Genomic DNA, 205,119 nt, shown 5'->3' with positions numbered 1-205,119 from the left:
TTCCATAAAATAGTTCAGGCGAGCAGTTTTTCTTAATTAAAGGTACCTATTCGAGACTCGGTTGGCGAGAAGGTGTGACAAAGTTTTCGGAGACACCCATCGAGGAAGGACCCAAGCTTGTGTGTCAGACTTAATGATACGCCAGCACTCTGTAACGTATACATAAAGCAAGATAGAATTGGATTTGCTTTACACAGTCGGATCTTGGTCTCGATACAGCACTTATTTGACCTGCCTTTCCACGTTAACATACAGAAGTGGTCTTAACAACTTTATCAGGTAAAACTTTCCACCCATAGAAACGAAACAAATTCAAATAATTCAACTCATTGGCACCCGGTTAATACAGCGCCTGCCACTCAGGCTTATCCTCCAACCTGGCCGTATTTTTCCCTCCGTCATGTAAAGGTTGAAAACAGAAAGAAAAGTCAAAAGGAAGATGAATCTTGTTCGTTTCACCACCAAAGGAAAACTTTATAGCGTTGTTGGCCCGTCTCAGTCACTGTAGATATCTCGTTTGAATTACCCCAAGGTTCATTTGCGTCTGTGAATCGCACATGAGCATGTTTTTCCGAAGGGGACACCACCTTCGGGGCCAGCTTTATAGGTGTGTACCTTATAAGGTTAGAGAATGTTAGCCAGAAACGATAGAAAATGTGATGGTAAAACTGTAATGACCGTATTTCCGAATTCTTGGTCTTGAGATTTGATGCCGAAAAATCATAGAAATTATCCAGCCATGTAATCAGAGTTAAATAAGATTTGATATCGTTTGCTGTATCTGATGCCAACTTTACAAATCTCGTTTTAGAGTGACTGAACTTTCACAGAAATGGAAATTCAGTCCTCAATTTCAGTGAGTACTTTGGTCAAGTATTTCGAACACCAAACATAAACTTTGCATTCCTGCTTTAGAGGAGGAGAATAAAACTTGTAAGAAAGAGGATTTATTTACCGTTTACGGTCGCTAGACACTATTTTCCGTCCATAGACCACATTTACCGTCGATGAACAGCATTCATTATCGCTAGATTGAAGCCCAGGACATCTTACACTCAATGCTTTTAATAACAATACGCTACACGGAACACTACACGGACGAGGGGCTTGGGAACTAGACAAGCTTTCAACTCAACATGATAACCCAATCATCATTACACGCTCCTGTTTATTGATTGAATGCTCTCGATCAATCAGATAATGACAATCATTGAACAAAGTGTAGGTGAATATCTTGTACACGCTGATTCTGATTTATGCAAAAATCCACCCGATAATCTTGATGATCTTGCGATCTGCTATGATACTACCTTAAAAAGGACTCTGAACAAACACGCACCACTTGTAACGAGAACAATAATAAAAAGACCACGCGTTCCATGGTTTATTGAAGAAATCAGGGTTTCAAAGCATGAAAGACGAAGAGCAGAGAAAAAATGGAGAAGGACTGTCTGCAGTAGACCTAGGTAACTTCAAAAAGAAAAGGAACTTAACAATTGCATTCATGGTAAAGCACGAGCTGATTTCCACACGGATTTCATTGCTGAAAATAGTCACGACCAGGGTAAATTATTTCGTGCTGCAAGTTCATTGCTGAAAAAGCCAACTTCTAATAGATTGCCAACTTCTATTGATGCTTCATGTTTTGTTAATGACTTAGGATCTTTCTTCGTTAAAAAGATATCCGATCAGTCCGAAGTCGTCTTGATGCTGAAGAAGTCTCCGTTCAACCTAGATCTGCTCCTCCTCTTCTTCCACCTGATGTTATTATGAAGGAGTTTAAAGATCTCACAAAGGAGGATGTCAAAGCCCTCATATAACGCTCATCCAGGAAATCTTATCTATTGGACCCAATGCCATCGTGTGATGAGCTTCTACCTGTAATCACACTGTTAATTAACAATTCCCTTAGGACTGGCGTTTTCCCTAGAGTATGAAAGGAGGCTCTAGTTACTCCGTTACGGAAGAAGCCTGGCGCCGACATCAACATATTTCAGAATTTCAGACCAGTCAGTAACTTGTTGTTTATGCCAAAGCTGGCTCAAAAAGCTGTTTTCAACCAAGTACAAAACCATCTTTGGGTCCACAACATCTATCCGGATCAGCAATCTGCTTACCGAAAGAATTACAGCACAGAAACACTTCTATTGAAACTGAAAAACGATCTTCTTGTGAATACGAAACAACATGTGACCCTGTCAATACTACTAGACTTGAGCGTCGCATTTGACACAATAGACTCTCAGATGCCGCTCTACGATGGTTAAAGTCGTACCTTCAAAATTGATCTCAACGTGTTACTGTCAATGGTGCCGAATCACGATCACTTAGTTTGGAATTTGGTTTGCCACAGGGGAGTTATCTTGGCTCGATATTATTTACAATTTACGCTGGAGAGCTACTTGAGATCGTCAAACCACACCTACCGACTGTAAATGTGCTACGCTGACGACACTCAATTGTACATGTCTTTTAGTCCAAAGGAACAAACTGGCGAGGTTGAAGCCTTGGCGAACATGGGAAAATGTATCAATGATATCCATAATTGGATGAAAGATGTCAAACTTAAATTGAATTCTGATAAAACTGAGCTGATACTTATTGGCCCAAAACAACAACTGGCCAAAGTAAAAACTACGCACCTCAGTGTAGGAAACGACCAGATTACACCAAGTAAAGTAGTTAAGAACTTAGGGGTGTGGCTAGACCCATCACTAACAATGAACACTCATATAAATAAAACCTGTAGTACGTATACAGCTTTTTATCACCTATGTAATTTACGTAGAATAAGGAAATATTTAACACAAGAATCGATTGAAATTCTCATTCATGCATTAATTTATAGTCGTATCGACTACTGCAATAGTTTATATTTTGGGCTGCCAGACTATCAAATAAATAAGTTAGAAAGAGTGCAAAATGCAGCGGCAAGGTTGGTATTCATGGAAAGTAAATATTGTCATATATATTACTCCATTACTTTTTAAACTTCACTGGCTGCCCATTCGTCAACGTATTTTATTCAAGATCCTTCTGATCACGTATAAGGCAGTTCATGGGCTTGCACCTAATTATATACTAGAATTAATGAAGTTAAAGATCCCCGGAAGATACAGATTACGATCTTGTAATGATGATCTATTACTGGAATTATCAAAAGGGAAGATGTACTCCACACTCGATGTACATCCACACTCGGTGATCGATCTTTTCAAACAACCGCACCAAAACTTTGGAATGTTGTTCCATATTATATTAGAAATTCAAAATCGTTGAATCTTTTTAAAAAATATTTAAAGACGCATTTATTTAAAGAAGCTTTTAGTTGTTAAATATCGAATTACATTAGGTTAGATTATAGATATTTTTGTACTTAAACTACACTATTATACATTTTTAGATATTTCCTTGGGATATGTTTAGCATATACATAATTTCATTATTAGATTTTTTTTTCTTTTTCTATTTGTCGTTGTTTGAGTTTTTTTCAGTTAGATTTTTATAACATTTTAGTTTCTGCGCTGATGAAAATGTAGATTTATATTAGTGCAATATAAGGTAATATTCTTGATAATATTCTTATTCACTTCCAAACGAGCCAATCGAAAAGCACTATTCACTTGCGTGGAAGATACTACAGGCTGAAATTTTCAGTGTATTACTTTTAGTATACACACAGGTTGACTAAAAGCGGTTTATCAAGAAGAGCTTTTTCTTGATAATAACCTTACTTCTGAATCAAACAAGAAAATTTCTTCGTTACATATGAATAAAAAAAGAAAATTCAATAAGCAAAACAATTTATTTGATATAATAATATACATGCAGAACTTTCAGCGTGCTCATTGACCGAAAAAAACTTAATTAATCCCAAACTCGTAAATGTTTTTAAGAATACGAATCGAACTCACCCTAGGGGTTCGGGCAAACATCACCGTTGGTTAGCCTTGGAAAAATTTACTCGTGCTGATTTATCATAGAATGTTACCACTTCTGCAGCAGCGTACTTATTATGTTATTACAGTAACATACCTATCATTAGAAAGCACCACCTTACTGTCCTTAGTAACAAAGACAGACCATGCGCATTTCATTCCAACATTAAACGAGGTTATAAACATTCCATCGAAGGAAAACACTTTAAGTCTGCTGTTCTCAGAGTCACACGCAATCAGGTTGTTAAACTTGTCAATAAAGGCTAAAAGTTTCTAAGGAAACTGTGGTGCTGCGTCGGTGGGGGTCACAAGGTAATTTGGTTATAGCAACTCAGTTGAAATTGTAAATTGGCCACCGTAATGAATATAAAAAAGCTGACGTTTCGAGCGTTAGCTCTTCGTCAGAGCGAATGGAGGAATTGTGGGCTGTATGTGGGTTTAAATGTAGGAGCGGAGGTACGCCATTGGTGGGAACATGGCAACGAGAAAAACACAAATAAATTAGTGGAATGAACAGCGTTCGTTGATACCTGTGGGATTAAGAGTGCCGATTTGAAAGATTAACTTTCGTTCAAGAGTTTTGCGGCTTTCCGTGTTGCCTAAATGTAAGGCAAGACCGCAGATTGCCATATGTTGCTTAGAATGATTACTGAAATTAAAGTGTCTAGCGAGTGGTTTTCATGCGTCCTTATCATTCCTTTCTACGTCGCGAAGGTGTTTTCGGAATCGGTCACCTGTTTCGCCGATGTATAACTTTTTGCAATAAGTGCAAGTTATGCAATAGATTACGTTGGCGAAGGTGCACGTGAAGTGATCGGTGATCTTAATGGATTGCTTGGGTCCTGATATTTTCTCAGCGCTGTGAATGAAGGGATAAGTTTCGCATCGTGTGCGAGCGCATTTAAAAGTGCCGGGTTGGTCATTAGTTTGGAATGAACTTCTGACCAAAAAATTACCTGTGTTTTTGTCGCGTTTGAATGAAATAAGTGGAGGTTGCGAAAGATAGTGCAAGTCTCAGCTCTGGATCGTTTTTAAGTAATTTAGAGTTTTTAAGAATAATGGAGTTAACTGTGTGGTTGTGAGGGTGAAACGTGAGAGTGAATGGAATGCGGTCGGAATCTTCCTTCTGTGACGTTTGTAGTGCTGACTGTCGATCAATAAGTTGGGCGCGGTGGTAACCCGCTTGAACGACAGAAACAGGGTAACCACGTTTTTCGAAAAACTGGCACCGTTGACTCTCATTTGTGGGAAAAATCAGAGTCATCACTACATAAACGACGAAGTCTTAGAAACTGAGAAAAGGGAATGGAATTCTTAACATGAGGTGGATGCGAAGATGAATACAACAAGTAACTATGCGAGTCTGTGGGTTCGTAATACACACTAGTGGATAAACCGTTGCCTTCAATTGAAACTTTGATAACTAAAAAGGATAAAGAATTGTCGGAAATTTACCGGGTATATTTTAGAGCCGGGTGAAAAGAATTCAGTTGACTGCCGGCAGGACGTTTTAGCTGTTCGTCACCAGGTCCCTCCCTGCCAATATCACGCATAAATTCTCCTCCTTTGCTGGTTAGTCCAGTAATAGGACACAAAAGACTTGCATATGACGCGGGGAAGCAACACAGTCTGGTGCATTAAAAGGACTGTTTCACCAATACCACACGATCGTGTGCCCATCCCTTCTAATTGACGAGCTCTGTGGATTAATCAGGTGCTGCTTGATGCCTTTGATAAACTGACCACGTTCAGTAAACAGCAACCTTTTAAATGGGTTTGAGAAAGTCTTCGCAAATGACAATGACGTTACCAGATGTCAAGGGTGCCACAGATGTTGTTTGTCCTATTCTTTCAGCACCAGGCCCTTTATCTCCGTTCGTTCTTAGATATTTCCAACCGGAATAAAATAACTGAATTTGACCATTATAGCCATCTGCAATTTTTCTTCTTCGATTATGCATCAAGTAGAGCTAGTTATGATTTACATATTTTGATATTTCGTGTCTTCAAAAGTTCCTCGCATTGACCAATCACAGTATTTCCTGGCTACTTGCAGAGTGTTTGTCTCTAAGTGGTAGAGGATGATTTGCTGAGTATACATTCAATTAAAAGATGAAGAAACTCGGATAAGACTCACAGATAAAAATTGGAACATTTAAACTGCTGTTTCATGTTCACACTCTACTGGAATACATGGATAATATCTTTATAAAAATCAGAAACCACCAACTTATTGTCTTTAGTAACAGCGATAGAGCTGGGAAATTTAATTCCCTCATTAATCGAAAAAACAAACTTTCCATCTGAAGAAAACACCTGAAGTCTGCTGTTCAAAGAATCACACACAATGAGGTTACTAAAACTGTCAAAGGCGAGTCCTTCAGGACGCCTTAACTGTCCGTTACCGGTTCCCTTCGTACCAATATCATACAAATACTCTCCTTCTTTGTTGAACACTTTCACGTGGCTAACCAAGCCATAGGTCGCAAAAACTTTGTCTTCATGATAAACAGCATACCATGGGGCCTGACCACAGCCTGGTTCTCTGAGGGATTGTAATAATCTTGAACCATCAGGGGATAGGACCTTGACTGACTTGTCGCCAGAGTCACACACGATCATGTAGCCATCACTTCCAACAGATACACGCTGTGGATCAATTAGGTGCTTAATAAAGTGCTTAATAAATTGACCATTTTCAGTAAAAAGAGACATTTTACTTCGCTGAGAATGCTCTCCATGAATTACTATGACATTCCCAGATGTTGTGAATGCCACTGATCTTGAATTTCTTATTCTCTCAGCATCAGGCCCTTTATTTCCTATCGTTCTCATATATTTCCACTCAGAATCAAACAGCTGGACTCGCCTATTACCATTGTCTGCTATGGCAATATTTCCAGTTCTCTCACTCACTGCAATACTGCATGGATTTTTAAACTCTCCCAGTCCTTCCCCGTGTGATCCAAATGAATAAAGAGCTTTGTACTGATGACCAGTCACCTGAACTCTCCAGGGACTACCAGTCAGCGGCTTGCCATTTACTTCGACAACGATGTCAAGTAAGCCAACACTCTTTGGCTTGTAATGCACAAGGTAGTTTCCATCTCGACAATCTTTTTTCATTTCTTCATCTTGACCTCTTGGAAGCCGGTGGATTTTCACAGTCACTCGGTCTTCTTTGTTATAAACCTTATTTCCCTCTGAATCTCTTGTAATGACTGTGAAGTCGGCTTCATTGCCAATTTCCGCTTGTCTCAGACCATTTCCTACAGCCGATGATTGTGAAGGATCAGTGTAACTCGCGATCACTTGAACAAATTGTTTAACAGTATTCATAGCATCTGAGTTTACAAAACAAGTAACATGCCGTGGTTTACATATTTCAATATCCTGGGCAGCTAACAGTTCCTCGCATGGACCAAAAACATCTTTTCCTTGCAGAATTTCAAGGCTGCTGCTTCTTTTTTCGATACGTTCGCAACATTTACAACAACTCTTCAACTGGGCAGCGTATGACTGAAAAGCGTCAAATTTTTCAGCGTATGTTTTTTGTTGTGTGTCTTTAATTTCTCTTAGCTTAACCTTTACGGTCTTTTCACGCTCCTTTAAAATCCGAATGATTTCCTGCACAGTTTCCGTCACCTTCTCCTCGGTAGCGCAGATTTCTTCTTCGCTTTTCTTCATCAGTTCATTCTGCTCCATTATCCTTGTCTCCACAACCTCGAGTCGTGCCTTGACTCTGGCAAAGACCTGAGTCATTTTCATCTTTTCAGTTTCAGCGGCTTGTTGAATGTCTACTATGGTGTGTCGATTATGACTCACTATACCACACTTGTGGCAAATACAAACGTCGCAGTCTTGACAACAACAACAACAACAACCTTTATTTATGTGTCAAATCTAAAATAGCAGTTATACAACCACTAACTGGGGACACTAAATACTACCTAAAAATTTGAGAAATTTAAAAATAAAACAATATATATGTACAATTTAAAATCTAACCTAAGTCTTACATAAAAGGCAGTTTTCACATTTACTATCAGTCAATTTAGAAACAAGGTCTATTCTACGTATGTTACATTTAAAAGATGATATGGATGTCAGTTCTCTTACATTTCTTGGTACAATTGCCCATATTTTGGGTCCCATATATCTAAGCGAATGTTTTCCAAAAGTGACAGTATTAAATCTAGGTATACCAAAATCATTATTACGCAGTGTGTACCTAAGTTGTGGAATTTGAAAAAGGCTACATATGTAATTAGGAGATAAATTGTTCTTTACCTTATACATAAGAATGGCTATATCCTGTAGTCTTCTGTTCTGCAGTTTAGGTTAGCCATGTCTAATAATTTATCATAACTACTCCCCTTATCACAGTAAACTGCCCTAAGTGCCCTTTCTTGAATACGTTCCAATTTTCTAGTATCACTCGCCCTACAAAAATGCCAGACAAGATGGCTGTATGTTAAATACGGAAGAATGGCTGCCTTAAACAACTTCAGCTTGGTGTCTGTTGGTATCATATTCCTGAGCCTCATCAGGACTCCAACACGCTGGCTACTCCTCTTACAAATGTTAGCAATGTGTTCATCAAATTGAAGCCTATTGTCTATATATACCCCAAGAAGTTTTAAACACTTGGTAGATTTAACTTCATTGTCATCAATTATAATACTATCCATATCATTATTTTTATTCCCAAGTGTCATTGTCTGATACTTGTCATAGTTCCCTTTTAAGAAATTCGATCTATACCATCTGGAGGCTAATTCGGCACTTGCTATTAACTTATCATGCACCTCAGTAACATTACTGCCTGCAGCATGGAACTGGTGGTCGTCTGCATACATATTGATATTAGAATTAGAATTTACACTGTATGTCAGATCATTTTGGAACATGTTCCATATCAATGGTCCAAATGCGGAGCCCTGTGGACATCCCCTTGACCCCCTCTCCCACTCACTCACTGTGGATCCCAACTTCACCCTATTGTACCGATCAGTGAAGTAGGAGTCCAACAATTTTAGACTGTTCCCCCGAATACCATAAGCCTTTAATTTAGCAAGTGTGAGTGGATAGTAGAGGGAATCAAAGGCTTTACTCATGTCCGTAGAAAGAACACCTACCACTTTATGTTCATCTAAAGATATCTTCCAATTCTCTGTCATAGCCAGTAGAGCTGTTTCGCAGCTATGATTTTTCCTGTAGGCTGTCAGTTTATCACATAATTTATCATTGAAACTATAATTAAGCTGTTTACTAAGTAACTGTTCAAAAATCTTATTTATAGTAACTTGTACAGTTATGGGCCTATAGTTCTTTTTCTCATGGGGGTCCTCTTTCTTAAATACTGGTGTCCACTCTCCTTTCTTCCACACCGCAGGCCACTCACCCAATGTTATACATGAATTGTATAGTGCTGTCAGAGGCCCTGATAGTTCTCTAGCACCCAGCTTAAATGCTTTGGGGGGGACACCATCCCAACCAGTACTCTTTCTGGGGTTAATACTTTCCAGTGCGGTCTCCACCTCAAGTATCTCCAGATTCCGAAACTGGAAGTCTTGATGGCCTATCATATTCTCTGTGATATTCCGAACACTTGAATGAGTCACAAAAGAAGAGTCAGTAATGCCTTCTGTGTCACCAATACCATCAGCAATGGTAGAAAAATAGTGACATAGATGATTTGCAATCTTACTTTGATCATGACTTATTGCTCCTTCAATGTTTAAGCTCAACTCATTAGTGGTACCCTTATTCCTCTTTTCACTCAAGAAGGGCATAAATGTTTTATAGAACTCACCAGGCTTACATTTCAATTTAGTAGTTTGATCTTTCCAATACTCCCTTATCGCCTTTCTCCTGAGTCTAGTGGCCTCGTTTCTTGCTTTACGTTTAGCCTCCCAATTCTCTCTGTTTTGCACCTTCAGATATTTCTTTGCTGCTCTTCTCTTAGCCCTAATGGCTTTTTTCCATTCGTTTGTCATATAAGGGACATCTTGAGTCCTCACTCTCATTTTCTTTTCCGGAAGATGCTCATCAACAATACTAGATAACAATGTTTCCAAAAAACTGGTCTTATCATCAGCAGTATCAAAAATTTCACCTACATGCCAGGGAGCCTGCATCAGTTCGTCCTTATACTTTTCTGCGTCAAGATGTTTAAATGATCTAAATTTAACAATCTTGCCTTTTTGGGGTTTTACCTTCTCATTCAAGAACCCATATACAAGTGCATGATCACTGATCTCTGGGTTATATACTCCACAGTCACCAAACAATTGTGGTTGGTTGGTGAGAATAACATCTATCAGACTGTGTGTAGTAATTGATCCTTGCATTTGTATCCTTGTAGGTGTGGTTATCATACAGTCAAATCCCTGTTCCACTTCAAGGTCAAGCAATAAAAATTGCACTGCCACGTTTTCGTGATATTTTACCTTACACATGATGAGCTCTTGTTCCATTTCCTTGGCCACTGAGTCTTTACATGCTGGGAAATAAAGTAAAGTAGAAACACATAGAAGAGTATAGATTATAGAATTATAATAATAAGTTTGTCGCGTAGCATGTTTTTCCGATTCTGCATGCCAACGTAAGCAGCACCGAGTTGAGTTATTACCAGAAGGAGTTTGCTAAATATATTAGCTACTCTTGTAATTCATTCATTCCAGCTTGACACCTCGAAGCATCAACAATCTTACACCCAAGCCGCGAGCGATAGCCTTTATACTTGTGCCAACGTTAGCAACCTTGTGAAATCCCCCATTGTGGTATAAGACTGAGGAGGTATGAAAACCGTTTCCCTCTTTCCATGGGGGGAGCATTTTATAGATATCAATTAATCTTGAAAGCAAATCGTGAGTTGATGAAAAATTGCTTATCGGTCCGGAAAAATCTGTGGAGCATTAGAGCCGAATGAAAATCGGAATTAAAAGGAGAACGGTGAGTCCAAAATAGAAATGTTCTCCTAACAATTCTTTGTTAAGAAAAGCCATAATTGCATATACCTCTGAATGTGTTTTCCTTTTTTTCCAAATCATCCAGCTTTTTTAAGACCTCATTTAATTGATCTTTCACGTTGTCTTCATCTTTCTTCCATTGTCTGAAAAGTTCCTTGTTGTGATCTGCAAGTCTTGGGTCCATGTTTTGAATTTTAAGATTGTCAATAGCTGCTTCGTACTTGAATCCTCCCAATCGAACCAGAGTGTCCCGGATATCGCCCCAGTATGCATCGAAAGCCGCATCATCGATTGACGCGCACTCCGCGTGAGCATACACGGTATTTCTGTAATATTTGACACGAGCGATATCAGCTTCGCGACTCACGTCTGTCCTAGCGGGAAGTGCATCCCAGCCTGTTGCGGGAGAAGGTAAACCGCATAAGTTTCGCAGCAAGATTATCAAGAGCGTGATATCAAAGTCTCTTGAGGAAACTGATGTAGAGATAGCAGGAAAGAGCTTTCCCCATTGCGTCGCGTCTATAATCTTTTTCGTTCTTAGTATCCGTAACTTTCCCTCATTTCTCGCCAAAACTGTGTGAAGAGTTGAAGGCGGATGGAAAGCATCAAGTGTGTCTTTGAGGGCTTGGGTACCAATATCAAGTAACAACCGACAGAGGCGAGCGTAGTTCGTTGTCTCTTCGGTGGATAAATATTTCGGCACAGCAGAAGCCATGGACAGTTGCTAACATTCAAAATTGACAATAAAAATGTTAATACAATAATGACGACTCGCTTTTGGCTGGGACAACCTATTTTAGTATATTTAGTCAGTGCCACTGAATAATAGACTCTGGAGCCATCTTTCTCAGTTATTGGGGGCCTTATGCTGGTATTTACTGGATAAATAGATTCTCGGGGGGCTTACCGGCCTGGGCAACTCCTTTTTTGATAAATAAATCAAATGTCATTTTTTCTACAAACTCCAGTCGAATTCGGCCGAACGCCAACAAGAATAGATTACTCGGGATATGTAATATGATTAGATAAGGAAAATGTTGTGTACACTGAAGAATTATTAATAATGAATGACCCCAAGAATTCAAAAAGAATAGAGGGAACGATCTGGGCTTAATTATTTAGTTTTCACCCTCAATCCAGTCATGTCACCACAAAGATTTCTTATCATTTCTCTAAACCTTTCACATATGTTTTTTTTTTTTCTTTCTAACTTGAAGTACTGTGCTGAGTGAATGAGGCCGGAGAAAAGTTAAAAGGTCGTTGTTTTATTTAACTACAGACATAGGAGTCAATTACAGATAAAAACACATATGTTCAAAAATCTGTCAAGCCTACAAATATGAAAAATTATGCGGTATTCGGGGTGATGAAAGCAAAAATTAACAGTAAATAAAATAAGAATTGCATGAAGAAACATTGACTCATTGTTTATGTAAAGGAAAGCTCTATGTAAATTTGAAGCCGTCTACGAATCAAAACACAGCCATACGCTCTGTTTGCTACAAGTACATTCGTAACTGTATTTCAGGGTTATCTAGTTGAGTTACGAAGGAAAGAAACCGCTTCCAAAGCTACCAAGATCATCCCAACATTAACTGAAGAGCCATGCACTCCAAAGTCTGACGGTCAACCAATTTAAACTCGTAACTTAGGTATTTGTGCAAAATGATTTTCCAGTTTTCTGAATGATCACGATGCTCTGTAAGAGAAGAAAGCAGTAAAATTCATACCTGTGGTAAAGACGCTTGAGCGGAGTTGCAGATTTGCAGCTTCAGTCACTCCGAAAGTTGCTAATATAGCTGTATCAGTACGATCTAATTCCAGCAAAACGTTAACAACAACAGCTCTTCTGTAAACTGAAGTATTGGTTAACTAACAAAAGGCTTAAAATACGATTGTAAATTTAAAGTTTCTAAATATCGCGTACAAAAGCGATAGCCTCGCGAATAGGTTCACAAAGATAACCACAATCACACAATGGCGATGGTTCGAGAAAAGCCTCTCACGCGCAGCGCTCTGAAAGGTTCCCTGATTGGTGCCTTTATAATATGATGTCAAACATTGGTTTAAGTCTCTCATCCCTCTCAAGATGGCGGAAAGCCATAGTTGGACAAAGCAGCACTCACTTTCATCAATGAGATCGGCTGAAAGTTAATCTACGGTGGTTCCCTTCATTCACTATTGCTTATAAAACTGTAGAAGTTCCGTTGGGGGCATCGTTACGGCAAGACGTTTAAAAGTTCAAAGATTTCGGCAACAATTTACGTTTTCTGTAAGGTACGGCAGTGATTTCAACTACTAATATCAGATCAACCGTCAGCGGCGAGATGAAATGAAAATTTCTGGACATAATTTAGCTGAACAATTTTCTGTAGTAAATACACCCATGGTGAAGACACTTCAGCTACTTGGTTTCCTTAAACGTCTTCTGGTTTTCTCCTTTGCTTGTATCTTTGGTCTTGGTTTCTTCCTAAAATATTGATTATCCACTTGCTGCTAGCGTAAAGGGCTTAAGTTTCTAAAGAAACTATGGTGTTGCGTCGGTTGTGGGGGAGGGGGGGGAGGGAGGGAGGGAGGGAGGTATTACATAAGTAACCAAATCCAACTCACTGGCGCGGTTAACGCTAAAAAAAAGGCAATTGAGAATTACATATCTGGTAGATTAAAATGTTTTTTTTTATTAAGCTTGCTCCTTTGTCTATGTCGATGAGAAAGTTGATTGAAATCAGTTTCCTATTAGGAAATTGCGATTCTAAATAGAATGTAAAAAAGAACCTAACAGCTGTCAGTCAGGATATAAACATTTTCTATTATCTTCCAGCCGTCCAAAATTCATGATAAACAACTCAGATCAGAGTACATAAAAGACCACGTCGTAATATCTTTACTCCTAAATGATCGATATTCACTTTTCACTAGCTGAAAAACACGAATAACGTGTTTACAGAGATCGGAAACCAGCGACTTGCTCTCTTTGGTAACGGCAAAGCGGGGAAAATCTGTTCCCTCATTAAACGAGTTCACAAATTCTGAAAACACAAGCAAGCCAGCAGACCGTGTAATGAAATATCTTGACATTGTTTCTATTTAATCACATCAATAGACGAGGGAATACCAAATTAAAAAATGCTGTAGTATGCAACAACGTAGTATCTAAATCACTGCTCACAGTTTGAGGGTACATCTATGATCAGATTCTATAGGAAAATCATACTTGACGAGGGAATTTCCCATTAAATTGCGAAAGAAAACCGCAATTTAACGCGGAATTCACAAGTTGGGTAGCGGATTTTCCTTGAATCGTATAATTGAATTAAAAAAAAAAAAGAAAGCAGCATTACTTCTAGTTGTCATGTATACTAGGTGTTAAACAATACCACGTAGCCTCGTTTTCAACTCGAAATTCCACACTAAATACCTCTCTTCGTTAACCAATCCGAATGCTAGATTTTATTCAATGATGCGACTGAACAATTAAGTGCTGAGTAATGTTCATATTTTATTGAAAAATATTGATAACATTTTTACCAATACCAGAAACCAGCAACTTGTTGTCCTTCGTAACAGTTACAGACCATGGACTGTCCGTTCCAGCATTGAACGAGTTAATAAACTTTCCATCTAAAGAAAACACTTGAAGTCTGTTGTCCTCTGAGTCACACACGATCAGGTTATTAGACCTGTCAATGGCGAGTGCTAAATGACCGTCTAGCTGTTCGTCACGCGATCCCTCCATGCCAATACTATACTGAAGCTCTCCTCGTTTGTTGAACACTTTCACATCGTGAGCCAAGTAATAGGACACAAAGAACTTGTCCTCGTGATAAAGAGCATATCCTGGACACTTATCACAGTCTGGTGCATTAAAGGACTGAACTAATTTTGTACCGTCAGGGGAGAGGACCTTGACTGACTTGTCGCTAGCGTCACACACGATCATATGACCATCACTTCGAATAGACACGCTCTGTGGATCAATCAGGTGCTGACTGATGTGTTTAATAAACTGACCATTTTCAGTAAACAAGGACATTTTCTGTGGTTGGCATAGACTTCCATGTATAGCTATGACGTTACCGGATGTCGTGAATGCTACTGATGTTGGATGTCCTATACCTCCAGCACTAGGCTCCTTGTCTCCTATTGTTCTTAGATATTTCCACTCGGAGTTAAACAGCTGAACTCTTCTATTTGAAAAACCTGCTATAGCAATGTTCCCTGTTCTTTCACTCACTGCAATGCTGCATGGTACGTCAAACTCTCCCTGTCCCTTTCCGGGTGATCTAAAAGAATGAAGAGCTTTCGGATGACCAGTCACCTGAACTTTCCTGAGACTACCAGTCAGCGGTTCGCCATTTATTTCCGCACTCATGTCACGTAAGCCAACACTCATTGGCGTGTGACGCACTGTGTTTAACAATTCGTCGGCCTTTAAGTCTTTTTTGTTGAAAAAAAGAAAATAAAGAAGTATAAAAATACAATTCGTTTTCCGCAGCATTTGCCACTTTCCGATAGCCATCGCCAGCTAATTTATCGAGGGTTAACAAACTGCAAACTAGTAAATTCGATACATCCTTTTATAAGTTCTCTGATATATTCTGACACCAATATTTAACTTAATCCCGTTCCCACACAGCTTCATTTGCATTAAGTTCTCATAGCGCCCTCAAACGACCTATGTAGCTTATTCTATATTAAGACACCTCTCTTGATCTGGATGATTACCTGTATGCTTGGTTGATTATCTACAATATAAACGCCTAGAGATATTTCCTTTGATATGTCTTATCATATTGTTTTTTAGTATAATTTCAGAGCTGAGCAAGGAGTTTCCAGCAATCTGATTGGTCGAGCGGTTCCTTACATGACGCTATATAAACCGCTCCACGCGTTTTATATAAAATGTTAAAATAAAATGTTAATAAATGTTACTAAAATGTTATGATTTTAGAAATTTCTCTGTTGTTCAGCTCTGAAATTATACTAAAACAATTATTCGCCTCAGGTTCGGTGAATATGGTCGAATAATCCCCTCGACTTCGTCTCGGGGATTATTCGACGATATTCACCTCGCCTTCGGCGAATGATTGTTAAATAGTCTATGACTTTATTGTCATGTTATTCTGGGAGACTACCAGCTTTAAACTCCTACAAGTTGAATGCAGATTTTCACTAAAAGTCGTTTTGCTTAAAACTATTTTTAAGAATTCATATATAACTTGATGGAAAATGGGAAGGGGGGAGGGGGGGAGGCATCCTCTCCCCTTCCTCCCTTTACTTCCCGTAATATTGAATCGTGTTTTCCTTATCATTACAGTTCATCCCTAAGTCCGAAGAATTTGAACTGTTCTGGTAGTTTGTTATTCCATAAATGAAAGACCAAACATACCTTTGACAGTGCTTTTCAAATCATCTAGCTTTTTTTTTACTTCATTCAGCTGATCTTTTACGTTGTCTTCATCTTTCTTCCACTGTTGGAGGAGTCCTCTGTAGTGATCATCCAGATCAGGGTCCATGACTTCAGTTTCCAGCTTGTCAATATCTGCTCTGTACTTGACTCCTCCCAATCTCACCAGAGTGTCCCGGATGTCGCCCCAGTTTGCATTGAAAGTCGCATCATCAACTGACGCACGCGCGGCGTGACCATACACGGTATTTCTGTAATATTTGATACGAGCGATGTCAGCTTCACGACTCACGTCTGTGACAGCAGGAAGTTTATCCCAGCCCGTTGCAGGAGAAGGTAAACCACACAAATTTCGCAGAAGAACCATTAAAAGTGTAATGTCGAAATTAGCCGATGACACCGATGAAGAGATGGTAGGAAAGAGCTCTCCCCATTGCGTCGCGTTTATGACATTTCTTTTTTTCAGTACCTGTAACGTTGCTTTATTTCCCACTAAAACTGCGTGGAGATTTGCTGAAGGATGAAAGGCATCAAAAGTGTCTCGGAGAGCCTGGGTACCAACATCAACCATCAGCCGACACAAACGAGCGTAGTTCGTTGTCTCCTTCGTGGATTTAAATGTTGGCGCACCAGAAGCCATGGAAGTTTCCTATCATGCAAAAGTGACAACAAGAATACTAATGAATCATCTCTATAATAGTTTCATTATGTTGTTTCTTGTTGTTAGGGAATGGACAGCCCCATTTAACAGATAAATAGTTCTGGGGCGGAAAAAGGAAACTTCGCAAAAAAAAAAAAAAAAAAAAAAAACTCTGCGCTTGTCTGAGAGCCACAGGTAAATACAAGTTTAGAAATGATCCTTGCAGGGGAGCTAGATTTAAGACTTTGTTCCATTTCTTTAATTTTAGCTCGCCTGCAGGGGTAATTTCTTGACTCGATTGAGAGTGTTCATCCAGCCGTTAAAGAACCAAAAGAAGCACTAATAGGCTGGCTAATATTTCATTTACTTTATCAAGAAAGAGCATTTTATTTGACACTAGAGAGTCATTCGTATTCTACTACCTTAACTGAACCCTTCATCACGACTTGCACTGGAATTATGTCGCCGGTATACGAAATTGCCTCTCTTGTATCCAGACACTAAGCAACTAACTATTAGTAGCGCCCTTTGGCTATTACGCTTCATCAGATATTAAAATTATTGTTTTTCACTTCTGAGTCCCTGTCCTGCTTTTTGCCATCGAATTCATCAATTATTAAATATTTTCAAAAAAGTAGTGTTGATCGTCATCTTTCTCTTGCCTTTCATTAACGAAATGTTTTGCCGGCTTTACAAGGGATCCTGTCCTAAATTAATGAAATCCGAGAGGCCAGTAAACCGTGCAATGGCTGAACATCGTTCCCAGTTTAACCACAGAAATATGAATAAACTGACCAATGAATTTATCATCTGCTAATGAACGAGTGCGTAAATCTTTATATGTGGAGGATGATTTGAAACCGCTGAAGCAAGTAACAAAGTGGCATTAAAAGTCTTTACGAAGTGATCCTCACTCACAGATCTTCCGAAATGTATAAGATGGAAATCACTGTGTGTTCGCAACAATACAAGCAACGATAACTAAACCAAAGCGAGTCGTGCATACAGAAACAGACTCTGAACCACGTTTTACTTGTGACGGAAAACTGTTTAAGCTGCAACTTAATCAAAACAGAACTAATTTTTCTTTTTGATGGAGAAACATCCGAAACATTTTCACGAATGAGGGACGAAGGCGTTGTGGCGGAAGCAGACACTTAAAGTTGTGTCTCAGCTATCGGTACCGCACTGACACTGGTATTGCAGCCGCAGTGTATTCTTAAAGTTTGTCAGGACTTGAAAGTCGATTGTTTTTGACTTGTAATCAAAGCAATCATGTTTTTGGTAATGATCAAAGTGAGTCGTAAAGTGCAAAACAATAAAGTCAAACCTGTATTAAACAAGCGTGAGCTGATCAAAAGATTTGCAGCGTCACTCAATCGCGAGGTAAACCGGATTCCCTCTATCAAAACCAAGAAAAGGTTACCGACAGCTTGTCTTCTGCGAAAGTTCTTGATGTGCAACGCCGAGATTTTTTTAAAACCACTATCTGATGAAGTTACTCAATAACTCGAAGGAACGCAATCGATTAACTTTAATGAGCGTGCACGGAATTTGGAGCCCTGCTTCATTATCAAATAATTATGCAAATGTCAAGCCACGATCGGGTTTGCGTGGCGCGTAATACACGCGTAATCTTCCTTCTTCTCTCATTCGCGTCACTTCTCACACGTGAGTGCTATCCAAATCACTCCTTTTTACAAGTCCTTTAATCCTGTCTTCATTTGTGGGCCATAAGACACCAACATGATCTTTTCAATTAGCCCTGTTTGAACAGCATGTTGCCTCTCTTTTCTTCGCGGGAAAAAACACGAAAAAAATCCGCTAAATAACGCCACAGGGACTAAGTATGAGCAAGAGATCATAACCTGTCTATGTTTATGGTCTCGGGAAAATTTTCGCCAATATAACGTACGCATTTGTTGCCTCTGTTGATGAAACAATCATCTTCGGGGGAAAGGAACTTTCTTTCTGAGCCCCGGAACCCAGTTTCAGCATAATTGTCACAAGACGGAAAAAGCCTTTTTCAGACCCTTTTGGCCGAGTTTTTTTTTATATGTTTTTATGGACTGAGACGAAGCTTGACATCTCAGTGGAAACACTAACTATTCAGGAGATTAAAACAGCACTGAAGGCCCTCAGAAACGGTAAAAGCACCTGGGGCAGATCAAATTTCAGCAGAAATGCTAAAAGCAGACATCGAAAGAACCAGCCAAGAACTCAAACGGACCTTTGACCTCATCTGGGAAAAAGAGATAGTTCCTACACAGTGAAAAAAAGGACTGATCTGCAAAATTCTAAAGAAAGGTAACCTTCAGGAGCGTGGCAACTGGCGGAGTGTTACCTTGCTGCCACTGGCCAGCAAAGTGCTCAGCAGGATCCTTATCAGTAGGATACAGACAGGAGTGGATTCTTCACTCAGGAAAGAACAAGCTGGCTTCAGGACCAGCAGTGGAACTGTCAACCAGATATTCATCCTCAGGATTATTCTGGAACAGGTCAACGAATAGAATGCTACACTGTACATCCACTTTGTCGTCTTCGAAAAGGCCTTTGACTCCATACACCATGACAGCCTTTAGATCATCATGCGTCAGTATGGAGTCCCACAGAAACTTATCCGGATGGTCAAAACCCTTTCTGGGGACTGCCAGTGCTCTGTCATTGATGAAAGTGAAACAACAGACTGGTTCCCAGTAATGGCCGGAGTGAAGCAGGGCTGCTGCATATCAGGATTCCTATTCCTGCTAGTGATTGACTGGGTCATGCGTAAAAACTGTAGAGGGCGAGAGAACCGGGATATGATGGAACTTCACGACCGTGTTAGAGGACCTGGACTTCGCGGATGACCTCGCCCTCGTATCCTCAGCAGTGAACCACCTTCAGAGCAAACAACAAACTTGAAGACAATGCAGCCAAAGTTGGACTGAAGCCGAATGCCAAGAACTGTAAAGCCATGAAAGCCAACAGCAAGAATGATGATAAGCTGAAGGTTAGAGGAAGTGAAGTAGAGGAGGTGGAGACCCTCACATATCTGGGTGCAAATTGGACAAAGGACGGTGGAGGCACAGCTGATGTCAAGAAGAGAGTAGCCTTGGCCAGCTCACAGATGAAGCGGCTATCAAACATCTGGTAATCCAGCGACATAAGCAGAAAGACCAAAGCTTCCCTTTTCAAGAGCCTTGTCTTGTCCGTCCTACTCTACGGATACGAGACTTGGAAAATGACTAAAGGAGAGGAAGAGAAGCTTGACACCGTCCAGACCAAGTGTCTAAGGAGGATTTTCAAAATCCGATGGCAACATGTCTCCAATAAGACAGTTCTCAAGATGGTAGAAGCAGGAAAGATCAGCGAGGTGAGGAGACGAGGATGGAACTGGATTGGGCTCATAATGAGGAAGGAGAGGAACGACGACTGTGCTGTGGCCCTTGGTTGGACACCAGAGAGAAGAAGGAAAAGAGGCCGACCGAAAACAACATGGCGGCGAATGGTAGAAAAGGAGAGAAACGGCGCAGGCTGGAAAACATGGAGTGCTGTACGCCATGCAGCTGCAGACCGAACACAGTGCAGGAAAAACGTCCAAGCCTCATGTGCCTCCTGGCACAGAGAAATTTAAGGTTATGGACACGAAGTCGAGGTCCATAAAAACATAAAAAAGAACCAGGTTAATATCCAGCCATCTTCACCGAACAAGCTTGGCCATTATGGATTGATTATGTAGCGAAAAGAATTCGCTTTAAAAAGAATCAAGAAAGATTTGCTTATTTCGATTGCTGAGAGGGAGGGCTTACTGTCTTTGTAGCAAAATACACCTACCAGGGTCGTTTATGTTTTCATTGTTTTGAATATATTCTTCCGCTTTTTGCGAGTTCATCGTCGACATCGTCCAAAAATTACGAACTTAAGAAGTTTGTTCCAAGCACTTTTTCTCATGTGTGGGAAAAAAAGTTGGAAATTTCGGGATTGACATAACAGGACCGTTCAGATTTTATTCCAATGATCAGTTTTGTCCTCAGAAACTTGTGATTTACGATTTCCTTTTGCAAATCGAGCAACAAAAGTGCGAGAAATATTCCTCTAGCGAATTCCTTTTCAGAAATCAAACAAAATTTTTTAACACAAATATATTTGACTATAAAATTTTATTTTTTCTTCATAAGGAGCTTTTTTCTTATTCATAAACAGTCAGAGACACATATCAATTCGTCCCTAATTTTTCTTTAGATTTCTGTAGCTCAGCAATTTCTGCTGCTCGTTTTGTTGTCGAATCCACGGCATCAATGAAGCAGCTTCTAAATGCGGCTCTTTCCAAAGTCTGAATTCCAGCAATCGTCGTACCACCCGGAGAACAAACTTCGTCTTTTAACTAAAAAGTATTTGAAACAAAATTGTTTTGTAAGAGGCGTGCCGGAGAACATGCACTTATAAGTTTGCAAGCCGAAAGGCATTACAGCGTTTAAAACAAATCTCAAGCTTTGTGTTCATTATCATTTTCATTTATTGATGTTTTGTTGTTTCAATTTCAAAAGTTCAATAAAATCTGATCTTGAATCTCAACACAGCAAAATAATACACCTTTTCGGGAGAAGTAACTACTGGGGAGTGAAAAATGAGCACTTGGTTTGCAACTCCTTTAATCATCATATAACGTGATGTAACAAACCAAAAAAAAAACAACACAAAACAACACAAAAACAGATTAATTTCTGCATACCTTTTTCATTCAAAAGCCTAGTCAGAAGATCTTAGTTCTACAGCCAAATCATCCACTACTTCCCTGACAATTTTGATATATAACAAAGTTCTCAAGAAATCTAGAAGCCAGCTTAACTGGTATTTTTATTAATGCTTTTGATAAAATTCAGTCTTTTGGTCAACCCTTAAGGACCACCCTTATTCACCTTAAGATGGTTGACTGTATACTGGATAACATCTTTTAAGGCATTTCTACATCTGATGTCTTTAAGGTCAATCAAATGGACAAATAAAATTTGGTCAATACCCCAACATGTTGACCTCAAGCTGTGTCAATAACACACATGTACCATGGTATACCTGAGCCGGATGCTTTCCTGTTTCCTGCACCAGCCGTGCTGCTCCTAGAACTGTCTGACTGGCCAGATCCATTGACAAAGCTCTTGGTAAACCCACCCTCACACCACCATCACTCATTGCCTCAATGGCAAGGAAGAAAAAAGCCAGGGCACTACCACCAACTGCAGTAATTGCATTCATCTGAGATTCTTTCACCTCCACACACATACCTATAGTAACAAAGATCCCTAAGTTAGTAGTAATGGTGGACTGGTGTTACTAAAACTGTGCATAGTTTCTGAATGCTGAGATCAATTCTGGGAGGTCCCCTACAAAGGAGGAGCATTCTCATCTTAAAGTCTTGAATTTGCTTCATTCTACAGAAATGGGAAAGGCTCTCTTGCACCTCTAGCCACAATCCTAATGAAAAAAATTTCTTGCATCATTCATGGAAGTCAGAGTTAACAATATAACAGAAAATGAAATGATGAGGACACTAGTTGTCACCCAGCCAGCCAGTCAACCCCACAAAAGAGCGCAGTGGAACTTGAGATCAAACAGCTTAGAAAAGCTGCTCATCCCTCAGTGTCCATACCACCCTCCTCATTTGTCTGCTCAAAGGTTTATCAAGTTTAATGACCTAAATGAAATAACTGTGGATGTCACTGAAATTACAGTCAATGAGATCTCAACCAAAAAGAAATAGTCTGCTGACAGATCAGTTTTCCTACCACTAGTTTGAAGAAGTCTTTTTATGAGTCGTACATCCTCTGCCAATGCACACCTTCCTTTACAGAATGCCAATGCACCACATTGAACAGAACAAGCCAAGTTTGGGTTTGCTCGAATAACACGAGTATTTGGTGGCAAACTCTAGACAACAAGGGATAATTTATTACAATTAGAGATAAGGAAATCACGATGTGCTAATTAAAGCAAAGAGGTTTGTGCAGTTTGTTACACATAATTGGTACGTTTCTAATTGTTGAAGTTGGTCAAGTAAATTACCTAAAAAAAGTAATTTGTGCAATTGATCATTTGAAAGTTGGACTTCTAAATCTCTGCATTCCTTTTTAGCTTCTGAGCTGTACACATTTTATTAGAGACTAGAGGTACTCTAGTTTTTCTCATCTCAAAAAAATTGTTTAAAATGAACTTGACTTTTAAAAGATAAAAACTATAGTAAAAACAGTAAAATATTAAACATAAAGAGAAAATGACAAAGGTTTTTTTGACAAATATTTCACATATAATTCACTTATCTTGACCCAATATAGGTTTTGATTTTAACTTCTTAAGTTTAGCAACAAACACACTTGACCTGGTTTGATTATACCATATCTAACTGTCGTTGATCAAAATGTTCCCTTCCAGTGTAAATGAACAAAAACATTAAACAAATAGAAATTTGAGAATTTCAGGTTTTAAAATACTAGCTGTCATTCAAGTAAGATAACTTTTATCTGAGGGGAAGATTATTTTATCTATATCTTTATATATTTTTATGTTGGGTTTTATATCATGTTATCCCTTCAGTGACAACAAAAGCTCTCTTTTCCTTGTTGCATTTTAAATGTCATAAATTGAAAAACACACATGACTCTCACCTCCTCAATTGCATCTGTTGTAATGGCTGCAGCCACCGACACAACAAGATGTCTAGATGTGTCAATGGAAGACATGATCTCTTTTGCTACAGGAACTATTAAGTAAGGTTTTACTGCCAAAAATACCAAATTTGAATTTTCAACAACTTCCTTATTAATCAGTGTTGTTTGACAGCCCATATCCTATAAAATAAGAAACATCAAAAGTACAATTTTAAACAACTATCTGCAAGCTCAAAGTGCTGATTAGATGACACATGATAACTTTGAATCTCCTGGTGACACAAAATAATTTCTTTCCTTTAAATTAAGGGAGCATTCATAATTTACCTAGAGGGTGGGCTATGATGATTTTGAGGGGGTCACTCTTTTTCCCTTCTATGATTTAGGGGGGGCTGTGGAAAATTTCCAACAAAGATGACATGGAGCATAGGGGGGCAACCATTTTTTTCCTGAAAAAGAAAAGGAAATGAAAATATGCTGTTGGATGATCGTATAATTCCTGTCTTTAACTTTATTTCGACAAAATGTTGATACAGAACTAGAGCATGAAACTTGATGCATGACGCCCACTTCTTGTGCTACAAGGTCTCTTTGCGAGTGGCTCAAACTCACTCTTGTCACCCTCCTCACTCTCGCTCTCCTCATTCTCACTCTCCTCACTCTCACTCTCCTCCCTCTGTGTTTCCCCCAAGACAGTGTCGTCACCTTTGTCATCATCATCATCATCATCATCTGAGACTGCTTCTGGCTCGTGTAAAAGATGTTGCCCTGTTACAGTAATGGTTCTCAATGCCTAAGCCCTAGTCTCTTTCAAATGAGTGGTAATCAGTTCCAGTTTTTCTTTTTACAGCTTTTTTTTCCAAGGTAACAAGTGATTCTTCATATATATATAAGTCAAGTTCCCAAACATAAAGAGAATTTAGCCCTTCAGTCAGAAGAAGCTCCTCCCAATTGTAATCTCCATAGCTCTTACATGCTCTCGTGCACCCCTTCTGAGCAGTCTCCTGAGTTTGTAGATTTTTACAATAGGATAAGTGTTTTAAATGGTCTATGTAATTCTTAACCAGCTCCTCAGAAACCACAAAAGCTACAAAAAATTCAGCTATCTCTTTTGCTGTTGCCAACCTTCCTTCTGCAAAATATTTTTAATTTGCACCCTTGGCATATAGTTGTCCACTGGTCAAGGCTTTCCATCCAAACATGCAGGAGATTCAAAAACACTTTTATATCTGGATGTCTCGATATCTGGGAAAGGGCGTGGAATCCTACTGTCCATCACAGAACCAAGCCAGTCGTTGCTACACAAAACGCACTTTCTTCCTTTCTTTACTATACAGGCATTCTTGATAAACTCCATGTATAATTCTCCAATATCATAATGATCACTAGTATAGTCACAAATTCTGACAAAATAGTTATAGCTGGGTACATTACTTTTTTAATTGTCAAGTGCTTTTATGAAATCATGGAGCTGGCTTCTATTAAAAAAGAAAGCCTCCATATCCTTTTCAGTTACAAACGCCTTTATATAGTCTGACAGGACGGGTGCATCATCAATGTGTAAGGCTATTTCATTAGTAACTCTCCAAGCACTTCTTTCAATTCTTTCATCTTCATGTTTTTCATAGTCTTTCAGTGTCACCTTCTCAATTTCTTTGTCTGATTTGTCATGGAATCTTGGAAAATATTCCCATTTTATTGATCCACCATCAAAAACTGCATCTCCTACCGCCAAATTTGTTCTTTCTGCTTCTCCTTGGCCACTGTCTTCTCGTGCTCTAGGAACCCTGATGCGGTAGTCAGAGTTCCAAATCCTTGATAACTCGGCTAATTACTAATAAAGCTCAATATAACTGTCACAAGACTTTGATATGGCTGAGGGTGAGTTTGACATTTTGTACCTATGTGCTGGGGTGGGGGGGGGGGGGAGGGGGCCATGATATTTTCCTGTGATAAATTAACATCTCTTGAGGGGGGGTCAGAAAAAAACCCTGAGATGATCGGGGGGGGAGGGGACTTCAGAAAATAAAAGGAAAAAAATAAGGAAATCATCATAGCCCACCCTCAAGATAAATTATGGATGTTCCCTACTCTCTACATGTTTTACCCTCAGTGACTTCACCTTTTTCGATTTCCCATCAGTCTTTTTTTTTTTGGAAACTGGGGTTCCATTTGGGTGATCAAATGGAACCATTTGGCATATTTACAAAACAATTAGTCCTTTAAAAAAGTAGGTAGGTAGAAAGAGGAAATTAGTCATTGTTCCTTTGGGCATTTTAATCGTTGGGATACAAGCATACCTGATAGACATTTGCGTATAAAGCCACTCTATGGATTGAGAAGAAATGATGATAATGATGATGATGGAACCCTTTTCTCTCTTAAAGGTCGCTGATCGAGAGTTCTTTCATGATCCTTATCTACCCTAAGAATCCTTACATATCGCACTATTATAAATTGTAAGCTCTAACTCCACATTTTGGCAGCCCCCTTGTGACAGGACAACGAGGTTGCCTCTCGCGGTAAGAAAAAGGGATTCAAATATTACCAACTTGTTACTTGTGCAGATCGATTGTAGTTTGAATGACACGTGCCCAAGCACTTAACCAAATTAAGAAAACAAACTATTTCACCTTCCAGACAGCTAGTGTTTTTTCCGTGGTAGCACTTGCGATGATGTTACTTTCTCTGACGGTGTTTGTCGCAATAAATCCTTTGGCTATTGCTCTTGCCATGGTTCCGCCTCCGATAAATCCAACCTTTAGTTCGTCCGCCATTTTGAAAATGGTTTTCCCCAGTTCTCTCTTTTGATAAGCGGGTGGCCTTGGTAGTTTCCAGTTTCCTCTCTGCAATCACTCCAGAAACCGTAAAATACGTAGGCATTTATAGATTATACTATTAAAAGTAACATATTATGCTAGTGGCATTGCTTTTTCTTTGGCGAAATTATGCTAAAATTATGCTCTTTTTTCCAAATTATGCCCCTTTTTTTTAAATTATGCTCTTTGAAAAAATTTCAAATAAGTCCAAAAAATACATTTTTTAATTACAAGCCGTTGGTTTACAAGAAAGAAACGCAACAAATCCACAATGAAATTCAAATAAACATGTGGTTCATGTTAATACGCACAGTAGTACTAGACTGTACATGGCCTACAATGTGACTTCCGGTTCCGGTGCACCCCAGACCCGGGCTCAGACCGTTTCAGACGCCGCTCAGTGATTCACAGTGAACTACAATGCTACTTCTTGAACTAAAACTTAAAACATCGAATAACGTCACCAAGTGCTTGGGAGTAGATCATAGAGATGAACAATGATCAAATTGTAGCATCAAAAATGATCCGATAATGATCAAAATATGCGAATTATGCTAGCATTGCTACTTGGCAGGAATTATGCCAGTTGCTCAAATTATGCCAAACTTATGCTAGCATAATCTATAAAGGCCTACCCAAGAGTCAGCTCTGAGAAATTTAACGTTACCAAAAAGTATAAAAATCGGAGATTGCCAGAATCAGACTACAAGGAGATCGATTTCTCGGAAAGTACAGGGCAAACGACCCATAATGCTGAGAAGAAATACATTGTTCGACGTCATTCACTTATGCATCTCCTTCTAAACATTCTATTGGTTGATTGTACCTGCCAGCTTAATTTCGAAATACAAAAAAAATTGACCAATAGAAAACTTATGCTACTTTTTTTGAAGTTAAATGCGCACTTCAGTCAGGCTACATCAGGATAGGCAAAGAGAAAATATTTCTCGAGTATTCATTTGTCCCTCTATTCAACAATGGGCTGCGCGTCTTCGTTTTCACAACCAAAATTCCGAAGTGATATTCCAGCTAAGACGACGCTTTTACTAACAACGACACAGAAAGAGGTTATTCGGAAATCATGGATACCGCTTCATAAAAGAAGAGCTGAAGTTGGTGTCAAAGTTTTCCTAACGTAAGTGTGACAAATTATTAGATTAACAGACTACTTGTATGCGGTTTATTTTTTTTAACATTATTATTATTATTATTATTATTTTTTTTTTGCAAGTAGCCAGAGATCTTATTAGCAACGGGTAAAAAGTTGAGTTTTTACGCTGAGAGTTTGCTGCGATCTGAAGTTATTAAAAAATGAGAATGCAAAGGTTTTTTTTTTCAAACATGATAATTCCAGAATCACATTCGTCCGAGTATAATCCATCCATCTTAGTACTATTAGTCGCCTTGTAAATCTGTTGTACTTTTATGATAAGCTGATTATTTTAGTCAATAAGCACTTTGCACTTCAGACTATAAGGCTCCGCACAAGTCATGTTTTTACAGTTACTTTTTCATCGGTAAGACTGCATTTAGAATTTAAAGGCTGTCTAACATTATCCAGGTGATGAATACTTTGTAAGCACAAAATTTTGTAAAGGACCTCTCACATCTTCTAACAATATGAAATAATTATTTTTATGCTATTTTACTAGCTACCTTGATTACTTATGAATAATAATTTCAAACTTTTGGAAAGCCTTTTCATGCACCGGACAATATACTCAGTCTTTCTCCAAGCGTAAATAAACCTTATCAAACTTTCGAAGTTTAATCAAATTTTATTAAGTTTTCTATTAGAAGCGAGACCAGACGAAAGTCTTCACTCATTTGCTACCTTTTCAAACGATTTCTCTAGAATTTGAAGTGAATTATTCCAGGTACATTTTTCATCTGCTAATGGATATATGATTGCAGGAAATAAACTCGCAACGTTGCAAGAACATAATTTAATCAGTGTCTATCGTACATTAGTTTTTATTTCACTGCGGATATTACCTTCCAAATTCCGGCGTAACTATAGGAAAACGAAAAAGCTTCATGTATACGTGACAAATTTCCCTTTGTTTTCACAATTTCGGGATGCAAGCATGATCACACGTGCTTGCCAGAAAATAAGTCTTCCAATGAATGTAGAAAGTGCATCCTGTCTAAATTATTGCCTCGGGCAGATGTATTAGTTCGAGAGAGTATGTTACCGTGACGTCTCGGTAATAACTAGCGCGATTGTGTTTGAACCTATCGCGAGCTTTTCCTTATCCCTGCCACCGCTGAGATTGTAAACATTATTTATTTTCAGTGCCACGGCTAGGAAAGGGGTGATCAGTTTTCGTTTTAAGTTAATAATACCGCGGGGGATGGGATACACAAATTGAGTTGGAAGTGCAATATGATTCGACTATTATTTTCGTGCACTTAGCCACGTTTTTAGAGAACGGTCACTAAAGTTACGTTTGTCGATTCAAAGTGAGAGTAGGAATTGACCGTCAGAAATGTATAAGATTTGCAGCTGAACGTCCATTTGGGGAAAAATGATTACTTTTCAGCTTGGGAGAGCAAGTTGAAGCCAAATTAAAGTTACTGTAGACAAAAGTGGCGGCCGCTTTTGGCTAATTTGATTTCACGGCTCTATCTCATTCTTGTGGAAAATACAAGACTAGGGCTCATATATCCGAGTTAACTGGATTGTAGTTTGAACAAAAAGTGATTCTTCGCAAGTTTTGTCTGTGGTGTTTTGTGTGTTGTGCAGTCCGCGTGGAAAACCGTTGTAAATGCTGAAACAGTCAATATGTATATTAGCTAAGTTTTAACTGTGTATCTCAAAAAGGTGAGAACATTGCAGTCGCAAAACTGAATGAACCTGACATTGCTTTGCCAAATTTCAATTCTATTTTTATCAGTTGAAAGCATTACTTCATCAAGAGCTGTCAATAAGCGATTTTAGAAATCTCGTTGAGAAAACAAGCATTTTTCGTCCGCCTAAAACAGTAGTGAACGCTGACGTGGCGTGCGGCTAAACTGTCTCAAAGAGCCCATGCGCGTTTATCGCGTGTTATTCATAGACTATTTAGCTGACGATAAGCAGTCACAAACAATCGCTGGATCTTATAAATTTTTTTTAGACTTTTTGAAAACGATCCGGGGTTACAAAACATGTTCTCGGAGTTAAGAGAGGTAAAACTAGAGGAGCTGGCGCGAACTCGAGAGCTTCACGGACATACCGAGAGAGTGATGCGTGTCGTGGAGAACTGCGTTAACGCCATGGATGACCCAGACTCCCTGAGAGCTTACCTGACAGAACTGGGAAGGAGGCACGTATATCGATCAGTAAAACCAACTGTTAGTAATGTAAGTATGGAAATTTTTTTAAAATGATAATCTAGTGAGCAACACTGGACGAACTGAAATTGTGAAAACTTGTTTTAATCTCCAATGCGTTTCGTTTGAAATGGCAGACTCCGTCAGAGAGTTTTTACAAGTAGGGAAAATAAGCTTAGTTATATACAAATGGTGTTGTTTTAGACCTACACGTACAGAGTGAACCAAGCGGAAAGTATCCGCAAGGTGTGACAAAGGTGTTGTACATGAGTGACAATTTTCGGACGTCACATGTATGAGTACGCGATGTGCTTGGGGACAATATTGAAGTATCTTAAAAGATATAATTTCTCTTTACAGTATCAATACAATATCAAGCAGTCAATTGATGAGGATACCAAAACATATTCGTTAGGGGGTTATCATTTGATCCAACACCACATTTTCAGAACAAACTTTACAAGAAATTTCACTGAGCCGATAGAGAGTGAAGGGATTAGGGGCCTTGAAAGGCGCAGAAATATGAGGTATGAAAGGCGACGGGCTTACATTTCAATCTGCAGATCAGCTTAGCGTACTTAATCTCAGTGCCACCTTAGACCTTTCTGCTATTCTAGCTGGTGCGCACCACTTTAGCATTACACTAAGCCAGCTAAAGGCCAACTGTGCTGGTTTTTCGTTCAATCTTTCTTCTCTTTTCACAACAGCTTCACCAGATTTCCCAAGCGTTGATTTCAACCTTTCGGGAGACCATCCAGGATGAGTGGACTCCTGAACTAGCAGTAGCCTGGGAACTACTGTTGAATTACTTCACTCTAATGTTGAAGGAAGGAATACGTTCGACAGTTGATTGACACACTAAAATGTATATTTCACCTGGGGAAAACTCACCCACTGCACTGAAATTTCTAAAAATTGAAAGTCATAATAATTTATCTTGGAACGAATGCGTGTTATAAACAGTTACCAAAAAACACAAGTAAGCGAGATAAATGTAGTTGATTCCATTTAATAATTTAAACCACGAACTTTGCACATTATCCATTTTCAAAAATACACGTCTATAACGAAGTTTCTAATTTAAGCAAAATTTTTTTTACCTTTTAATACAACGTGGCACTAGTCTCCTAATGAATGGAGATTTACCTAAATTATATCTTCGACGCTTCTTTTGTTACCTCAAAATAGAACAATGTGACAGCGATCAGACGTTCTGAGTATTGAGCGCATTTTGACCGGGTGACGTAAAAAAACAACCAATTTGGTGTACCACAGCCAATCAGAAGAAAGGTACTAAAAATTAACCAATGTTTTAAATTTAAATTAGCCTTTCTGGCCTCGTTCTCCAGTACAAAATTCAAAAGAATACATTATCTCAAGCGAGGCCAGAAAGGCTAATTTAAATTTAAACAAAAGAATATTCATCCGGCAGCCATTTTTGAAAGTGGTCAATGAGTCGCTTTTTCTGGACCAATCATAGAGCGGAATGACGCAAACCTACATCAATCTCGGACTACATTCGACACTTCACTGAGAATTACTCTCAAGGAAATACCTCGGCCTTCTAATAATCACCCTTTGCAATAAGTAGATCAATAGCTCAGTGGACTTGAGATTTTAGATTTTTGCACCTAAAAGAGACTGACTTGCACCAACACTTGTGCTTCCAATCCTGTACCGAAGGTTATGTTGGCGGAGTTTTCGGCTCTGAGAAGCCGTGACTCTTTCAAACGGTGGCGTCATTTATTAGACCTACCCAAAGGCCTACGCGATCAGTAAACCGAGAGGGAAAATCCAGCGATTAAATTAGTAACCTTAAAACCTGATTACTTTATAACTAGGACAAAAGAAAAAGTAAAAATAGCGGATTTATCATGTTTAAAGGAGATGAATTTTAATAAATTTTAACTGTTTGACGAACCAATGGAACTTCGTAGGAGCTGTTTATGTCTGCTACAAGCTACAAGGATTAAGATTTATTAATGGAATATAATATAATAAAATATCCTCTCTGCGATAACTGTTAATCTCTTGAAAACAAATACTTCTTCAGTTAAAGATCCGCCACTCTCGTGAAAGATCGTCTCTTAAGTAAGCATGTTCAAATTTCCAGCACTAAGTTGCTCGAAGCACGATTCGCACTAATTAATACTTAAATACCATATCAGAGTAAAGTTTTTGTATGGGGCTAACTTTATCAATCTAGTTTCGAACAACAGTCTAGAACTTTGAATAGGTGACCTTAAACTCGGAGTGCTGTGTGCCACTAAATGATAAAACCCAGGTGCTGGTTGTTCAAATGGCGCTTAGCTATAGTTCGAAATTGAAAGTAAAACTCGAGGGCTAATCTCGGTTTAAAAGTCTGTTTTTTGAGTACATTTTCTAGGCTCCGCTGATTGTAGTTCTCTGTTTCTTAGTTCGTTACTTGTGAATGTAACGGGTTCTTTCACAGTAGACGAGCCAAACTAGTGCACTGGGGCTAATATCTTGAAAGTTTTGTCTTATGTAACGTAGACTTGCAAGAAATAAAATATCTAGATAATTAAACATTCTTTAACCCTCCAAAGCTTTAATACTAATCCAGGGTTAGCTTCGTCGCCTTTTGGTCAACACAGTCCATGTTTTCATTGGTATTCAGTATTTAGTAAACATAACACACGCATCACCATTCGTAACATTTTGCTGATTTCTTTGAGGAGTGTCAAAAGATGGTAGATCTCGCTGTGCTTATGGCCCCAGCCCAACACAAACCAAAAGGAAAAACTCAGATTCGCAGATCCTTATACATTTACTGATAGCGTCCAAATTGTGAAAATGAAAATAGCTATTTTGCGATCATGTCTGCACTCATAGTCGTCTAGCTGTTCTGTGGTAGAGCTAAAGAAACTGATAAGTTACTGTAACATGCGTTTAATCAGTTGACGGGAGGAACCATCGATTACAGTCTGTTTTGGTTGCTAAAAATACAACCACCCATTGTGATCCCTTTCGCACACAGAGTTAAACAGGCACCCTTTCTCGGACTTGCAAAATTTCATCAGAAAAAAAAGATAATCAACCATATTTTTTTGGTTCAGTCACTGTATTCCTCCTCTTCACTCTCTCCGCTTTCGTCCAAGTCATCTTTATCTTCTTCATCTGAATCAGAATCCCATTGTTTGGTAACTATTTCTTTAGCTTCTTCTACAGTGATCTGTAAAAGTTTGTAAAAATAGTTTAAGTTAATGCCTTTTCTGTTCGATAAAAATGATCGTTTTTTACCCATTCACCTTCCGGAAATGATTAACATCCAACTTCTCCTTACTTACATACATACATACATACATACATACGTCCTTTAATTGGTAAAGCAGGTTGAGGAAATGGCAGCTAATGCTGATGTGAACCTGCTATCTACTAATAAAGAGCTAAAAATATATACGTCTCCTAGTATGAATAATCATACGTATCAATAATACATTATATATAAGGGTAGGATAAGTAAGTAAATATATATATATATATATATATATATATATAAATATTAGTATCAGTCAAATTAACTCAAACAATGCATTTAAAGGAAAATAAATACAAAGATAAGATTTAAATTAAAAAAATTTAAATAAATAATAATTGTAATAATAATAATAAGATAACAAGATGGCAAACTAGATATCAGTAGTACTTAAATTCGTCACTGATATTGTTGGTAGTAGTAGAGTTTGAGCCGAAATTAATTTGGTCAATGCATTTATAGAATTTCTTAATACTAGCCTTAAAAGAAGAGTAACTAGGCTTAGACTTTAACTGACTAGGTAGGCAATTCCAAACAATACTAGCGCGATGAGTGAAAGAATTGTGCAGGGCTTTGGATTTGGGACATTTAAGAGCAAATCTTAAGTTATCTCTTAAATTGTATGAAGTCTGGTGCTTTGTAAATAAACTGTTTAAGTTATCAGGAGCTAGGTTATGAAAGGCCTGGTATGCAATACAGGCAAGTCTTCTCTTATACATGTAATGTATAGATGTCCATTTTGCTATGCTAAGAACTTCATGTTTGGGATATTTGTGCTGATCTTGTGAATCAGTCTGGCAGCACGGATGTGCGAATCCTCGAGGTCGGCCAACAAGTTGGAAGATCCCCACAAAGATATACAATAAGTTACGCTTGGCAGAATACCTTTGAAGTAAATTGAATCCAGAGTGGATCGGTTGAAGGTCCTCATCTGTTTAAGCTTAGAAATCTTTGCATTGAAGTTTGAGTTCACCATTTTAATATGAGGAGACCAGTTAAGCTTGTTGTCAAGTTTGACTCCTAAGCAAGATGAGCTGAAAGCCCAGTTGATTGGTTTATCGTCTATAGTGATTTGTCTAATTGGGCCGATGAATGGTATTTTTGAGATAAACATGACTTCAGACTTGGCTGGATGGATGAACATGGAGTTTAATTTAGACCAGGTAAGTAGTTGATGCAAGAGAATTTGAATTTGGGTTGAAATGGAGTCGATAGAGTTTCCAATGATGTACTCCACTTGCGTACTCTGATTCTCTAACACTGAGCTACAGGGAACTCTTTGGTTAGCTTGGCTATTATAGGTAACTATTACAATCCCACCTGTACCAGAGACATCATTGAACACACTTAGTAGCACTACTTACGTTAAAATTTTGATGAACGTCAAAGTCCAAGTAAGAGTCTGAGCGTAGAGTGACAGTGTAATGGTAAGTCTTGGTTTTGTGTGGTGCTTGAAACTTCAGATCCAGCTGCAGCGAAAAAGCAACAACACCAGTTCAAATTTAATCTACTTGCAAACATTTTCGTTTTCATTTTCATAATCTTCAGCGAGAGGTATAAACACAAAGTTCTCGTCGTTTCTTTTTCTCTAAAGAGAACGACTTTGAAATGAATATTTTAGATGAAATCTAAGTTTCAACAATCAGGCGCGTTGCTCCCTTTAAGCCAGGAAGCCCGGGCTTACAAAGTTTTCTCGGAATATTCATTTTTTCTTGGAATATATATCCCTTCCCCGGCCGCACTACACATAGGAGGTACGGAACAGGCTTACAAGCCAAGAATGACTTGTTACACCCCTGACAATGATGTAATTGATCTCAAAGTGATCACCCAAGCTTGGAGAGAAACAATTTGAATTCGTAATCAACAGAAACATTTCTGTTAGGGACGGGGTTTAGTTTTAGGGGTTTCATACAACTCTTCAAAAAATTCCGCACACCCGGAGATTAAAAGGAAGGATTCTGTCCTTTGATGGTGCAAGCTTCGGCGGATAGCAGCAGTAGAGTCATCTACCTTTTCTTCGTCTTTAAGGTTGTATATCATTTGAGGCAGTGTCATAATCTCTCTTCTTCTGCGATCTGTGACATATATCCACCACCATTCATGCTTTTCCTGTAAAAGTAGCGGGAAAAACAGTAAAAATAAACTTAAACTCGCCACTAATTTGTGGGATTTAAAGAAATATGTAATTTTTCCGTGAGGAAACAAAATTAAATTCAAGTCAAACCTCTGGAAAATAAGGAGCATGGACGATATGGCTTTCTTTTGACTTCGGATCCAGAATTGCATCTCGAGTCTTAGATTCGGCTTGCAGTCGGTCCCACTCGTCTTCATCTTCGGAATCCCGAGCACGAACATCGTGTGGAGCGTCACTGTCATCATCTTCACCGAAACTAAGAAATGAAAAACATACGAACGTACGTGATCAAGAATAATCTCGTGGGGGTAGGAGGTTTTAAAATTCAAAGGTCATGAATTTCTTCAAGCGCCCGCTTTCACTGCAACACTGAATAACACGATAAATATTATCTTTATTTATGCAAGTGAGTTTTACCTGAAAAAATGCAGCAGTCATCAGATGTATGAGCATATCCACGAAGTGCTAAAACAGAAGGCGTTCGAATGGAAGGAGAGAGGTGGAAGCGTTCCATAGCAATCCCTCTTAATAGTTCTACGTAAAGCACTGTGCACCGTGAAAAGTTAAGCCTTGAGTTTCACCTTTGTCATTTTCAATCCGTGCTGATCTTCCTCCTCCTTAACCATCCATTTTCCTCCCTGGCTTACAACTAAATCCTGGGTATTTTTCTATCTTACATTGTACCAAACTAATATTTTCTACTTTCCCTCAAGGTGAAGGTAGCTTTGCTCTGCCGGTGAGAAAAATAAAAATGACTTAAGCTACCTGCTACTATCCAGGTCAGACTCCTGTTCTTCAGGTTTTCTTCTCTCTCTCTTTATTTCTTCAATTTTGTCATTCGTGTTATCGTCTTCTGCTTCATCATGGTCCTCCTCCTCGTCTTCTACTTCTTCCTTCTCCGCTTCCACGCCTTCATCTTCCTCCTCTTCCTCTTTCTTGTTCTTCTTTCCATTTGATTCTTCTTTTTCTTCCGTAGTTTTCTAAAGGATTAATTAATAGTCGACATTTTTAAAATTAATGTTTCGATAGTTCTTCTGTCATCTTCAGTTCTGATATTTAAGAAGTACAAAGTTGAATTTAAACTGTATAACAAAATGCTCATGGGACGTAACAACAATAGTAACAAAATGATGTATGGAATTACAAGTGAAGTTTTAAATTAAGGTGATAAAGTTGACGACTGAGTGTAGATTGCTCCCATTGAATGTGAATCGCTTCTTTGATTTTGAGTCGGAGAACTGTGGAAGCGTGATCTAAGATGCTAAAACACTCATCAGAACGAGTGCGACATTGTTGAGAATTTTGTACATCTCTGAAAATCAAGTCCTATCACTGCCCAAGTGCTCACACACACGTGTAAATAAATGCCGAGAACTGCGACTTGAAATAATTACATAATAATTTTTTTTCCCTCTTCATCGCTGCACGTGGCGAAAAGCATTAAGATGAGACACTAGAATTGAAAAAATCCCTACTGGATCAGTTCAGAGACAGAACATATAACAAAGACATCGTCACTCATTTTTTTCTCTGTCCCAACCTCGCAGCAATTGAGTAAAATATCTCGGTTAAAAACATCATTTCTTTCAAAATCACCCTGTGAAAGATCGGCTTGATTCAATAATTTTTACCTCTTTTTTGTCTTGCGAGTTTTTCTTCTTAGGTTGCTGTTTCACGGGTTTTTTCTTTGGTTGCTGTTTTTGCGGCTTGGCCTTTTTCCCTTTCTTTTTGTTTTTCTGCCAGACTTTCTGGCCACCTGGTTGTGGAGAGCCCTGTTGACAAACACGAGATAATTTACTGATGTATGAAATTTCTTAGCGAAAAAACATTCACGTTTCCTTCCCTCCCCCCTCAGCACCCACTGTAAAGAGCGTATCTCCATATCATCAACATTTATTAACTAGAGGTATTGATACCCCTGTGGATGGAATGCCACTCCATCACAACTAACCCCACCCCCCTCCCCCTTGCATTAAGTTAAGTTTCCGTGACAGTCCGCTGACACCTTCACCATTCAATCAGTCAATCATTAATTCCTTCATTCATTCATTCTTGGTAAAGAAAAGCACTGTGACAGTTAAGCACTCCACCAAGCGTATAGTTTAGTGAAGAAAGACCTGGCCATGACATGTTCCTTTTGATACGCAGTCCAGCTCACTAACTGTTAGACAACTTCATCTCACAAGTGCTTTTAGTAATTATGTTAAAAAAGAGATACTTTCCATAAAAAAAACTACCTTTGGTTCTAAGGTTTCATTTCGATTCACGCCATCAAGTGCTGATCTATCATCTTCATTTTCCTCCTCAAATAGCTCCTGTAAAGTAAAACTAGACAATTAGAAGGGAAAGATTTATCTTCCACTAGCCTCTGCGAAGGTTTTCCATACTTCAATAGGTTGCAGGAAGGAGACGGAAAGGGGGAGAGGGAGGGGAAGTGGGAGGGAGGGGAAGGGGGAAGGGGGAGGGGGGACAATACTTTCCCTGCACCTATCTTCCTAACCTCCACCTGCACGCAGTGTGTAACGCAGGGTTATCTCTATTGTAATACTTTGAATTCAAACGTCACACTGTGACGAAAACCACAAAAATTTACCCAATTAATATTTACGACCCAACTTTTCATCTTGAAATCATTATTTTTGTCAAGTGGAAGAAGCAACTCACCCCAAGATTTCGCCTTTTAATTGTAACAGATACAGTCACTACTGCTCCAGCTGTGATCACCCCTGCATCGTCATCATCGTCATCCAAGACTGATCAAATAAAAATATGTACACAGGGTTTGAGATGTGAACTTCAGGAAAACTGTTTAGTGCTTTAATCACAATAACGGTCAAAATTAGCTTGATTTCCCCTCTCTTCTCGTTCATCTTGCTTGACATACTTTGACCACAACTGGGAACTTTATAATTATTGTATCTTCAAGCTAATAATGACTCCTAAAGCGTGTCTACTGTTGCAACAAAACTGCAGAAATCACGTTGTTTGGCAAACTTAAAAACGTTTTTCTCTTCTCAAGTCCATGTGATAAATTTTGACTCGTGGACTCAGGTGATTATTCTGGTATGAATCCACTTCAAATTTTATTTCCACAATAGGAATTAATGAGCACTTGTACTGTAATCTACAAATTGGTTTCATAAATTTCAAATGATTTGAGAATCTTTGCTAACTTGGATGAAATTTGTGGATTAATTTTGTGCTTTATGGAAATTCTAGTTTCCTTCTGATCAACACAGTCAGTTTGTATGGACAAAATGAAAAAGCTGGAAGAGTGAGAGGAAGAAAAGGAAGAGAGCACACTCCTCTTAAGAACCCTGCTAAATATTAGGGACCTTAAGCAGTCAGGACGGCAACGCCAAGGAAGACTTTGATTAAAAAATGAATTTCTACTCTTAGTTAGAATTTCAAAAATGGCTCCATGAGCTTACTGTCTCGTACGGCGCCACAGCTCAACTTCAGCATGACGTATAAAAGTAGCGTTGAGTTCCAAATGGAAATTAAAATAATTTGCCGTCACGGTTTCGGTTCGCAGACGACACAAATTTTGGCGATTTCACGTTGTTGTTTTGCATAGGACGGCTAAGAAATGTACAAAGTTTCAAAATGCACGTGCTGAGCTATTGTTCTGCCAATTAGATCTCTTGTTTTTCCACGTCCTCGTTGCCGTCGCCGTCGTGGTTGCTTAAGGTCCCTATTTCTTCACCCCGCATATTCGTTTGCCTCCACTTAACTAACAGATTGGAAAAGTCTTAGATACAAATTATATCTATAAACATAATGCACAACGTTGTCTCTCAGTGTTGTGTAGCTGTTAAGCCTGATAGATAGCATAATAAACTAACCGTGAGGTTTAACGGCCATTTCCACAGAAGGAAACATTGAGCAAACATTAATGACATCTTCATACTGTTCCCCAGTTAGGTTTCTCAAAAGGGCTCTGTCATGTGATGCAACAAGATGTCAATTAAGTTGAAAAGACAAAGTCAGCACATCACCTATAAAACATTAAGTGTTCCATCATTCACACTTGAACAAATATTGATTGCAGGAAAGACAAGACTAACCTTCTGTCCACATCTTTCATACTTGCCAGTTGCTTGATGGAACGAACACTTCGCTGCGAACAAAGAGCAACAACAACATTATACTCAGGCACCTTTTTCATAATTTCACCATATTTTTTCTACCTTTATCCCGTTATTCCTTTTTTCCCCAGTACTTTGGGAATATGCTTTATTCTTTACCCTATGTATTAGTGTTACAGCATAATTATCAATTTCTGTTAATATTTGCATTTGCAAACCTTAAAAATACATTTGCAACTGGGGCATCCCAAAACCTTCTTAGAATTGATAAAAAAACTTTTGCAATTAATTGTTTACATGACCAATGCATCGTGCTTTTGCTGCCACAGAAGTGAAATGCTTCAAGAAAGAGTTAGTTCTGCCACTTGAAGAGTAACTAAAAATTGGGGGTCCTACTGAATTGCAAATTGTGATTAATACTTCTTTAGGAGAAAAGGACTTGTAACTTAACCTATGTATGCCAGTGACAATCTATGTTTTAATTATCATCTAGGATTGTCTTTATTGATGAAATCAGGATCTTCTACCTTTTTGGTGGTGAAGTGCCGTAAATTTTCCTGATTGAGATGAGGCAGTTGTAACAAAGGAGACTGCTTGTCCCATAGCCCCTGAACCATCATTTGACTGACACGCATGCAGTTCTCCACTGTCTCCAGCTGTGGCATGTTTGTAGCTGAAAAATGAACAAATAATCAAGCTAGGTAACCTTAAAAATGCAGTGGCTTTAGCATACAGGACTTCAGATCAAAAGATCCAGGCTAGCTCAGTGCATTGTGTTGTACTCTTGGCTAGGACATCTTTCTCTCGATGCCCCTTACAAAAAATTTTCAATAGGTTGTACTCTTGGCTAGGACATCTTTCTCTCAATGCCTCTTCCAAAAATTTTACACAGATGATAATGGTGAAAGGAACAAATGCTGGTGGACGAACACAAAAGCTAATGAGATATCTATTGTTTACATCCACCAACATGGTGGAAATGATGTAACGTGCAAACCACGTATAGCCTTGTTTATTTACATGTTGTGTTCTTAGGCAAGACACTTTACTCTCACAGTGCCTCTCTTCACCCAGGAGTTTCAATGGGTACCGGCAAATTTAATGCTGGGGGGTAACCCTGCGATGGACTAGCATCCCATCCAGGGGGGAGTAGAAATACTCCTAGTCGCTTCATGCTACAGAAACCGAAGTTCAGCGCCGGCCTGATGGGCCACTTGGCTCGTAAACAGACTTTACCTACCTTACCTATTCATTTACTAGTGATAATAGGAAGGCAAAAACATATATGGATTTGATTCAACTTCATCCACAAATTTCAACCTACCACTTCCTTGTCTGACCATGACAATTAGTTGTGATACAATATTGACCATTTCTTGAATGAGGAATGGACTCTTTTGAAGTATTAGGTCAAGATCTGAAATGCCAACATTAAAAAAAGGGTTTTTTTTTTCTCTTTGGATAATAAATTAACTTAACACTCATTTATTTACTTACTGATCAGACACTAACAATATATCCCAGTTTAAAGGTCATTTGCCAGCCAGAAATGTCCTTAATAGTGAAGATCCTGAGCCACATACAGTCTTACTTGTCCTGACATAACCCATTCAGAGAAATGGTACAAAATCAGATTGGATATGATGGAAAATTTAAAAGGGTTAATGATAATGGGATTTTACTTCATCTTTAAGGTAAGGATAACTCTGGCTAGCCCATGGGTTAATCAGTACCTTAACTATACATACATCTTGTAAAAATGTTTTCCCTGCCTCACCTGATTTGAGTGTGAGTCGTGGAAGCTCTAGACGTGACAAGTGAGCATGGATGAGAGCTCTTGCTTTGACACTGTAAGGGTGGCAAAATGGTGGCTCTCTGTTCTTATCCCTCAGGTTGGGCAAGTCTCGCATTAACTAAGACAAGTAACAAATCAATCAGAAAAATATATATGGCACAGACATCATTATATGTACTACAGTCAAACCTCAGTTATCCAGAATCACCAGGACTAGATGAAATAGTCTAGATAATCAAGGGTATGGGGATTCAAGAATATGAATCCCACCCCAATAGCCAATACAGCCTGAAATCTCACTCAGCAACAAAGCAACTCTAAGCCAATCAGACCTCATTTGAATGTTCTTCATTAGTTACAATTTGTGCAAGAACTACAGTAACTTTAATTTGCTATTTGCAAGTGAAAAAAACTCACCTTTACCTCAACTTTCAACACCACAGTTTTTAAAAAAATATGGTCTCAGATCTTGATCATGACAAATAAATATTCATGACAAAATTGGGACCAGAGAAAAAGTCCAGATAATTGATATATCAGGATAATGGAGGTTTGGATAATCAAGGTTCAACTGAACTGAACTATAAACATCTTATGCCCTAACATCAGTATGCATATTCTCCATACTGATCTTCATACATTTCCTGAGGTGCTAACAAGGAGAATTCATTCAAAAATCAAGAGCTCCGACCTATAGTTGACGATCATTTCCTTTGTTCTTGCAACCTTAACATTTGATTCAACAGAGAAACCATGGGGAGAAATTAGATTCTAGTTGTTCTCGGAGGTTAACAGGTTAAGTTAAAAATAGAAACACCCATGACCCATAGTATCACCTCTGGTAGTTCTAAATTATCACTTGGCCTCTCTTGAACTTCATTATTGTGACCTTTCTCAAACTCCCAGGATCCAGCCAAAATCATTAACACACCTGTGAGGAGAGTGCTCAATAATCAATTTTTGAAGCTTTGTCAGCCAAAACATAATATTGTGTTTTTTCCTTACAGTTTAATATTGTATGTACTCCAAATGTGCAGAAAAGTCACTTACATATTAGGTGACTTTAATTGAATTTATTAACATGCAATATTAATAATAGTATATGTTAATTCAATTTAATTTAATTTAGTTTTAATTTAGTCCATTTTCACTGCATTAAGTTTTGCAGTGGGGAAGGACTAGAAAGGAACATAGAAACCATTCGTGCTAGTCCACCCTCCCACCCATCCCACCCCAGGGGAGGACATCCATCACACAGTAATCTCGTGTGTGGGAAATTAACGTCTCCTACCCCAACCCTGCAGGAGATGGAACCTCCATTTATTCGTCCCTATCCGAGATGTTAAAGTAAGTTAATTTACCATGACATTTTGCATGTGCAGGTTAACAGTCTTAACAGTCTTTTCAGCCTTTCACTGCCAAGATCTTGTCAGTAATTCTCCCTACTTTCTGCTATACAATTCTTATAATGTTACTTCAGAGAATTTTGTATTGGATAAGCTAATAATCCACTAATTGATACATTTTTTTAATTGTCATCTCTTGTCTGTCTGGTATTGTATTTAATATACTACAGGGAGAAAATCTGTGTTTGTCACTCATGATAGTTAAGAGTTTTTCAGTGATGAATGATTTATGCCAAAACTGGTGTGACGTAGCTTAATATGCATGATATTTTTTTCTTCTTGGCAGTGTCAAGTTCGTTGAGAATATCCTTTGAGCAGTGAACTAAGTTGTGTCGTTTTTCTTTCTCACAATAAATACAGTAAACATACGTTTAGACTGCATGGTTGGTGTCTTGTGAAAATAGTACAAGTACAATTTACTGGTTTCCAAAAGGATTTGTTCACAGCTATACTGGATTGACTTGTACCACCATGTCCCCTGTTTAAAATTGAGAGATTTGAATTATATTTGTTAGTCAGAGTCCTGATGATACATAAGTTGTGCAGCAAGGTCTATCAAATATGTATGGTTAAAGTGTCCTGGTTTAAATTAAAGGAATTTCAGGTCAAAATGGTCTCAAACTGGCAATTCATACTGCTATTTGTTCCAGATACATTACCATAATCATTAAACAAAGAAAACACAAATCAGCCTGCCTTGAAAATAAGCTATTATGCTATAGTCCAAATATCAAGTTGGATACTTACCACTGCAATTGGAAGGATAACCATGAAGGCAAATCCATAAGCTCCCAAAACCTACATTGAAAGTAAAGTAGGCTAAAAATATCAGATTTGCCAAAAAAAAAACTTGATAAAGCTCATTAGGGCTTTTACCTTGTAATTAAAAAACTGTAGCCCATTTCTAAGTTGTGTTATGCCTTTCATGCCATCTGCTAAGGAATGTTATTTTCATGTAAAAGTATCTGATAAGTATCTTGTAATTGGCCGAGACAAAACATCACATCTTACCAGCCACGAAATTTTTTCACAAGTATTTGACAATTTTTCAAGTTGTATATATTGTAACTCATGAACATGTGGTTGGGAATCCTTCCACGATAAAGGGCCAGACTGCTAACATCTTGATTTGCGAATGGGACTTTGAGCATGATGCTGGACAAGTTGCTGGAAATTTCTGAAAAGTGTCTGACAAGTCTCTTGGCTGAGAGGAAAATAACGCCGCATCAAACCAGCCATGAGATTTTTCACAAGTAAAAGAATGAGCACCAAGATTAAGTTTGAAAATGAGATGAGAAGTAATTTGCAAACAGGACAATATAAGGTTCACTTGTGTTCACTCTGTTACAATGGTTGACTAAGGTTTTCATGATTAGTCTTAAATGACTACATGTGTATCTGCTGATAGAAATCTCATGTCTTCCTGTTAAATAATACAGATAGTCTCAACTATTGCTAACAAACTAACATTTCATTGTTATAAACTAACCCACATAGAATTTTCCTTGCTAACAAGCCAGGAAGGTAAAGCTATTCCAAAGCTTGTTGCTGCAAGATAAAGGAATAATTAAAAATAATTGTTCTTTTTAATCTTGGTGTCGACTTTTCTCCCGTAAACTAATGACAGTATTATTTACATGTAAATGTATATTTACCAACCCAAGATAGCCATCATCATTATAATTGAATATCTTCAAACAACACTTCAATAAAAAGAAATCTCCAAAAACATTCCTTGCAGTAAAATGCTCACATTGTCAGGATAACAATCAGAATAAGAGTATAAACATTAATTTTAGCATAATGCAGTAAATGGCTTGAACCCGGGGTAACATGTGAAGGTGTAGTCTGATCGTCCGGGTGAGTGTAGTCCTGAGAAGGACTGTTGTCTGTGGTAGTGACTGATGTTTCAACAACCTGTGCGGAAGTCATCATCAGACTTCTGCACAGGTTGTCGAAATGTTAGTCACTACCACCGACAACAGTCCTTCTCAGGATTACACTCACCCAGACGATCAGACTACACCTTCACATTAATTTTAGCACTGTAAAAACAGTTTCTGATAAAACTAAGTTTTACACACCTCCAGGTCCATCAGGATTCCCATGTTCCTCCCAATTTTTTCGCGATTCTTCATTTGTTAACCTAGAAGTGAAAATTGGATTTTAAGATACAATAATATTGCAAGATTTCATGACTGGAAACAAGAGATATATTTAATTTAGTTTTGCCTTGGCAGGCTGAATTTAGTATATTTTATAGAAAAGGTTCCATGAATCTGACATGTACACGACATGTAGTATAATGAGATACAATGAATATATGAAGTTCATATATTTTGAACTGCGGTATTAGGTACGTACGATGCACGATCCTCGCAGTAGATAGCGCTATTTATGCAATAGCGAAAATCAGACCTGAAAAAAATCAGGCCTGTACGGGATTCGAACCACTGACCTCTGCGATACTAGTGCAGTGCTCTACCAATTGAGCTATTTCACATTTCATTGAAAATGATCCCAAATATTTGGGGAGATTTAAGTGGAAAGTTTTTTTTTAAACTTACGCTTCATATGCTTTGGCTATTCTCATGAACTTCTGGGAGTCACCAGTGTCTTTATCAGGATGGTATTTCATGCTGAGTCTGCGATACTGTCGACGGATATCTGCTGTGCTTGCACCCTAATGGAAAATAAAGGGAAATTAATAAGTAAGGTGCTATTATTCAGCTGGGTTTCCATAAATCAATTCTTATTAATTTAGTAATCACAATGTCTACTCAGAGTGAAGGAAAATATCAGAAACATCCAACAGGATCAAAGTTAACACAAGCACCAGGCTCAAAATACAGGAAAACAAACATTATTAATTATTGACTGTTTTAGTTGGGTATGTGGTTCTTTTGGAAAGTAGCACAACATTTCAGGACTAATCACAGATCACAGGGAGGAAATACAAAAGCAGAGAGGGGCTGGATTACATGTACTTTCAACATTAACATTTTTTTCACAAGTACTTGACAATTTTTCATTGTATATATTGTAACTCAATCATGGTCACATTCCCAAGGTCAGAGACTGTGGTCAGCTGAACTCAATCTGATAATTCTCCTGGAGTTTTTGTTCAAGTATCACAAACTTGATGTACACACTCTAGTCACAAAATCCAATCATTGAAGAAAGGTCACGGCATACATATTTTTTTAAAGTCTGTTCATCAGCTAAATAACTGAAAGTTTTGTGAGTACAATTTATGCAAGGAACAGATTGTTGTTGATGTTGGTTGAGGGAAGTCAACTGAGTGTAAATTGGTGTACCAAATTGTCTTGAAATCAGTAGTTAAAAATAAGTAGGTCAGAAAAAGATTTAGAGCTCACTCTAGGCCAACACTGTTTCCTTGACAATGATATTGTTACTTCAGTGGAATAACTTGGACATGACCAGATTTTCAACTTTGTTGGTCTTATTTCAACCAAAGAGTCACTACACAAAAGACAGTTTTCATCCATTGTTTCTGATCAGATTTTCAAAGGGGGTTCATTTTTTTTCAAACAGGTCTCCCTCAACCAAAATCATGGTCTGTAAAATCAGGCAATTGTTGTTGTGACAAAAATCTTAACTCTTTTTAAATCAGTCTTTTTAAATCAGTCCACAGTGAACATGCACATAACCACTATATTTATAAACTTTTGTCAACTCAAGTCATAGCCCATTGCAGAAACATGAGAGGACTGGGACGAGTTTCTTATATTGATTACACTGAAAATCTAAATATTTCAACTGAAATGTTACGGAATGAAAAGCTACCCAGCCAAGTTTGAGAGTTTTCAGCAGAAAAGTGTCCAAATTGGAGCCCTGCAAAAGTTGCAAAAGTTCCATAAACCCTTAAAATTTTTTTGCCCTGTCTACCCAATCCATACAAACTCTCTATTTTAGGTGATATTTGAAAAGCTGTCATTTTGCCATTTTCCTCCTCTAAATACTTCTATTCTTGCTTAAGAATCTCAAATTTAGTCGATCTTTCATTTGAATATCTTAGTTTTTCAAACAAATGGAAAACAACCACACTCTTTCTCATTCCTCTCACATTTCTGCAATCGCCTATTTGCAATTACTTACTCTGTCTAACTCTAAAACAGCATATGGGTCATATTCAGAGAATTCTCTTTCAAATTGAGACACTTTATAGGCTCCAATAAAAAATAGAGCCCATAAAACTGCTATAACTGAAAGACTAAAAGAAAATGGGCACAAATTTATTTTAAGATAAGAGACATATGTTAAATATATTTTTAATATAATCATAGTGTTGTCTTAAGGTCTGATTTTGTTTTCCTCTGTTTCAAACTTATTGTTATGCATTATCACCTGCGAAAAAGGAAACAAAAACACATTTGAACACAGGATAAAATTCAACCACCAAAGGTTTGTCCATTGACATGCTGTAAAGTATACAATCATGAAAAACAAATTTTAAAATCTCAGAACAAAATCAATAGGGAGGGTATAGCAGATAACAAGGGGAATTAATATCTGGATCAAAAAATTGAAATTTGACATGGCCTTTGATCATTGAACTTAAATTGGTTTAAGCTTAGAACTAATATTAATAGTACCAACTGTGGTAACAAAAAGGCTCTTAATTTCTCGAAATGCAATATATTTATTTTTAAAAGCTTGCCAAGGAAGTGGCACAATATTTGTAGTTAAATTAATACATACTGATAAGAAACAATATAATGGTTGATTTTTTATTCCATTCACTGTATTCTACCTTTTTTTTTCTTTAAGGTGTGCGAAAATTTGAGTTTAACTTACAATAATTATTTCTCAAGGTAAACAATGAATACATTTGCTCCAAGTACGTTAGGTACTTTTTGTAGCAATAATATGCCAATATTTTTATATTATTTTACTTGATGGAGCTAAACTGTATTTAGGACAACTAAGTAAAGAAATATATATTAGATATGTTCATAAATGTAACTGGTAAGTCTAATTACTTGGAGATGTACAAAATATAACGGAATACCCTCGAATTTTGCGATTTTTTCCGTCAAAATAATGTTAAATAACAATGACCGAGATCTAATCATTTTAAATTAAAAGAATCTGACCAAGTCACCCTAAAAAATAACAAAAGAGGAGTACATTGAAGATCTCAAAGACACGTCACTCTGAGACTACAAGACGTACGATTGTCACAAATTACCTCACATAGCGAATACTCTTCGATTTTGGCTCCTTTTTCCGTAACAATTCCCTTTTTTCCACACATGGTGGGCATCTACAGATTTTAATCGATTTCTTCTGATCCTCTGAAATATAGGTATCCAAAGTAAATCGGTGAAAACATAAAAAAATAATAAAAATAAGATAGGAGACAATGCTGTGGCAAGAGGGCCAAAGCGGCCGGAACTTTTACCGCCGCCTTATGAGTAAGTTACTCGCACGATTTCGAACTTACCTGGTAACTTTGTGACCTTAAAAACATAGTATGTTAAGGGCACAAGCACTATACCAAAGAACGATATAAGAAAGTAATAAAAAGTTGTGCCTTTTTCATCGTACTCGAATTGAGCCCCAGCCATGTTGATTTTGTTTGAAAAAAAAAAGAGCTGTGAAGGTCAGCGGTCTTCAAAAAAATAGTGGAAGACTGGAACTGAGTCTAAGTACACGCGCCAGATAGCTTCTTTCAAAAGTGTAACTGTTGTGCTTAATTACAAACCCCGGCAAACGGGGCCGTCCGCTATTACGACTAATGCTAATATTCATCGTTTCTATCGCCTCTATCAGTTCTTTGTATGATTCATTTCCTTTATTCTTGACCGGAAACGCTCCACTGCACTCAAACTAACTTCCTCATCCTCCACCCCGCCCCCCCAAACCCGGTTTTTAAAAACTATTTACACGACCACTTATGCTATTTTAATGATGAGTTTCCAGATGGTCGACTGGTGATGGGCGTGCAACTAGTACAAGTGAGGTCAGCGAGGTTGCGGGTTCGAATCACGGTGGTTTGCACGCTACGTCATTTCCGCCATGTTGGTGGACGTAAACAACAGATATCTCATTAGCTTCTTTTGTTCGTCCACCAGCATTTGTTCTTTTCACCATTGTTACCTGTGTCTCTAGAGATTGGTTGCAAACCACCTATAGGAGTTATTCTTAATCTGGCTTGGGGGCCGAATCACTTCTCCCTGAGCATGATTTAGAACTGGCGGACTAGGGGTAACTCTCGAACTGGCTTGGGGACCGAGTAACTCCTCAACGTGGATTTCGCATTTTGTTTTTGCTGTCTTTTCTATTTTTTCCCTTATTATTATTTCTATCTTATTCCTTTTCCCTTTTTTTCTGAGTAGTTATCTTTTATGCGGTTTTAGTACGTGTCAGTTCCTTTTTCATTCTTATTATTATCATTTATTCATATTTATTTATGTAGTTTACAATTTTCCATAACTGACTCTTGCCTTTTGAGCGACAATTAGATAGCAATTTCTTCTATGGTGGTTTCAAATCGTCGCCCATAACTAATTAAGCTTCTACAATAGGAGTTAGTGTCAAAAAGTTTCTATCGACATCTCGTTTTTTTTTCTCCTTGCATCATAACAGTTGGATTTTTGAAAAGTAGGCCATCAATTTTACACAATACCTTTCCACTCTCACCATCCCATTTATTGGGGAAAGAATCTCACCAAGCTCTCCCACTTGATGTTAGTACCAGCCTGTCCTTTTGAAAAGGACCAAACAACTCTGACCTGAAACAGACCGTGTACTTCATTGATATCTTCTACATTAAGCTGCACTGCTTAAAGAGAAAACGTGAAATTCGAGTAGAAAGTATCCAGGTTTATATCGAGAATCAACCAAGCCTAAGAGCGGAATATATTTTCCAGCTCTTCACTTTATTAAAACCAAAGGCTCGTTGGAATTACCTTTAATAATAATAATAATAATAATAATAATAATAATAATAATGATAATAATAATAATAATAATAATAATAATAATAATAATACAGCATTTGTAGTGCGCAAATTCCATGTGGATATGCTCAAATTCGCATTACGACATAGCACTATTTAAATAGTTGAAAACTAAGAGAACAATAAATAGGTTAGGATCACAATATATAGAATAATTAACATCTAAAATAAAATAAAGTAATTAATATTAGGCAGGCTTTGAAAACGCAGCACGAAATAAATGTGTCTTAAGTTTAGACTTGAAGCCAGCAACAGTGTTTTTAGACCTAATTTCCAGAGGAAGCGCGTTCCAAAGTTTCAGCGCAGCATACGTGAAGGAGCGATCACCAATAGTTACTTTAGACAACTTTTTAGGATAACTAAGGAGGAGGTTATCACGAGAACTCCTAAGATCATACCGTGAAGGTGATTTAATGGAAATTAAAGAGGCTAGATATGTAGGTGCCAAACCTTTAAGAACCTTAAAAGTAATTAAAAGAATTTTAAAAACAATTCGAAATTTAACTGGTAGCCAGTGTAAATCAAAAAGTAAAGGTGTAATATGGCAGTATCTACTCTGCTGACAAACCAGTCTAGCAGCAGCATTAAACCGCCTCCCGGTTAGCCCAATGGATAGAGCGCTGGACTGTTATGCGGGAGGTCGAGGGTTCGAGCCCCGGCCGGACCAACACTCAAGGTCTTAAAACAATTGAGAAGAATTTGCTACCTTTCTATAACATCAAGAAATGGCTGGATCTTCTAGTCTTCTCGGATAGGGACGAATAAATGGAGGTCCCCTCTCCTGCAGGGTTGGGGTAGGAGACGTTAATTTCCCACACACGAGATTACTGTGTGATGGATGTCCTCCCCTGGGGTGGGATAGGTGGGAAGGTGAGATCGATAGACAGTGAAGCGGCTGCCAGAGGCGCCTGATATGCTGACGTCTGTTCTCAACCTTACACTGCACCCGTAATTCAGCCTCTGGGCTGCAAGTGGTCAGATATAAACTATATTCATATTCATATTCATTCTGTATACTTTGAAGCTTATTTAAACGATAGTCAGGAATGCCATATAAAATACTGTTGCAAAAGTCAATCCTAGATGACACAAATGCATGCATCAGAGTCTCAGTGCACCGTCTAGATATGTACTTCCGTAAACGCCGAATATTATAGAGATAATAAAAACAAGAGCTAGACAATTTCGTTATGTGGGTAGCCATTGATAATTTTGTTTCAAACCAAGAACCGAGGTTTCTAGCAGAGAAGGCTGCTGAGACGCTGCAATCACCCACCCGTATACCTACCTTATGGTAGGTCTTGATTATTCAATAAAATGGTGAGACCTTTTTCTCTCTGCGCATGCTCCTTCCAATAGCACACTACACTGAAGGTCATCACAGGCCCAGTAAGCGGCCAATCATGTACGGACTTTTTTTGTTTAGTAATCAACTATGATAAGCTTAAAATAATATTGCACCGATCGACTACTGGGCCAGTGATGGCCTGCTATACTGGGCTAATGATGGCTTATGATACTTATACTTTTAACAATTTGACGGAGATGAACTACCAGTTCGGGATCGTCATTAAATTTGATAACCCAGATACGTCACTGCGCGCGGATCTTCCCGCGCAAATTTATGATATCGCATGGTCGCATTCTCAGTTCTGGACAAGGCAGGCTGACATGGGGTTTTACAATGCATAAGTCATGAACTACTATACCATTTCGTACGGAGGATGACTGCAACTGATATTTGCAACTGCGCGAAGAAACAGTTATTTGTCATGTATTCTAATGTGAAACGTCATGTTATTTTCTGTGGCATTTACACAGCAATTACGACCGTAAATGCGTATCTGCTGAACACCCCCTACTGAGCCCCAGGTGTTATAAAATGCTGGAGGAGCCGAAACATTTTTGGGTGAAGTTTTGGGAAAATACTCTTTGAGAAGAAACCAAGCTGCTTTCTGTAAAAAAAATTGTTCATCTTGGAAAACGCCAGTGCGCATTTTGTGTCGATAGCGTTCCCACGGTGGTGACGTTACTCAAAGAAAAGGCGGGAAAAGTGACGCGCTCAGGACCTGCTGCCAAATGCCATTCATGCCACAGTTGTAATTTGTAAACAAACGTTGCCTTGCGATGTTGCGTCTACTATTACGGAGTTCGTTTTATTTTCTCCCGACATCGAAGGCCTGCTATATTGGGAAATAGGTATGGAGGTAAAGAGTATTCTGGAAGTCGCTTTTGAATGGTTCTGTGAGTGTGATATCTTTGAACAGCTCAGAAAACAATGTGAAAATTACTCTGCAGATTCCACGGTAAGTTTAAACCTTTTGACCGCGGTGAAGACACTTATGCAGTTGTGAACAAGCTAAGACTGCGACAAAAAAAAAAAAAAGAAAAAACCTATTAATGAGTATTTCTATACGGGGAAATGCTTATATGTCATTACGTTTGAATTGATTGAGAGAAGGGCATCGAAGATGACCTTACCTTTGAGGTATTTTAAAATGTTATCCCAATCAGTATAGTACTCCATAATTGGAATCTCCTAAACTGATGAATTATAGTGCAGAAATGTTTCTCGTATAGGAATATTCGGACAAGACTTTATTACCAGTGTTTTGCTTCTCCCCCTCAGGAAAGGACTGTTTACAGATTTGTCTTTGAAATGGATCTCATGCACTTGCTTGACTTTAATGGTATGGATTGTGGTAATTACAAACACTCTCTTTCAAAAACCACTTACAACATGTAGCTACAATTACAAGGAACAAAAACATTGCCATCCCTTAATTATTAGTTTCCATCAACGATTTTTTTTTGTTTCACAGCTACACTTGGAAATTTGGCAATAATGAAGCCTTTGAGCACCATTAATGTGTTTCAGGAGGTATTAGTAAAGAGGTCCTTATTATAAGCAGACAGCTGTCATATGATAGTGCATTAACTAGCAGCACCTCTGTATAATTAGCAATTCTGAGATAGCAGTATTTCTTTCCAGGCAGTATTCTTGTGTGTTGTAAATGTCATTGGATCTCAAAACCACTTAAAATATTCCTCCCCACATTTCTGAGGTTATAGGGTCAATTGTAACCATATAGGTTTTGTGATTCTCTTTTTACAAATTTTATTTTTATTTTTCTTTCTGCTCATCACAATTATCTTTGATTACTGGTGATTAATGGAATTATCACAAGGAAAATAACATACTTTAATATACACATATATCTACAGGTATATTATAATTTCAAAACCGAATTATCAAAAGTAATGCTGGTAAATTAAAAATGCAAAGAACCATAATATCTGAAGATTGTGTTTTGATAATAAAATTGTTCACTAATATCTTCTTTACAGGTGTGTTATATTGTTATTCACACTCTGTCGTGGATTCCAGATTTGATACTCCCTTCACAAGTTCTTGTTGCTGTCAGGTTTTCATCAGTTCCACTCTATAAAGAGTAGGTTGAATTTTTGTAAAATGATTTTATCACAATCAAGTACATACATGTTCAATATTAGTCCAGACACATTAAGATAACTAGGTACATATGTGCAGAGATCTTTAGTAAAAAGCCAAGGTTTAGTTATGTGGACTTACAGTGTATCTTTAACAAGTTTCTTATGGCTGATCAGCTTTGTAGCATCTCCAGGTGTAATATTTAAGTACTAATACTGTAATTTGTAGTACACCTAAGAGAAACAGACTGGTGTTGATCTTCATAGACAAGTGGACAATGAAAATAACTTTGATAAATTTTCAACTCAGGTCTATGAGCAGAAGGAATCTGGTTGGTAATATTCAGCCAAATCTCACAAAGATATGTGGTATCATAAGTGGAATCACAGATGTCACTCAGTACACGTGAGTTGTAATTTAGTCCACAAGATCTGTCCATTTTCCGATTGATTCTTAGCTGAAAATTGAAGTTTGTTCAAGACAAAGAGCTTTTGTCATGGTCTAGATGGTATGGTATAATGAAAGACACACTGGCCTGAGCTTCATTCCTGGCAAGGAATCACAGTGTTGTGTTACCAGGCAAAACACTTTACTCTCACTGTGTAGGTGAACTGTTAAGGAAACCTTCAAAATTTGCTTAGGTTTGCAATCTACAAGTCAGAATAGGGATTTTTTTTTTACATCAGGGCTCCTTTCTTCCAGTACTTACAAAACTGTGGAAAGATAACCAGTAAATGTTATTGAGGAATGGAAATTTTTCCTTTATGCCGATAGCGGCCATACACGTATCATCAAAATTCTAAAAATGAGTTAGTTTGTGTAAAATAATATCCAATTGTTAGATATGAGAACTTTGACAGAATCTTTTCCTTGATAATTTCTTTAGCCAAAGTGCAAGATTCTATTGCCCTCAATCCAGTTGTCCTGGTTCTGCGAAATATTGTTATATCAGAGTTCATTTGGCTGGAAAAACAGAAAATGTCACTGTAAGGTAAGCTGCACATTTGGGATCTTGTGAAGCAGCTCTTTTCTTGTGAGGAAATATTTTAAGAGATTTTTCAAGATAGATTTCATGATTGTTTTGCTCTTCGGAATCTGCAAGTTTCCTTTTATTCCCCCAAACCTCGCTTTGGTGCCCAAAACTAGGTTCCAGACTTGTGCGCCTAAACATATCAGAAATGGGCTATTGAGAGAGTAATGTCTACTTACAGACCTCATCATTGAGCAGTCTTAAGGCTAAAGGGGGGCTTACAAAAGAGTTTTAAGAAAATTTTTATTTATGGCAACTTATAACAACTTAGGGTATTGCCTTTCAATTAGATAAATTACTAGCTCTAACTCATAATTATTACTTATAAATGGTCTATCTTGTGTTTGTTAGGAGTGATTTTGTGTGTAGATACTGTGGATGCTCTCTACTTGAAGATGTTACTTGCCGTACTTTAGCAGGTAATAATGTTGGTAGCTGTAAGGAAACCAGCTGATAAGATTAATTTTTTGAAACCTTTTCCATTAAAGGGGGAATTGAAATGTTTCTTTCCTAATTTTTTTTTCGTCATTGATATTATTTAATATCACTAGATAAATGCATTGTTCAAGTCATATCACCGTTAACAGTCAACAGCCAACTTTGGATCAACACTGGGTGGGGAGAATTTTACCAAACCATCCCAATCTATGTCCGAGGTAAGCGTAGAAGAAAGAGAAAGAGCTAGAATTCCTACTGGAAGGAGGGAACTAGTTGACATGACCAAAGGGTAGAGTGTATAACAATTGAAAAACAACTTCAGCTAGTCAGCAGGAAAATGGTCAAGTCTTAGTGATTCATTTAAATTCCAGTGCTCAAAATCATTTTAAAGTTATGCTACCTCCATTTTTTTGCATATCTTAGTTTGGTTTGTTTTCATGGTATTCACTAAACTTAAAGACTTAAAGCCTTTGATCTACATTTTTATGGACATCATTTACATTCTAGTTGACTCTATTTTATTCCAGGCTCATAAATCTTTCTGTTTCTTATTTCTTTTTAAAGATGAGCTTATCAGGGAAGTTCAGATTGGCTGTTACTGTTCATTTGTTCTTTTACCCTCATGTGAAATTCATGATTCTTCGATGCAACTTCATTGTACTCCAGTGTTTGAGGTATGGTATTGAATGTAACTATCTTACTTTACTCATTTTCCATGAAAATGCAGTTACACTTTGTCATGCTTTGAACATTTCTTGTCTGAATATTAAACTTTCCAATGTGGTCACTTATTCTAATTCACTATCAATTTCTTTTTTTTAAGGCAAACAACATGCAGAAGGTGAGATTAAATTGTGAATGGCTGATAAATTTCCCACCACTGGTATTTGAATTAACAATTGGTCAGTGCCTTCTCACTAGCTATATATAGAGTAGCTGATTTAAGTGTAATATTCTTGCAGCCACCCCACTTTCTTTGTATGTTATTACTCTACAGTAAAGTTATAAATTTATGTGCATTTGCAAGTAGCCTTGTAGCTTAATAAGATTTTCCTATTAAATCAATCTCTAAATGTTCTTTAAAACCATTGTGTCATTGTAGAATATTTGGAGTAAACTCTTTGGCTATATTTTCAGAGTTGTTTTTATCTTTCAGATGAGTCTTAGTCCTTTCTTAGATCTACTACCCTCCAGTTTGCCAAATAGAATAGAAATGCTTCATAAAGGTAGTACTATTATTTATATGCTATGAAATACATTTCTGAAAGCACTGCCAGTAAAGACCCACAACCATCAATTTATTTCACTCGTCGTTTCAGGTTGTACTACTGACATTAACTGCTGTAAATATGTATTCTATACATTGTAACTGCAATGAGCCACAAACATTATTACTTATTTCCTTTTCTGCATAGAATTCATCAGATGTTGTTTCACTCAGTTAGCTCAAAGAAAAAGGAAACGATAGTTACACTCTTTCATAGAATAAATAATAAAATAAATTATTCCAGCTAACACTTTTTTTTAAATTGCTATTTAGATAGAAGGAGCTCACCATGGAGTTTTGTTAGCAGTCTAGCGTATTGCTTCGGAGGTACTGTACAGTATTGTTAATTGCTCTAAATTTGTTATGACAATTTGCAGTCAAACCTGTATCAAGCGACACAGTACTAAGTGGTCACCCTGTATTAAGCAGCCATTTGTCAAAGTTGTGAATTAGTCCCCCTTTAATCACTGTAATTTTCACCTCTGTCAAGCAGTTACCTCACTTTATTAAGTTGTCATAGTCAACCTTTAACTGAGTCCCAACAGCCTGTTTGTATTGCAGTACCACTAAATAAAACTAAGAATAATATTTCAAGTCCTTTTAATGCAATGTTTCTCTCCCCAATCAAAGTAAGCAATTTTTTCGGAGCAAGATTCTGTACATGTGGTGAATTACAGCACAAAGTGGCATCATAATACCCCTAATCTGTGGAACTTATATTTAGCAGTCACCCCTCCATTCCTTGCGGGTTACCACTAATTAAAACAGGTTCAACTGTAGCTTGGTCACGCTCTGACTGGCTGATTTTGGTTCTTCAACAATTTCATACTTGAAGCAGCATTTTCAGCAAGCCATCAGACCTTCAAGAGAAAAAGACCAGTCAGTCAAGTTGACAGTATAGGTCATGTAAAGAGTAATACAGTACACAGGAAGATAAATGTCTTCTTTAAAGATGGGGGAAGAGTAGGTATAGTGTTGAGAAAAAAAAAATTGAAATTGTAGATTTTTTCCATGGACTGGTTTTGGACTTGTGAGCAGTAATTATCAAATACATTATCTAATTAATACATGTTGCAGATCGTCATATTTCTCTTGTAGCATCTGTGACACCACCTGGAACGTTCTTTCATCTAAAAGTGTTCCTGCTCATGTCCCTACTGATTCTTCACTCTTCTGATTGTCCAGAAGATACTAAACAAGGAAACTCCAGGCATCTTCACATGCTTGTCATTGCTGATGACCTTCTTAGGATTCAAAGGCTATTTCTTTATGTGATGTCATTTGCAAAGAGAATGCTTGTTCATTCCCCTCCAAGCGATTTATTCCCATCCTGTTGCCGAGATCCTTTTGGCTCGGGCGCATACATGATTAATGGTGAGGCTAATACAAAGAAAAGTTTTTGGAGAAATATTTTACTAAAACTGTGAATCTAAAATTCTTAGCAGCCAAGAAGTTGTATCCAATCCTCCCTCAAGGGAAATAAATTGAATTTCCAGGGACTGAGAATGGTGTTTCAAACTTAACATACTCTTATTTAAGAAACTTATTCATAGAAAGGTTTTTCTGGGGGGCAGGGTGGGGACAGGTCAGATCTCAAATGCTCTCCATAAGGTACAGGTACACAGTTGTACAACTATGTGTAACTATGTTCTCTTGTAAAAGAATGTTAATAGATCACTTTTGTGGTTTATTCATCTGCTCAGTCATGATTATCTTAAAGTTTATAGTTTTTTTGTTGTTTCTTTGCTTCAGCTGGATGCATCTCCCTTGCATCTGATGGTGTTTGTCTGATTCCTAATGCAGCTGTCTTAAAGAAAGATCAAAAGGATAGGCTTCAATATGGTATTAATAATGAAAATCATTCTCTTGTGGTTGTGCTTAATAACCTTATTATAAATAAGAGATAAACCACAGCTTAAATTTTGTTGATTTTAAATAATCTCAATAGATCAGTGAAATTACCTCCCATTGATTATTAGGATCAGGTTTAAAAGGTTGTTTGCTGTGAGGATTTATATGACAAGCTGAATCATTTGTATTTTGATTGGTTCTTACCAATGATCTATTGGAGGACAGATGCATACATGACATCATCAAGTGTAACGTCTGCCTTTCAAGTCTTATTCCAGTTAGCAACACCAAAATATTTTGCAAGTTTTGAGCATGAAATTTCATGAAAGCCTTTTGCATTACTCATCATTTTGATCTCCATACAAATGAACTATTCTGTCTTTGTCGTGAATTGTTAAAGAGATCTTAGACTAGTTGCTTATTACTTCTTCTGTGGACTTCCTCTCCACTAGCTTTAGAGAATGGATGTATGGCAGTGAAGGTACCAGAAAAGTTTGGGTCTTATCAAGGTCGCCAGGTCACTATACCACTAACCAGTAGTGTATGGGTGTGTTCTGAACCGTCACAGAAATCCAGTCATCATACCATCCCTGACGATGATCCTATATTAAACCTAGGTCACCCAGTAAAGGCATGTTCATTTTATGTTTACTTGTATGTGTGTTAATTCAATTGGCACTTTGTTTTTGCCTACCTAGTCACTTCTATGTATTAAGATGTACATTTTTTTTAACTTATTGCTTTCTGCAGGAATGTTCAAATTTGCCAAGAGCCCTTGTAGAGTAAGTACAATTAGACAGAGTAAGTGTGAAATGAATGTGATTATTTGTTATGTTAAGATCATTTTTCTGATTTTGAACCCACACTTGTCTTCTGCTGTGCCTTACCATTTCTAATCTTTCTTGATCTCGCTTAACATTCTATTAAGATATCATTTCTACCCGTAGTCAGTTTTCAGTAGTGTTTAACCTGAGTGGATCAGCAGAGCAGCATGACAATTCTGATGAGTCAGTGAGCGAAGAAGTTTTAAGGAAAGCCTTAGATCATGACGAGGATGAAGAAGATGCCTTGTACATTAGTGACGAGGAAATTAGCCAGGTAAAGAGAGTTCCTTTAGCATCAGATTAAGGAAGGAATGTAAGAATAGTAAAACAAGCATACATTAACAAAAATTTTAACTAGAATGAGTATTGTCGGCTGTCCCTCATTCTTAGGAAATTGGACTTGACACAAAACCACCCATTCATGCCTTACGTCCAAGGAAAAGTCCAGGCCCCGGTTGTTCGAAGGCTAGATAACGGTATCTACGAGTGGCTAAATTTTTATCTGGTGGAAAGCGCTATACGTTTTGCTATTACTTATCCGCTGGATAGCGATTTATCCGTTGGATAATTTTATCCGCCATTTATACAACTGGGCCCAGTTCAATGCAAAAGTGTTACTTGTGTCTCGCTGTAATTTGTCTTTGGAATTTCTTTCTTCAGTTCCTTCACCATGCTGGGCAAAAACACGTTAGCCTGACAGTGGCAGCACAGGATCTTATTCAAGGCTATTATTTGGCAAGTAGGCGAACCAGAAACTCTCTTTCAACCGTTGGTGCAGAATTTCCTTCTTCTGCTTTACAACATCTGTAAGTTTAATCAGTATCAATTGCTTGTATCCATTTTGAAGGTCACTGGATTTCTTTGAAGCCAGTTGTGATTTACATTTGCTGTAATCTAAATTTTGTCTATGTTTAACCGCCCTCCTTCTCACTTTGGTCTTTATTCCTTCTTAAGTGATCCACTATATCCCATTTCTTTTATTCTTGGTGTTCGTTAATTGATTAAACTGATTGCCCTTGTTTTTTTTTTTTTTTTTAGAACCAGTTTAGCTATCGCTCATTCTAAGTTATCGCTTCGTTCAGAGGTAAACAAATTCGATAAGGGACTGTGCCATCCTGTGTAAGAACTCTCTTCTCGTCGCGTGCAGGCGTGGACATGTATGCACACAGGAGGCCCACACAAGCGGCATGTCTGGTCGTTTGTTCGAAATATAAAGAAATGTATGGAGGAGAATATTGAAGAGTCGTAATATCGTAAACCTATATCAAGGAATGTCTATGTTAAGGCTCAAAGTAAATGTAAACCTACCTCACTTGCTGTGTATTGTCATTTCTGTGGTTCTAAATGGCGAATTTGAGCGATTCAGTAGATTTTGCGTTGACTGTTACTTTACTGTCTAAGAAGGAGACAGTAAAGTATACAGTCTTGAGCCTTAACATAGACATTCCTTGATATAAGGTTACGATATTACGACTCTTCAATATTCTCCCATAGATTTCTTTATATTTCGAACAAACGAGCAGACCGACGCCGCTTGTGTGGGCCGCTTGTGTGGGTCCCCTGTGGTATGCAGGGAGGGTGGTGGCAATTTTATCTCGTGTAGAGCCTTGTTCTATGTTAGAGTTAACTGTCAAAAAGAGTACATCAATTAATCAAGCACAAAAAATGGAATCTAATTTACTAACAAGTGCTCATAACGTCGATGATAACGTGGCTGTGTTACTGGACATCTGAATCGACAGTAGTATCTGTACGTATGATGCACGATCCTCGCAGTAGATAGCGCTATTTATGCAATAGCGAAAATCAGACCTGAAAAAAAATCAGGCCTGGGATTCGAACCACTGACCAGTGGTTCGAATCCCGTACAGGCCTGATTTTTTTTCAGGTCTGATTTTCGCTATTACATAAATAGCGCTATCTACTGCGAGGATCGTGCATCATACGTATCTAATACCGCAGTTCAAAATATATGAACTTCATATATTCATTGTATCTGAGTAGTATCTGTCTAAATGGAAAATCTTGTGAGGAGCGAAAAACTTTCAAAGAACAGTCAGGAAGCGTTCGGAGAAGTATTTTAGAAAATTTCACAAGTGAAGTTTGATTACATTTTATAGATTCGACCTTCTAACTGAATGAATCCCACCCTCCATGATTTCAATCTTGTGTAGACCAACAGACAAAATTTTTCAGAAAAACCGAGACTAACCGAAAACAGAAGCTCCTCTGATCATTAACGGTCACAGAGGGGAACCGTGTTACGTACTTTTTAATCATCATACTTGTCATATTTGGAAGTCGGTTTGCTATCCTGCTGTAATTAGGTCGTCATGGGATTTTTTTGCTTTCAATACTCCTGGACAGATTGCTGAAAACAGTTCGTGTGAAGAGATTTATTTTGTGAATAAAATTTTACAACCGTCATCAAGACTTGACCAATCCTGATTAGACGCTTTAAAAAAAATAAGAACGAAGTCATTTATTTCAGCACACGTAGGATATAGACACGCAGTTCACCGACATTCGCACAGGTTATTGACGGAAAAATAACAATTCCGTGAATGCGACAGAAATCTCAAACTGAGGAAAACTCCTTTTGACGTGTTCCACAAGATTTACCAACCTTCTATCATATAAAAAAAAAAAAAGGGCTGTGGAGCCGGTCAAAAGGATAGTATTTATTGTGTAGGGTAAGCAAATACGTGGGCTTTGGCGCCTGAAAATCGATTTTTTGCCTTGGAAACTAATGCGGCAACACTTTTTTTAAGCAAAAGTTGTTGCTAAAAGTTGTTCACGAAACAGGCGGAACCACTGGATTGCCGTGTTTTTCGCTGAAAACCTCACGAAATTTTAGATGAATTTGATTGTCCAATACTGAATGTGACTTCCTAAACTCATAACTATAAACTGACGAAAAAGATCGCAAATCCGCAAAGAGAGGTAAATCTCGTGAGAAGCAGCCGTGTGTTTCCTCAGAGGAGTGCCAATTATAACAAAGCATTTTCATTAACGTTCGAAAACCCGAGCTTTTGTCCTCCAAGTACATGTTAAGCGGCTCGCATTAACTCTGAATTGATGTCATTTTTGGTAGACCTCTCTGTTAATCGTCAAGCGATAACTCCAAATGCTGAATTGAAGACCGGCAAATTGACAACGTAGAAGGGTGTTGTCGCGTCCATCGTCGGCAACCAAAGTGTCTTCTGATGAAGTGAAAAGCCGAGATTGACCAATTCGAAGTTTACCACCCAACTCGAGATATAAAGAAATCGGTGTATTTTAAGTAAAGTTTTTGAATATGAGCAAATGAACAGCCTTTACCGAGCAAATTTCTCAACATTCAAAACTAAAAAATATTCTTTCTCTTTATTTATTCATCCTTTTTAATTTCTATTTTTATCGCAGAATCGTTGTTTACAGTTTTCACTCGTGCGTATGTAGGTGGGACGGGATTTAAGTATAATAATAATTTTAAATTACAAGCTATCAGAAAGCATTGTTGAATTTTGCTACATGAATAATTGTTTTGCTGGAATTAACGTTTTACGTTTCTATCACCTGTGTCTGTTCCCAACAATAGTTACTTTTTCTCACGAGTAACAATTTAAAATATGTTACGGTAAACAACTCCTTCCTAGTTTCACCCTCGATAGCGTTTTCTTGAGAAGCAGCCGAGTAGAGAAAATAATGAAGGAAATAACAATTCGAAAAGCAGTTCCGAGCGACTTTGCAGCCGTCCTAGAAATGTCGGAAGGGATTTACAACGGACATGACTATTTTCCTTGCTTTTTTCACCAATGGCTGACCAAACCGCACCGAACTATTTTTGTTGCTCAGTATGGTGAAAAGCTTGTTGGCCTTAGAGCTATTCACATTGTAGACGGAGGCGAGACTTTTATAAGTCAAGGCTTGCGGATTCATCCCAGATTCCGTGGATTGGGCTTGAGCACCCATTTAATCGACGCAATTCACAAGCATATACGACAAGAATATCCCAAAGTCTGTCGAGAACGCTTCACGACTAAATCCGATAACATCGAGCGCCTTTCTATTCAGAAGAAGTACGGCGACACCGCCTTGTTTGAGCGCGACATCTTGGCCTTCTACGTGAACAGAGAAACTTTGAAACCACATTATCTGGAAGCATTGGCCGGTACTTTTGATTTGAAAGTAAAAGCCTGTTCAAGACTTTTCCTGTACAATTTTATTCTGGACGATTCGGTGGCAAACATGTTTCCTGGCCGTACGATCGTCGTTGACTGGGAGCCATTCGAAGCTCAACGATCCAATATCGATTGCATTTTCGAAGAGGGTGATTGCGTCTTCTCGGACCGAGATGCAAACGATTGCTCTGCTGGCAAGCTACCGAAATCGTTCGCTCACGGTCGGCGATCACCCCGAGTAAAGTACATGCATTGGGTGGCATCTATTTACACAGAAGACCCAGTCATGTTCCAAGTACACGTTGTTGAACAGCTGAGGAGAGCCTGCGAGCAAATAGAAGGTGACTTCATCTTTTCCACCTTTCACAAAGATCGTCATACTAATTGGGGCAAGAAGCTGCTGGAAGAATCAGTGGGCTTAAAACCAGTGGAATTTTTCCGTGACTTTGGACTTATGATGTTTGAGCGAAATTTTCTAAAATGACAGAACCGCCATGAAAGCTGTAGTGATACTTTTCTTCATTTTCCTTCTTTCAGAAACTTCTTTTTCCCTAGGTTTACACGCGGAAAGAAATCTCTTAATTGTTTGTGATATATGAATGCCAATAAATGAAGCGTTGCATAAACTGATTTTTTAAATGTTAAAATAATTAACTTTTCTCGACCGTTTATATTCATGGATTTGTTCTGTCCCTATAAATCCTAAAATGCAACCATAGGAAACCCATTTTTTTTTTTTTACTCGAAGGTTTCAGAAGAGGATGCCGTGATGGCCATTGTCCTGTACGAGGACTCCATAAAATGGAAATACGGTAATATGACGCAATTTCGCCCCCAATGTGGCCCCTCTTGGGCTTTACTTTGTCTCCTCGGCTCTGTCCTTAATTTTATTTAATAATTTCAGTATAATACTTCATTATAGACGTGAAAACCTAAAACCAGAAGATTTAAGGTCTGCAGTGAAAAACATATATCTTTGAAAATATTAGCCACGGAGGGAATATTTCAAACATTTCTATCAACAAGAATGAAAAGCTGACATGGGTTCTCGAGAAGCATAGCTAAAAAGTATATCCCAAGCTTGAGAAAACATCATTAAACTAAAGGAAACACATAAATGGTACGAGGGAACAAAGAAAACTCCTTGGAAAGACACGTAACCGCATCCAAGCGCCAGAGAACTCGTGTAAACATACCGAGATCATTATAGTCTGGTGTTGCTTTAAACTCAATCAAGACTGCATTCAGTGGTTTACTCAGTTTGGTTTTTTGCAAACTAGTTTTAGCACTGCCTCCTGTAGATATAGATTGAGACCAGACATTTGAGTGTCGAAACTGATAAACCGGAATTGCTTTTTTCGTACTCATCAGGCAGGATACTTGATTTCACTGGAGTTCTCATTGGTTTTTTTGTGATATTTATTCATTTTTTTTATGATTGGCCGTTGGAATTGGTGTTCAGTTAAGCGAAAAGTAATTTTTCTGATGTTGCTACCCTACAGGTTATTCAGGTATCGGGCCAGTGAACCCTCCATCTCCCGGCTCAGATGGCGCTGAATTCTTTGGCCCAAAGGTCAGTTACTTCTGGGGCAAGCCTCGAGCAATCCACAGTTTGAAAGCAAATCCAAATCTCCGTTTACCAGTTACTATTATGATAATATGACAATATCGACAAGATTTTCCTATTTTATTCGTCGACAATATATCACAATCCCGTAGTGGTTTAGTCATCTCTGCTAAATAGTGGGTGATAAAGAAGTGGTTTCATTTTTCCAGTATTAACCTCTTTTTTACTTAATTTTTGTCTTTTGGTAGAATGATTTCAGGATGGAGCAAATTCAAGGAAGAATTCGGCGATATTGCTCTACTTTCAAAGATGGCCACTGTACTCCATCCAGAGTGTATGCGCACGAGGAGTGATCTTTTATGATTTCTGAATATAACGCTCCACCAGTGCAGAATGAATGCAAATTTTAAGGCGGAATTGAATTTGTTACGTTCGTTCACTTGAATAAAGATAAATGGAAACTTAGAGGACTCTTTCATATTTGTCGGCGACATTTTTCTCGTGTACGACCGAGACCTGGCACTAGGTCTGTATCACACTAATAATATATTCCACTGGCCATTTGGCGGAGTGTTGTCATGGTAACGATTATATACCGCAATCGAAGTCACTTATCGACTCGCGTTTGTTCTCTGTAAAGCAGATGTTTTGCGATAAAAACTTGTCACTTTTGGAAACAACCTCGGCACTTTGAGCCGAAATGGCTGAGGTAATGTATGGTCTGGTCTCTGAGGCCAGAAAGAATCGATTTTCTGCGATACCGAAGCTTACAGGAGAAGGTAAGTTTATTTGAAAATCGAGAACTAACATTTAATTGGGTCTTTGTTTGGTAATTTTCTCTCGCTACAATTGTTTCACATCTCTTGCCCTGATGTTTCAGATATTGTTAGTGTTTGGGACAATGTGTCAAGATTCATCGAAAAACAAATGGCTCTTCAAAAGGTTAGTCGCAACTCCGCGCTCTAAGGATTCGTCTCCTTGCACGTCGAAGGATTAGTCTCCGTCCGCGCTCTTCGCGGGTTTATTTCTCTTTCAGGAGTTCTTTAAGTATAATTATTACATACATCGAAACTTACTTTTGAACGGATTAACTACCGACCACTATGTTGAACGTGCAAGATCCGTGGTAACCATTTTGATTTCGCAAATTCCAACTTTGTTTGAGAAACGCTGTAACAGAATCTTCTATACAATGAATATATGAAGTTCATTTATGAATCTTCTATGTTTCCTGCAGGGTGTATGTGTGCCAGGCCTCGGTATTTTCACCTTCTCGCAAAAAAAGCTGGACGTTGGAAATAACAAATACATTCAGATCCAGAGACCGGTTTTCATGTTGTCCGAGAAGTTTGCGATGACTCACGCTCTTAATTACGCCAAACACCACACCACCGGTAAACTATAATTATAAGAATAGCCTGAATTCTATTTTCTTTCTCTGTGGGGTGCAGGTGTTCCCTGCAGAATTATGTTGTCATTTATTTACTCTACATGCTGCGAGAGAGTTAAAACTTTATTAAGACGTCATTAGGGCCTGGTGAAAATTGAGAGTAGTTATACTAAAAATGTGTAAACTGCTTTGACACTTCGACCTTCTGTATCGATATCAAAATGTAAACGGATATGTGTCATGACTTTGTTATGGTTTATTCTTTTCGTAAGGATTTGAATGCTAAGAAGTGTTTCATTTTGGAGCAACGCCAGAGCAGACAATTTTGACTTCATATAATTTTTTATTTATAGCTATTTAAACTTTTTGAAATGTATGGATTTAGTTTTTTAATTATTAATTAACTTGCATAAAATATGGTAATTTTAAGTTAGAACTTTAAAAATATTTATGTAGATAAATATTTTTTACATAGATACACTTGTAACACCACATCTCAACCACTTTGGCTCTATGATAAGAACACTTTGTAACTTTTAAAATTTTATCGCTCTCGTTGGCCTATTAAAGTGTTTTTTTTTAAGGCAAGGGGTGGTTTCTTTAAATAGAGGGATAAGACAAGTTCAAATTGTTTTTGCCCACCCATCTCCAAGTGACATATTTTGAGACCCCCTTTCCTGCTTACCTATTAGATTTATAAGTCCATGAATTTATTTGCCCTTTTTTCCTTGAAAAATTAAAAACTGACTGCCCCTATCACCCAAACCGTAACATGACTCAATATCTGTCACTGAAACATCGTACTTCACAGTTTCTGTGACGTGACCTCCTTCATAACTGTTGGGGGTAGAATTCTGTCAGACATGAAAATTTTCCTCACTAGCTCTCATATATTCATATAACGACTTTTTTTTTTTGCTACGGTAGGTCAAATTCCAGTGGTGCAGCTTAATTTTGCAGCTCTTTCAAATGAGACACCATTTAACAGAGACACTGTAGAAAGCTGTGTAAAGGAAGTCCTTCAGGCTCTGAGTAGATCTGTACAGGCAAAAAGAAATGTAGAGTTCCATTTTTCTGGGATTGGGCGACTTTCAATAAGGGATTCCAAAGTAAAAATGAAGTTCTACAAGGAATTCTTAAAGAGCATGGATGGTTCTGGCAGCTTAGTTCAGGCAATGTCCAATGTAAGTACTGCTAGCTGAACTCTTGGAAGGTTTGAGTCAGGTATTGTGGTGAGGTATCAAACTCTAAAGTTAACCTTATACAAGCAATTACCTGAAATATCAATAGCCTGTAGGAGGTGGTTGCTTACATGAGTGAGCTGCCTCATGGAGATCCAATCAGGGGGATCGATGTGCATGTTCACACAAAATTAATCCATAGGTCCCAATAGCTTGATCAGTATATAAATTATATATATGAACGTAATAACACAATTTCAAATGCAATTTGGTGTGAATTATAAGCACGAGTAAATTGTTTAAAGACGACAAAATTGCCCTCTTTGAAGAATTTATGAGATATTCCTTGTTTATACCAAATTAAATCAGAAACCAATTGTATCTAATAATGTACGCGAAGAAAGTATAACAGAAAGTTAAGACAGACAAAATTTTGACAGCATGTGCACTGTTTGTAATTTGCACTTGTCTTACAACTTTGCACTTGTCTTATAACTTCGCACTCCATATTACTTAAAAATACACTCTCTTTCATCCAGTCAGAAGCACATAATTTTTCTTGTATATTATGTTTAGAGTGTGAATGCGAATGTAATGTAAGTTTAGAACAAAATATTAATGAAAGAAGTAGGATTTAAGTACTTGCCCTAGATCAAGGTGGTGCTTGAGCACAAACAATGGTCACCCAGTAACACTGTCATTGTGATGGTGACACTGTTCAAAAAAATTGTCAGGATTAACACTTGTCTTGTTTTAGGTGCATGTTGAGAGTTATTACCATGCATGGCAGTTAAATCCGGATGAGCACCAATTATGCTCTGATTATCTTTGCTCTCTCTTAGCGATAATCAATTTAATAGACTGAATTAATTATTTTGATCATTATACTTCTGAGGTCCCCTCTATGAAAAGTTCTGATCTTATCTTACAGAGACCTGGAACAGCAGACTCTGTCTTGTCAGAGCCTGTTAGTCCACGGCCACATACTAGCAACACTCTAGTTCTGCCGAGGTTGGTGAACTTAAATTTTGGAAATGATTAATTCTAAACTTAAGTTTTAATCTTGAAAACTTGACTGTATGATTGCCCATTGTGGTTGTTAACAGTATCCTCTTATTTGAATGTTTTGGGCAACTTAAAATTATTTTCTTCCACATGCTCATAGACTTTCTCCATTTATCATCATGTACAAACCTTTTTTAAAATCAGCATTCAGATTAATTAATTATGATATTTTTTTACTCAAAATTGATAATGTATAAGAATTTGTTGCATGAATTATGATGTGACAATTTTTGGTATTTAGTTTGAGTGTAATAGTTTACTTTGTTCATTAATTTACTGTAGGATTACCCCAGGGGAGAGTGGAAGCCCAGGAAAAAGCGCTGGTAAAGAAGGTATGCCCACCATAACAGAACAGGATGAAGAAGATAATGGACAGGGTGAAGATGTGAGGGAAGAGGTCACCACCTCTGATAAAGAAATGCCACAGGAACAGGTGGAGGGAGGGTCCGTACCAGTTATGGAACCACAATTAGGAAAGCAAGAACAACCCACAGAAGAGGAAGGTGAGCTGATTTACTGAGAAAAAAATAGATATTAATGAATTGAATGTTTTGACATTCATTGAACTACCCTGGAGGGTGTTTTGAGTCATGAGCATCTCCCCCACCCTGTAATGATTCCCAGACTTGTCAGGTCTTGACTCCCTTGCTCCTCCAGACATCTGCAGTTTGTCAATGAGTTTATGTTTCATATTAACAAAGATTTAGTAATACACAATGTAATGCTAAGATTTCGTAAACTTATCTCTAAAGATACTCTACTAAGATTGTATAAGGCTTTTATTATGCCACATTTTAACTATTGTTCGTCTGTATGGCACTTTTGTGGTGCGCGTAGTACTGAGAAGATAGATACTTTAAACAAGCGAATTCTTAGAGTTATCTTGCAGGATTATAATTCTCCGTATGACTCTCTACTTAGCAAAGTTAACTCCAAATCTCTGTATAAAAGATGCCTTCAGACTTTCTTAATTATATTGTACAAGAGCTTGTTTTTTAACTGCTATCCAGGCTATCTAAAGAATATATATGTTTAGTTTCCAGTCTGTATCCTATAATCTACGCGGAAATTATATTTTGTCTCTACCGTCTACAAAAACTACTACTTATGGTCTTCACTCCTTTTCATATATGGCTTCAAAACTATGGAACTCTCTTCCGAACTCTTTTAGAACGTCTGACTTTTCTGATTTCAAGCGCAAGATTCTACAGTATGACTCTTTCTCATAGTTAAATTTTAGAATGTTACAATTTTACATTTTACATTTTAGTAGTATTCAGAATTATACTTGTAACTCGAAGATACTAGCTTATTCTTTAGCTACTCCAAATTCGAGATTAAATAAAGTATATGTATGTATGTATGTATGTATGTACATAGACACGTAAAAATGAGCGATACTTGTATATCGCTCATTTTTACGAGTTTATGTTGAATGGTGATGTCAGCTTTGAAGATATCATTAATTATTCAAGCTTGACAGAGAATATTATTTTTATTTTTTTATCACAATGAAAAAATATTTCATTTGTCATTTTTAGTATGAAATATTACCTTTATAAACCACTGCAGATGTGAATAATTTTTCTGAATTGAAATTTTCAGCACAAGTATAATTTCCCTAAAATGTTTTAAACATGGAATAGATGGCAGTAAATGATATGGTATCTTCTTAATAATTTCTTCCAATTCATATATGTCCCTGCCAAAACCAAACAAGACAACCTGCTGAAATTGAACTGTTTGATTTGGCACTGACAGTAGTGACCAGAGGTTACTACATATCCTGCTGGCTGGTTTTGTAAGTAAACAAAATGGAAAGTCAAAAGTATGTAAAATATTCTGCACGAGGTTAATTAAGGGTAAGTTTCTTGTCTATAATTTGTGGATTCCATGTCTCTCCAATGATATTACTGGTTTGAGATGTCCTCCTGTATTTTGAAGCTTTGCCTAATTATAGTAACCTTGAAGTTATTAAAGTTATGAATTTTTAATAAATTTTGTGTCTGTGCTCTCATAGCAACAGTGTACAAATTGTTTAAGAAGCCAAAAGTTTTACTCATGGCTGTAAAGATACAGTAAGTTGTAGCAGTGCGCATGGTAACCACACTATTTCTGATATTTTGTTTGATATTGTGAAGAAGCTGCACACTTAAGTTGTGAAGCCCTGCATAAACATTCAAGGTCATTTTGTTTATGATGCCAGCCTACTCCAAAAAACGTAGTCCTAATTCTTACAACAGTCTCATGAGTACATTTTCAAGAATTTATAACTTACTGGATCATCCATCCAAGGACAACTACACAAGCAAATACAGTCGATACAATTTCTTTGTAACTGGCACTGCATGCAATAATGGAAGTGTAGATGATGGTAATCACAGTGATAAAGAAGCTAAAACAGGTCAGTCATTAATGGCTATAACTGAATGCATGCTTAAAGAACAAAGCTACAGTCACTGTACTGTACTTAACTGTAATACTGTGCAGTATCAAAGAAGTAAAATTTACACATTTTCAAATAGAAAGTTTGTCTATTAAGTTTGACTGGTATGAACTAAAATCAACCATGTCACAAGAAAGATGTCCTTAAATACTACTTGAAAATGTGTAAATTTTATTTCTTTATTTTCTATCATTTATCACTGAGTATTTTTTTAATTTTTGATTTTCTGGTTTTTTTTATGTATAAGTAATACTTTGTCCAATTGTCGTTATTGGTACTTCTCAAAAACTCTTTGATCTAGTTCGCCCAATTGGAGCTGAATGTTCAATACCAATGACTATTTAATGTACTGCATTCCCAGAGAATATTCTAATGTTAGTTAAAATTTTAGTTTTCCCTTTTTGAGTTTTACTGACTTTTTACACTAATGAAACAGTGATGCCAACAATTATTTTTCTACTGTGTTTGCTAAACAGTGTCGGAATTAATCTTTTCAATTAAAGGGAACCAATTGTACATGGTGTAAATGAAATCAATTGTATTTGACTGGTAGGTGAGATAACAAACAAGGAATTGATCACCACAGGTTCATTTTTAGAGAAGAAGTTGTTTGTGATGCAGATTTCTGAACATGCACCAAAAATCCTCAGGCAATAAAACAATCTGGATCCAAAGAATAACTTTTTGATGTATTTACATCTCAAAAAAGGGTCTGTCTTACTCATGACATAATTTTTTACCTAGTAAAAATCCTCAGTTGATGAAATGTTTTGGATCCAGAGAATAACTTTATGATTTATCTACATCTTTTTTTTGAAATGCGTACACCTGTATACACTAGTTTTCAGTAGTGTGATATGTACTGCCAGTAATATATTTTTTTATGATAGCAATTCTGAGTATATAATTGTCAAAGTTTTTCATCTTGAAGTATATATTCCTACAATACTTTATTTGTGCCTAGATTCATAGTTTGTGGTCTGTTTTAAATTTAAACCCCAGGATACTGATCAGGATATTGAAAATAATTCAAACAGCAAACGTGGTTGATGATATGCTTACTTGGCAGTTGTGTGAACTTCTTGAACAATTTAAATCTTATTACTTTTTGTAATAATAATTAAATATTATTTTATTCTGCATTTTTATCAGCAAACTCCTTTTGTTTTATGCTCAAAAACCTTGGGCAAAATATTTTATTATTGCAATGTTTTATTTCAATTTCTCTATTAATTTTTTTCGAGTATTTAAATCTGGTTAATTAAGACTCATTGCTAATTAGAGTGGTACATATTTATCTTTCTAATGGTTTCATTCACCATAGCTTTCAGAAAGATTTTAAAGGAGACATATTTGATAAATTATTGATGTCATTGTACTCATTGTAATGAAGTTCAGGTTCTATCACAATTCTGTTATTAATGATGCATGGTTATCAGTCTGGTGATTTCTCACTACTCACCCAAGGATAGAATATACTACTTATAAACTATTTAAAAAAAGTCACATGATTTTGGTGTCATCCATAGCAACAGAATGTTTAACTTTGCTCAACACCTCTGCTTCAAGGTTTGATCCTCTTTTGATGCTGGTTTAGATTTACAATGGCCATAGCCGTTAACAATAATCACAAAACAGGTCTTCCTTTCTTGACCAGAAAACAAGCTTTGGTTTTCAACATAAAATCATTTCCACAGTTTGCGACAAAATTGAATCAAGTTAAATTTTTGGCAAGGACTTGTGGGACATTTTCAACACCACTAAATTATCACTATGTGTCAAGTAAGGCTATATTTAGTAAACTTTGTGTGAAATATCCAGATTGTTCAAACTTATATTTAGTTATCGCGCCTGTATTTCACCATTTAAAGAATTACTGAACTGTTAATTTGTTGTATAAGAGGAAAAATCACTATCTGTAATTGCTTTCAGTGAACATATATTAAGCAAAGTTCAAGTTTTACATTTTTTTCTTTAAAAGCTGATGAACATAAAAAACTCAAAGACAGCTATCTCCTAGTACTTCAAGTAACTGGATTTGAATATTTTAGAAGCACTTACAATCACCAAATATGCGCACCTTCAGTTGTTTTTTTTTCCTTTGATGAGTGACATTTGATGCCATTTATGATTTAACCTAATAAATATGTGCTGTGCTGTAGTGAAATAGCTTGAGGGTGAAGAAGGAGAAAAATGCATTTTGGCAATGAGTCATTAATGGTTTTCATTAAAAAAAAAACGCAGTTAAGAAGGAGAATAGTGTAGAACAAGAGGATAATTTACCACATAATGGCTCCTTATTGGAGTTAACATTGCTCCAATCTCCAATGCCTAATGACCACCTTGGTTTTGCTCATTGTAACATTTGTTATGTTCATGAACTGTTTTTTTCTTAATTAAAGACTTTTTCCCCAGATTTTCTGTAGTTTTAATAGCTACCTACTCACCTTCAGTGTCATTTTTCAGCCGTTCCAAAAAGTGCATCAAGGCTCTCCCCTCCCACTGGGCCACGGAGTCCTCTTCAAACTGCCAAAGTCTCCGGTGTGATTTACAGCACCCCTGAAGCCTCCCTGACACTGCCCCCTCCCCCACCACCGCCCCTCCCCCCACCCAGGAGCCCATCCAAGACGAATCCATCCAGGGGCATCAGAGGAGCTACTGTTTACAAGAATACAAGGAGTCCGGCTCAGGAGGCAACCAAACGCGAGCAATCCCCTACTGAGTAAGGAAGAGAGTCTCTACAGTCTCCTGTTTCTCTATCTAGATCGAGGCATGCTATGCTGTTGATGGTCTGGTTTGTCAGATCTAAAAGGAAAAATATTTGAATACAGCATATCCCGTTATAGCGGGTTGCTTCTTCATGTAGAAGTTGATAGCTGGAATGACTAGACATTTTTTAGTCAAATGTAGTTAAGTTCATGTATTTTTGTTCCTACTGATTACAACCATGACGTTATAATCTGGAAAAAAAAAAGATAAAGACTGAGAATTACTTGAAGCTGTTGAACCTTTTTCGTCTTAACAAAACTATCCTCCGGAAATAATTATTCCATTTCATTTGGATAACCAGGTGTATTCACAGTGAAAGAGCAGGACAAGAATTGTGCTACCTCTGCCATCAACGTTCTCAGAAAAATATACCTATTTACTTTGCGGAGGAACGGCGTCAACGAGAACTTGAACAAGATCGCCTCCTACAACAGTATCAAGAGCAGAAGGACGCTGAGACTATTCTTAAAGACCAGGTTTCTACAAAGCCATAGAGCAATACTTACACAGTTTTTTTTTTCAGTGAATGTAAACAATATTACAATATTACACATTTTAAACCAATCTGTTCAGGCTCGCACACAAACAACACACACAAGTTGCGATAGCAACTGTCTTAGAAAGGCAGAATGTGTTCCAAAAATTTGTCTGGCGGTCTAACTAGACGAAAATACATGTACAGTACCTGTTGATAAACAGCAAACGAGCAGCCCTACGCCTCTTTTTTCCAAACTTCGGTAGGATCTCCTAATGTCTTTACCCTTTACAACCCAACATCACTATACATATTCTCCATATTATTCTATATACGTTACCTAGTAAGCCGACAGGGAGAATTTGTTTGACAATCAAGAACCTGTCCAGTTGATGATCATATCCTTTACTCTAATGACATTACTATTTGATTCAGGGGTGATAGTGTTACGAGAGACTAGGTGCTAGTCACTCTTATGGGCTAAGAGGTTCTTATGCTTCTTTTGGTATTTTATGTGCAGGGAAAGACCTTAGAAAACCGCCGTTATAACCAGAAGGTGGCTGCCTTTAATCTTGGGGTATCTGAGGCAATCAAGGTATTATAAAATGAAGATTTATCTATTTAAAGTGAATAACTATTGGTTTGATTTCACTTAGAGTTTACCTATAGCTTTTATTCATGAATGCCTCCACTTTGGTTTCAGGAGAAACTCAGCACAAGACCTACAGAATTTTCTGTAAGTGTTATTTAGTTACTTCGTGTAAATAGTTTGAATCTCTGATATCTTTAAAACACTGCTTAGGTACATACAGGCTGTAATTAACCAAATTGTCGAACTTTTAAACAAGTCTTGTGTCAAGTTCACAACTGTTGTCGTGAGTTATTTCAGTTAATGAAATATTGAAGCCGTCAGTACAATCCTAATTAACAATTGGTTCATGCTTTAGCGTGCACTATCGAGTTATGGAGCACGCGGGAAGTTTGGAGAGCACGAAAGAAGCGTAAGAGTTGCCCGAGGCGATAGCCGAGGGAAACTCTAGCTTCTTGAGTGCTCTCCAAACTTCCCACGTGCTCCATAACTCGATAGTGCACAGCTGAAAGCATGAACCAATTGTTTTAGAACATAGCCGGTGGAATTGTGCATCAAATCCGACGCGAAAAACGGACAACAATATCAGTTGAAGCGAATCGTGACGGCGCTGTTTCCGAGTCTCCTTTTCCTTTGTTTTTCTCTCTTTCTGCCTCATTTAAGAGCTCTAGCCCAAGGGAAAAGGTCGAAACATTGTCTTCGTTTTCGGACTAGTAGGCCGAGTTTCTGTTTGTATCCATTATTGTCGCGAAATATATTTTTCCCCGCGCTAACAATGGCCGCTCGCGCGAAAAAAAAAGTTCTGGCGAAGTCGGATTTGCTGACGTTATCAGCGTGCACTATCGGGATTTTGAGCACGCTCACGTATAATGAATTTAATTGCGCGACTCTGCTAGCTATGTTCTAAGAATGAATACCTAATACGTTGGGGAGAATTAATGTATCACTCATGTACCATTACGATTCTTGCAGAGGTCCTACTTGTTCCAGAACAGACCTCTTACCCCACCCCGGTACATAAAACAGGATGAGTATGGTAGAGAACTGGGTGGTCAGGTAAGTGTTTGTTTTTATTTATGCTTGTTCCTACCAATTAATTGAGTGCATGTAGTCAGAGATACACTGTAGCTACATAATGCACAGGGTATACGGTTTCAGTCCAGCATTATGTTTTATGGTCGTTGCTTGTGTCGTATTTTCAGGTTCTCACAAAACAGGAGAAGCTAAGTAAACTGAAGAGGGAGCAGGAATTTCTTGAAAGACTGGAGCAAGTACAGCTGGCAGAGGAGTAAGTTAAAAAAATACATTATTCTGCAATTATCAAGTTTGAAACAAATAAGGTTCGAATGACCACAGAAGAAGGAAAATGATTAACAAACAAGCAACACTATGGAAGTTAACTTTGATGTATGCGGCCACGTACCCATGGTTTACTTGCTCTGTGGCCTTCGATGGTGTGAGTTCTATTTAAAAATTATTCGCCGAAGGCGAGGTGAATATCGTCGTATAATCCCCGAGACGAAGTCGAGGGGATTATTCGACCATATTCACCGAACCTGAGGCGAATAATTGTTTTAGTATAATTTCAGAGCTGAACAACAGAGAAATTTCTAAAATCATAACATTTTAGTAACATTTATTAACTTTTTATTTTAACATTTTATATAAACCCCGTGGAGCGGTTTGTATAGCGTCATATAAGGAACCGATCGACCAATCAGATTGCTGGAAACTCTTTGCTCAGCTCTGAAATTATACTAAATCGGAATACACCGCTATGGTCTTGTTCGGTACCAGGGTTTTAATCAATGACATAAAGTTTCAACCGCATTTTATTACCGTCACCTTGTCTCTCACCCAACAGTCCACAAGGCCAAACCTTTAAAACCTTAGATTTAATGGCAAGGATAATGCTTTTAGATTTACCGTCTTGTCAAAGGAATGTTTTGATTCGTTGCTATTCCAGTTTGGCTTTACAACGAGAGCAGTACTTGAGGGAGAAGAAAATGGGCAGTGATGCCTATCGCAAGGCGCTAGATGCACAGGTGAATTATTCAATCATTTTCACTCGTTGCCTTCATTCTCTGAAGAAATGTTCGAAGGGTGAAGTGAAGTTAGTAAATAAAAAATTCACAGCCCAATGGTCATTGGGAAGGGAAAATGAAGGGAAAATGGAAAGTTAGTGTAGTATCTAGGTATGCAAACAGGCAGTTGGACAGGCAGGCAAGTGGACGAATAGACAACCATACAGACAAACAAATAGACTGACAATAAGTTTAATAGCTATGAAGTTTGAAAACAACCTCGAACGTGATTCATAATCCTTTATCAAGAAGGCATAGTGGCGATGCTCGCTTACTAATCAGATATATATTTAGAAGAAGAGGAGTAAAATAGTAGCTATTAGCGATGCAAAAGTGCTTTTGGCATCAACTTCTACGGTGAATTTACCTTGTGTACATGTAGACTAATATCAGGAAGAGAGCGACTTGTTCGTTACGTCCTTCCCCGGAGTTGTTGCGTCTGCCGAAGCCTCAGATTATTGTGCCGTTCTCTCACGCGGCAGTACTGCGTCTGCAGGGACGTCCCGGAGGAAGAACGGTAGAGTGCATAGTCACAGTAGTTACAATTATTTGTAGGATGATAGTGTTAGCAGGAAATGCTTCGGCTAGCTAGTAGTTTTAGAAATTTTGAAAGCAGTTTGTTTACTAGCTTGGTATCTAGAAGGTTAGTGAGAATGTAAGTGTAGAAGTCTTTTAGCGTTACACGTAGACAGGTTAAAAAGCTAGCCTGTTCAGGTTCAATTATACGATGAGTTCAAGTAATTTATTACTTATATTTTTATGGCAGCCAGCGCTACGTCTGCGGACCGGAGGTGTCGACTTCTGATATGTTTCGCGGGCGACTCCTATAAATAGCCGACAGGTTTCCCTTGGGTCCTTTGGCCTTGGAGTTTTCATCCAGTGTCACGTTTGATTTGCAACAGTTGTCTTAGATTGTTTCAGCTGGGTCGCTACCCACAAAATATAGAGAAATTCTATTTCCCCTCGGAACTGGTCGGGCACATGAGACCCATAGCCGTTTGACAAAAAAAGCACACTTTCGCCAATAAATAAATAAACCTGGAGTTGCCAGTTTTTAGCCATTTTGCCACATAGTAGTTCTTCGTACGTAAGATCATTTTGCCACATAGTAGTTCTTCTCTACGTAAGATCATATTGAACGTATTTTACAGGTGCGCTTTAAACCCCTCCCTATCCCTGCTCTGGAACCAGACTCTAAGATACCTATATTCGGTATTCTTGATGCGACTGAAGAGAAATTATTGGAAAGAAAGACACGAGCACATCAGCTTTATCAAGAACAGCTCGAGATGGTGGCGCAGAGAAAGAGGGATGCTATTCTAAAGGATCTGCGAAATCAGAAAGAGGAGTCAGACATGCTTGAAAGAACTCGTAGAGAGTGAGTTTTTAAACCTGACTTAATCTGATAACTCCGAAAAGGGTCAGCATATAACATCTTACGATTCAGAACTAGAGGCACCAAGGGACCGGTCAGTATCCATCACCCGAAGGGAGGGGAGGGGGTGGTAACCATAAAGTTTTTCCAAATTCCCTCAGCTCCTCATTTGTTGCTTGCAAGCTAATACTTTTATGCGTCCTTTGTCTTTATGTCTTTTAGTATGATTTTGGACCGCGCCTTTCGACATCAAGAGCGCGTAGACGTTCGTCGTTCACTTGAAGATTCCTGGGCGGCAAGTGTGTGTCGCAAAAAAGATCAAGAACATGAAGAACGCCGCCGTACACAGAGTCCAGGCATGCTGATACATGAACAGTGCGATAAATACCATCGGTGCAAACAGTGTGGCAGGCGGCCCTCGAACTGCGGTGAATCGAACGTGTGGAGCGATTCGCGATACATGCCTGGATCAAGACTCATAGTTTAGAACACTCCTACTTATCGGATGACTTTCTTGAAAATTTTACGCTGACTAAGCTAAATACCGGTTAAACGAGGACAAATACGAACACTTTGCCTTAACCTTACTGGAAATGTGTGGAATTATTTATTTATTATTGTAATATTATTTGTACAATTGTGAAGGAACGATTGTGATGAAAGATCGGACTCAAATTTTTCGAATTGAAGGAGACCATAAGACTGGACGATTGGTTCCACTTACGGATTAGATTTCCTTCTATCTTGATAGTTTTTATCCCTTTTTATCTGCATTTTTTTAAGAGGGAACCCCTGTGATGTACCTTTTGATATTTCTACAGTTAATACGATGAAGAATCTACAAGGAGGTACCTTGTCGATGTCAGAGTGAATTTTAACACGACAGTTTCTAAGGCACCAGCACGCTCCACTTCAGACAGTTCCGACGACGTAGTATTATCTTGAATAACTCATGGATCAAGAAAAGTCAATAACAAGCACAATTCTAACCTAATTGTTTAGTAACGAACTAAACACCGCGTGATGACAAGCGTCTTCAGCTTAGTAGCTCTGCTCGGATACAATTGTAAATACCGCTAATAAAACAGTATTTGATTAACTCTTGTCTTCCTTCATATAATCTTTCAAAATATGTATATGTGAAGTACATCACAATTATTTTGAAAATCAGCCGCGCTTGTCTGGATGGAAAACGCGCTCAACGCGGGTACGGGATGTGGAAAACAAGGGGTCTGGTGGAAAACACGGGGTTCTGGTGGAAAATGCGGGTACCATTTATTCGTAGTTTTGTAAGCGCGATGCTAATCCAACAACGTCCTTTTCGTACTCTATGCCAAAATCGCTCATAGTATTTTGCTATATCCTTCAAGGAGAGTATAAATTTGGACGCGGACACTGAATAGCCAGTTTACCCGAGACAATGGAAAATTAATTTACTTCAATTTTGTTGTTTACCTCGATTACTTTTCACGCCAGTGCGTGCCGCTTAGCAAAAAATATAAAGTTATATAATTTTGCGTAGATTAGAGTGACGATTTGACAGGTTTTCAGACCTCTCCCCATTGTTACTGAATCCCACTCTAAACGAAGCTGTTCACAACCTATTTCACACATTATTTGTCACACTCGATTAAAACACGTACTCGTTTAACTCAGTATGCAAAGAGGAATCCAAGATAATCTAGATCAACCAAAAGCACAAGAGATTTTACGCTTCTAGTCACATACGCATGGATGATCCCGCCATTTTAGCTACTTTAGTTATCCGCGCTGAAGCAGGAGCATCGCAAACGTGCTACGTCATTTCTACTCAGTCAATCAGCGGTTTTTCCACCGTGTCGAACGTACATTCAGGCTCAATCTCGAGCCCAGGGTCAGTTTGGCTCTTTGTCAGGGAATCAAGACCCTTGACGACGTTCATCACACTGTGGAGACGGTTCTGTTTTAATGTGTTGCCTTTTGGAATCAGTTCCGGTTCTGAGAAATTCCAGAAGACCATAAACCAAATCCTGTTGGATTTGGAGGGTGTGGAGTGCAATATGGACGACGTGCTCGTCCATGGTAAAGAGCAACAGCAGCACGATGAGAGGCTAGAAGCAGTTCTCAAGCGTCTGTTGGAGGCCAGCGTAACACTCAACCTCGACAAGTGTGTCTTCAGCACCAAGCAAGTCAAGTTTCTGGGACATGTCATTAGTTCCAATAGAGTTGAAGTTGACCCAGACAAAATAATAGCAATTACAGACCTCCCACCACCCACAAATTTGCAGGAAGTGAGAACGTTCCTAGGCATGGTAACCCAACTTAGGAAGTTTTCAGATCACCTCGCAGACAAGACTAGAAGCATCAGAGAGCTTCTCCTAAAAGGGAACCAGTGGAAATGGGGAAACGCCCAGCAGAAAACCTTCGAGCAAATCAAAGTAGATATCGTGAGAGCTCCAGTACTAGAACTGTATCATTCTAACAAGGAAACAAAGGTAGCTGCGGATGCATCTTCCTACGGACTAACGAAGGAGTAGTACTTCAGTTCCAACCAGACAAGTCTTGGAGACCGATATCCGTTCTGTCGAGAGCGTTGACACCCATCGAATCAAGTTATGCACAGATAGAAAAAGAAGCCCTGGCGCTGACTTGGGCCTCCGAGAGATCATGGGAATTCATCATTGGAAATTCAATTTTTGTGGAAACAGACCACAAGCCTTTGGTCCCATTGTTGAGCACACACTCGCTAGACCAACTCTCACCAAGAATCCAGAGATTCAGGATGCGGTTTTAAAGAGATCATTCACGTCCCTAGGAAAAAGACGTACATCGCTGATGCACTGTCAAGGCTCCACGCCCAGCATACACATCCTCAGCGTACTATTGCTGATGATGAGATGACAGCACATGTTGCAAGCGTAATCACAGGCCTCCCAGCCTTGGAGACGAGATTGCAGCAAATTATAGAAGCTCAGGAAGAAGATCCAGTCTGCAGACAGATGAAAATTGCTCCGAAGGTTGGCCTGACAAGCACTCATTGAATGATGCTATGAAATCTTACTGGTCAACCAGGGGTGAAATTACTGTTTTACAGAACATCTTCCTAAAAGGAACCAGAGTTGCCATACCATCGTCCATGCAGCTAGAGATCCTGGACAAGATACACGAAGGTCATCAAGGGATTACCTTGGAGCGAGCCAAAAGTTCTGTGTGGTGGCCAGGACTGAGCAGAGAAATCCAAGATTTAGTACAGCTGTGCAGGACCTGTGCACTACACGAGGACAACAAGCCAGAGCCACTCATTGAAACACCCTTGCTTGATCGTCCATGGCAAATCGTAGCCACAGACCTCTTTCAAATGAAAGGGGGTGGATTACCTGATTGTCATTAACTACTATTCCAGGTATGTGGAAGTTGCAGCCACGACAACGACCACAAAGTCAAGTGACATAATCAGAGCCCTTTGAGTCAATCTTTGCTCGTCATGGGATACCAGAGCAAGTGTGGTCCGACAACGGCCCGCAGTAAGGCAGCGCAGAATTCTCACACTTTGCAAAAGAGTGGGGATTTAAACACATAACCAGTAGTCCACAGTCAAAAGGAGAAGTCGAGCATGGAGTTCGAACGGTCAAGAATCTCTTCCAAAAAGCGGAAGACCCTGCGAAAGGACTACTTGCCTACCGATCAACGCCACTGGCCTGTAAATTCTCTCTAGCCCAGCTGTTGATGGGGCGAAAGCTAAGGAATAGCCTGCAGACGTTCCATATCGAGCTCAACCCGCAGTGGCCAGACCTAGAGAAGCTTCATGCAAGAGAAAGTGAAAGCAAGTTGAAGCAACAATCAAACTTCAACTTAAGGCACAAGGCCACACCTTTGACACCACTAGAACCTGGCACTGAAGTACACGTCAAAGACCTTGACCGACCTGGTGTGGTAGTGAAAGCAGCGGAAACTCCTCGATCTCATGAGGTTAAAACACCCATTAGCACCATGAAAAGGAATCGAGTGCACCTCACACCGATGCCAGAACAGAGAGAAAACGATCTAGTACCAGTTGAAGATAAGATCACAGCGCCTGTACAAGCTAATCATTCCAAACGTAAAATGAACTCACAGGCAGCACTTAGCTACACCTTTGCTAGCAAATAGGCCTAAAAGACTGTTAAAACCATCTCTTAAAGTTCGAGAAAACCTAGGATTAATTTGACATTTTTAGATAGGCTTTACAGTTTGCCTTGTTGCCTTGTCAAAGCTTTAGCAGTCTGTTGAGATGTCACGTTATTAAAAAAAAGGGAGATGTGTTAGCTTACATGAATTAATAAAAAGAGGAGAAAACACGTGTAGTCCTTGATTCACGAGTAACTCAACAATGACCGCATACTCTCTGACTTAGCATTTCATTGTACCCTGTCCGCGACCCGTAAATTCAAGCTCGATCTCGAGCCCACAGCGGTATTTGGCGCTCGAGATTGATTTAGGCTCGGCTGATGTGACAAAGACAGACCGTAGACAAAAGAAAAGTTGTGTTGAGTAAAGTTATAAATATTTTTATGTTGCTTTAAGGAATAAATTTCCACTCTCATTTGATTTTATGTTGATACTCTTGAATGGCTTGTGGAATGATCAAGAAATTATAGACTGTCGGATTATTGTCTCTTTTTTGTCGATTATTAAGAATGACTTTCCAGACACAGCCTTCTGGTGCAGAATATGTTGATTTTTTTTCAAGATGTGAACTGTGTTAAGAGTAGGACCAATTAGAATTAGCAGTCTCTGCAAGGTCTTCAATGATTCCAAGCAACCGAGTTAAAAGAAAGAAACAACTTTCTGATCTCTTCAATTTGTCTTGCACAAGATGGTTCTGACCCATTTTGGACGGTTATTCCTAATTTGGAACAGCCCTGCTCCAGTCTCATCTCAGAAAATTCTGTCTGATTTGGGACGGCTCGCGGGAGAAAGTTTTTTTTACAGAGCGTGGTTAAATGTTTGGGACTTGTAGACTATTTTCAGGAACCTTCTTGAAAGAGATGGACAGTATGTGTTGTCTTACACGACATACATACTACTAGTTCACGTGTAGTGAGCGAATGGAAGCAGGATGGTGCTTACCAAAGCTTACCTCAGATATGTACAATCTCCCTCTTTTGGCGTTGTTTCCAGCTTGAAAGCGAATATTGTGTTTGTTAGGAGAAGAATTAACACTACAAGTAATCAGATCTCACTGTACGCGATTTGTCCGGCGTTGGAGAATGTCATAATTTGGGATGTTAGACGAGGAGAAAAGGTAACAGCGAGCGTATCTTTATTAGGCTTAGAAGTACATTTTTAAAACTTTATCGGATTTCCATACTGGAAATCAGATAAGATGTGATCAGGTTACGCTAAAGCAGTCACGGTCAATAGAAACTGCGTCTTGATTGCAACTTTCATTAAGTACATAGTAGGGGACTGTTTTAATCATGCTAAGAGTAGAAAAGTTAGCATGCATATGTTTTACAAGCCCAAATGCAAACGAACAGGCTTAAACTTTAGCTGTTGCAATTATGTTGTGTATCTTGTCAGGGAACAGGCAGATTTTACATGTAAATATACCTCCCACCACTCTGGAGCACTACATGTACAATAGACTAGCATCCCATCGAGAAGGGGTTATTACACCTTATCTCATTTCACAATTATAAAGAAACGGGAACTGACTCAGTAGTATGGATCTCCTTTCTTCTTTGTGGACTTTTCTATTAGTTGATGTAAGGGGGTAAATTTCTAAAGAAAATGCGGCAGGGCATTGGTGGGGAGGGGGGGGGGTTTACTAAATAATTTGGTCTCATGAACTGAATACTATGAATATTACTGTCAAGGTTTCTGTACTTGCTGGGGAAAAACATGAAGTCACTGCTCTACAAGTTAGTCCTGATCATCAAGTTTTGGCTGTTGGGTAAGTAACACTCTACACTGATGATATCCGGCATAGATGCATGTATTAACCTGATAACAATTTCTATACACTTTGCTCTAGGCAGAAATGCATTAATTAGTGCTACTTCCATTGAATTTCAACTTCTAAATTCACACTCAGATATGAAGATGGGTCAATCAGGCTGTGGAAGTTACAAGACAACACTTGTCAAGTAACATTCAGGTATTAATAACTGAGCATTTGTTGACAATACAGGGAATTTCTCATACAGGGAAGTTGAAACCAGTATAGACTTTTTATTCAATGCAGCCACCTGTTCTCTTATGTAGCAAGCTTTGAGAGAGAGCATCTTTTCAAAAAGTAAAATTTTGCCAAGGGGTCATTATTTTGGGAATCCCTTGCAAATTCCCAACTCTCAGAAGAGACTGGATAGGCATAATATATCTGGCGATTGCTTACAGAAGGATAAATTGTATGTTGAATGCAGTTAACCAGTGGATTGAACTTGGAAATGAAAATCAATCATATGTGCTTATACAGATGAGGGATAAAGCTTTTTCAAGCCTATCCCCAAGGAAACAGTCATTCTTTATGATCAACTATATATTCAATTTGACAAGGTACTTTGTTTCTAACAGTGTTCATGTTTATCTTTAACCATTTTTCTCTTAAAATCTGATGGACAATTCTCCTCTTTAGCTTCTATACATTTCCTTGTAAATTAGTTCCAAGAATTTGGTGTTAGACAGGGAACAGGGCTCAACACTAACTTTTCAACTGACTAGCCTGGTGGCTACTGACAACTCAGATATTACAACAATTTTAGTTTGTTAATTATTAGCCAAACTGGCTAGTGGAAATCGAAAACCGCTAGCCAAAACTGAATTTCTACTAGTCTGTGGCTACCATTAGTGTCAAGCCCTGTTAGATTAAGATAACTTCTACCTGATAAGTTTGAGTATTCTCATTATCTGTTTGCTGGATAATGTATGGATATTTTAGGGAGAAGTTACATGTTAATAAAATAATTTGGATATATCAACAAAGTTGAAATGGTAAATTGGCCACCATAACGATTACAAAAGCTGATGTTTTGAGCGTTAGCCCTTCGTCAGAGCGAGTAGAGGAATTGTGGGTTGTGTGTGCTTTTAAAGGCAGAAAATGGAGCGACGTTATTGGTGGGAACATGGCAACGAGAAAACAAGAGTAAATTAGTGGAATGAAAAGCGTTCGTTGATCCCTGTGGGATTTAGACTGCCGGTTTGAAAGATGAGCTTTCGTTCAAGATTTTTACGGCTTTCTGTGCTACCTAAGTGTAAGGAAAGACCGCAGATTGCTATATGTTGCTTAGAATGATTAGGTAAATTAAAATGTCTAGTGACTGGTTTCGATGTGTCCTTGTCATTCCTTTCCACGTCTCGAAGGTGTTCTTGGAATCAGTCCCCTAGTCTTCTGCCTGTTTCACCAATGTATATCTTAATTGCAATAAGTGCAAGTTATGCAATAGATTACATTGGCGGAGGTGCATGTGAAGTGATTGGTGATTTTAATGGATCGTTTAGGTCCCGATATTTTATCAGTGTTGTGAATGAAAGGACACATTTTGCATCGTGCATGAGCACATTTAAAAGTGCCTGGTTGGTAATTAGTCTGAAAAGAACTTCTGACCAAAAAATTGCCTGGTTGGAAAGCCATAAAAGTCTTGCACAAAAGCTCATCTTTCAAACCGGCAGTCTAAATCCCACAGGGATCAACGAACGCTTTTCATTCCACTAATTTACTCTTGTTTTTCTCGTTGCCATGTTCCCACCAATAACATAGCTCCATTTTCTGCCTTTTAAAGCACACACAACCCACAATTCCTCTATTTGCTCCAACGAAGGGCTAACGCTCAAAACGTCAGCTTTTGTAATCGTTACGGTAACCAATTTACCATTTCAACTTTGTTGATATATCCAAATTATTTGGTTACTCCCACCGACGCAGCCCCAAACAGTTTCTTTCGAAACTATCAGCCTTTTTACATATTAATCACCTCTGGGAGTTAAAGGGTTAATTACTCCTTTTTAACAAAAACAGTGGTCATAAGTCAGCAGTGTCTGTTCTGAAGTTTGATGATGCAGGAGGAAGACTTGTCTCGGGATCAAGGGTAAATTATATATACCTTATATTTTAAAATTAACACTATTGACTGTAAAGCAGAGTTGGAAAAGTTTTCATTTGTACTATTTTTATACTGTCTCATGAAAGTGTAAAACAGTATCTTAATTGGACATGCTAGTAATTATAATGGTAGAAATGGATGGTTTTCATTTATTTTGTCCATTAATTTATCACTTGAAAGCATTAGAAGGAAAAATCTAAATATTTGGAATCCAATTCCTTGTGGAAGATGTTGCATGACTTTGTGTAGCACAAATCTGACAAAACAAATGACTTCATTTTTTAATTCAATGAGCAAGTCAAACATTTACATTCTGTCTTATTTTACACAATCATATTAAGCTTCCAACATTGCTGACCCTTAGTAGCTAGCACACAGGACAACAAGTTTCCCACAGGAACCAAGTGCCTCACTCACCACAGATTTATCAGTCTGTAACTCAGTGGTAAAGCACAAGCACTGAATCTGTAGGTCTGAGGCTTAATCTCTTTTGAATCAAGGGCTGATATTTTTTCTTCATCCCAAGCTCTCAACAGAGCAGTATTCATTAACCAAGTTTAAAATGTACCATTGTTTTATTCTATTTGAGAAGTTGGGATTAAGTTGCTATTAACACATAAATTCTATTCTTACCAGTACATGTACACCCATGTTTTTTTTTTTTTTTTTAAACTTTTCTATGTCTCTACAGGACACTGATGTTATAGTTTGGGATACTGTCAATGAAGCTGGTCTTTACCGGTACAGATTTTATTACTGACTGAAATCATTAATGCTGATTTAACAGCTTCAGTTGGTATCTTTGAACCTTAGTTACTGATGTTTATTTTTTCGTGTTCATTAAAAGCTTCAAGGGACACAAAGGGCTAATAACAGAATGTTATTTCATGAAAAGTCAGAATGTTCTGATAACTAGGTGAGTATTAATTGAAGTTCAACTTTATATTTGGCATAACAATAGATCTTTACCCTAGTCAAAGGAATTAAATAATATTTTAATAGTTTCTGCATTATTTTGGTAACCTCAGTGAAGTGATCTGTCTCATCTGGACCTTTCCTTTTAAATGGATGGTTCAGGTTTGCAATATCATTGGGGACTTAAATTTTGCTCACAAATCTGTAGAGCATATCTTTGTCTTTGCCACTAGTTGTATTTCTGAATCAATGTCACTTCTTTGATGGGATGTGAGTCCTTTTTAGGCCACTATCCAGCTTTTCCAGACAGTTGATTATTCTTCTAGGAGAAGAAAAGCAGTGTGCACTCCCTTAGCCAAGAACTTGCAACAGAGCAAATGAATAAGTTTATAACTATTTCTCCATAACTCTTTGGTTTCCTCCATGTTTATAAGAATATTAGATTAACATTATCTTCTGGTTAATTACTGTCACAAAAGAACTTGCTTAAATTATGTCTTTTCTACAAAGGTTTTGTTATAAATAGATTGAATCTTTTTATGACTTCTGTCAGTTCCAAAGACAGTTTTGTAAAGTTCTGGGATCTTGACACTCAACACTGTTTTCTTACACTTGTTGGTCACCGCAGTGAGGTGAGTGCAATGAGTGATATGCTGAATTTTTCTAAATTATTAGTGGAAGGAGTTTATACACAAGGTTGTGCATGTTTTTATGTTTTTGGGGTGCAAAACATATATGAGTTTTAGCCATTTGTAATTGACTCCACATTGTCTCAGTATGCCCATTCATTTTTTCCCTCCATCAGTCAGTCAGGCAGGCTAGCAATCAGCCAGTCAGGCCATCTGTCTGTCTGTCTCTTTGTCTCCTGCCAGACTGTTAATAAGTGAGCCAGTTCATCAGTCTGTATTTTTCTGACTGACAGTCATTTGCCAGCCTAAAAGTCATCCAGTCAGGCAGTCTGTCCATCTGTCTGTCTGTCTATCTGTCCATCTGTCTGTCTGTCTGCCTGTCTGTCAGTCTGTCTGCCTGTCTGTCAGTCTGTCTGTCTATTTGTCCATTTGTGTGTCCATCTGTCAGAGTGTCCATCTGTTTGTCTTAGTTTCCATCTGTTTCTGTCTGTCTATCTGTCTGTCTGTCCTTCTGTCTATCTGTCCATTAGCCCGTTTGTCCATCTGCCTGTCTCTCCATTTTTCCATCTGTGTCCATCTGTCAGCCTGTTCATCTGTTTGTCTTTCTGTCTGTCAGTCTGTCTATGTCCATCTGTCTGTCTCTGTCTATCTGTCCATCAATCTGTCTGTCCATCTGTTTGTCTGTCTGTCTGTCTGTCTATTTTTCTGATTTTACTTCTGTCAGTATGTCAGTCTGCCAGTCAGTCAGTCAAATCATGCTTATAGGTCATCAAAATACATGTTCTGTTTGTTGAAAGTAATTTCTATCCCACTTACATGTATCTTTAACCCCCCCAAACCATAATTTCCAAGCTTTAAATAAGGATGTTTTCTATAATTGTGATTAAATGTTTAGTATTGTATGGTTGTCTTCCACATGTAGGTGTGGGGTTTCACAGTTGTCCATCATGAAACAAGATTAATAACTGGATGTGCAGATAGTGAACTAAGAGTCTGGAAAATTAGCAGCAACAGTGAGAGTGACACAGAGCAGCAGGGTGAAAGCAACAAGAAGAATGGGAATAAAAGAAATGCTGATGAGGCAGGATTAGATGAAGAATCAGAAGAGAAAACAGCTGAGGTAATACCATAAAACTATGACTGAAAAAGGATTTTTAAAGTGCACCTTAACCCAAAAATTTTTTTCCGCTTAACGAAATAAGCTTATTTTTTGGAGTATTTCTGTGCAAGATTTTTTTAATATGCTTAAATCTTAAATTTTCTGTGCTTAGTCAAAATACGGAAAATCGGCCGCCATCTTGCCCCATGACCGAGTTTAAAGAGGAATGGCTCTAGCGGATAATGTGACGTCAAATCGAGAACACGAAAGTCTGCTTTTCACACATTTTCACTTGTTTGGGAAGGTTGTGGTCGATATTGTCCGAAATATGCTGACCAGGTGTATTGTATGAGGAATGTATGAAGTGTGATACCCTCTTGCAAATTTCGCACGTTGCTACATCCTCCTATAACACACTTAGTCGGCATATTTTCGGACAAAATCGACTACAACCTTCCTAAACAAGCGAAAATGTGTGAAGTGCAGACTTTCGTGTTCTCGATTTGACGTCACATTACCTGCTAGAGCCATTCCTCTTTAAACTCGGCCGTGGGGCAAGATGGCGGCCGATTTTCCGTATTTTGACTGGGCACAGACAATTGAAGATTTGAGCAAATAAAAAAATGTTTGCACAGAAATACTCCCAAAAATACGCTTATTTCGTTAAGCGAATAAAAATTTTTGGGTCTAGGTGCACTTTAAGAAATAACTCAGTTTAATTAAGTAACTAGTCATAGAATTTCTCAATTGTCCTTCTGTATGTGATTTGTCAGACTAGGTAGGACATAAGCAAAGGAGCTTTGTAAATAATGGGTACATCTAGTATTCATACACAGTGTACATTGCAAACTAAATATTTAGTTAATAGGAAACAAGAAACAAAAAAAAAGGTGGGAACCAAATCTAACATAAGCGTATATCGAGGGTAGAAGAGCAGAAAGTTGTAGAATATTTGGCTACTGATATTTGCAATTGCTGTACATGAGGTGTTGACATTTTCATTGGGATAACAGATTTAGTACAGAGATTTGTGAAAAGATAGACCTTTCATAAATTATCAACCTTTTATATTGATATAATTTACCATTTCTGGCCTCAGCATCATGTTTAAAAACATATGAATAATGAAAGAGGTCTATACTTACAGTGCATTAAGGTTTGCAACATCACGTTGTTGAGCCTACTCACAGTTTTTCAAGAATTACATTTTTGAAGAAAGCACAGATGACTTGTGGTGTTATGACACTCGAACTAGAAAGCAATTTTTGAAATGCCACAGCTGTCAGCTACACTGTTCACTGTCCTTCTGCTGTGTTGAAAATGTCTATACTAATAAATAGTTGTATAATTTTGATTTCTTTTCTGCCAGGGAACTCAGCTTTCTTGTACACTGATTGGCACAATTTTCCGTCATAGCCATGAAAGAGTGGTGTCAATTAAGTCTGACTCATCACAGACATTCCTTGGCTGCCTTGTAAGTGCTAAAGATTGCTGCCAAACGTACTCATTAGATTGTATGTACAAATTTATCTTAATTTTTGCAAAGAAATGAGCATTAATTTACAATTTACTGATTTTTCTTCCTCCATCTGTACATGGTATGTTGAACAAACATGTATATTGATCCTTGCAGTATGCAGGATGCTTGTCACATAGAAACCTAGAAACCTATTGTATGGCCTACCTCACCATGGATCTCGGTGGCTCAGTAGTAAAGCACCAGACTGCTAAAGGCCTGGCCTCAGTTGTTTATGTAATTTAAGGTTGATAATACTGTCCACTGGATAAGTCTTCATCTAGTTTAATGTCTAAACTTATCCAGTGGATAAGTGTAGACATTAAAGTGTCCAGAGTTACCCAGTCACCCTTTACAACAGTGTACCTTGATGTTCAAATCATCAAGCATTTTGAAATGAATGAGTCAAACATTTTCTTAATTGGGTGGTATCAAAAAAGAAACTTGCATGAATAATTTTACTACTGACAGTACAAAATTATTCTTGAAATGTGCTTGTCTTTTTTAAAGGGCAATGATTCACAGTTGGAATTGTTCAAAACATTAAATGATGAAGAAATACAGAAACACCTACAAAAGAAACTTAAGAGACTAAGGTCTGTGGAAAAAGAATGAGATCATTTTTACCTTCTTTTGAATTAAACTTTGGTTTTTAGTTGTTAAGACAAAATTTGATTTATTTTACTCACTTTAGAAAGAAAGCTAGGAAAGAAAATAATGATCAGGTTAGTAAATATTTGTCTAAGCACCAGCAAGATTAAAGCTTCTTTGCTGGCAATTTTTTGTAAGTGATATAAAAAGTATATAACACAATCAAAAATGTACATTAATTTTTTTAGTAGTCTTAATTATTACATGACTCGGGCAGTCAGAGGGCCAATAACTAAAGTCAACCAATCAAAATGCTGACTATTGCCGGTCAGTATTCTCTCAGTATTGGACCGGGCACTGTCCCGAATGGTCCTGAATGATACTGCACTTGTCTCCCTTTGAACTTTAGTCGTATAATAAATCTCTTATTAACCAAGCTTGCTCGGGACCGTAATAGAAGAATATCGGCCCTCGGTCTTTTTTGTACGGACCGAGCTACCCTCGGTCCATACTGTCAAGACCTCGGGCCAATGTTCTCCCAGTACGGCCCTCGCGCTTGGTTAATAAGATATATGTATTTCTAACAGAATTTTTTTTATACTTAATCTCCTCTAGAAATTAGAAACAGACCTCGAAGTCACAAGAACAGTAGAGGATGAACTTCAAAGAGTACATTCCCTGAAACTCCGTTCAAAGATCAAGTGAGGGAATAATTATCTTTTACTCTAACTTGTCTCAACTCATAGGATAATTTGTGTGAATTTGTGTGATAATTTGCGCGAAACTATTTATTTAATAGTTTACATTTATGAACTCAACACGTGCAATTATTTATTTAAATATTTTAAATATTTTAAACTTTTTACGTTTGCCACCTTCATACGGTATAAATTAACTATTCATTTTTATTCTCTTCTCACTTGAGAATGATGACATGGAGTCATCGAAACGTTGTGTATTTTTCTCGCTAGTGTTTATTCTTAAATGTCTAAGAAATTTATGACATCCAGCGTATTGTGGGAAGATTAATTATAATTATAAGGAATTTTCAAGGTTGACAAGATTTCTTGATAACTTGTCCATGAAACAGTTATTATTGAACCACAAGCATGTACTGGATGGTGAATACAGGGTTTGTACTGGTCCCAGAAGGCCTGGATACTTTACAGGACTGGAAAGTCCTGGAAAAGACTAAAGGTCTTGGAAAGTCCTGGAAATTTGCTTAACTCAAGTAATGAGGTTTTAAGAATTTACCTTAGTTTAGAAATATATGAGTCCTGGAAAAATCAATCTGAGTCCTAAAAAAGTCCGGGAGAAAAGCTCAGTATTTTTTTCCAGAAAAAGGGTATGAACCCTGTGAATAGCTAATTAAAAGAGATATACAAATAAACTGAACTCAAGAATGGCCATGGCATAGTGGCTGATACACCATGGGGGCTAAGCCAATCAAAATCCTTGATTTTCTTGGTATATCAATACCATTCAGTAAAGTTGATATTTGCAACTGATTTTGCCATTGCAGATCCTTTGACTTGTTTCATGATGAAAATGCAAATGATTTAAAGGTATTGATTTTGTTTTAGTTATCATTCCATACTTTTGTTTAGTTCTTATTAACCGAGCAGAAGGTCTGTATGGGAGAATCTTGACTGAGGTCGCCAGTACAGACCGAACGTAGTGAGGTCTGTACCAGCAACTGAGGTCAAGATTCTCCCATACAGACCGACCTAGCTCGGTTAATAAGATGTTTATTATATGGCTGTGTCTTATATGCCAATTTTTTATATTCTTTTTACCTATTATTTTTTTCTAGATGCCGGTCTAGATGGGAAAATCTAGACCACTTTCAATATTGATTTCAGCCAATCAAACTTGTGAATTTGGTAGTTCCCAGTCCTTGTGAGACACTGCCATATAACAATTGACAACTATTCACCAAAGTGAAGGTCGTTAGTGGTGGATATTTACCGAGCCGCAAAGCAGCGAGGTAAATATCCACTACTAACCACCGACACTGAGGTGAATAGTTGTTTTAGTATACACTAAAACAGTGAGATAATATACACCACCAAAAATTGATTTGAGTGATTTCTTCGCTAGTCACGGATGCAAACTGGGACGCCATTTTTTCCCGAGTTGCTCGGAGGTAAATAGCAATAGATATTCGGAGTTTGACTAGCCAATCAGAGCACGCCTTCAACGCTATTCACTGTTTTAGTATATACTAATAGACATTATTAAATCTCAGGTACAGCACTGCAATGTGCAACAAAGAACAGTTTTTTTACAAGACCCATTAATCATCTGAAAGTAAATTGTTTTGATTCCCTTACAGATCTTGTTGTTGCTTCAAAATAATACAATCCAGTTACACTCAGTTACTCTGAAACCTGTGGAATCCTCTTGTGTGTCATCAGTCACACTTCCTGGTCACAGATCGGATGTCAGGTTAGTATCACTGTGTTTCCAATATCATGATTCTGGGTAGACAGAGGTGCTACTACCATTTGCTTTGCTCCAAACATGTGGCCTCTTAGTGGTATGGCCAAATGGTACTCGGGGCACAGACAGTAAAGCATAAAACATTTTTTCAGGCTTATATTTCCATGTCTGCCTTTGAAAGTGGAGTGTACCTGTGATAATCTGATCAACAGAGCAAGACAGACAAACAAAGAAAAACGTCACATATTGACTTTTCTGGGATTTTGATGTGATGGTCTGGGATGCAGACCAATTCTGTCACCTATTACTTTTGCAATATCAGTGATCAGCAAGACATTCAAAATGCTACATGATTTTAGTCAAATATGTTCTCCCTGGATTTGTTAAAAAAAAAAGAAGCCTTGTTTAACCCTAAAAGGTGTGCTGTTGGTCTTATACCTTATGTGGGTACTTTAATTTTAGAAAAGATTGATGGTGAATAACTTTATTGTAAATGAATTTTTTTTTCGATAGAACTCTCTGTTTCAATGCTGATGGTTCCTGCCTTTTGTCTGGCTCTCAAGAGTCAATTAAAGTTTGGAACAGGTAAAATGTGTGGTTTGCTCTCATTTTTTTGTGTTTCAATATTGATAGCTCCCTCTGTCTTTGAGGAAAAACATCAACTCAACAAACTTCTGTCATAGTGGGAAAGGGTATGAGGTTTTTGTAATCTGTTCTTTGTCTACAAGGCAAACTTTTACCTTCTCCTTAACTAAGAAATTTGTGATTTACAACTGTACTGTAATCTCATTTTTCTCAAAGCTAATTTGTTATGAGATTAACAGTATTTTGTTATGTTAAGAACTTAATCAAGCTAATGATGACTAGATGTTTATTTTTTTTTAGTAGAAAATTAAACATTCAAGTAGTTTTGTTTGTGAATTTTAATGCATATTTTTCATTGCAGATCATCTCGTCAGCCTATAAGAACAGTTACCACAGGGTACGCACTATGCTCATTATTTGTGCCAGGTGACAAGCATGCCATTATTGGAACCAAGGTACTGCAACTGTTTAAAAAGAGAAGCAAATGTGTATGATGCACGATCCTCGCAGTAGATAGCGCTATTTAAGCAATAGCGAAAATCAGACCTGAAAAAAAATCAGGCCTGTACGGGATTCGAACCACTGACCTCTGCGATACTAGTGCAGCGCTCTACCAATACCACGGCCTGCTCCCAGTTGGCTTGTTAGCTGAATTGGTAGAGCGCTGCACTAGTATCGCAGAGGTTTGTGGTTCGAATCCCGTACAGGCCTTATTTTTTTTTTTTTTTTTTTTTTTTTTCAGGTCTGATTTTCGCTATTGCTTAAATAGCGCTATCTACTGCGAGGATCGTGCATCATACGTATCTAATACCGCAATTCAAAATATATGAACTTCATATATTTCATTGTATCTGATTTATCACTTTCACGGGTTTATTACTAATCAACTTAACGGCCTGCTCCCAGTTGGCTTGTTAGCTTAATTCGTAGAGCGCTGCACTAGTATCGCAGTGGTCAGTGGTTCGAATCCCGTACAGGCCTGATTTTTTTTTCAGGTCTGATTTTCGCTATTGCTTAAATAGCGCTATCAACTGCGAGGATCGTGCATCATACGTATCTAATACCGCAGTTCAAAATATATGAACTTCATATATTTCATTGCATCAGAAACAAATGTGTTGATTTCCCATGAAAGGTTTTACAGGAAACTTTTTCACTCAAGCGGCTGGGGAATATTTATCACATTGTACACCAAATACGAGATGGTTATTAAATAAACAACTGAAAATAAGGCCACTTAGAAAAAGCTTTTTTGTTGTTTGTTTTGCAGGCAGGGAAGGTGGAGATTTATGACATATCATCTGGTCAGTTATTGGAGTCTGTAGATGCTCATGATGGTCCAGTGTGGGGCATATCTTTATCTCCTGACAAGGTTTGTAAGCAAGAAATCAGCCAGCACAGCTATAAGCAGAGATCCCAAATTACCAAATGTGTGCTATCAGCCTAACCAATATGAAAATTACAACGAAAACATGTAGAGGTGTTGCTTATTACTATTAATAATTATTTCTGTTTTTGTTCAGCGTGGGTTTGCATCTGGTAGTGGAGATTCTACTGTAAAGTTTTGGGAATTTGAACTTGTATCAGATGCTGAGCACTCTCAAGTCAGGTGAGGAAAACAAACAAAGAATATTGTTACCTTTTTCCTTTTTACATTTACAAGTTTTGGATACACATGGAAAGAATTGAAATTTGACGATTTTTAAATTTGTGTTAAAAACGATGTAGCCTCGTATATTAAGAGACCCAATCAAATTTAGCCAACACTTTTTTTTATTAGATTGACTATAAATGGAGAAAACGTATTTGGTTGTTGGGTATTTTCTTTTGTTGGATCAACAGTAAGAGATTGAGCGTCACTCATCTGCAAACCTTGAAAATGAAGGAAGAGGTGTTATGTGTCAAATACAGGTATGTCCATATTACATTAGGATGTCGGAGTTTGTTTGTTTGCTTGTCTTTATTTTTCACTGACAGCTTACTGACCACACATAAGGGGTTCGTTTTCGTAAGAGGCTAGAACTTGATCCCAAATTCATTTTTGTATGGCGATAAAACAATTTTGTTTAAATCACCAGCGGGAACAGTTTGGTTACCAAAAGATCCAAATCGTGAAATTTTCGCTTGGGCGAAGGTTGAAAGCGCGTTGTGTTCATAACCTGTCTTTGCTTAAAACGTAGTTCATAGTTCATGATTTGCGAGAAATAGAGGTATAGTACTCTTCTAGTTCATGAATAACAATGTTGTGTGGGAAGATGTGGGAACGCTCACACGAAAAGTAGGTCAACTAGGAGAAGCGATGTTATTCATTTTAATTAGTCCTTCCTCTTTTTAGTCAATGCGTGAAATCTGAAGCATCGAGGAGAAAACGAGAAAGTCCTTAAACCTGTAATGCAGTGCTTCTAGTTTTCAAGACAATATTGTGCAAACAATTAACAACGTTTCTTATTCTTCTTATTAGTCCTAATCAAAGATTGCTGGCTGTGAGTCTTCTTGATTGTACAGTCAAAGTATTTTTTGCTGATACGTTAAAGGTTTGTTGTGTTTTGAATTATCTGTAAACTTACTGTACATGTACTTTATGGACAGGCGACAAAATCAAGTAATGTCAACCATTTCACGCGAAAAAAATCAATTTTTATCTCGAGAAGAAGTTAAGGATGACGGAGACAGACCATATTTTATTTCATGTTTCGAATTATAAACTCTTACTGACACTAGATCTGTTTCTATTAATTTAAAAAAAAAACCAGGTAATTGGGGTAAAGAATTTTTTGGGGGATGAACAAAAATTTTGTTTTAATGAAAGCATATAGTTTGGATCACATTTGTAGAAAATTACATCTGATTTTTTCCTCTACAGTTCTTTTTGTCTTTGTATGGACACAAACTCCCAGTTATGGCTTTGGACATTTCATCAGTAAGTATCGATTTTCTCGCTCCTCTAATGAATGTAAAAGGGTTTTTCAACTGAGTGCCGAAAGTAATCTGGGATGGTATTGGTTTTAATTTCCTATAAATTGTCTCCAAAATGCGTGCTGCCTTTGTTAGTGCTCACAATCCACGCTCTTACCCTTGAAGTTGATCAAAATTAAAACCAACCGTGACCTGGCCGCGTGCGTCAGTAAAGTAAAGTACTTAACTATTTTAATTGAGTGAATTAGAGTAAGTATTTTTTTTTTACCTGTTTCTTCGTCTTAACAGGATAGCAACTTGATCATCACAGGATCCGCTGATAAGAATATTAAGATTTGGGGGTTGGATTATGGAGACTGCCACAAGTCCATATTTGGACATGATGACAGGTTTGTTTTTTAGTTTGTTGTTGACTACACCGTATCGCGATCGAGTGCCGTAAATCAAAATTAAAGTAATTACAACGGCCAATCAGAATACAGAAAATTATAACCAGAAAACAATGCGAACTAGAGTAAAAACGACCAATCTGACTAAAGCGCGGGAAAATACGTGTAACGTTGTCGCGATTGATTTAAGTTCAGAATCTGATTGGTTGAAAAAGTGGCGCAAGTCGTTTTGACCAATCACAGAGTGGTGTAAAGCAAAACCTTAGCAATCCTGGATCACTTTTGACACTTAATTGAAAGTTGCTCTGTATGTGACCTTTATTTCTTTTCATCCCGAGTCTTATCTGACACGTGTTGACCTTTTGGGTAGCTAATTGAACTCTGGATCAAATGGTGCGGGTGTCTTGTAGTCGTGTTCTTGGGCAAGATGGGCTGCTTTCACAGTGCCTTTCGACACCCAGAAGTGTAAATAAGTTTTAGCGAGACGTGAGACTTAAAGAATTGCTGGAAGGTAAGACGACCAGTAGCACAATCACCACGCCCATTTGGTGCTGTCAAAAAACTTTCACTGATTTCTCATGTTTAACATTTACTAAAAAGCCAGATTTTTGCTCACAGCTAAAGTTGTCTTTGGTGATTACTATAAAGGCAATAGAAGGGTAAAACACATTACTGTTTCTGAGAAAATAAACAAAAAAGATTGAAAAAGGGTCCATATTTGAATGTAACGCGTAACACAATTCTTAGGGTAAAATTTTTCAAAACCAATTTTTTGTAAAAAAGGAAGCTCGCATGGAGAAATGGATTACACCTAATAATAACACACAATAAACACTACAATTGAGCAAAGTTTCAACATTTTAAGTTTATTGATATACATCAAAGGATTCATCAGTTTTGAATATCCTTCCTGTAACGCTGCTGTTTAGAGAATGGAGATTCAGAAAGTACTTGTCCATTGCAAGCCAACCTTGAAACCTATGAAGATAAAAACATACGAACTAAATGCTCATACCTTGAGTTTTAACATGGCAAAGAATTGATCAAAAGCAATAAATACAAACAGAGAAAATACAGTTTAAAGAAGTCGCTACGGTTTATTGTAACGGGGTTACGCAATAATATTTCTTGCCATCTTACCTTTTCCTTCAACCTTCTGATCCAAACAAAGTACAATGGGCTTTCAAAACTGAGCAGATCGGAATGCTCACAAGTTCACCTTGTTATTTCCATAGTTTTGAGCTCACAGCTTTAAAAACGGCTAAAATATTAGCTTCGGATTGAGTCGCTACGATTTTCGCCATCTTAACTTTGTTTACGAAACAGAGTGTGGGCAAATTCAGCGTCTTCAACCGTCTTGAAACCCGAAATTCTCTCCGTAAACACGCCATGCTTTCTTCACGAACTAAAGCTGTGTAACCTCTCCTCATATCATTATTTAGGGGGGCTCCAAGGCATTTTTAAGGGCCATAATTTTCTGGGAATTGAGCAATCTGTAAATACCGCGTGTGTACAAGACAGCGTGTCTCCACGTGAAATTGGCGTATTTTGTTCTCGAAAACATCATGGAAGGTAAAGGAGAAAACAAGCTTTCACGTATTGAAGAGTGGAGAGAAAAAAAGAGAGAAAAAAACAGACAGAAGAACCTAAAGTACAACGAAAAGAATCGTGAGAAAAGAGCTGCTTATGCCAGAGAAAGACGGCATGCCGACAAGACAGATCATCAGCAAACGCGCCAACGAACAGCACAAGCAGCAAAAAAATCAAAGAAACTTCAAGAAAAAAAAGAAAAGAAAGCTGTCTTGGAAACAAATATGGAAAAAGTGCGACGACAAACACGAGAGAGGGTTAAGAAGTTGAGGGAAAAAAAGAAGCAAATCGCTAACGCAGGAGAGGTAAGAGATGCCGGCAGCCAAGCTAACGATAATGTTGCAGGCTTCAGAAACAGAATGGCGGCAAGTAGAGCAGTAAAGAAAGTTAAATCGTGACGACTCCGGAAGAGGAAAAAGAGAGCAAGGTTTTAAAAGCAATGGCAGCTGACATCAAAGAGGGCTTAGAGGAAGTTAAAAGGAGTGGCTCGAATGAGAAACGAACTGCTTTGAGAGCCTTCAAGTCCCTGGCTTTTGGACAAAACGTAAAAAAATCTCGGGCCCAACGTTCTTTAGCAAAAGTCGTCTCTCTGAACAGGAAGAGCATTGGACGTGGAATTAAAAGAAGAATGGAAATTTTGAAGGGGGAGGAACCAAGTTGGCTCGTTTCTAAAAGGAAAGTGAGATTTGATGCTGTTCCTGAGGAGGTCAAGAGGAATGTTTACGATTTTTGGACGACCCAAGCTAGCCGTCCAACAGGAGACAAAAAGGATTTTGTTCGCTATCGTACGGGAAAGAGCCAGTATACAGAACATGCCAAGCACATCCTGGAAAAGTCTCAGACAGAAGCATTCCTAGAATTCCAGGCCCTCTATCCTGGCGTAAAGATAAAGCAAAGGAAATTTGAATCGCTCAAGCCTTTCTTCGTGAAAGCCGCAAAAGAACGCGATAGAAAGTCCTGCCTTTGTCGGAAGCACGTAGAGATCAAGATCGTCCTTGGAGATTGTATGAAATTTCGCAAAGCAGCCTTAAAGGAGAGAGATCATGAGAGTGTTAATGTTCTTGCCACTATTACAGAAGCTGCAGAACTGACTCTTTGCCCCAAAGCAGAAGAAGATCCTTACCATAAACTGGCCTGTTTGGAAAGAGAGTGTGAGCATTGTGGTGTCCACCTGATGAAACTCCTTCCAGAGGAAGAATCAATTGAAGGTACAGTTATTTGGAGACGCTACGATTATGTCTCAACAGGGAAATTTTTGGCAAATGGTCAGGAAAAGAAGAAGCTGGCCCTTGTAACAAAAGAAACACCACCATCAGAAATGTTTGGCTACTTCAAGAACCTCATGAAAGATTATCCAATGCATTCCTTTATGGCCAAGTGGCAACGCGATCAGCTTGACACTTTGCTTGAGCATTTACCTATTGATCATGCAGTCGCCATTCATGACTATTCAGAAGGATACACCTGTAGGTCGCAAGATGAGACGCAGTCTGAATACTTTGACGTAGCGAAAGTGTCGTTGCATGTAACTATACTCTACCGCCATGCTACAGAAGTTAACGATGGTATTGAAAGTACAGAGGAGAACCCAGAGATTGTAAAGGAGCACGTGTTTGTGATTTCCGATGATGTCATTCAAGACAACAGTTCTGTTCACAAAGTACAGGAACTTCTGAACAATTACATCACAAACGACCTTGGCCAACAAGTTAAAATTATGCACGAATTTACCGATGGGTGTGCAGCCCAGTACAAGTCTCGCCACTGCCTGGGAGATTTGTCCTGTTGCGTTGCAGACTTTGGCTTCAAAGTGCAGCGCAATTTCTTCGAAACCTCACATGCCAAAGGCGAACAGGACGCTGCTGGTTCTCATGTAAAACAGAAAGTTAGCCAGGCAGTACTGCGTCGAACAGCCGCCATCAAAAGCGCCAAGGATATGCACACTTACCTGACAGAAAGTTTTACTTTGCCTACTGCGTCAAGCTTCTTGTCAAGAACAAAATCTGTCAACTTAAAACAGCGCCTCTTCTTCTATGTGCCAGCATCTGGCGAGGGATCAGTCAACAGAAACAGACCAGAGCGCAAATTTAGAGAGATCAAGGGAATCAGAAAGATCCATGCAGTTAAGTGCACCACAGAACAAGGAAAGGTGTACACACGTGAACGGTCCTGCTATTGTCTTGACTGCCTGCTAGAAACTGGTGACTCTTGTGCTAACTCTGAGTGGGTTGATGACTGGAAAGAGCTGAAGATTGAAAGAGAAGCATCACCAGCAATTACTAGGAATGCACAGGAAGACACTGTGGCAGTGACAACAGAAACAGCTGTCAGAATAGCTGACTTAGCCGTAGCAGGCAGTGTGGTTGCAGTTGCAGCAGATGCCGACTCCAGCTATGACTATTATCTTTTGAAAGTCAACAGTGACGGAGTTGAGGAGCTAGCAGCAGATGTGACAGATGCTTATGGCAGCATTTACAACACAGGGCAGGAAGTTCTTAAAGGAAACTTTTTCCTAAGAGACAACCTAATCGACATGACATAAACTTGACGAAAGTAAAGTTGCCATTGTTCATGCAGCGACTGTGAGGCACATTTGTTCTGACCTTCGCACTGTAAAGAGAGGAAGAAAGTCAGTGTATAGAGTACCTGTGATTCTCAATGAGGAGATACTGGCCTCCATGTAATATGAAATGTCTATTAAAAGGTTAAACATTGTTTTATTTTTATGGTTTTCTTGTATTGGTGAGCTGATAACCTTGAAAATACCACGCCCGCAAAGAATTCTGGGTAAAATCAAAACTCTTACAAAACATGCGAAAAATGAAATATTTTTCAAAAAAACAGCAAGACTTGTCATATTCTGGGTAAAATGAAGCTAAAAGAGTGATTTGGGTCAAAAGTATCAATTTTGCTATTTTTAAGGCATGTTACAGGATTGGGAGTGATGATTGTGCTACTGATCAAGGTAACTAGCGATGGACTCGCATTTGTTCCAGTTGGACTGGTTCTTTGTCTCTCAGTGTTCAGGCAGAAACCCTTCGGTAATGAGCTCCGCCATTGTAAGCTACTAAGCCCTTGTATAAGGTAAAGTCTGTTTACGAGCCTAGTGGCCCATTAGGCCGGTGCTTAACTCCGGTTTCTGTAGCATGAAGCGACTAGGAGTATTTCTACCTCCCCCCTGGATGGGATGCCAGTCCATCGCAGGGTTACCCCCAGCATTAAATTGCCGGTACCCATTTATACACCTGGGTGAAGAGAGGCATTGTGAGAGTAAAGTGTCTTGCCTAAGAACACAACACAAAGTCCCGGCCGGGTCATTGTGTTGTGTTGGCCCTTGTATGGACCGTTTTGTTCCTCTTTTCAATTTGTTTACAAGTTTTTACATAAGTTACACCAACCTTTCAGAAGTCTTACCCTTCGTAATTTAGGTTTAGTCCATTCTTTTAACTAACTAAATTTGTTTTTATTTATTTATTTATTTTTGGTTTTCTTTCAGTATCATGGGATTACAGGTAGGTTGACAGTCTCTTCTTTAATTCCAGCAGTTTGCAAAGCGATAGCAACTATACATCAAACCTCAGTTTAGTTAACCTGAGTGTCAAGTGCTTAAGTCTTGACTAAACGCGCACTCGAATTCTGGAAATGAAGAGCTAGCAGCTGGTGCTCTATTGTCACCATTACCTTTTGCGAAGGTTAGATTTCAGTTTGTACAGTATTGCAATGTAACGAGGGTCTAATTTTAAAGAAGTTGTTGTGCTACGTTGACAGGCAACTTTATGATCATTTTCTAGCTTTTAGTCAATTTAATATGTAACTTGCAATGAGGAAAATCCAATCAGCTTATTTACCATGCTTGGTTTTTTTTATTTTTTCACAGTTTGTCCCCAAGACTCATTATTTTTTCTCAGTTAGTAAGGACAAGACTTTGAAATACTGGGACGCTGATAAGTTTGAACACATAACAACTCTTCAGGTACTGTCACTGTTTTCTAGAGATCCTTAGCTCCTTGATTGGTTTAGAAAACTCGTGCCATCCTCCTAACCAATCACTACTTTGTTAATGTCGTTAATTCCCGCGATTTTGGTAGTTTCTTGTTGTTACTTCTAGTTCCTTTTAGCGGAAATTCGCCGATGTGACGTCCTGGCTGAATAGTTGACACTTTTTCTCTGTTACGTTAGTATTACTGACGGTGCAGGCGTGCTATGTGGGTCGCTTATACTGCAATTGGATGGTTTGGCAACAGCTGAAACGTGTATACCTGAGAAGCTGGTGTTCTGAGAAGTGTGTTTATTTTTCCCTAGGGCCATCATGCGGAAGTCTGGTGCGTGGCTGTTAGTCCAGACGGAGATTACGTGGTGAGTTACGATAAACACAGGGTTATGATCCTAACGGTTATTCTACAATGGTACCCCTCCACTTTGATCTATTTATGGATCATTGTCAGTTTAAATATTAATCCGGCGTAGTGTTTACCTACCTAGAAGGTAGTGAATAATAAAGGCTAAAAGACAGTACGGAAACGTAAGATAGTTTTCTTTTAAAATTTCTTTGTCCTTCAGGCGACGGGTTCTCACGACAGATCTCTTCGGCTGTGGGAGAGAACAGATGAACCACTGTTTATTGAAGAAGAACGAGAACAGGTTTGGTATCATTGTTGATATCTCGCAGCTTTGTTTATTAAGCAGCTGGTTACATAGATTTACACTTATATACATTTTCAATTTATTTTTCAGGAGAGAGAGAAAGAATACGAAGAAAGTCTTGTGCAGAATACAGAGAGAGTGGTACGTTTTTCAAAGTTGCTACTCCTCAAAGGAAACTTAAGGAAAAAAAGGGAGAAGCGCGAGAAACCATCGGGAAAAAAAAAGGAACGAGACTTAAAAAGAGTCTCTATTTTATGGCCTTACTCTCTACCCTTGCACATTCCTTGTTTTTCGGCAGAGAGATAGCAAGCTTTTCAAGTTGTGTCTGCGACGCGAAAACCCACTCCTCCCTGCCTCTCCGCTTAGACTTTGAATTTCACTGGTACGAAATTCCATGGTCGGTAGTTTGAATTCGTCGACGTCTTATATGCAGAATTATGCTGTAATGTAAAAATCGTCTGTATTTTCCACAATATTCGCTTTGATTTCATCAGGCTTTTTTCCCCTCAGATTCCCGGGGAGGTAGACGGAGAAGCCGTTAAGGCTGGAAAGAAGACAATAGAGACTGTAAAGGCGGTGAGTTATTCTGTTCTAAGGTTATCACTTCATTGGAGACAGTTCTGTTAAAAATCTTTATTTTTTTTAAAGAAACCAATTACAAGGAAACGAATTCATAGACGGGATGAAATCTGAACACAATACTGGAAAAATTACGCAGGGATCTATCTAAGTCATTTTTTTTTAATAAAGAAAATAAGATGTGAAAGTGAAAATTCGCTACAATGGCGAAGTGTAGCTGTTAGCTGATTAAGCTCTTTACCGTAAAAAGTGACTAGTATCCAGATTCTCCTTACTTTTTAACCCCTGAATCACACACGAGGGGCACGAGAATTAAGAAAGTGATCTCCAAGTTATGAAATTCTTGATTATGAAACAAATTCTTGTTCTTTTCTTGTAGCAAAATCATCTTTCGGTCTTAAGTGCGTTGTAGACCAGGAACAAAACATACAAAAGTTTATTTTTTGCTCGCAGGCGGAAAGATTAATGGAGGCTATTGATCTGTATAATGAAGAAACGGCTAAAATGAAAGAACAAGGTGGTGGTCGTGACCAGGTAAACATTTCCTCTTTATTTGTTTTTTACCGCGCGACTCTTCGTGAAAAAGGAAAGCAGCAGTAACGTACGAACTTTTATTGATATCCCTACTTTTTCTAGTATCTGATTTTTTATCATAATCCATGCATTTTTTTACTAAAGATAATTATTTTTTAGGATTTAGTTCATACATTGTTAGTTAACCATAGTAAAGGAGTAAGAATGATCCTTTTTCTTTTCGCAGGTGTCTACCAATCCAATTCTAATTGCGCATGGGAATATTACAGTAAGGAACTCCATTATAAGTGCTTTAAACCTTAGATGTAAATAACTAAGTGCCGCTGCTTTGCCTGCCTATACATTGAAAATAATTGGGTGCTGACCATATCTATGCAAACTGAGAGGTTGCAATGAGACACGTGTGATCGTGTGTTAGCGATTTGGCCCAAGGGACTGTAGGAAGAAGAAAGAAATATCGCGAATTCCCTTTCTTCCTTCCTTTTCTAGAGGAGTTACACCTGGGTCTGAGGCAAGGCTTATGGAATAACGGCTTAGTAGCGATTATTTTTCAAAGTAGCACCCGTTTAGTACAACGTGCAGAAAGGTCGCCAGTTTTCCTACTGGCCCTTCTTGAAGCCTTAATTATTCTTCATTTTTCTTCAGCCTGCTCGTTACGTTCTGGAAGTCGTGAAGAAGATCCGTTCAAGGTGTGTAACTATTTGTAAACCAAGCCTTGGAAATAAATAATATAAACTCCTAGTTCGATCTCGCAGCCAAAATGTTCTTGTTTCTAAATGGGCATAAAACTAAACGTTTTATTGATCATTCGACACCATTGTTTGTACGAAGTCTGTTAATTGATACAATTCTATGTTTCAGAGTGCATTGATTGATTGAAAACTCAATTGAATAGGAATAGAAAGCTCAAAAGACTTTTGGAAACAGTTGGTTCGAAACTTTGGTCTAATAACATCGATTACAAATTGTATCTCCTGTTTGTTGATTGTTACTGTTTGCTGGTTTGCAGTGAATTAGAAGAGTCTCTGATAGTCCTGCCGTTCAGTGTCGCTACTGATATGTTGACTTTGCTGAACCATTGGCTCCAGGTAAACAGAGTAAGAGTAGTTGCAGTGGTTACGGTTAATTGCTTAGCAGCACAACTAAGCGAGACCGGTTTTGGGAAAGATCAGTGTAATTGGCGATCACCTGACCCAGAACAATGTGCCTAACGGTATTTATAGTTTCCGTAAAATTGAGAAGGAGGGATCCATGGTGCTGTTTCTAGCTTTTCATTCATTGTGCATTTCTATCAGCATTGAGAAACTTTCAACTGAGAATTTTTGTTGTTCTCTTTCAAATCCAGCGCGGCTGGGAGGTTGAACTTTCATGTAGATGCCTCTCGTTTCTTTTAAGGTAAGTTCGTGTTCTGTCTTTCTTGTAGAGTAAAGCACCAGAATCTCAGCCATGGCGAAAGGTTGCAGGTAGCCTATTGAACGTACTGTAAATTGGATTCGGAGATTTCGCAAAGTTAATACTTTCTTTGTCTTGTAGAGCAAAGCGCTAGAAATTCAGTCATGGCGAAAGGTTGCTATTAGCCCATTTAATGTACATGTAATGTAAGTTGGATTAAGGAGATTCCGCAACCGCCGTGTGGCCTTTAGTCCACTGTTCACTGTATTTTCCTATTTACAATGATGCTTAAGTGATAACGAAGCATTCCTTTCTCAGGATTCACCATAGCCAGATCGTAGCAAACAAGGTTCTTGTGCCAGTGATTGATTCCCTTCGGCAGCATGCTAAGTCACGTGTGCATGGTCTGAGGGTAAGTTTTGTAAAGGGATTGCACCCTGAATTCTCCATACATTACGCGTGGCTAATTATTACTTAAATTTCAATATGCAGAGCTTCATTCAAGTTTTTGATAATACACGGTTGCTCTGAACTGATTGTGCATATTTTCTCAGAACCTTGAAGAAAGGCTAGTCTTGATACGGTGATTTTCAATTCAGTGAAGAATAACAAGGCTCACCGCGCTGGTTTTGAGTAATCAGCACACAAAACTAAAATTAAGGGTGATGCTATGGTAACCTTTAGTGGGAAATATGGTCACAAAATTTTGTGTTTTTTTGAACTTTTTTCTTATATTTTACTCGCATCAGAGTGTTTTTCTGAATGGGGCCCAGTCCCCGCCGACGTACCCCAGGGTACCAAGCTAGTCCCGTGGTTGTTCGTCCTAATGATTAACGACCTTGATACGAACGCACAGCAATGGAAATATGTGGACGACACCACGGTGTCTGAGGCAGTAGTAAAGGGCGGAGAAAGTCACGCGCAAGCAATAGCTAACAGTAATTGAGTGGTCTCGCGAGAACAGGCTCCAACTAAACGCCGATAAGTACAAAGAACTCAGGATCTCCTTTGCTAAATAGCAAAGAGTCTTTGATCCCGTCATCATAGAAGGAAAGGAGGTAGAGTTAGTCACTAGTACAAAGCTACTAGGTCTTACAATAGCGAACGATCTAACATGGAACGACCATGTAACTGAGATAACCAATAAGACGAGCAAGAGACTCTACTTCCTAACTCAGTTAAGAGAGCGGGAGTTCCGAAAAAAGATCTAGCACTGTTCTATGCATCGTGCGTGAGATCTGTTATTGATTATGCAGCACCTGTCGTTTTTAACGGTCTCCCCCAGTAATTAAAGAAAGAGGTGGTATAGCTCGAGAAAAGAGCAATATCGATGATAACCTCGGGAAAGTGCAACTCAGCAATAGAGGTGGGGTTAACACCCATTTTGGAGCATTATTACGTACTATGTAGCAGGCTATTTGATAACATTGTCAGTGATCCAAACCATAAATTGAAGGCGCTTCTTCCACCAGACCATGGCAACTCACGCTATAACCTAAGAAGACAGCGCCTTTTTAATATGCCAAAGCTTTGCACGAACAGAACAAGTAATACGTTTATATATGCGATGTCGAAACAGTCCGGGCTGTTGTTTTATCCCACTTATATTCATGCTTTATATTTTAACATATTTGTATGAATATGTTATATAAAATGTGTTAATATTATCTTAAAAATCAGTTTTTGATTTATTATCTAGGATTCATTTGTAATTTTCAAGTATTGTAAAGTTTTTGTAAAAAATTGCGTAATTCAGCCTTTGGCTGCGATGCAGTGTTAATAAACTATCTATCTATCTGTCTATCCATGGGAAAACACGAAAAAGTGTGGAAGCAACGATTCATGAAATGATTGTTATTTAAAAGTAAGAAAACCATGTTCAGCCACCCTAAGCTTAAAATAACTGGGTCACCGTCATCACTCGTAAAATTTCATGAGCGTTGCATGATGTATGTGTAATCATTTATTATTAGGTCTCTAGAACCAATTTGAAGCAATGACTACTACACCAATATATACGAGAGAGAACCTTATTGACTAAAACGACCATTGTTTTACTTTCGTGGCCTTGCTATACAACGAGCACTAGAGGCCAGATGACCTATAGTTTCGTCTCGCAGCCATCACGGTGCTGTAACTTTCACCACCCCAACTTACAAATTAGTTCTAACGGCAACGTTCTTTTAATTATTTTCTTTTAGGACACCATTGGTTTTAACTTGGCTGGTCTGCGTTTCATTCAAAACGAGATGGAAGCTAGAGAAGAGACGTTTTTTGCAGACGCGACGGAAAAAGTGAAAAAGATTCGGAAGAAACAGAAATCGTCTTTCGTTCAAGTTGTGAAGTAGCTTATGTTGCGTTGCTCTTTAAATTCTTAAATGAACACTTTTGAAACGAGCTGGAACACAGACATGGTTAGGCCGTTTGAAATACAACTCGTAACGAAAATTGGTTATCCAAAAAGTAGGAACTGAAGACAGTTCCTTGATAACGCACAGGAAAATGTATGGCAAAAACGCACAAGAGAAACGCACAGGAAAGGAACGCGACACTGTTGCGATTGGTTTTAGTCTTGCAAATGGTTTTAGAAAGGATGCACAAGTTTTTCAGACAAATCTCTGAGCGATGCTAAGAAAAAGCAATGCCAGCTGAGATAACTTTCGATTCTCTCTTGGAAGTTGTGCTCATGCTTTCTAAGAGGGTCAGTGCGGCGAATCCATGAAGCTTATTGCCAACCGTTGGGTGGAAAAATAAAATTCAAATTTCATTCTTGATTTTCGTTAACTTTTACACTCTGGATTGATTAAATTTCAAAAATCTGAATTCACCTCGGCTAATGAGATCATCTTTGTAGTCCGCTTAAAGGTTCCCACCCTGTATTTCCTCCCCTTCAAAACTTTTTCTTATTCCCCTTATGCAAAAACATAGTCAGTTAAAAGGAACAACATCAACTTTGCGGAGTGAAAATCCATCAATAATTGCGCGCCAAAACGCGCCGATGTGAGCTTACCATCATGCCACATAAATAGTCATTTGACCACATCCCCTGACGAAGACCAGCTAAATAGTCGAATTTTGGCGATCTCGGTAAGAATTATGGTGACTTAAAAAGCGTGAGACAAAAGATTCAAATTTCATTTGTTTCATCGTAAATATGATGGATAAACACATCAATAACAGCAAGTCCCCTTCAATAACACAAATAGTTAAAAAAGTGGTTTGTTTTATTTGATTCCCAGTGGAAACAGAGCAACTCAGTTCCTCGAATAATGCCTTTTGAAGAATATCATTTTTCATCCACTTTTTCAGACTTCATTTCCATCAGAATTTGAAAAGGTATTTCTACAATTACACAAATATTTGCACCTCAGTAGCTATTCACCAAGTTCAAAATCAGCCATCAGTTGGCTTTCCCATTTCGTTGCTTAATGGAACGACAGGGACCGAAGAGGAGCTAATTACTTTTCGGTCGTCTTTCAAGGTGGGAAAACTCATTTGAATAACAAAAGCTTTTAGAAGTTAATATTCATATTTGCGATCAGTCTTACACGTGGAAAGAAAGTAAGAAGTTCAAGAAATTTCAGTGTCTTTTGCAGCTTCTCTAGAGCCACAAAGCACATCAATCCTACGTTATAGCCCTAGATATCCTCCGTTCTGTCCAGCGTGTGTTTCTTTGAAGTTGCTGAGTAGGGTGACTCAAATTTGACGTCGAAGATTGATGAGTGTCATTTTGTCACAATTTTTCTAAAGGTAAATAACCTACGAAAATACACATTTTATTGAAATACAATGCCCGTATCTCTCGCTTTTGCCCTCGAAGGTCAGGTCAAACTACAGAGTAAATACAAAAAGGAAATGCATGCATGCCAGGCACAGTACAGAGTAAGACAATCCCTCAACTGCAGCCGCCATGATAGCCGATTGCAACACGTGAGTACTGGCGACATTGATGAGTTCTTACTTTATAATTAGTTTACTGATAGCCGTAAGAAGTAATTTTTCGCTTTCCATTTCTATACTCATTTTTATTCTACATGCAGTCAGTTATGTAGACAGTCTATCATAATTATAATTGTTGCTTGAGGCTTCTCTAACACCCAACCACCGATGCAAAGCAAAATGAGTCAGTTTGCTAGACATAACGTCTCGTAGTCACGTTCGACGCACTAAAAACTACTATAAAACGAATACAAGAATTGTAAAAACGTGTAAAATGGTATATAAAAAGTCACTTGTAAAAATGTAGCGGAATTCCAAATCGATTTCGATCAATTACGATCCTCATCAGTAGTACTCCGCCATGTTTAAAATACTCATAAATAATTGTTCATATAAGTGACTCTGAAATGTCCACACTTCTTCCAGGCTTCATGTAAGCGGTCATGATGTATCAATCACAGCTCGTGGGATTTGAAAAAAGTTCCATTCGTTCTTGGAGTTCATAAGCGAGTCTTCGTTCACATTATTTATCCTCACTCCTTCAGTTATTTGTCTCAGCATCGCGTCATTGTGATAAACCCCCGTCACATCCATTATCACAATGACGCGATGCTGAGACAAATAACTGAAGGAGTGAGGATAAATAATGTGAACGAAGACTCGCTTATGAACTCCAAGAACGAATGGAACTTTTTTCAAATCCCACGAGCTGTGATTGATACATCATGACCGCTTACATGAAGCCTGGAAGAAGTGTGGACATTTCAGAGTCACTTATATGAACAATTATTTATGAGTATTTTAAACATGGCGGAGTACTACTGATGAGGATCGTAATTGATCGAAATCGATTTGGAATTCCGCTACATTTTTACAAGTGACTTTTTATATACCATTTTACACGTTTTTACAATTCTTGTATTCGTTTTATAGTAGTTTTTAGTGCGTCGAACGTGACTACGAGACGTTATGTCTAGCAAACTGACTCAATTATCGAACACGTTCCTGGCCTCGGCCCACAAAATTTCATCACAAAGCAAAATGAGTGATCGAGAAAAACGTTTTGACGTAGAAATGTTTTAGGAAAAGAGAGAAATTAAGTCAACATTTTGATAAAGATGATGTGAATGGCATACATTCCTGTTTTATCTCGAGTTTAGTATAACATTAGATCTATAGCACGCAGCTGAAGACAGATTGAGGGGTACGGGTTCAAAGGTGTTAACATAGTTGGTAGAGGGGGACCCAGTCCCCTTCTACTAACTATGGTGTTAATGAGGAAGGGGGTGTAGCTTTGCCTGTTGACGGTTAATTTTTTTCAATTTTGACGGTTGATTTTTTTCAATTTTGACGGTTGAATGTTAAATATTTAGGCCCTTGACTATTGACGTTTGACGGTTATTAGGAAGATGTATTCTTATGAGTTGAAATTAATATCAAAAGTGATAAGAATAATGAATGATCTTTAGATCTGTTCAGACGTTCTCTGACCAAATAAAGTGAAGCTGTTAAGAATGAGTTGTCAGTAATCGGATCCTCGTGTTCCCGCAAAGGTTTCTAGGATCGCCAGTAAGCAAACAAGCCCAACATCATGGCTGGTTCACAAAGAGATATGTTTGACGAAAGGTTGTTTTGACGTCCTAAAAAACGATTTTGGAGAAGGAACAACGCTTTTTTGTCACGATTTTTCAGAGAACGATTGAGGAAATGTTGATACGAATAAAGTATAAATTTCTGTTTAATCTTAAAAAATGTAATAGAATCTACCAATAAACTTGTCTCGTTTCATTCGATTGTTACGTTAGTATCTTGCGAGTTTTGAGGCTTATTTTTCATTCGGTTCCTAAGTTAGTATTTGTCGCTCTTATAGGATTGCCTCATAATGCGATCTTTATGTTAGTATCTCGTTTAAGTTTGGGATTATCTCCATTTCGATTGTTACGTTGATATCTTGCGGGAGGTCGAGAGTTCGAGCCCCGGCCGGACCAACATTCAAGGTCTTAAAATAATTGAGAAGAATATGCTGCCTTTCTATAACATCAAGAAATGGTTTAGATATTCTAGTCTTTTCGGATAGGGACGAATAAATGGAGGTCCCGTCTCCTGCAGGGTTAGGGGTAGGAGACGTTAATTTCCCACGCAGGAGATTACTGTGTGATGGACGTCCTCCCCTGGGGTAGGATGGGTGGGTTGTTGTCTTGCGTTTCATACATGAGCCTCTGACTCGGGCAATATGGTTAACCATGCCCCACGTAAAGACATTAAACTTTGATTATTATAACTACTACTATCTTCCGCACTTTTAGGATTTTCTTTCATTCGATTATTAAGTTAATATCTCGCGCACTTTTAGGATCATCTTTAGTTCGATTGTTACGTTACTATCTTGTACACTTTTAAGGATTTTCTTTCATTCGATTGTTAGAATTCTACGTACTTTTATGAGTCTCTTTAATCAGATTGTTACGTTAGTATCTCGTGCACTTTTAGGATCATCTTAAATTCGATTGTTACGTTACTATCTCGCAAACTTTAAAGAATTTTCTTTCATTCGATTGTTATGTTAGTATCTTGGGCACTTTCAGAACTATCCAACTATCCGATTCTTATGTTAGTATATTGTGTACTTTAAGGATTATCTTTCATCGGATTGTTACGTTAATATCACGCGCACTTTTAGGGGTTCTCTTTTATCGGATTACATTCGATTGCTACATTCAACTGTTATGTTAGTATCTTGAACACTCTTAGGATAATCTTTTGTTGGATTTACTTGTTAGTATCTCGTGCACTATTATGATTCCATTCATTAGATTGTTACGTCAGTATCTCGTGCCTTTTAGGATTATCATACATTCGATTGTTAAGTTAGTATATTTCACACCTTCGTTCGGGATTATCTTACATTCAACTGTTAAGTAAATATCTTGAGCAGATTTAGGATTCTCTTTAATCGGATTGTTACGTTAGTATCTCGCCCACTTTCATGATTATGTCCCATACGATTGGCAAGTTAGCATATCTTGCACTCTAAGGATCGTCTTCTATATGATTGCTACGTTGGTATCTCGCGCTTTTAAGAATTTCTTTTAACGGATTGTTACGTTAGTAGATCTTGCTATCTTAGGATTCTCTTCCATTCGATTGTTATTACGTTATCTCCTGCACTTTTATGATTCTCTTTCAATGGATTGCTACATTTGTATCGTGCGGTCTTTACTGCTTCTCTCTCGTTCATAACGCATGGACCTGCTGCGCTCAGTCCATACGTCATGACCTCGGGAAAAACATTGTCCTGTCCAGTCCTCCAACTCAGCCAATAAAATACGTAATCTTGCGCACTCAGTTTAGGATTCTCTTTCGTCGGATTGTTACGTTAATATCTCGTACACCGTTAGGATTATCTTAAATTCGATTGTTACGTTATAATTCCGCACACTATTAGGATTGTCTTAAATTCGATTGTTCATATATCGCGCACTTTTAGGATTCTTTTTCATTTGATTGTTACGCGTTACGTTAGTGTCTTGTGCACTTTAAGATTCTCTTTTATTGGATTTTAACGTTAGTATCTCGCCTACTTTTAGGATAAGTTATCGTTTATTGGTTTGTTACATTAATATCCGCGAAATTTTAGGATTCTTTTTCATCAGATAGTTACGTTAGTGTCTCGCATATTTTAAGGATTATGTTTCATTCCATTGTTACGTTAGTATTTCGCGCACTTCAAGGATTCTCTTTCATTGGATTGTTGCGTCAGTAACGTGCGCACTTTTAAGATTATCTCACATCCGATTGTTACGTTAGTATTTCGCGCAATTTTAGGGTTCTATTTCATCGTATTGTTACGTTAGTATCTCACATATTTAAGATTAACTTTCATAGGATTGTTACGTCAGTATCGTGCACACTTGTAGGATTATCTTCCATCGGATTGTTACGTTATTATCTCACTTACGTCTACGATTATCTTACATCCGATTGTTACGTTTCTCTTTTCCGCATTTTTAGGATTATTTTTACATTCGATTGTTACGTTAGTATCTCGCGCACTTAGTAATTTTCTTTCATTCGGTTGTTGCTTTAGAATCTCGCGCACTTTAAGGATCATCTCATTTTCGTTTGTTATGTTAGTATCTTGCGCATTTTCAGGATAATCTTTCATTCGATTGTTAGATCAGCATCATACACACTTTTAGAATTATCTCTCATCGGATTATTACGTATGTATCTCGTGCACTTTCAGGATCATCTTTCATAGGTGTTTTACGTTAATATCTCGTGCTCTTTTAGGATTATCTAACATTCAACTATTACGTTAGTATCGCGCGCACTTTGTGAAGAAATCGAGCCTTCATTAAACTGAAATAAACTCAACTGAAATAATACAAAGATTGACGGAAATAGCCTAGAAAAATGAACACTCGTGAAACCGCACACAGATTCATTTAATTTGATTAAGTTAGTGATTATCTGATTTTACCACACGGGTGTGGTTTTGTGATATAGGATATAGTGACACTTGAGAGTTTTACAGACCAGAACCTTGACGGTAGTCTTGAATACGGACAGCGTTTTACAGGGAGAACAGCGAGTTTCGAGATTTAGAGCCTTACGGAATATCGAGCAGAAGGATTCAGCCAATAAATTCTTTACAACTTTTAATATGCCCATTCATTAGATTGTTATATCACCCTTTTTTAGGGTTGTCTCCCATTTGCTTGTTACGTTAGCATCTTGCGCACTTTCAGGATTATCTTACATTCGATTGTTAGCTTATAATTTAGCGAAATATTTGGAATAATCTTCCATTCGATTGCAAGTTAGCATTTTGCGCTCTCTTTGGATTATCTTACAATACGATTGTTATGTTAGAACAGTGGTATATTCACGTAGCGCACTTGTAGGATTTTTGTTTCATCGCATTGTTACGTTAGTATCGCGCACTCCTAGGATTCTTTTTCATCGGACTGTTACGTTTCCATCTTGTGTTCTTTTAGGATGCCATTGCACTCGTTTGTTACGTTAGGTATCTTGTGCACTTTAAGGATTCTCTTTCTTTGGATTGTTACGTCAATATCTTGTGCTTTTTTCTTATTATCTAAAATTCAATTGTTCCTTAGACGCTTCCAGCTCTAAAACTATTGCTAGCAAGCGGCTAAAAAGACCCTTAGACTGTTTGACGGTTAATATTGAGCTGCAGTTTTGAAAGTTGGCGGTAAGTATAGATGCTCTGCGATGGCGGACGCTTAAATTTTAGGCCCTGACGGTTCAATTTCATTGAAACTCCCTTTAAACCCAAGCTAAGTCAATGCCTCTCTTCACCTAGGAATGCAAATAGTCTGAATAGGTATCAGTGAACTGTCAGAGAAATCTGGTAAAATACTTAAGGGTGCCTATGTAGAAGAAGTAGCGAGGCTCCGAGCATCTTCATACCACAGATACCAGAATGTGTTCTGGTGGCTGTGGGAGTTATAGTTGATTTAGTGTTCAGTGATTGGCCTTTGTCTCGAATCGATTCTCAGCGGATATTGAATGCAACATTACATGTACTTCACATTAGTAGAATGGAAGCTTCTATGGTCTCTTGATTGAGTTATTTCGATCTAGAAATCGATGTTTATTATTGACAGTAAACTGATATACTTACTGATCTCTTTAATTCGCAAGATCTGATTGTAAATTCTCCCCGCCAGCTGCTACCCATTTGAAAATTAGTAGCGAGAAATTGATGTTAGACCAAGATAATAGGGCCAGACGAGGAAAGTTTCGAGCGCCGAAGGCGCGAGCCACTAGAGGGGTCTGGGGGCATGCCCCCCAGAAAACTTTGAAATCTAGAGGTTTAGAAATGCTCTTTTCCGTGGCATTTTTCTTCAGAAAAGTCAACCTTCAAGTAAAAAATTAAAAAAGGCCAAAATTAAGTCGAGGCAATTGCCTCGTCTTGCCTCATGCTAGCTATGGCCCTGGATAACAACTTCTACTTGATGAGACTGAGTTTTCTCACTGCCTATTCACTGGATTACGTATGCATATTACAGGGAGAAGTAAAATGTTAGGCACCTCTGGGAGTAATAGAAAGGGTTAGAGATAAACGCATTAGAAACACACTCAAACGATTTCTTCTATCTTGGTTCTCTCTTGGTTCCCTCATAGGATGAGAACGTCTCGAATAAGAAATTCAAGAGAGGAAAAAGAAACTGGACAACTTTTAACGCGGTTAGTAAATTCAATTTTTTTCTTAGCAAATGAAGTGGCAGCGTTTGTGCGTCTGGTCTGTTATGAACGCTTAAACTTGGATTAAATGGACCGCAATTAATAGCTATTTGAAGTCAAAAATCACTTTCAATTGTTTCTGTTGATGGTAAACACTGGCATGGTGTAGGAGAAACACGTAAGGATTATCGTGCATGAAAGTCTTTCTAACTTACCTATTGTAGCGACGGTTTAGGCTTTCAAATATTCGCTTAGTTTTTATTTAACCTTAACTTTAGAGAATGTCTTGAAAAAGAGTTAATAAAAAGACCAAGACTGTCATTGCCATGGGTTTATCTAATTAAAAAAAAATTATCAAAAGTGTTTTCTTTTTCCGGATTTAGAAAAGAGATACATTTTTTTAGAAAGAGACTGAAATGTCTTATTTTTAGTTATAAAGAAAGGTATTTATGTATTCTCATTATATTAATTTTTTTTTCACCCAGGGAAGCCTCAAGCAAAGACTTAAAAAAATATGACAATGGACGGAAAAGAAGAGGGTGTTACATATCTTATAAGGTTTGTTATATTTAGCTACATGTACTGACAATTGATCAACTTATCTGTTGCTTGTAGGGCTGATTTTCCTTAAGCACCAAAACTTTGATTTCGAAGAAAACAGAGCCTCATAGTTTTCTCCATTCCCATTCTATTCGCTGTCTGTCTGAAGAAGATGGTTTAAAGTACTGTTTGATGAAACGATACTTCCGCTCTGCATATGTTGATATTCAACATCAGTTCCAAAGAAATAATTAGTCATTGTTCCTATTATAATACTGGAAAATCCTTATGACTCACTAAATTACCGTGGAAACGGTGTACCGCGTCAAACACCCATGCGATCTCAAGTTTAATGTAAATGATCAAAGAGAGTAAGCTGATCCTACTTTCTATTTCGGAATATCTAATATTAGTCACTCAAAGATAGGCAGTATTCGTTCCAGTCTCCTTCGACGTTTGTTGTTCTGGTTGTGAAGCGATGCCATGTGCTCGTGAATCGAAATAGAATTGACGCTTTTCCTTTGTTGAATACGTCTCAACAAGAAAACGTTATCATAAAGAAAATGTTGTTAAAAATTTGCATCCTAAATCTCTCTACAAAGCGTCCCTAAAGAATTGTAGTTAATACGGAACTACCCTCCTTAGAAAAAACCTTTCGTATTACCAAGGAATACCTCTTTCGCATATTGCAGTACAAAAATGATAAAAATAGTGTGTTATTTTTGTACGAATGAGACTGTGAACTACATCCTGAAAATTCTACGGGCCAGTAAATATCGTTTTACGCCTTTTTGGAGGCGAAAGATTATAATATTGCTATTTGTGACGTAGACAGCAGCACAAAGATTGGCCCTTTTACACCCATGTTGCCTAGGATAACTTTTTAATTTGAAAAGGATATTTGTAATTGAGAAAAATAATTTCCGAGTAATTAAGGAGAAAGCCTTTTTCTTCTCTAAGAAAGCGAGCGAACATTGTATGTGTATCTAATGAAGGAAAAGGTGTTGTTTAGTAGTTGTCAATAGTTAATTTTCAATTTTACTTTCTTTAAGTGAGACAAAATTGACAGACACTAAGAACAACTGTTATGTTGGGAAATATTTCTTGAAATTTTTATAAATTGAAAACAAAAATTCACTAAATTTCACGTGGAGTCAAAATACAGGATAGCAGACCAACAACGAGTTAGATCGTAACCTATTGATGCCAAATTGTACATACTAAGGTAATCAAGTTTTTAGTGTTAGGAATATCTTTCTAAGCTTTTCAGAACGTGGTCGTACCATAGAACATGTTTCTTATCGATCTTTAGTTGTTCATCGACACAAACAGAGGATGTTCAAGTTAAAAATTGGTCAAGGTTCTCCTCTCCTAATTCAGGTTGCCATGTGCAATTTGTTAAAAAAAAATAATTTAAATTAGCTGACTGTCCTCAGTAAAAGTGGCTTTTTTTTCATTAGCAAAGAAACAAGTTTCGAACTGGAAATAACAATTCTCAAATTGATTGGGACCTTTAAACAGAAATATTTCACCAAAAGAGCAATAGTTTGTAACTGAAAAGTAGTTCTGTGTAAATTAACAACAGTCTTATTAAGTGAAAAATATGAAGCAAAAATAATGAACTATTACTCGCTAATAGTTTCACTGAAACAAACGGTAAACTGTATCAACTCAAACAGTTTTGATATTTTTTATTGTTGTTTAGGAATGATATTCATTCTAAGGTAGCGTCTGTGTTAAGCACTGAATCATCAAGTAATGATGGAAACTTGATGGAAAAATGCTGAACTTAGCAAGAAAAGATGTGGCTTATTCAATAAAAGAAATACTTCCAAAAGTGAAAAAATTTTGTAATCGAGAAATACAAAACCTCAAAAGCATTTGGTAAACATAGGCTGTATTTATCAGTAGAGAGAGATCATAAAAACTTGATAATGGAACGAATAAAACATGTCTGAAAACGTTCGTCTCAAACGGGAAATTGAATACAAAAAAACAAGACTTGTGATCCATGACAATTTTAGACAAACTGAGAGGAAAATAATTAGAATCGCTCTTAACTCAAAAAATTCACCTTGAAACTGAAAACTGATTACACTCATAATAATAGATATCTTTAAACAAAAGGTAATCCAAGGAGAAAAATCTGAAAATGCGCTTAAGAGAGAAATGTCTTGTTGTCTACGAACAAAATCACTTTCCTTTTCATTAAGATTTGTGTGCACTGTGCTATATTGTTTTAAGCCTATATATGGTAGTCTTACTGGAAAGACTTCGATGTGTTCTTTTAGTGCTGTCGCTTTGTAAAAAAAAAAAAAAAAAAAAAAAAAGAGGATATAAATTTGTTTCAACCTGTGCAGCTCGAAAATAGTAACCTTCTTAAACATAATTATCATTTTGTCTAACAAGACGGTAGTGTTCCACTGGCGAATAAGAATTTAATTGCAAAAATTAGCCGAACAGAGAAGAAAGTTTTCAAATTTTAACACAAACTAAAAATGTGTCAATATTTCCCAGTACATGTAGAACAAACATCAATAAGACATTTCAACTGTTTCAAACAAGCTAATATTAAAGTAAATTTGATATTATCTTATTGATGGCATCTAATTTCCTAAGAATGAAATTTGACTCTTACGGCTGATAGAGTTGAAAACTAGGTGTCCATTAGAGAAATCTGAAACAAAAGAAACGTCTCTATGAAAAATTATGAAAGCCTTTAAAAGAGGAAATGCTCTACAAGTTTGATGTTTATTGTAGATTATGTTTTATCAGCGGGGTTTTTTCTTTTACTAAGTCTACTTTTTCTCTGTATTTAGTATTATGTTCTCTGGTAATGCACATTGTCTTGCTCGTTCGACGACCCTGTCTTCTCGTCGTCGTTTAAATTTAAGTTGAAACTTTGCAATTCTGAGAATCCTAAGACTCCGTCAGCTGCTGCTTCTTCTTCTTTTTTTTTTTTTTTTTTTTTTTTTATCTTCAATCTTTTAAGGAATAGAAATTATTAAATTTTAAGAGCTTAGAGAAATTTTTCTCTGAAGAAGTAGCTTTTCGGATAAAAATTCCCGGAGCTTTTAAAATTAAATTAATTTCTGCTCCTTTAAAGATTAAAAGGAATAAGAAAACCGACCAGCAGGGCCTTGGGCCCCCCCAGGAGTTGCTAGAACAACTTAAATTAAACGACGGCGGGATACGGCCGTCGTTTAATTTGAGTTATTAGATGTGCACTACCGCTAGACCACAGAGGCTTTTGGCGAGAAATCTTGGCAAAAATACCCTAGAAGTAGGTTGGCCCCCTTTGTTCCTAGAACAATAGATAGGTAATTGTGATTGATTCTCGTTATCATCATCCTCCTGAGACTTGTAGTTCTATTGTTTTCACTTTGCATTCTTGTTTTCTTTTTGCAGGTTGCTGGAATTTGATTATTGAGTAAAGAAACGAGAGAAACTTTCCAAGTCTCTGTCTATTTTACCTGATTCAACAACAAGAATTTTTTACGTCCTTTAGTAGCAGCGAGAGAAGATGTTGAAATTTTATTCAAGTGTTGCTTTAATACAGTAAAAACCCACATATAAGAACACCCATTTTCGGGATTCAGGCTGATTGGGTTCTTATATATCGGGTATTTTAGGTAAAATCAGCTTGAAAGTGTTCTTAATTTTTTACTTCTAAAAAACTGTAAGGGATTCACTAACTATGATGAAATACATAACTTTGAGAGAAAATTAAACTTGAGACACACATCATTAGAAAATAAACGGAGCATATTTTTTATGTAATATAAGATCTTTAATTCCAACGACAGTTGTTGTACATTTGCTATACACTTGCTATACACAGCAAGTGTACAAACATTTATGCAGAGATCTTAGTGCAATACCACAGTAAAAGCTACAGAAACCGTTCTATTAAACTGAAAAATTTTCAATTTTCAGGCCGAATGTGTTCTTATATGTTCCAAATTTCAGCCTGGGTGTTCTCAATCCACATGTTCTTGTATGCAGGTTTTTACTGTAGTTAAGAATCGTAAAATGTTGCACATACCAATCTTTTAGAGTAAGTCAAATTTAATTTGAGATTCTCGAAGAGAAGGCGGAACATCGTACAAAATTTTCTTTGTCTGGAGTAGTTTAAAATTTTAAACCTGCCACTGAAAAATCGTTCAAAAAGCTGTGAAAAGTCATTTGACGAACGTTTTGAAAGTCGTTCAAAAATATGTTTAGCCTGGCAGTTGTAATGCAAGTGAATATTATTCTTTGAAGTCTAGTAGTAGTGCAAATGAAAATTCAAATTGCAAATAGAACGTGGTTTTGAGTGCAGTACTAGAGGTGCAATTTAAAAGTAGCTCAAGTCTAACAGTAATACTGCAAATAAAAAACCGTAGTTGTAATATTGCAATTAGAAAGTCATTATAAAAGTGCAGTGTCGTTCAGAAATCATTGAAAAGACATTTTAAGATCTGCCTGCTACAAATATCACACTGTAGTAGTAATGCCAATAGAACGTTGGTATAAAAGTGTAATACTAGAGGTGCAAATAAAAAGTCGTTCTAAAATTTGTCATTAACAGTAGTAGAAATGCAAATGAAAAAGTTGTTTTCATATATTTAGAACTCTGGTAGAAATAGTGCAAAATCTGTCTAACTCTAATAGTACAAGCAGTGCAAAAGGAATGAACTTTGTAGTAATAAAAGTGCAAATCTAAAGTCTTGTCGAACTCTAGTAGTATAAATAGCGCGTTATTGTAAAAGGAGTGCAAATACAACGATGTTAATAGTGTAGTACTTCAAGAGTCGTTTTAAAATCTTCTCAGTCTTGCAGTATAAGTGCAGAGTCATTTGAAAATGTGTCAATGTCTAGCAGTAGAATTGTAAATAGAAAGTTGTTTTGAAAGTGCAAATAAAAAAATTTACTTGTAGCAGGGCAATTAAAAGTCGTAGAAGACTTTTCAACATCTGTCTAGAAATGACTCTAGTAGTAATGCCAATAAAACGTTGTTATAAAAGTGTAAATAAAAAGTCGTTCTATTATAATATGTGAAGGTCTGAAAGTAGTAGTGCAAACAAAAAGTCGTTTTCATATATTTCAAACTATAGAAGTAGAGGAAATAGGACGTTGTTATGAAAGTGAAGTGCAATTGAAAAGTCGTTTCAAAATCTAGTAGTAATAAAAAATCTGTGCCAAGTGAATAATGGTTTGAAATCTAGTAGTAGTAATGCAAACAAAAGATTTCAACAGATTTTTTTTTGAAAATGTTTAACCTGCACAGTTCAAAGTCTTTAAAAATTTTAAATTCTGGCAGTAATGCAAATAAAAATCTGTAGAGCTACACATTGTGAAATTCTAAGTGTAACAGAGCAAGTGAACAGTAGTAAAATAAAAATCTGTGGAAGTCTTATAGTAGACAAGTCCAGCTGGAAAGTCGATCAAAAAATCTGTCGATTGCACTAGTAGTGCAAACAAAAAAAGATATCAAAGTCTAACAGTAGTCGTGCAAAAGGAGTGCACAGGAAAGGGAGTTGATCATGAAGAGCAGCTGCAGTCACAAGATTAAAGTCGACGTCTTAACTCAAACTTTTATTCTGATCATTTATTTTTATTTGTAAATGTCTTGACTCTGGAATTTCCTCCTTCTCAGGGTTCATATCTGAAAGAGATCGAAAAATCTTTTTAAGATCACCATTACTTGCATACAGACTTAAAATTTCCAATCTTTCTTTAGTAAAATATATCACTTAGTTTGCGTTTTTATGTTAATTCCGGTTGGCACGGTTTTGTTGGTCCCTTGTGTAACCCTTTGCACAGCAATGATTAAGCTCATAAGACCATTTGCTTAGTTTAATTTTTGATCTCGAGCGCCAAGAAACATTTGGGCTGGAAAAGCTTGCCTTGAAGGCAAATAAAGCTAATAAGTGGAGAGCAAGACGATTACGAAACGGCAGTTCAAAATTTTTTGTACAAAGGTAGAAAATAGATTCAAGCTCATATGAATAATTCCCACGTAGGTGATACAGAAACTGAAAGAACCTATTGTTTCAATTAACAATGGGAGCGAACCTACTTCTAGTGAAATTTTGCCGTGTTCTTTTGTCGAAAGGCTCTGTGGTCTAGCGGTAGTGCACATTTAACAATTCAAATTAAACGGCGGCTGTATCCCCCCAGCCGTCGTTTAATTTAATTGTTAAAGCACGTCGGAGGGGCACGTGCCCCGTTGGTCTCTTTTCTTTTTCCTTTTAATCCTTTAAGAAGCAGAATTCTTTTCATTTTAAGATCTCCAAAATAGCTTTCTGGGAATTTTTTTCTCTGAAAAATAAGATTCCCAGAAAGAAACTCTTGGAGTTCTTAAAATTAAAAAGATTCTGCTTTAAAGAGTAAATTTATAACCTAAAATAAACAATGGCGGGGTAATATGGTCGTCGTGGCAAGTGCTGAAGTTTTGCACAAAACTACAAGAACACAGAGGCAAACAATTACCAAGCTAAATAAGAAATGCATTACAATATCTGGAGAACGAGAGTATTTTTGCATTATATACGGTCTAAATGGAAAACGAGTTCCAGTCTAAATAACTGAAATTGGGCTGTGGTTTCCTTTGCGAAATATTGAATACTACCACTGGCTCTGCAAAATGTGCTCCATGAAAGATTTATAAAATCTTTAAAAATATGAAATAACCTGAGAGATTTTGGTACTTTACTGCCTTTATCTAATTGGTCGTTAAACTTGCTATCAGAAAAGTGCTATTTAAGTCAAAGCTATGTTTATGCCCCAAGCAAAATTAATTGTTGAAGGTCTACCATATTATCAATGCTTACTTTTCAATGGATCGCTTGAAAAAAAAACACTTTCAAATATACACAGCAACGCTTTGGGTTTAGATAATCCTCTTTGTATTTAAATATTTCACTTTCTTTAAGCTAAGTGCATTTGGCTAAAAAATGTTCTTTAAGATTAAAGTACAATTTTTTTTCATCAAAAAGGTTCATATCTCATAAGGAAAATTATTTCTCTTGCAAACAAAGCCAGACCATTCTTTGTAAATTTTTACATCAGCCCTTATTAAAAGGTATTTTTTAAAAGCGTTTCACTGAGAAACTTGATTTGTAGGAGTTTTCGTTTACTGTCGAAACGCGTTTGTTAAAGTTTCAAAATTGTACTCATAATTAATTCTTACGTATTTAAAGCATTCTACTTGAGGTGTTTTGTTTTAATTCGTTCAGGGAAAATGTTAGTTCTCGATTGTTCCATTTTCCAGTAAAAGTTAAGAAATCTCCTTAATTATAAAACAATTGTCTTTTATGTATTATTAAGGAATATTTCTATCCTTCTTGGTAAAATAGTTCTCCTATAGGGAGAAAAAGCCACAACATTCCCACCCAAGATCTAGTCTTTTCATGTGGTTGATCATATCACTTCTTTTTCAAAAACTTTTCATCCAATAAGTTTAATTGTAAAATAAGATTTTGCTACACAAGTCAGTCTAGTTTTTTTGTTTGGTATGCACTACCATGAGAAACATGCAATCGTCTTTCACGAAAGAAATCTGCATGCAAAGGCTGAAGATCAATTCTGTACACACACGAGATTTAGAGAAGTCTACTGAGTTAGCATGTGAAATTCCCAGGCAAGGCTCAAACCTAATGTCTAATGATGGTGTACTCTTTTTGGATTCTTTTCTTTTTTTGTTTCTCTTTGCTTTTTTGAACCATGATTGAAAGGCAAGTATACCTATTATTTAGGCCCTTATAGGAGAAGGATGCTTTGAAAGGGACACTTAGTAGAGAGGTTTTAGGCCTATTTTTCTGCCTAACAAACGCTTTTTGTGCTTCAAGAAAAATAAACGGAACTGATATATTTCGTTTGCGAATAAGTCCTGAGAAAATATTGTAAGGCCTTCGATTTTCTTTCACGCGTTACCAAATGGAATGAGTTTTTCCGCTTGTTCTAAAGCTTCTTTTATAATAATTACATAAGAAAATAAACTTCACGCTCAACTACATATCTTTTGATCTACTTACTTTTCATAAATGAAAGTATTCTTTTTTTGAAAAAGCCTTGCCTTTCATTATATTCTATGAACAACGATTCAACTCTTTCAACCATCTCCTTTCCAAAAGCTCCAAACAATATTCGTGAAAGCACTTCTCCTTCAACGATATATTTTTATCCTGTTAACGTTTCAAGAGCTAGTTCACAACCTGAATCCCCCACAGCTAAATTTCTAAGTGTTCTGTTTTGTTTTCTCTATTGAGCTAAGGTACATGAGAGTACTCTTTTAGTCCCTTTATAGAAATGGAGTGGTTAAAAAAATATACACTTATATAGGACGCAGGGAGAGAGACTTGATGAATATTCTTGCGATATTTGCAAAAATCAAAACGAAAAAAGGAAAAATATCTGGCAAATTCCCTTCCTTTATCTATTTTTAGCTTGTTTATAAAGTTCTACCATTACTACCTCTCGAAAAACCTATTAGTTGAGAAATTTAGCGAGTTGAAACAGTTTCGGGTTCACGTCACCATTTGCTTTGAAAGTAGTTACGTATTTTCATAAAGTTTCCTTTCAATGAAAATTTTCCCTTGCAAATATATTAATTTTATTTGCTCGGAATCTTTATTCAGCTGCAACTTATCTTATCAACAGTCACAAATTTAAGTGTCGATCAGAAAAAAATGCCAGTAAAGTCGAGACCTTTCTCTTAAGAAAGAATTGAAAAATTCCACTCTAACGAGGAAAATATTAAAAGTTTCAGAGTTGCCATTAACATGCATTTTTTCTTCGTTTAAATTTATAACTTGGAAGTCAAGTGTGAAAAAAGATTTAGCTGCTGAAGTGAAAACATCAATTTTGTTGACAAAAAAATATCGTGATCCTTCGTGTAACATCTCTTCGTGAAAGGTCAACGAGATATACTAGAGCAACATGACAACTTTCGGGTCAGTTTGTAGAAATCAACCTTCATAATTCATAGCCTGAATCTTCAAAAAATGACTTGTCTACCAGCAAATTTATGAGAGCGTAAACTTTCAGCGTTACTTACATGGAGACTAATAGAAAAAATTCACTTGAACTCTTGAGAGAAGCCCTATAAAGAGCTTTCAGTATAACTTTTGGAATCGATCTTCTTATTTGAACGTTAAACATGAGAAATGTATAATTATGTATTTTTATAAATATATCCTACAAAAACGCAAGACAGACAACATGTAATTGCAACATGCGCTCTGAGGCTTTCCGCAAAGTTTTTGTTGATAGTTGAATTACAAGACAGTGGCTACTTCTGGTTGATAATCCCGATTATAAAATTGACCTCGAAAAATGTTAGGTGTGTCTGAGATAAAAGAGTTTAAGGTTTCAGTCAAAGAGGGTTTGTTGAAACATTGTAATTAAATTTTTCTAGTACTAAATTAGGTCGCAAACCTTTTTCGCAAAGCTGTTCTTTCTACTGACTAAACAAATTCAATTTGTAATTCTGAGAAAGGTACGATTTAAGCTTGAAATCATTCTTTTTGAGTTTTTAAGTCATTCCTATTCAAAATTTCACTTCTTCAGACCAGGGAAATATCTTTGTCACGGAGATATCCACACCTTTCTTCATAAAGTCCGTATTTTTCAATTAACCTAAACTTAAAAAAAAGGCCTTATTTCATATTTTGCTTTATATTTTTTATTTCGAATTAAATTCTTTTACCTAAATGAGATTTGCAAATCTTGAAATCACACCTGTTCTGTTTCTCTTTTCTAGTTAGATAGTTTAACCTTTCAAGTTCAGCCAAGTACTTTTTGAGTTCACAGCCTATGTTTCTCAGTTATGATTTTTTAGCACTTATTTAAAAGGATTTTTGTTTTCAAGTAAACCCTGGAAAACATCAGAAAGCCTGAAGTTCCTTTACCTCAGTAAATTATTTAATTAACTTTACACTGCTATTATTTGATGATAAATACATTGTTTAAGACAGTAGCCGCCTGGGTATGATATTTCATCTTCAAGAAATTACTCTGTGCACAACTTCTCCCTATTATCTCTTTATACCTTAAAAGCAGAATTGTTTAACTTGAAAAATAAAGACGTTTAGTTTCTCGTCTGGGTTTGTTCTTTGTTTCAAACTGTAAAAGATTTTTGTTCTTCCAACTTTGGTTCAAGATTTCTCATCAGAATTGACCTTTTTTTTTTAACTTTATGACAACAATCCTAAGCAAAACTTAATTTTCCATGAGTAGAAAATTATTCACCCCTGACGGATATATTTTTCTTAAAGAGACAGCTACACCTTTGTCATAAAGTCAAGAAGTCTAGTGGACTCTCCTAATCTTTTTTTTTTTTTTTTTTCAAAAAAAGTTATAATCATCGATACGCGAGAAAAAAAGGGTTATTTCGTTCTTTAGTACTGAAAATTAATGGGCCCTCTGACAAATTCCTTCTCCTTGGTAAAAGCATTTACACTCCGTATACCTTGATTTAAAAACTATTTTAAAACTCTCTTGGCGACAGAGCCATTACCTGAACGAAACGGTACCTCATAGTGGAACTGAAGATTTAAAGAAATTGTAATTCGTCTAATAAAGCTCGAAACACAGCTTTAACAGTTTTCAGTTGCAACTTCTCAAAACTTTTTTTTCTTTAAGGTTGCCTAGAAACTTATAAAGAATATTACCCATTCGTTTTAATTCAAGAATAGTTTTTTTTTTTAAACACGGACTTGCCTTTACCCGAACATTCACATCGCAAGACCTCCAACAATCTAATTTGAATTCAAACGGTATTAAGTTGTCTTCAATGTTTGATTGACTTAAAATATCATCGAGAGTAATCAATCAAGCTCGTTTGAAAATGACGTGTACATTTGTTTCTACAACATTTTCTATGCAAATATGTGACTAACCTTTACGTTTTTAAAATAAACACTAACCGATCTCGAATTTAGATTCAGAAAGACCTCGTTTAAAATCAAAACATGTTAAATAATTTGTAATGGTTGAACCTTAACCCATGCCGGCAGCATTCGATGAAATTATTGTCCACGTTCTCCAAGTTACATTGTAATGGACTTCCTTGATCTACCAACAATTAAAACAACAAACTGAACAACTTACGTTTAGATGGGTCAGTTCTTCACTCCACTTTTTTCCTTTCCCATTCTCAGTTTCCAGTCCTATTTTCCAGTAAGAGTTTTAATTTCTGTATCTCTCTTCTACAAATGAAATTGATAAGTCGATTACTGACATAATAAAACAACTAAAAAAATAAAACAAACAAATAAGAAAAGAAACTGTCAATAATTTAATTTTTTTCCGTGAGATGAGCCGTCTGGTATTTTGCAAACTTGTACCACTGGTCTTGTTAATCTTAATAGTCGTGACTTTATTTGACGTCAGGTGAAAGGGTTATTCGAGAAGTCAATTTTTGATATAGGTCTGTGTTTTCTAAAGTGTCCTCAGTGGTTTCGTTAGAGATCCTCGCCAAAACTAACCAGGATAACAACAATCGAATAAAAGTAGCTTCTTAAGTAAATCAGAGATAGACTTCACCTCAAGTTATCGAAACGCCAGTCATTGTTATCAATGTAATAATTTGGATATATCAACAAAGTTAAAATGGTAAATTGGCCACCGTAATGACTACAAAAGCTGACGTTTCGAGCGTTAGCCCTTCGTCGGAGCGAATAGAGTAATTGTGGGTTGTGTGTGCTTTTAAAGGCAGAAAATGGAGCTACGTTATTGGTGGGAGCATGGCAACGAGAAAAACATGAATAAATTAGTGGAATGAAAAGCGTTCGTTGATCCCTGTGGGATTTAGACTGCCGGTTTGAAAGATGAGCTTTTGTTCAAGATTTTTACGGCTTTCCGTGCCACCTAAGTGCAAGGAAAGACCGCAGATTGCCATATGTCGCTTAGAATGATTAGGTAAATTAAAATGTCTAGCGACTGGTTTCGATGTGTCCTTGTCATTCCTTTCCACGTCTCGAAGGTGTTGTCGGAATCGGTCACCTAGTCTTCTGCCTGTTTCGCCGATGTAAATCTTTTTGCACTAAGTGCAAGTTACGCAATAGATTACATTGGCGGAGGTGCACGTGAAGTGATCGGTGATCTCAATGGATAGTTTAGGTCCAGATATTTTATCAGTGTTGTGATTCCGAGAACACCTTCGAGACGTGGAAAGGAATGACAAGGACACATCGAAACCAGTCGCTAGACATTTTAAGGCTAATCATTCTAAGCAACATATGGCTATCTGCGGTATTTCTTTGCACTTAGGTGGCACGGAAAGCCGTAAAAATCTTGAACAAAAGCTCATCTTTCAAACCGGCAGTCTAAATCCCACAGGGATCAACGAACGCTTTTTATTCCACTAATTTATTCATGTTTTTCTCGTTGCCATGCTCCCACCAATAACGTAGCTCCATTTTCTGCCTTTAAAAGCACAAACAACCCACAATTCCTCTATTCGCTCCGACGAAGGGCTAACGCTCGAAACGTCAGCTTTTGTAACCATTACGGTGGCCAATTTACCATTTTAACTTTGTTGATATATCCAAATTATTTCGTTACTCCCACCGACGCAGCCCCAAACAGTTTCTTTCGAAACTATCAGCCTTTATTCATTGTTTTCAATGACTGTTCTTTTCAAAACTGCCCTTGTTCCCACTATCGCTCGATAATCCCCCGAAAAATCCTTGCTCGTTTTCAAAAAGTACATTGTTTAGGTTGAGACAGCGTAGTGTTGCAACTACTCAATAATTATCCAAGCGTTTCACATTCTATAAGTCAAATACCATATCACACCAAAACAATCATTTTCTAATTCAAAAATTGCAGTCCGGTAAACTTTGCAAATAAGTTTGTAGAGGCAAGAGTACCATATAACCCCAGACATTAATTATGCATTCAGACTAGTAGACTTTGTTTTTAAAGTTTTGTCGTGAAAGACAAAGGAGTGGAATGCATAGTTAATGTATGGGGTTCTATGGTACTCTTTCCGTTTGTGGATAATAGAGACCAATTCCTAATTCCCAAAGAGATTATATATTTTTACAAAGCGCCAAGCTAAACAATTTCCTTCCCGAGCATTTCAAACGTTTTGTAAATATCAATAACTTCTGCTAAAACAGAAGATACAGAACTACAGAAATCTAAGGGAACAGGAATTAAACCGCCAATTAAATAACCAGTTAGCATTAAACAAGTGATACCATAATTATAGCTGATCCCAGCTCCCCCTTTTTCGTTATCGGGCTCTTTTTACGTTTGAACTTTTGTCTCCACAAAATCCCTTCTTTTTCGATGTCTCTCTGCTAACTTTGATCTACATTTGAATTGAGTTCCCGTTAGTCCGGTTACTTATTAGCAAAATACATTCTGGAGCAACTGGGTCCAAAAATTAAGCAAGGAGCAAGAAGCAAAACAAAATTAAAAAACAAAAAAATAAAAGCAAACAAGGGAGGTTACATCAACGCTATACCAAAGAAAAATAGTTTGGAGTAGATCAAACGATGGCAGCACACAACGATTATTCAGGCACTGTTTCTTAGGTTTAATCGTGATTAGTTGCTTTTTGAACTTCTTAGGAAACAACACATTGAAGAACTTACGTTTAGCTTAGTTCCTTTGCATCACTCCGTACATTCCTAATTCCAGCTCTTTACAACCTCAGTTTTCATTTCCTTCTCAATATTCTGCAGATCCAATGACGACATCGATTCGTAACCTGTCGCACGTTCTAAGAATGGCCTCGAAGGAAAGAATATTAGAAAATATGCAGAATCGTCCAGCTCAACTTTCTTTCTCATGGAAGCTACTTTAGAGGGCTTCTCGATTTTCCAGAATTTCACTGTGCATTTTCAACATTTCAAGCTGTAATGGTAGTTTAAACGTAATTATCTGTAAAGATTGTTTGCTGATACACCAATAAAATGTGCGTATGTAAAAGTCAAAGTACAAAAATTATATGAATATATCAACAAAGTTTAAATGGTAAATTGGCCACCGTTACGATTATAAAAGCTGACGTTTCGAGCGTTAGCCCTCCGACATTTTCACAAAAACTATAAGCAACGACTAGCCAATAAACCATGAAAATTCTGCAAATTATATATGAAGGAGAAATGTTTTGACTAGATCTTCGAAGTAGAAAATACTGCACAATCTCTCACCTCGAGTGAAATTCTTTATACTCTGCAAAAGCAAAGCAGTATCTCCATATCTGGGCTCGAAAGCCTGAGATAAGGAAGCAGTCATCTTAAAAAAACTATCAGTTGTTACGAGCGCAGAAACCGGCAGATTACGTCGAGTTTCGGTTCGAAGAAGCGAAAGACGTCAACTCCTTGAACCGCATGGCACACTGACCTAAAGCGTGAGACGAACATGTATGAATAATTAATTTTGAGGCAATTTTATCTCGTCTTTTGCTTCCTGCATGTATTAATCACGAAAAGTTCCGAGGTTTTCATATGTGCCCCAATAGTTCTATGGTATGATTACATTTAAAAATGAAGGGAGGAGGGGTATTTTTTTGAGGAGATATTTCTCTATTTATTACCATTTGAAAACGGTTTGTAGTTGCGAACCGGACTAAACCAAAAGGGGTAGGGAGGAGTGGGAGCGTTAGGTTTCTGGTTCGTACTCGATTTTGTTGACAGTACCACCAACTGGATAAGGAAATCGCTTATTTTTCCAGGTTTTGTATCAATTGGTTGTTAAGGTTTACGGCCAAGTCACCCGTGAGTCATCTCGCCCGAAGTCGTGCCGCCTAGAACCTGAGTCATTTTACCCGAAATTTTAAATTTTTTGAAGGAAAGGGATGCAGGGCGAACTTCTCCAAGCACGACTTGTAAGTCAGCAGTGTTAGTTTTTTCACAGTTGAACGCCTTGATGAACGCACAGATTTCAAAGCAAAGAGAGAAACAGGTCCAAGCAGCAATATCAGGGGTCAAACAGGACGAATTGTTCGAAGAAAGTAAATAAGTAAATAAGTGACTTCAAACACGATCCCAGAACTGATGTTTATTGATTTGATCCAAAGTAAATTACGAATAAGCACCGTGAGAACTGAAATAAAAGGTGCGAATAAATTACAACAAGACCGAGGAAAATAGCGAAATACAAATACAGTTCACGTGCATCGAAACTTGAAAATTTGAAATTTATGAGACGAAATAACGATAAACGATGTCGTCTACAGCCTGTTTCTACAAAGCGTAGTCTTAGATTTACAAGGTGTAGGCGATGAAATTAAAATCACGCAAATATTGTTACAAAGTGCGTGATCAAATAGATCAATCGAGAGTAAAGAGATAATTTTATTTATCTAAGAAAAGTTCCCATTCCCGACAATTTTGCATTGACAGAAATTTTTACAAAAATTTCATACAAGGTAACGATGTCTTAAACTTAACGAGGCCGTAAAACTAGCGATATCATAAAAGTTAACGACATCCATTACGAAATTAAACTTAACGAAGATCATTAATAATAATAACAATAATGATAATAATAATAATAATAATAATAAGCTTTATTTCAACTGATAAAACTAATCAGCAATCTAATAGATTGGCTGGTATAAATTAGTGATCAGTATGATAAATAGTATCATTCAAAATCAAAAGTGAGACCCTATAAAGAACTAAAGTCTGAATTAAAGTAACAAAAAATATATAGAGAAGCTAATACTTATTTTAAACTACATAAAAGATGAGATTTATCGTATTCTAAAAGTATCTTAAAAACTATTGCCTTAAATTTAGATAAAGACTGTATCTCTGGAATATCCTTAGGTAAAATATTCCACTCCCTAGTAGCAGAACATTTAAATGACGTTTGACCCATTTTGGTCTTTGTAGCAACAATGTTCAATAAGGTAGAGTCTCCAAGATCTCTGGTGTGAAAGGCTGATCTCTAAAGGAGATCTCTAATTGCTGTGGGCAATTTATATTATGTATAATCTTAAAAACAAGATTAAGTCTTAGGAATCTACGTCTACTCTCCAAAGATAATAAGGAAAGCTTACTACGCATTTCTTGAGAACACGTATTACGATTTGTAGAGAGGATAGTACGCATGGCCTGATTTTGTAACCTTTCTAAACGTTGTGAGTTGTTCTTTCCACAGTCCCCCCATACGATACAACCCTAGTCTACTATGGGTAATATCGTTTGTTCACAGTCCCCCCATACGATACAACCCTAGTCTACTATGGGTAATATCGTTTGTTCACAGTCCCCCCATATGATACAACCCTAGTCTACTATGGGTAATATCGTTTGTTCACAGTCCCTCCATACGATACAACCATATTATTACACGACTCGGGCAGTCAGAGGGCCAATAACTAAAATCAACCAATCAAAATTCTCTATTGTCGGTCAATATTGGACCGGGCACTGTCCCGAATGGTCCCGAATGACACCGCACTTGTGTCCCTTTGAACTTCAGTCGTATGATAAATCTCTTATTAACTAAGCTTGCTCGGGACCATACTGGAAGAATATCGGCCCTCGGTCTTTTTTGTTTGGACCTCGCTGCGCTCGGTCCGTACTGTCAAGACCTCGGGCCGATATTCTCCCAGTACGCCCTCGCGCTTGGTTAATAAGATATATGTCTACTATGGGTAATATCGTTTGTTCACAGTCCCCCCCCCATACGATACAACCATGGTCTACTATGGGTAATATCGTTTGTTCACAGTCCCCCCATACGAGACAACCCTAGTCTACTATGGGTAATATCGTTTGTTCACAGTCCCCCCATACGATACAATCATAGTCTACTATGGGTAATATCGTTTGTTCACAGTCCCCCCATACGATACAACCATAGTCTACTATGGGTAACATCGTTTGTTCACAGTCCCCCCATACGATACAATCATAGTCTACTATGGGTAATATCGTTTGTTTATAGATATTTAAAAGCACCCTTTCACTGAGAAAGGGTGCAATTCTATTTAACATCATAAGTTTGGGATATATCCTAGAGGCCAAACATGTAATATGCTTATTCCAGCTAAGAGTATTATCGATATAAACACCTATATATTTTGAAGTCTTCACACTGTTTTAGCAGCCTCCCATCCATAATGATTTGTAAGTCTGGAGTATTTATCACTGCGTGTTTTGATCCAATCAGGATTGCTTCGGATTTTTTGTGATTGCAGATAAGACCATCAGTACTGAGCCGATCAGTAACTCTTCCAAGATCTTCATTTACATACTGTTCAGCAATTTTAACATCTTTAGAGCTGGTGTGAATTTCTGTATCGTCGGCGTACAATACAATATCACAGCTATCACAAACGTCTGAAATGCTATCTTTATGAATATTAAATAGAGTCGGGCCTAGCACGGACCCTTGCGGTATTCCATGGGTAATCGTCAATTGTTCGGAATCAATTTCATCGCATGAGACAAACTGGAGTCCTCCAGAAAGGTAGCTTTCAAACCACTCATATTCCTTGCTAGTCACACCATGTTGAGCTAGCTTCTGTAGCAAGACATTACGATCTACTACGCCGAAGGCTTTCCTTAAATCCAAAAACGCACATACTACTTTTCAGATCTGTCAATAGCCGTTTTCCACGAACCTACAGCTCGAATTAAGGCAACCATAGTTGATGAATGCTTCATAAAGGCGAATTGGTGTTGTTTGATCAGACCAGCTTGGTGTGCATAATTAACAAGAGTCTTGTTTGTAAGAGATTCATTTATCTTAGAAATACACGGAAGCACAGATATTGGTCTGTAATTATCGCATTCAGCCTTTGACCCCCCCTCCCCTTAAAAGTAGGACTTACTTTTGCGATCTTCCTTGCAGATGGATATCGGCCACAATTGTACGGTTAGTTAAATATCTTAATGACATCATAATCTCATCGCCTAGGTGAACTTGATAACGTCACGTAAGTAAACTACATCATTCAGTCTTTTAGAAGCTTTGGTTTTTACTTTGGAGAGGCCTTCGGTGCATGAAACAAAACTACAGCACGTAAATTCGTTTATGAGCATTGTAGTCATATGGTCTCGAAATCTTAGTATCATGCTTCTGAAAGTGTAGTGTGATCGTCCAGCTGAGTGTAGTCCTGAGAAGGACTGTTGTTGGTGGTAGTGACTGACGTTTCGACAACCTGTGCGGAAGTCATCATCAGAGTCAAGTGAATAGTTGTTGTCAGTAGAATGTTCTTATTTCAGTTCGTGTAAAAGGATTGGTCAGTTTTGTCGTGATTTTATTGGCTGTAAGACTCAAGAGGCGTAAGAAGGTCGTGATTGGTCTGTTTCGATCCGTCGGTAAAGTTAGGTCGTTCTGTTCGGTTTGTTTGTAATTTTTATGTCGTGAATGAGTCGTTTGTATGGGGCCGGTAGTGTTGACATCTGTTTAGGGGAGTCTGTTGTAAGTTAGTAAACCAGCTTTCCAGAGTCAGTCGTTGAAAGTAGTTAGTGCTGTAAGTTAGGCATTGCGGAGAGTCCCAGTCAGTATTGTGGTTCGTAAGTCGATGATGTTCAGGAATGTGATTGTTGACATCACCTTTCCTCGTCACCCGTCTGCGTTCAGTCAGTCTTGTTGCGAGGTTTCTGCCGGTCTCTTCGATGCAGGTGGCTCGGCAGTCGGAGCAATTGATCTCATAAATGACTTCCTGTCTGTTCCTCGGGTCGTCCTTGTATTTAACGTTGGTTAGTAACTGACGTGGTGTGGTGATAGGTTTATGGGCGACGCGGATATTGAGGCTGAGGGTAGTAAGATGCGCGAGATGTTCTCAGACATGCCTTTTATGTACGGTATGGTTGCTGTAGTCGTAAGAGTTGCGGTTTCGTTTGTTTCGGTAGTGGTAGTGGGTCGGTGAGTGTTTCGTCGGATGAAGTCGTCGTTGTAGTTTTTCTTTGAAAATACACTGTGAAGGTATTTGTTCTGGTCGGATAAGCTGTCTGTCGAGTCGCATACTAGTTGCGCTCGCCGTGTTAGAGTTTTGATAGTTGTGGCTTTGTGTGGTGTAGGGTTGTAGGATGACTCGTCTAGGAATCCGTAGGTGTGTGTCGGTTTCCTGTAAACTTTCGTCCGTAGTGAGTTGTCGTTACGGCTTACCAGACAGTCTAGAAAAGGAAGTTTGCCATTTTCTTCGATTTCTCTGATAAACTGTATATCAGTGTTTTGTCCGTTAAGGTGGTGGTGGAATGCGTCGATTTCGTCTTTTCGTACGGTGGTGAAGGTGTCGTCAACGTAACGTAACCAAAACGGTATCGTTTGTCGGCAAGTCGAAAGGGTGCGCTCCTCCATTCTGCATCAGAATTTCTGCTATAACAACAGAAACTGGGGACTCCATGGCTGTGCCGTGTAACTGTTTGTAGTGTTTACCGTTGTACTGAAAGTAAGTTGATGTCGGGCAAATGAACAGAACGACCTAACTTTACCGAACGGATCGACCTAACTTTACCGACGGATCGAAGCAGATCAATCACGACCGACTTACGCCTCTTGAGTCTTGCAGCCAATAACATCACGGCAAAACTGACCGATCCTTTTACACGAACTGAAATAAGAACATTCTATTGACAACAACTATTCACTTGACTCTGATGATGACTTCCGCACAGGTTGTCGAAACATCAGTCACTACCACCGACAACAGTCCTTCTCAGGACTACACTCACCCGGACGATCACACTACACTTTCACATGTTAGCCCCGGGTTCAAGCCATTTACTGTATCATGCTTCTGTTTAAAAACTTTGTTGTTTGCGTCAGAACATTGCATCATACTATCAATCACAATAAAATCGTGAAAAAGAAACAAGTTAAACACGTTAGGGCTACACAAGAGTTGAAGGAGGTGGCTACATACAGGTAATATATTTCTAATCAGCATTTATAATTACATGGTATTTCAGTCCTTCACCCTTACGCGAAAGAGCTACCACAACTAACTGCCATAAAGTTTCCTACTTGCAGTTGAAACATTCCCATTCAGATGCTTTACGTGCAGATCTCAGAGATTCTGATCTGTGTATTACGGAATTCACAATTGTGGATGAAATGGCCAGCTGTTACAACTCCACTCTCCAGGCCATTCTTGACAAACGCGCACCTCTGAAAACTAAGACTGTCGTCAACAGGAAGCGAGTTCCCTGATTTAACAATCAGATGAAGGCTGCCATACGGGCTAGATGAAAGGCTGAGAGGAACTGGCGCAAGTCTAAATTTGCGCATGACCTTATTGTTTTTAAGGCGAAGAAAAACCATGCAACATTCATCATGAATCAAGCCCGTTGTGAATATTACACTAGTAATATTCAACAAAACAGCTCTAACCAGAGGAAGCTATGCTAAACTACTAAGGCCTTGTTGTATGTGCTAAAGATATCTCTTTCCCTCCGGGCAACCCTGACCAGCTTGCCAATGACTTTTGCAACTTCTTTGCCCAGAAGATTGAGAGGATAAAAAGGTCTCCAGCTGACCTGCCCGTGCTGTCTCAATCGCCTCCTCGCGCGGATGAGCATGGCGCATGCGCCGATGGACGGCTTACTGGCTTCAAGTCTCTGACGCGAGACCAAGTGCGCATGCTCATTGACAAGGCGGCTAAAAAAACTCATGTCAGCTTGACACGGTCCCAACGTCGGTTGTTGTTCAGTCGCTGGACATTTAATGCGGACAGGGCTCCTGATGTGGCCGAATATCAGTACAACAGTGAAAATTTCAAAAATACTTTTTCAATTAATTCTTCATGTACGTGTGCCTCCTTTGAAACTAATGTTCGGTTTGAAACGCTCCGCTCAGACTGCGTGCAAACTGCGTAACGACGTCCACGCCAATGCACGGATAACATGGTTCATACAACTTCAGCCAAACAAAATTCAAGGACTTTTCAAGGACTTTTCAAGGAGAAAAAAACAGTTTTCGAGGACTAAGTTTATTCTAGAAATCAAACCTATTCATCTCCTTTTTCATACCTAAAACAGCGAACGAAGTCGTGTACAGTTTTTAGATAGTTCAGCCTTGTTTGACTAGACCATAGCATTGACGACATCTTTTAGAACGGAATCCAGTCAAGTCGCCGACGGCTCAACACGCCAACGCCAACTCGCCGAGGTGTAAGATCGAGTAAAAGCGTCGGTGAGTTGGTCCTCGATGCGGCACAACTTATTAGAGGTTAAACATATAGAAAAGTAAACCAACTTTATTAAAAAAAACAATTTTTTTCTTCCAACAAAGTTTATAAGGATCTCAAGGCGAATGAAGCAAGACAAACATCACTAGTTACTATAACAGCTTCAGACGCGAACGAGTTATTGTGTGACAACAACACTGTAAAGACTAATCATTTATCCGATTAATACAATCCTAATTCACTCTAAATTTAGTCACTAAGCGCAAAAGCCATGTGTGTAATATAAGAATACTACTTTAAGTTAATATTGTCACTTTTCTAATGATCAGCAATTGCACACGGGTCGTGGGTGAGCCCGCACATTTTCTATTCTAACGACCGGCGATTTCATTAAGTCAAGTGACTAAAAAAGCTGATCGTCTTAATCGTCGTCGTCTTCTTTGACGGTGGCGTCCCGTTTCTTCGCGATACCCACCAGCATCTTGTGCATCTCCTCCTGCTTACACTGCATTGTTTTCACAGTTTCTTGAAGTTCATCCGTTCGGTCAGACAACACTTCAAGGGAAGTCTACAACAAAAAACAGCAAATGAAAATCAGAAGTTAAAGTTAATAGCCAAATACCTAAGACAGCAAGTACAAGTCTCCTTGTAGAAAGCATAAAAGAAAATTAAGCGTTTTTGCGATAACAGCCACTACGACGCTAATGACAAAAATCTTAAATACTCCAACTATTCCAGTCAATCAGCCATTTTCGTGCGTCGACAATTACCATGCAAAAAATTACCAAAGGTGAATTTAACCACTCATCGAGGGGGAATCAAGGGTGGGGAGTGAGTTATTCGAGAAGAAATTTGAATGTTTATTGAATGTCAAAAGTAATGTGGGATTACTTTGGTTCTGCTTATCTTCGCTCTGTGATTGGCCCAGAAAACTCGCGGAAATTCTCAACCAATCGGGCTCAAAACTAAAACAAATCGCGACATGATCAATGGTGTTTTCTTGCGCTTCAGGCAGCGACCCCGTGCTTATTTTGTATTCTCATAGATTGGCTGTTGTGCTTGCTATGTTATTTACTTTACCATAGTTAATCTTCGGGCGACTTAACTTTCTTTCGGGCGACTTCACTAAAAATTTCGGGCGAGGTGACCCAAGTTCCGGGCGAAATGACTATTGGCGAGATGACTCTCGGGTGACTTGACCAGTTGCCTTAATCAAAGCACACTCTGTAGGCCTTATTCTACAGTTAATCCCTCTCAAGTTATACATCTTATTAGACGTTTTGTTGTGTAGTATCGCTGAGTATTTTACGAGTTGTGCCGTATTTTGACGAGCCCGTAGGGCTCGTCAAAATACAAATAACAAATAAAAATACTTAGTGATACTACAAAACAAAACGCGTAATAAGTTATTTATTATCCAAAATGTCAAATTGTTATTTCAGAGCGGGTGAATTTCGTGGATATTTATTTACGGAGAGTGCGTGACAGAAGAATGCGAAGCGGAACGGAATTGGCGCGTTGTCGTGTTGCTGTTTCTATTACTTTAATAAATGAAGAAATTTCCTGGTCGTCTAGCTTTTTTTTCTTCGTTCGATTCATCTTTTAAACCTGGAACTATATTTGCCAGCCGTTCCAACTCTTCGTCGTCAGAAATACGATTCGAATTGTGCGCCATTTTCGTTTACGTAACTTCAATCCAATTCTTCCCTTGCGCGATGCGAGAAAACATGTCTAACCGGATCTCTGGAGTACAAATACCGCGTGATATTTGTACTCGTCTGTGGCGTTATTTGTACTCTACGGAGTGTATTTGGATAATAAATTTCTATACTCAAGATATCTTGTTACTCCTGAATCGTTCACATGTGTCCAGCACGTTACCTGAAAGCTTCAAAGGAGAGCAAAATTACACCCCACAGGATATTTGAGGGGGAAGAGCTCGCAGCACATGATTGGTTATTTCCGGATCCTTAGGGAGATCTTCCAAACGTGAGAAGCAATAACCACAAAAATTGGAACCATAAGCAGAATTAGGTATCTCAACTTGATCCTCTTTTGTTGCTAATGGATCGATGCGCACGTACCCTGAACGGCTTCAAGGCTACATGGACCCCCCGTGCAGAGATGGGCAGACTGTGCCAGTAACCTTTAAAACCTTCACACTGGTTTGGTCGAACGACTTCCTCTTTTGGTACAAACTGTTTCCGAAGTCCTCTGGGCAAAGCTCTCTCTACATCCATTGCTAAATCAACCTTGAGTCAGAGAGAAACAAACAGTCTGTCAGCCAAACGAATTATGATAATTACGTAGTACATCACAGCCGAGAGCAAATTAACACATTTGCGTGAATTGGAAGCGAGAATTGTCTTTATAGGCCGCTCTATGAGCGGGTTTCCAGCTTCATTCTTCGATCTTGTCTCGTTTTGCATATTTCTGTAAAACGAAATTAATCGATCAAACAATCAATCAGTCAGTCACCGGTCCATCAGTTAGTCAGTCAGTCAGTCAGTCAAGCAATTAGTCAGTCAGTCAGTCAGCGAGTCAGTTAGGCAGTCAGTCAATCAGTCAGTGAGTCAATCTGTCAGTCATTCAGACAGTCAATCTATCAGTCAGTCGGTCTTTCAGTCAGTCAGTCTGTCTCTCAAAAAGTTAATGAGTCAGTCAATCAGTAAGTCGATGATCTGTTGGCTTTTCCGTCAGTCAATTAAGTCAGAAAGTCAGTCAGTTTTCTTTAAGATTAACGTCCATGTAAACACCAAACAGAGAACTACAGGTAATTTAGATCATGATGGAAAATTTCTTACAATCGATCCAAAGTCATCCTAGTGAAAAAGAGAGAGGAAAGGGTCTGGGTAAAATACTACGAGAGCCGTGTAGGACGTCGAGTTTCCATAAAGCTATCGGCTAATTTCGTACCAACATGGCTTGTCGCTCGAGTACAGCCAGCTCCTTGACACCTTTAATGTCGTCCACAGCCAAACCAAACTTAGGAGGGAATAAACACATAGAATTAACAAAACAGATAATATTTCGTGGCCAAACTCAGGTTTTTAAAACATCTACCCTAGGGTCAGCAGACTCCCTACTCCAGACTAACGAATTTCAAGTATTTCATTTAGGATGGTGTTGTCAGATCTGCGGTGCAAAATTGAGCTTTACTAAGGTTAAAAATCGTTTACTGAAGGCAAAACTGTATCAGTAATATGATTCAATTTTTTTAATTTCATAGGCCAAAAGCAAATAATAACTATGGGATTTCTACTTTTGCTTTTGTTTCATCTGAACTTTGGGAAACTTTTCCAACAAATATTAAAAGACTGCCGTACACTTCCTTCTTCAACCAATATAAATTACACCTTTTAGAAACTCAAGCTTCTGTATAATCTGTATATAGTTTATCTATAAAACTTTTATTCTATTTTCGTCAGTTTTTTTTCTTTGATCTCTATTGTAATTGACTGATGCGTCGTGTCAATTATTTGTACGTGTCAGTGACCAACGCGAAAGCCTTTGCTACTTTGGTCACTGAGCACATTTTATCTTGGCTGCGTATTGTAATATTTTTTTCTCCTTAATTGATGGAAATTTTTTTCCTTGTGTATACACTGTTGATGTTATAAATTTTGTAAATAGTGCATAAAATTAAACTATATCTGTATCTGTATCTGTACTTACACATTACGCAGCAAGACAAAATTGCGAAGTTATGGGAACAAACGTCACATTTAACTTAAAGTTGATGAATACCTTCCTTAGCGTATAACGCAGATACTCAGGCTTTACAGAAGGCTGATTCAGTCTAAAGAGCATCATACTTTGCGTGAAAATAATAAGCCCGCTCAAGAAAGCTCTCTCTTGCTCTTGCGCCCGTGCAGGCCAGGTGAAATCGAACGCGTGCTACACAGGCTATAATGGGTGAAAATAAAAAAGGGTTTTGCATGTAATTTAGTTTCCCACTGATGGAGAAAGGGCCTCTAAAGCAAGCTCTGAATATAGATAGAAGTCAGAGAAAAGGCGGTTAAAAACAAGGAAACTCACCAACAAGTTCATCAAGATGAGAGTCATGATAATCAAAAAGACAATAAAAATGAACCACGAGACATCAGGAACGTTCGAATCTGGCGAGTTAAATAAGTCATCGAATTCGAACTCTCCAATCATCATCATTGCTGTCTTCACGATAGCACGGCCGGGCTCTCCAAACGCACGTACGCTTTGCTGTGAGAGGGATAATTTGTGTGAGTAACTTTAATAGTTTATTGAATAGTTATGAAAGATGAAGGAACAGGGCCATTTTTACGACGTGGCCTTGTTTGAGTGAGGTGGGATCTCGCGGATTCCTTTAGAAATGGATTTTAGTCCAGACATAATCCCTCTTAGTTTAGCCTCTCAAAGACAGATTTGCGCGGTAAAAACCAAGAATGTTTGGAAACACGTCTAATGCCTTTTTTAAAAAAAGATATTTATTTCTATAAAATTAAAAGATCAGTACATTCTCCTTCATTGCGCCATTAGAACCTTAAACCCGCGCATTCTATTTTACGTCTCTTAGGTACTTTTGACGGACCTTGCCGCAGCTCGGTATAAACAAAATAAAAAATAACGAAGAGGAAAGAAAAAAAGCCTATGTTAGAACTCATTAATAATGTGTGACGTGAGAGCTTCTCAGCTATTTCTCCAAACTGTTCCTGATAAACAATAGAAACAATAAAGTAAACAGACCGTGGAGGTGGCTGGGGGCTACACAGTTGACCATATAAAGCACAAGGAATTTTTTCTTATTTTCACCGTAACTGTAGAAATTCTCGCAGGCTCATCATCGACGAAATTGTTAACCACATAAGGTCCATCGATGGATGAAAGAAAAACCAGGTTTAGATCGGGGTCTCTCTGGTTATTGCAGGACTAGCGAAGCAGCTTGAACTGCAAACTTTGGAAACCGTTCGAAAAAAGCACGAGCCGTTCAATGTAGGATTTGACCGTACATCAAAGACGGAACTTTCCGAAAATCGCCCCCGGAAAATTGTTTGAGAGACAATTGATGAGCGTGCTAAAATTTCAACCGCTGTTTTGAAAAATTAAAGTTGTCACCGTAAAATAACCCACTCCAACGCCTTAAGGTATGTATCTGTCTATATTTGGAAGCAGAGAAAGTGATCCAGCTCACCTTAGGATCACTGAACAGCGTGACAAACGAAAGCGCAAAGGCGACGAGGAACAGCACATAAATCAAGAAGAATTTCGTGAACGTGTAGAGAACGCTTGTAAACATCACCACGTAAATACCAAGTTTTGGAAACTTTCTGATGAATAACACCAAACCCATCCAAGCTAGAAAGATTGATAAGGCTCCGATGGTTTTTTTCGCCGTCGAACAACTGCAAAGTGAATCAAAGAAACTGGCTAATTTTAAGCACATTTAGTCAAGGATTTAGGGGGAGGGGAGGCGGGGAGAGGGGGGGGCGAGTATTGTATTAAACATGTAGAGTAAAAAATTGGGGGGCATGGGGTGAGCATTAAGCATGTAGACTTTCTAAAACACTTGAATTACAATTTTACAGCATAAAATCAAAACTTGCTCCCGAACAAAATACAACAGGGTTTTAACGTGTGGACGATATAAACAAGCGATGCTGAGAACTTCAAACAACCCTTAGGATTATCTCTGACACGTGCCTACTGACCGCTTCCACATCAAACTCATCAGCCACGAAAGCAATGGCGAATCCGTACAAACTGCACTCCAGAAGATTCCCCCAAGAGAAATACTGTCTGCGCTGATACACTAGTTGGAACAACTGCAATAGCCGCGAATATCGAATTAAAAGAGAGAGAAAGGGAAGAAAACAACAACGAAAACAACAGCAAAAAACTAAGAGATTTCACATGAGAGGCCCCTTTTCGATGGTTTGGAGACAAGTCATTATTTATCTCTTGGAAGTGGGAGGGCGGTGGATTATGGGGGCTCACAAAGTTTTCAGGGGAGTCAGTCCTCGCCGCTGGAAAAATAGACTGTCATTAAATGCTAATGAAGAGCATCATAAGAATACTACAAAACCATAGGGGGGATTAGCTAAATATCATCATGACACAACTAAACCTCCCCCCCGGCTGTAAATAATGATTGGTCCTTTACCTAAAACTTACGTTTGACTACAAATTGTAGAAGAGTCACTTCACTTCCTAAGTCGTTGCGCTTTAAGACTAAATAAAAAAATCCTAGCTTTCTTAACTTTCATGCAAGGAATATGCCACTTATCAAAAAGAAACTGATTTTAGCTAAACAATTAGACACAGCTTGACGCGAGAAGGACCTCAAATTACAACTGGAGAAGAACAGGAGAGGAGGAAAAAATCTCAAATTTCCATTCTATTTATCAATTTGCTTACTTCAATATACATTTGTCAAATCCTACAAATACTGCTTAGAACAACCAGTAACAAGTATTCTACCTCTGAAAGAATATGTGCCGATGCAAGCGCCAGTATCACAATACGCCCGAGGCTTATCCAAAAGATGTAGGGAACAGAGCTCTCGTCCGCGGTTCCTTTGTTGACCACAGTTTCATTGGCACAAACTGGGCCATGCTCAGTCGAGTAAACAGTGTAACCAGTCAAAAACAACAGGAACAAGCAATAGAAGGCCAGTTTGGAGTAATAAATGTACCTGCCAAACTTCTTCCATTTGTAATCCAACAGAAACGCGATAAGAGGATGGCCTAACAACTGTTCACGTTTGTTGTTCACCTGCAATTAACAATTTATGGTCATCAGATTGATCAAAAGGAAAAAAAAACAAAAAAGGAGAAAAAACCTTCTCTTTCCTCCTTCCTCCCCATCCCTCTTTCCGTCTTTCTCAGTCTCCCTGCATCCCTCATATTTGCTCGTTTTCTTCCTTTTTCCCTCCATCTATACATCCATTCATCAATCCCGTCCACTTATGTATCTCTCCTTTCTTCCCTCCATTCCTTATCCATTGAAGGGACGAGGAATGTTTGCATCTTTGCATCAATCCTTCCTCCCTTTAAACCCCACCTTTCTTTTTCACTGTTCCATGCACACAACGATAAAGCTAAATCTTAAGCTAAACTAGGTATTATCAACATCGCCGCAAGGGGAACAAATATTCTTTCTCGTTTGCTACTCTTCCTCCCCCTCCTGGATGAATCCCTGTCCCTTCCTCTCCAACTCAACCGCCTCCCGGTTAGCTCAATTGGTTAGAGCGCCGGATTGTTGTGCGGGAGGTCGAGGGTTCGAGCCCCGGCCGGATCAATACTCGTGATCTTAAAATAAGTGAGGAAAATTTGCTTCCTTTCTATAATCAAGAAATGGATAGATATTCTAGACTTCTCGGATAAGGCCGAATAAACCGTAGGCCCCGTCTCCTGCAGGGTTAGGGGTAGGAGACCTTACTTCCCACGCACGAGATTACTGTGTCGTGGATGTCCTCCCCTGGGGTGGGAATTGGCCCTCAAAAGCCCCCATGGGGACTGGTCAACTAACCTATGTAATCTATGCAACCTATGACAGTAAGCTTTCATCACACTTTACTAAAGGAAGACAAATAATTCATTTCAAACAACACAGCAAGACGTATTTTACCATGATAATAAGAGGGTGACTCTCCTTCTTCTCCAACTGAGTGACAGCCTCAGCCACTTCAGCTGACCCTTGAATCTTCCTAAACTCTTCATCCCCTGTGACGTCTTCCATTGAGAAGCTCGCTACACTGAACGTCTCCGAACCTGCATCGCCTCCATCTGACCAGTCAACGTAAATATCTTCCAAGAACTCATAGTCAAATGTTACCTCATACTTTTTGTCTTCGACATGGTGGCCACTTTCTTTGACACAACGGTTGAAGACTGCTTCTGCCACAGCTGAGAGTAGAAAGGGAAATTTCAGAACTTTTTGGACGTTTCATCACTATTTTAACTCGCAAAAGAAGACAAATCAAATTTTGGGGGCTCATAGTCAGAGACAATCTGCAAGCCTATAGGATTACCAAATCACATATGGCATGATTAACTTAGCGCTGCAATTAAGTCGCACATCCCATCAGTTTCACGACCTAAGAGCCTCTCAGTGTGCTCAGAAAGGTTTGAAAATCCCGAACCGAACCGAACGCAAAGAATGAGAATTCAAGACTTTAGAAAGTCCTTTGATTCGTTAATTGTTCACACCCTGTTTAGAGATGTTGAATCAAAGTTAGTTTCTGAACAACTGCATACCTACCCGTCCCCTAACCCAAAAACAGTCAATTGATAACAAGTTAAGGTTAATTTTGGGTTAGGGAAGAGTGGGGGCGGAGTTGCTCGGATACTGAGATTAATCCAAGGTTGTAAGAAGATTAAGAGTCAACATACAAGGAAGTTTGACGATCAGTTTTCTCAATGGGGTGGTGACGCGATTCTGTTCCCATGATTTGTTCTTTAGGACAGACATCCAATTTTCATCGTTGACAATGGCCATGGCTGTTTCCCTGTAGAACACATGGAAACAAGTACATTCGCATTAACAAAACTACAGAAGCACTGCATTTCCAGCAATAGCCATGAATTCCGTATGCACTTAGATTTTTATTTATTATGAAAATCTCGATTCTCACTTGCGGCTGCGATCTGCTGCTAAGTCAAGGCAGTTTCTTCCGCTGTGGTCTCTTAGTGTAATGTCAGCACCTTCGGACAACAGGAGTGTCACCATATCGGTATGGCCCTCTTTTGCTGCTAAATGTAAAGGTGTGGTCTGTACAAGAGAGGAGAGTCACATAACAAGTAAACTTCACTAACACGGTAAAGAGAGATTCGTAAGTGGCCATTTTACTCAAGGAGTGCTGAACGTCTACGTCTCGTTCCAATAAGGTCTCTGTTTTCCTTAAGAAAACCATAATTATTTTGATTGGTTCAACCGTTTACACCCTAACATCAGTATAAGCATTCTCTATACTGCTCTCCAAACAGTTTTCTTCACTTTTCTCCTCCAGTCACTTTCCTCTTTACATTTCCTACGCTGCTGGCAAGGAGAGTTTGTTCAACAATCAAGACTTATACTTAACCCGTGTAATACATCAACAACCTGTTGAATTAGTAAACTAAACTTTCCTTGTATTTTACAAATAGAATAATGTTTAGCAAGAATGTTTTTATATTTATAACATTCTCTTTCACCTTAGTCTTATCAATAGGATCAACAGGTGAGTCAAAGTCCAACAGGATGTTTGCTACTTTACCTTAGTCTTATCAATAGGATCGACAGGTGAGTCAAAGTCCAACAGGATTTTTGCTACTTTTAAGTGACCCTTAGCTGCTGCACAGTCCAGGGGCGTCCATAATGTGGAGTTCCTGTAGCATAAAAGTGTTGTTATGCGACCATGTTCAGTGAATAAAAGGCGCAGTATGGCAGGGAAATGAAGAGATAAGAGAGGGGGAGGGGTGGGGTGGGAGGGTGAAGGCAACAACAGAATAAAAAGCGAAAGGCTCTTTGGTCACCTTGCTTTAAGATGCAAATCAAAGGTTTCAGCCTCATTTTTAGTATTCCGGATTAATTTCTCGCATTTTAAGCTGTTAAGATACCTATAAAGTCTTTCCAAAAAAAAAAATTGTTTTAAAATTGCTGTCATTCCAGTTTGAGGCAAGTTTATCAGAAAGAAGGCGCGGGAACAAGTCTTAATGAGTACTTCAGCTCTTTGAACATAATTAGCGAGCGTGGAACATTTCTTAATGAGTTGTCATCTTTCTGGGTGCTTCAACTCGCTGACCATAATTGGCGAGCGTGGAACAACTCTTACTGAGTTGTTAGTCTTAATGAGTACTTCAACTCTCTGATCATAATTAGCGAGTACAAAAACATGTTTTAGTAGAGGTGAACTTTAAGCGTTTCCCTCAGTCCAAATAAGCTTAGAGATCAAAACTGCTCATACCACGCCCATAATGATCGCATAAGTCAATCTGGATGGGTTAAAAGTTTGAGAGAAACTAATGACAACTGATAGTACAACCAGTAAATCGGCTTCACACGAAGTTTAAAATAAATGACATCGACTTGATGCACAAGGGGAGTTCACGAGTACCCTAACTTAGTAAGTTATAGCTTTATATCAAATAACTCCCAGCTTTTCAAATCCCCCCCCCCCTCCCCTCAAACTTGGATTTATGCCCAAGTAAAGTAGTCATTTTCATCGTTACGTTCAACCAGACGGTCTATGAATGATCCAATGTACCAAAATTAAAAATGAGGTTCTCCTTATTTGTAGTTTAAAAAAAGAAAGCCCACACTCTTACTACGAAAAAGACCCTGGACTCCCCACCCTCTTCTACATAAATAAGGATTTGTCCCTTAATTACTGTAAATTCCCTCATCAACAGCCAAGGAGGAGTTAGGCGAAACGCAGTTTGAATCGTTTGGTGCCCGAACTGCTGGTCGATTCATAACCGTCCCCATGGTCATTCATTTGAATGACGTCACGCGTGAGTGAATGAACAAATGTCTATTGTTTCGTGCGACGAGCTGATAGAGGCAAGCAAGTATGATACAAGTAAAATTCTACTCTGCCATTCTTAGGCATAAGCACATGAATACTTGCTTAGCGTAAGCGACCTTGGGCATGAAACGACTGGTAACCTCTGAATCCAAGGTATTCCACACACCTTGCATCCACTTCAGCTCCTTTTTCTAACAGAGCCCTGCAGCATTCTATGTGACCTTCTATAGCCGCCAAGTGAAGGGGTGTGTTTGAGGCTTCATCTTCATCATTTATAATGGTAATATCTCTCTTAACAAGCTCGAGAACAGTCCTGGGAGAAGAAAGATCATTATAATTAAAATTTATACCCATAATAAAGTAAGTTATTCCAAAGAAATACAATCTTATTAAAGACCGCTAATCGAACAAATTTTATCTGTCAATTAGTAGGTAAATTACTGTGTGTATACCTTACTTTTCCATGTTTTGCGGCCAGATGTAAAGGGGTGTCTTGATCTTCATTCCTTGCATTTATCTTTGCTTTATAATCCAACAATACCTATTCAGTGTTGTGAAGGGTCACCATGAAAATTTTTTAAAGAACATAAAAATCAGAGTTGCAGTTAAATACCTGTATCCCTGCTTGATTACCTAACTAGGAACATATTGTACTCTTACTTACACATGTGTGGTCTGGAATAAATAAAGCTGAATTGCTAGAAACTAGAAAGTGTAAGTAAGAGGAGTTTTACAACTACTTCCTAGAATACGGTGAGAAAGTGATAAACTACTCAATCCAAAATGAAAGCAAATATCAGTCAGTGTTTTGCTACTCACTAATCTCAACCTCACCTGAACAACAGAGGCATAGCCATTCTGAGCAGCAACATGGAGTGGAGTGTTTTCATCACGATCACTCTCATTGATCAAATATTTGGCCTTTTCGTTCTCAAGGATCACCTGTCAAACATTTGAGAAATCATTCAATCAACTGCAGAATTCTGAAGGCTAGCGTGGTTTCTTTTTAAAACAGTAAACAAAAAATGTTAAGTGGAGGAGAGGCGAGAATGAGGAAAAATTCATCATTTTGTGACAGTAGTATACGGGGCCTTTATGGAACAATCCGAGAGGTCTGGGTCCGAGTGGCTCAGCCGAGTAAGATCTGATTAGTTATTCATACCGCGTAGGTGCGCGAGGGCGATTTTTAGGGTTAGGGTTAAATCACTGTGGGGATTTTTAGGGTTAGATTTCGCGTAGGTTCGTGAGTAGGGTTATACTTTTAAAAAAATAACGGTACAAAGGAAACAAAGGAATCCAAGATGGCGGAGGGATTAAGTAAAAAGTGAATGGACCCTATATTACGCGTTTGGGTATCGCGGGTTAGATTTCTAACCGAATAAGACTGGAAGCAAAAGAGGTATTCATAAGAATCCCAAATGGTTGTCGCACGCACGTGGTACAGTTTGGAGTAAATTGCGCATGTACAAGGAATACACACAACATTAGGTGATAACAAGGCTTATTGTCTCGCTACGAGCCTACATACAAGGTGGATTTAAGAGTTCATAATAGCAATTAAATGTTCTGGAAAAGGTTCAGGTTTGTCTTCTTTCTTTTCGGGTGTCACAAACACTTCATCGTTGTCGCTGCTTTGTTCGTCTGCCAAATTTGTTCTGTATAGCTGTTCACAATGCTGTGTGTAAGCGAAAAAGCTTTCATGACATCTGCGTACAGTTTAAACAAGTTATCGTCATCGTTTTCTACTTGTGTAGGTTCGTAGGCTTGTATGTAGTTGTTGACATGCCATTGCATTCGACAGTAGTCATCATAGTCTGCATTTTCCTCTACGATGCGTAGTAAGTCATCTAAAGCAACTCCACACATTTAGGGTTGTCGTCCAAATGTTCAAACATGTTGAAGTAAGGTCTACCTGTTCTGAAATGATAGATGGTTCTGTGAGTGTAGTATTTTATTGTAGAGTTGACAGGCGTCACTCACCGGTCTTGCTCGTCATCAGAAGTGTTGTACTCAATACTGCAGTCGCATGAATCTCGGGGGAGAGGTTTATCTTTACAATAACGAACAAATTCCAAGAAAAGCCGTCATCACGCCGTTGTAGACTTTGTTGAATTGTTTCTCGTCTTCACCGATACCGTAAGAATCACACAGAATGGAATGATGGATGCGAGATTTGATTTTTTCCAAATCATCCATCTTGGCTCGTTCATCTACGCAAGACAGGACTTCGTCTAGAACCACACAGGCATGGGCCGGGTATTCTTCCAAGTCTTTGGTCACTCCCAGCGGTTTGGCTGAATCTTTAATCACTCGAAGGTAATTTGTGAGAGCGTCAAACACTTCAGGTTGAGCTTGTTTTATTTCTGGTGTAGTGTGCTTGCCAAGTCTTTCATGGTATTTAAGTTGTAGTCTAAATCTCCTGTAGAAGCATCTATTCTCAAATCGTAAAGCATACAAACGATTTCAAAAGCTGCAGACCAAGGGCGAGTATGAATGGAGGAAGGCATCGTTCTGTCTCGTGTGCAGTGTAGGTATCAAATGGTAAAAAAGTGTAGGAATCAGTAGTGTTTTATAGGAGCTAGCTGTCAATCACTTTGTAGGCGTCGTTTCTTGATCCGTGAACAGTAGACGTTTCTTATAAGAGGATATTGTACCATCGTGATGGTATCGTACAAAGTCCAAGAATGCTCGCATCACCTTACTGCGTAATTCCCAGGTTCTTCTATCTTAATCGTTCTCGTCGGGTGCAAAGTCGATTCAGTACTTTTCTGCATCTCGAATCACTCTTCTCAAGGAATCGTCGTCAGAGTGAAACTCCATGGTATCCAAGAGTTCGTCCATGGCTAATACACCAAATTTAGGGTTCGTTTCTAAACTAGGGTTCATGGTGAATGATACATGTGTCATGTCAGTATCAGTCGATATATAGGAAACTTCGGACAATGGATAGCGTCGCGTCTCTTTTAGATAGCGTCGCGTCCCTGTTAGGTAGCGTCCTTTTTAGTTGGCGTCGCGTCCTAAAAAGTTGGCGTCGCGTCCTTTTTTGTTGGCGTCGCGTCCTAAAAAAGTTAGCATCGCTTGTAAAAACAATGGTTGTCAATCAAAGTAGGGGATATTGTTCTCGAGTGTATAATACTTGAACGGTTTCACCACTTTACATAGTCTAGAAGCAGCAGCAGCTCAGATGTGCATGATGGAGACACCAATGAAGAAACCTACCAAAGGAGTCAAAGGCAGGAGAAATCATCCCTACGGTAAAAAAGAAGTTGTACCCAAAGTCAAGAAAGAAGGAATACCAGAGTTCAAGAAAGAATGGAGGAAGAATCATCCCGGTCCCATCCAGATAGACGGAGTGCATTCTAAGAATGAAGAGCCCAAGAAAAACTGGGCCAAGAAGAAAAATGTCAAAAACCTTTCCTTGGATTTGAATTCTCATGCACCTGTCATGCAGGCCCCTGTTACAGTGGTGTATCCCTCAGAAATCCCAAACCCTGAGATGACAACAGAGGAGCCGTTGAGTCAGCTCGCTAATTTGGTGGAATTGATTAACCCCGAGTATGTGCAAGAGGTTCCCCAGAGTCAGCCACAAGATTCACCACCATTGAAAGTGAATGTCATGGAAGAAGGCGAGATATCTGAAGCAGGTAATTTTCAATACGATACTCCTGAGGATTTACTGGCCAATGTAGGAGTCTGCTACCCTTGCCCCATTCATAACGTGGGGACGAATGAAGTGCATTCACAGAAAGAATGGGTACAAGACGTCTACCTCACCTGTCCCGTCGACAATTGTCCCGTGTTTACCAGTTTGAAGGAATACAGTACCTACTACGACCGATGTCGCAGACAGGGTCACGAGTGGTTTTTTAACCGCCTCCCGGTTAGCTCAATGGATAGAGCGCTGGACTGTTGTGCGGGAGGTCGAGGGTGCGAGCCCTGGCCGGACCAACACTCAGTGTCTTAAAATAATTGAGAAGAATTTGCTACCTTTCTAGAACATCAAGAAATGGTTAGATATTCTAGTCTTCTCGGATAGGGACGAATAAATGGAGGTCCCGTCTCCTGCAGGGTTGGGGTAGGAGACGTTAATTTCCCACACACGAGATTACTGTGTGATGGATGTCCTCCCCTGGGGTGGGATGGGTGGGATATTGGGCGCACTTAATTTGGAGCCTCGCTCTGTTGTGCGACCCTCACCATACTCTGGTGAAAGTGATTAAATAAATAGTTTACCCCAGGCAGGATTGCTGATATGAAGCGCGAGTGTGGCGAGACTCCTACATTGGGCATGTCCAAGTCCGAGTCTAATTTCCATCAGTTGTACCTGCGATGTCGAAGGAATTATTGTAAATTATTTCAGTGGTGGCGATTCCTTCCCAAAGAAAGAGACATGGCTATTCTCACGCGTTAATTTAATTTCTTTCTTTAGACTCTGAGACTCAGGACACCACTGAAGTCGAAGATTTGATCACCATAAGAGTACAAGTAGGAGAACAGTTACGTTATAGATTGTGTCGCGAAAAGATTTTAAACGTCCGCTTTCATCATGCCGCATGGATGTCCTCCATGTTATTACAAAATTTGTTTCCTGGCGTAAAAGTACACACGTGTGTCTCGACATTTTAGAAACTGTGAATATCCTCATACGTATTAGAATGTTTTTATCTTAAGAGGAAAAGAGTGTGAAATGGAGGATTCCTACTTTACACGAAGGTTTTTTATTCGGTTTAGAAGTAATAGAGGAACAATTTATTTCTTAGATCTTCAAGAAGGACTCCAAATAGCTTACGCCATGGGTAACGCGACTAAGCTGGAAGAACTTACTGAGGAAGACATCTTTGAAATAGCGCAATTGATAGGATTTTCCAAGTTTAAGAAAGTATCGGCAAGATTAAACGTCACCGAAGATGAATTACGCTGTATTAAACGCGATCTAACATTGCACGAGTATAAGACGGAAAAGTAGTGTTGTTTGAAAAAAAAAATAGAATGAGTGTTGTAAAGAGTTGTCTGTCATTTTTATTCGAATCATGGGGAAACACAGAAGAAGAAGGAAAGCTAAGAAAAAACAACGAGGGGGTGCTTCTATTAGAAAGGTCAATCAATGGCTTAGAAAAGGTCCTTCTCTCACCGATAAGATAACCTATACAGCCAGTATGTTTTTATCTGGTCCAGCGCCTGGATTCGGAAAACTTGGAACCCTATCAGGAAAACAAGCTTTGAAAGGGATCGTCGATTATGTGAATCATTATAAGAGAAGGCGTCGATAAATATCATCAGCGTTTACCATGTCTCTGTGGTCGAAACTACTTTACGTTCATTACTCTCTACTCTCCTTTTATTGCCGGAGAATAGAGAATATCGTACACACGTCCGAACACAGTCGTGTACTGTATGATTGGATTCCTCATGGATGCGAACTTACCTTGTTCAATTACGTAGTGAGACCTACCGCCTTTTCCCTAAAGCAAAGAGTGTTTCACTTGATGTTATTCATGAAATGGTATCGAGGGAAATATACATATACAGCCTATCGTGAGCTGCACTCGCAGTACCTTTGTAAGTTTTAGATGACGTACTACTGCGTCAAAGTGTGGATGACGTTAATACTTCTCAAAGCCTATTACGGAATGCAATGCCCAAGAGAAAAACTGAACGCAATGAATACGAATCACCTGGACATATTGGGAGTCTCGGAGGTATTCATCCGTATGCCAAATCCCAAAAAATTCCCCTATCTCAAGCCAAAAAAAAATTGGAAATAAATTTAGCCTACACCCTACACAAACCGCGGCGTCGCCGAGGAGAGTTTGCACCCGTGGTAGTCTTTGATATTGACGAGCAATAGGTGTCCGATTTGATCGAAGTACAGACGATTGCAAAAGAAAATAAAAGTGTCCGGTACATTTTGATCGTGGTTGATGCCTTTTCCAAATATGCATGGGCAGTACCCCTTAAAAAGAAAACGGCGAAGGAGGTGACGGACGCGTTTACTAAAATCATAAAACAAGGTAGGAAACCCCAGAAATTACAAACGGATGCCGAGAAAGAATTTTATAACAAGACCTTTCAAGCCTGGCTCAATGCGCAAGGTATTCACCATTTTTCCACGCACGGAGATGCGAAAGCGAGTATCGCCGAACGATTCATTCTTACCTTAAAATCCAAACTGTATCGCTATTTCACTGCCGCCAATACGTTGAGATATACCGATGTCCTGCCCAAACCACTCTATCAATATAACCACACCTTTCATCGCAGCATACGCACGGCACCCGTCAAAGTTTCTCAAAAGAATAAAACCCAAGTGTGGGATTCGTTGTACGGAGATTTGAGACCAGCCTAGAAACCTCTATTTCAAGTGGGTGATAAAGTACGGCTCAATAAGAAATTTCGTGAGTTTAAAAAGAGTTATTTACCGGGTTGGACAGAAGAAGTATTTGAAATTCGTAAAGTCGCTCCCGGGAAAGTCACTACCTACGAAGAGCGAGAATTAGACGAGACGCCTTTACAAGAGAGTTTCTATTCGTGGGATTTACAAAAAGTACATGTGGATGCAACAACGTATTTTCGCGTGGAGAAAGTATTAAAACGGGCGAAAGATAAATTATTTGTCAAGTGGAAAGGATATCCTAGTAAATATAACAGCTGGATTTACAAAAAATATTTGAGGTAATTGGTGACATCATGAGAGGTGGATCTTTACGGAGGTTTCAGGTGTACGTTCCCGGAGACCAGAAAGGGGGTGCCATTCATCGATGGCCTGCACGCCCTCCGCCTTTCATAGGGAGTTGGGCTGGAAGGTATCCGGAATTTCAAGTGGGTGCAGGTATCAAAGACATGGTGAAAGATGTCACGCGCGAAACGGGGAGAGGCCTTAAAAGGAAGTTCACGCAACGATCCCTGTCAGAATTTCCCAGAAGGGTGAAGAGAGGAGTAAAAAGAGCCGTCAAACACGAAGTGAAGAGAAGAGTATCTAGGAAACTCGACGATATCTTTGCCGATTAAAGATAGTATACAGGGGAGAAGCCAAAGTAGGGAGTGGTCATATAGGGGTGGGGTACCTCGTCCCCTGGAGATGTGGTTACCACTATGTTAAAACGATATAAAAGAAGGAAACGAAGAGGAGGATTTGTACGTATAAAGAAAATAAAAAGACGTCGCCGACCTCAGAAACGCAGTAGACGTTGAAGTATCAACATGTCCATCAAAGGCGCAGAACAGAACCCGAGTTTGAATTTGGTTCGCGTTCCACCTGTAGACCTTTCTACGGTGAAATCGCGTTTTATGAAAGTATTGCCTCAGACCTCTAGCATTACGCCCATGGAGGTGTACGTACCTAAACAGACCGAGTTTATCGATATGTCTAGAAGTTTTGTGGAATTAGATTTGGCCTTTCAAACCACAGGCAATGGTAATCTCACTTCCTGCGCAAATGCAGTCAACAAAATGCTCTCTCCAGTCAATAACATAGCACACTCCCTGTTTAACCAAATTAACGTGAAACGCAACGGAACTCTCATCACCGAGCAAGTAGACATGTATCACCTGAAAGCCTACATACAGACCCTGCTGAGTTTTGACCGCGAAGACGGGAAAACCATTTTAGCTCCAGCCGGGTGGAGAAACGATATCGATTCCCCCGAGACGTAGACGGCTGCTAAGGTGAAGACAGACGACGGTGCTCATGGGGCATTATCCGCCACCCAGCAAGCGAGTATCAAAACACAGAAAGCAGATGCCCGGAATTATTATGTGGGAGGAAAACACAGAGCACTGAGAATGGTACCCTTTGTGGATATTTTCCATCAAGGGAAATGGCTAGGGCATAGGACACAGATGGATTTAAAATTTTTATCTCAATCCGGTGGCACTGTACTTTAACGTAGAAGCCAACCCTGGGGACGAGGAAGTGCAACAAAATGCAGACGATATCAAACTCACCTTTTATGTCTGCTTAGTATCCCTCAATCTCTCGGTGTACGATAATGCCATGAGTATCATCACCAAATCCCCAGCCAAATACCCCATCATTCGTACAGAAATGCGGCAGTTTCCCCTCGATAATGGGGCTACTTCTAAAGAAATCATAAATCTGCTTAACGGGAAAATACCCCAGGGGATCGTGTTGGGAATTCTAGCCACCACAGCCTTTAATGGGCAATACGACAAAGACCCTTTTGCCTTTGGGCAATTTGGAGTGGAATGGATCAAAAAGATTTGGAATGGGGAAGAATACCCTTACGAGACGATGCAATTGAACACAGGGAACGGGCACAGAGATATGATGGGGTATCATAGGTTTTTGGAAGCCACTGGATGCCTGCATAGAAAAGGTGGAAACATGGTTCGAGCTACCGATTGGGGTCATGGAAAGAATTGTACCCTGTTTGCCTGGTCAAACGTGGCCAACGGAAGACACGATGATCCTATCTTACTCCCTAAAGAAGTAGGTTTTATTAACATCCAACTGAAATGTGCAGCTCAAACAGCACAGAGAACCATTCTGATTTACGGTGAATACGAAAGCATGCTGGAGATCGATGGGTTTAAGGGAGGTGTCAGCATTGATGTGAATTAGAAGGCGATGGAGTTTGTGCGGTTATCTACAGATCAATTAAACGCATTGGGGATGCGTGATCCCATCCTGAAACGGTACTATGTCGGAGCGTTTGCCTGCGACAAATTACCAGCCTCCCCCCTTCGAGGAATACCACAAGCCTACATCGTGAATACTCACCCCGGACATAAACCCGGAGAGCATTGGATTGCCGTCTGCACCTACGATGATTCTTGCGAACTTTTAGATCGTTACGGTTTAGATTTACATACGTCACAATATCTCGGTCCGTTTATCGCGTGGTTAAACCAATGGAAATACATTCGTAGTAACGATCGCGTCTTACAATCGATTAAAACAGCAAGTTGCGGTGATTATGCGATGGTGTATTTGATGTGTAAAGCGCGAGGTCAGAGCACGAATGATTTTTTAAGTTATTTTACAGCATCGGATTATGTGCAGAACGATCATATCGTAGGCAACATGTTAGAAGACATGATTCGCGGCCTAATAAAATAATTTTGTTATAATTCGAGTTTCATTTCTGTGTGTGAGGGAGACATGGCAACATCCTTTTTAGAAGAGGGGTTTTTCATTAAATGTGCGTCCAATATATTAACAGTGGGCCCTACCAGTTGCGGTAAAACCACGTTTCTAAAACGCTTGTTGTTAGAAAACCCGGAGGTATTTGCCGTACCTCCGAAATGCATTTGTTATTGCTACGGATCGTGGCAACCGAATTTCGATGTCATGCAAGCGCGAGGTATCGAATTTTACGAAGGAGTCCCCGACGACGACAAGATTAAAGAATGGTTTGGCGATACGAAAGGAGGACTGTTAGTACTGGACGATTTAATGGCCGAAGGCGGAAACGATAAATACATTCTCAATTTGTTTACCCGATAACCTGATCGTGTGTTACCTCTGTCAAGATATGTTTCCAGCGGGTAAATATGCTAAAACCATCTCTAGAAATGCGCAGTACATCATTGCGTTTAAGAATCCCCGCGATCAAATCGGATTACGGAGTTTACTCTTACAAATGTACCCTACCAAATGGCAAGAGGTCATGGGTGTATATGACGAATGCACGGAAAGACCGTATGGTTATTTGTGTTTTGATGTGCACCCGGCCAGTCGCGATTCTATGAGACTGGTGAGACACCTGTTAAAACACGAAGGCTGCATGAGATGTTACAGGCATGCTCAAGCGTCTTGAAACGTGATAAATAAGTATGAAGTCAAGAAAACGACGCATTGTGTCCGTGAGAGGTAAAGCGAAAAGACCTAAGAGGCGAAAAAGAAGGGTACAAAAAGGAAGATTTTTAGCATTGTTAACAGCCTTGATTTCGGCCATTAAAGCCACGACGTAAATGGCCAGACACAGTAAACGCTCGCTAAGAAGACGGCGAAGGACGAAAAAAAGAGGGAGAAAGAGGGGACAAAAAGGCGTTATATTACCTTTAGCAGCACATCCCCGCGCTCACTGCAGGAGGAAAAGCGTTAGGGTTAGGAGCATTGAGTGGCGCAGCTGGATTTGGGGCTAAGAAAGCTTTGGACGAATCGCATGAAAAGAAACATCGATTTTTTAAAATCGATCTTGCGCGAAAAAAAAGCAAACCTTCGAAAGGAAAAAATATTACATGCCAGTAAAGATCAAATCAATAGCGTAAGTGAATTAGTGATGAACATGCTGAAACGACGAATAGCGCTACCGCCTCAGACGGTGGCAAAATTGAGAAAGTATAGCGGTGCGTTGCGCGAGGTGGGTAGACGCGTCAACTCTTTAAAAAAACGGAGACAGTTACTCGCCTCTTAGACGGGTGGTGGCTTTTGGGGAGGAATGAACGAAGTGTTCTGTCATTGTCCCTTAAAATGAATGAACCCAAGATAGAGGCAGAAGAGAATAAAGATCAAGTAGACGCAGGTATTACCTTTCATATCGAGTTTGACGAGAGTGGTGAAAACAACAGCACGGGGTGTTCTTGGATACGTTGGATAAGCTAACACATTATGATACCGTTACTTAAACTATGGAAAAGAAACTGATCGTGAACCCGCAAGAATTTCAAGCGCTGGTGGATTTTTATAAGGGTAAAATATCAGAAAGTACCTTGTTAGATAAAGCCGCACGAGTCGCAGGCGAAACTCAGATGTTACTGAGCGATCCACACACCCATGATAAAACAATTATTAATGCAAGAACGACAATTAACCGATCAGTTGAGACAATTACTCGCAGGCGCAGAACCTGAGACGAGCGAAGACGGAGAGCAGGGAAATCTATTAGATTCTGTGCAAGAGAACCTACTAAAAGATCTGATTCGGTCGGTCAAAACAGTCAAAGAGCCCGCTGCCATAGTAAAAGAGGAAGCAGTCACACCATCGACTTCCAAGAAAAAGATTTTATTTGCTACATCGGGTAGCAGTGCCACACACAAAAAACCCATTAGATTCCCCTATGGGTCTACGAGTCTTCAAGACTTACCTTGTACACCTATTCTTACAAGGAAAACGGTTACTACCTTCGACTTCTCTAGGTGCATCTAAGTCGGCGGGACATAGCGCTCATAAAACCGTTGAAAAAAAGAGTAGGATCGAACAGGTGTGGGACCCGTGGGACAAGAGAGGTTGGGATCAGTCAAAACCGTACAGCATGCCGGATACAAAGCGCCGAAAGGCAAGGGCAAAGGGAAAGGGATGGGCAAGAAGTAAACGGAGAAGGAAATCTGGAGGAAAAATCGATCTTCAAAAATGGATTAATAAACTGGGTGTAGAATTTCATTGGCTGGCTATCAGTATATGGAACAGGGTACCAAATTAGCCATGCGTCTTAAACGCGGGGATCCAGGTTTAATCGTCTCGATAAGTTAGCTAAACAACACGATATCGATTATAGTAAAACTAAAAATTTACCCGATAAACACAAGGCCGATAGTAAAATGATTACCGGTATTCAACGATTCGATAAAAACACCATGACCGAGCGCATCGTAAAACGTATCATGCAAGCGAAAGTAAAAGCTGGATTGTAATTAAAAGCAATGAAGCGTGTTGAAAAGGTATCGTTTGTGTGTGTCTTTATTGGAGTGACGATGGAAGACTTTATTTGACCCTTCCCAGTAACGATGGAAGCGTCAAATATTTTCCTGGAAACACCAATAATTCTCGGAAAAATCAACTGAATTCACGCATCGATTTACAGGGGAACTGGGTAGTGGGATTATCGAGTATGAACCCACGCTCAAAAACCGTTGGGAACCCTAGTTGAAAGGTTTAAACGACAACAATGTACTTCTCACTACGAGTCGCTTCGCTTTCTAATAAGTCCGCAAAATGTCACCTATGCTGACATCAAAAGGTATACATTAGATATCCCCTACGATCTCTTAGAAGTCTTTCAGGAAGAACGAATGAAATTTATATTGAGTATGAGAGCCACGTGGGGTAGTCATTTTTCGAATAACAAAACAGTTCAATTCGACGTACATTGTGATCGAGAGAAAGGTACCGTCACAGTGTCCGGTGAACGCATAGATCCGAACCATGTAAGAGATTCACGAATCCGTGATGACGTATATTTCGAGTTACCCCGACAGCTCTGCAAGTTGGCTGGGTGGACGGAAAAATCGCATATCCAATACACAGACTTTCACGGAAAGCTACAAGATGATTATAACGTGACACGTCCTGGGCCTAATCTCCCTATGACGAAGCGCGGTACACGGTGGAGCTACGATAGAACGCTAGATAATCTCAATCATTCGTATTATTGGTACGACATTCCCTGGAAAGATAATTCGACAAGTGACACGCATCGCTTTTTACTGAGTGATATCATCTAGATATTTAAATACACCACCCATTATACCCTAGCGATGAGGCAGTACGGGTTTGAAAAGATGAGTAGGAGGAAGAATGTCGACTTTCATGAGGCCATAGTTGGCGTAAGGATCTTGGTTGTCAGGCTCAAGTAAATGGTAGGATGTCCGACGGGGTATTCACCATATTTATTTACCCACGGGTATTAGGAAGTGACGTCCACGTACCGGATCTGCTCTCCTTGGGTGGGATCTATGCGGTGATAAAGTATGGTCGCACCAGTTCGTCCACCAAAGAAGGCTTCACGCGGATGGAGGGGTGTGGTTAAAGAGAGAGACTGAGTAAAGTTGCGGAGGTCTGGAGATGATTTCTTAAGCTTTTCCCATTGACACTGCCACATTTCAACGACGGTATACCCCAATCTTTGTAATGTGACAGTTTTCTGCGTCGTCTGACGTCGGCACGCTTCTATCGTGAGACCAGCGGAAGAGAAGGGAATCTGGTTTCTTTGCGGGAAACACTCTCTGCAGCCGTGGAATAGACAGCCATGGAATTCGTAGACGGTACGAGTTTGTGCATCGTATCCGTCTACACTATAGACTCTGGAACCGTGAGGAATGCTGTATTCTCCACCGTTTCTCGCATGCTGTATTCTCGTCCCCAGGTTTCTCTCGGTCCAGAGCAACCATTCTAAGGCCACGTGGGAATGATTGGGTGTGGCACCTTCCCAGCCGTTTTCCCGTTCAATGGCAATAGAATCAGGGGAGATGACACATTTCCTCCAATACCTATCAAAAGAATACATACCTTTTTAAAAAAAAGGACGACATTATATAACATATATTATAAATATTTTTGTTACCTGTTGCAGGCTTGAGTGATCGTCACGCATTTCTCCATGGGGTCGAATTTAGCTATGGTCTTAAACTCGTCTATGAGTTTGAGGCAACCAGCTTTCAGCAATTTCACGTCGGAGCGGCAATACGCTACCAATTATTTCTTCAGGTCGAATGTGAGGTTCCTGTTTTGTTCTTCTACGTACCAGGTCTCAAATTCATTTTTCTTTTTTTCTGAAATTCCCTCGAGGTCATAGTATTCCGCTGCAGGGAGTGGTCCGACGTAATTCTGATTGTCGGGGGTGTGAAATTCATTCCCTTTTATCCATTTTCTTTATAATTTTTTTCAGCACGCGTCTACACTGTTTAATTTTCTGGCGTGGCACTACAGACAATTACTTTACATCTGAATGGCTTAACATGGGATTACGAAACGACGCAAACACCTCTGTCACGTCGTTGACGAAAAAATTATTCGACTTTAAACGCTCACCCAGCTTTTCGAACGCTTCCCAAAGCTTAAACATATAAAGCTGCATGTGACCTCCTATTGGGTTTGGCCATTCGTTGACTTCTCTGACCGTCTCGTCAAATAATTCCTCGCAGGCATTCATGAATCTATACTTGGAGGCCGGGTCGTTCATCTCGAGTACTGGTAATTTCTTCTCAAACACAGCTTGTAAATATCGAAGGGAATAATACACCTCCATGTAATGGCACGATGTAGAAATGATTTCGTGGCGTCTCTTTTGGCACATGGGAACGTTTACATATCCTAAAATGCTACGTATGACTTCTCGGGGCCCACACACTTTTTTAGGCGCACACAAATCGAATAGATACTTGTTCTGGTACAGTAATTCACAATCGTTCAAAATTCTCACGTCGCTCATGATGCGTTTGCTTTACCGTACTCGCTACCAATGATGACAAATATTCTATTCCTCTTGTTTTTTATGGAATATCCATCGGCCGTTCGTTGACGAGACGCCGTAAAAGGAATTGACATCTCGGACAATAACTTCAGTAGTAATGTGTATAATACCGACAAAATGTACATTGATACCATATTTCCGTAGGTTTATAATCAATTCCTTTACCCCAACTGACCTGTTTAGGCATCACCCAATTTAAGTAAAGCAGTCTTTTCGGTAATTTCTTGTATCCACTTTCGCATATAGACTGCTCTCAATCTTCTAATTTCTACACTGTGCCACGCTTCTTTCTCTATCTCGTCAATCAATATACAAGTATCGCATTGACCGCATTCGCATGTAAAGTCTTCAAAGGAAGGCATAACTACTCTGAAGCAAGTGAGTACGAAACGATAGATTTATATACGCTATGTTTTATGACAGCTTATCAATCAATAATAGACAGACGTTTACGTTCAAACACATTTATGTATAAAATGATCTTACATTTTACAAACATTTCATTTTTCAGACAAGTGTACCTGTTCAATCTATGGTCTCATCCAAACAGCCGGCGGTTTTCTCCTCCACTTTTAGACAAAGAAATGGCTTCTACGAAAGACTTGTTTCTAGCTCATTTGGACGAAGAAATTTAACAGAACCCTCAATGGGCCGGAGCCATTCTAGACGAATTGTTCGCCATTGTAAAAGAAAAAGCTAGCACGCAAGATCTTTGTGAAATACGCAGACAAGTGACTAAATACATTTGTAGAATTTAGCATTCTTTGCATTCCATTTCAGTTTATTAGCATTCCCTCGGGAATACGTTTTGTTTTTCTTTCCCGCGTTCGCTATAATTTACATGTTGTAATATTCTAGCTTTTTAGTTTCATCGTTGATTTCACCGAGAGAACATCTGGATTAGTTGCCCTTTTTTCGCGGCCTACAGCGCCGATACAATGTAAGTTCCTAGTTATTATGTTCAGCGCGTTCGCTTTAGCCGCCTTTCAGTTTTATATTTCTGCATTTTGTAAACTTTTATTTTTGTTGGTTCTTTATCAGTTCAAACCTCTTCCTCTATCGAGCGTTTAAAATCATTGCTGTAAGCGGCCACGAAAGGACACGCCTTTTGGCAGTTACAACATTGATGAAATTGAAACCTATGATTCAAACGTGGGAGAACAATCTACTTTCCATCAATTGTATATACCGAGACATGATGACAGCTTTTCTAGCTTATGTCACCTATTTACAAATCAAATATCGTTCTGTGTGAACAAATAAATCATATGCAAAACCAAATGTTGTACTTAATTCCTTCGCCATCTTGGATTCTTTTGTTACCTTTGTACTTTTTGTACCGTTACTTTTTAAAAACTGAAACCCTAACCCTAAAAACCCCTCGTGCACCTAGCGGATTTAACCCTAAAAATCACCCTCGCGCACCGACGCGGTATGAATAACTAATTGGACGTTACTTTTTAGAAACTGAAACCCTAACCCAAAAAAACCCCTCTTGCACCTATACTGATTTAACCCTAACCCTAAAAACCCCTCGTACACCTTCGCGGATTTAACCCTAAAAATCACCCTCGCGCACCTACGCGGTATGAATAACTAATTAGACCTCACTCGACCGAGACACTCGGACCCAGACCTCTACGGAGTGACCAGAAAGGCTCCGTATACTACTTGTGACAAATGAAAAGTTCAAGGCTATAGACCATAAGGTATAAAAGTAGAGTCCGATTCCAACAACGCGTCGGCCAACGCTTACCTCACCTTACCAAACCTTCCTTACTTACACCAACGCTTTGGCCGACGCGTTGGTGGATTCGGATTCTTTACGTTTACCTTAATCCTAACAGTTCAGTAACATCATGCCTGATAATGCTCGATGGTCGGTAACGGTACATGTAAAGCAGCTGTTTGAATAATGGTTTTGCATGCAGTTCACCTACATGTCCTGATCTATACTGGCATTTTGTCATGATAAACACTCCAATCCCCAAATAATCCTGGTGTTACATGATTCTCTGAGTTAAACAGCAAAATATTTATTGAAATAGAAGTTAACATAAGCTACACATAAGCACTTGCGGTAAAATGCATGGAACATACCTTTAGGGTGTCAACTCTCTTTCCTTCAGCTGCCAAAAATATTGCAGTTTTATCATGAACGTTCTTTACTTGTAAGTCTGCACCTCTGATTAAGAGTTTTGACACGACATCTGTATGACCTCCTGATGCAGCAACTAGAAGCGGGGTGTACTTATCCTTGTCAAGGCAATCAATATCAGCTCCTCTGTACCAAGATAGATATTTAAATAATTTGTTCTCATTAAAGTTGGGTTTCTAAATGCTTTCTAGTTCAGGCAAAGTTCAAAATAATTTCAACCGAGTGCAATTAGAAAATAATCAAAGCTATAAAATGTCCAGCAGACACGGGTCTCAGATTGTACGTGTACTCAGCCTCAAACTCTGACACAGCAAAAATCTGCCTTCTGTACTAGGTGTTGAAATTACATGGTATCTTACCCCTGCCAAGTATTTCAAGCTTTTGGGTACTGCCTTGTCACCTTTATCTCCATCTACTTTTCTCTCCCAATGATACCTAATTAAATACACTGCCAGACCTTCTCAACTTGACCTAATGTTACTTGAACTTCTCACTAACTTAAATTCAAAGCCATTTCCATGACAAGCTACTATTGCAAGTCCGATAATAAGCATCGGGTATCTTGAATTCCTGCCACATGCAAGGATGTATATCAAACTGGACTGGAATCGTGGCTTATATATATTGTGCCATTAATGACAAGTGACCCTTTAATGCAGTTATAAGCCAACCAGAACTCTAAAATGCCCTAAAATGACCCAGTTTTAATTACTGTGTTGATAAACGAGTCTAGGGGATTATTGTCAGGGAAAATTAATGGATGTTTGGAGATAAAATTTTTCTTTGGTTTAAAACTTTAAGTCTAGCTAATAAAACTTCTTTTCCTTGTCACAGGTAATGGTAGTAGATCTGAGACACAGCAAAATCAAAATTACCCATAAACAGGAGAGGAAATTTGAAACACGACCTGTATTGTTAATCAGTTAACCTTCTTTAAATCTTACTTTTCAAGGAGAAAATCCACCATAGCAATCTTATTAAATGCAGCAGCTTTGTGTAATGGCATTTCATGGTTCACATTCCTTGCTTTAATGTTGGCCTCATGATCAACCAATAATTTTGCAATATCGACATCTCCATAGATGGCAGCAATGTGTAATGGCTGTGCAAGGTTACGTCGTCTTTCTGTAACCTTTGCTCCTTTTTTCAAACACATTTCAACAATATCAATGTGTCCACTTTTCACTGCTGAATGAAGTGCCGTTTCACCTTCCTTGTTTCTGGCCTTCAACATGTCAAGCACAACTTCCTTTCTATCTGCATGCTCTAATAGAAGTTTAACAACGTCTGCATTTCAATTTGTGCAGGCAAAGTGAATTGGTGTCATCCGTTCAATGTCCTCTGCCCTTGGATCAGATCCAGCTTTCAGTAGCGCCTCTACAATTTTTACATTATGTTTAATAGCAGCACAATGAAGAGGTGTGGATCCACTTTTATCTTTTGCCTGTCGGTACGAAAAAGATATACACACACTAATCTATAATGAGTCACTGATAGCTAGTGGCTTGAAGTGTCAAAACTAATCAATTCCAACACCTTAAACACTATGTAATCATCTTCCACATTTTCTTGGGTACCCTAATAGCTTGTCTATTGAGTTACCAAACACAAAAAACATCTACATGAACATTTCCAGACGAACTTACATCAACAGCAATCCCACCACACTTCAACAGTTCTTTTACAGCAGTTACACTGCGTTTAGATGCTGCATAATGAAGAGGGGTACTTCCATAAGAATCTTTAACATTGACATCTCTGTCACATTCATTCACAAAAAAGTGAATTAGAGATTCATCCTCTGAAGGAACCTGTAAGAAAAGCAAACATATCAGTGTCAGATTTCCAAGTTACAATTAACAGGTCAGTTTGCAATTATAATAATAACTGATGAATATGCTAGTATTTATTATAACATAACCAAAGTAAAGTGCATGCTCTGATTAGTCAATTCAGCCTCCATCATTTACCCATGGGTGTACACTGCTGATGTGAACAAATGCAAAGACTAGTTTTCCGTGCGCACTTGTTTTTTCTGGTCCTGTAAGATTTGTTTAATAAAAAAAAAACTCTTTCGCTACATTGTATCAATGATGTGTTATAAAACAAATGGTAAACGCCACAGTGTACACTATTGAGTTATGGATGCACTTGGAAGGTTTGTTAAGCACTCAAGAAGCTAGAGAAGCTCTCCACCATCGCCTCGCATAACTCTTATGCTTCTTTTGTGCTTAGCAACCCCCTGCATGCATCCATAACTCAATAGTGTACCCTGTAATGTTAACCATTGGTTAAATAGATTGACAATGTCTTCTGCTCATCCCAGGAAAAACAGAGCTAAAAAAGACCATTATTTTCAGAAGTGAGTGAACTGATCACTTTCATCAACCTTGCTTCTTCTTTTACACTAGGTAAAGGTCAAGTCTGTACCTGCAACTGAGGCAATGTGGTAAAGGTCAAGTCTGTACCTGCAACTGAGGCAATGTGGTAAAGGTCAAGTCTGTACCTGCAACTGAGGCAATGTGGTAAAGGTCAAGTCTGTACCTGCAACTGAGGCAATGTGGTAAAGGTCAAGTCTGTACCTGCAACTGAGGCAATGTGGTAAAGGTCAAGTCTGTACCTGCAACTGAGGCAATGTGGTAAAGGTCAAGTCTGTACCTTCAACTGAGGCAATGTGGTAAAGGTCAAGTCTGTACCTGCAACTGAGGCAATGTGGTAAAGGTCAAGTCTGTACCTGCAACTGAGGCAATGTGGTAAAGGTCAAGTCTGTACCTGCAACTGAGGCAATGTGGTAAAGGTCAAGTCTGTACCTGCAACTGAGGCAATGTGGTAAAGGTCAAGTCTGTACCTGCAACTGAGGCAATGTGGTAAAGGTCAAGTCTGTACCTGCAACTGAGGCAATGTGGTAAAGGTCAAGTCTGTACCTGCAACTGAGGCAATGTGGTAAAGGTCAAGTCTGTACCTGCAACTGAGGCAATGTGGTAAAGGTCAAGTCTGTACCTGCAACTGAGGCAATGTGGTAAAGGTCAAGTCTGTACCTGCAACTGAGGCAATGTGGTAAAGGTCAAGTCTGTACCTGCAACTGAGGCAATGTGGTAAAGGTCAAGTCTGTACCTGCAACTGAGGCAATGTGGTAAAGGTCAAGTCTGTACCTGCAACTGAGGCAATGTGGTAAAGGTCAAGTCTGTACCTGCAACTGAGGCAATGTGGTAAAGGTCAAGTCTGTACCTTCAACTGAGGCAATGTGGTAAAGGTCAAGTCTGTACCTGCAACTGAGGCAATGTGGTAAAGGTCAAGTCTGTACCTGCAACTGAGGCAATGTGGTAAAGGTCAAGTCTGTACCTTCAACTGAGGCAATGTGGTAAAGGTCAAGTCTGTACCTGCAACTGAGGCAATGTGGTAAAGGTCAAGTCTGTACCTGCAACTGAGGCAATGTGGTAAAGGTCAAGTCTGTACCTTCAACTGAGGCAATGTGGTAAAGGTCAAGTCTGTACCTGCAACTGAGGCAATGTGGTAAAGGTCAAGTCTGTACCTGCAACTGAGGCAATGTGGTAAAGGTCAAGTCTGTACCTGCAACTGAGGCAATGTGGTAAAGGTCAAGTCTGTACCTGCAACTGAGGCAATGTGGTAAAGGTCAAGTCTGTACCTGCAACTGAGGCAATGTGGTAAAGGTCAAGTCTGTACCTGCAACTGAGGCAATGTGGTAAAGGTCAAGTCTGTACCTTCAACTGAGGCAATGTGGTAAAGGTCAAGTCTGTACCTGCAACTGAGGCAATGTGGTAAAGGTCAAGTCTGTACCTGCAACTGAGGCAATGTGGTAAAGGTCAAGTCTGTACCTGCAACTGAGGCAATGTGGTAAAGGTCAAGTCTGTACCTGCAACTGAGGCAATGTTGTAAAGGTCAAGTCTGTACCTGCAACTGAGGCAATGTGGTAAAGGTCAAGTCTGTACCTGCAACTGAGGCAATGTGGATGGTTGCACATTTTCATAAATTATGTCAACTCTTTATTCTAACTTGCTAGACAGTCTCATTTTTTCAAAGAGACATCACAAAAAAAATTCAAATTCAGGGGCTCTTTTTACATCTCTTTTTTTCCATTCTCTTCAAAGCATGAAGTTTAAGTTCTAGTAAAATTATATAAGACAAAGATAATCTGCGTAAAATTATATATGTGTTTATTATCCAGCTACACTTCGTAGAGTACAAATAACGCCATAGACGAGTACAAATATCACGCGGTATTTCTACCATAGAGTACCTGTTAAACAAGTTTTCTCACATCGCAGAAGCGAAGAATTGAATTGTAGTTACGAAAAAAATGGTGGACAATTTGAATCGTATTTCTGACGACGAAGAGTCAGAATGGCTGGCAAATATACATCCAAGTCTATTAGATGAATCGAACGAAGAAAAACAGCTAGACGACCTGGAAATTTCTTCATTTATTGAAGAAAAAAGAAACAGCAACACGACAACGCGCCAATTCCGTTCCGCTTCGCATACTTCTGTCAAGCACTCCCCGTAAATAAGTATCCGCAAAATTCGCGGGCATTGAAATAACAGTTTGGCGTGTTGGATAATAAATAACTTATCAGACGTTTTGTTGTGTAGTATCGCTGAGTATTTTACTCATTATTTGTATTTTGACGAGCCCTTCGGGCACAACCCGTAAAAATACTCAGCGATACTACACAACAAAACGTCTAATAAGTTATTTATTATCCAACACGCCAAACCGTTATTTCAGTGCGAGCGAATTTTGAGGATATTTATTTACGGGGAGTGCTTGACAGAAGTATGTGAAGCGGAACGGAATTGGCGCGTTGTCGTGTTGCTGTTTCTTTTTTCTTCAATATATGAAGAAATTTCCAGGTCGTCTAGCTGTTTTTCTTCGTTCGATTCATGTAATAAACTTGGATGTATATTTGCTAGCCATTCTGACTCTTCGTCGTCGGAAATATGATTCAAATTGTCCGCCGTTTTTTTTTTCGTAACTACAATTCAATTCTCCGCTTGCGCGATGCGAGAAAACCTGTTTAACCGGTACTCTACAGTACAAATACCGCGTGATATTTGTACTCGTCTATGGCGTTATTTGTACTCTAAGAAGTGTAGTTGGATAATAATCAGCGATACTACACAACAAAACGTCTAATAAGATAAATATATATATATATAAACAATTGTCTAGGAAAATAAAAATAGAAACTTCGCACTACAGATCTGTTTCGAAAGGGTTAAAAAGTCCTCTCTCGTCAGGTGCAGGTGATTGTAGAGCACTCTCCGATTCGAGGATAAGGTTTTTTACGTTTATATATATCTATATGTTGCAGTCAAACATGAATGTCAACTTGAAATGATCTCAAAATGGAGTTTGGTTTGAAATTGATTAGTGTGAAGGGTCTGTTAAGTGAAAAATTTAAAACACTTGGAAGTTGAAATTAAACTACAATGAGTGGCAAAAGTACATGTAATTAGCATGCCCTCCCGGCCCTCCTATGTATGGGTTGTAAACAATTTTAAAAACACATGTAAATAACACTTGCACTGAATAGTAGACAGTTGAGAGTAGCCATTCCCCAAAACACTTTGACAATGAAGAAACAATAAAAAACTCAGGGTAAATTCTGATCTCTGAGGACAAATATTGAGTCTGTTTCTCAGACATATGCATTTCAGACCAGAGACATAGCTTGATTCACTTCTCCAAGAAGACTTTTGGAACTGATGGCATATGTCAAAGGTACAGCTACAACACGTACATTATTATTCACTTCCCCATCAGTAACTGTTCCATTTTCGCCACCAGCAACAGCTTCTGACACTTGTCTACTGGTAGACTCCCTGAATCTTGCAGCATAATGTAAGGGAGATGCACCAACTTTTCCTTCTCCACCGATGTCAATAGCTATCAGAAAGATAACAGCAGAATAAGAACCAACATGTAAGGGCGGGGGAATAGATGTAACTTAAAGTAGGTGACCTGAGGTGCTCAAGACCTCTACTCCCTTTAAAAGATAATTCTTGCTTATGTCAGTAACATAATAAACCTTATACTTTGAGGTCCGCGTCTATAAAAACGCAAGCACGACATATGCTTTCCAATCACATTATAGCCCATCCTCGGAGACCCAGGTGCCGAGTCGATTTCAAGTTAGGGCATGAAGAGCCCCCGGGGACGTTGTCTTACAAGACTAGTTCCAAACGGTCGCAGTCGTTCTACCATCTGATTGGTGCCAGAAAATCTTTGTGTTTTTCTGCCCAATCAGAGTGAAGTGTGCTTTAGAGTCCTTTCGTGTGTTTTAACACGGACATACACTGGTGGCTCAGTTGCTCGCTATGTTTGTTTGGACCGTACGACGGAGATTTGCTTGAGGTGAAAAGTTTCAGTCTCGGCACACAATGTAAGAGAAATCGATCAGATTGTCCGCGAAAATCTTACCGGAAATTTACTGAATACTTTCGCAGGTATCACTAGAGGACGTGTTTTAAAGTTTGCGAGGTTTGTACACAACACGATGGTTGCAGTCATTGATATGTCGCTTTAAATGTTAAACGAGATTTAAGCTTAAATCTTTCTTGATTTTTTGCATAATTTGCTGTGACTGAAACTTTACCAATCCCGGGAAGTTATTTCGTCGCACGGGCCACGCAGGTGTGTCGAGCAACTGGTACTTGCGCAACTTTCTGTGCGTGCCAAAATCTAATCTCATCTTCGCTTGAAGAAAAAGAAAAGCTAAGCGTGGAAACTTTTGCTTATTAGATGTGGGTAGATGACCCTGTACTACTAGGCTGACATTTGCAAGAAAACAAACCCGCCCTTTCCATCGAATATTTCTTGGTCTTTGGTTTTGTTTTTCCCATTGAAAACAGCATCGGATCGATTCCCAATGATCAAAGGTATTTAACTTGGTCTTCAACAATCGACAGAAGAGGTGAAATAACAGTGACCAAGGGACAAGAAGAGAATCCGTGGCCTTCCTAGCTCAAGAATTTCAACACTCTAGGCAGCAGCTGAAAGATTAAACTCTTTCCAAACCCCTTCGGTAACTGGCCGAAAACATCTCTCCTTCCCACGATGTTCTCGTTTATATGTTTTTGTTCAGATTTTAACTAGCTAACCGGAAACACAGCTAAGCTTTCTCTTAGCACTTGCTGGAGGTCGTCCACGAACTTAGCGTTCTCTGCAACCTTGGCCGTATCGTGAACGACTTTACTACTAAGATTAGATTTTGGCGCGCACAGAAAGCAGAAAGCTACGTAGGCGAAAGAGCCAGTTGCTCGACATACCTACGTGGCCCGTGCGACGAAATGACTTCACGGGATTGGCAAAGTCTCAGTCACAGCAAATTATGCAAAAAATCTAGAAAGATTTAAGCTTAAATCTCGTTTAACGTTTAAAGCGACATATCAATGACTGCAACCATCGTGTTGTATACAAACCTCGCAAACTTTAAAACACGTTCTCTAGTGATACCTGCGAAAGTATTCAGTATAATTTCCGGTAAGATTTTCGCGGACAATCTGATCGATTTCTCTTACATTGTGTGCTGAGAATGAAACTTTTCACCTCAAGCTAATCTTCGTCGTAAGGTCCAAACAAACATAGCGAGCAACTGAGCTACTAGTATATGTCTGTGTTAAAACACACGAAAGGACTCTAAAGCACACTTCACTCTGATTGGGCAGAAAAACACAAAGATTTCTGGCACCAATCAGACGGCAGAACGACTGCGACCGTTTTAAACTAGTCTTGTAAGACAATTTCCCCAGGGACTCTTCATGCCCTAACTTGAAATCGACCCACAGCCCCTGGGTCTCCAAGGATGATTATAGCCTGGAAAATGCAAGAAAACCTCAAAACCCCAAACTGATGACTGTCACTGTTTTTGATTTAAGTTTTCTCACAACTGATTATCTTTATCTCATCCCTTGAAAACAATAACATTCCATCAAAGTTCTTAGTGTTTGCTTTTCTCTGAGTTTCAGAGTAATTTCCAGTTTACAGTTCATTCAAGCTACTTGTACATATTCCTTTGTAGATTAGTTTCCAGAATTTAGACTTTCATGTGTGCTCTTATAGTAGAAGAGCAACTTAATTCCTAAGAATTACCTGCTCCTAACTTTACCAATTCTTTAACAACCTCCACCTGTCCATATCGTACAGCATAGTGTAGAGGTGTAATGTTGTCCTTGTCTGGTTTGTTTATTTGTTTTTTAAATTCTGCTTCGTTTTTTGCAAGTCTTTGCTTAATTACGTCAATTTCGCCATCTCTTGCAGCCTAGAAATCAATCCAACACACAATAAAATCCAAACTGAAAAGACAATAATGATAAAACGGAAAATTAACCCTACAGACAATAAAATCAAAACTAACTGTTGTGAGCAAAAGTGAACATGTCAGAAGCCACTAGCCCCAATCTCCTGTTCTGACACTTTGTGTTGTGGCTTACACAAAGTGTGTGGCTACATTATGGCACGATCGGATATATTTATTTATTTATTTATTTGTCCACGAGAGTCGAGCACCTTTCACGTGGTCTAGTCTATTTGATGGTGCACTTGTCTGAGTCAGCCATCTGGGTTGTAACACAGGTGGCCCAAGCTTTGTCACAGGCTCTTTCACAGTGAATAATTAAAGAGTTTCTATAGTGGTTTAGTTGGACTCGCTTTTGAACTCCGTAAATGTAAAGTTGTGTGACATAATCAAAGAAATAAAGTCTTTCCTTCAACGAGAGTAGTCTGTGTTGTTCTCCTCGCGATTTGAGGCCGTTTTGATGTGTTTTAGCTTGACGCCCTAAATTACCGTGCATAAAATACGGGAAGGTCGGAAACTTCTGTTGACACATGCTCGCCAAAATCGATCGAAAGCAACACTTAAATACTTTCCCTCGAGTCAAAACTTGGCAGCACGAAAGCCAAATAGTTGCCCTTTAAGTTCACCGAAAAAAGTCCCACAAAAGATGGTTTGTCGAGAAACCAATCCAGCGAGAATTTCAAATTAACGGCCGTTCTGAATTCTTCTAATGCGTGGAAGGAACCTCTTGTGCAGCTGAGAGACCGTTAATGCGCGGTCAACCTGGACCCCAGTCAAATCTCTCTCAATGGGTCCTCCCCATAGTCTTCCAACACCAACTCTCCACACATACTTAGGTACCCCGGGTAAACTCATCGACTTGACTAGATCGTCGATACTGTCAATCTTCACTGTTTTCAATGGAGTTTTACAAATATCACCTTACCCGGGGTACCTTAGTACGTGTGAAGAGTTGGTGTTAGAAGACTATGGGGAGGACTGAGCAGGTGTCAACAAAAGTTTCCGACCTTCCAGTATTTTATGCACAGTAATTTAGGGCGTCAGGCTAAAACACATCAAAACAGCCTCAAATCGCGAGGAGAACAACACAGACTACTCTCTATGAAGGAAAGACTTTATTTCCTTGATTATTTCACACAAATTTACATTTACGGAGCTCAAAAGCAGGTCCAACTAAACCACTATACAAACTCTTTAATTATTCACTGTGACAGAGCCTGTGACAAAGCTTGGGTCACCTGTGGGTTGTAAGTGTAGTGTCAAGTAATTTTTTTCAATGATCGTATCACGAGTTAGTTCTGATCCTCACACAAGCCAACACACCTAAACCTGAAGGCTTGTGTTAGAAGTGCAGCTTGTGCAAGAGCTTTCACATTCTTCAAAAGATGTTTGAATGCTTGAATCCTCGGTGCGGGTTGCTACACTGAAAAAAGTTATTGCACTCTCGCAAACTGACAACTATCGGTTTGATCTATCGGTGTGGGTTGCACCACTGAGTGTCTGAAGTGTTTGAAAGTGTCTGTCAAGCCACCTGAAAGTGCCATAAAGTGAAAAAAGTAACATTCTAGTTGCATTCTCCTTGCACTGTTGAGAATTCATGGAGGCATATTTCAAAATGACAAAAGTAAGTATGAAAATCTCGACTGAACAATTACCGGTCAAGGATTGGCTCCCATGACAATTTCGCGAAAACAAAGGATATCTTATGACGTTTTAAGGGTCATTTTTGGAGTTTTAAACTCCAATGTTAACAATGCTAACGATGTTCTTTTTAATTGTATTTTACTTGCTAGTTAATTGAAACAAGTTGTTGGACAACACAGAATGTAGAATGATGTGATGTTTTCGCGGATGATTTCCTACACTGCCTACATCTACTGCTCATAGGAGCCTAGATTAGGTTATCGTTAAAACTGAAATGTGATTAGTATTATGTTTTCCAATAAATGCCCAGAATTATTCAGACCTTAATATTTCATGACTTCCTGTAAGCTTAGCAGTCTTCTAGATTCTCTTCATAATGGTTCAGATAAGCATTGATATTTAACTTGGTAGTAATACATGTGTATAAATTAGGCCTTTATTTGAAAGACTACGACTCCTTTTCAGTTATTTGCTTGGTTTTGGTTAATTCAACACAGTTATACTGATATGCATAAAAAATTACACTCTCGATTGGCTGGAAACAGTTAGGTGCCTTTTTCATGTATCACTAGTGCAAAGGTAATAACTCAAGGGATCATGTGTACTAACGGCAGCCCCGGTCGATATATCGGCCGACTGTCGGTCGATGTGTCGACCGATAGTCGGCCGATATATCGACCGACTGTCTACTGTCGACGGTCGACTGTCGACCGACTATCGGCCGACTATCGGTCGACATATCGACCGATAGTCGACCGATATATCGGTCATCTATCGGCCGATATGTCGACCGATGTGTAGCGATCAACTATCGGTCATGTATCGGCCAAGTATCGGTCAAGTATCGGTCAAGTATCGGTCAAGTATCGGTCAAGTATCGGTCAAGTATCGGTCAAGTATCGGTCAAGTTTCGTTTAAGTGTCGGTAAAGTATCGATTCATTTACTGACCAGATCGAAGATCATGTGTACAAAGGGCATAGAAAACAAACTTCAAATGCACCCTCTAAATCTAAATTGATGTTTATTGGCTCCTCGTATAATTTGAACAATAAGAATACCGAATAATCCGTTGTGGTAAACAACATACCCGTTTCACGAACTTAAACAGAAATTCCCGGGAGTTCAGATAGATGAAAAACTGAGCTGGGATAGTCATATTGATATGTATGAAGGCCAGTGCCGGTATTGAAGTTATAATATGCACTTCAACATGGGAGTTTTCAGTTTCTAGAATTGCCATTAATTTTGTTCTAATGGATTTTTTAAGAGAGTTCTTTGATAAGTTTTTGAGACGAGTTGGTATCCCATCCCAGGTTTTAACGCCAACACGTGAAAAAGCCTTATTTTTAACACTAAGCGCAGATTTTTTAGTATAAAAATGCTCACGCATTGATGAACGTGTGCCGTAAGAGTGAACGCTGGTAATTTTCGAAAACAGATTCGAAAAGATGGAGGCCGAATATCAAGCTACCATAGCGGCAATGGAAAAACAAATTCAGGGGCTAGAAGGTACGAAAAAACAAGTATAAAAAAAAATTTGTTTTCATCGTTTTTGGCCAATTTTGTGGAACCAAACGCGGGACTCACCGCCATATTGTAGATTATGGTATTTGTAGATGTATGATATCGTATTGACTCAGCATATACCACAATGGCTAAGCTAATAAAAAGTCTTGAAATGCATTCTCCAATGATCCACTTTTTAATAATGATATATACCTCATTCTTTAAAAAACACCGATGCATAATTGACCGAGTGTTTGGGAATTCTATCGTAACCTGCTGCACGTGTTAATGAACTTAAAACCACACCCACTCTACTTTTATTTAACAAATGGTAAACACCACAGCGTACACTATTGAGTTATGGATGCACACGGGAGGTTGCCAAGCACGAAAGAAGCGTAAGAGTCGCTCGAGGCGATAGCCGAGAGCGACTCTAGCTTCTTGAGTGCTTAGCAAACCTCCCAAGTGCATCCATAACTCAATAGTGTACGCTGTGGTGTTTACCATTTGTTTTATAACATAACATTAACACATTGTAGCTAAAGAGTTCTCTTTTATTTAACAAATCTTACGTGACCAGAAAAAACAAGCGCGCGCGGAAAAATAGTCTTTGCATTTTCTCACGTCAGTAGCGTACACCCATGGGCAAATGGGGGACGCTAAATGGACCAATCAGAGCGCGCGCTTTACTTTGGTTATGTTATAAACCTTCATTGTATAATGAACAACAACATAGGGAGCTTCCAATATCTTTCACTTATCATTCTCTATTATTTGGGGCGCAGCGATATATAAATGTATCGTTGCATAAAGCTTAACTCAGTCCAGAGATACTATTGCAGTTAAGTTAGTATATCTTTTGGCTTTGTAGGGGCGACTTTTCAATGCAAAGACGTTAAGAAGTAGATCCCGAAGAGGAGGAACCAAAGCCTACGGAGCCAAACGGCCCAAAGATTTCCCGAGGTTTGTTAGAAGAAGACTGAATACATTACATCCTTAACTTATTGTCGTAGCTCGAGAAATATATGAGTCGTAGGCGAGGGGAAGATAAAAGTAATTCGTCTCTTACACAAATTATCTGAATTTGCCACGAGCCATTGCCGAAAGACTTTTCTGAAGTGCCCAAGTAAATAAAGAAGCCAAACTGTATGTAAAACTTAATAAGCTTTAGTAACAATTTGCACTTTGTATCTCACTATCGCGCAATATCGCCTGATTGTCACAGAATAAGTATACGATCACAGCTGCTAATTCTAGATGCACGATGATGTGATAAATATCTGCCAAAGTTACCATTTAGAGTAGGTAAGGTTTCAATAATGTTTTCTTTCTGATATTATAGGATTGGCCAAAACATCGAGTTTACAATCCAATCAAGACAGGTACTTTGGCGTTCTCGAAATAATAAAAAAGAATCAGTGCTCCCTCGCAGAGGCCATGCGAATATCCGGTGTCCCTCGGAACACCCTCAGGGACTACATAGGAATCTGCGAATTAAGAGTAATTGACCAAGAAAAGTTCGAGAGAGCGGCACAATCCGTTAGGGGAAGGACGGGTAAGGCGTCCATGAAAGAATTTGAATCAAGATGTAGAGAAGTGCTCAGCGACTATCGCGCACAGGCAAGTAGATTAAAAAACGAACAAAAGCTTCTCCCGTTCTACCCGAATGAGGATTTTTATTTGGGCAAGTAATTTAAAAAAAAATCAGTGAAACTAGTTCCTCCATTACCTTCATTTACCGTATTGATTTACTCTATAATTAAGCGTCACATTTATTCTCTATTCTTTGTTTTTTGTTCGGTTTTCTGTTTTTTTTTTTTGTTTTTTCTTTTTCTCCGGAGCGGAACTGTCATGACAGAAAGGGGCTTCATTTTTAAACAACCAGCATATATTTGGAAAAACGAGAGTAATAGAGATAGGTAGAAAGGAAAGTTACGTTATTGCAATTAGTTTCATCAAGTAGGGCCGCAGGTAATAGTACATGCGTCACTTATTCTGGAAGGGGCTCAAAAAAGTAATGTTTTAGTTCTTTAATCATTTATTCGAACACGAAATAATAGTTTTTCGGTCTTCATTAATGTTATCAGGTTTTTTCGGTTTTCATCGAGTTCAGTAGCTCTTGCTGTTACTTCTTGGGTTTAGGTTTTGTAATTTTCTGTTTCGTAATTTCCTGTTTTGTAATTTTTTTGTTTTTAAAATATGTGCATCGTATACTGAATGCGTTATTAACAGATTATTTGTAGGTAGGATTTAAAGAAAAGACAGCTGAAAAGAAAACCTTTGAATGTGTGCCAAGAAATTGTTTAAGATACCTTAGTTGTGAGAAATTTTGGTTTGTTGTTGCTGTTCTTGAGCCTTTGATTGTAGATGATTAGGAATATAGAATGCTATGCAGTGAGGTTGTTGCAACATTTTCAAAATAAGAACGAGTTACCAAATATTACTCCTTTTATCAAACATCCACTTTTAAATTGTAAAAAAAAACATATTTAGGTTATGCTGTGATAAAATTAATGATTGAATGTCGAGCATCAATGTGAATCAGTTATTATCGTAATCATCATTATCATCATTAGTTTTACTTGCCGGAAAGTAGAAAGTCGAATGGGGGACGGGACGAGAATGAGGAATATTTCCAAAGTCCAAGTATTTTGTTTTTGTTTTTGGCTAATTTTTGGGAAAAACAATCAAAAAGAAAAAAAAAAAACTGGAAGAAAAAGAAGTTGAAACAAGAATGTTATTTCACTACCCTCTTAGCGCGAAAGTAGTTCCAGGTTTCAATTCATTTTCCTCCTGAAAAAATGGTGCCTTTTTAAAAATCAAAGGAGAGATAGCCACTTAGATTTTTGATGAAATTAATGCACTCAAAACCCATCTCCAAATTTGAGTTTTAGAATGTGATTTTCTTTTCGGATAACAAATTGCAGTAACCGGTATATATCTTGTACATCGTCTATTGGGGAGGGCATTAAGAAAATTAACCAATGGTTTTAAAACAGTTGCAAACAGAAGCAGAAGTCGTGCAGCACCTAAAATTTTTGGTGCACCTACAATTCGTGTCTAAACCTCTCGAAAACGGACTAACCGTTATGTCCATTCTTTATCGCGCAGAGCCTCCTACCATTTCTCCCTCCAAAGAAATGTGAGCGCGCTCTCTCTTCTCTCTCCCCAGTCTCCTTGTGATGCAATTAGGCCGCTGTAGAGGAGACTGTCTACAGCCATTTCCAGAAAGGATGTCGTACAAGAGCATAAAAACGACAATATCTATGCAATGGGTATTTTATTTTGAAGGCGAAGGGCATGTCGTAAGACGCGAATGAATGTAAATGACAACTCGAAGATATAGCCTACCACTAATGAAGCAATTGTAAGAACATATCACGCAACACCCCAAAGAGAGGGTTATGTAACCCATGCTGAATACGTTTTTATTTTAATGAGGCTTCAAAGGATCTTTTGACCGCGCGGTTAGTTCCTCGACAGAAACACTCTATTGTTTAAATAGTCCCGAGACATAAGTACTCTACCGTCTTTATTATTCACCACTGAATTTTCTTCCGCGCGCTAGTGGAAAACTAGTCAAAACCCACTAAATGCAGATCAATCAAATATTTATTCATGCGTACAGCCCGTCACAAATGTCAATAATTCGCAACCGTACATTGGCTGAATAATACGTTATACCTGTCAGAATTGAAAAGTCACTGTTTTTCCGATCTGCCTAACTTGGCGGCCGTCAAACCATTCAAAATTTTCCGCGGACGAGCACTATCCAACCAGGTATTTTCCGCGGAGGGGCACTATGGGCTGATAGTGTCTCTCCACGGATGAACACTGTCGCGTCACGTGATCAATTTAAACCAATAAGAATCTGAGAAAATTTAGTGGTGAACTACAAAGGTCTGATAGTTGCCCACTTTGTGTGTGTGTGTGTGTGTGTGTGTGTGTGTGTGTGTGTGTATGTGTGTATTCTATCTTTACGGGTGTGTGTGCGTGTGTCTAGTTGTCTTTTTTGTTATTTTAGTTATTCTTTTTTAATTCCTATTTTATATGTAAAAGTAAGAAAATGCTTTAAATAAATCTATCAAAAAGAAAAAAAAAAGAAAAAAAAGAAATCGGAGCCGAAACTGGTCAAAAAGGAGGATGGTGAAGTGGAAACCAAATGAACAAAGTCGCTCGGTATGTTTTAAGTGGATAACTCTGAGTGGTACGATTTGTTTCGCCCCTACAAAAATTTGATGCATCTTAAGTAATACACGTCTTTTATATAAATAATTAATAGGAAGCCTGGCAATTACACTGAAACAAATATGAGCTACTTTCTTGTGAAGAAGGGAGACGATTAATTATATGACATGCACGAGAATGAATATGATCTAAACTAGTAATGATTGGGAACAGTTTCCCCAAACTGATATTCCATAAGTAATGCTAGGTATAATTGTTTTAAAATATGTTTCTTCTAGAGTCAACTTAGGTAAATATGACATTCTCCTTAAAGCACTAATTTTTTTTTGGAAAAAGCTTTAACGTCTACTTGGGAATGCCAGGAGAGTTTGTTATCAATCGTAACACCCAGACAGGTTGTAGAGTTGACAAACTTCACAATTGAATTTTGAAAACACACTGGCATGAAATAACAATATCAATATTAAAAAACTTGAAAGATTCTGGTACTTGAAATCATATGACACACATGTACTGTTCCTGAAATCTATTATGGTGACACTCTATCTCTATTGAACTTTCTGTTAAATAAAGCCTTCAGGTCAAATTGTAAATCTTGTTGGGTTAAAGATTATTAGCAGTGTTAATGTAATGTTACTTCAGAGTATTACTCAACATATAATTCATCAAAATATTGCTTGTATTCTGATCTTTTTCCGTACCTATCTTTTTTCTCTAGATTCTTCCATTTGCAACCCCATATCCACCTTCCTTTTGACTAAATTGTTCTGTGTTCTTTATTAAAAATACAGCCCCACAAAACCCAAATACAATAATGATAGTATATGTTTTTCTCCCAACCAACTGAAAATAGAACTTTGTGCCCTAATAGACAATAGAAACTTATTCTAAGCATTTTGTTACTTTGTGTGCATGTATTAATTGCCCAATATTCAAGTCATAAATTCAAACCAAATCAAGCTCCCAATGGCTTCTAATGGAGATTACACCATAACTGAGTCTATCAGGTCACCATGGGAGATGATGCTGACGTTTTTTTTAGTCTCTAAAATCCTCAGGTTACATGTGTAACCTTTGTTGTCAAAATGAGACCTCCATAACAAAGTTTGGCCATTATAACCCTCATCTTGAAAATGAACATTTCAAGACTATTGTATGCTAGTTATCTTGTTTTATTGATGAACAGGAACAATATTGAAAACTATCTAACCGTAATCAGTTATTAGATCTTCTAATGGAAACTCAATAAGACACTGAACACTAAAAAGTATCTCAATGTCACAAGCCACACATGTATGCACTGCAAACCTACTTTTTTCTACTTGCAGGCAAGGCATTTCATGTACAAGCTTGTTTTGTTTCATACCAAAATGGTAAATGCAACACAAAGTGGTCTTGAAAAACTTTGTAGAACTACAACAAACAGATGTACACACCTCAACATTATATACTAAGTGTTTTAATTTTGTTCTAAAAACTGTAGCAAGAAAACATTGGGTGAGAGGTGATCAATGAATTAAAGTTGTGTAAGCAGAGAAATACTCAAAAACAAAATTTTAACTTTTTCTTCCATGTGTATATTTGCAGTCCAGTCTTAAATCCTCCAAAAAAAAGAAATGAATAACACCGTGCATGGTTCATACAGCTTCACTGAAACTCCTTGCCTTTTTTACTTTCAGCACACAGCTAAGTCATTTACAATTTTCAAATAGTTCAGCCTTAGTTGATGAGACCATGGCATTTAAAACCGATTAAGTAACTGGCCATTTGACTGCTTGCACTCTGAGGGCTGGGACTGCCTGAAGTCGAGGCAAAGATCTCAATTTTGATTCATGTAGGTGTTCACGTTTTGTACCAGCATTTTCACTGCTCATTTTTTGTAATTCAGAAGTCGTTCATGGACAAATTTCTCTTTTAATCATTCAATTTATCACAAAAAGCGATAGGGTGCATAAAAAATCCTATATTTCAAGGACTTTTCACAATTGTAACAACCATGACACAATTAATATTAGCAGAAAACTGAGTTGAGTGACTAGTATCTAATTTATCTCAGCCAATAGAATCACTGCTGGGTCAAACATTAAAGTCTTGAGGATAAAGAAAATAATTGCCAACTTAAGAAGATCTTAATTAAAAAAAAAAACAAACAAACAAATAAATAATTTCTCATAAGAAGTGTATAGAGAGAACAATAAGAGGAATACCAATATTATTGTTTGGCTGTTGGGGGGTTCAGCATCACATACTGGTTTGTGCAATTTGTGGTCTTTGTAAAAATTTACAAGTGCTTGTTTATTCCAAATTGCACGAGAAAAATTATGTGATTATGTATTAATAACGTACATGAAAAAATACGGAGTAGCTTATCATAATCAGTATGCCGAAGAAATTAAAGCGCGCGCATCATGTGCAAAAATGATTGACTTAGTATTCAAACCCTGCAAGTGACATTGTGTGTTCGGTCAAAATAACCGCGTACAATCAAAACAATAGGATAAAATGAAAATTTCACATCTTTAAGGTGCAAAAAAGTTCAAAGTCCGGCCAAAAAGTTCAAGGAATTGTTCAGTGAGTTTACCTGATCTTTATAATACGTGAAATCTTATCGTAAATCGAACGTTCTCGATCATGAATAATTCTTTAAAGTTAAAAAAAAAGATGTGGTTCCGCGTGGTTGCTGTGGTTGTCACACAATAACTCGTTCGCGTCTACAGCTTTTTTGCCCATTGGCGATATTCACTTTGCTTTATTCGCCTTAAGATCGTTATAAACTTTATAGCAAATAAAAATAATTTTTTTTATTAAAGATCTTGTCTAGTAAGCCAAGTTTTCTTAAAAAATCTGACCGATTGACATGGTATCCGGTCTTTTCGTCCAAGAGTCTTTTCGTCTAAGTCTTTTCGTCTACAGTCTAAGGTCCATTTGTCCAATATCACGTCTTTTCGTCAAAATTATCACACTGTTTTAAATGAAGTTGTAACGCGATACATTTTATTAAATAGCGACAAAAATAAAGACTTGCCATTTAATTATTTCGCGCAAAAGAAATGGGAATATTAGGCTTGTTGTCAAGCGTCTATTAGGCTTAATAGACAACTAAGTGTAAACATCCCTAAGTGTTCAACATAACCAACAACATAGTCCAACATGATGAAGAAGTAAAACTAAGCCAAAAATGACCACAAATAAGCATCTTCTCTGTGTATTTATCGTAATTTACGGCACTGAATTCGTAAACGAGGATTGGTGACTAAAACTATCGGAACCGCCAAAATGGCAACGGCTCGGATCGGACTTAACTAAGTTCTTTATATAGCCTTATCTAGCCTTTATAAAGTTATTTATTTACTTCGAGAAAAGACTGAACAATTAGATGAACAGACTTAGATGAAAAAGCGTTTAGATGAGTCTCCACGGTGTTGTTGTCACACAACAGCTCATTCGCGTCTACAGCTTTTTTGTTCATTGGTGATGTTCACTCTGCTTTATTCGCCTTGAGATCTTTATAAACTTTGTTGGAAATAAAAATAATTGCTTTTTACTGATGATGTTGTCTTGAAAGCCAAGTCTTCTTAAAAAAAATCTGACCGATTCACATGATGAGTCATTACGGTGTTGTTGTCACATTAATTAATTCGTTCGCGTCTGAATATGGGGGCCCAAACTGGTCAAAATGAGGTTAATAATTATTTTCGTATTTTAAATAATTATATGTACTTGAAAAGATAATTTTTCGTGGTGGAAAATTTAATTATATGTAGTGTTCATTATAATTATTTTTATCTAATTGTTGTATTTATTTTTACGAGTGTGTCAATTATTTATTTCTCTTTGACAATTAATTAAGGCAAATCCCACAATGCAGTGCGCAGGATTAAAAGTCCCATCAGCCATTGCAAACCAGCTTATAGGCATTTCAAAATGGCGAACAGAAGGAGAGTGTTACGAGAGAGAAATGAAAGTGGATTTTCTAGTTTTCTGCAGAATTTAAAGGGGATATTGAAGATTTTTCTTAGCTCTGATATACAAATTACAAATGAAGAATTGGTTGAAGTTCGTCAGCAGTTGATTGAAGCTAATGGTACTTTGTCTTTGTTGCAACGTGACATCGAACGAGGCGACCCCAATCCCACAGGCCTTCCAGGAGAAACTCTGAAAGAACCGTTGACTAATTTAAGTAATGACATTGGGAGTATAGTTCTAATTCTTAGAGATGCGACAATGCAGTCGAATGAAAGTAACGAGGATAGTTATTCAGCCCCATTTGTTCCTCATGTTTCTGGACTCGGAAGGAAGAAATACGACATCACTAAAGAACAGCTTGAACACTTACGATCATTATTTTTTTCCTGGACACAGATAGCCAACATGCTTCAAGTTAGTATTTCTACAATTCAAAGAAGGCGCAGAGAGTTTGGACTTGGAGATGTATTTGAAGGATTTTCAAATATAACAGATGATGAGCTAGACCAAATATACTTAAGTATCACTGGCAACGCAAATGAGGGCCCTGTTACTCCAAATATAGGCCGAAGGCGTTTTATTGGTGCACTACGAAGTAGAGGCCTACATGTCCAAAGGTGGCGAGTAACAGATTGCTTACACAGGTTAGACCCCGTAGGTACAAGTCTGAGATGGCGAATGACAATACATCGCAGAAAATACTGGGTACCAACTCCCAATAGTCTTTGGCACATTGACTCTGGTCATAAGCTTATTAGATATAAACTTGTAACTCATGTGTGTATAGATGGTAAAACAAGGCTGCTTATATATGTTTGCTGTTGCAATAACAATAAAGCAGACACAGTCTTGTCTTTGTTTGAAAAAGGGGTTGAACAATGGGGCCTTCCATCTCGTGTACGATCTGATTATGGAATGGAGAACTATTATGTTGGACAATACATGATTCAAAACCGAGGTGAAAGCAGAGGAAGTATAATAACAGGATCTTCAGTTCACAATTCAAGGGTGGAGAGAACTCATCGTGATATATATTCTGGGGTTCTGGCATTCTATTCAAGAATATTCGAAACAATGGAAGAAGAGGGACTTCTTAACATTCTTGATGATGTACATCTATTTTGTCTCCACTATGTATATCTAGCTAGAATAAATAAGTCATTGAAAGAATTTGTTGACCAAATGAACCACCATCCTGTTTCTACTGAGAAAAACCAGTCACCTTTACAGATGTGGGAGAGAGGGATGCTAGAAAATATGCATTCAGGGCACACAGCCTTATCACCTTCAGAGATTGATGAGTTTGGTTTGGATCCAGAAAATGGATATTTAGTGGAAGATGAAGACTATCAAGTGAATATTGTTCCGCCATCAGTAAATTTGTCAGATGGTCATCTTAATTGTTTGCCATGCCCATTGCAAGATGACAATAACTGTGGTATAGACATTTACAACCATTGTGTTCAGTTTGTCTATTCTTTAATGAGCTCTAGCCCATAGCATACATTATTATAACATGGTTTTGACTCCTCACTTAATTTCTGTGGTGCAATCTTTAATTTTGTATAGTAAAATATCATGAATAAGAACATGTATTTAAACAGGTTCTTATAAGAAAGACATGGACGACAAACAATACTTGAAATTTCATGCAACTTTTCTCCACCCACCCAGCAAACATTTATTTAGTTATTCAATATAGCTTTGGACAATGTGAGTTCAATGGCTGACTTCATAGCGTTAACCTACAGAGCAGATGTTCTTTTACTTAGATATTTTAGGTTTGGTGGTTTTTGGGCTTCTGTGGTAAAGTCATCTTTTTTTGTTACCACAGGAAGCCCAAAACCAAAAGTATATAGTCTCAATCAATATTTAAGTTTATGTGTAATCATTAGTCCCATTTGTGAAATGGTTACCTTATAGAAAGGCATTATCAATCTATTCTCATAATCCATTCCCATGGACAAAAAAGAGGCAAAAGCAATCTCAAACAAATTTTATTTCTCCACAAAATAAAGTTTCAATTTTTAATGCATTAAGAATTGAAACAAAATAAAGGTTGTTAAAATACAGTGGATGCCAACATCACTTGGGTAATAAAAACCCAAACCTTCCAAATATTTTACAAGTTAGAAAACTGGAAGACAAACGTAAAACTAAATGTTATATTTTGATACACATTTTTTAGCATCCACTCTACTTAACTTGACCAATTATTTGTAGCAAGTCTTATGCCAACAATAAGAACATTGAACTGTAACAAACATGCCAAAAGAGCTGTGATGTAAGTGATAATCATACATTACTTGTTTTGTGTTAATTTTTGTTGTATAAACCTCTATGCTCTCTACACATCAATGACACAAAAGTTTATATGTAGATTATGTAAAGACACTCTATCATTATTGAGCCAAATATACTTCTAAAAAGTCATTGACAAAACAACCAAAATTACTAGGTTAACTATGAACTGCAACAATAATAAATATGTAAATATGTTACTATAACACCAACTGCAACAATAATAAACAGTCCTTGCAAACACACTGGTAGGCATTTGAGCACTACTGAAATAACAGGACATACTTACATACTACCGAAATATGATTGGGAGAATGCAAGGTCATAAATTTCAAATAACTTCTCCTGACTTGGCAAAGGGTTGACACTTGAAGCCACAGGAATACTCAAAATGTTACTGCACGTGTGGGCTGTTGGTGTAAATCCATCTCCAAGATCAGTCTTTACAAACTCTATTGATGGATCCAATGCAAACCCAAGAATAGGCTCTTCAGCTGAACCTGTTACAAAAGTCAAAATATGGCTCAGCTGAAGTTTTTCATTTCCACATGACCTAAGACCACTAGCAACTTCTCTAAGAAACCTCACAAAAAGTTGATAAAGTTCTTTCTCATGTTTCAGAGCATTGCTTCCTTGCTCACTGTATTTTGGCTTAAGCAATCCCAGCAACTTTGGCACAGTAATTGGGTGTTGACTGTTTGGTCTCAAGAGATAGTGGAGCATAGGCAGCTTCTGTAGTGCTGACAGCATGCCTAGCTTTTCTAGCCCAGCTTGCACTTCAGCAATGCAAGGATTACTGCTTTGTGGACTAGATGTTAAGACATCATTTAGTATTTCCTCTTCAATAAATGCAGGCATGGGACCATTTTGTAGCAGGGTTAAAGCCAACATGATTCCAACATTAAAATAATCTTTAGCAAGATATCGTCATAGTCCTCGGTCAAAATACTTTTCCTTGATTTCTCTGCACACTATTCTTAACCATTCTCTCCTTGGTCCTCCAAGATCTACGACATCTTCACCAGTAAATCCCACCTTGAATGTAAACCTGTAATTCTCTATAAACTCTAGTTCACTGAAAGTTGAAATAAGAGCTGTGTCCCTGTTTACATTAATAAAGTTGGTCTCTCCATCAGTAGGTTCTTCTACAGAAACTATATCCAGCTTTCTACCTTGAATGATATGTTCTTGTAAAAACCTTAATACCTCTACTGGTTCCAACAGATCTTGATTCTTGGCTGAGTCGATGATTGAGTCTATGTTAAAAGGACATTCAACTGGATTTGCCTGATAAGTATGCACTGGAACAGCATCTTGCTCTTTTGAAGCATTACTGATTTCTGGTTTTTCATCAGTAAGATCCACCTCTGCAATGCTTGCATTAGCAGTAGATGTTGTTATGTTAGCAGCTGGTGATGCACTTGCTGTTATAGCGCTTGTAGATGTTGCAGAGGGGTTCAAAGATTGAGTGCTATTGAGACTTGTAATACTTCTAGTGGTTGGAGATTCAAATGAGGATAATGAAAGAAAGTCATCATCGTTGTCGCTTGGCAAATCAGCTAGCAAGCGAATGTATATACCTCCAGATGGAGCAATGGACTTCAATAGTAGTTTTGAGTCTATTCTCTTTCCAAGTGGAATGTTTGGCTTTACTAAAGTACCTGAACAGTTTTTCATTATTTCAAAAGAAAATCCGTCCATGCTTGAGCCTTTTAAAAGATAAGATAACTTTTTTTCCAGTTGAACAGCCGTCCACTCACGAGAGAGTTCAAATCCACAAATAATCCTTCCAGACTTTTCAAGCTCAACTTTTTCCGATTTGCTCGGAATTCTATCTTTTCCATACTCTATAACAATAACATCTTTAGTTACAGTAGATGAGCCGTGTGGTCGCCCAGGATTGCGATTGGAATATGGTGTAGATCGACTGCGAAAAGCACGTGCTCTGTTTGTGCCTGTGTTGATCGAGCTTGCTGCTGTCCGTCCTGAAGTTGTTGGAAATCTTCTTTGCAGCTCTGACAAAGCGTTAGACGTTGTAGCCCGTCCTTGGACGATATTTGCAATTTTTGTTATGTTTTCAATTGCAGATTCTGCGATTTTTTTTATCTCTTCGTCCTTCTTGTCCTTCCGACCCTCTTCCGCCATTTTGAAAAGGTGGTATGCAATGGCTGATGGGACTTTTAATCCTGCGCACTGCATTGTGGGATTTGCCTTAATTAATTGTCAAAGAGAAATAAATAATTGACACACTCGTAAAAATAAATACAACAATTAGATAAAAATAATTATAATGAACACTACATATAATTAAATTTTCCACCACGAAAAATTATCTTTTCAAGTACATATAATTATTTAAAATACGAAAATAATTATTAACCTCATTTTGACCAGTTTGGGCCCCCATATCTGAAGCTTTCATAGTCATTGCCGATGTTGATCCTGTTTTATTCGCCTTGAGATCCTTATAAACTTTGTTGGAAGTAAAAAGAATTGTTTTTTAACAAATATCTTCCCTAGAAAGCCAAGTTTTCTTTAAAAAGTTCGACCGATTGACGTGATGAGTCTTTACGGTGTTGTTGTCACACAATGCCTCGTTCGCGTCTGAAGCTGTTACACTCCCTTTCTTTATTCGCCTTCAATAGTTCACTACATCACATAATACATACTACATGTTATAGTTCACCACTAAATTTTCTCCGATTCTTATTGGTTTAAATCGATCATGTGACGCGATAGTGTTCATCCGTGGAGAGACGCTATCAGCCCTTATAGTTCACCACTAAATTTTCTCCGGTTCTTATTGGTTTAAATCGATCACGTGACGCGATAGTGTTCATAAGTGGAGAGACACTATCAGCCCATAGTGCCCGCCCGCGGTAAATACCCGGATGGATAGTGCCCGTCCGTGGAAAATACCTGGATTGATAGTACTCATCATACTGATAGAAACTCAAATACATCTAATACAAATAATTTTTTTAAACATAGAGTTTTCACGATTTTTTTAAAAGATTGTAAGAATTTATGTTTCTAATCTCACTCAGTAGACTTTTCCATACAATAGCTCCCCTATATCTCATAGAAAATTTACCATAATTTGTTCTATTAAATTTAATATGTATCTGTGACACTATTCGTGTATTGTAAGAATGTAAGTTATCATTGGTAATAAAAAAGTTATTAAAAAATACCGGAAGCTTGTCGTGGTAATATGAATACATGAAAACTGCTGTCAGGTATGTGTTTAGTTCATAGATTTTTAGTATTTCTAAGGACTCAAACAAAGGTCTTGTATCTTCATTATAATTTGAGAAGGTTATGATCCTTACAATTTTCTTCTGTATCTTGAAGATAGAGAGAAGTCAAGTCGGATAAGTACTCCCCCAAATGATGTTACAATAATTCAAGTAGGGGTAAATCATAGTATGATATAAAGTTAGCAATGTTTTAGGGGATAAGTGATGTCTTGCCTTGGCCATTATGCCTGTCATCTTTGAGATGTTATTAGCAATATGGTTAATGTGGTACTTCCAAGAGATTTCTTCATCAATGTATATTCCCAAAAATTTTGTGTACTTCACTTGGTCTATAGTATGTTCATTAAAATAATGATATTTGCTTTGTGTTTTAGCTTTTTCCTATTACTTTTAAATATTATGAAATTTGTTTTATTAATATTTAAAGACAACTTAATTGCAGTTAGCCAAGCTGTTACTTTTTTGAGTTCTTGATTCATAGTTTTATGTAGGGTCATTACATCATGGTGATTGAAGAACAAATTTGTGTCATCTGCAAATATAAACATAGGCATGCTACGCATGCAGGAGTTATTTTTTTGGATACGTAGGTTGAAATGGGACACTATATAACTGATGCTGGTGTCTGAATAATTGTTGGCAAAAATAAACTGCATTGGTACAACGCTTCCTGCAGTCCCCTCCACAGCCCTAATTTGAACTTGTCACGCAACGCTATCTCTCTCTCCAACATGGCATGACGAGACTAAACAACAACCTGCTCGTAGGTTAAAATTGTGCTTATTGCCGTTCCTTCGTCAGAGACAAAGTCCTAGTTATTATTCTGACCATTAAGGGCCAGAATCAGAAATTCTGTTTGATTTTTCCTGTGCAAGAAAATGCAAAATAGCTTGCAGTTTTTAGTTGGCGTAAAGTAATGTGGTGGCATATCCAGGGAACGAGGTTGAGTTTTGGCATCGAGTGTCGGTCAGATTTGAAGTACTGGCCGCGCATCAACGATAAGCTTGTTACAGTTTATACTCATCTTTCGAGTGAACTTAAATATACTTATTTAAAGTACAAACCTAATACTGTGAATCACTACTATTGTTAACGTACTGATGAAAACAACAACCCTTGGGAACAGTAAAATTTTTGGCCGATTGTTTAATTCGATTAATTAATACAACCATAAATATTGCGAACAAAACAATTGTACTTTTCTGACCGAAAAAAAAAAAATGGAAGTCACTGCCACATACCTTTAATTTCAATCAGTCAAAAAACTTGAGGTCTATAAAATGCCTTCTGTGATATATCGTTCCGAGGCAAAAAAAAATTGAAAGGTTTGTTATTAGATGTAAGCAAGAGAAATCCTTGTAAATAAAGTCCTCGCGTTCAAATGCAAATTTTTATCGAGTGATCCCGCCCTTCCTCCGGCGATTTTAGTAATTCCAAATTGTCATGGATGGCATCAACTTGTTCCGAAGTCTTAGTCTCCATAACTCTCCATGTTAACAAACCATGAAAAGCACTCGACAGCTATTTTGCTAAGACAGCAAAGCCCTCAATTTGAACCAATTCAATTCAATCCGCTGATCCACAAATCCGGCCCAAATAAACTTTGTTGGAAGAAAGAAAATTGCTTCATCAGTCATTGGTGATGTTTACCTTTCTTTGTTCGCCATAAACTTTGTTGGAAGAAAAAAAAATTGCTTTATTACTAAAGATCGTTTACTTTTCTATATGTTTGACTTCTAATAAGTTGTACTGGGTTGAACATCAACTCACCTACGTCTCTACTAGATTTTAAACGTCGGCGAGTTGGCCTTTGCGAGTTGAACCATCGGCGACTTGACCGTAATTCTTTAGAACCACTAAAGTCACTAGATATTTGACCGCTTTGCACTTTGCCCATCGTTTATTTAAATTGCAAATTAACGCAACAGGTTCACGCACCATCAACCACGTTGCCCTGAAATCAAAAGCACGTGGCGGACAACCCCACATCAGTAGCCTACTGCATAAAGATCAACACTTTGCTTCATTGACGCGTTTACGTTCTATACCAACATTTTCGCTAGTCATTTTAGTAATTGAAAAGTCGTTAAATGGACAAATTTTCCTTAGCAAAATCTTTTATTTATGAAAAGTGATAGCGTACATGAAGTCCTAAATTTCCAGGACTTTTTCAAGACCCAATAAAGAAATCAAGAACTTTTCAAGGGCAACCCAATTGAAGGACTTTTCAAGACGACTGCTAAAATTCAATACTTTTAAAGCTTGTACGAACCATAGAAACATAACACTCGACGGCTTGGTACGTTAAAACGTTTCCGTGAATAGTTGTATTATGACAATCACTGTGTTTACCGCTCTTTCTTCGACAGAGAATAATTAATAATAACATGGATCACTTCCTTTTCATTCAGCATGAGATTACGCTTCGACAAAACTTAGGCGGAAAGAGTTGAAATTTTTATTGCTCGTCAAGTTTATCTGAGGTTTCATCCATTGTTTACAAATAACGTTAAATATTTTAAATAATTAATTCTTCGACTATCCCAAAAACAATCAAACAAAATGTACTGATGTGACTTAATGTTGTAGGGAACATTATAGCTCGACAGTGATTAGTGTTACGAATGATGTACGTATTTCTGTTCCGCTCAAGAAAGCTTTAAAATTTATTCCACAAGCAAGCACGCGCTTTAATACGAACAAACTCGGGAACGCGCAATTCAGGAGTTTGGAACACAGCTTTTTTATATGGGTTTAGTGAGCTGAAAGAGAGTAAATGTTTCATTCTACAGACAAACACCCCATTAATTAAGCTGAAAGGGAGTAAAATTTCAAATACATATTTTTACCTGATGAAGGGTAATGTGCGAGAAATCGTCGATATCTTGGAGCTGTATTTCGGTTGCAGGTTGCACCGGCAGTGGGCTCACTTGAGTCATTTCTACCGGAGAGGTTCGATCGTAAACACTGTGTTGTTCGATGGCCGAAATCAAACAAGATACACAACTTGATGGTTTAATCCGCTATCAAGAAAGCGCGCTACAGGAACATTTTGCATGAAATAGAGGCGTTATCATGAGAAGACACAAAGGGCTTGGACTGAAGTATCCCTCCGGGCATATCGTATTTCGAGGACTAGACTGGACTGGACTAGACTGGACTGGACTAGACTGGACTGGACTAGACTGGACTGGACTAGACTGGTAAGACGAGGACTAGTAAAGCGAGGACTAGTAAAACGTGGACTAGTAAAACGAGGACTAGTAAAACGCGGACTAGTAAAACGCGGACTAGTAAAACGCGGACTAGTAAAACGCGGACTAGTAAAACGCGGACTAGTAAAACGCGGACTAGTAAAACGCTGACTAGTAAAACGCGGACTGGTAAAACGCGGACTAGTAAAACGCAGACTAGTAAAACGCGGACTAGTAAAACGGTGACTACTAAAACGCGGACTTAACAACAACAAGAACAACAAAAGCAATTTCATACGAAGGCGATCACAAGACTTAATGGCGAGCCAATTTAGTGAGTGACAATCGCTGTTTGACCTTTAAGCTACAAATGGGTTTGACATGCACCAGATACAAACGAATTTATAAGTTTAGGCTAAGAAAGAATTTTATTCAGCACCAGTTCAAGATCCTAAAATACACTTTCGTCGTAAATTTCACGGCGGAAACGCAGGAATTCGATGAATAAAAGTCGCATTAAATCTCCTTGTGTCTAGGTAGAAAGAGTCTCATTGACTTCAGCTTTTCGGTGGAAGAAAAACCGATTTACACACGCCATTACAGATAGCAAACAAGCAGACTGACAACTCAAAAACACATATTTGCATTCACTTACGATTTGACTTTCCGTGACATTTTAAAACGGAACAGAGGTAAATCTTCGAAGATTAATCGTCGTTGGAAATAAAAAAATACTTTCTGTAAGATCTCTAACTGTTTTTCTTTTCACGAGAAAATCGTCGCATGATCATTGAACTCATGTGTGTTTGTCACACCAGTACTGCTGTTCTTCAAAAGCGTGTGCTTCTTTCCCTTCAATTGACAGGTGTTAGTTCCTGACAGTTACTTCTAAAAAAAATGTTTCAAAATTTGCTCGGAAGCCTTTTAATTACCTTTACAAATAAAAGTGTTTCGGTGAAAGCTTTCTCTTTAATTCACTCGCTATCAAATTGTTAAATTCAAGGGGGATTTTCCCGTAATTAAACTCGTAATTGTAGCCCTAAATCATTCGGGTTGTTTTGGCAATCATTTTTTTATGTGTTAGAAAAAAATAAAAATGTTATTCACTAACATAGTTCGGTCCGTATTGGGGAAAACTGTGCCTGAGGTCTTCCCGTAGTTAAACTGTTTAATTACGGGAAAATCCTCCTTGAACTTAACAATTTGATAGCGAGTGAGTTATAAAGAAAAGAAACGTTATTAAAATTAAAGAGAGCAGGCCAACTGGGAGCAGGCCAACTGGGAGCAGGTCGTTAAGTTGATCAACTTAACGGCCTGCTCCCAGTTGGCTTTACCAATCGGTAGAGCGCTGTACTAGTATCGTAGAGGTCAGCGGTTCGAATCCCGTACAGGCCTCATTTTTTTCAGGTCTGATTTTCGCTATTGCATAAATGGCGCTCTCTACTGCGAGGATCGTGCATCATACGTATTTTTGGTGTTGTTACAAAGGCCTCACCATTATGCCTTGTGACCCAATTTCATGGTGTTCAGCAAGAAAGTGTAACTCTGCATCAAGCGGCCGATAACATCGCAGTTACTTAACCAAACTACATTTCTATATTTGAAAAGATATGCAGTGCTTTAGACCACATGCACTCTAGAGGATACCTTCATAACGACATTAAAGGAAACAATGTTGTACTAGAACGGCCCTCAGCCTCTGGGGAATTCAGCCCAGTTCTTGTTGACTTTGGAAAGAGCCTCAAGATTTCATCTGCTCCGTTGTACCGCAGAGACGGCACCGTTATGAAATGCGAAGGAAAAAGCTATTTAGCCCCTGAGGTTGTTAGTGAACGGCTCTACAGCGTTGCCAGTGACATTTTTTCATTGGGAAGAATTCTTAAGGCGATATCGTCTTTGTTGGGTTTTTGTGAGAGGTTCCGAGAATAGGTTAAATGTCAACCAGAGATAAGCCGTCAGAGAGACCTAGCCTAGATGTTTTCTCTCGTACGATTGCTGTTGTTAAATTTTAGGTGTAGTGTTTTCCAAGTCAGCAGACCCAATTTCAGATAGAGTCGCATCATTGCATAAAATCTCACCTTCTGATCGGTTAACGATGCGAGGTGTTTAGCGAGACTAAGTGATATTGTTTATTTATCTAAGTTTCGCCGACCGGCAGGGACACCGCAACAGCTTGCGCAAATTACTGCGGGCCCAGTAAACCCACCCATTCCACCCCAGGGGAGGACATCCATCACGCAGTAATGTCGTGCGTGGGAAATTAACATCTCCTACCCCTAACCCTACAGGATACGGGACCTCCATTTATTCGTCCCTATCCGAGAAGACTAGAATATCTAACCATTTCTTGATGTTATAGAAAGGTAGCAAATTCTTCTCAATTATTTTAAGACCCTGAGTGTTGGTCCGGTCGGGACTCGAACCCTCGACCTCCCGCATAACAGTCCAGCGCTCTATCCATCGAGTTAACCGGGAGGCGGTGTCGAATTTACGTATCAGGCATAACAACTATAAGTACGGAAGCAGCTCACAAAGGAAGCAGGAAGCAGCTCACGGAAGCACGGAAGCAGCTCACAAAGGTGTCTATCGATGGCGTTAGAGTCGGAGATTATAATATTAGTCTTTCTTCATCAGTCTGTAATCTGGGCACATGGTTTGACCCGCATTTGGATATGGATGTACATATTACCAAAACCTGCAGCAGTGCATTTTATTATCTTTATAATATCAGACATATTAGGAAGTACTTATCCAGAAGTAGCACCGAAACACTAGTTCATGCGTTTATAACAAGTAGACTTGATTATTGTAACAGCCTTCTGTATGGGTTACCGAAATATCAGTTGTCTAAACTGCAGCGTGTTATGAATGCTAGTGCTCGTTTGGTTTATTATGCTCCGAAGTCGTGCCACATCACACCTCTACTTCGCGAATTATATTGGCTGCCTGTTTGTTATCGTATCGAATATAAAATAATTCTTCTTACATTTAAGGTATTGCATGGTATGGCGCCCGATTACTTGCGCCATTTAATATCTCTCTTGCCGCCGTCTAGGTATAATTTAAGGCGCAACGATGACTCCGCAGCTTTATTAACTTTCCCGAAAATAATATCCATGAAGACCCTGGCAGATAGATCGTTTAGTTGTGCCGCCCCTAAACTTTGGAATCTGCTTCCTACCACAATAGGATCTATTTCCAGCTTAGATATTTTTAAAATTAGACCTAAAACTTTTTTATTTAATAGGGCGTTTAATTAGTTACTATAGTTGTTATGATTAAATTGCATTAATGATGAATTATTTTATTTATTTATTTATTTATTTATTATGGAATTTTAGAATTGTTATTTTGAACTTCTATTTTATTTAATATTTATTGTAAGGCGCAGTTGAATATTTTTATAGAAACTGCGCGGTATAAATTTAAATTTAATAATAATTTAATAATAATAAGTAATACTGTTTTCTTCTTTTTCTTGTTTTTATTCAAATATGTGATTCAAGGAAAATCCACTACTTGACTCGTGAATTCCGCGTTAAATTGCACTTAAAAACCGATATCGCTCTCATCGCGTCGCGTATCGCTTTTCGCGTGCAATTAAATGCGGATTTCCCACCTCAAGTAATAAATTTTCCTATAGTTGTTTCACTCAAAGTTTAGTATGAAAATCTCAGCGATTTTAAAATGAAGGACAACTTCTTCCCCATCACGAGAGAAAGTTTATGACCTAGCTTACGTCAATGAGAACCTATTGACAACAGGATAATTGTAAAACATTTTTTATCAATTTTTGTTGTGTGAACTACATCCGATTTTGAGAGGACAAAACGGCTTGCTAATGACTGCTGGAAGGGAGAAAATATCTTTCGTAATTGGGTGTAGCCCTGTGGCACATTCAGTTTCTTGGCAATGGCTTCCAAAAAGCTGAAATGTCGTCTAACAATCTGAGCAATTTTCTCCGTTTATCGACAAAATTAGGCATAGCAGTGCTGGTAAAAATAAAATATTTCCCACCAAAAAGTATCATAGTAATACCTTTGCGTAATTATTTTATTCCACCACGTTATTGAAAGAGGGACATTTTCTGTCTTTTAAAAATTGTTCCTTTAAATAAATATAATAGGTGCAATCGAATCGCGAAAAGCATATCTAACGCCGGCAAGAAAAAGGAAAGTTGATAGACGAAGTGAGACTGCATCTGTTTTACGAAAGTTCAAAAGGATTAATAAAACATTCGGAGCAACTTCAGAAGCAAACTTCGTGCTTAACAGAACTATAAAACTTCCCCCTTCCACCGGTTTGGCTGTACTGAAAAAAATTATCTTATTGTTTTTGATAACTTGAGCTAGTCGGCTCATGACATATTTAATGAGATTAAATGAGATTAACTAAGGGATTATCACACCCGAAAGAGACGGGCCCAGCAGACGTAATACTTCCAGTGCAAAGCACTTGGCGACAGGGTACTCAACACTACACCTACCTTATGGGTTTACAGCCGAATGTCACACAACTCGCCCCCTGGACAATTAGCCCCAGACAACTCGTCCCCGATCTTCAGACAACTAGCCCCCGTGTCGCGTTCCCGATGCCGCAGACACGTGGTGTTGTGCACCGGAGTTCGCTAGTATAACCACAGTGTTGAACTTTAGACAAGTAACAGCATCAAACTCTTTATTCACTTAAGCTGGCAGTCTTTGTACAGCACAGGCGGTAAAAACTATAGAACGGATACATGAAGGTTCGATATAAGGGAAACCGAAAGACTACGAAACTAGAAAAGATAAAAATGAGGAATATTACAAGCGTAACTTACATCGGATCTTGACTCCGGGGTAGAGAACTCCTAAACTCCGTTCGGCTCCGTATTGCTTTCGCTACAGTGACTCCTCGCAAATGAACTACTTGCTAATAGAAGGCGAATTTAGATCGTACACTTTGACGTAGGGGAAATAGAAATGAACAGTGCTTTGTGTAGCTAGCTTCGAGCGGATATTCGCTAGTCACGGAATAGAAATGAAACAAAGCGCGCTAACAAATTTAATAGAAAGTCATTGAAAGTTTCTTAGTGTCTTTGTGCTAAAAACGGAAGAGTTACATAAGTAAAAAGGATTAGAGTTCGTATCCGTAAACGTGACACCCCGATCTTCAGACAACTGGCCCCCATATGAAAACACTTATGCTACATTGGACAAAGATACTTTTACGCTCATAAACTAAGAATTTCTTGAAAGAAGAGAAAAGATTGTTTTCCGTAGTACATTACGAGGCCGAGACTTACATTTGTAGCGATCGATTGTAACGATCGCGTAAACAGCAACTTCAAATGTTATGGCTGGATTACAAAATTGTCACTTTCATGTGTTTACGCGTACGTGATCGTTACAATCGATCGCTTCAAACGGTCTCTTAATATACTTTAAAAAACAAACTTTCTTCTTCTTTCGAGAAATTGTTACTCTATGTGCATAAAAATATAGTTGTCCAACGTAACATAAGTGTTTTCTTATTTGGGGCCAGTTTGTCTGAAGATCCCTCTCAGCGTTTATCAACAGCTTTTTGAACCAGTTTATCTACGGGCTGAGCAATGGAAATTACCGCCGAGGCTATGAGCAGATTCTACTTTCATTGTGCCCTCGGCGCATCAAGGGAGATGAAAACAGATTGACCGAATTAACCAAGCCGGGTACTTCGAGTCAGAGTTGACAGTATACCATTCGAATTGTGCTTGTCGATACTATTCTTGTTTCAAATTTGGCGTGCGTAGTGTGCCTTTCCTTTTGCTATCAATCGTTATAAAAAAAAACAGTTAATATAGCGCTAAAAACTGTTTAAAATTCAAAAGCGCTTAACATTAGATTAAGTATTATCAACTAGTACTGAACGCTTTCCTAAAAAGAAATGTTTTGATTTGTTTCTTAAAAGTAGCTAGGCTGCTACAGGATCTGATTGGTAGCGGTAGCGCTGAGTTCCGTTAAGACAGAAATAGTATGAGCGAAAGCGCGATCACCAAGTGTGGAGCAGTTGACCCGTGGAATGAACACAAAAGAGATTGTGTAGACGAGCAAAGAGCATAGTTCGAGGCAGGTTTTAATGATAAAGGATCTTAACTGCAGGACTGGCTTAGATTATTTAACGACTTGAAAACAAAAAAAAGCAACTTAATTACCGAAACGTCAAAGTGCAAGAGGAAAAGCGATGACAATTTGAAGAGGGGCTGTCAAAAAGAAGAAAAAAAACTAAAAACCTTCATATCCTTCGTCTATGAAAAACAAGTTCATATACTCTTCCTGTCCATTATTGCTTTTTCGATCAACCCTTTATTTGCACGCTAAACGGAGTTGCAAGGAAAGGGGCCTTGCAAAGTTCAAACTGTGCTTCTGTTTGGTTAGTAAGTTACGGCCTCTTCGTGCGTCCATGTAGATAAGGTCTCGGCCAGAGAACACCATTGATTTCTGTCGGTTGCCAGTCGGTCAAGCAACCCCCATAGCCAAGCTCTGTCCTTCATTTCTGATTCTACGGTTTTCCTCCAAGTTACTTTGGAGAAGCCTCTCTTTCGTCGGCCGTTAGGAATCCATCGAAGGGGATCGGAAGGCGACCCTGTGTAGGACTAATGCTTCTATTTAAAGTCGAGTTAACATCATAAGTACAACGACACGTAAAAGTAGGTCAGCGGGCTATTTTCTCTTACAGTATAATGTTAAATAATTGCTACATACATGCAGTCTGCAGGCAGCTACACGTAGACAAAACACACCCACCTCACTTTTGTCAAAAATGTTGTATTTTCTCTACAAACGCAAATGGTGAGGAGAATCCTCTCGAGATTAATTACATACACTTGACCATGATAAGTATTTCGCCGAAGTAAATCATGCTCTCAAAGACTTAACAGCAATGGAGAGCTTTTTTGAGAGGCCTTTGGTGCAGGTAACAAAACTGCAGCACGTATATTCGTTTATGAGCATCGTAGTCATAAATTTCGAACTCCTAGGTATCATGCTTCTGTTTAAAAACTTTGTTGTTTGCGTCACAACATTGTATCATACATTAATCACGAATAAAATCGTGAAAAAGAAACAAGTTAAACACGTTAGGGCTACCCAACATTGAAAGAGGTGGGTACCTACAGGTAATATATTTTTAATCAGCATTTATAATTACATAGTATTTCAGTCCTTCACCCTTACGTGAAGGAGCTATCACTACTAACTGCCATGAAGTTTTCTGCTTGCAGTTGTCGCTCTGCTTTCCCGTAACACTGTCAATCCACTCTTTCAGTGAAGCATTCGCATTCGTATTCAGAGACAAATTGATATTCGTAACGACCTGTGTGAGCGAAAAAAAGTTCAAATTAAACTTATGCTCCACCTTGTGAAGTTTTCTCTTCATTGTTTACTCTGAATGTACAAATAGATGCTTTTCCTTTCTGGCATTTTTATTAAGTTCCCTATGCACCCTATTTCGCTAAACATTCGACAGTATAATCTATTGTTTAGTTTAACGCGCGCATTTTTTACGTTCAATGTTGCGCGTACGCAGTCATGTTTACTGACCAGTTGTTTGATGAAGTTTTTTCTGTCCGTTTGCCACAATGTACCTCAATTACGGAGGCAGTCAAGAAGTAGGTTCGCAGTTAGTTTTCGGGTTTTGTTAAAGTCAATTTTCTGTTTGTTTTGAATAATTGTAAGGCTGAGTGCCAACGTAGTTTTTTTTGTATTTTAGATCGAATTGTGTTGTTGAATTAGATACGATTCTTCCTCCGTTTAGGCGCGTCTTTGGTCTTTGTTCAAGAATACACACCCTTTTAAATTAGAGATGACTTACACGATGAGATTATCGACTCAAAGTTAAGCGATTTAATTATAATGTACAATTTTCAAATACCTTCATATTCCAAAGGATCCTGCGAGAATGTGTAGCTGTCTTGATTTCTTTGTAAATACGAGACCTCTTGTTCGCTCTGAAATAGAAAGAATTTTCGCTGTTAATTCATGCGTCCATTGAGAGTTCACTGGCTGGAGAAAGCTGATCGTATCTTGTTGCCTTTGTTCGTGTATTAGGATGAAAAGCGGAGGGGAGACGGTTCAGTTACAGCCTCTAAATGAATTAGAATCATAGAAATACTTAAATCTGCTCTGGTTTATTGAATGACTGGATCTACCATCATTCCCGCTTTCCCTAACAGTAATAGAGACCTTACGCAAACCAGAAGGCAGCGACGACAACGACAATGCGGCGAAACAAAAGATTTCACGAGTGGAATGATAGCTCGGCTGGCAATAGTATGCTTAAATCTTTGGACATTTTCTTAGTGTCCTCTGCGAAAAAAACAATGTGAAGCCATCCAATCTTTCGTGAACAGAGAACGAGAACTCCGACAGCAAATAATAAACGTTTCTTGTTGGAAGTGGAACGATGGCTTCAAATTTCATAACACTTAACACATTAAAAGAAGAGCTAACCCCCTTAAGAGGGTGAAGACATCAAACTATTAGCAATTACTCAAAACAAATGTAACTCATTTCTTTAACGAGCGTTTCTTCTTAGCTTGGCGCTACAGTCAAGGGCAAGTAGCTCCGCGAAATAGTGTGATCATGTGATCATGTGATCATGTGCTAATTCCGAGTGACATTCGAAGCGATCCGAAGAAATTGTCTCCAACCGTTGACATTCGAAGATATTCCGAAACAAACAAACGCAAGAAACAAGGAATATCAAGTAAAACTTGGCAGACTGCGATGTGGATTAGGCGGTCGTTCATACTCTATTGTAAGCCATTACCTAAAAAGCCTAAAATCGGTCACTAGTGTCCAATATCCAAAACCGACCACCAGTGTCCAAAATCGCAAATCGGCTACTAGAGTCCAAAACCCAGGATCTGCCACCAGTGTCCAAAATCCAAACTCGGCCACTTGCGTCCAAAATCCAAAATCCCAAATCAACCACTAGGATCCAAAATCCGAAATGATTGGCCACTATAGTGTCCAAAATCCAAAATTGGCCACTAGTGTCCGATTTGAAAAAAATCCTCACCAAGAGTTGAACTACTGTGGATGTTCCGAAACGTAAAAAAGCCAAGAGCGAGGAGTATCGAGTAAAACTTGGCACACTTTGTTGCAGGCTAAGAAGTCGTTCGTATTCTATTGCCACACTTACTTACTCACTTAACAGGACAGCATTATGGCTTCGCCTCCATAGAAAGCAGTAGTCGTAATAAGCTGCACTATACACACATTTTGATCGGTTCTTACATGTTATCTATGATAGGACAAACGAATAGCTGACGTTGAGATCACGAACCTGACGAACATTTGCCTCTTTATTGTACAAACAAAAGTTTTCCAATTTTTCTGTTCATCTTTTCAATAAAAGACCACAGAAGACGTGAAAATGTGGTAAGAACATCAAACTCGGCTGTATCTTGTGTGCCACTCCTGACCACTCTTTGCTCTTTGGTTCTCACCACCTTTTGACGTCATCCGTTATCTTTCCCGGTCCTGAACAAATTGAACACATGACTACATAGATTCGACCTGTCGAGAGGTTCATATCTTAGGTCTGGTGCTACCTGATAAAAAGAGGGCTCGAAATATTAGAGCAAAATAGCAAATATTTAATCAATCATTTGTAAACAGAGCCTCTGGGATTCACTATGTTCCATCCCTAATTACAGCATGACAGTTGGTAATTTATATATCTTAATCCGCAGTCTTGTTTGCAGTAACTATAATCCGCTTATCAGATCTCCGGGAGAAGAATTGAAACATCAACGACTGTGGTAAGTACCTGTGTTAACCTCTAACTCTAAGACGTGTTTAACAATTATCTCTCCTCGTAATTTTTGTTACATTATCCCTAAAAGATTTCCGAGAATAGACAGAATTATCATCTGATGGACGCAATTTTGATACAACACCAAGTTCTGTAAACAAATTATTACACAGATATGTATCCGCTAGAGGTAGGAATTCGTTCAATATTCAAGAAATGACCCATCGCTGAAAAGATCATTGGCAGAGTGAGTACGACAATGGTCTGCCTTTCATCTGACGCAGTTACAATTTTCTTTCTTTTTTTTTCAACGTATACTTGCTTTAGTTTCAACGAATGCCAGGATTGTTTTGGCGTGGCGCAGTCAGCTCACGGAACCAACCATGCAAGATAGATCAGCGACGTTCTTCCCTTTAAAAGAGATTTCTTGTAAAGTTTACAATTTGGAACGATCCTGATAAGTTTAAATATGAAATAGTTTACCTCGGAATGCAAACTTGCTTAGGTCTTCATTCGTTACAAACGATTTTTGTATTCCGAAGAAATAGTGTTCTAACGAGAACACTGTATGTGATATATACGTACTGGGGATTTTAGCTCGCGCGAAGAACACTGGCTTACTTAACTATGGTCTTAGCGACATGTCCATTTGCTTAAAATCGAACTTCGTTAATCATGCAAACTCTTCGCGCGACATTTCGAGTGCTTCTGCCTTCAGGTCGTGCAAATGAGGATCCTGGTAAGGGATTTAAGAGTCAGAAAACTTTGATACGAAATTTTTGGCATGTCTTAGTGCCGTGTGGGCGCACAAGTTAGTTCCTCTTTATAACTTATTGCATCAAGATTGCTGGGTGTATTTGACATTATAAAGTACTCTTTTCATAACCGTATAAGCGGTGTTAAAAGAAAAAGCAATCAGTCAATCTTATCTCTTCCTCTTTCAACGCCAGTTAGAAGTAACTGTTCGGATTATCCTGACACATTGCACGCGGCAAAGATGGTACCTTTCCGAACGAGACAGATGAGCGAACCAGCGGTAAACTTTGTTCTTTTGAGTTTCCCGGCGCCCTGCCTGTGAAAGTCTCCCACGTTAGCTTTTCTCTCACGCGCTTAAGAAATCTTGCCGTAACCCTGTAAAGAAGTTTCTTACGCTGTACTTTAAAGAAATTATACAAGGAGCGATGCAAAGTTTCCATCATAAATCCCTCTAAGTGGAATAGAAATTTAAGAGCAAATTAAAACTTGGCCATAGGTTAGAGCTTCCCCGAGAGAATTGCGTATTTCATAAGTTCGAGAAATGATCCAGCCAAGTTCTGAGGCAAAACTCTCTAGCGCACAAATGGGTGTGGTTCAAACGGGAAACTTTCCCTTATCGCGCAGGTGGTCAAATGTTGTTTGGAATCCAACCAACTTTTACAAATGGTTTTGTTATTTGAAAGCTCTACAAGTTAATCAAACTTACCTGAGCATATCTGCAGCTTGAACGTGGATGCTCTGTCGGTTCTTCTTTCAACAGACTCTGCAAGTTTCTGATCTTCTGGTTTAAAACCACTATATACTCTGACGCGCTCGTCAAAATTTCAATTTTTGTCCTCAGGTCGCTGTTGTTCGGAAGAAGTTCCTTCAAAACCGTAAAGGCATTTCGCAATATTTTCACGCGCCTCTGTTCTCGTTTGTTCTTTCTAGCACGGCTTTGGTCCATGTTGTTGACAAACTGCTCAGTCAAACGTTATCCAACATCTCCCGTTTCGTGCCCTTTGTTGATACACGAGCGCTGTTTACGTTGATTTTTTCTACGCCAATGACAACTTCCAGATTTTTATCGCATTTTATGCTAGTACATGCTTACTAATGACTCGGGATGAAAGTTTACCATGCGTTGAAGTTTGAAACATAATCACTTGAACAAGATAGCCTTTGATATTTTGTAGCTCTGTAGGTATTAAAGCAATAGGAAGTGTTTGATAGGGATGACTCTCAGGGCTCTTAAGAAGAGGAAATAATATGAAAACTCTTTGCTAATCCTTTCTCGAAGGGATCATTGTTAATTGTTCGAAAGTTGTCGTTTTACCATGAATGAAGACAATGTAACTTTCCGTACCCCTCCGTGAACAATCATACAAATCGAATGTTTCCGTATGTGTTGTGCTAAACAATGCCATTACTAATAGTACTGATTTTATTTCAAGTCAGTCTACCTAATGATCCTCCAAGCCCGTACAGCTGTAGTATATTAAATCACCTTATAATTACCACGACCGATTGGTCTTCGAAAAACTAATTTGTTGGCAACATAAGTCGATAAGTAAATCCTGTATTTCTGTGATGTAAGGGATCATAACTAGCTTAGAAAACAGATATTTAGATAACAAGGATTAACGACAATTTGACAAGTGCGTGGCTTCATGTACCACACGGGTGAACAAGTGATGATGAATTCTTGCGTTACAGATCACACTTTGTGAACTTCAAAGATAAAACAAGGCCCTACCACATGGTTTTAGAAGGGTTAGCAAGGGAATTCATGAAGCAAATACTGCGTTCCCATAAGCCACACGAGCAAGGAATATGGGCTTGCCTTTTGTACTCACAGGGGAAAAACAAGAAAATAGATGACTTCAGACTAGGTTGTTATGGCTAGGTATCGTATTTGATACTGTAAAGTTATCTTTCATAGTCGAGAGGGAAGAAATGAGCCAATCTTATCTCTCTCCCTCTCTCTCAATCCATGTTAATTAAAAGTAACAGCTTGGATAATCCTAACTGACATACAGCACAGAAAATGTGGCCCTTTCCCTAACTAGACAGATGCGTGCGGTAGACCTAGATCTTCTGAGATTCTCCGCGTCCTTCCTACGAGAATCTTCTAAGCTCGCTTTTCTCTACACGCGTCTATGCAATGTCACTAGCATTCTTTGTCCAAAATTATTTGGTCAAAATGGCTGAACACTTTCTCATCATTGTTGTGGGCTTGATCTCGATGTAGAAAAAAACCCAAAGGAAGAAAAAAAACGCCACTATCCAGTCAAGTTAAGCTCCAGCTCCTAAATAACGAGTGACTACTGAACATCTAATTTTTCCTTACATTATCATCCCTGAATCAAACATTCAGGTCGTG

At 38.4% G+C, this 205,119-nt stretch overlaps 14 protein-coding genes, 3 long non-coding RNA genes and 1 pseudogene across 21 annotated transcripts; 9 read left to right on the top strand and 9 right to left on the bottom strand.

The window, feature by feature from the left end:
• Nucleotides 1-3,786: 3,786 nt before the first annotated feature.
• LOC111323839 (uncharacterized) lies at nt 3,787-13,453 on the bottom strand. Of its 2 annotated transcripts, XM_088730477.1 has the most exons (4): nt 12,643-13,453; nt 10,961-11,636; nt 10,356-10,443; nt 3,787-7,806 (listed from the first exon to the last, which is right to left on the bottom strand). In XM_088730477.1, the coding sequence occupies exons 2-4, from the start codon at nt 11,625-11,627 to the stop codon at nt 6,120-6,122; spliced, it is 2,442 nt and encodes an 813-aa protein (XP_088586603.1). In that variant the 5' UTR covers nt 11,628-11,636; nt 12,643-13,453; the 3' UTR covers nt 3,787-6,119. The 2 variants fall into 2 exon arrangements, with proteins under 2 accessions (XP_088586603.1, XP_022783016.2); XM_022927281.2 differs by lacking the exon at nt 3,787-7,806 and having other exon boundaries at nt 7,808-10,443.
• A 117-nt stretch (nt 13,454-13,570) lies between these two features.
• LOC111324335 (E3 ubiquitin-protein ligase NHLRC1) lies at nt 13,571-18,521 on the bottom strand. 2 transcript variants are annotated; one of them, XM_022927878.2, is made up of 3 exons: nt 18,290-18,521; nt 16,302-16,968; nt 13,571-15,349 (listed from the first exon to the last, which is right to left on the bottom strand). In XM_022927878.2, the coding sequence occupies exons 2-3, from the start codon at nt 16,957-16,959 to the stop codon at nt 14,412-14,414; spliced, it is 1,596 nt and encodes a 531-aa protein (XP_022783613.2). In that variant the 5' UTR covers nt 16,960-16,968; nt 18,290-18,521; the 3' UTR covers nt 13,571-14,411. The 2 variants fall into 2 exon arrangements, with proteins under 2 accessions (XP_022783613.2, XP_088586604.1); XM_088730478.1 differs by having other exon boundaries at nt 13,571-15,319.
• A 1,026-nt stretch (nt 18,522-19,547) lies between these two features.
• Nucleotides 19,548-20,095, top strand: LOC111322699 (uncharacterized). The gene is made up of 2 exons (XM_088731530.1): nt 19,548-19,744; nt 19,846-20,095. The coding sequence occupies exons 1-2, from the start codon at nt 19,548-19,550 to the stop codon at nt 20,093-20,095; spliced, it is 447 nt and encodes a 148-aa protein (XP_088587656.1).
• An 87-nt stretch (nt 20,096-20,182) lies between these two features.
• Nucleotides 20,183-20,575, top strand: LOC148725719 (uncharacterized). Its single transcript, XM_088731529.1, has one exon. The coding sequence runs from the start codon at nt 20,183-20,185 to the stop codon at nt 20,573-20,575; it is 393 nt and encodes a 130-aa protein (XP_088587655.1).
• A 507-nt stretch (nt 20,576-21,082) lies between these two features.
• LOC111323709 (pyrroline-5-carboxylate reductase 3) lies at nt 21,083-26,409 on the bottom strand. The gene is made up of 5 exons (XM_022927130.2): nt 26,237-26,409; nt 23,601-23,783; nt 22,725-22,866; nt 22,015-22,223; nt 21,083-21,325 (listed from the first exon to the last, which is right to left on the bottom strand). The coding sequence occupies exons 1-5, from the start codon at nt 26,378-26,380 to the stop codon at nt 21,158-21,160; spliced, it is 846 nt and encodes a 281-aa protein (XP_022782865.2). The 5' UTR covers nt 26,381-26,409; the 3' UTR covers nt 21,083-21,157.
• Nucleotides 26,410-27,307: 898 nt separating this feature from the next.
• On the top strand, nt 27,308-30,594 carry LOC111323349 (neuroglobin-like). Its single transcript, XM_022926678.2, has 3 exons — nt 27,308-27,557; nt 29,542-29,767; nt 30,445-30,594. The coding sequence occupies exons 1-3, from the start codon at nt 27,400-27,402 to the stop codon at nt 30,589-30,591; spliced, it is 531 nt and encodes a 176-aa protein (XP_022782413.2). The 5' UTR covers nt 27,308-27,399; the 3' UTR covers nt 30,592-30,594.
• A 136-nt stretch (nt 30,595-30,730) lies between these two features.
• On the bottom strand, nt 30,731-48,066 carry LOC111323360 (translocation protein SEC63 homolog). Its single transcript, XM_022926689.2, has 22 exons — nt 47,908-48,066; nt 47,653-47,758; nt 46,560-46,674; nt 45,008-45,123; nt 44,525-44,586; nt 43,930-43,988; nt 43,188-43,238; nt 42,810-42,918; nt 41,871-41,965; nt 41,017-41,152; nt 40,564-40,656; nt 39,767-39,912; nt 39,219-39,271; nt 38,997-39,091; nt 37,816-37,904; nt 37,389-37,466; nt 36,783-36,923; nt 35,917-36,131; nt 35,242-35,407; nt 35,028-35,126; nt 34,379-34,483; nt 30,731-32,930 (listed from the first exon to the last, which is right to left on the bottom strand). Exons 1-22 carry the CDS (start codon nt 48,029-48,031, stop codon nt 32,811-32,813), a joined length of 2,373 nt encoding a protein of 790 aa, XP_022782424.2. The 5' UTR covers nt 48,032-48,066; the 3' UTR covers nt 30,731-32,810.
• Nucleotides 48,067-51,491: 3,425 nt separating this feature from the next.
• Nucleotides 51,492-64,482, top strand: LOC111322691 (minichromosome maintenance domain-containing protein 2-like). Its single transcript, XM_088730507.1, has 22 exons — nt 51,492-51,732; nt 52,056-52,116; nt 52,249-52,307; nt 52,775-52,878; nt 53,187-53,282; nt 53,764-53,868; nt 54,259-54,326; nt 54,459-54,563; nt 54,910-55,019; nt 55,169-55,186; nt 55,502-55,571; nt 55,886-55,939; nt 56,711-56,986; nt 57,365-57,454; nt 57,916-58,094; nt 58,214-58,245; nt 58,411-58,561; nt 58,948-59,093; nt 59,326-59,371; nt 63,199-63,262; nt 63,953-64,023; nt 64,266-64,482. Exons 1-22 carry the CDS (start codon nt 51,628-51,630, stop codon nt 64,368-64,370), a joined length of 2,115 nt encoding a protein of 704 aa, XP_088586633.1. The 5' UTR covers nt 51,492-51,627; the 3' UTR covers nt 64,371-64,482.
• LOC148725718 (putative N-acetyltransferase 16) lies at nt 61,836-63,055 on the top strand. The gene has a single exon (XM_088730508.1). The coding sequence runs from the start codon at nt 61,975-61,977 to the stop codon at nt 62,932-62,934; it is 960 nt and encodes a 319-aa protein (XP_088586634.1). The 5' UTR covers nt 61,836-61,974; the 3' UTR covers nt 62,935-63,055.
• A 112-nt stretch (nt 64,483-64,594) lies between the features above and the next one.
• Nucleotides 64,595-78,490, top strand: LOC111322683 (coiled-coil domain-containing protein 81). Of its 2 annotated transcripts, XM_088730506.1 has the most exons (16): nt 64,595-64,796; nt 64,898-64,959; nt 65,255-65,411; nt 66,335-66,591; nt 67,520-67,599; nt 67,936-68,156; nt 72,566-72,821; nt 73,170-73,344; nt 73,864-73,938; nt 74,047-74,079; nt 74,905-74,988; nt 75,135-75,220; nt 75,899-75,977; nt 76,399-76,533; nt 77,168-77,394; nt 77,614-77,978. In XM_088730506.1, exons 1-16 carry the CDS (start codon nt 64,718-64,720, stop codon nt 77,876-77,878), a joined length of 2,271 nt encoding a protein of 756 aa, XP_088586632.1. In that variant the 5' UTR covers nt 64,595-64,717; the 3' UTR covers nt 77,879-77,978. The 2 variants fall into 2 exon arrangements, with proteins under 2 accessions (XP_088586632.1, XP_088586631.1); XM_088730505.1 differs by lacking the exon at nt 76,399-76,533 and having other exon boundaries at nt 77,614-78,490.
• A 3,945-nt stretch (nt 78,491-82,435) lies between these two features.
• LOC111322665 (WD repeat-containing protein 3) lies at nt 82,436-107,768 on the top strand. Its single transcript, XM_088730314.1, has 35 exons — nt 82,436-82,654; nt 83,229-83,305; nt 83,447-83,509; nt 85,367-85,436; nt 86,143-86,192; nt 86,299-86,367; nt 86,920-86,998; nt 87,918-88,115; nt 89,464-89,568; nt 90,121-90,206; nt 90,305-90,335; nt 90,817-90,902; nt 91,724-91,766; nt 92,537-92,649; nt 93,157-93,228; nt 93,590-93,683; nt 94,499-94,600; nt 94,752-94,837; nt 95,071-95,139; nt 95,690-95,762; nt 96,092-96,148; nt 96,433-96,533; nt 101,620-101,635; nt 102,001-102,096; nt 102,426-102,479; nt 102,684-102,764; nt 102,858-102,908; nt 103,278-103,343; nt 103,800-103,880; nt 104,107-104,148; nt 104,526-104,569; nt 104,890-104,968; nt 105,226-105,275; nt 105,591-105,684; nt 107,474-107,768. Exons 1-35 carry the CDS (start codon nt 82,469-82,471, stop codon nt 107,618-107,620), a joined length of 2,811 nt encoding a protein of 936 aa, XP_088586440.1. The 5' UTR covers nt 82,436-82,468; the 3' UTR covers nt 107,621-107,768.
• Nucleotides 97,379-97,818, bottom strand: LOC148725717 (uncharacterized). Its single transcript, XR_015990618.1, has 2 exons — nt 97,674-97,818; nt 97,379-97,511 (listed from the first exon to the last, which is right to left on the bottom strand). It is a non-coding gene; the product is annotated as an uncharacterized LOC148725717 (long non-coding RNA).
• LOC148725716 (uncharacterized) lies at nt 98,504-100,843 on the top strand. The gene has a single exon (XM_088730315.1). The coding sequence runs from the start codon at nt 98,563-98,565 to the stop codon at nt 100,663-100,665; it is 2,103 nt and encodes a 700-aa protein (XP_088586441.1). The 5' UTR covers nt 98,504-98,562; the 3' UTR covers nt 100,666-100,843.
• Nucleotides 107,769-114,706: 6,938 nt separating the features above from the next.
• On the top strand, nt 114,707-120,882 carry LOC148725715 (uncharacterized). The gene is made up of 3 exons (XR_015990358.1): nt 114,707-115,427; nt 115,910-115,982; nt 119,373-120,882. It is a non-coding gene; the product is annotated as an uncharacterized LOC148725715 (long non-coding RNA).
• Nucleotides 120,883-121,528: 646 nt separating this feature from the next.
• LOC148725714 (uncharacterized) lies at nt 121,529-130,340 on the bottom strand. Of its 2 annotated transcripts, none has more exons than XR_015991073.1 (3): nt 129,554-130,340; nt 127,059-127,156; nt 121,529-121,611 (listed from the first exon to the last, which is right to left on the bottom strand). It is a non-coding gene; the product is annotated as an uncharacterized LOC148725714 (long non-coding RNA). The 2 variants fall into 2 exon arrangements; XR_015991072.1 differs by lacking the exon at nt 129,554-130,340 and adding an exon at nt 127,494-127,832.
• Nucleotides 130,341-134,248: 3,908 nt separating this feature from the next.
• On the bottom strand, nt 134,249-135,227 carry LOC148725713 (uncharacterized; annotated as a pseudogene).
• A 1,881-nt stretch (nt 135,228-137,108) lies between these two features.
• On the bottom strand, nt 137,109-193,877 carry LOC111322655 (transient receptor potential cation channel subfamily A member 1 homolog). Its single transcript, XM_088731527.1, is given in 21 exon segments — nt 137,109-137,623; nt 139,140-139,307; nt 139,972-140,040; nt 141,094-141,273; nt 142,223-142,433; nt 142,732-142,853; nt 143,509-143,802; nt 144,658-144,935; nt 145,422-145,537; nt 145,664-145,800; nt 146,285-146,396; nt 147,702-147,848; nt 147,988-148,076; nt 148,370-148,477; nt 163,789-163,972; nt 164,791-165,290; nt 165,493-165,657; nt 169,528-169,754; nt 171,960-172,128; nt 191,880-192,053; nt 193,872-193,877. Coding segments are annotated over 21 exon segments (3,621 nt in total). The 3' UTR covers nt 137,109-137,458.
• Nucleotides 193,878-198,634: 4,757 nt separating this feature from the next.
• On the bottom strand, nt 198,635-203,784 carry LOC111322649 (uncharacterized). Its single transcript, XM_088731984.1, has 3 exons — nt 203,464-203,784; nt 200,115-200,190; nt 198,635-199,556 (listed from the first exon to the last, which is right to left on the bottom strand). The coding sequence occupies exons 1-3, from the start codon at nt 203,701-203,703 to the stop codon at nt 199,492-199,494; spliced, it is 381 nt and encodes a 126-aa protein (XP_088588110.1). The 5' UTR covers nt 203,704-203,784; the 3' UTR covers nt 198,635-199,491.
• Between the last annotated feature and the right edge of the window lie 1,335 nt (nt 203,785-205,119).

The sequence above is a fragment of the Stylophora pistillata genome, chromosome 8 (assembly GCF_964205215.1).
Source record: "Stylophora pistillata chromosome 8, jaStyPist1.2, whole genome shotgun sequence".
Taxonomy (NCBI): Eukaryota; Metazoa; Cnidaria; class Anthozoa; order Scleractinia; family Pocilloporidae; genus Stylophora; species Stylophora pistillata.
Note: the sequence above shows the minus strand (reverse complement) of the source record. Positions and strands in the feature narration are given on the sequence as shown.

What these genes read in the sequence shown, in the direction of transcription:
- LOC111323360 (XM_022926689.2), bottom strand. Translation starts at nt 48,031, where the DNA reads ATGGCTGGGGCTCAATTCGAGTACGATGAAAAAGGCACAACTTTTTAT. An exon ending in ATAGCCAAAGCATATGAAGC is followed by an intron (nt 44,587 to 45,007) that starts GTAAGTTTAAAA and finishes TTTCACTTCTAG; the next exon opens with GTTAACAAATGAAGAATCGC. An exon ending in ATGAAAGATGTGGACAGAAG is followed by an intron (nt 39,092 to 39,218) that starts GTTAGTCTTGTC and finishes ATCACATGACAG; the next exon opens with AGCCCTTTTGAGAAACCTAA.
- LOC148725719 (XM_088731529.1), top strand. Translation starts at nt 20,183, where the DNA reads ATGACTAAAGGAGAGGAAGAGAAGCTTGACACCGTCCAGACCAAGTGT.
- LOC111323839 (XM_022927281.2), bottom strand. Translation starts at nt 11,627, where the DNA reads ATGGCTTCTGCTGTGCCGAAATATTTATCCACCGAAGAGACAACGAAC. An exon ending in AAAGGAAAACACATTCAGAG is followed by an intron (nt 10,444 to 10,960) that starts GTATATGCAATT and finishes TTTATTTCCCAG; the next exon opens with CATGTAAAGACTCAGTGGCC.
- LOC111322691 (XM_088730507.1), top strand. Translation starts at nt 51,628, where the DNA reads ATGGAGGTAAAGAGTATTCTGGAAGTCGCTTTTGAATGGTTCTGTGAG. An exon ending in AATAGAAATGCTTCATAAAG is followed by an intron (nt 55,572 to 55,885) that starts GTAGTACTATTA and finishes ATTGCTATTTAG; the next exon opens with ATAGAAGGAGCTCACCATGG. An exon ending in AGTTATCGCTTCGTTCAGAG is followed by an intron (nt 59,372 to 63,198) that starts GTAAACAAATTC and finishes TTTTACTCGAAG; the next exon opens with GTTTCAGAAGAGGATGCCGT.
- LOC111322683 (XM_088730506.1), top strand. Translation starts at nt 64,718, where the DNA reads ATGGCTGAGGTAATGTATGGTCTGGTCTCTGAGGCCAGAAAGAATCGA. An exon ending in ACAACCCACAGAAGAGGAAG is followed by an intron (nt 68,157 to 72,565) that starts GTGAGCTGATTT and finishes GTCATTTTTCAG; the next exon opens with CCGTTCCAAAAAGTGCATCA. An exon ending in GACGTCCCGGAGGAAGAACG is followed by an intron (nt 76,534 to 77,167) that starts GTAGAGTGCATA and finishes CGTATTTTACAG; the next exon opens with GTGCGCTTTAAACCCCTCCC.
- LOC111322699 (XM_088731530.1), top strand. Translation starts at nt 19,548, where the DNA reads ATGCGTCAGTATGGAGTCCCACAGAAACTTATCCGGATGGTCAAAACC. An exon ending in ATGCGTAAAAACTGTAGAGG is followed by an intron (nt 19,745 to 19,845) that starts GCGAGAGAACCG and finishes AACCACCTTCAG; the next exon opens with AGCAAACAACAAACTTGAAG.
- LOC111322649 (XM_088731984.1), bottom strand. Translation starts at nt 203,703, where the DNA reads ATGGACCAAAGCCGTGCTAGAAAGAACAAACGAGAACAGAGGCGCGTG. An exon ending in CAAGCTGCAGATATGCTCAG is followed by an intron (nt 200,191 to 203,463) that starts GTAAGTTTGATT and finishes TTTCTATTTCAG; the next exon opens with AGCGAACAAGAGGTCTCGTA. An exon ending in GGATCCTTTGGAATATGAAG is followed by an intron (nt 199,557 to 200,114) that starts GTATTTGAAAAT and finishes TCGCTCACACAG; the next exon opens with GTCGTTACGAATATCAATTT.
- LOC111324335 (XM_022927878.2), bottom strand. Translation starts at nt 16,959, where the DNA reads ATGGCTTCTGGTGCGCCAACATTTAAATCCACGAAGGAGACAACGAAC. An exon ending in TTTGAAAAGCACTGTCAAAG is followed by an intron (nt 15,350 to 16,301) that starts GTATGTTTGGTC and finishes TCAACAAAAAAG; the next exon opens with ACTTAAAGGCCGACGAATTG.
- LOC111322665 (XM_088730314.1), top strand. Translation starts at nt 82,469, where the DNA reads ATGGTGCTTACCAAAGCTTACCTCAGATATGTACAATCTCCCTCTTTT. An exon ending in TCAATTAAAGTTTGGAACAG is followed by an intron (nt 93,229 to 93,589) that starts GTAAAATGTGTG and finishes TTTTCATTGCAG; the next exon opens with ATCATCTCGTCAGCCTATAA. An exon ending in TGCAGAATACAGAGAGAGTG is followed by an intron (nt 102,909 to 103,277) that starts GTACGTTTTTCA and finishes TTTTCCCCTCAG; the next exon opens with ATTCCCGGGGAGGTAGACGG.
- LOC111323349 (XM_022926678.2), top strand. Translation starts at nt 27,400, where the DNA reads ATGGGCTGCGCGTCTTCGTTTTCACAACCAAAATTCCGAAGTGATATT. An exon ending in GGTGTCAAAGTTTTCCTAAC is followed by an intron (nt 27,558 to 29,541) that starts GTAAGTGTGACA and finishes AATTTTTTTTAG; the next exon opens with ACTTTTTGAAAACGATCCGG. An exon ending in TAAAACCAACTGTTAGTAAT is followed by an intron (nt 29,768 to 30,444) that starts GTAAGTATGGAA and finishes TTTTCACAACAG; the next exon opens with CTTCACCAGATTTCCCAAGC.
- LOC148725716 (XM_088730315.1), top strand. Translation starts at nt 98,563, where the DNA reads ATGGCAGCTGACATCAAAGAGGGCTTAGAGGAAGTTAAAAGGAGTGGC.
- LOC148725718 (XM_088730508.1), top strand. Translation starts at nt 61,975, where the DNA reads ATGAAGGAAATAACAATTCGAAAAGCAGTTCCGAGCGACTTTGCAGCC.
- LOC111323709 (XM_022927130.2), bottom strand. Translation starts at nt 26,380, where the DNA reads ATGGCGGACGAACTAAAGGTTGGATTTATCGGAGGCGGAACCATGGCA. An exon ending in CAACAGATGCAATTGAGGAG is followed by an intron (nt 22,867 to 23,600) that starts GTGAGAGTCATG and finishes CTTGTTGTCTAG; the next exon opens with AGTTTGCCACCAAATACTCG. An exon ending in CAGGAAAGCATCCGGCTCAG is followed by an intron (nt 21,326 to 22,014) that starts GTATACCATGGT and finishes AATACTTTTTAG; the next exon opens with TTAAAAGACGAAGTTTGTTC.